The 288,358-nt window shown below is 41.1% G+C and overlaps 2 protein-coding genes across 3 annotated transcripts in view; one reads left to right on the top strand and one right to left on the bottom strand.

The window, feature by feature from the left end:
- ASTN1 (astrotactin 1) overlaps positions 1–59,978 on the bottom strand; it is a 361,917-nt gene extending 301,939 nt beyond the window's left edge. For both annotated transcript variants that reach the window (XM_060774412.2, XM_060774413.2), the window contains exon 1: positions 59,349–59,978. In XM_060774412.2, coding sequence (XP_060630395.2) covers positions 59,349–59,715 — 367 coding nt within the window. In that variant the 5' untranslated portion in view covers positions 59,716–59,978. The remainder of the gene's footprint in view (positions 1–59,348) is intronic.
- Positions 59,979–110,680: 50,702 nt separating this feature from the next.
- On the top strand, positions 110,681–249,777 carry BRINP2 (BMP/retinoic acid inducible neural specific 2). The gene is made up of 8 exons (XM_060774415.2): positions 110,681–111,092; positions 192,728–193,077; positions 219,506–219,696; positions 221,939–222,138; positions 231,144–231,249; positions 236,595–236,831; positions 245,223–245,445; positions 247,423–249,777. Exons 2-8 carry the CDS (start codon positions 192,803–192,805, stop codon positions 248,534–248,536), a joined length of 2,346 nt encoding a protein of 781 aa, XP_060630398.2. The 5' UTR covers positions 110,681–111,092; positions 192,728–192,802; the 3' UTR covers positions 248,537–249,777.
- The last annotated feature ends 38,581 nt before the right edge of the window (positions 249,778–288,358 follow it).

The raw sequence follows: 288,358 nt of genomic DNA, 5'->3' as shown, positions 1-288,358 counted from the left end.
AGGTCATGTGGCCACATGACTGTATGGAGTGCCGTTACCTTCCTGCCGGAGCGATACCTATTGATCTACTCACATCTGCATGTTTTCGAACTGCTAGGTTGGCAGAAGCTGGGGCTGACAGCAGAAGCTCACGCCGCTCCCCAGAATTGAACCTGCAACCTTTCGATCAACAAGCTCAGCAGCTCAGCGCTTTATAATAATAAATAAACGTAATAATAAATAGTAATAGTAATATAAATGAGACTTTTATTTGAGGCACTACACCTGATAGGGGCTTTCACAATTTTTTTTACTTCTGTATTTGTGAATCTTTTTCAGATCTTCTGGAGCAACCACTAAGGTCCTGGAAAGGAAAGGCTGAAGGAGACTGCTGTCTGCCACCAACTGTTTCAGATCAGCCACCAGTCAGTAGCCTTCAAGGCTTGACATTTGAGGCTCTGTGCTGACACTTTATATAAACTCTCAACAGTGTGCCCTCCCGTCATATATGGTAGTAAATAAAGGCAAGTCCACAAAAGGTTTCTAGCCCCTGCCATAAGTCTGTAGGATCACAAGAGGGGCAAGCCCTAGGGGACTGAGGCCTCACTTGGATTTGATCAAAATAATCTATTAATTGCAGATATCCAGACAACATCTGCACCAAATAAATCAGACTATTTAAAATCATATCTTTTCTTATCAGACCCATAGACTAGAGGGATCTGATGTACTCCAAACAAACAACAGGGTGACAGAAAAATAGTCCATATATGACAAGTCTGCCACCGTGATCAGAAACATGAATAAAAAAGAGAGAACAAAGGCTTGTTGTAACAAAGGACTACATTTTCTGATGCTCACATCACCTCTAATTGGTAGTTCAAGATTCACAAATGCTAGACTTCTCATCTACAGGCTAAGCAACTGAAATATCAGCAAGAGCTTATTACTAACGGGAAGAGTTAACAAGAGGTGGCTGAAAAAAGAAAGCATACCTGCTTGCTTCTTCTCTGCTTCACCACCAAGATGCCTGAAATCAACTGCAAGCACTTGTTTGTTTGCTTGCTTCCTCTTCACAAGACTAAAACCCCAAGCCTGCAGTCCCAGAAGGAACTATCATTCATCCCTAGCTGGACTTTGTTTATGCCCTCAACTGGGGGAAGTAAGCTGGGCTTCAGTGGGTAATGGCAGCATGAAAGTCTCTCTCTAACAAAGCATGGTAAGGAGAAAATGCTGCTAGAATACAGCCATACAGCCCAGAAACCACACAGCACCCTAGTGATTCTGACCAAGAAAGCCTTTAACAATACAAAACATGGTACCAATCTGCTTAAATAAAGCAGGTTTAATGCCCCTTATTTAAAAAGACATCCCTTAATCTCACTCTATGTGATAATTATCAGTCAGTGATCAATATCCAGTTTTTAGGCAAGGTTCTATAACATGTGGTGACCTCATACATCCAGCAGTTTCTGGATGACATCTAGATGTATTTCAGGTCTGGATATAGGACAAAAACAACTTTTGTTGTCACAGAGCTCTGTTTTGTTCCTATGCTATATACATGAAGGTACTGGGAGAGGCTTTCCTGAGTGTTGTGATTAAGTGTCACCAGTATGCCAATGTCAGTTTTATTTCTCCTTCCCACTTAATTCCAAGGAAACTATTTCTGTACTAAACCAGTATTTAGATTGGATAAATGCAAAAAAATAAACTTAATTAATAAAAGACAGAGGTGTTCCACCTCAACCAAAAGGCAGATAGTGGAATAGGAATTCAGCCTGTGATGACAGGGATTAATTCCCACTGAAGGTACAGGTCTTGAGTGTATTCCTGCATTCAGTCACGGCCCTGGATGCTCAGGTTTCTAGAAACAATGCTTGTGGTTGTGTATATATGTATCCATTTCCAAGATGGCCCCACTTTTAGAGAGCCCTGTGACTCCCACCAATGATGGATCTGGACCAAACTTGGCACACACACACACACACCCATTACTAACTCTGAATACTAGAGGGGTTTAAGCGGAATTGGCCTTGCCTATAGTTCACCCACAATCAAAGAGCACGGTGAGCCCAACTAGTGATGGATCTGGACCAAATTTGGCACACATACCCAACATTACCAACTTTTAATACTGGAGGGGTTTAGGGGAACTGACCTTAGATGATGGGGGTTAGAGTTCACCCACATCCAAAGAAACATGTGAACCCAACCAATTATGGATTTGTACCAAGCTTAATACAGAGATCCAACATGACCAACTTTGAACACTGGTGGTTTGGAGTGAATTGAACTTGGATGTGGGAGCTGTAGTTCATCCACATCCAGGGAGCATTCTGGACCCAACTGACAATGGATCTCAACAAAACTTGGCATACATATCCATCATGACCAACATTCAAGTATTGGTGGGGTTAGGGGGAATTGACCCACAATGTTGGGAGTTATAGTTCACCCACAACTAGAGAGCACTGATGATGGATCTGGACTAAATGTGACACACAGACACATCATGACCAACTTTGAATACTGGCAGGGTTTTCTTTGGGGGGTGGGAACTGACCCACGATGTTGAGAGTTATCGTTCACCTATATCCTTATGCATTTTTAATGGGAGCATTCATAAAAAAACAAAACAAACAATGACTATTTCTTATAAATGGAACTACAAAATCCCTAACCTGGGTATCACCAGATGCATAAGCTAGTAATTATATAATTCAACTATGCTTGGTTGGAGGTAGGCCCCATCAAGTTATGAGTGATTAACTCCTGTGGGGTGCATAGGACTGCAATCTAAATATAGATGTAATACATCTCTCTCACAGGTGGATTCATATCTATGAATTTCTACCAATTGAGATTTATAATCTCATATGCAAACTGCCCTTTCAAATATATTGAGAAGGGGAAAAACACCCTTGACTATGAGAAGAAAAAGGTAATTGAAACGAGTATGTGTCATGCCGCATTGCATATGTGCTTCCAGAAGGCCAGCTCACTGCAACTACTTGGGTGTAAGTGTGGTTTGTTTTTCTAAGTGCTCAAGAGTCCCAACAATCCTTGGCTGTTGCATTATTTCTCTGTACTCTTACCATCTGCAGCCTTGACACATCAATACTCAGAGCAACAATTTATCTCATAGATTAATTCAAAATCAATTTTAAATTGACATTATACAAGCTAATTTAGCACAATCCCCTGGAGAGAAGCACTGACCCTTGATAATTCGGAAGCAGAAAATAATTCAGCTTCCTTCCCTTTCAGATAATTTACTGTCTTCCTTGAAAAAAATAAAGGGAAAGGAGGTGCTGGGCTTGAGTCATATCTTCCAAACTCTAAGACTTTATTGTTGGTATAAGAAAGCAGGGCTGTGGTTCCTCAGTGGTACAGAGCACTCTAAACTGGCACAGATAAATTATTTTCTCATTCCTTCTTGAGCTCCATGACTGGCTTATATTATTGGAAAGGACCTCAGTGCCGAGCACAAACAAAGCACGATTCCAATAAACTGATCAGACTTTTCTCCAAATTTACAGTGGGAATAAGGCCCTTCTACACTGCCATATAATCCATATTATCAGAGCAGATAATCCACATTACCTGTTTTGAACTGGATTACGAGTTGTTTATTCATTCAGTTGCTTCCAACTTTTCGTGAACTCATGGACCAGCCCACGCCAGAACTCCCTATTGGCCGTCACCACTCCCAGCTCCTTCAGAGTCAAGCCAGTCTCTTCAGGGATACCATCCAACCATCTTGCCCTTGGTTGGCCCCTCTTCCTTTTTCCTTCCATTTTCCCAAGTATCATTGTCTTCTCTAAACATCATTGTCTTCTCTGGATTGTGAGACTGTCATATAATCCACTTCAAAGCAGATAACCTGGATTTCATATGGCAGTGTAGAAGGGACTTATGTTAAATCAAGGATTCTAATGATAAATACAGATGTACTGAGTCTTCCTGATTATTTTTAGAACCGAGTTTTTTATTCAAACTTGTCAAAAGCCTATATCACCACAACAAGGAACTTACTGGCTATGATTCTATTTTATCTGTTCAGGCTGCCCATACACACATTTGCAAAGAAGTGTCAGGAAGTACTAACAGTCACCTTTGTTTTCACAACAGCTGCACAGGCAGAATTTGGAAAATTCTTTTTTGAACTGCACCTATTAGAATCCTATAGAGAACATTGCCACTGGTCGTGGAGGCTGCCCCTGAGAAAAGTAACTTTTCCATGCTCTGCCTACAGCACAGCTAAAAATGAATTCCCCAAACCCATGCTAAAGGAGAAGTCATTTGAAAACAGAAATAAAACAAAATACTTCACAAAACAACTTCAGACTATTGAGGATGAGACTAGCCTCCTCTCAGGTCCCTTCAAGGGCCCTTCCACACAGCCCTATATTCCAGAATATCAAGGCCTAAAATCCCACAATATCTGCTTTGAACTGGAATATTTGGCAGTGTGGACTCAGATAACACAGTTCAAAGCAGATATTGTGGGATTTTCGGCCTTGATATTTTGGGATATAGGCCTATATCTCAGGATCTGATCCTAAATTATCTGATTTAAACTGGATTATATGCGTCTACAGTACCAGATAATCTGGGATAGCTGCATTCATATTCAACATGGATTTTGGAGCATGTCATTCTAATATTTATACTAGCTTGTTTTTAATGCTTTGTCTGAATATTTAAAAATTTGTTTGTGTCTTATGTTTAATGATTTTAATTATTTTAAGTCATAGTTATATGTAGTAATTAGTTACTATGATTTTTTTTGTTTCGCTGTATGTTGGCATTGAATTTTTGTCATTAGTATGTTGCAAACTGCCTTGAGTCCCCCCCAGGGATGAGAAAGGCAGTATACAAATACAGTAAATAATAAATAAATAAATAGCCTTGATAGGTTATGTAATGCCCTAGTTCCAGCATGCACTGGAATTTAATGGAACACGCCAGATGCATTGGAAGGCACTGCACTTAATGCAAAGGTGAGTTATCAATTTGTCACTTAAGTGTAATATAGAGTTTGTCACAAACAGCCTTTATTAGGGTGGCATAAGCTGAGGAAGCAGGCAGCAAATACAAAATAATAATAATAATAATAATAATAATAATAATAATAATAATAATAATCAACTTTATTTATACCCCGCCACCATCTCCCCAATGGGGACTCGGAGCGGCTTACATGGGGCCAAGCCCGGACAACATATTACATCGAAATAAAACCAAAACATAAACAATTGCTCTATATTACTTACATGCTGTCTGAAAACCCATGTTGTTTGCTCAACTCAAACAAAATAGTCAATGCAATTAATGCATTTTTCAAAAAAACATATGTCTGGGTTTTTTTTGTAAATCTGTTAGATTTTAATTTACATTTTAATTTGTTAATTTACTGGAGATGTTTGGGGGGATTCAACTTGATTTATAGGAATTGTAGGTACTGGGATTTATAGTTCACCTGCATTCAAAGAGCACTCTGGACCCCACCAATAATAGCCCTGGACCTAACTTGGCACACAGAACCACCATGACCAACTGGAAATACTGGAGAGTTTTTGGGGAAACTGACCTTCATTTCAGGAAGCTGTAGTTCACTTACATCCAGAGAGACTGTGACCACCACTGATGAAGGATCTGGACCAAACTTGGCACCCAGAACCCCTATGACCAACCGAACCTACTGGAGGGATTTGAGGGGACTGACCCATCATGGTGGGAGCTGTAGTTTATCCTGCAGCCAGAGATCACACTGAACCACACCAATGATGCACCAAAAGCAAACTTGCCTAGCATGACAAACTTTAACTACTGATGGAGTTTCAGGGGGTTAACCTGGCATGATGTGAATTGTAGTTCACCCACAACCTCATGCATTTTGTAAAATAAAAAATGACATTTTCAAATAGCCTGGGCAACGCCAGGTACCCACGCTAGTGTAGAAATAAAGACCAGTTAGTCTTAAAAGTGCAGCTGCCCCATTTCTTTTTTTCCTTCTCCCTCCCTCCCTCCCTTTTATCCTGATACACACACACACACACACATACCAGACTTTTAAACACAGTGCCAGTTCAGCTCTCATCCATTTACACACTGTCAGAGCAACTGCAGTTCTTTCTTCGGTACAGACTTTGCACTTGGTTCCAACATGTCTCAAACCTAATTTGCCATGTGATGTGTGAAACAGATCTCTGCCTTGTGTACTGAAAATCCAGAGAGATGCTAAAGGTCCAATGGAAATGTGGTAGTTTGGCAAATAAATAAGATACTGGAGGTTTCAAAGCCACGACAAGGGACGATGCACAGGGAATTCCTAATGAACCGCTTTTAACTGCTGTAATAAATTTGGCAAACAGATATTGAAGTCGCCTGACCCAACAAGTCAAAAATTAATTGGAACAAGTAGCCTCCTACCTAGATTCCTGTAGTACTTTTATTCACAAAAGAACCTCTCAAAATGGGCCTCATATAAATACAAGGAGTAGATTATATTCCTGAGAAGAGATGTCTGACATGTCACATTTTGCTGGCAGCTGCCAACAAAAGGAAATGGAAATTTGTTGGGGAAGGGAGAAGGTAGATTGCCTGCCCCCTCCTTTATATAACTATAAATACTGGGTTGCCCTCCCTTTTTCTTGGTCACTAATATCATCTACAGATCCCGTTGACACAGCGGAGGCAGAATAGGAACTGTGTTGCTAGGGAAACAGACTACTGAGAAAAGAACTCAATTTACATGCTGACTTTCCAGTGTGGCCAGTGAAGAAAAAATCATGGCTGTGTTTGGGAAAGGACTGACAGAAGCATTGAATAGGGTGGTGGGTGGGATTCATCTACAGACCATTAAAGAGCTGGGGGTGTTAGTCTGAGAAATAGAAACTCTGAACGTCTCCCTGGGCAAGCAAAATGGCATGAAAATCTAGCCAGGGCTTCTGGTTGACAGGTCCAAGGATTCTTGGAAGGTTAGGATTCAAAGATTGCTTTTCGAGATTTCCAGAACAAAAACTAAAATCCTGGTGAAAACCAAAGGATCGAGCTGGGATTTTTTTAGTTCACTTGTTTTTCTGTTTGTTAGTCAAGCTATTACAAGTCTGTAATTACTCAGACAGACAAGCAATCGAACATGGAGCAGCACTTCCATTTTTGCACAAAAAAACAAACTATGGGAAAAGTACATGCATGTTTGTTTAGGGAGGTCTCCGCTTTAATTCTCTACTACATGAAACATATATTAAAAGTAATGTAAGAATGACAACATTAAAAGCAAAGAAAAAGCAAGGCAAAGAATCTAATGACAGAAAACTGTTAATGACATTAGTGTTAAGATTTGTATATAAATTAAGTATAGTCATGATTCATTATGAAGTCAGGATGACTAGACAAATCTTAGTGACTGCTGTAACCATGGAGCAATCCAGATTCTGATGCAACCATGTAGTAATCTCAGCCAGCAGGGATGAAGTAATGTACTTAGGCGATCCCTCATTGTTCGAGTAGGATTGTCTTCCAAGATCAGTGTACTGGTGGTGGGTCCGTAGGTGACTGTGGAGCCCTGTTCTTGATCTGCATGTTCTCTGGCGGTTTGCAAGTGGAAAGCTGTCCCGGTTGGGGTTGGCCTGATGTGCCTTCCTCTTGGCAAGTTTCTCTCTTTCACCCTCCATTCATGCCTCTTCAAATTCTACAGCACTGCTGGTCACAGCTGACCTCCAGCTGGAGCGCTCAAAGGCCAGGGCTTCCCAGTTCTCAGTGTCTATGCCAGAGTTTTTAAGATAGGCTTTGAGCCCATCTTTAAATCTCTTTTCCTGTCCTCCAACTTTCCATTCTTGAGTTCGGAGTAGAGCAACTGCTTTGGGAGACAGTGGTCAGGCAACCGAACAACATGGCTGGTCCAGCGGAGTTGATGGCGGAGGACCATCGCTTCAGTGCTGGTGGTCTTTGCTTCTTCCAGCACACTGATGTTTGTCCGTTTGTCTTCCCAGGAGATTTGCAGGATTTTCCAGAGGCAATGTTGATGGAATCATTCTAGGAGTTGTATGTGATGTCTGTAGATAATCCATGTCTTGCAGGCGTATAGCAGGGTTGGGAGGACAATAGCTTTATAAACTAGCACCTCTGCTTCATTCGGAAAAATGTAATGTATCAATTGATTGGTCAATATTTGTATAAAATGGGGACAGCAAATGTAACATTTCACCAGTGGGTCAATGTTGCTGTAGACTGTTGTGTTTTGCTGTTTTGTTGGAGGTACATCAAATAATTTGTTGTGGGTAGAATAAAAGGAGAAATAGTGTTATTGTAGAGACTGCTTTTGTATCCCTGAACTACAAGAAAGATAAATCCATGTGTTTAAAGAAAGATACTTCTGCTGTCTGTGTTTTTGCTGTTCAGGTCAAACAAACTCCACAAATTTACTAAGAACCAGATTTATGTGTACAATGATGACATGCTAAGGTAAAAATACCTAACAATTGGTTTCCATGGAGTCTAGTTCACAGATCCATCTTTGCAAGTAATATATCCTCCTGCCCTGCAAGTAAGGTTTATTCAGCAAAGCAGGCCATACTTTCTGAGTAAATATGCCCGGGATTGCACATCCACTGCCCCTGTTTTTGATAAAATATATTCTGATGCTGATGCTGCTTTTTAATCAGTACAGACAGTCCACAAATTACGAACAATATGGGTTCTGTAGGTTTCTTCTCAAGTCACTCCTGACATGACAAATAAAAATAAAATAAATAAATTCTTAAGTTGAATTTGTGTGTAGGTCGGAACAGGTACATTTCTTAAGTGTAACTCCAGATAAAATATCTATCTATATACATACACTTTGGATAGCATAGGGAAGAATTAAAACCCCAGTGGCATTTGTTTTGCTGTCTGTGACCCTGTTCAAAAGATTTCACCTCATTTTGTGTTCCTGTGATAATGGGATTTTTTAAAAATGTAGCTTGTTGTAGAAACAAGAATTGCTTCAAAGGAGACACCTTTTCCCCACAATAACTTTTCCAGGAGTGAATTTCCCTTCCTAGGGGCAGATTTTTCTCACTTATTGTTGCCTCACCCACGTTCCTAACTTTGAGTCATTTGTAAGTCAGGTGTTTGTAACTTAGGGACTGCCTGTACTCATACTGAAAGCATTAAATCATAATGATCCAAAACTATGAAATCAGTGGATGCAGTCAAGTTGACATTGGGCTATAACTACTGGATCCGCTTGGAACCAAAAGTGTTTGGGATTTTTTAAAAGTATACTTGTATTTGCATATACATACACTTGATATATTCTAGAGATGCAACCCAAATCAAAACACATTAATATTTTATGTTTCACATATACCTTGTGACATAGTCTGAAAGTAAGTTTATATGATATCATAATTTTAATAATTCTGTGCTTGAAACAAACTTGTGTACACTGAACCATCAGAAAGCAAAGATGTCACTATATCAGACACTGATAGGGACAATTTCAGAATTCCAGATAATAGATACTCAACCTGCATTTGATCAGGTTGAAGAATGAACAGAGCATGTGTTTTTTCCACCAGGTTTAATGCAAGCTTTGAGGATCTAATGATATATAAATGATCTCATGCAATTTCAGAAACTCCATCAAATAAAAGATAAATATCCAGCCTTTCTCTCCATAAATTTCTTCCTCCCTATCTCTCTGGCCAGTCAATCTTCAGTCACAGTACAAACAGATTTTGTCTTAAGAGTTGTAAAGTGCTAGTCCAAATTGTGAGACACTAAATACACCCCACATGCTCAAAAAACTTACTTCTCTAAGCCACCAGATGCCATGTCCTTCCCTACACTGCCATTCAGGATGATAGACAATCAAATCCCACTTTGATGGAAAGACAACTAAGAGAAAATATGGGAAGTGTTCTGACATAAGACTGGCACATTTTCTGCTGTGACATTCCTACAGTGAATGTAATGGCAGATTACCAGGATCTGCATTTTGCTGAGCAGAAAAAAGTCTGGGACTAGCTCATCCATGTCCTTACATTTAGTCTGTTGACAGATAGGGCTTCAAAGACATGTTCAAGTCTGGCATTATTGACTGTTCGGCAGCAACTCTCAAAAGTACTTGGAAATACGTGTCATGCTGAATCCCAACATGCTTACTCAAAGCTCAGAGAACATAGGACTAAGAGTGACAAGCAGTAGTATGATTTCAGGGTCAAGATGTTATATTAGCAAGGAAGGTGCCCAGTAAAGTTGAGAAACCATTAGGTATCTCTGGGATTATATTAGAAGAAAAGAGATCTTCAATATTTAGTCATTTAATTAATTAAAAACATTTGGACTGACAAAAAGAAGTTCTCCACTAATCAGGGGAGCGGCGTGCGCTCCTGCTGTCAGCCCCAGCTTCTGCCAACATAGCAGTTCGAAAACATGCAAATGTGAGTAGATCAATAGGTACCACTCCAGCGAGAAGGTAACGGCACTCCATGCAGTCATGCCAGCCACATGATCTTGGAGGTGTCTATGGACAACGCTGGCTCTTTGGCTTAGAAATGGAGATGAGCACCACACCCTAGAGTCAGACACGACTGGACTTCATGTCAGGGGAAAACCTTTACCTTTACTAAGTCATTATAAGGGCTGCCAAAATCATACAAGTGACATTCTCTACTTTGTAAGAGAGAAGGAAAAGAGTACCTTTAAGACTGGGGCTAGATTACAGGATCCAGTAAAAGTTAAGGATCACTTGCACTTCTATAGGTCTGCTTCCCTTTAAAATTTCAATGTACGTAGTTGAGGCCCAACTTAAAAATTGTCAGACTAGTAGGCAAAAGAGATGGGGCTCCCCTAAATGAAGTAACTTTTTGCCATGCAAATAACTACCTTGTTAGTTGCTTTCAGATAGCATCTAACAATTTGAATATTTACCCTTTTATTGAACTGAGGTCTCCATGTGCTTTTATCCTGTCACTTTTTACTGTTTTAAAATACTGCTGAAATTTTGCTCTATTTTAAATGATGAATTGATTGCCTGTTGACAGGTTTTGCTGTTGTGCATTTTGCATTTTATTCTTATTTTCAACTTGTTCTATTTTTTTTAATTGTATGAACCGCACTGAAAGAACTGTAATCTTGAAAAGCAGCAAACAGAATCTTAATAAGGCCTGTGTAATGGAATTGTGCATCATCAAAAATAATGGCTTTTTAAAAAATATGTTGTTGTTTTATTATAATTTTTTTCTTAACTTCCTGCTTCATCTGGCCTACTAGGTAACTGCTCTCCCTGCGAAACGCAGTAGCCAATGAATGGACCAATTCCAAGTATGGAAGGTTGAGTGCTCTTCCCCTAACTGAAACTCAAATTACAATTGTAACTTGTAGCTCTAACAATTATTTATGTATCCACCACCAAAAAAATTTAACTTGTAACCAGTGCCAATGTTAAAATAGAGAGCTGTTGATCAATTTCATTCACAGTCTTATGCTGTGATCTTGTATCCATTTAACTAGATATAAACTCCACAAGACTCAATGGGAATTATTTACAAACAGACACATATAAGTTTGTACTTTTAATAACAGTGTTACAGTGATATCTTGACTTACGAGTTTAATTCATTCTGTGACCGAGCACTTAACTCAAAACACTCTTATCTCAAAGCAAATGTGCCTACTAACATGCTATTAACCCGTTCTGGCCCCCCAACACACACCCATTTTTGTTTTGTGTTTTTAAATAAGAAAATGTACTTTATAAATAACAAATAATGCATAAATGCACATTTACATGGAACAATAAAAACATAGATCAACTTTAAAATGATAGAAGCACAAAGTTGTTGCAAGGAAGAACAAAGCAAATAATGAAGAGGCAAAAGCATCATTTTCTTCATACTGTATGCATTCCAGCCTCCCTCCCTCTCTTGTTCTCTCTTCCTCTCTTAATGAATAAAATACCAGGAATAAAACCCACAAAAATCAACTAACCCAGAGTTCGTCAAAGTAGGCAAGAGGAAAGGATGCAGCAATCTCCCAAGGCGGACAAGAGCACGAGGCATGGAGGCTGCTTCCTTGAAGTCCTAAAGCCCTGTACTCTCATGCTAGTGCTCCCTCTGGCACTGGCACTGAATTCAAAATTTTGCTCTTATGTCAAAGCAAATCAGGGGCTGAGAGACAGCTCTTAACAGCTCTTAATTCAAAACACTCTTAAGTAGAGGTTCCACTGTACTTTATATACTCATGTATATATGTTGACTTCATATATAAGCTAAGGGCAAGTTTTGGGACCATAATTATTGTCATGTCATCCTCTCAGGACTCAGACAGTGAAAGGGAAGAGCAAGTGGAAGTGCCAGCTGCTGAGTCTTGAGAGGTGCAGCTCCCAGAAGCCACTCAATTTGGAACTGGGAATTCCAGTGGCTGAATCTGGGAATAGCAGTTCCCCGCAGCCTCAAGAGGAAAGCATAAAAGCATCTACCATGTTGGGACACTGACAACAAAGGGAGGGGCTCAGAAGGTCCTGCCACCTTTATAATATAAATGCTTGGTATTAAGGAACAGATGAGAGATTGAGGCTGGGTTATAAATCTAGCAATTGTACCCCAATCCTGAGTTGCTGACAAATGATCCACAACACTGTGTTTCATGTCTCTGGCTCACATACTCAATGTAACTTGACTTTAGCTCTGGTATTGTTATTCTCTAGATTACCTTCCTGATTTATCTCCTTGTTTTGGCCTCAGACCGTTTGACTATATCTCAGCTATGCTCTCACTGCATCTTTTTGATTCCCAGAGACATTATTATTAGAGTGGTCCTAAGTTTTCCCAATTGTGTGGTTTCAACAAGACTTTTGATAAGAGTTAGGGTTGGCTTGATTCATATATACATTCTTGTAACCTAGTGAGTATAATTTTGGAATGACCTGAATGTCTGAAGGGTCCATCACAACTACTAACATAAATGACTGGACTTTCATGTTTCTTGAGATGCAGTATTTTTAAGATGCGTCCATCTATGCTCAGATATATCATCAAATATATGGCAATAAAGTGGCAAACATGTATGTTGCAATACATTATCTCTATGCAGAACTCAAATCACCTCAGTAATACTTACGGGCAAAGAGCTGGGATTCACAGAAGTCTTTCTCATGGGTTTCCCCAAGGCTCTGGAACTCCCTTCCCGGGGAAGCTACAATGGCTTCCCCCTTGCTGCCCATCCATCAATAGGCCAGTATTATTATTATTATTATTATTATTATTATTATTATGGATTTTGAAAACTCAAAGGATTTTAAAGGGGTTTTAAGAGGATGACATATTGTTTTAAAATGTCTTTTATCCATTTTAATTGGGTATTTTGAATTTTTCAAAAGTTAACTAAATTCCACTTCAATTTTTATCCTTTGTAAGTTGTAATTCAGGTTTATTTTGATTTGGAAGCCATGTTTAGACCTTGTTTTTAAGAAAAAGGCAAGATGTAAATAACATCATCATCTGAATATATGTTGGACTTCAGATCTCAGAATCCCCCTGCCATCTTCAAACAAATCATCTTTTTCAAACAAAGAAATGAAAAATGTTACAACTGAGTCCCTTGTGGGCCATGTAGCTTCCAGGCTTTGCAAGGTATATCCCACTTGGAAAGCTGTAGAGAAGGATGTAGAAGTGCCTTTGCTAGATCAATTGAAGGCCTATTTGATTTAGCATCCTGCTTCACAGAGCAGCCAGACACAAGGAAGTCCTATAAGCAGAACATGAACTTCTCCCTGCTATTTTTCCATACCTACTAGGATCCAGATGAGAGATTCTAAGCCTTTCCTCAACAAATATAATTCACCTTCGGAAACATACAAGCTAATGCTATAATATCTCCCAGCATCCAAGATGAATTCTCTCTGAACCCCACCAGTATTCAAAGTTGACCATGTTGGCTGTGCATGCCAAATTTGGTCTAGATCCATCATTGGTTGGGTTCACACTTCACAGGGCTCTCTGGATCTGGGGTAAATCCCCCCAAGGCCAATCCCCCAACTCCTATAATCAAAGGCCAACACCCCTCCCTGCCCAGTATTTAAAGTTGGTCATGATTGGTATCTGTGCCAAGTTTGGTCCAGATTTTCATCCATGGGGGTCATAGTGCTCTCTGGACATAAAGCCATCTTTGAAAATACATACAAATCTAGACTGAATCATAGAGACCAACATATTTTCACTTTTACTATATGGATTTGTAGATCTTTTGAATGGGATGATGAGGATGGTGGTGGTGGTGGTGGTGGTGACAATATGTTCAAATGGGGATATTGGAGGAGAGCTGTGGATAGGCCTATATATTTAATAAGCCCCCCCCCCCCCATTTCCTTCATAGTTGAAGCCTGGTACTCATCTGTAGAGTGGCTTAGGCAGTTTTCTATTCAAGCAAAAGAGCACCTGATCTGAGCCAAGTTCAATTAATTTCTTTAAGAAGATTTTGCAAGCCATTATTTCAAAGGACTACAGCTGCTGTTTTCCATTAGTTGTGCTCATTTTGTAATTCAATCAGTTAAAAATAGCTATCAAGTTCCATTGACATAATTTGGGCTCTATTAGTCTCTAGGTTCTTAAGACTTCCATCATGTTTGTACTATTATATTAGCTATCAGGCAATGATAACTACGCACAGGCAGAAACATGCTTCATATAAATTGTTGTCTATAAAAGAAGGAAGAGACCTGTATGCTCCATTCCAGGATTTGCTGAAAATTAAGGGGTTTCATCAAAATCACACAACAAATTTTGCTCAGAATTTGAATCTTGCTATCATGAGAAGGAAAAAGTGTACATCAACATTGTATGTATTACAGCATAAGCACAACTACTAAAGTGATGTCTGCTATCAGTATTTGTACATCAGTGTCAAAAAGTGGGAAAAAAATTAAGGTTGCCAGAGCATCATGAAGTTAGTAAGGGCTAGGATGGGTGTTAGGAGAAATGTGTAATGCAGTTCACTTGCATTAAAATAAATAAATTGTAAGGAAGCAAAACAAGGTGGGAGCTCTCTATCATATTCACAACCATGGTGCATGGAGAGGTGAGTTGCCTCTATTTTCTGATGCCAAGGTCCCAATAAAATTTCCACCTTCACTCCTAAGGAAAACAGCTGTTTCTCTTTGTAGCTTTGAAAAAAATACCCCCTCCTCCTATCCACCACTCAGAAAAGTATGGCACATGGCAGCTATTTGTTTGATGCAAGAACTGATACGTCTAATATAACATAAGACTTCTGTAGCATAGGCTACTGCATATTATTGATAAACAAAGGTCATTTCACTTAGCCCACTTTTATAAAGGAGCAAGTCTAATAATCCAGATCACAATCATGCATTTGTGGCAAATTGCATGGAAGAAGGCTAGCAAGACTTTTTTTTCAATTTCATGCAGGTTTTCAAACTAAAAACACAATGGGGATTTGTCTGTGGCCAATAAGTGTCCATTCCATAATGGTTTCAATACTTAGTTCTGCCCCTGGTTGAATTTTCCCTTACAACAGGTTTTATTAATTGCTTCGGAACAGTGCTCTCACTGACATGCAATTGAAAACCACTCTAATTAGTCATGCTCTCTCTAAGACTCAGAGCTTTATTGGACATCTCCAACCCAAAGGACTGGAGAGCATCTTGTTTGAGGTCCTCAGACAACTGAAGCCAATCAAAGCAGAGAGAGCTGGCCAAAGTGGTTGGAGTTTGGTTTGTGTTCATATTTCCCAACATATGAAACTGATGGGGAACTGAAAAATTTGTAAGGTAAAACTGTTTCATTCACATTTTCCTGAGCCATGGAAGAAAGCTGAGACCATGCAATGGTACTTTGATCAAGGCAAGTATGTAAAAACCCACCTAACAAGCAGAGTGAGGCCAAGGTAGACAAATCAGACTAGATCAGTGGTTCCCAACTTTTGGTTCTCCAGTTGTTTTCAACCTCAGCTCCCACAATTCGTAACATCTGGAAAGCTGGCTTGGATTTCTGGGCATTAAAGTCCAAAACACCTGGAGGCCCAAAGGTTGGGAACCTAGTGAAAGTGGGTAGCTAAAAGATGTAAGGCAACGCAAAGGCAGAAGAAAACAGCACCTTGGACAGCTACAAGCAGGAATTGCTGGCTGGAACCCTCTCCTCTCCTGCTAGAAGAGAGGTTTTCCTGGGGATTTATCTACCTGTTAATTTTCCTAACCACCCCAATAATAATAATAATTTATTTATATCTCACCCCCCTCACCCCAGGGGGGACTCAGAGCATCTTACTCCACTCCACTTCTACCAGGAAATAAAGAGAAGCAAAGATAGCCAACCCTGCTATATGCCTGTGAAACGTGGACTATCTACAGACATCACATGAAACTCCTGGAATGATTCCATAAGTGCTGCCTCCAAAAAATCCTGAAAATTTCTTGGGAAGACAGGGGGACAAATGTCAGCGTGCTGGAAGAAGCAAAGACCACCAGCATTGAAGCGATGGTCCTCCGCCATCAACTCTGCTGGACCAGTCACGTTGTCTGAATGCCCGACCACCGTTTCCCAAAGCAGTTGCTCTACTCCGAACTCAAGAATGGAAAATGGAATGTTGGAAAACAGGAAAAGAGATTTGAAGATGGGTTTAAAGGCAACCTTAAAACCTCTGGCATAGACACCAAGAGCTGGAAAGCCTTGGCCCATGAGCACTCCAGCTGGAGGTCAGCTGTGACCAACAGTGCCATAGAATTTGAAGAGGCACAAATGGAGGGCAAAAGAGAGAAACATGCCAAAAAGAAGGTGCATCGTCAACTCCGACTGGGACTGCCTTCCACTTGGAAACTAATGTCCTCACTGTGGGAGAACATGCAGGTCAAGAATAGGGCTCCACAGTCACCTATGTACTCACCGCCAGTACACCGACCTTGGGGGACAATCTTACTCGGACAATGAGGGATCGCCTAAGTAAGTAGAAGTTAGCATCTCATCAAAAGCTGAGATACAGGAGGCACCATCTGTAGCCGGAAATCCTCCTGCTGTTAAGTTAACACAATGCTTAAAGCATGTGGTGGAAGACATCTCAGAATCAAGAAGAAAGAACAGAACAGATGAGCAAGTAACAAATAAATTGAATTGTAGGACAGAAGAAAAACCAAAAACCAGTGTGAAGTTGAAACTAAAAGCAAATTAAGAACAGGTTCCCTCGATGCTGCTTTTGTGGCAGAGGAAAAGTACAGTGCCGCCAAAGTACAGTGCTAGAGTTCCAGACATTTCCAGAGATGCACTAAGCAGGTACAGTTGAGTCACGTGTGTGATTCACAAAGACCATGAAGAAAAAACAATTTATATTCCCACCATTCTTTGGTGAGTCATGGAAGCTATATGCATAGTCACAGTTTGACAAATAGGAAATGGAGGAACTGAGGAAGAAGAAGGTATCCTACCATTCCTTTTTTCTCGTTCTCTTTAATGTACTTACTTGTTGTTGTGCATACCATATCCTTAAATTCTCGGTGTAGAATGTCTCTGGAATCTTGTATTTCATTTTCAACAAGTGGAGTCTTCCTTGAAAAACTATATTATATATAATATGTACTTTAATGGCTTTGAAACAAGCACAATTTACTTCAGCACCACGGGGAAGACACAAAATTGCTCTTAAGAAGCAATTCTGAATTATTTTAAGGGCACTGAGATCATTCAATCCTCACAGTTCAACCCCACACATTTATCGTGCAACACTTTTCTCTGTAAAGATTTTTAATAGAGGACTATCAAATTTGCTGTTTGCAACAGGTTGAATTTAAAATTGCTTGGACTGACGTCTAGGTGTTTAGTTTCAAGGTTAACATCTCCTATTCTAGGGGTATTTCTGTCTTACTTGTATCAAAATCACTCCGAGATTGCTCTAAAAATCACAGACACCACTACTTTTGAACCACAGTTCCCACCACCAACACTGTATGTCTGAACGTGACGACTCTGACAGCACTCCTGTCATATTCCCAAAGGCATATACAAGAAAAATTATAAACAGAATTTCAACATAATATTAAAGATGACTTGATGTACATAAACTTATGTTCACAGAATTTTAAGGTTTAATTGCCACTGCTGCTTATTTAACTCATGCACATACTAATTTCACTAACTCTTTTCCCATCAAGTATAAGTATAGCTGACCCTAACTATCCTAACTAGCCAAAAACAAATAGTGCTCCTTGCTTTACCTTCACTGTATTGTCTTTTATTTTTCTGTTCAGTATCAGTTCTCAAAGTAACTCTAAGGGTACATCCAGACAGCCCCAAAATGCGGGGCCAGTCTTGGTTTTAGTGGTGGCGTCCAAACAACGCCTCTGGTAAAACTGAATTAATGTGGAGTAAACCAGACTTTCCCTGGTTTACTCTGTATTAATTAAACACCTCATTAGTCTTTATGAAAGATCTGGGTTTAATGGTAAAATGGCCATCTTGATGCAATGGCCATTTTACTATCCCTTCAAACATTCAACTGATCACATCACCCCACAATCCCATGCTTACCCCAACCTAACAGATCAATTACCGTATTTTCTGTAGATGACTTTTTAGGCGTGGAAAATCTTATGAAAAGTTGGGGGTTGTCTAGTACTCTGGGTATAAACTTAAAATAATAATAATTAAAAGAAAAGAATAAAATTCAACTACCTTAGGAGGGAGGGAGGAGGAGAAGAAGGAGGGTGGAGAGAGGGCACAGGGAGGAAGAGTGGCAGGCCGTATTGCCATGGATCTGTACCAGAGGATGCAGATTACAAGACTTTAGGACTTCAAGAAAGCATCCTCCGTGCCTCATGCTCTTGTCGCAACTTTGGGCTTTTACCATTTTAAAGTAAACCTTTTTGTTATTATTCCTTGTGAATTTACAGGTTTTTCCTTGCTGTTACACTGGCCAACACACATTTTGTTGCCTCAAATGTGCTTCCTTGCCACAACGTTGTGCTTCTACTGTTTTACAATTGATCATTATTTTTTTTCCCATGTGAATGTGCATTTATATATTATTTGTTATTTATAAATTACATTTTCTTATTTAAAAACAGGTAACAAAATGGAGGGGGTAAAATGGATTAATAGCATTTCAATAGGAAATTAGCTTTGAGATAAAAGCATTTTGAGTTAAGAGCTCAATCACAGAATAAATCAAACTCTTAAGTCAAGGCATAACTCAAGAACTCTATTCTAGATAATATATAAAATGTTGGCTCTTTAAAAAGGTGCATTAAAAAGGCATTTTGATAACATATAAGAGTGATTTAGCTCTACTAGTTAACTGCTATTTTATGATTGCAAATTATTTATTTGGGTTTCAATTATTGTTTGAAATATTTTTGATATTGATCTAAGCTATTTTTACAAAAGAGGTAAAACACTGGTTTTTTTTTAATTTAAAAAAGTCACACTGTGTTACTGCTACCTTTCAACAGGAGTTTCCCTGTGTTATTCAAGGCTTGCAAAGATGAGAGTAAGTATCCTTTCTTCCTCCCTTTCCTGTTATCCCTACAGCTTTGCCTTACTGTGTGAAAGGATTCTAGTTTTCCAGTCCCAACCACACTGAGTATTTCATTATATTATATTATGAAAGAGGGAAGAGAGGAAACAAACCTTGGGAAAAAACTGTGCTTTTCTTTATTTTTACCTGTTGCCTCATACTTGTGTGTGTGTTGGGGCGGGGGTTGTTATATTAAACTGATGTCACACAAACTCTCCTCCAAACCCTAATCCTAGCCTCCAGATTATTTGCTAAAAACTCTAAGATGAAATTCACCTCCAAGACCTGACCTGCTTTGGCCAATAGATCTGAACATCCCCTGAAGTGCTACCCTTTGCAACTAGGGAGGCAAATGAGCTGTTAAAAGGGCAGCCTGCAATCAACACAGAGAACAGGATAACCAACTTGAATCCTGTTCTGGACGAAAGGCTGGTATAAATCCAATAAATACCCCCATTCACTTTCCCAGTGGATGTGGGGCCCAGAAACAAGGCTTCTCGGAGTGCAAGGGAATCTCCTCTATTTCTGATCAGGATTTGCAATAAGGGAGAGACCCTTTCACACATTCCCTCACTGTTCAATGGGGGCAGTAAGGCACACAACTTTCTCTGTACTGAAAAAAACAAAAGGAAAACATCTGACTTGAACAAAATTTTAAAAGAATAATAAAATATCAATAAACATCAAAATTTACTTGATAGCCATATGCACTGCTAAAAGTATAGATTATTGTGAATTTCATATTAAATTTATAATAATTGAGATAAATGTTATTGATGGGAACTTACATTTAAAAAAAATAATGCAAGAGAATGAAAAAAATTAAAAATAGTACAGAACATAATGCAAATACTTGGGCAGCAGAGAGAACATAAGTAGACATTCTTTGAAGAAGAACCAAAAGGAAAAGGGGGCAAAAATCCCTTGTGGAAGTAAAGAGTTAAACTGAAGAAAGCAGCACAACAGCCCCTGGCTTCTGCCAGCTCCTGTTTACAGCACTATAAATTTCATTTCGAGAGGAAGGAGGAAAGAAGCACAGCCCACAACAATCCCCCCTCCACTACAGAGTTAAAGGAGATGACGGGGAGGCAGACCAGAAGGGTGATGCCGACGAGAGCTGACGCGTGTCACCTCTCACTGCCTCCTGCAGAAGCAGAGCTCTATACAGTCAGAAAGGAGACCCAGAGTGTGTTAATGCCTTTCCTGTCTGTCAGGATGATCAGCAGCAACACACGAGGCTGGAAATTTTGAGGAGTGACAGGTTACCTAGTTGGGTTCATCAGGAGATGAGTTTGCCACTCCCCAAATTTTACCAGAAAGCATCTCTCCACTAACAAGACTGCATTGTTTCTCTCCAGCTGTAGGTTTTCAAGCAGATATTTAAAGGTGCTTAGCTTTCTCAGCAGTGACATTATTTACCAAAGTTGGAAAATATGGGCATTGTGGGCATTCTCCCTTAAGACGTTTCTGAAGCCTCCATGGCCTCCCAGCACCCCAAAAAGGTGTAGTTACTATTATAAAAAGGCATTCTGTAGTCCAAAATAGAATGAAAATGCTCTGAAAAAACATTTAAGGACATTAAGGAACACAAGCACATTAAAAGTGGGGAGGGAGAGGGGAGCCCATCCTGATGTATGTGTATATGTATGCAAAAAGTTTCACCCAGGCAATGGAAAACCTGAACAATAGATTCTGTGCAAAAGTCTTTGTTGGAACAGAACACTTCCATCTAGTCCAACTTTGCAGGGAGAGACAGGCTCCTCTACACTGCCAGGTAAAATCCAGATTATCTGGTTTGAATTGGATTAGATTACACTGTACACTAAGGGCCCTTTCACCCAGATTGTTGTTTATTCATTCAGCTGCTTCCAACTCTTCGTGACCTCATGGACCAACCCACGCTAGAGCTCCCTGTCGGCCACTGACACCCCCAGCTCCTTCAAGGTCAAGCCAGTCACTTCAAGGATACCATCCATCCACCTTGCTCTTAGTCAGCCTCTCTTCCTTTTTCCTTCCATTTTCCCCAGCATCATTATCTTCTCCAAGCTTTCCTGTCTTCTCATTATGTGGCCAAAGACTGACTGACTGTGGGTGCAAGATAATTAAAATAATTAAAATACTATACTCTAGCATTTCAAGCTATGTATTAATTTGCTGTTGTTTATTCATTCAGTCATTTCCGACTCTTTGGGACCTCATCGACCAGCCCACGCCAGAGCTCCCTGTCAGCCATGACCACCCCCAGATCCTTCAAGGTCAAGCCAGTCACTTCAAGGATAACATCCATTCATAGAATCATAGAATCATAGAATCAAAGAGTTGGAAGAGACCTCATGGGCCATCCAGTCCAACCCCCTGCCAAGAAGCAGGAATATTGCATTCATCTTGCCCTTCTTCCTTTTACCCCAGCATCATTCTCTTCTTCGAGCTATTCTGTCTTCTCATTATGTGGCCAAAGTACTTCATCTTTGCCTCTAATATTCTCCCCTCCAGTGAGCAGTCAGGCATTATTTCCTGGAGTATGGACTGGTTTGATTTTCTTGCGCTCCAAGTCACTCTCACAATTTTCCTCCAACAACACAGTTCAAAAGCTTCTATCTTCCATCGCTCAACCTTCCTTATGGTCCAGCTCTTGCATTCATAGGTTACAACGGGGAATATCATTGCCTTAACTATGCAGATCTTTGTTGCCAGTGGGATGTCTCTACTCTTCACTATTTTATCAAGATTGGTCATTGCTCTCCTCCCAAGAAGTAAGTGTCTCCTGATTTCCTAGCTGCAGTCTGCATCTGCAATAATCTTCAAGCCTAGAAATACAAAGTCTGCCACTGCCTCCATGTTTTCTCCCTCTATTTGCCAGTTATCAATCAATCTGGTTGCCATAATCTTGGTAAACCCAGACTATCAAGGTGGAATAACCCAAACTATCTGCTTTGAACTGGGTTATCTGAGTCCACACTGCTACATATCCTAGTTCAAAGCAGATTTTGTGGGATTTTATTCAACTGTTTGAAGGGGCTTCAGATAATCCAATTCAAATCAAATAATCTGGATTATTTGCTTTGATTATCTGATTATATGGCAATGTAGAAGGAGCCTGAAGGAGAAATACTGATGACCTAGATGACTCTGAAAGCCCAAATAACCTACACCTTTCATATCATAGGGCAGAGGGGTGACTGCAAATTTCAATATGACTTTTAAAGGAACTTTAGAAAGGAACAAGCCATTTGTGGAATAGGTTTTTCTAACTTCTCATTGGGCTTTAAAAGAGGCATATGTGGGGCCCTACTGCAAAAGTATGGTGGGAACAAGGGCAGCCATCTCAACAGAAAGGATTGATGGTAGCCATAAATGTTTTGATTGGTCAGTAAACCTTTTTCATTACTCCAGATAAAAATACATTGCTAGATTAAGAGCCTACAATACTTGTAATCTGCTCTGCAAAAAAGAAAAGATCTTATTTAATTTGATTGCAAATTGCAGAAGGACCCATGTAGACTATTGAAAATATCCATAATCCACCTTCTTAGGTCAAACAAAAGACATAAAATACATGCAGAACGGTTGAGCATTTGTCTTATCATTAAAACAAATAACTTGTCCCTCAAAGATCTATGCTCACAAATATACCAACACAATTAAAGAAGATGAAAGTATTCTAAGGAATTTAAGATATTGGTTGTTATTCTTACATAGAAATCTAAACCCCAATTTATTCCTTCAAATGTGATCATATAACACAGAGCTTTTCTAGCAATCTTTTTTGAACAATTTAAAAAGCAAGATAGTTATGATTAAAGCATTCATTTAAAATGGACGTCATTTTTAGATAAGGATGTGGGAGTTTACATTCACTGGCATCAATCCTTATTGTCTTTGCAGAAGCAAATCCCCACTAAACTGAGACAAAATGGATATTAAAGGACAAAGAGAAGCAGCCTGCCTAGTTGGCTGCACTTCAAACAAGCAAACACAATCTGCAAAGAAACTTATTAGTGAAAGGAGCTATCAACATAAAAAATCAGAGGTTGGATGAGTAGAAAGCAGTCAATTCTTTGAAAATAAAGCACACATCATGGTGGCAAAAAATAACAGCATGTAAAAACATTGGCAGATAGAACCTGGAGATAACGCAGTTATGAGGAATGGAATATGAAAATAAATTTAAAAAGGCCAGATACAGACTGACTGTGGGCGCAAGATAATTAAAATACTCTACTCTAGTATTTCAAGCTATGTATTAATTTGCTGTTGTTTATTCATTCCATCATTTCCAACTCTTTGTGACCTCATGGACAAGCCCACATCAGAGCTCCCTGTCAGCCATGGCCACACCCAGATCCTTCAAGGTCAAGCCAGTCACTTCAAGGATAACATCCATCCATCTTGCCCTTCTTACTTTTTCCCCAGCATCATTCTCTTCTTCGAGTTATTCTGTCTTCTCATTATGTGGCCAAAGTACTTCATCTTTGCCTCTAATATCCTTCCGTCCAATGAGCAGTTAGGCATTATTTTCTGGAGTGTGGACGTATTAATGTAGATAAACTCAAATTGTCTTGTCTGAAATTATGTTTGCTTATACTATAATCCATTCTTGTAACAAGCATTTCCCTATCTTTGGACTTGTCTACACTGGTCAGAAAGGCCATATTCGGCCAGAAGTCACTTGTGGATGTCCCCAAAACTTTCAAAGACTGCTGGTCCATAATACAGGGTAAAACTAGTTCACATAGTTTTACCCTTCATTAGCCAAAAACAGGGTATTTTCTTGCCAGGCACCTTTGATGACTTCAGCAAAAGCTCCTACACAACTAAGGAAAGGAGGGGCTCCCTTCCTTATTTCCTCCCAATCTATAAGCTCCATAGCCACTGCTGCAGCAATAATTAACAGTAAAGGATAGAGTGACCACCAATCAGGACTAAACCACTAACTTTATTTATTGTAGTCTTTGAAACTGCTTATGTGCTCAACAGTTAAAATATGCCCCAGTTCTTCATTTCTCTTTCCAAAATGTTAAAGTATCCATTAGTAGATTAGTCTGATTGTTGACAAATCAGGGCACCCACCTCCTAAACATTTATGAACTTCAACAAGCTTTCAAGCAATAGATATGATTTTTTCTTTATTTTTTAAACATTTTCTGCTCTTTCAATGTTTTGCAATTTCAAAGCCACTGGAGCCTCCGGGAGGGAGTAGGAGCAACAGTACCCTGAACTCTATCAAAGCTAAATCCTTTAATAAATGTATAAAAATGATATTTCTTGTGTAACTTGCATTACTTGTGTATTATATTATTTTCTAAACATATAAACTTGCATCACATGTATCTCGAAGACATCTGCTTCCCCAGTGCCCTCATTTATATAAAGGAATGTAGATCTCTACACAATTAAAGAAAGGTCCCAGTGATCTTCCAAGCCAGATAATATCAAATACTTTTGTATATATGTGTAGGATAGATGGTCCCTTTGTCACCAAGGTGGGTTTAAGATGTTTACCTGTTTTACTAAGGCTAGCCATTCCCATGGAAGAGAAGGCTAAAACTGATATGAATACATTAGCCTTCTGAATAGGCAGCTATGCCTCTGGTTATCCAGGATTGTCACTGTTTGTTTTCTGAGTCTTGCACTAGGCTTGTTTGATCCAAAAAAAATTGTTCAAAATCATTTCGGATGTAGAGGTAGCTGGTGGTTCAATTCTAAAGTCCATTCCGATTTTCACAGAAAAAATGTTCAAAACTTTTCAAAACTTCTGAGGCTTCTGAATCCTACCTTAATGGTTTGGAAGTGTTATTTCCTGTTTCATTGGGAGGTTTTTACTTTGAAAGTAGTTGTTTTACTCCAGAAGCAGGGGGGGGGGGGGGCAGGGAGCAAAGGGAGGAAATTCATCCACTGGTTTAAAATGGCTTCCCAGGCTTGAGACACAAGTGGAGGGAGAGGAAAGGGAGGAAATTCATCCACTCTGGTTTAAAACAGCTTCTTTGACTTGAGCCAAGTCCACGGGCCAGAAGCGGGAAAAAGCTGAATCATTTCTGACTCATGTACTGCTTCGTAACAGAAACAGCGGAAAAAGCTTTGGAAAGGCAAAGGGACTTCCGGTTTACTTATAAACTTCAAAATGGCTTCAAAAAGCAAATCTTTCCAGATTTATTCCTAATTACGAAGATTCTGACCAAACCTAACCATGCCTATCTTACACCTTTGTCTTCACAGAAGTAGACACTTAATCAAGGTACCATCTGCAAACCTATATCATTATTTCCCTTGCGCCCTCCCAAGGGGTGTCTCTCCAATGGACTAGACCTTTAAATTCACCAATAATCTGTTTCTCTTCCCACCATGGGAATCCCCTCCTCCTAACAGTGACATCAGGGAAACGTCCAACCAATTCCTGTGTGGATCCTAGCTAGCATGGTTTCTCAGCCAATCGGAAGGAGGCACAGGAAGTCTGAATGGCTGTCAACTGTGTATAAAATGTCTTATATTTTCCTATGGAGTTATATTTGTAGATTTTTAGCACTGACTAGTACTTGCTATCAATTTTAAATATCAAAACCATTTCAAATTGTACTTCAGCAGCAGCTTTGTTTTTGTGGCTGCCACAAAACATGTTGAGTCGGTTGAGACTCAATGAGAGATTCATTGAAAAACTAAAGCAAAATGTGCTGAAGGATGTCCCACAAAAACAAAGCTTTTGCAGTTTAAAAAAGTTTTCCATACTTTTATGATAGAATTAATGAGGAAATTACATTTATGACCCCAGAACAAAAATCGTGTTACATATTGTAATCCATCCTAAGCTTGCACATTTGTTTTTTGTGACCTAATGTAGAATTTCTCATTTGCTTTATTCAATTACATTTTATTTATGTCTATTTTTCTAATTTATCTAGATCCTTTTGAATTCCCTCTTCCAATGTGTTAGCCACCTCTCCCAGTTTTGTGTCATCTGCAAGAATGACAGAGATTCTCTCCACTCCATCATCTCTAAGTCATTCATAAAAATACTAAAGAGTAATAGCCCTAGGCATTCCACTCAAGGCTTCTCAGTTTGAAATGCAGCCGTTGCCATCCTTATTTCCCACTGGTACCACTGGCATAAAATGGCAACTCTTATCTCAAATGTATCTGAAAAAACTCTCTTTGTTGCTCTTTAACAAATAATGTTTATATAGGAAAGATGCAAGGGTGGGGTCAAATGTGTAATGGAACCTTCTGCTGACCATCCCTTCAAAACCCACCAATTAAAAAAAATAATAGCTAAAGAAATGCAAGCACATAACAGAAAAAAATTGCCAAGGGGACAGCTTTCTGACATATTTGAGATAATTATGCAAATACATTGAGTCTGAATATTCAATGGGCATGGATCCATGTGCCTGATTTTATAAAATGCAACATTTTCTACATGTGATCCTTGTAGACACTGTTATTATACAGCAATACTCCTACCAAGTACCTAATTTATGTATTAGAGAAATTAAGGCAAGGAGACATGCAAGTCCAGTCAAGTACCTCTGTTCCTGCATGCTACAGTAAAAATAAATGAAGGTTGATATTGCACAGAATTATGCACAAACACAAGACACATGGCTCTACAGTAATCTGGAAACAAATAATCAACCTGTAGCCAACAGCTTGCCCCAGAAGACAATCATTTTCTACAGCATCCCTATGGCACCCCTGCATGCTGCCAAAAAGAAAAAAGCATAATGCTCCTCTTCATTTCAGTTTAGCAAGGAGATGTCCAAAAAGGCTATCCAACTAGACAAATCTAGGCTCCTGAAGAGAGGCTCGGAACAAAGCTGATGGGGAAGCAAACTGACTTTCCCTGCTATTTTTGGAGGTACAGCATAAAGCACACATGGTAGCCCTTGAGAAGAGAGAGACATATTATAGCTCTGCTCAGCAAAAAGAGCCCAAGTGCTAATGCAGTGAACAGTCGTACAGAGACTTTGAGTGATTGATGGGTTTCTGCTACATGTCAGAATCTGAAAATAACAAATTAACAAAGGCAGAACAAAACTACTCGGAGAAAGACAAGGTAAGAATACAATAGGAAGAGTTGCCCTAGATGCCAGGATCCATAAGAGCCATTAAATGTAGAGTTAGTAATCATATTCCCCTCTGAGAGTTCCCAGACAGACTTGGGGCATTCTTCCCTTTCTGCCAATTTTGCCTCACCTGTTGTTTGATATTGCCAGTAGGGCAACCACACAGAGCAGTTTAGTCCTCTTCATCATTTCCTCCTGCAATTCCCACCAGCCAATCCCTCTCCAATGCCAGAGATACAGCTTAATGGTGTAACATTAGAAAATGTTGACCATTTCTGCTACCTTGGCAGCCACCTCTCCACCCAAGTCAATATTGACACCAAAATACAACACCACCTGAGCTCTGAGAGTGCAGCTTTTTTTCTGAATAAGGCAGAGAGTGTTTGAGGACTGGGACATCCGTAGGGACACCAAGGTGCTTGTTTATAAAGCTATTGTCCTTGCAACCCTGCTATACGCCTGCGAGACATGGTCTACAGATGTCACATGCGACTCCTGGAATGATTTCATCAGCGCTGCCTCCAGAAAATCCTACAACTCTCTTGGGAAGACAAGCAAACAAATGTCAGCATGCTAGAAGAAGCAAAGACCACCAGCATTGAAGTGATGGTCCTCAGCCATCAACTCCACTGGACCAGCCACGTTGTCCGGATGCCTGACCACCATCTCCCAAAGCAGTTGCTCTACTCCAAACTCAAGAATGGAAAACAGAATGTTGGCAGGCAGGAAAAGAGATTTAAAGATGGGGTCAAAGCCAACCTTAAAAACTCTGGCACAAACACAGCAAACTGAGAAGTCCTGGCCCTTGAGCACTCTAGCTCGAAGTCAGCTGTGACCAGCAGTGCTGTAGAATTTGAAGAGGCACAAATGGAGGGTGAAAGAGGAAGGTGCGTCAAGCCAACCTTGACTAGGACTACCTTCCACCTGGAAACCAATGCCCTCACTTCAGATCAGCACACTGATCAGCACACTGATCCTAGAGGACTATCCTACTCGGACAACAAGGGATCGCCTAAGTGAAAGTCCCTCCTGCAATGAACAGAGGGGACCCAACCGGACCCTGTCCAGGAAACTTGCTCATCTATCTATTCTCTTCAACCATTTAAACATTTTAAAATTCTCAATCAGATTCACATCAGAAGCCCATGGAATTCAGCACTTTAATCTCAATCTAGAGAATTTCACTGACCTACTTAGTGACAACCTTCCCTACGTGACCTTGGGGGTTGCCAAATTTCTTTCTGAGGCAGCCAGAATTAGACATTCCCCAATTTTAGACACAGGCTAAAAGTCTTTTACCTATGTTTTTGGCCAACATGTGTTTTAAGCAATTTTTAACTGCTGTAAATTTTACCCATCTGTGTGCCCAAACAACTGGTTGTTCTTAATCTCATTACCTGCATACCTTGAGGCTGGAACACGCTGGCACTTCTTGTAGTTTTTTTTTTTTGTTACCTTTGTTTTTAGCCAACATGTATTTTAAGCAGCTTTTACTTTTTGCAAATTTTATCCACTGGATGTTCTTAATCTCATTACCTATATAACTTGTATGCTACAGTGTAATAAGAGTCTCTGGACCATAATAAAATTTATCTATCTATCATTGACCTTGTGCAAAATGAAGAGAGAATGCTCATGCCAGAAGCTTTGCAGGGGGGAGTACTCTCATGAGAGTACAGGGCTTCCAGGGAAGCAGCCTCTGTACCTCGTGTCTCAGTGCTCTGCTTGCATGCCTCTACCTGCTTGCCATATGCTCTTCTCCACTTTGGGAGATTGCTGCCTGTTTGCCTCTACTCTGCTTTCTGAGATTGCTATCTACTGAGGAAGTTTGGGTTAGTTCACTTGGTGTGCTTTTTATTCTTGGTATGTTTTGCTTCAAGAAGAGAGGGAGAGAGAACGCAAAAGAGGTAGGGAGAAAGGCTGGAATTTGTACTGTACTATAGAATATGAAGAAAAAAATGATGTTTTGCCTGGCTGTTACAATGGCTAACACACATTTTGTTGACTCAAATGTGCTTTTTGACACAACTTTGTGCTTCAACCATGTTAAAGTTGACCTTTCTTTACTATTGTTCTATGTGAATGTGCATTTATACATTACTTGTTATTTATAAATTGTTGTTGTTCATTCGTTCAGTCATTTCCGACTCTTTGTAGCTTCATGGACCAGCCCACAAGAGAGCTCCCTGTCGGTCGTCACCACCCCCAGCTCCTTCAAGGTCAATCCAGTCACTTCAAGGATACCATCCATCCATCTTGACCTTGGTTGGCCCCTCTTCCTTTTTCTTTCCATTTTCCCCAGCATAATTGTCTTCTCTAAGCTTTCCTTTCTTCTCATGATGTGGCCAAAGTACTTCATCTTGGCCTCCACTATTCTTCCCTCCAATGAGCAGTCGGGCTTTATTTCTTGAAGTATGGTCTGGTTGGATCTTCTCGTTGTCCAAGGCACTCTCAGAACTTTCCTCCAACACCACATTTCAAAAGCATCTATCTTCCTTCACTCAGCCTTCCCTAAGGTCCAACTCTCACATCCGTAGGTTGCTACAGGGAATACCATTGCTTTGACTATGCGGATCTTTGTTGCCAGTGTGATGTCTCAACTCTTCATTATTTTATCAAGATTTGTCATTTATAAAGTACATTTTTTTATTTTTAAAAAAACATAACCAAAAATGGGGGATGGGGTCCGGGATGGATTAATAGCATTTCAATGGGAAATTCACTTTGAGATAAGAATGTTTTGACTTAAGAACTCAATCATATGACAGATTACATTCTTAAGTCAAGGTATCACTGTATGTCCAAACTGAGCAACCTGGTTTTGAAAAAGCAAAACTCATTTTCTTTTTATCTGAATGATTTATGATGGGATATAAAAATCTGGATACATAATCTAATTGTCTCCTTAGGTGAATTGTCTCCTTAGGCAAATACATCAATGATTCTCTGCATGCATTTGTGGCCAGGTCATTCCCTTATTTTACAAGTATCTTGTGCTGTTGCCATTTGCTTGGGAGTCATGCCTTCTCAGCTATAGAAACATCAGCACACAGAGCCCCATAGCAAAAGAAAGCTGACCATGACCATTCAGGTCTGCTTCCCCCTGCAGTTGTATGCCAATCTCCAGCACAGATTGCAATCTGTGAGTCCTTCAATCTACTGCTTGACCCCTGGGTTCCTCAGCTTGAGACAGTAATAAGTGCTTGTTGATTGCCCTCATGCTGAATTCACTCCCTTACAAAAAATAAATTACATAGGGGAAAATGACAAGGTACCAAAGGGCTCCTTGGCAGAACAAAAAAGGAGCCCTTCTGCCCAGCAGGAAGCAAAAATAATGAGAAACCAGGCAGCACACACAAGCACCTCTTGCCCTCCTACGTTTGGAGACGAGAGCTTGTAGGGAAGATTCAGCAGCTATCAATTTTGAATATCAAAGTCATTTCAAATTGTACTTCAGCAGCACATTAAAGGACAAATTCATATTTGCTTAAGATTCTAGGAATTCATTCTGTACAACCTGAGTCTTATTGATGAGAAATCTGTAGAGACACATCAATGTTAATAAATCAACAGATTGAAGTCTAGAAATGATGATAGATATCATGTTTTTATAGTAGTGCTGTCTGTCTTGAAGCACCATCAAGGAGGGTGTCAAATGCCTATTTTTCTCTCTCAGCTGAAATGGGAGTAAGAGAAACACTGTGCCTGACAATCAGTGGAACTATGACTAAATGTATTCTTCAAATACTGAATAAACTAGCTGGCATAGGCTGAAAGGATATGTCTAATTTGCACATGTTTTAGTAATAGCCCAGCACACCGGAGTTGAACCTTTCCCCATTATTTTATCTCTGTGCCAATTTTTTAAAAAATCACTTTTAATTTGTGTTAAGGTGTCTATAAAAGGCACAAGACCAAAAGGCAGTTTTAAAAGCTATTCTGCCAACTGTGAACTAGATCTGAAATGCCAGCTATTAATTTTACAAGGTCAGACAAAAGAAGGACATTCTCTGGACATACATATGTGTCCTATTCTTTCCTTCTTACCCCACTGTCACTTCGGTGGATGTTCGGAGGACAGGTTAATTCCCCATGTCACCTTCTCACATTGCCATCACAAAGTTGCAGACAGGCCCTGTCAACCTTGTCAAGCGCATTCAGTTCACTGCCATGCTTTCAGCCAGCATCTCTTTATAGCCCCAAGGGGTTGGACTTGCAGGAGCCAAACCTTTTCAGTAGGAATAACAGGAAAGTCATGGCACAAGCAGGCTCAGTCCATTAAAAGAGATGGAGAAGCTGAAAGGCAATTAAGACCAGTGGGAAGACACAACAATTGTAAGAGGAGAATCAAAGCATTTTTTTTCAGGAGTCTGACACAGATTGGCTATGCCCACTATCTTGTGTTGAGTTGCAACAATCATTTCTTTTTGATAGATATACAAGTCTTCCAAAAAACTAGGATTTTTTCAAGCCACCTTCTTGCTCTTGATTACTGATTTTTTTTACTATGGAACCATATATAAAATACAGAGACTCCCATAAATGTATTTATCCCTAAAGTATGGCAATACTGGAATCAAAACAAGGAAATACAGAGGTTGAGGGAGAAAGAAAATGTAGTTTTGCCAAGGTACAGTTATAGAGAGAAAGAGATCAAAGTTTTGATAGATAGTGGTTTTCTAAAGTGAGAAGGTATTATTCAACAGAAGCCCAAAAATGTTCTTCCTTTGAAAATATTTATTCTATAACAATATTTATTCTATATCTTCTATAAAAGTATAATAGAGCCCAAAGGAGAGGAAGGACCCAACCAAGAGGCACTACAGAGATGGAGAGGGAGAAAGAAAGAGTAGTTTTCCCAAGAGTCGGCTATATATAGAGACTGATGGTTTGATAGAGAGATAGTAGTTTTCTAAACTGAGGATGTATTCAGCAAGAGCACAAAATTTCTTTCCTTTTAAAAAATATTTTTTTTAAAAAAATTGCAAGCCTGACAAAACGGATTAAGAGAGCCAGATTTTATCGGCTACTGGAGAGGAGTAGCCGACAAAATTAAGTCTGCAATATACCTGAGGCAGGGGCTGCTGCAGAGCTCCTGGGAGAAGATAGGATTATTGCAGCATCTTTTTCTCCCTCCCCGGCAGCAGCATCATCATCTATTTCTTTTTGGAAAGTTTCCTAGGCTCCTCCTCCAGGGAGTGCTCTGCTGCACTGTTGAGAACTCACTTTCCCAGCAGCACTTGCATAGGGCAGGCATTGAAAAATCTCTTGAGTTCCTCTCAGAGCATGATGGGAATTGAAGTTTTCCTCTCTGTTTCTCAGCTATTAAAAAGCCTGGTGGCGTCCATGCTCTGACTGGCTGAGAATGTGTACAACCGGCGACTACAATATGCAGAACCCTCTCTTGCAGTTTTTCTTTTTTTTTTTAATGGTATGGTTAAAACTTAAAATAATTCTAAAAAAAATCAGTACATTGGTAAATTGTTTTGAAACTTGGCAGGCCTGAGTTGTAATTGAGGTCTAAAAACTGAGGTAGGTTTCATGCAGATAGGCCTTTAAATGACTGAGGATTGAGCCTTTAAAAATTCCCATTGTAGCTAATGGGTCAATATTTGCTGAATGAAAATGGCAGCACTCCTCCCCTTTTGAGTAACTTCCCGGTAAACAGAATGAGAGGTCAGCCAACAATGATGCCTTTTGGTCTAATTGCACACCCCTAGTGAATATACTCTTGGTCTGAACTCTAAAGGAACAATTGTATTTCTTATAGAATCATAGAATCAAAGAGTTGGAAGAGACCTCATGGGCCATCCAGTCCAACCCCTTGTCAAAGAAGCAGGAATATTGCATTCAAATCACCTCTGATAGATGGCCATCCAGCCTTTATTTAAAAGCTTGCAAAGAAGGAGCCTCCTCCACTATTGTAAGACACCCCCCCCCCTTATAAACATATCTAGAAATGGGGGAGAAGAGATTTTTCCATGCTCTTGCAAAGAAATGCCAGTACTATGTGCCTCTGCAGAAAGAGCAACTTTGCCTTCAAACATTGATATTGACAGAGGAGGAATCCAGCCAATCCACAATAAGGGGTGGAGCTTTGACTGAGTGAAACCCCAAGGCTTAAGGAAGTTCATTTAAAGAGACAGTTGAGGCTTGTGTTGCCAGCTGCAGCTACATTTGTTATAAAAAGGATCAATATTTACTGAACCTACATACCAGTATATCACCTCAATTTATGTAGAACCATCATTCCATAATTGGAAATATGGAGAGACAGTTAAATGAATGTTATATTAGCAACAATTAACAAAAAGGAAACTTCATGCAAAGTAAGTTAAGAAAATAGAGAAGCCAAGAAATGATAATATCTGGATGTTTAACATGATTTCATGTATACAAACTAAAATAAACAAGGCTAAGACTAGGGAGATAATTTCATTAATCCAAAGAAACTTGCACATGCAGGGGAATTAAAACATGAGATACGAGAGTATTTAAAAGATATTCTAAGATTTTTTTAAAAAAAATCAGTTGTTTGTAGTTGTAGTACTGAAATTAGTATGACAATCGAAGATATACAATATTTAGAGTGCAGAATCCTGTCCTCAAAACAGATTCTACTGCTTGAGTAGTTTCTTTAAAGTTCAGTTTAGAACTCAGAGTAGATTTGTGTTCCCACTGAAATGGAATTCCCCAAATACCAGTGATGATATTCTATATATGTTTGGAATTGCAGTTTGAGTGTTGAGTCAGGAAACCAAGGTTGAATCCTTCAAGCACAGTAACCATGAGAAAGCCAAGTTCTTTCTCATCCCCAGAGGACAGCAATGATAAACCTTCTCTCTGAATACATCTTGTCAGAAAAATCCCAGGACAGGATTACTATAAATCAGGTTTGGCTTGAAGGCACATAACAACAATAAAGCACTGCTGCATTCAGTGGGATTTCCTGCCTGGTATGTTTGATCATGATTGCTTTATTAAAAGGATTTTCAGGAAAATCTCCTTCCCAGATCATGCGGTTTGCAACATTTCTTGGGCAGGGATATTCAATCCACGCACACTGGTGAGGAAAAAATACATCACCTACTTCATGATTCTAAGCCTCTCTAGAACTTATCTTTCCTTCTCAATTCATATACTGCCTTCCTACACTTCTCTGTTAAGATGCATGTCTGAGAAGCTTTATCCTAAATCCAAACACATGAAGTTACCCAAACTCTGACTTCTCTCAGTGAGGTGTTGCTCCTATTCCTTTCCTTTGAGGAATTATGTCCTTTGATGTCTAAAACAGACCGTTCAGGCTGGTGGTGTCACAACTCCAGGGAACCCACCAGGGATGCTGTGGGCACTGTGAAGCACCCCAGAGGGAAGACTGGCAAATGCGTTCTTTAATTAGCTGAAGACAGGTTGTGAAACATATTTTCATAGACATTAAAATGCTAGGCAAGGCTATGGATGTTAAAATATTGCTGCTGTGTCCCATTCTCTATGTATTGTTACCTTCTGTTGCCTTTTTAAAAAGAGAGGAATAAAGAGCAGATTAATAAAACCCCAAACATTTTGAAATTTTCCAGGAGCATGTTTGAGCTGACATGCCAAAAATGCTGTTTGAACTAAGGACAAACAGCAATTTGAATTCTGGTAGTTTTCCATGTGTACACTGCTAAATGTTCATCTGCTGTGCAAGATCACAATGCCAGCTACAACATGATAGGAGCAGCAGGTTTAAACTGAAGCTGTTGCCTGACCTCTCTTCTCATGTCTACTGATTGAACATGTATTCACCTTCTGTATTCTCACACTGCCATAACCTAACAGCACTGGGGGTTGTACCTGAAATGTCCATATTCACAAATAATACAATAACCTTAAAAGCATGTTAAAATTAAAACACAGCCATGACATTTTAAACTCAACCAGTGTTCACTAAGAGATTAGAAAACATCTGGTATTGGGATTGAGTTTCCATTCCAAGGAGCCCAGAGAACTGCAGTACGGATTTGCATACAAACATTCATGCATACACATATGCAACTAAAGTTCCTTCTACACTGCCATACAATCCTAATTATCAAAGCTGCACAACAACAATTTTTATTGATTAGCCAGTTGGCCTTATCAAAAACAAGTTGTTTTTTTTTTTGCTGCACAACAACAACATCTTCCCCTTACTCACCCTTTCCTTTGCCTTCCCTATACCTTCACACCCTTTCCGAAACCCCAAACCCCTCTTCTTACCTCCCCCTCTCATTCCCCAATACCTTCTTTTTATTCTTATGATTATTTTATTCCTAATCCCTCACTGTTAAAAAAAATCCCTAATAAAAATATTTTTTAAAAAAAAAACCAACAACAAAAACAAAAACATTTTTTATCGATTAGCCAGTTGGCCTTATCCAAAACAGGTTTTTTTGCTGCACAACAACAACAACATTTTTTACTGATTAGCCAGTTGGCCTTATCAAAAACAGATAATCCACATTATCTGCTTTGAACTGGATTATATGAGTCTACAGTGCCATACAATTCAGTTAAAAGCAGTTAATCTGGATTTTATATGGCAGTGTAGAAATGGCCTAAGTCAACCTTTCACTGCTGAATCTGAAGTACTGGCTTTGACTTATATAGCCCTAAACAGCCCCGGCCCAGTGTACCTGTCCGAACTCATCTCCCTTTATGAACCACTGCGAAGGCTAAGATCTTCTGGGGAGGCCCTGATCTCGGTCCCCGCTGACATCACAGGTGTATTTGGTGGGGGCAAGAGACAGGGCCTTCTCAGTGATTGCCCCTCAGTTATGGAACTCCCTTCCTGGTGAGATTAATCAGCCCCCTTCCTCCTGTCCTTCAGAAGGATGGTGAAGACCTGGCTGTGGGACCAAGCCTTTGGGGCAGTGCAATGAGGCAATAACAGAATGATGTCCTGAGATGGTTTTTAAACAATTGATTTTTAAAGTGAATATAAGTGATTTTAATGTTTGTATATATTTATGGTTTTATGTCCTGGCATTGAGCAAGGAGGAAATACTGTGATCAAAAAGGCTTGGCGTCATAGTTGACAAAGCGACAGCTCCCTCTGTGGCCGAATCGAGCAACCTCCAGCATCCAAAATGGAAGAATTGGCTGAATGGCTTCTGTCTGTATGTCTTGTATGTCAAAAACGGCATTGAATGTTTGCCGTGTATATGTATATTGTGATCCACCCTGAGTCCCCTGTGGGGTGAGATGGGCAGAATATAAATGTTTTAAATAAATAAATAAATAAATAGGCCTACATACCCTCCCTAGCTTGGCATATCTAATAACTTAATTATGTGTTTTACAAAAAAAGTCATTGCACTTTGTATAAACACCAAATAACATTTTCAATTATTGCATACCAGCCCAAGCACTCTCTGCCATTAGTTTACTTTCATCCCTAAACAGTATTTAACTCTTAATAAGATGAGAGATGCATAGAAAGAAGTCAGAATAATTTGAGTTTAACACATTGATTCAACCAATTCTTCATTCATCAGTTTTACAGTTTCCATAATTCAACCCAACAACATAAAGCAATACAAGCAGCATAAATTAGGCTTCTCTTTCTCCCATCTTTTAAAAGACCACATTTCTAATCCTCATGTGCTAAGAAATGCAAGGAAGATTTTCTCTAGTCAAAGTTAAGCTCTTTCCCCCCCTTTAAATCCCAAAAGCAACACTGAGTGCTTGGGGAAGGTACTGCATCAAATTATATACTATCTATAGTGCTTCATTTGTGTGTGCAATTCAAAACGATTCAGATTTTTTTCCCCTCTATGCTAGAAAAAATACCATTTTAAAACTGTTTTGTGAAATTTTCTCAGATAATTTTCCAAAACTTCACATAGGTGAGATAGCTGTTCACCTTAAGGATGAAAGAAATTGTAAGCTGCAATGTCTCTATATTGATTAGCTATTGCTCCACTTATACAGAAATCCCATTCAATTCCAATAAATTGAAGCCTATTTATTAATAGGTAACATTATTTGCCTTCTGAGCAATGAAGTTTCTAATTAAAATGTTTTTTCCCCTAAATTCACCTGTCCTGACTAGTATGCCTTCTAATATAGTCAGGTTGTTATTGGCTACAACGTATGCTCTTTAAATACATTCTGGATCAGAGAGGCAACTGAAGGATAATGACAGATGGATAGAAAAAAAAATGGAAAAGGAACCCCAGATTCAGTATAGTAAATGAAAACCAATGATCACTTCTTGACAACACACAAACTCTGATCTTGAGATGATCATGATACTGATGATGATGACTATAATGACGATTAGTTTCCTTCCTCCACCTGTGGAGGAGGGGAATGATTTGCCCCCTCCGCCAGAGAGACCTGTGGAAATAATCCAGCCAGAACTATTTCCATGGGGCATGGCTTGTGTGGGTGTGCTGCCCACCCCTTGAGTTCATTCTGAGGACTTCATCTGACGCAGGGTTCCCCCTTTAAAGCATTTTTAAAATGGAGTCACGGCCTTAAATGTAATTGGCTTCTGCATAGACAATTGAGAGAGAAATTTAAAGAACAATTTAGAACTTAGGGCTTCCAGACAGTGAAAATATGGTTTGATGTGGCAATGTTTCAGAATCCAAAAGGACTTATATCATATATATATACAAAAATTTACTGACACCACACGGAAGAGGAAATAGTAAAAGATTCTATGGTTAGATGGGCCCAAAATATAGGCCCAGTCCTATATTTTGTCCCAGTGGGAAAAGACATGGAAGAGAAGAATAAAATACACTGCAGGTCAAAACCTAAAGGAAAATGTTTATAAAATGCACCTGCGATGGTATCTCTCTCTAGAGAGACTAGCTAAGATGTATAATTGCTCCAACAAATGTTGGAAATGTGGGAAAATAAAGGTACATTCTACCACACATGGTGGACTTGCAGCAAAGTAAAAAATTACTGGAAACAGATCCATGTATAGGTTCTTGTGGGTTTTTTCGGGCTATAGAGCCATGTTCTAGAGGCATTTCTCCTGACGTTTCGCCTGCATCTATGGCAAGCATCCTCAGAGGTAGAGGTCTTGCCATAGATGCAGGCGAAAGGATGCTTGCCATAGATGCAGGCGAAACGTCAGGAGAAATGCCTCTAGAACATGGCTCTATAGCCCGAAAAAACCCACAAGAACCTAGTGATTCCAGCCATGAAAGCCTTCAACAATACATAGATCCATGTATATCTTGGAAAAATGTTAAATGCAAATTTCAAAATGACACTTCAAATGTACCTTTTGAATATGCCCAAGGAAGAATTAGAAAGAAAAATTGGAAATATTTTGTTTTACACAATAGTGGCAGTTCGAATAGTATATGCCAGATATTGGAAAACTCCAGAGATACCTCCTTTAGAAGAATGGGAAAAATATATTATAGATATACTGATAATGGAGAAAATAACTGTATTATTAAGAGGAGAACTATTAGATGACTTTGTTAATGAATGGCAACCAATGATTCAACACCTTAATGTAAAATTAAACTAAAAATGTATATAGAGGATCCTATAAGATTGTAGGCAAGGAAGAAGCGGATGTAAAGTAAGAGTCTATGATATTTTTATATGCATTATTTAGATAGTAGACTGTGACTCCTTAACAGAAATATATTATCAGATAAATGATTTTGGAACATTAATAGATAGAAAGTTTTTTTATTTAAGTAGGTATACATTTGAAAGTAGAAAACTTGCAAATGTATACCTACTTAAATAAAAAACAATTAAAAAACGGAGTCACACAGAGTCCATCAAATGATGCAAGACTACTGCCAGCCATTCCCCATGGGACCCCATCTTTAAAATGTTTTGAAAGTGGGTAGAAATTGAGGTGTTGGGAGTTGGGAGCAATCCTTTTCAGAGCTCCCAATTCATGCAGAAACAGGTAAAGATGCTTATTTAACCTGGGATGTGAACTGTCAGATTCCCTTGTTATAGATTGTTGTGGTGATGTTAAGAAGTGACCATTCTTGTGAGTGGTCTACTTCGATGCTCCTTTTCTTACTATGAATCTTCTTGCATGAAACTTTCTTCAAGAATTGTGCAATTTTGATATTCACTGTAGTGGTATTTTCCCTTTTTTTTGACCTGAGATTTCCCAATTTTGATTTCGGACTTCTGCTTTTGCAAAGTTGCCCTTTTTAATAAAAAATTAAAAAGGAATGTAGAATGAGTGGGATATGTGATAGCTCTGAATGGGTTGATGAGGTCCATAGTCAAGGGAATTAAGCTATAAATGTGGCCACAGAAAATTACTGAACCATTTAGAAGGACCTCTTTCTATTCTAGAAATTTGGTAAATCAATATCAATGTAACTTTCACCGACCCAACTTATTTACTCTAGTTGGGACTAGACACTATATTTAGGCTTTAGTACTAGCATGAAGGTAGTCCATGCACACATTGCTATACAAACAAAGTGGCATTGCTGTATAAATGAAGTACTCCTCCACATGATGAGGAATGCTAGCTGTTCCACACGTGCATTTTCAGTGTTACTGGGCCAAGAGTTTTTCCAATATCACAGATAAGGCCAGTGTACAAGGTCTCATCTCTCCATGAATGCTTAGCGATGGGACTAGTAAACATCTCCACAGATCATAGATAAATGTTCTGCCTGTCCTTCCTTATCAGCTTGTGCTGGGGGGAGTAGGAAAGATCTATGAATAATATAAGCATTAGCTATCCTCTCCATCATTTTCAACATTATAATCCCTCAGAACAATGACCATGTAACATCTGTTTTACAGAGTAGCAAATAATTACAAACAGTTATGAATCACGGCACTCATAAATACATGCCATCATGACTGCACACAGTAATGGCTTTAAACAAAGTGCAAGATATGGATTCTCCAATACCCAATGTATTTCCTCAAATCAATGATTAAGGAACTGGAAAGGTACAGTACGGAGGTTTTCTTTGCTTGAGGTCTGGAGTTCTGCCTCTGCCACATGTGGGAAAACCCTTCCCTGCTTGGACAGTTCAGGCCTCTGCTTATAGGTTACCATGGCAACCTCACCAGATTTTTTCTTTCCAAAGGCCACAGCAAGTACACCAAGTCTAGTTTGTATCATGCAGTATTGCAACCAACCCACAGACTAAAACGTTTGCCTTATTAACATGTAGAACTGCAAGTACTGTAAGTGAATTCTGGCAGGGGTGGGAGAGGGGAGGAGCCTGGGAATGGACTGTGTTATACCAACTTTGTATGAGTTCTCCAACATAAGCTATTCTGTACACATGCATCCTGCCCATTTCACCTTAGCTCTCTCTTCTCTTCCCACAATCAGCCACAAACACATTAGCAATGCTCCCATTGCAACATATACGAGGGTTGAATGAAAAGTAATGTCTCCACCTTCGTAACTCCTCAACAGATGGTAGTACTGGTATGCAGCAGGTACAGGCTTGTTCAGTAGACTCTCCTCTACAGTTCCATTTTGGTGGGAAGCCTTAGCATTGAACGGTTGTGTTGTTAAAGTGCAAAGTATAGAACCCTGTGCAGATGGTCAGTCAATGTGACTTAAGCAACGTACAGTCATTGAATTCTTGACAGCAGGTGTCACCCCAAAGGAGATTCATCAGAGAATGCAAGCTGTTTATGGTGATTGTGTTGATGTGAGTACTGTGCATTGTTCGGTGAGTAAGTTTAAAGATGTTGAGGTTGGAACATCTGACTTGCATGACAAACAAACAGTTGGACATCCTGTGACAGCAACCACTGAGTTTCACAAGCAAAAGGTTGACAGATTGATTCAGGACGATCATCCGCCATACAGTCCAGATTTAGCACATCTGACTTCCATCTGTTCCCAATAATGAAAGAAGATCTGTGGGGACATCATTATGCTTCTGATGAAGACACTGAGAGAACTGTGAGACGCTGGTTGAGAAAACAGAGTATCAACTTCTTCCGTGATGGCTTCAGAAAACTTGTTTATTGTTGGCAGAAATTTATCCAATTGTCTGGTGATTATGTAGAAAAGTGAATAGTGGTAGTTAAAGAGCACATTCTAAGGATTATTTCTGCATTTCATTTATTAAAATATTCCCATCCAAACCCAAGTAATGAAGGTGGAGGCATTACTTTTCATTCAACCCTCGTAGAACCAGAGAACACCATGAGCATTTGTCGACTGCACTGCTGTGCTCTAGCAAAATTGGAGGTCACAAAAACATCAACATCAACTCATACAACAAGGTAATAGGTGCCTCAGTGTCTGAGCACCATGAAAGTGAAACCATACACAGGAGGGTCCACTGCAAGAATGATTTGCCTCAACAGGATCATATATTTTAATCAACCTCAAATGGATTACTACCATGTGCATACTAATTCTTTCTGAAAACTCAATAAATAAAGCTATTTAGCACTTTTTAATCATTGAAGTGATTTCTCATCTCTCTTTTAACATTTTCATTGATCACATTTAAATCATTCTTCATTCTAAACTGAAATTTACTTCCTTCAGAGATTCCCCAAACACAGTTATACATGTTCTAGAATTGATGGAAAATATTCATTGGGTGCAACTGGAAAATAGAGGGAGAAACCGTGGAGGCCGTGACAGACTTTGTATTTCTAGGTGCAAAGATTACTGCAGATGCAGACTGTAGCCAGGAAATCAGAAGACGCTTACTTCTTGGGAGGAGAGCAATGTCCAGTCTCGATAAAATAGTGAAGAGTAGAGACATCAGACTGGCAACAAAGATCCGCCTAGTGAAAGCCATGGTATTCCCTGTAGTAACCTACGGATGTGAGAGCTGGACCTTAGGGAAGGCTGAGCGAAGGAAGATCGATGCTTTTGAGCTGTGGTGTTGGAGGAAAGTGCTGAGAGTGCCTTGGACTGCAAGAAGATCCAACCAGTCCATCCTCCAGGAAATAAAGCCCGACTGCTCACTGGAGGGAAAGATACTAGAGACAAAGTTGAAGTACTTTGGCCACATCATGAGGAGACAGGAAAGCCTAGAGAAGACAATTATGCTGGGGAAAGTGGAAGGCAAAAGGAAGAGGGGCCGACCAAGGGCAAGATGGATGGATGGCATCCTTTAAGTGACTGGACTGACCTTGAGGGAGCTGGGGGTGGTAACGGCCGACAGGGAGCTCTGGCGTGAGCTGGTCCATGAGGTCACGAAGAGTCGGAGACGACTGAACGAATGAACAACAACAACAACAACATTCATTGGGTGTTGGTATTCAATGGCCTGTACTAAGCAAGTGTAACCAAGTGCTGTAGGTTGTATTTCAGAAAAAGGAACTGACAAAATCACTTCTGAGTGTTCCTTGCTTAAGAAATGCATGGGATCACCATAATTCAACAGTCAAATTGAAGTTACATAAACACACTGACAAGCAGAAGGATAGACATGTCACACTCATCAGGTCAAACAGCAGGCCCTGTTATTCAACAAGGGCAGTGATATCATCCTTCCCAATGCACACACACACACAACTTGCCAGGCTGTCCTCTTCCCTCTGAGCTTAGCTGCAATCCATGTACAATACTACTTTTACAAAAGTTCTGCTGCTGTAAAAAGAAGAAATTTTGTAAAGCTAGAAATTTGTCTCAAAATCACATTGTTGATGTGAATCGACATGACAATCTCTAGTTTTGGATTCTATGAAGGCATGGCTATGCAGATTGTTCTGATCTCACTTTAAATTTAACACTACATTATGGAGTATAAAATAATGTTGATTTATTTTTACTGTTTTAATTTCAGCTTTTGTTTCACACCTTGAAATCATGGGAAGTGGTAAAAAAAAAAAAAGAAATCTTGAAGAAGGGCAAAAGTTTCAAATGTTTAAGGATCTGTTTCATGGGTTTTGTACACTTAGAATCCCCAGCCAGATTACTGGTTGGTGGGTTCTGGGAATTGCATGTTTTAAAACTAACTTCTTATAGAAGGGTTTCAACAAGGCTCTTTTTATATTTTTACTATAAGCCTACCCACACCTGCTGCCCTTCACCAACCCCTGTTTCAAGACAGAGTTTGGCTCCACTGATGTACTAGGATAGATAATAAAGGTAATACCAAGAGATTCAAACTTACCCACAGAGGCTCAAATTAGATATTTTCATTCTCAGAACAGAACTGTTCTAATACTTTTAACCTTAATCTCAAAAAGCAAACAAATAAATGATGCTTATATTAAAGAAAATAAAGCAGATAGGGAAGAAAGAGGAGTGCAATACAAGAGGAGCAAAATATACAAAGTTCAGGTTGCAATAAATGGCTGTAAGACTAGTTGAATTGTGTCATTTTACAGATTACACCCTGAAAACTCCTTTTCTCCACACTACCTGAGATTGCTTTACTTTCCCTTTGTTCTACCAGTTTACCACCCAATAGCCTTCACAGAAATGACTTTGGAAGCAGGGTAAAAATTGATCATAATGGTTTTTTTAAAGCTGCTAAAGACCATCTGGATGCTTAAAAATATAACATCACCAATTCAAGCATCTTCAGTGGTTCTCAACCTGTGGGTCCCCAGATGTTTTGGCTTCCAACTCCCAGAAATCCTAGAAGCTGGTAAACTGCTTGGGATTTCTAGGAGTTGCAGGCCAAAACACCTGGGGACCCACAGGTTGAGAACCACTTTTCTATAGGACAGGGGTCAGGAACCTTCGGCTCTCCAGGTGTGGTGGACTTCAACTCCCACAATTCCTTGAGGCTCGGCATTCACCCCAAAGGCTTACCTTGGCCTCAAGGAATTGTGGGAGTTGAAGTCCACCACACCTGGAGAGCCGAAGGTTCCCCATGCCTGCTATAGGATATGTTCTACAGACAGAAAGTTTAAGTTAGGGAGTGGGTAGATAAATTCTGGATGTATGGATGTCCACTGCAATCAATATACATCATTATGATTCAGAAATGTAACTTCCCAAGATTACACAGAATGACAGTTCTACTTCATCTATGAGTACACAAAGAAAACTAAAAAATAAAATTCAAAAAGCTCTCAAAAGACAAAATAAGGGTAGTATTTGCCAGAACCATATACCGCCTTAAGTCATCTTTGGGTTCGAGAAAGGCGGGATAGAAATATCGTAAATAAATAATAAATAAATATCAAAAAGGAGCTTCCCAAGGGACACTCTGTTGTAAACCCTCCAACTCTTTCAGAGCTATAGAAAACTTCCACAGCATCATTTGCCAGAAGTAGCTGCTAGTTGCTTGTTCTCTGTCACAGTATCATGGTAAATGTGTGTCATCTACAGGTTAGAGTTTATGCCATCTTACATTCCTTAATAATAAGGAATGTAAGATAATAACATTGGAACATGAAATGACTGGATGACGAGATTGGATCTTGATTTTAACTAAGAGACACCATGAGTTATGTAGTATTGACTTTGTAATGTTTGTATATTGATGCTTTTTAATTGTTTTAATCTGTGTTATGATGTTCAAGCATTGAATTTTGCTACTGTAAACCACTTAAGAGTCACCCGAGGGCTGAGAAAAGTGGTATATAAATGGAGTAATAAATAAATAAATACATAAATAAATAAAGTAACAACTAGCTAAACCTTGCAGAAGAAAACAGCATGTCAATAAGAATATGACACTTTGTTGGGCAGGAATTATTTATTCATTTGTTCATTTGTTTATTTTGCACAGAAAAGCATGTAGACATATTTTCACAGTCTGAAACAGTGTACACCAAACACCTTACTGAGAGTCTGGCACACGTTTCGGTATTAAGCATGGGCAAAACAGGACAGAAATAAACCAACAGGTCATTAGGGATTCTAGGACAATGAGAGTGTCTAAAGACATTTGACCAGATTTTTGTATGGGAGAACATGATTCCCTAAAGATCTTTATAAAATGTACACATAAGAGATAAGGCATATGTGGAGGGATTGCGTAACACAGGCAATTCTGTAATTTTGATAGATAGATTTGTCTTAGAGACAGAAGGTGAACATGATGAAGATGATTGGTGGGTCTTGTAATAATTATTTTGTTGGGAGAGTGAATTAAAAAGCTGACAGTATGAATTAGGAGGATGAAGTTGGATATCATAAAAATCTATGGCAACAGCTTGCACATTTGAATACAACTTAGGTTATAAGACTGGCAATCAATTTAAAAATGTATAAATATTTGCTTGTGTGGTTGAGACCTACATAGGTCCTTCTCCAAAGGCATGTTACCTGTGTTCAAAACGGGTTGAAGCAGTGTGGTATGTCATTTTAGAATGGGTCTGAATGAGAGAAATCTACATTCAAATCCTATATAGGAACTTTAGGGAAAACATAGCCTGATCACCAGCCCTATGTCACAGAGCTATTGTGGGTTAAAGTACTCTATGTTCTTAGAGGAATGACAAAAGACAATGGAGTAAATATATAGGAGTTACACATTTGGTAGATGCAGGGAATGCCATGTATATGGAATATCTTGATTTCAGTAAGATCTTTGACAAGATCCCCCATTACCATTTTGCAAATAAACTAGTCAAATGTCGATCCATAACTGGTTAAGCAACCAAATCCAAAGAGTGTTCACCAATGGTTCTTCTTCATCCTGGAAAGAAGTTACCAATGGAGTGCCGCAAAGTTCAGTTCTCGGCCTGGTGCTGTTCAACATCTTTATTAATGACTTAGATGAAGGTTTAGAGGAATGCTGTTCTAGTTTTCAGATGACACCAAATTAGGAGGAATAGCTAATACTCCAGAGGACAGGATCAGAATTCAAAATGATCTTAGCAGGTTAGAGAGCTGGGCCAGAACTAACAAAATGAATTTCAACTAGGACAAATGTAAGATACTACACGTAGACAGAAAAAATAAAATGCAAAGATACAGAATGCGCGACACCTGGCTTGACATCAGTCCAAGTGAAAAAGATCTTGGAGTCTTAGTGGACAACAAGTTAAATGTGAGCCAAAAATGTAATACAGCAGCTAAAAAAGCCAATGGGATTTTGGGCTGCATTAAAAGGAGTCCAATGTCTAGATTGAGGGGAGTCATGGTGTTTCTCTGTTATGCTTTAGTTAGATCTCACCTGGAATACTGTGTACAATTCTGGGAACCACAATTTAAGAGGGATATTGACAACTGGAAGGTGTCCAGAGGAGGACGACTAAAATGATCAAAGGTCTGGAGACCATGCCCTATGAGGAGGGGCTTAAAGAGTTGGGTATGTTTAGCCTGCAGAACAGAAGGCTGAGAGTAGACATGATCATCATGCTGTAGAAATGGTCACCATGTTTAAAAAATTTGAAAAAATGTCATAACGAAGAGGAAGCAGGCTTGTTTTCTGCTGCCCTGGAGACTAAGATTCAATGGAGCAATGGGGTCAAATGACAGGAAAGGAAATTCCACCTGAACATTAGGAAAAATGTCCTGACTGTAAGAGATGTTCAGCAGTGGAACTCGCTGCCTTGGAGTGTAGTGGAGGCTCCTTCTTTGGAGGCTTTTAAACAGAGACTAGAGAGCCATCTGTCAGAGATACTTTGAATGTGCTTTTCCTGCGTGGCAGGAGGTAGGACTAGATGGTCCAAGGGTCTCTTTCAACTCTATGATTCTCTGAAATATTGTCACCTGGATAATGTGATCCTTCCTTACCATTTACTAAGGAAAGCAATGGAATCAACAACCACATCTCTCCACATCCACTGCTACTAGTATCCTATCCACTACTATTTTTGATGCAGTGTGGAGGTGTAGAAAAGGCATACAATCATTTTTGTAATCTTTTCATATTGTAAAAAAGTAAAATTCCAGCACATGCAATTTTTGTAGTACTTTGAAATTTCAAATAGACTTTATCATAGCCATGAGGTGAAAACTGTCCTGGGTTTTCTTCCAGAAAACTACAAAACCAGAAAGAACTTTTAAAATAGCCTTATCCTTTCCATGTAGTTTTTAGAAATCCTTTATAGAGGGCAGGTGATAGCAGCCCATTGTGTTTGAACTTAGGTTGGACATGAAAGCTTCATATAATTGAAAGTTCTTTTGTTTAACCAACTATAGACTAGAGACTGGCACTGATCCAAGAACCACGACTTTCAATAGCAGAAAACCTAAGGGAGAACTTGCCTTCTCTTAACTTCTATTCCAAACCCATGAACTGGAAAATTACTGTCTTGCTTTCCAGTGTTGACTAGTCAGTGATTATAATAAGGATTTAAAATACAATACCGAAAATGAGTTATAAATGGCATGGCATGTGAACTATAGACTTGAATTGAATCTTACAAATGTAGACTCATTAAACTGATGTTGTATAAACAAGGCTACAGTGCAAGTTTGTTTGGAAGAATGAATGTGCATCATGTGAAAATAATAGGGAAGAAATCTGGGAGCAATTTGCCTCCTGTACAGTGGGTTTTAACTTTCTACTTTTGAGGTAACCTTTCCACGTTGGATTGTTCACCAGTCCAATTCCTCATTGGATTATTTCATGATGCAGAGGATTCCAGGATCTATTCTATCCCAATTCAACTCTTGAGGGGTGGGGGGTTGACTAGAACTGCATCAAGGCCATGCATCTACAACAGTGGAACAAACCAAATGCTCCCCTATAGCTAGCTGTCCATTGTAGGATAGGATCTATAGTAATAGGAAGGCTTACTTTCGTGTAAACTTGTGTGCCTTTATTAATCTTTTCATCTTTGCAGAAAGTTTGAAAACTGCTTAACAACAGAAGCACACACTATTAATTTTTTAGGAACCTAGGAGTCTTTTCATTTGCTTTGCCCGAGCATTCCCGAAATGGAGAAGATAGGCCTAAAGCAGTCACACCCTCAACATAAAATTTTCTTGTGAGGGGGAAAATGTGATAATCTCATATATCACAACATGTTCTTCTCGGAGGAGGGTAGGATTGCTGGCTGCTGAGTGCAAAAGGGAACAGGGATTGAAGCACTGGACTATAGTTCCTCCAGTGGGAAGGGTTAAATTCCAGTACTGAGTGGCGGAAGTGTTATGCAAGACAACCTCTCTAAGAATGTCTTCTTGGTGTGCAGTTGACAAGAGGTGGCAGCAAAAAATGGAGGAAAGTGGGGGAGAAAACGTGTCGGAGCGCATTTAAGATTAACTTATTTTTATTAGAATGACATTTCATAGCTAGGAAGCTGCTTCTTAAGATGCAGAACAGAGTGATATGAAAGTCTCAAGTTATAAAGTATATATACACAGTTAAGGGAGTAAGATGGAATGTAATAAGATCCAGAAAGATACACATTAGGACCCTTGCCAGACAATTTTGAAGGGCCAGACAAGGTGATACAAGTCTTTCAAATTTTTACAGTAGTCAGTTACCGTTTATTGTTGGTGCAATAAATATGCCTACAAAAAGTCAGTTTCCCTGGGTTCAAAACTCTCTCTAGGAAGATTCATTTTGTTATATGTGCAGTAGTGGGGATTCTTGTGTTACTACATGTAGTGAGCTATAAAGCCATTGTGCCTGTCCGCACCACAACTAATGAAGTGGAATCTGTGAGACGCTGTGATGTAGTCAGATTGTAGATTATTTTTTTAAAAAAAATACTGGAATGATTGCAAGTGGATGATGTAACAAGGGGATTACCAATCCTAGACTTGATCCTAATCAAAAGGGAGGATTTGGTCACCAGAATCCAAGGAGTTGGCACTTAGGGAGAAATGATAATGTAATGCCATTATCTGTAATTGTGGAAAAGGCAAAATAAGAGAACTCACACATGAAGCTTGGTTTTCAGGAAGGCAGATTTAATTGATCTCAGGGAAATACTGGCAAAATCCCATGGTTTGAGATGTTACCAGCATGGGTAGTTCATGAACAGGTAACTGCTAGAAGCACATTCAGAAGCAATTCCAAGAAAGAAGAAAAATGGGAAACATTAAAAAAAAAAAACCCCAACGTGGCTACACAGTAAACTCGAGGAGAAACTGAAAAGAAAAAAAGAGTGTGCATATAGAATGAAAGGAAGGACAAATTACCAAGGATGAATACAGATGTGTAGCCTAAGTGTGCAGGAATAGCACAAGGAAAGCTCCAACTCAAAATGGCTGGGCAAGCCAGGAGAAATGAAAAGGTTTATATATATATATATATATATATATATATATATATATATATATATATATATTTGAAGCAAGACAGTGTTGAAAGAAATGATGGGACCACTACTCAACAGATCACAATGAAAAGGAAAGACTATTCAATATCTATTTTGCTTAAGCCCCCTGCCCCTAAAAAAGGAGGATTGTAAGCAATGCAGGTTGCAAATCGAGTTAAGTTCAACAGAAATCATCTAGTAAACCTAAATAAGTTCAAATCCAAAGTGCCAGATAAACTGAATCCTAGAGTTTTAAGGGAACTTGCCATCATTTCTAAGAGATCTTGAATAATGGGTCAGTTGCAAAAAGGACTGGAGATGAGCAGACACTGTCCCTTTCTTCCAAAAAGGCCAAATAGGGGGGCAGTGATTAGGAGGTGCCAGCATAGGTATGTCAAGAACAAATCCTGCCAAACTAACCTATCTTTTTTGCTCCACACCAAAGAATACTTCCATTAACAAACTGATTAAACAGGTTTCCCAAGTGAGGCATGAGGTAGCGGGCTACATAGCAATCCCGCCTGCCTCACAGGCACGTCTGGCGGGGACGAGAGAGAGGGCCTTCTCGGTGGTGCCCCCCCCCCCCCCCCCCGGCTGTGGAACACTCTCCCTGTAGACATCAGACAGGCGCCCTCCCTTATGTCTTTCTGTAAAAGCCTAAAGACATGGCTGTTCAAGAAGGCATTTAATTAAGTGCTATAATAATGTGGTAAAGATGACTGGAATGGAATAAGGAATATGAGATTGGTTACGATTCTACTATGAGACGAAGCGGATTATTTAGTGTAACTATATAATTGTTGTATTGCGAATAAGTTGTTTTGTAATTGCCTTTTGTAAATTGCCTTTTATATGTTGTACACCGCCATGAGTCGCCTTAGGGCTGAGAATGGCGGTTAACAAATGCACCAAATAAATAAATAAATAAATAAATAATAAACATGGAAGAGAGGAAAACACTATCAGATGGATCCAAAATTAGTTGGAAAATAGTAGTAGTGCTTCACATTAGAGCAGTGGTTCCCAACCTGTGGGTCCCCAGATGTTTTGGCCTTCAACTCCCAGAATCCTAACAGCTGGTAAACTGGCTGGGATTTCTGGGAGTTGTAGGCCAAAACACCTGGGGACCCACAGGTTGAAAACCACTGGATTAGAGGTAGGTCTCAGGTGGAACACCATAAGGTTCTGTTATGAGACCAAAACTCTTCAATATTTTCATCAATTTAGATAATGAGGTGGGGGGAAGGGGTATATAACACAAAGGAAAATTAGAAGAGAAGTCCAACAAACCTTGATAAACCAGAAAAAATGTTATGAAATTAATACAATGCAATTCAACAGAAGTTTTTTTGGAAAAGTCTACATTTAGGCCACAGAACACAAGTGCACAAGTATAGCATGTGAAAAGGACCTTGGGATTGTTGTTGATCATAAATTGAACATGAACATACAGTATGATGCTGCAAAAAAGAAGGCAAATGCTATCTTAGTCTGCATTAATAAAAGGAAAGTTTCCAAGTCAAGGGAAGCAATATCCCTCTACATTCTGCACTAGTTGGGCCTCAACTGAAGCAATATGTTCAGTTTTGGGCACTCCATTTGAAGAAGTTGGAGAATGCAGAAAAGAGCAATGAGGATCAAAAGAAGCATGGATAACAAAACATATGGGGAGAGGTTGAAAGATCTTGGCATTTTCAGCTTGGTGTGGAGAAGGTGTGACCTGACTGCACTCTTTACATATAGTTAGTCCTCTGCATCCATAGGTTCTGCATCCACAGATTCAACTAACCATGGCTTGAAAATGTTGGGGGAGAGGTGGATCCAAAATGTAAATTTTACTGTTTTCCATTTTATATCATGGACACCAGTTTACCATACCAATACATATACTGGGTCTTGAATATCCAAGGGGGTCCTGGAACCAAATCCTAGTAAATGCTGAGAGTCCACCGTACTTCAAAAACTGTCACAAAGAGGAGGATGTGGGCTTTTTCTCTGATAGTTCTATATATAGAACTACCATATATATTAATGTACAGGTTGACTTCATGTATAAGTTGAGAGCAGTTTTTGGGCCAAAATTATGGATTTTGATGTGATGTATGGATAAATCGAGGATCATTCCACAGAGAGGGGAAAGTACTAATGCCACCTCAAGGGGCAGGCCGGCTCTACCATTTCATGCTCCAGGCATTTAAAAAGGCCAGAAGAGACAGTACTGAGGGCCGATGTTTCTTTTACATTCTCCCAGCATGGACTAAGCTCTTGCTTTTCACCATTCAGAGAAGGAGGATTGTTCCTTTTTAAATAACAGTTTAGAAACAGTACTTACATTGACCCTTTAGAAAGTTAACCATGAGCTTTGGGGTTGATTTGTTTACTAACATTTCTAGACTTATACAATAGTTATAAAATAGATTAAATAGTTTTAAATCACAGGAGAGTGCATTTCACTTGAACTTTAGAAGGAACCTCTTGACACTTAGGCTGGTTTGGCAATAGATCCAATTGCCTAGAGGTTTTGGGGTCTCTTCCTCTGAATCTCTTCAAACAGAGGCTGGACAGCTCCCTGCTGAACGTGCTCTATCTGGGGATCCTGCATTGAATAGGAAGTTGAGCCTAAACGCCCATAGGGCCATTGCACTTTTGCTTCTATGATTCATGTGTCTTGCTTGCTGGACTCTAGAGAGTAGTTCCTTTAATAATAATACTAATTGATATACAGTATGAAGATTGAACCTTTTAGTACCTGATGAGGACAATGAAGAAAGCGGACTGACTTTTTATGCTATTCGTGTTAAAAGATATAGGAGCAGAGAGACAAGCAAAAATTAGTGGGAAAAAGAGACAAACCAATGATTTTGACCTTTTCCTGCTGTTGTATGTCTGCACTGCACAACTGTAGCATTTTGCTAATAATTTAACTTTTGTGGCTCCATCCTATTTAATTCTTGGATGAATACAACACTTGCCTCACTAGCAGCAGAACTTCTGAAAATGATGTAGGTGAAACATCAGGAGAGAATGCTACTGGAACATCACCATACAGCCATACAGTCTGAAAAGCCCACAGCAACCCAGTGATTCTGGCCACGAAAGCCTTTGAAATTATATTGAGCATGTCAATTGTAGTAAACAGAAAGGTTCCAGAGGGCAAAGCAGGCAGGCCTCATTCCCACCCACCAAAAATAGAGCTGTTCCATAATTCCAATCTGTGTTAGATGGGGTTACACTCCCCCTGAAAATGCAGGTTCACAGTTTGGGAATACTCCTGGATTCAGCTCTGAACCTGGAGGCCCAGGTATCAGCAGTGACCAGCAGTGCTTTTGCACAGTTAAAGCTAGTACACCAACTGTGCCTGTTCCTGGAGAAGTCAGATCTGGCCACGGTAGAACATGCCTTGGTTACATCCCAGTTGGACTACTGTAATGCGCTCTACATGGGGCTGCATTTGAAAAGTGCTTGGAAACTTTAGCTGGGCCAAAGTGCAGCAGCCAGACTGCTAACTGGGGCTGGCTACAGGGAGCATGCAACTCTGCTGTTGTGACAGCTCCATTGGAAGCCAGGACGTTTCCGAGCACAATTCAAAGTTTTGACCTACAAAGCCTTATATGGCTCTGGTCCAGATTATCTGAAGGACCACATCTCTTTCTATGTGGCCCTTTCTATGTGGGAACCATCTACAATCTAGTGGGGAGGGCCTTCTCTTGGTCCCACCACACAATAAAGAATGCTTGGTGGGAAAACAGGAGAGGGCCTTTTTGGTGGCTGCTCCCAGGCTGTGGAACTCCCTCCCAAGAGAAACCAGAATGGCCCCATCCCTGCTGGCCTTCCGCAAGCAGGTCAAGACCTTCCTCTGACAACAAACTTTTGGGGAAGGGGAGGCTCTGGAGAGTGTGAATGGAATTGGGAGGGAGATATGAGTTTTCAAGGCCATTTTAATATATTTGCTGTATTTTCATTCTTTTTTAACCACACTGTTATTATTTAATTGTTTTTAAACTTTTGTACGGCTCTTTTAAAAATGCTTGTTGTTGTTCATTCGTTCAGTTGCCTCTGACTCTTCATGACCTCATGGACCAGCCCACGCCAGAGCTCCCTGTCGGCCGTCACCACCCCCAGCTCCTTCAAGGTCAGTCCAGTCACTTCAAGGATGCCATCCATCCATCTTGCCCTTGGTCGGCCCCCTCTTCCTTTTACCTTTTAAAATGCATAGTGTGGATAAATATTAGCCACCTTGTGTCTCCATGGATAATGATGATGATGATGACGACGACGACGACGACGACGACGATAATAATTGGGGGCTTTGTGATGGTGAGGGGGTGTGGAAGGATGGGTGTGATGTTTTGTGATGTGTGTGGGGAAAAGAATGTAATTTCATTGTGCAATAGTACAATGACAAATAAAGCTATTCTATTCTTAAAAATGAAGAAGGCCAAAATCTTCTTGCCTGAGGGAAGGGGAAGAAATGACCTCCTCCCTGGGCAGGGAAGGGCTACACAGGCCACCCCAGTTTTGAAAGACAGCTGGGCTGCTCTGGGGGTGAAACAATAATAATAATAATAATAATAATAATAATAATAATTTTATTTCTCACCCACCTCTCCTCATGGCTAGAGGTGGGTTACAAAACAATTTAAATACATAAACACATCAAAAACACTACAAATACACACACTAATACATGCCTACATAAAAGTTACATGCCAAAATGTATCTGTGAAATACATAATAAAACAGACAAAACAGAGATTAAACAAGGGATATGCTTTAAAATTAATCTTTATGTTTAAAGACTGTTTGGACAGGCCTGCCAGAATAATAATAATAATTGGGTTGTTGTAGGTTTTTTCGGGCTATATGGCCCGAAACCTACAACAACAACCCAGTGATTCCGGCCATGAAAGCCTTCGACAATACAATTATTATTATTATTATTATTATTATTATTATTATTATTATTATTATATTAGTGTTCAGGGCAGATTGTATGGGAGAAAGCAATCTTTTAGGTAACCCGGACCCAAACCATGTAGGGCTTAAAAGGTCAAAACCAACACCTTGTACTTTGCTCAGAAACTAGCTGGCAGCCAGTGGAGTGATTTTAGCATAAATGTGATATGATCACTCCTAGATGCTCCTGTGACCAATCTAGCTGTTGTATTTTCAACCACTTGGAGTTTCTGAATTTAGGACAAGAGTAGCCCAATGTAGACTGCATTGCAGAAGTCCAACCTTGAGGTTACCAGTGTGTCCACTACCATCTTCAAGTCTCCAAATTTAGGAAAGGACACTGAGGGTGGATCACCTGAAGCAGATAGTAAGCACTCCTGACCATTGCATCTACCTGGCTAACATTTGGAGAGATAGACACAGGAGCACTGCGAACAGTCTTTAAGGTATAACCTCATCCAGGACTGGTTGACACACTTTCACTCCCAGATTAGAACCATTGATAGCAAGCACCTCCGTTTTGTCTGGATTCAGTTTCAATTTGTTTTCCCTCATCCAGCCCATTATCGACTCCAGGCATTCATTCAGAGGAGACACACTATCCTTAACTGAAGCTGTTTTTGAAGGCATTGAGAAATATATTTGGTTATCATGAGCATACTGATAACATCTTATCCCATGCCTGTTGATGATCTCTTCCAGCAACTTCATGTAAATATTAAAGATCATTGGTGTTAGAATGGCACCTTGTGGGACACCACATAACAATTCCTTTTTTGAGAAGTAGCTATCCCCAAGCAGCACCATCTGGAACCTGCCTGAGATGTATGACTGGAACCATGGTAACACGGTGCTTCTGATTCCAAACCCCTCCATAAGGATACCATGGTTGATAGTATCGAAGGCCGCTGAGAGGTTTGCGACGGCGGTGGGATCGAGAGCAGGGCCTCTCAAGATGATCTTAAACTTTGTGATGATTCATAGCAGGAGATACTTTTGGACATGTATTCTGGGCCAGAACTGTTTAGAGCTTTAAAGGATAAAACCAGCACTCTGAATTGTGCTCGGTAGCAGATCGGCAACCAATGGAGCTGGTGTAACAGAGGAGTTGTGTGCTCCCTGTACGCCGCTCCAGTGAGCAATCTGGCTGCTGACCATTGGACTAATTGAAGCTTCTGGGCAGTCTTCAAAGGCAGCCCCATGTAGAGTGCATTGCAGTAGTCTAATCAGGATGTAACAGGAGTGTGGACCACCATGGCCAAGTCAGACTTCCCAAGGTACGGGCGCAGCTGGCGCACAAGTTTTAATTGTACAAAAGCTCCCCTAGCCACCACTGAGACCTGGAGTTCCAGGCTCAATGATGAATCTAGGATCACTCCCAAACTGCGAACCTGCAACTTCAGGGGGAGTGTAACCTCGTCAAGTACAGGCTGTAACCCATTAGAAAATGTTGACCATTTCCGCTACCTTGGCAGTTACTTCTCCAACACTGCCTGAGCTCTGCGAGTGCAGCATTTTCCCGAATGAAGCAGAGAGTATTTGAGGACCGGAACATCCGTAGAGATACCAAGGTGCTTGTCTATAAAGCTATTGTCCTCCCAACCCTGCTATATGCCTGCGAAACGTGGACTGTCTACAGACGTCACATGCAACTCCTGGAACGATTCCATCAGCGCTGCCTCCGGAAAACCCTGCAAATCTCTTGGAAAGAGAAGAAGCAAAGACCACCTGCATTAAAGTGATGGTACTCCACCATCAACTCCACCAGATCGGTCACATTGTCCGGATGCCCGACCACCATCTCCCAAAGCAGTTGCTTCACTCTGAACTCAAGAACGGAAAACAAAATGTTGGTGGACAGGAAAAAAGATTTAAAGATGGGCTCAAAGCCAACCTTAAAAACTCTGGCATAGATACTGAGAACTGGGAAGTCCTGGCCCTTGAGTACTCCAGCTTGAGGTCAGTTGTGCCCAGCAGTGCTGTAGAATTTGAAGAGGCACAAATGGAGGGCGAAAGACAGAAATGTGCCAAGAGGAAGGTGCATCAAGCCAACCCCAACCGGGACCGCCTTCCACCTGGAAACCAATGCCCTCACTGCGGAAGAAGATGCAGATCAAGTATAGCGCACCTCTTCTCTCTTAGACAATCCCTCATAGTCCGAGGATGATGGTCCTCCAAGAGTGGTAACCTGGGGGTGGATCCGTAGGTGGCTGTAGAGCCCTATTCTTGATCTGCATTTTCCCCCACAGTGAGGGCATTGGTTTCCAGGTGGAAGGCGGTCCCAGTCGGGATTGGCCTGATGCGCCTTCCTATTGGCACATTTCTCTCTTTCGCCCTCCATTCGTGCCTCTTCAAAATCTGCAGCACTGCTGGTCACAGCTGACTGCCAACTGGAGCGCTCAAGGGCCAGGGCTTCCCAGTTCTCAGTGTCTATGGCAGAGTTTTTAAGGTTGGCTTTGAGCCCATCTTTAAATCTCTTGGGAAGACAAGTGGACAAATGTCAGCATGCTGGAAGAAGTCTTTGCTGCCACCAAATGTATAGAATTTGTTTCTCTAACTCAGGGGTCCTCAAACTAAGGCCCGGGGGCCGGATGCGGCCCTCGCTCAGGGTCAACCTAAGTCTGAAACAACTTGAAAGCACAAAACAATAACAACAACAATCCTATCTCATCAGCTAAAAGCAGGCCCACACTTCCCATTGAAATACTAATAAGTTTATATTTGTTAAAATTGTTCTTCATTTTAATTATTGTATTGTTTTAAAGTGGGGTTTTTTTGCACTATAAATAAGATATGTGCAGTGTGCATAGGAATTCATTCATGCTTCTTTCAAATTATAATCCAGCCCTCCAACAGTTTGAGGGACTGTGACCTGGCCCTCTGTTTACAAAGTTTGAGGACCCTTGCCAAAGGCCACTGAATTCTAGTTAAGAGACCCAAAGGCCATGGAACCCTTGTTATGAGAAACCCCAAAGGCCTAACCTCCTTCTGGCATTTATTTATTTATTTGAAATATGATTTTTATTAGTGAATAACATAAATGACATTAAACAAACACTTATTGAACACACAAATAATTAAAATAGCTTATAATACCTAAGATACTGGTTTTTATACAGTGAAAGTGGGTGAACATTATAAAAAGAAAAGTGGGAGTACAGAAATTAAAATAAAGGGAGAAAAAGAAGAATAAGAAAAGAAGAAAGAAAGAAAAAAGGAGCAAAAAAGGCCAGCATCACGACAAACATACACTTATACATTTTTCCTTATTTATTTATTTATCGTGTCAGAAGCAAATTAAGGGTACAGTTATAATGTATTTAAAAAACACAAAGTTAAAAACTTTGGGAGCACCACAGTCACCTACGGACTCCCACACACTGCACACTGACCCTGGAGGATAATTCTACTCTGGACAACAACAGATCATCTTGTGCGCCAGCTGCGCCCGTACCTTGGGAAGTCTGACTTGGCCATGGCGGTCCTCGCTTTGGTTACATCCCGTTTAGATTACTGCAACGCTCTCTACATGGGGCTGCCTTTGAAGACTGTCCGGAAGCTACAGCTAGTCCAACGCTCGGCAGCCAGATTTCTAACGGGTACTGGGTAGAGGGAGCATACAACCCCTCTGTTACGTCAGCTCCACTGGCTGCCGATTAGCTTCCGAGCACAATTCAAGGTGCTGGTTTTGACCTACAAAGCCCTAAACGACTCTGGCCCAGTTTACCTGTCCGAACGGATTCTCCCCTATGAGCCATCAAGGCTATTAAGATCTACCGGGGGGGGGGGCTGCTCTCGGTCCCACCACCCTCACACTCGCGCTTGGTGGGGACGAGAGTCAGGGCCTTCTCGGTGGTGGCTCCCCGGCTCTGGAACTCCCTTCCACTAGAGATCCGATCTGCCCCCTCCCTCCTGACTTTCAGGAAACTACTAAAGACCTGGCTCTGGAATGTGGCATTCGAGGACTGAATCTTTAATGAACTGTGACTTCGACTGCGATTGTATTGACGTTTTGGCCTGGGTAATTGTAATGATGATGTTTTATTGTATTTTATTGTGTGGTTTTAATCCTTAATGATGTTGCACTCGGTTGTATTTGTATATTTTGTAATTGCATATATGCTGTAAAACGACCTGAGTCCCTCGGTTGAGGTGAGAAAGCCGGTATAGAAATCTTCAAAATAAATAAATAAGTAAGTAAGTAACCCTATGCCCTGTTCGGCCTTTCAACTAACCAGGAGGACCTCTGTCTTGTCTGGATTCAGTTTCAATTTGTTTGCGCTCATCCACACCAACACAGCAGCCAAGTAAAGCCAGTGTCCCTGTCCCCTTTCAAATCAAGAAACCTAGACCCAAGCATAATGAAATATACAAGCCATCCAGGGGAATAAGGGGAAACACTTAGTGAAACATGGCTGTGACATCACCTGAAGTGGAGCTTCAACGGATGTCAACCTTTGGGCTGCCTCCTCTCCTCAACCCGGGCCTCAGGAATGGAAGGACGAGCTAGCAGCAATGAGGAGCATCCTTGAGGCCAAAGCACCTGCGAGGAGGAGGTTCAGGCCTACAAGGAGTGGAGGCAGCCTCGCGCAAGGCCTTGAGTGGGCTTGGAGGGCCTGAGAAGGCCACCAAGGGCGTTCCCCAAGGCGGAAGGTCACGCGCCACAGCAGCGCGAGGAAGCCCCTTCCCCTGCCGCGCGCGCCCGCGGCCTTGTGTTCTTTTTCTACGCGTTGCCAGACTCACCGAGGACGAAGTAGGGCAGCTCGGTGTTCTCGAGGTCGTCCACCACCACCATCTCTCCGGGGAAGTCGTTGCGGACGGAGAAGAGCAGCTTGGGCTCGGAGGCCGAAGGGCTGTGCATGATGCTCAGGTCGTTCTCCCTCAGGAAGGGCAGCGCCGAGACTGTGATGCTCTTCAGCTTGCACTCCATCTCCTTTGAGGAAGGGTCGGCGCCGGCCGCCGCCTCAGGACCCCCGGCTCCTGCCGCCTCGGAGCCACCTCCACCTCCACCTGCCCCACCCGCCGCTGCCTCTGCTCCCGAGAGAAGGGCCCAGCAGCCCAGGCAGAGGCAGCAGCAGGACGCCATGAGGCGGGCGCCGGCGAAAGCCATCTTTGAGCTGCCTCGCCTTCCTTCGCCTTTGGCGGGCGCTGAGGGGGCGGGGAGGGAGAGCCGAGGGGAGGGGGGAGCGGGGAGGACCAGAGGAAGGCCTTTTGTCCGCGAGGCAGGGGAGGAAGGAGAGCGCGAGGCAGAGGAAGGGTGCGCGAGGCAGAGGAGGAGAGCGCGAGGCTCAGGGGAGGGGAGCGCGAGGCTTCCTCTTCTGCCTCCTCCTCCTCTGCATCTTCTGCCTCGCGCTCGCTCTCTCACTCACTCGCGCGCTCGCTCGCTCTCCCTCGCGCGCCAACCTCCTCCTGAGGCACACAAGGCTCTCTCCCACGGTCGAGGAGGGAGGGAAAGGTTGCATGCTGTCACTGCATTTTCGAAGACAGACAGGTACAGAGCCTTCTCCCCCAGCCTCTTCTCCCAAGAAAGGACCAGGCAGGTGCCTCTGGTACCACACGAGGAAGGCCAACAGGGCTGAGCATCATAGAATCCTAGTTAGATCCCAAAGGCCATAGAATTCTAGTTAAGAGACCCCAAAGGCCATGCAACCCTTGTTATAAAAAACCCCAAAGGCCTAACTCTGGGCCAGAGTAAAGAGAGGGGAGGCCAAGGGACAGTTCCACCTTGGCTCCTGAATATGCCATCATCTGTGTACGAACCCCTGCTCACGATCCCACCTGCATCGCAAACGTGATTGGTGGGGACGAGGGATAGGGCCTTCTTGGTGGTGGCCCCTCGACTCTGGAACCCGCTCCCCAAGGATATCAGACATGACCAGAAGTGGCCCTAGGTAATTTTCAATGGTAAACAAACAGTATTTTGGCACACCCCCCCAAACCAATCACTACACACACACACACACACATATATACACACATACCGTAAAAAACGGGGTACTTAGGGCTCATTCCTTCCTAGCCAGGCCTGTCTCGCATGAGAAGACTCAAGAATCGCGAGGCCTGGCTTGGAAGGAATGCGCCCTAAGCAGCGCCCCCCCCCAAACCAATCACTACACACACACACATATATATATACACACATACCGTAAAAAACGGGGTACTTAGGGCGCATCCTTCCTAGCCAGGCCTGTCTCGTGGGAGAAGACTCAAGAATCGCGAGGCCTGGCTTGGAAGGAATGCGCCCTAAACAGCGCTCCTTCCTAGCCAGGCCTCGCAAAAATCGCGAAGCCTGGCTAGGAAGGAGCGCTGCTTAGACCGCTCTCCTTCCTAGCCAGGCCTCGCGATTCTCGCGTCTTCTTCTGCGAAACAATGTTGTCTCACGGAAGAAGACGCGAGAATCGCGAGGCCTGGCTCAGAAGGAATAAGGCCTAAGCAGCACTCCTCCCTAGCCAGGCCTCTCGAAAACCGTGAAGCCATGCGTGGGAGCTCCTCAAGAGCGCCCCCCTAGATGGGCGCCCTACACAAAAGCGTAATTTGCGTACTTTCTTGGGCCGCCTCTAGACATGCCCCAACTTTGGCAGTCTTTAAGAGGAGCCTGAAAACGTGGTTGTTCCAGTGTGCCTTCCCAGAATAAGGAATCCTAAGCAACATGTCCCTAATCACACTTTACTAATGATCTACAATTGTCTGCTCACCCAATTCTCTCCAAATACCCATCCTAGCCATATGTCACCTTGTCATACCCAGTATTTTAAAATTTTAATTCTTACATTTGGCCCTGCCATAGGTTTTTAATGCGTCGTGGTGTTATTTTTATTGTTTATTGCTTTGTTTATGAGTTTTTTATTGTCTGTATTGCTGTGTTGTTTTATTGATGTAATTGGGCTCAGCCTCTTGTAAGCCGCACCGAGTCCTCCGGGAGATGGTAGAGGGGTATAAATAAAGGTTTATTATTATTATTATTATTATTATTATTATTATTATTTGGGGACCCTTCCCCCCAACGTCGCTGTCGCTCTGGGCCAGAGTGAAGAGAGAGGGAGCCAGGGGACAGTTCCACCTTGTCTCCTGTGCTATTCTCATAATAATCTATATATATATATATATATAAATGCTCTATGCATAATGAGTACCGTAAAACAAAAGAACCAATGAACGAAATCACACCAAATTTGGCAACAAAACGTCTCACTACACAAGGAGTGACCATCACTCAAAAAATTATGATTTTGTCATTTGGGAGTTGTAGTTGCTGGGATTTATAGTTCAGCTACAATCAAAGAGCATTCTAAACCCCACCAACGATGGAATTGAACCAAATTTGGCACACAGTTCTCTCATGACCAACAGAAAATACTGGAAGGGTTTGGTGGGCAGTGTCATTTGGTTTTGGAGTTGTAGTTCACCTACATCCAGAGATCACTGTGGACACAAACAATGATGGATCTGGACCAAACTCTACAAGAATACTCAACATGCCCAAATGTGAACACTGGCGGAGTTTGGGGAAAATAGAATCTTGACATTTGGGAGTTGTAGTGGCTGGGATTTATAGTTCACCTACAATCAAAGAGCAATCTGAATCCCACCAATGATAGAATTGGGCCAACCCCCCCCACATAGAACCCCCATGTGGGCCACAGCAATGCATGGCAGGGGATAGCTAGTCTATATATATATATAAATGCTCTGTGCATAATGAGTACCTCAAAAACAAAAGAACCAATGAACGAAATCACACCAAATTTGGCAACAAAATGTCTCACAACACAAGGAGTGACCATCACTCAAAAAATTATGATTTTGTCATTTGGGAGTTGCAGTTGCTGGGATTTATAGTTCACCTACAATCAAAGAGAATTCTGAACTCCATCAACGATGGAATTGAACCAAACTTGGCACACAGTTCTCCCATGACAAACAGAAAATACTGGAAGGGTTTGGTGGGCATTGTCCTTGAGTTTTGGAGTAGTAGTTCACCTACATCTCAAGAGCACTGTGGATTCAAACAATAATGGATCTGGACCAAACTATTTATATGCAATAACTCCAAATATAAACACGGATGGAGTTTGGGGGAAATAGACCTTGACATTTGGGAGTTGTAGTGACTGGGATTTATAGTTCACCTACAATCAAGGAGCATTCTGAACCCCACCAATGACAGAATTGGGGCAAACTTCCCACACAGAACCCTCATGACCAACAGAAAATACTGTGTTTTCTGGTGGCCTTTGGTGACCCTTCTGACACCCCCTCGCAATCCCCCCAGGGATCCCAAACCCCAGGCTGAGAAATGCTGCCTTAAAGCCATCCAGTACAACTCCCTTCACCAGGGCAAGAAAACATAATCAAAGCTCTCCTGACAAAGGGCCATCCAGCTATTCACACACATACATATATGTATATGACAGATGCAGTATCATAGATTTGAAAGGGACCCCTAAAAAAGGGCAATGATATGTTGCATGTTCCAGAGTAGGCAAACCAGACGTCAACACTGGCAAAGTATGGCCATGTTCTAGCAGCATTTTCTCCTGATGTTTTGCCCGCTTCTGCAGCTGGCATCTTCAGAGGGATGTTGTTGTTGTTGTTGTGTGCCTTCAAGTCGTTTCTGACTTAAGACAACATTAAGGTGACTTTATCTTGTTTTTATCACTGTTCATTGCTTTGAGTCTCTTTGAGAGAGAGAAAAGCAGTATATGAATAAATGTGATAATGATGATAACACCATTACAGGATTTTCCTGGCCAGCTTTGTTCAGGTTAGGTTGCCTCTGAGGCTGAGAGACCGTGACTCAATGAAGGTCACCTGTCAGGCTTCCATGGCAAAATGGGGATTCAAAGCCTGGTCTCCAAAGGCTCATCCAAGACTTAGACCAGGAAACGTGGCTGTCCAAGGTGCTGAGGGTAAATTGCAGAGGATGGCAGTGGAAAGAAGCCCTCTCTGGAAAAACCATACCCAACAGTCCAAAGCCCAAGGGGAACTTCTATTGAGAGTTCAGGCTTGAGTTGCTCTAGAATCCATTCATTTGTCTTCTCAAAAGCTTCAAGATATTCCTAGAATTCTCTTCCAGCACTACATTTCATTTGTGCATTTCTCCTCTTGTCAGCTTTCTTCACTGTCAAGTTTTCACATTTGTACATAAAAATAGGAAATACTTATAGGAGAACCAGCATGATGTAGTGGTTTAAGCACTGGAATATCATGGAAATGAGGGTTTGAATCCCCATTCATCCATAAACACATACTGGGTGATCCTGAGGCAAGTCACACACTCTTGACCTTAGACAGAGGCAATACCAAACCCTTTCAGATCAATCTTTCCCAGAAAACCCCATGACAGGTCACCTTAAGGTCAGCATAAGTTGAAAACAACTTTGATGGCACATAAGAATAGCATGGATGACCTTGGCTTTGATATGCACTAGAGCAGTGGTTCTCAACCTGTGGGTCTCCAGGTGTTTTGGTTCACAAGTCCCAGAAATCCCAGCCAGTTTACCAGCTGTTACGATTTCTGGGAGTTGAAGGCCAAAACATCTGGGGACCAACAGGTTGAGAACCACTGCACTAGAGTTTATCTTGATCCTTCATAGATCTTCTCATTTCTTGACTACAGTCTCCATTTTGATTTAACTGGACCCAGGCTTAGAAAATTATTAACAATTTCAATACACTTTAAATATACTGTAGTAATTATTTTTCTCTACTTAATATTCAGTTACAGCCCTGCTTTTGCACTTACTTTTTTTCCTTTCATCAGTTGTCATTTCAAGCCTGCGCTATATATAATATGCTACTAATAATGTGTCATATGCATAACTTACCTTATTGATGTTTCTTCTTCCAATTTTCACTCTACTTTCTTTTTTTGATATGGTGTGTTTGTATAAATTTAATTAAAATGTAGGTTGGTGATTAAAGTACAGCTTTGTCTAACTCTCCTTGCCAATTGGAATCCATTCTGTTACTCTATATAGTGTTCTGTCATTGGTTTCTTGTCCACAATGTGTGTAATTGATCAGAACAATCAGATGTTGTGGCACTTCATTAGTTTTAGAATAAGCAGTAGTTTTAGCTTATATGAAAAAAAAGTTTTGCTGTTTGCTAAAGCACAGGCTGATTTTATTCTCAAATTCTTGGCATGCATTATTAGTCAATACAGTTTTAGAAAAATAGTGTAGAAATTTTGCATTCCATTCCATATATAGTAAAAAACGTTTTATTGTAAAATCTTGAGTGTAACTTGGCTTGTATGGGGAGATTAGAGCAATGGTTTTATGATCTCAAGAGTTCCCTTTCTAAAGTTTGGAATGTATGTGGAATATTTCCAGTTTGTGTCCCATGGTGCTCTTTTCCATATTTATTGACAGATTGTTGTTAGAATTCTGATGGATTCTGTCACTGTCGCCTAAAACAGCTCTATTGGTATGCCATCTGTTACTGGTGATTTATTTCTTCCAAGAGACCAGTTTCTGCTTCATTTTCTAAAATTATAGGCTTTTTGTTCAAAGGTTCGATTTGAAAGAAACCTTCATTCTTTCTAATTTTTGTATAGTTCCTCACTGTATTGTCTTTTTAATTTCTTCTGATCATATAATGTGTTCCTCTGTTGTTCAGTCAGCCTTGCTACTCCTAGATTTGATTTCCCCTAGATGCGTCATATTTTTGTGGAAGAGGTCTCTTGTTCTGCCTTTTTGGTGTCACCTTCTGTTTATTTGCGTTAGTTCTTATATTTATCTTTATCCTTATGAATAAATTGCATTCCGCATTCTGATCCAGTTTATATCAAATTTTTGTCTCTTTCTTGTCTGTCATTTAACTGAAAACTTTAACTGTTGTCCCATGAGGTTTTTCACTGTCGTTTCCCCCCTTTTTCTCTTGCTCGGTTTTCTTAACTTTTATGGTGTCCAAGGACTGTTGGGTTTGTTTTGCTTTCCCCCCACGATCCCTCTGGTTCCTTATCCATTAGTATTAGCACTTTGTCCCTACGTGGTCAACATTACATCTCAACAATGGCACAGTGTGAAAGAGTTCTTAGAGAAATTAGACTGGCCCAATTTTGCAAATGAGAGGAGCTCCTTTTAAGAAAACCGCTGTCCTTGCTAGTGGATACAAATGCTTATAAAAGTATTGAAAGGCTCATCCTACTCTTATTAAATGCAATGAAAAATTATTCCATGCAAATAAAGAGTGAACTATGATTATTTTCATAAGCTGGCAAATTATCATAATTTCATAGGCACTATGGATTGAATGGGAGCATTGAGTTTGTTGACCAAAAGGTCACAGGTTCAAATCCAGGGAGTGGCGTGAGCTTCCGCTGTCAGCCCCAGCTTCTGCCAACCTAGCTATTCGAAAACATGCAAATGTGAATAGATCAATAGGTACCGCTCCAGCAGGAAGGTAACAGTGCTCCATGCAGTCATGCTGGTCACATGACCTTGGAGGTGTCTACAGACAATGCCGGCTCTTTGGCTTAGAAATGGAGATGAGCACCAATCCCCAGAGTCGGACATGACTGGACTTAATGTCAGGGGAAAACCTTTACCTTTACCTATGGATTGAATATGCTTAGGCATGGGGAGCTTAGTGTGTGGATTAATTAATCTCTGGTGTATTTCCACTTAAATATTGTAGTAAAATGTCCATATTTGAGACTATTTGATATATACTGAATTCAAATATTTAAAATTGTTTTGAATTTTGACCATTTCTTAGTGTTCAGTTTGTAATTTGTGAATTTAATGAATTGGCTAGAGCAGCCTTATGGTTTACTGAAAGACAGTAATAAATATATTGTTTTTCATTAATTTGGGTGGATCTGCTCAACGAAATCAGGTGCTCAAGCACAGAGCACAGGTAGCCAATGCTACAAGTTTTACCCTGTATCTCATTGGTTCAAGATCCTGAATATCTCTCCCTTTGAACTCAAATAGACCTTCAGGTTCAATTGAGTTCAATGGGAGGGATAATTAATTAAGATAAAATTAACTAATTCCATTAATTTGGAAATAGGCTGGATTGTTTAAGAAGCAAGTCAAGAGAGGTTTTTTTTTTAAAAAAAATACAATTGCTTCTAATATATTCTTGATGAAAATACAGGGCTTTCCTGCATCATAGTTGTGTAAGGAATTACAAAGTTTTGAGGCTATTCTGGGTAGTATAGTTACAATAGAAGCAACAGGGTACAGTCATTCCGGTAAATGCTCCTCTTTATTTGGGACATTTTAGTACAATCCTGATAAGAAGAAATTTGTGTAGAGTCAATGCTAATAATGATGTATAAAAATAAATAAACCTATTTAAAAACCAGTCATATTACATTCCCATATCTGATGATCATCTGACTTTGAAGAGTTGCATGCACAACAACTGACTTGTTTTAGGAGTACATTCCGGTTTAGTTTAATATTTCAAATATATGTTTGCAATTATCTTTCATTTAATGTCTTTCTATTATAATAGAAAAAATGCTATGTATCAGGTATTCATTTTGTCCAGGTTAGTAAATGATATATTAAAGTTGAAAATCAATTATTATTTTGAGCAAAAATATTCTATTTTTATCCCCCCCCCCCCTTTGGTAGATACATAGTTTAGCATTAATTAAGACATATTGTCATTCGTTATCTAACTATTATGTGAAAATGGGAAACTTTGTGCCAGTTTGTTGTATATGCATTCCAAATATGAAGCGGTTCTCTGCCATGGGGATGAATGCATTCTTTGGTGTTGATCAGGTACCAGTGATTCCCCCCCACTGTCCTTTAATGAACAATGAAATATCCTCTTTCCTTTTGTACCCTTCTGAAATTTTTCAATTGCTGTTCTTTTTAATTTTGTTTAACATATGTGATGTATAATTATCATTTTTGTCTGAAGCAATTTCTTTCTATCCATATATCTTTTACAGATATCTCCCAAAATATGTATTAAAAAGCTGTCTTCAACAACTTTTTATATATAGAACACAGATATCTATTACTAAGATGCACAAAATATTATGTTATTGTTGTTCAAACTTCGAATTTGATGTCATATGACAGGTTCATTACTTATAAACACAATATAGAGGAGCAACTTCTCTTTGTTATGGATAAATGTCCATATTCATGTAGATAAACATAATAATCCAATCTGTCTGATGATTCAAAGAGTCACTTGTAGATGTTTTGAAGGACTATTTGTGGCATCCAAGGTTGTGTCAGAGAAGAGTTCTACATGGTGACCAGGTTACAACAAAGTATAGTTCTTTGTTTCGGTGTCGGTGATGAAAATACCTTCTTCAGGTAATGAATTCTTAATATTTCAACAGGAGACAAGTCTCTGGTACGACAATTACATGTATGAAAAGAACAACAACATACATAAAATAGTTATGCTATAGCACCCCTATTGTTATGTTAACATTAAATCAATGCATAACTAATACAAGATAGTCAAAGTAATGTTCACATGACTTACATTTCATTAAGTAATCACAGGCTCTGCTGCAGGAGATAAAAACAGTCTGAATTCCACAAATGTTAAATAAAGCCCATTTAAAAGATGAATTACCAGTGATGGAGGTTGCTATAAGAGACAATGCCTTCTTTTTGCCAGAAGAAAACAGGATGGATGGTGTGGGGAGCCACAAAAAAGGCTTTGGGATTGCATGTGACTCTGCAACCATTATTTCCTAATTTGATATATTCAGAACCTTAATTTGGTTGTTTTTTTCAGTATTTTGGCTGACTTACCTTGGTGTGGGAAAACTATCATGTCCTGTGGAGCTGACAGTATAGTATTTATAATGTGAGAAGTTCATGGCCCATCATTTTCATGATTGCTTTGTTGTAACTTTGATGTTTTGGGGCTTCCATTCTGCACTACCGAAGTACACACCTCCTATAAATAAGCAGAGAGTGTGTTTGAGCTTTTTCCTAACAGAACACCAGACCCATACTGTTTCACAACATGGTGACAGTAGCACTGCAGAAAAAATGCTGTGTTTCTCACAGTAGGAGTCAGTCATAGATTTAGTTCTTCCTCCACAATGGCAGAAAGGTTTGCCAAGCATCTGTTTCTTTAGGAGACAATAATGAAAATTTAGGATCTACTAACTTACAAATATATTGCAGGATAAAAGTAAGCAAAGTAACAGAGAGGTGCCAAGAGACCAGGGTTTGAATACATGTTCTGCCATGGATCCTCACTGTGAGATCTTGGTCTCACAACCCCCTTTGAAGAAATTTCATCAAGAAAGTCCCTGATAGGTTCATCTTAGGGATAGCATAAGTTGGAAATTATTTGAAGTCACAACAAAAGAGACTTGATAAGTAAGCAGCCGAAATCTGCTACTGTGTAAGGTGTCTGGTAAGACCTTCAATTGTCACTTAGATGAAAAATAATGTATTATTATTTACCGACAATTCCCAAACTGTCTCTCCAGTCCTTACATCAGTGGGATGAGTCTATTCACCATAAAATATTTCCAATGCTCATGTAAGCAAATTCTGCTAATCATTGGTGGTCACTGAAAAATATTCAAAACTTAACAACTTGTATCATAGACAGTGGTAGACTGGCCATGATGACAGCTTGCCTGATGGTAAGTAGCCCCCTTGAACGGTATACAATATTGTCGAAGACTTTCATGGCTGGAATCACTGGGTTGTTGTAGGCTTTTTCAGGCTATATGGCCATGGTCTAGAGGCATTTTCTCCTGACATTTTGCCTGCATCTATGGCAAGCATCCTCAGAGGTAGTGAGGTCTGTTGGAACTAGGAAAAGGGGTTTATATATCTGTGGAATGACCAGGGTGAGACAAAGGGCTCTTGTCTGCTGGAGCTGGGTGTGAATGTTTCAACTGACCACCTTGATTAGCATATAATGACCTGACATTGCCTAGAGCAAACTTTTGTTGAGAGGTGATTAGATGTCCTTGTTTGCGCTGCGTCCCAAACACGAATCAAGGAACATGAAAGGCACTGCAGACTACTTCAACCAGAGAAGTCAGCCATAGCAGAGCACCTGATGAACCAACCTGGACACAGCATTTTATTTGAGAACACAGAAATGCTGGACCACTCTCACAACCACCACGTCAGACTACACAGAAAAGCCATTGAAATCCACAAGCATGTGGACAATTTCAACAAAAAGGAGGAAACCATAAAAATGAACAAAATCTGGCTACCAGTATTAAAAAAAACCCTCTAAAACTACAAGAGCACAACAGAGAGGAAACAAACAAGGACATCTAATCACTTCTCAACAAAAGTTTGCTTTAGGCAATGCCAGGCCATTATATGTTAATCAAGGTGGTCAGTTGAAACATTCACACCCAGCTCCAGCAGACAAGAGCCCTTTGTCTCATCTAGGTCATTCTACAGATATATAAGCCCCTTTCCTAGTTCCAACAGACCTCACTACCTCTGAGGATGCTTGCCATAGATGCAGGCAAAACATCAGGAGAAAATGCCTCTAGACCATGGCCATATAGCCCGAAAAAACCTACAACAACCCAATATACAATATGTTAAAAATGTTAATAATCTTTGAAGAGCTTGAAAATATAATACACATTCCAATATTATTATTGTATGCAACTAAAATGTATATTGTACTCCTTTTTAAATAAAATATTAATGCAATCATTTTAAAGGATGTATTGTCGAAGGCTTTCATGACCAGAATCACTGGATTGTTGTAGTTTTTTTCGGGCTATATGGCCATGTTTTAAAGGATATTTTATATTTAAGAATATAATAACCCTGGAAAAAAATCTGATTTGGGTTATATGAGGCTGACACATATGTTAAACATACTCGAATGAGAGACAATTTCTCTTATTCTTCACTCTGACATGAGTTGGCTAGAGCTGATGGAAATGCAGCCCAACAAGATCATTACTGTCACAAGTTGTCCACACTAGGTAGACCCATTTGACCACACACATACTATTGCTGTTAACAGAATTTTAAAGACTTTTTACATATTGGAAATCAGAAAGCTTTATCAGCAGGGCCTGTTTTCATTTCAAACAAAGACCACCTCCTCTCCGCACCCACCTACCCCCACACACAATCTGTATGCAGTTCTGTTGTAGTGCTCTTTGTTCCAACTATGACATTGCTTTAAAAAGGTACTGCCAATTGGAAGCCTGGTCAATTTTTAACTCACATAAATGAGTTCATCATTCGAGCCCACCTGTCACTACTATCTCCTGCCAATTATTGGGAGTTTTTTTTTTCAACAAAAAAAAATCTTTTTCGAAGACACAGACATGCTCCTCTCTCTTTGGTTGCTATGTGACAAGGTCTACAACATGGATAAGAAAACTGACAGTTGTCAGCATGGGAAAATGTCACAATATGGCTATATCTATTCAAGGCTCTCCCCCTTAAAACAATATGGCATCTTCTGATGCTGCAAGGGGTGCTTCATGCTCTATATCATCCAACAATCGTAAAGGAAAAGAAATGCAAAAATTTTGCTTCTGATTTCAGAATAGTACAATAAATCTTCAGGGTTTATCCTCTGAAGTTAATGGATTGGAACCTAATGATGACACATAGGATCAAATCTTTACATTCATATTCTAACTCTATGAAGGGCCTTAACTCAATGGCTAGACTCAAAGATTGTAGGCAAAAAACCCAAATTTAAACTTCAATAATCCCAGTTAAAATGCTCCAAGAAAGCAAGATTCAGGCTCTTTCTACAGTGCCATATAAAATCACGATTATCTGCTTTGAAATGGATTATATGGCAGTGTAATAATAATAATAATAATAATAATAATAATAATAATAATCTTTATTTATACCCTGCCACCATCTCCCCCAACAGGGACTCAGAGCGGCTTACATGGGGCCAAGCCCAAACAACAAATTACAATACAAAAATACAAATTGCAGTAAAATAAACAACATAACAATAAAGTATAAAAGTATAAAAAGTATAAGTGTAAGTATAAAAAGTATAAGTGTAGACTCATATAATCCAGTTCAAAGCAGATAATGTGGATTATTTTCTTTGATGATCTGAATTATATGGCAGTGTAGAAGGGGCCCCAGGCCCCATCCATACTGTCATATAAAGTCTGTATTATCTTCTCTGAACTGGATTATATTAGTCTATACAGCCATATAATCATGTCCAAAGCATATAATCTGGATTTCTAAACTGCCATATGAAATCCAGATTATATGCTTTGGACATGATTATGATAGGGTCAAAAACCCCAACCCGCTGGAGAGCTCTTGCTAGTCAAAAAGACAATAAACAGATAGGCCAATAGTCTGATTTAGGATTTGCAGCTTCAAAGCATAAGATCTGATTTGTCTTGCTGTATAATATCTAGCAAACTGATCCAGCAGCCATCTTAATATTGTGTAGTTACAGATATTCTTATGTTGTATGAATGATGTTGTCATTCCTAATTTTTTTGTCAGCTTTATTGAGTGACCCCCATATGTCATTATTAATGCAGGAAGAATTCTCTCAACTCATTCTAAACCATTACCAATTTAATAAATATCTGTAAAAAGCATTGTATGTCTTTGTCCTAAACCAAACCGTTGCTGGACTTTGTTCAAAGCTTCTCATCGGAAAACGGGTTGCCCTCCTAAAGCCATTCACTATATGCTCATTCAGTGTTCATCTATAGCTCTTTGGGGCAGTAATTCACAAATTATGAGTTGCAACAGGAATAGAGCTGCTGGCCTGCTGTGAAAAATAAACTATCCACAGGTATCCAAACCAGCCATCTACAAAGGAAACCGTCTACTTCATCTCTGCTTGTGTGACTAATATACTCTCATACATACTTTTAAAAAGATGGTCTATTAAGCCAGACCATTTCTGCTTTTGGCCCAGGATTCAGACTGGAAGCAGCTCCCCAGGGATTCCAGTACAGATCTTTCTAGTACCCACTTATATTAACTAGAGCTTAAGAGACTGAATGTATCTGCATGGCAAACCTCAAGTTCTCCCACAGAGGCTATCCCATTCTACAGCAGAATTTCCCACCCTCTGAAGAGGATCGGAGGATCCTTGTTTTGTCTATGCACCAGTTGCTCTTCTAAACCTTCCTCCTCCTACTAAGCAAGTATGAAAAACACAGTGTCGACCTTATCACATTGAGAGGGGAAAGCATGGGTGACCGTCCTTTTAGAGTAGAGAATCATACCTTTTATATTGTCAGCAGGCCCGTAGCCAGAATTTTGATTGGGGGGGGGGGCTGACTTTTTTTCAGGGGGGGTTTCGGGGGGGCTGAGTTTCGGGGGAGGGGCTGAGTCTGAGTGAAAGAGGGTCTACCCTAGCAAACCTTTTGTATCATTACCCCAATACCCCCATGCATATGGGATATATTGAGTATAGTGATCAGATCATGATATGAATAAACATAACAGTTTAAATAATGCACCAGTAAGGCCTTTTCGCGAACCACCATGAGAATTTCGGGGGGGGGGGCTGAAGCCCCTCAAGCCCCCCCCCCCCCCCCACCCGGCTACATGCCTGATTGTCAGCATTTTTGGTTGAAGTTCTTCCTCTCCATTACACTCACATGTGGAAACTTAAGAACTGGCAATACATTCATCTTTCAGTATTCCTTTTTAAAAAAAATCAGGAGAAACAACAATATCCGAAAATCAAGAGATCTTTTGCCCTGCCCAAAGCCTCTTACATTAAAGGAGACTGACACCAGTTTAAATCCATTTCTTTCCATGGTATCCTAGTGTTCTGTATCAAACCCAATAGGATACAAGAAACTGTCATCCAGGTTAAATCCATTGTTTTCCATTGAATCCTCTTGTTCTGCATCAAACCCCATAGGATACAAGAAGCAGTGGTCCAGGTTTAATTAATTGCTTTCCATGGGATCTTATTGTTTTGCATCAAATCCCATAGGATATAAGTGACTGTTGATGGTTGGGCAATGAAACAGGATGGGAAACTTTCATGGTTCCCAACCCACCTGTTTTTCAGTTGCAAACATGGAAGTAAAGCGTGATTAGAGGTAGGAGTTCTGAACACAATTGCTGGCCCGTATTCAGAGTTCCCTCCTTTCAGGACATTTCTGCCTCTTTCCAGCCCTGTGCTCTGTGCCTCTCCATGCTAGAAAAGACGCTGAAGTGTTCTACCAGGGGAAAAATTCCCAATGTGATGAGGCCGATTGCTAGAGTTCCCTCCTTTCAGGACACTTCTTCCTCTTTTAATCCAAAGAGGGTTATGCATTATGGCCAGACATAGTTTCAATCATGTTATGAGCTCAGTGAGTCTCCATGCCTGAAAAGAGACTGAAATGTCCTATGACTGGGAAATTTCTTAGTGTGATAAGGTTGACAGAGAGTTTATGGAAATAAACCAGTATAAGCTCCTTTTTTATAAGAGATGAACAGCAGCTGAAGCCATGGGTTGGGAATTGGAAAATCCAGCTTCAAATCCCCACCAAACCATGAAATTTCATGGGCAACTCTGGGCCAGTTTTTCTCTGCTATCTTGGGCACTTCACAGGCTTGTTGTTGTAGAGATAAAGAAGGATGGAGGCTATCTGTACATGCCACAAAAGTTCATTTGGGGAAAGGTGTAACAAACAAACAAACTCCATATTTCTCATTTTATTTGATAAAAGAGAAATGCTTGCATTATTAGAAGTTAATAAGAACTGGAGTGTTTACCATGTTGTCTACAGATTGACTATGACACTTGTATCCTATGAGGTTTAATCCCACTCTTATCTGGGCCCTTCACTCCATACAGTTAATAATAATAAACTTTATTTGTATCCTGCCCCATCTTTCCATAGATACTTGGAGTGGCTAACATCATAAAAAGCAAGTATTCAATGTGAACAAATAAATACATGCACACATAACTTGTATTACTATAGTTACAGTACTATAATTCCACCCAAACTGCCATGACTGTTCTCTATGTACAGGGGTGGCTCAACCCATTATGCAAAGTAAGCATTTGCAGTATAGTTGATTTTGCCCAGGGGCGCTCTTGAGGCGCTCTTGGGGGAAAATAGACCTTGACATATGCGAGTTGTAGTTACTGGGATGTATAGTTCACCTACAATCAAAGAGCATTCTGAACTCCACCAATGATGGAATTGAACCAAATATGGCACACAGAACTCCCATGACGAACAGAAAAGATATATCAGTGATTGGTTGGGGGGGGGGGGGGCAAAATACTGTTTGCTTACTGTTGAAAATTACCTAGGGCCGCCTCTGTCTATGTAATACTGAGGTTTGTGGTTTTGAAGGACACCAGAACTTCCTTATTGAGAATTCTAAACTCTCTTCCCCAAACAACCTATCCAAGGATTCCATGTGCACTAGAATTGGGCTATGTAAGAAGTCCACATTAGGGTTGCTAAACTGGGATAGTTAGAAACCATGAGCTTGTTTCAATACCAGAAATGATTTCCAATTTACTTTCTGCTTTTAAAAAAATCCTCCCCTGGACAAAGCTTGAAATCTGGAAAATGTAGTTTAGGGCAGCACCTTTGGAATTCTCTGTTAGATAGGTCCTCAGCTTCCCTAAACTACATTTCCCAGAATTTTGCAGGAGCAAATCAAATGATAACCTCCGTTCTATAACACTGGTGGAGAAACGTCCTAAGTCAAGAATTAAAAAGAGGGTATTTTGAATTCAACACATGGACGAGCATATGAGGCTCCAAGTAGTGGAGTCTTTCAGTCTTGTCCAGGTAGTCTCCAAGTTGCGGGCAAGATAGGTTCTGTAGGTTTGTTCTTAAGTTGAATTTGTATGTAAATTGAAACAGGTACATTTTTAAGTAACTCCAGATAGATAGATAGATAGATAGATAGATAGATAGATAGAGATAGATAGATAGATAGATAGATCAATAGAAGCTTTGACAGCACAGCAAAGGTTCAACATCCCTGTGCTGTTTCTTTTGCTGTCTGTGCCTCTGTTCAGAGGATTTCACCTCACATTCTGTCCCTATGAGAATTGGATTTTGAAAAAAATGATTTGTGGAAACAAGGATTAGTGATAAAGCTTCAACAGAGATACCTTTTCTCCAAGATAACTCAGGAGTGAATTTCCTTTTCTAGGGATAGATTTCTCTCACTTCCTGTTGTCTCCCTGTCATTCTTAATCATTTGTAAGTCAGATGTATGTAACTTGGGGACTGCCTGTAGACTTGCAAGATTTTCCACATTGCTAAAACAATAGCTGGTGATTTTGTTTTGTGTTTTAAAATTATTCCTGCAACAATAGATGCATTTGGTTTCATTTAGATGATTAATCAGGAATGTGTATGTCCAATAAACACAGTTTCTAGAAATTGCCTTTGGGAGTTCTATAGGTGCACATAAGAGCAAGCCTGGTAATTACAGTGTTCTCTGTTTTATTTATTTGAATGCATTATTTATGCCCTTTTACCAAGTCTACTGTTCCATTCTTTTAATATACTGCTGTTTATTAAGGGACAGCCATTTGAAATCCAATCATTGCTGGAGCCGGAATTAAAAGTCATTTTAAGTGCTATGTCTCTCACTGGGAGCCACTGTCAATTTTAACATTTTATTTGTTTTGTCTACTGTGTATTTTTATGGAAAAAATGCTTTCTCTTCCTGATTTGAACACTCACTTCAATATAATTGGACTTGGCTGAGGCACATCATGCAAATATTCCTACACTTTAAAATGTCTGTAAGCATATATTCACCTTAGTGTTACCAATGCCCAAACTGGCGGGGCCAACCAGATGATTGATTAATTACGTGCTCTGAATGGAAAACTTTACATGCCTGCTTGAAGGACTTTTTATTGATTTGAATAGAATCCATCATTCACCAAACTTTGATTTCCATTGAAGTTTCTCAAAAGTTACTTTTTCGCTTGACTTAAACATTATATACACCATTAATATATACAGGCAGTCCCTGAGTTACAAACATCTGACTTACAAATGACTCATAGTTAAGAATGGGGGTGAGGCAACAGGAAGTGAAAGAAATCTGCTCCTTGGAAGGAAAATTTGTTACAGGAAGTCGTAACAGGATCAAGTATGTGTGTGTGTTAAAGAAAACCTTATGCTGTTAATTATTATGTGCAGCTGCTAATGTAGGTCAACTAGTAAGTTTTGACCACACCCGGTGGGGCATACCTGTATGGATTTAAAATACAGTTTAGCTTTGCTCTGAGGAGCCTTTGCTCAGGCATTTTGCTCAACCATTTCTACTGCTCTCTCATTTGGATGAAAATGAAGAAGCCTTATTCTGTATTGCTTACAAGAACTATGTAAGTTTGTTGCACTGTTTGGTTTTGCTTGCAATATTGCAAGTTTATGTTTTAACTCTGCTGATAAGAGTAACGTTCTTTTCTTTTTCCTCTTACCTGGGTGCAATGTTATTTTATTTATTTCATGTACTTCTACACTGCCCTTCTCAACCCCCGAGGGGGGACTCAGGGCGGCTTACAAAAGGCACAATTCGATGCCTGCACAATAATACAAATAAACCTATATAGACAGCAATTAAAACAGTTATAACAGTTAAAAACAATCAATATATATCACAGTCAATAAAACCAATCTTATTCTCAACATTCACCAACTCAGAGTCCATAGCTTCATTCCACATTGTCCATTCCTATCAGTCGTCGTTGTCCTTTATTTATCTGCCAGATTGCCCAAACGCCTGGTCCCAAATCCATGTTTTTAATTTCCTTCTAAAGGAAAGGAGGGATGTCGATGATCTAATTTCCCCGGGGGGTGAGTTCCATAGGTGAGGGGCCATCACCGAGAAGGCCCTGCTCCTCGTCCCCACCAATCTCACTTGTGATAGAGGCGAGGCCAAGAGCAGGGCCTCCCCAGAAGATCTTAAACTCCGAGGTGGGACGTAGAGGGAGATGTGTCTTATTGTGTCTTCTGCATTGGACCTCTGCACACCAAAATTCCTCCTGAAAGAGTTATCATGGAAAAAGGTGTCTCCCCTGAAGCTTTATCACCAATTCTTCTTTCCATAACAAGCTAAATTTTTCAAACTCAAATTATCACAGGGATCAAAAGTGAGAGGAAACTTTCTGAACAGAGGCACAAGCAGCAAAATAAATACCACTGAGGTGTTCATCCTTCCTTATGCTATTCAAAGTTAGTTTGATTGGTTTGGGTGCCTATAACAGCGTGGGCTCTGCCACTATTTTTTTTTTTTTTGCCACAACAGACCAGAATCTGTCAAAAACCTGGCTGCTTTCGGTTTCTTTCAGTTACGGGGAGGGAGGCAGCCACTAGAAGGGAAAGAATCCCAGAAAGGGTAATGTTTTAAGCCCTTGCCTTAAACTCAGATCTCCTCTAAATACAGAAGAAAAAGGATCACATGAAGCGTAATTTCTTAGTCCCTTGCCCAGAGGCGGCCCTAGATAATTTTCAATGATAAGCAAACAGTATTTTGGCATTCCCCCCCCCCCCCCCCCAACCAATCACTAATATATATTTTCTGTTAATCGTGGGAGTTCTGTGTGCCATATTTGGTTCAATTCCGTCATTGGTGGAGTTCAGAATGCTCTTTGATTGTAGGTGAACTATACATCCCAGTAACTACAACTCGCATATGTCAAGGTCTATTTTCCCCCAAGAGTGCCTCAAGAGTGCCCCTGAGCAAAATGAACTATACTGCGAATGCTTACTTTGCGTAATGGGTTGAGCCGCCCCTGCCCTTGCCTTAAACTTGGGTCTTCTCTAAATACAGAAGGGAAAGGAACAGAGGAAGCAAGGGTTTTAAGCCTTTACTTTAAACCTGGATCTCCTCTAAATGCAGAAGGGAAAGGATCTAAGGAAGAGTCATTGCAGATGACAGATTCAATTTAAGAACAACTACAGTACTTATCTTGTTTGTAACTTGAGGACTGTCCGTATGAGAAATTTGGAAAAGTCACTTGTTATAGAGCTTTTGTGCTATTATATTACTCTTACTTAGGTTATGAAATGGAACTACTTAACAGTGATAAAGCAGCATAAAACTCTTAAAAAATCCTGCCAAAAATGCTGCTGAGATTGTTGTTTAAATGTTCCCGAGACTGCATCGGACTATCTGTATGCTTGTCCACTATGCCCTGCCTCATATACAGAGGAAGAATTGTTGGAGGCTACAATGTCATTGCTGTTGCCCGTTTTTGATCAAAAGATATTTAGCCGCCTGTGCTCCTTCTATTTTTATCAGTTTTATACTAATGTATGCAATGCTTTTGATATGAAATAAATAAATCAGACCTGTTGAACCATCACTTTACTCTTTATGCAATTGCACCTGTTCCTGGCTGGACACAGAGCTCGATGTGAGTCTCTGGCTACCACTATGCTCCATTCTGACATTTCCCCCCTTTCTTTCTGATTGAGTAAGCATCTCTATTGATGTCAGAATGGGGCTCCCGCAATGGCCAGGAGCTTGGACAGAGATCTGTGTCCTGTAGGGAGTGGCAGCAGTGACATGGAGAGTGAAGTGAATGTCCAACAAGGCCAATGCACACTCTTAATATCTCATAAATGAAAGAACAAGGTAAATATTGTAATCCCCTATAGAATAAAACAAAGAGCACACCGCTTGCTAGGTCAACATTCACGTTCCTAATTATTGGGCACAACCAAATTGAGTATTACAGATACTGTTACATATTCATTGTGGGTATTCTTGTACCAGCTCCCACCTTCATGACATTTTCACAGTACTGATGATGTGTCAGACAAGGGTGCATATATATACAATTCCTATCACATAGCATGGTTTTCAGCTATCATTCAAAAATGTAGTGTTCTCCAAGGACTGACATGCAGAGGCATGCTGTCACAGATTCCAGAGGAGGTGTGGAGCCATTGTGAAGCATAGACAGATGTTCAGCAGATTCAGAAGTCTATAGTCCTAAGAGTTCTGAAGACTGGTTGGAGACTTCATCCAGAATTAGGATGAAAAGGAACACTGAATAAAAACATCACTGAAAATGGTTTATTTTTTACTGTATAACATTGTTGGCTGGTGGGGTGATGAATACGCCCTGAGTTATAGGCCTCCATCTACACAATCATATAATACAGTTTCATAATATTGTTTAACTACATATCTAGCAGTGTATGCTCATATAATGCAGTTCAATGCAGTTTTACTGCATTATGAAACTGCATTATATGGCAGTGTAAATGGAACCTTAGTCTAAATTCTAAAGAAGCTCTCCGGGGTTCTGAACCTTGTGGTAGAGACAGTGATTCATGGCTTATGGTGATGATTTATTTATGTATCATTTCAGGAGTGAACCAATGGTATAGCTGTATTGTATTTTTTAAAAAATACATAGTTTGAAAACTTGGCATTATATTAAATGTCTTTTGACCAGTAGCTAGCCACTTGGAGTGCATCTGGTATTGCTATAAGAAGGTCCTCCTTTGTGCACGACTCAGACTGCATTGTAATAGGTGGTCTGTAGTTTGGTCTTCTCCATACTTGCATGTCGTACACTCCACTTTGTGGCTCCATTTCTTAAGGTCAGCTCTACATCTTCTGGTGCCAGAGTGCAGTCTGTTCAACGCCTTCCAGGTCGCCCAGTTTTCTGTGTGCCCAGGAGGGAGTCTCTCATTTGATATCAGCAATGGATTGAGGTGTTGGGTTTTAGCCTGCCACTTTTGGACTCTCAATTGCTGAGGTGTTCCAGCAAGTGTCTCTGTAGTTCTTTGAAAACTACTTCTTGATTGAAGCCATTGGTGTGCTGGCTGATATACAAACAGGGGATGGGCCAGAGATGTCGCTGCCTTGGTTCTTTCACTATTGTTTCTAACTTCCTGGTGGATGTCAAGTGATGAAATACTAGCTGAACAGTGTAATTTCTCCAGTGGGGTAGGATGCAGAACATCCTGTGATAATGCGGCATGTCTCATTAAGAGCCACATCCACTGTTTTAGCATGGTGAGATGTGTCCCACACTAGGCATGCGTACTTAGCAGCAGAGTAGGAAAGCACAAGGACTGATGTCTTCGATGATGATGATGGGCTACCACTGGAAAAATGTTTAGCAAATACAGCTAGTTTAAATTGTATCAGCTAGAATTTTGTCAGGAGTATATTTTGTGGGCCTTGTTACATATATCTTGCAATAACATCACTGGCTTCCAATCTGTTTCTAAGAATGAGACAAGGGTTTTGTGTAGATATCTACAAAAACAGAGATTAAAACTGGGTTTTTTAAAAATAGAAATCTGCATCTTTCAGTACAAACTTACCCATAACTTGCAGTAATTATCACACCATCTAGAAAAGGTATTTGATGCCTATCATCCTTCTGCTAAGCTGAGGACACAATTTTGTATGTTCAATAAATGAATAAAAGTGTGAGCATTGAATCGCTGGTGTTTTTCTTTCTGCTGCATCACTCTTGTTTGGTGAACTTGGTTTGCTTTGGCAGACATAGAGGCTGACATTTTGAAATGTGGATTGTGGGCTAAAATTAATTTTAGAAGGTGGGCTGTTGCTTCAAGTCCATCTTTTCATATGTATTATGGACATTTGATTTAATTACCTTGGAAGAGGATGTGCTAAGTCATTGGCAAGATATGGCTTATTGCTTGGAACTGAAATTCTTGAAATCTATCTGATTTTTTTACTTCAGCCTCCTGTAGTCATAGGTGATTGTGGAAACTGGTTATTTTGGCTAGCTCAAAAAATGTTGTTAGGTCCCATTCCTTCAGAGGTTTTGAGGAAAATTTGTGGCTCATTGTGTCATTGCTCTCTAATAATCTGACTTCTGAATTGGTTTGTACTGCCAGCTTGGAACTTTGTATTCTTTGTTCTTTTCTGGAACATGCACCCAGTTTGATCCTGGTCCAAAGTGACTAATGGGATCATCCAGGGTTCTGTTCTTGGTGTGTTGAACTGTGTGTTGAACTGTTCTAGGTGTGTTGTTCATTGTTGAACTTGGATGATGAAACTGAAGACAAAATTACCCCAGTAGACAGGATCAGGATTCAAAATGATCTTAATGAAATTTTAAGTTCAACGAAGATACATATAACATCCTCTATTTAAGCAGGAAAATGAAATGCATAAATGCTGGATGTATATAAGCCTGGCTTGTAAACAGTAAATCTGAAAATGCATCAGGAGTGTTAGCAAACCATAAGTTAACCAAGAGTCAACAGTGTGATGTGCCTGCCAAAAACGCCTATGTAATTCTTGTTTGTGTTAACAGAAGTCAAATCTCATCTGGAATATAATATTCAGTTCTGGACACCATAGTTCAGGAAGGGTATTGACACGCTGGAACATATCCAGAGAGGAGTGAAGATAGCCAAGCTGCACGAGGAAAGGCTTAGACCAGAGGTCCTCAAACTGAGGCCCGGGGCCGAATACGGCCCTCCAAGGTCATTACCCAGCCCTCGTTCAGGGTCAACCTAAGTCTGGAACAGCTTGAAAGCACACAACAACAACAACAACAATCCTATCTCATCAGCCAAAAGCAGGACTACACTTCCCATTGAAACACTAATAAGTTTTTATTTGTTAAAATTGTTCTTCATTTTAATTATTGTATTGTTTTTAAGGGGGTTTTTTTTGCACTACAAATAAGATATGTGCAGTGTGCATAGGAATTCATTCATTTTTTTTTCCAAATTATAATGTGGCCCTCCAACAGTTTAAGGGACTGTGACCCGGCCTTCTGTTTAAAAAGTTTGAGGACTCCTGTCTTAGACTGTGGATACTTTTAGTTTGAAGAAGAGAAGACTCAGAGGTGATATGATAGCAATTTAAAAACATTTAAGGGATGTCATGTAAAAGATAGAGAGTTCATTTTCTCCTTCTCTAGAGACCTAGATACAAACAAATGGATTTGAATTATATTAGGGCTGTGCAAAAAAAAGTCATCATATTATTTTGTTAGATTAGTACATACAAAGCAATATTAAGAAACACAAAGGGTGCCCACACAAAAAAACTTAAGAATCAAAACATTCACCTATGACTTTTTGTTACAGTTTAGTAAATCTCACAAAGTCAGTTTTATTTTCAGCACAAGCAAGCAGCAAACCACACCAGTAGTGTAAAGTCAAACGGGCCATTTCTCTTTAAATTAAGGACAGCAAGATTGCCTGGTGCCATTGGGAGAGCAAGTAAGCTGGGAAACTGAGAATTCTGGGAAATGTAGCTTGGGAAAGTGAGGGCCCCTGTGGCAGAGAATTCAAAAGGCTAAACTACATTTCCCAGAATTCTGCTGGCATCAGAAAGCCCCAATGAGGTAGGGAAGAGCTATTGTCTCTCTGTAGCTGGAGCCAGAATTTCAATGAATGATTGAACCTGCAAAGAGGACTGATAGTAAATTTGTGCTGGACTGGGAGGAAAATTCCTAAGTTGGAGTTCTATGGTATGTGTTGTTTGCCATATATTAGAGATATTCAAGGGGATAACTGTGGTGGCTTAAAAAAAGTTTTTTTGTCAAAGCTTTAAAAATTTCCCAAAAATCAGTAGATGTGTGACTCTTTCTGAAACTTGGTGGGAAATATGCCCTGGCTAGCTTGTGTCATAATAGACAAAATCAACAATTTTGTCTACAGTTGTTAGGAATTATGAGAGTTGAAGCCCAGAACACCTGGAGGGGCCAGGTTTGCCCATGTCTTGAGATAGTTCAGACAATCGCTGTCTCAAATTCAAATTCAAATCATTTATTTTGGTCATTGACCAGCACAGGAAATAGAGTCACATTTTCATACAAACTTGCTATGTTTGATACATTAAAAATATAAATATAACCACTGAAGCAGAATTTGGGTGAGGGAGTGGAAGGGGAAACAGGGTAAAAACATACAATGCCCAGATCCATCACCAAATTGTAGATTCAGGGAAGAAGATTACTGGACACACAGTTAACTATTGGGACTAGTCATTCCCTGAGGGATTTTGTATGCTGCTGCACAGAACTTTGCAGCATTGTAGATTGTAGCTGAATCAATATCTTCAAGTAGCATGGAGGTATAAAATTGTCCTGAATGGCCTGGGTGCTTGTATAACAGAGGTAAGATAAGCCTGGCATGGATATCCCTGTAGAACAGGCACTGAAGGAGCACATCTTCTATTGTTTCTACATGACCCGAGTCACAGGGGCAGATTTTTCGGTAGCGGCCTTCGAGTACAGCTGATGGGAGAGCGTGGCATCGAGCCAGGATGAAAGCCCTTCGATGAATGGGAACCTCTAAATTTGTTAAATGTGCCATAGGGGAGGCAAGATATCTGCTGTCTTCATTGATAAGGAAAGTTGGAACCAAGGTCAGATCTAGTTGTCGCTCTGTCTGTGATACGTTGTTTAATAAGTGCTTTGGCTTGATTGTAATCCATAGCGAATAGTAGACCTGGAGAAAATCACGTTTTTATAGTTGGGATTTTCTCCAATCGCTGTCTCAGAGCATGAGATTTCTCATTCAGATCCCAGTTTAACATGCTTATTTCATTTCACTGTGGCAGCTGATTGAAAATTTGGAACTGGGACAGAAATATTTGAGTAGAGTCCTGCCATTCATTTATTTATTGGATCCATATCCTGCTTTTCACTCCAAAATAAGGTTGAAGAAAGTTCACAACAAGAATTGAATAAAATTACAGTTCGAACACAGAACAGGTCCACATATTTCAATTCAATTCTTTTAAAAAATACCAGTAAAAGACATCAATGTTTTTTTTATTATGCCTCGATATGTTTTTAAAAAGTGGATAACCCACTCAGTAAACATTTGTTCTATCAGTAAGCAGTTCTTTGCCAAAAACCTATCTGAATAAACCTGGTAGAATGTAAGTGGCCAGCTTTGCTGCCCTTTCTACGGACCACCTCAGCCCCTGAGCAAAAATTTGGTTTCACATTCCTAGAAAAAGAACAGCCTCCCTTGAAGACTCCAAAGTATTGACAGGCTTATCGATAAAAGTTAGCCAGAGCGGTACATATTACCAGGGAGCCAGTTCACATTTCACTTCCTCCCATAACATCATTCTGGTTTCCTAATGCCACTTGATTTGAGCAAAACACTGGTAAGGGGTGACATATATTTCACCTTAATTATAGTTTTGACTAACTTTTAATTTGTTTTTTTTATTTTGACATTTTTGAAATGTCAGAAAATGACAACATTTTGCGTACTCAGCAAGTTCTCAAATATTGCCTCCCAGCGATTACTACCACTAGAGCAGGGGTCCTCAAACTTCTTAAACATAGGGCACAGTGCCTCAAACTGTTGGAGGGCTGGATTCTAATTTGAAAAAACATGAATGAATTCCTATGAACACTGCACATATCTTATCTGTAGTGCAAAAAAACACTTTAAAAATAAAATAATTAATAAAATAATTACTGGATCTCACAGCAGCATTTGACACAGTCGACCACAATCTTTTGACCCACCGCCTTGCTGCTGTTGGGGGAGAGCTTTAAACTGGCTGTCCTCCTTTCTTCACAACCGTGGACAGCGAGTGGAGAGGGGAGGCCTGGTCTCTCTGAGATGTCCCCTCTATCTTGTGGGGTTCCTCAGGGGGCCATTCTTTCCCCTCTGTTGTTTAACATCTATATGCGACCACTTGCTCAGTTGGTTCGAGGTTTTGGGCTTGAGTGTTACAAGTATGCTGATGACACTCAGCTTGTGCTGAAGATGGAAGGCCGATCGGACTCTGTACCCAATTGTTTCCATCAGTCCATTACTGGATGGCTGCGTGCCAGCAGGTTGAGGGTTAATCCAGCAAAGATGGAGATCCTATGGCTGGGTCAACCTGGGGATATCCAGCTGCCTACCCTGGATGGCGAGGCGCTATGCCCGTCATCATTGGTAAAAAGTCTGGGAGTTCTTTTGGACCCTCAGCTGACAATGGAGGCCCAGGTCTCCGCCATTAGCAGAACTGCCTTTTTTCATCTGTGGCAGGCTAGACAGCTGGCCCCCTATCTGTCCAGGGATGATCTAGCTATGGTGATCCAGGCTATGGTCATCTCAAGACTGGACTACTGTAATGGCCTCTACATTGGCCTTTCTCTGCCGGTGATCCGGAAGCTCAAGTTGGTACAAAATGCAGCTGCTCGGCTTCTTGCGGGAATTCCGATGAGATGCCACATAACACCAATCTTACTGTAGCTGCACTGGTTACCAATTGAGCACCGGCTCACTTTCAAAGTGATGGTACTCACCTTTAAGGCCTTGAATGGTCCGGGGCCGATGTACCTGAGGGACTGCCTCACCCCCTACCGACCCCAGAGGTCCCTTCATTCTGAACACCAAGATTTGTTGGAAATTCCCAGTGTCAAGACCTTGTGTCTAACAGCAACCAGACGCAGAGCCTTTACAGGAGTGGCACCATCACTCTGTAGCCCCCAGTGGCACAGTGGGTTAAAGCCTTGTGCTGGCAGAACTGAAGACCGACAGGTCACAGGTTCGAATCCGGGGAGAGGCGGATGAGCTCCCTCTATCAGCTCCAGCTCCTCATGCGAGGACATGAGAGAAGCCTCCCACAAGGATGATAAAACATCAAAATCATCCGGGCTTCCCTTGGACAACGTCCTTGCAGACGGCCAATTCTCTCACAACAGGATGCTCCTGACATGCCCCCCCCCCCCTAAAAAATCACTCTGGAATACTTTGCCACCTGAAGTCCATGCCTTGCGGGACCTATCAGCTTTCTGCAGGGCATGTATTGGCCTTTGATCTTTGATTGCTGTTTTTTTAAATTGGTTTAAATTGTTTTTAAATTGTGTTCAATTTTAGCCTGTTCTTGTAAGCCGCTCCGAGCCCCAGGGGAGTGGAGGCATATAAGTTTAAACAATAAATAAATAAAAAATGAACAATTTTAAGAAATATAAACTTAATAGTATTTCAACGGGAAGTGTGGGCCTGCTTTTGGCTGATGAGATAAGATTGTTGTTGTTGTTGTGTGCTTTCAAGTCTTTTCAGACTTAGGTTGACCCTCTGCGAGGGCTGGGTAAATGACCTTGGAGGGCTGTATCCGGCTTTCGGGCCTTAGTTTGAGGAACTCTGCACTAGTGTGCTACTCTCTCCAAGTCAGGCTATACCAAAGATCAGGATAGAAGTGTAAATCTTTATATATTGCATTCCCACATGCAGGAAATAATGTCCTCTCTCTATCTCTCTCTCTCTCTCTCACACACACACACACACACACAGACTGAAACCTCAGTTTTGTTAAATTACAAGCATTTCCACACAATTTTGAACCAATATTTGTACTTGGTTAGTGAAAATACATTAGTGCAGGAACACGTGTGGCTTTTCCATACAAAAAATGCATTTTAGGATGTGCATATTAAGAAAACACACTGATTCACAAGCAAAATCCATCTGTTTAGCCAAATACAATGCTTTCCATTCAAAAATACTGCTTTTTCAACACACAGACCTCATACAGGAAAATACATCTTTTTTTTCTATACAGGAATCTGTACAGATTGTATAAAGTTGCATAATTTGCACTGCCGGTCCGAGTTTCCTTGGAAAAAAAATCCAATTATAAAAGAAAGTATTAATGAGTATCGTTCACATTCCTAGGTCAAGGACATAATACCTGACAGCCAGTATATTGGCTGTGATAATCCAGTTCCAACGCATAACACAGTTTTAACTCCTCTTCTTTTAAAACATACTTGCTGTGACTCCAAGATCTAATAATACTAAATTGAAACCATAACATTGGATATCGTTCCATGAGCTATTTTTACAGCCCAACTATAAAAACGTGATCTTAAAGAAATTGCTTTAAGGTAGATATACAACAACTGGTTGGAAAATTGTACTAAAATATGGAGATATTGTAAAGCAGTCTTTCCTGGGCACAATTCTGATGGGGTGACTAATACCTAGGGTATAAGAACGGTAGGATGCCATTCAGAAAGGGAAGGGGAGCTTTTTTCATAGGCAAGCTGTGTTTCACTCTACATATGCATTTTCTATTTATTAAATTGGTTATGATATACTAGCTGCATTCCTCAAAAGCACTTGCTTTACAAGCTATCACATGAACACATGCTCTTTAAAAAAAAATCTTTTAGAAACATGACCTTGGAGATATCCAAAACAGCACCTCTCATCTTTGTTGATAATGGCTAATAAAATACCATGCCCACCCCTGATAATCTGAAACTACACCCCCTGCTATTAAGTCACATTGATTTCAATGGGGATATGCTAAGTGCATGCATAATTTCCCTTTTAAAATCAATGTGGCGTAAAATTGCTTAACTGCATTAGGTTCATGCCCAGGGTTTCCAGTCAGCAGTAAAAAAAATGGGTTGAGTTCTATATGTCATCATTTCTGCAGCTTTCCATACGTTGAACCCTGCCTTCCAACAGCCTCAGCCAGCAAACCCAGTGGGGAGGAATGCTGGGAGTTGTAGCTTACCAGGACAGGAATGTATCTGAGAATCACACACAAGTCTCTCAAAGCATGAGAAAGAAAGAAAGAAAAAAAGAAAGAAAGAAAGATTTGTCATCAGTTGGGGACCCCTACCCCCAGCACCAACTGCGGCACTGGGCCAGAGTGATGGGGGGGGGGGGGCAGGGGACAGTTCCATCTTATCTCCTGTGCTATGCTAATAATATAATGTAATGTAATATATTGTATATACATATAATATTTTAATATTATAATGTAACACAATATAATAATACTACTACTACTACTAATAATAATAATAATAATATGATATTATAATTATATATTTTATAATACATATAATATTACTAATAATATTATAATATAATGGTATAGTACAATATATTAATATATAATACTGATATTGTACTATGCTAATAATATAATATATTGTATGTATATGTATCTTGTAAGCCGCTCTGAGACCCCTTCAGGGTGAAAAGGGCTGCATATAAATGTCGTAAATAAATAAAGCCCAGTTGCTCCATGGAAAAAAAATGAAACTAGAAAGATTTAACCTTCCTTGGGCAGGAGAGTTTGTTACTAACTCCATACAATGAGAACCCTGTAAAACATGTTCATCAAGAGACACACAAAAAACATAACTAAAGCTTTCATATATAAGGATACATTTAACCATTCTTAATAGACTTGTGCATGGATCTGTTTTAGTTGCTTTACTTTGGCCAAACTGGCTTTTTTGGCGTTACCGGGATGGCAAGGGCCCAGCCATCATGTCTTCCCATCCATAATGGGACCATGTGGCAGCCAATCACGGCTCCTCCTCCTCCTCCTGCTCCTACCCCCCTTCCAAACAAAGATCCAGGAAAAGACACTGATGGCACATTAATCCCCAATAGACATTTCTTGGACTTTTTCTTTGTCTTCCCAGCATGGGGAGATATCTGGGAGTCCCCACATGCAAGACTCAGTATCTGCATAATCATATCATTCATCTTTCTGGATTCTCATTGTCTTCAGCATTCCATTGCCACATACCCAGGGATGGAGACACCCCCCCCCCCCCTGGAGACTTCTCCACCCCAAGAACCACCTCTGTTGGCCCATTGGAGATCCCGGGCCATCCACTCAGCTGGAAGAGGATCCCCAGTTGCATTATCACTGCCGCCACCAATCAGCGCGCACCTTGGCTAAAGCCCAGCTCTCAACCAAACAGAGGCCTGGAAAATGCCAGCCAGACTTCTGGTGCTGGCCAAACAGGGGAATGAGAAAGAATTTTGAACTGTAGCAATGCTAATGCATGGAAACTGTTATGTATAAAGATGCCTGCTTTTTCCTTATGCTTTCTGCTTGTGCAAGCATTCCTTCTGAAAATTGAATAAAACTTATAATAATAAAATAAAACATTATTTATATACCGCTCCATCTCCTCGAGGGGACTCAGAGCGGTTTCCAAGTTCTGTTGTTTGCCTTGATGTTGGTGAGATCATGATTTCTGACACAGAACATTCACTGTTAGAGGAACTCGCCAGACATCCCTCGGTATCTGCGGGTCTTCAAAAACTCAAATTTTCAGTTTCAGTGTCAGCTAGGGTCATGGGAATCACCAATAAGGGAAGGGAGAGAGAAGGGGGAAATTTCCTTTTGTCCCCTTGGGGTAGCTGGGGGAGTCCCTTTTCAGAACCAATCCAGCATCTAGCACATTGGATCAACCACGAGATGTTGTTGTTCATTTGTTCAGTCGTTTCCGACTCTTCATGACTTCATGGACCAGTCCATGCCAGAGCTCCCTGTCGGTCGTCACCACCCCCAGCTCCTCCAAGGTCAATCCAGTCACTTCAAGGATGCCATCCATCCATCTTGCCCTTGGTCAGCCCCTCTTCCTTTTTCCTTCCTTTTCCCCCAGCATCATTGTCTTCTCTAAGCTTTCCTTTCTTCTCATGATGTGGCCAAAGTACTTCATCTTGGCCTCTACTATTCTTCCCTCCAATGAGCAGTCAGGCTTTATTTCTTGAAGTATGGACTGGTTGGATCTTCTCGCTGTCCAGGACACTCTCAGCACTTTCCTCCAGCACCACAGTTCAAAAGCATCTATCTTCCTTCGCTCAGCCTTCCCTAAGGTCCAGCTCTCACATCCGTAGGTTACTATGGGGAATATCATTGCTTTGACAATGCGGATCTTTGTTGCCAGTGTGATGTCTCTACTTTTCAGTATTATAGCAAGATTTGTCATTGCTCTCCTCCCAAGAAGTAAGTGTCTCCTGGCTGCAGTCTGCATCTACAGTAATCTTTGAACATAGAAATACAAAATCTGTCACTGCCTCCACGTTTTCTCCCTCTGTCTCCCAGTTGTCAATCATTCTTGTTGCCATAATCTTGGGGTTTTTTTTTATGTTTAGCTGCAACCCAGCTTTTGCGCTTTCTTCTTTCATTTTGATTAGAAGGCTCTTCAGCTCCTCCTCGCTTTTGGCCATCAAAGTGGTGTCATGTGCATATCCAGGAAAGGGTCACCGCCTTGTTGTGGCACTGGAGCTTGATGTCAATGATGTCACAAGCGAAACCATGAAGGGCCACCCAAGATGGGATGGTTGTGGCAGAAAGGTCAGACCAAGCGTGATCCCTGGGGAAGGCAATGGCAAACCACCCCACTATTCTTGCCAAGAAAACTAAATGGACCAGTACAACCATGAGATAAGTATCTGAAATGTGCTCTTAGTTAAAATCTCCCCCAGGTGTTGTGGCACCAGAACTCATCCTCTTTCCTATACTAGCAAGTAGGCTAGTTTAAATATTCCTTAGCCATTAAACCAAGTCTCCTATTATTTCCTCATTTCATCTTGATATAGGAATAGCCCTTTTAGCTAAAAATTCTGCCTTAAATTCCAAACAGGAAAATATATTCTGTTTGAATTTGAATGACAAGAAGCTGCGAATGACTGTATTTGGCTCTTAATGCGTCACTAGAAACTTCATGCTATTGATGCATTAACAGAATGCATCAACGAGGATGATTCTGAAGTGGCAGCCCTATATTTGATCACCGTGATATGTTGCATTTTTATTAAAGTTGTACTGATTATATCTGCATTTGCATCTCAAGAGATAAATTATAACAAACATCTTTTATGCAAAACCATGTCTGGTGTGTGTTTGCTTCCTAAGGATAAAATCTGCTTTTCCAATTTGTAAGTCACCGTATTAATCCTTGAGTCTTTGGAGAAAGGTTTCATGTGCAGTACTTGTTTCCAATAAATGAAATCTGTCACAATGCAGCACCAAAAATCTTGGTGCCACCGATGCTTATGAAGCAACCTAGACTCTTTTTGACTACTTTTCTGTATATAAGATTGGCTAAAATCCAGCAGTGGACTTTAGCTGGTGAAATAGTAAATTCCAGCAGAATCAGGAAGACAATAATCCAGTAAACCCAACAAAAGCAATTTCAGAGGCAAAACTGTAGAAATCCTGTTTGGGGGGTGGCATTGAGAGGTTTAGAGATGGGGTGAAGGAGAATGTTCCATTGTATTGGTACTGAGATACAAATACAAAGTAGATTTAGGTCACTGTTAACAATTGCTGTCAATTTTTAATCCTGTTTTTTTTCTTGAGTGTAAGTATTCTCTAGGTATCTAATTTTATGTTGTCTTGCTGATATTTAGAGTCCTCTGTGACCCTTTTGGTATTTTAAGTGGGAAATGGTCTGTAAATTACAAAAATACAGAACATGGCAATTATATATACAAAAAATGCATGCTAAAATATAATGAAACTCTCAGAGTTAACATTTATATTTAGCATAATCTGTCATACCATATGAAACACAACGACGTTGAGTTTATTTCAGAGTACAGTTTCACTTCCTGCGTTGGCCCTGCAATGAACAGTGATGAAATACCTTAATAGGTTGTACTGTTGTACCAGAGGCTGTCACAAAAATTTAATATGCAGATTTGAGAAATGTGGATTTCATATAATGATGTGTGGTAATGAATGAAAGAATGGAAGAATGCAAGGATGGAGTTAATAATTTTGGAGACACCAGTATAATATTAAGGCCTGCAATGACTAACTACCTGCTTGCTGGACTGTAATTAAAAGTTGCTAATAAGAGCTGAAAAGTAAATTCTGATAAGAATTGGGACAGTGATAACAGAAATGTTTACAATGTTAAGAAGGAAGTCAACATAAGATCAACACCAATCAAGAAGATCAACATCTGGCCAGGAAATTGAGATGGAGCCGGGATGGGAGAAGTCTATTTACAACGTTGGGATTACATCAGCAGAATATTCCTATAAAAGACTTAGTCTAATAATGCTCAAAGTGTGGCAGACTAAGTTGTCTGTTCCACCCACTATGCTTTGCTCCATGGGAAGGAGAGAGATAGTGTACGTATGGAGAGTGGCACACAGAAGACTGGAAGGCACTGAACTTGGCAACTTGAAAGGCACTGAACAGACTACACTCTGGTACCACAACCAACTACTACAATGCAGCCGTAGCCCTGCCACATGCACAATGGAGGACCTTCTCACAGTGACATCAGAGGCACTTGATATGGCTAGCTTCTGGTCAAAGAAAATTTGGGATAATTTCAATTTTTCAAATGTTGGTTACGTTTTTTATGCATTATAACTGTATTCTCAATTCACTTCTGACATGATAAATAAATCCATTCCTGCACACATTTGCAGAAGAGAAAAAGAATAATAAAAAACAATAAAAGTTGAGAAATAGGAAAAGTTACATAGTAATGAGAGAAGGGAGGATTCAGAATAGCAAGGGCTCAGAAAATGGAGGTGCTTGGGTTACTTTGTGATCATCTGGCTGGTTTCCTGGCTAGGAGGAGATCTACTGCCTGATCTCTGCCAAGGTTGTGGAGATCAGCTGGAGCAGACCAGCCTAAGCCAAATGGCTGAGTTGGGGAGCATGTTGGTTGGGGGTTTAGGGCCATGTTGGACGGGTTGCTGCTGGTTCTGAGGAGGTCCCAAGGAGACTGTGGGGACAGCAGACGTTTCCATTCATCCGATCCTCCATCCTTGAGAAAACTATAAATCATGGGATATAATTTAAATATTCTTTTTCTTAGGGGTAAGGTTGGAGGTCTTCAGCATCAGTGGGATCTGCAGAGCAATTGAATTATTGTAAAATATTAGGACAACATCAACATCGAAGCATCTTCCTGTTTCCATTTTCAATAAATAAAATACAAACTAGATGATAGTTGGAAAAAATTATCCATATTTAGAACTCACTAAGAAAGAGTACAAATTGGCTAGTGACTGATCAAGATATTGCTTAACATATGAATAAGTTTAAAGAACCAGTGTACCAGGCCATTTTTCATGTGTTTTTAAGACTATGAGATGACAATTAAATAATGCAGACAGAACTTTGCCTGCTGCAAGGTCAACAAGCAACTCTAGCCTGATAAACAGAAGATGTTTTTTCCCTAACAATTGGTCATCCCCTTTTCTATGCCAGGAGGTGTCACATCACGAAGGCCATCAACTCTGCTACATGAGTCATGTTCTTCACCAAATGAGAAGAAGCCCTTCAGGCATAAGTGGATGAAAAATGTCTGTCCAATTGCAGTCATAAAGGAAAATCTATTGCCTGACATCCTTTAGTCTTTTAGTCCTTTAGAAACATTTATGTTATAAATTAATTTATTCTACATGAATAAGTGAGAGCCCTCGAGTGGATCTACTGTGGTCCAATTGATAGCCTGGCCACATATAATTTAAACAATTGGAGGTCAGTTCCATCTTGGTGTAATAGGAGTCTAAATTTGTGATTAATGTAGAAACCAGCAATGATTTGAAAGTTAGATCTTTAGATAGAAAGTCTGCCCGTGATTCCTATGGGATTCAGAAAGAGCTTACCACTGAGCATGGGGAATGGGTGTGTATGTATGTGTGTGTGTGTGAGTGATGATGATGATTCCCATTTAGCTATTGTGGCTCATAGAATTATCTGTTAAATAAAAGGATACACATATATTCCATGCTAAATCAAAAATAATTATCGACCTAGATTATTCAAATTTTGTAACACAAAAAGTAGAACTTTGTTACCAGTACTTCATATTATTGCTTAGACTGATACAGAGGATAAAGAGTCACTTTTGGGGAACCTCCTCAAATCCTCCAATCAATATAGCCAATGCTCATGTTGGTAAGAGAATTCTGGGAGTTCATCTAAAAATGTAATTTTTCTAAGCACATAGATTTGGAGTGCTGAACTAAGACAGGGAGCCTAAGAGGCTCATTGGGCTACCCTGGGGCAGTCAACTCTTCCCACACAAGTTACTTAATATAGTTGTCATGATGGCAAAATGGGGATGGGGCGGCAAGACAAATATTTTACTAAATTTTTATGGCACCCAAGAAATTTAAATAATTATTCATGGTTACTTCTCTTTCCTTTTATCCCCTCATCCACTGAAATTGGTGAGGTAATTATTCAATAGGCTTGGTTGAGCCCAAAAAATGGCTCAAAACTTGTTTTGGATCTAGAAGGTGTAGGTGGTTCAATTTGGAAGTCATTTCCAAATTTTTCCTTTAAAAAAAGTTGGAATTTTCCAAAAATTCTGAAAAATCAGAATTGTTTCGTTAATGGCAGACGTGATTGTGCAATACGCGGAAAACAACAACTGGCACTGGGCAAACTTCAGGGGATGAAGGAATGAATGGGAGATGTAACCCTAACCCTAACCCTAGCCTTGTTTTATTCAACTGCTGAGCATGCCTGCCCTGTTTGGCATACGTCTGCCCATGCAAAGCAGGTGAACATTGCATTGAATGAAACATGCAGAATAATCACAGGATGTCTTAAACCTACACCTGTTGATAAACTCTACAAGCTAGCTGGCATTGCCCCCACCCCACCCCGATGTGTGACAGGAAGCTACTGCTAAATGTGAGAGAAATAAGGTTGAACACTGTGAAGGCCACCTAGCCACCTACTACATGGCTACCAGCCTCCTCCCAGCAGACTCAAATCAAGGAAAAGCTTTATGAGAACTACCACTCCTCTTGGCGTCCCCCCAGCAACAGCAAGGGTACCCCTCTGGGCAGCTAAACCAGGAAACCCCAACTGGATGGTCCTCCACGAGGGACTTCATCCAGGGGCAAACCAGGAATGGGCAACTTGGAAGTCCCTGAACAGATTCAGAAGTGGAGTGGGCAGATCAAAATACAAAATGGCAAAATGGTACTACCTAAAAGAATCCCATACCTTGTGTGACTGTGGAGCAGAACAGACAACTCCACATCTGTATGCTTGTCCAGTATGCTGTGGCCCCCTGCCTATGGAACACACTCCCAAATGAGGTAAGATCCACTCCCTCCCTCCTGGCTTTTAGGGAAAAAAATCATGGTTTTGAGACCAGGCCTTCGGGCAGTAGAAGTAAATATATGCAGCATTTCAGAAAGACAATGACTGAAATGGCGATTTGACGGACGAGACTGTTTTATTGTTTTAATGATTGTTTTATTGCTTGTGGGTGTACTTTTTAAACTTGATTTATGTCTAATTGTAGTGTATAATTGTAATTGTTTGTACTGGCATTGAATTTTGCCATTACTTATATGTAAACCGCTTTGAGTCCTCCTCAGGGTGAGAAAAGCGGTATACAAATACTGTAAATAATAATAATAAAAAATAATTGTAAGAGGTTACAGACAATGCCATTGCTGTTGCCCGTTTTTGGTCAAAAGATATTTAGCCACCTGCACTCCTTCTATTTTTATCAGTTTTATGCTAATGTATGCAATGCTTTTGATATGAAATAAATAAATAAAAGCTGTTCAATACTTCGTTTTGAACCAATCGGAGCTGGTTACTACTTGTTTTGAAAAGAAATATTGTGAGTGATGAAGGAAAGGAATGAAGGGCAGGGCAGGGCTGGTGTTAATGAGATTCATTGCCCTGTTCCTGCCTGCCTGTAGCAGAACATTGGATTTCAGTTGGCCACACAATGGGTGCCAGGGTCCTGGCACAGCCTCAATGGATCCCCAGGGATGGGGGAGAGGTCTTGATTTAGTAACTGGAATCAAGAAATGTTCCCAGGAATAAAATCTGATAAAATCTTGGAAAAATCATTTGGCTTTCTTAAACCCATCACGACTCTCAGGATATGGTGAGAGCCAACAATGTGATGTGAGGGCAAAAAAAGCCAATGGGATTTTGGCCTGCATCAATAGGAGCATAGTGTCTAGATCTAGGGAAGTAATGCTACCCCACTGTTCTGCTTTGGTTAGACCACACCTGGAATATTATGTCCAATTATGGGCACCACAATTCAAGAGAGATACTGACAAGCTGGAATGTGTCCAGAGGATGGCAACTAAAATGATCAAGGGTCTGGAGAACAAGCCCTATGAGGAGCGGCTTAAGGAGCTGGGCATGGTTAGCCTGAAGAAGAGAAGGCTGAGAGGAGATATGATAGCCATGTATAAATGTGTGAGAGGAAGCCACAGGGAGGAGGGAGCAAGCTTGTTTTCTGCTTCCCTGGAGACTAGGACGCGGAACAATGGCTTCAAACTGCAAGAAAGGAGATTCCATCTGAACTTGAGGAAGAATTTCCTTACTGTAAGAGCCGTTCAGCAGTGGAACTTTCTGCCCCGGAGTGTGGTGGAGGCTCCTTCTTTGGAAGCTTTTAAACAGAGGCTGGATGGCCATCTGTCAGGGGTGATTTGAATGGAATATTCCTGCTTCTAGGCAGGGGTTGGACTGGATGGCCCATGAGGTCTCTTCCAACTCTTTGATTCTATGAGAGGATTATGTCTTTTCCTAGACTAAATGGTGGTATATTGTGTGTGTGGTGCTTGTGCTAAATGTTGGAAACTAGTTCATTGGAAAGTCATCTGAAACTGACGGAAAGGTTATTGCAGACTCTGTTTCTGGGCATCCTTGAAGTCATGGATTTTGAAGTTTTGATGACAATGTTCCATTGTAGAACTCTCCAAAATTTGGACCCAAGTGCTAAACTCAGGGAGGGAGGGGGATGTCAACCACACCATAATTTGCAGGAATTGCATGCCAACTAACGTTTGCCACTATTTCTTTTCAGAGTAATTTGCATTGGTTATTCATGGTGTGCAAAAAGTAATTTATTCCTGTTAATCACATAAGTGCTTGAACTATAACGTATTGTTTTTTTCAGTGTGTGTTTTTTATGTTTTTCCATTAAAAACCCCTTAGGAATGATAAAAGGCTGACGTGAGGATTAAAAAATTCTGTCAAAATATCTTAAAATATCTAATACTGTTCCTTTAAAGTAACTTTCAAAAATAACTAGAAGATATTATTCAAGCAGTGTTGTTCCCACTTTTCGACATGACTTCTATATGTCCTTGTTACTAAGAAAAACACATTTACAGGTAGCTGCGCTTCTTGGTTAACTCACTAATTCCAAGTTTTCCTCCCTCCCCCACAAAGCAAGGAAGCTTAGAAACCAGTCACAGGAGGGATGTGCTTTCTCAGTCTTCCCTCCCTACTTGCAGCCCATCCCAAAATTACCTATAATTTCCCTACAACGTTGGCATTTTTCTGTTCAAATTGCCTTATGCTTGCAGTTTACAGATCTCCCTTTCCTTGGATGGGCAATTTTGTTTTTAACAAAGCCAAGGTCAGCAAATGAATGGGAAGGAAGGAAAAACAAACTGTGTAGCCAAAACTTTTCATCATTTTCTTTACATTCTGAACATCTGGTTCCCATGAGCCACTTGCCTAATCCTAATGTTTAATTCTTTGATGTCCCTAAATCTCTGAATCCTTTTTGTTCCCAAGACCTTCCAAAGCCTTAATCTCCAATGTTGTCCTGTGGTTTTCTGACAGGATTGAACCAGACTTCTTGCTGCCCTCTTCCAAGCTCGATTTTTTGGCTTCTTCCTCTTATTTTCTTCTTGAAGGAGAAAAAAAGGGAGCAGGGAGATTTTTGTATGTCATGATGGGTTGTCCAAAATTAAGATCTAGGTCAACAAGATGTTTTACTAAAGGACTTTCAGCTGTAGGTCAGGACCAACCTTTCAGTTCCCCACTCTTAAATAATTTATCAGTAATCCTGTGGCCAGCCCAGGTGCCATATTCTCCTGACTTCCTTTGCCTTCAGGCAAGGAACTAAGAAGTAAGGCTGTGTAACAGTAAATAATAAGTATAACAGTAAATAAAAAACAAAACTCAAACACAAGAGAACTCCAGACAAGAAACAATCAGGAACACCAATTATTATCTATCTATATAAAAATGCTCTGTGCATATTTCCAGTATGAGGTGGCATAGTGGTTAAAAAGCTAAGCTGCAGAACTTGCTGACTGGAAGGTTGGTGGTTTGAATCCGTGGGATGGGGTGAGCTCCCATCACTAGCCCCAGCTTTTGCCAATCTAGCAGTTTGAAAACATGCAAATGTGAGTAGATCAAAAGGCACCATTCCGGCAGGAAAGTAACAACACTCCATGTAGTTATGCCAGCCACATGACCTAGTAGGTGTTTACGGACAACACATGACCTAGGTGGCGTCTACAGACAACGCCAGCTCTTCAGCTTAGAAATGTAGATGACCACTACCTTGCACCGTCGGACTAGACTTAATGTCAAGGGGAAACCTAGAATCATAGAATCATAGAGTTGGAAGAGACCTCATGGGCCATCCAGTCCAACCCCCTGCCAAGAAGCAGGAATATTGCATTCAAAGCACACCTGACAGATGGCCATCCACAGGTCTATAGCGAGGGGGTGGTTTTAGGGGTTCAACCCCCCCCGAAATGTTTCAGATTTTTTTTAAAAAAAACCTGGTTTACTCATGAATTTTAACTGGTTAACCAAATCCCCATGCTAAGTCTAAGAGATGCAAAAACTTAAGGGTCCCTCCAGAACTGTAAGCACTATCTCAAGCAAATATTGACAATTTATTCACACTGTCATTACTTGCAGCAATAGCCGATGTAGTGAAGCAACCAAGTTTGGGGGGGGGGGTGTTGAACGCTCTCATTAAGGAGGCCAGACTTGGTGGAGGTGGTTGACAGGGGCGGAGCTGCAGGCTATTGAAGGCTGCTCTGCCCCCTGCTATGTTCTTTGCTTCAGCGTGAGCTAGGAGGCAGGTTTCAACACCCCCCGCAAAATTTTCACACACACCCCCCCCAAATTTCAACCCCTCCTGAAAAAATTTTCTGGCTATGGCCCTGGCCATCCAGCCTCTGTTTAAAAGCCTCCAAAGAAGAAGCCTCCACACAATCCGGGGCAGAGAGCCAGCGTTGTCTGTAGACGCCTCCTAGGTCATGCGTTGTCCGTAAACGCCTTCTAGGTCATGTGGCTGGCATGACTACACGGAGTGCTGTTACTTTCCCGCCAGAATGGTACCTTTTGATCTACTCACATTTGCATGTTTTTGAACTGCTAGGTTGGCAGAAGCTGGGGCTAACGACGGGAGTGCTGAACAGCTCTCACAGTCAGGAAGTTCTTCCTAATGTTCAGATGGAATCTCCTTTCTTGTAGTTTGAAGCCATTGTTCCATGTTCTGGTCTCCAGGGCAGCAGAAAACAAGTTCGCTCCCTCCTCCCTATGACTTCCTTTCACATATTTATACATGGCTATCATGTCTCCTCTCAGCCTTCTCTTCTTCAGGCTAAACATGCCCAGCTCTTTAAGCCACTCCTCATCGGGCTTGTTCTCCTTTACCTTTATAGTTCCAGTCCTTGGCACAAAAAAGTATGCTATGATAAGCCTGGCATTGCTGAAAACAACAAAACATTGGTGATTCAGACCAGTAAGAGAAGGAAAGCCACTGTGGAGCAATGGAGAAATTGTTGTATTCAGACTAGAAAAACTGGGTTAAAAATCTCTGCTCATCTCTGAAGCCAGCTAATGACCGTGAACCTCTGGTTCTCCCCACATTTCTGCCATCTACCTCACAGGAGGGGAAGGAGAGAATATATTTTTGAGAAAATAAAGATCTCTTGCTTGCTTCAGGAAGGGGTTCCTTGGAGGAACGTGGGGGGCATAATAATAATAGATAATGACTGTATAGACAGCTTCCAGAGCAGCCTGGTGTATTCCTCATTTGCATAACCCGGCATTTAATGTACCCATCCTGCAACTGATCCTCCCTCAGCATGTTGCTGCCTCTCTCCCCACAGGCTTTTGTTATTTAGAAGCACAGGCAGGCATAGCCTCGAAAATCCCCTTCAAAATTTAAGGGATTGACTTAATAGAAAATACGTTTTGGGAAAGAGGCGAGCTTTTCCTGCTTGTAAACGGTCCCTTCTTCCACCATAAAATAAGGCTTATTAAATGGCTGTTGGGACCCCCTCTGCTTCCTGTAAAGTCTCATCGTTGCTGGAGAAACAAATCCCATTTTGTACCCCTTCATCTCTACCCCCTCATCCCACTGCATCAAATCGACACCTGCAGAGCTTCTCTGAGCCAGGCAGCTTCCTGCTTGGATCAGTCTGCTCAGTATGTTTCGGATGTTGGGGATCTGAACCACCCAGGGATTTGGAACAGGGAAATGGAATTGGGTGGGTCGGTGGAGAGGGGTGGGCACATTGTTTTACATAGTTTGCATTTTTTCTGCCTCTTTTCTCCCTCAAAAGAAGTGGACCTCTTAATTCAGAGTTGGGAGAAGCACTAGGAGAGGATGAAATTGAAATGTGTAGAATCATTCTACCTTGTATACAGTAGTATGGACCAGATTGCTTCCTAGACAACTGCCCCATTCAACTATTCCAAGTTGGTAGAGACAATCCAGATTAAACCTCTGCCACCCCACTTTTTGGTTGCATGTTGCAAGTCGTCCCAAATATGTGGAAGTCACTCTGGACCGTGCTCTGACTTACAAGAAGCACTGCCTAAATATCAAGCAACAAGTGGGGGCTACAAATAATACCGTACAAAAGCTGACTGGCACAACCTGGGGATCACAACCAGACACAGTGAAGACATATATTATTTATTTATTTATTACATTTATATGCCGCCCTTCTCACCCTGAAGGGACTCAGAGCGGCTTACAAGTAATATAGGTAAAGGTAAATGTTTACCCCTGAAATGAAGTCCAGTCATGTCCGACTCTGGGGTGTGGTGCTCATCTCCATTTCTAAGCCGAAGAGCCAGCGTTGTCCATAGATACCTCCAAGGTCATGTGGCCAGCATGACTGCATGGAGCGCCGTTACCTTCCCACCAGAGCAGTACCTATTGATCTACTCACATTTGCATGTTTTCACACTGCTAGGTTGGCAGAAGCTGGAGCTGACAGTGGAAACTCATACCACTCCCCGGATTCGAACCTGCGACCTTTCGGTCAGCAAGCTCAGCAGTTCAGTGCTTTAACCCACTGCGCCACTGGGGGCTCCAAGTAATGTACAATACAAGTAATATACAATTCAATACAATAAAATAAATACAATATCTCCCTGGATCCCTCTCTTTATTCTGGTCCCAGAGTAACAGTTGGTGTTGGGAAGAGGGGCTCCCAACTGATGACACTGAAGACAAGAAGACGCTGTCTTCTTGGCCCCCCTCTTCACTCTGGTCCCTTGCGCTTTGCTACTCTGCTGCTAAATATGCACCCCCAGTGTGGAATACATCTTACCACATTGAAACTGTGGGTGAAGCTCTTAATGAGACATGCCACATTATCACAGGATGTCTATGACCAACACCACTAGAGAAATTACACTGTTTAGCTGGTATCGCACCACCTGACATCCGCCAGGAAGTAGCAGCCAGCAATGAAAGGACCTAGCCATTGACATCTTTGGCCTATCCTCTGCTCTGGTATCAGCTAGCATGCCAATGCCTTAAATAAAGAAACAGCTTTCTAAGATCTACAGAGATACTCACAGGAACACCGCAGCAAGTGAGAATCCAAAAGTGGCAGGACAAAACTCAGCACCTCAATCAGTAGTTGAGACTGGATGAGAAACTCCCTCTGAGGCTCACAAGAGTGGATGACCTGGAAGGTGCTGAACAGGCTGTGGTCTGACACCAGAAGATGCAGAGCTAACCTCAAGAAATGGGGCTACAAAGTGGAGTCAACAACATTTGAGTGTGGAGAAAAACAAACCACAGACCACCTACTACAATGCAACCTGAGCCCTGCCACATGCACAATGTAGGACCTTCTCATAGTGACACCAGAGGCGCTCCAAGTGGCCAGCTCTGGTCAAAAGACATTTAGCATAATGCCAAGTTCTTTAAAAGTTTTGTTTGTGTTTTTAAATGCATTTAAAACTAATTTCTGACACAATAAATAAATAAATCCCACTTTTTCAGCTGCTTTTGAGATTCCCAATTTTTCTTCCTTCTCCTTTTCCTCTTTGTCCGCTTTTTCATTTGGTGCAAACTAAGTTCCAAGTACAAAACTAATCTGCATTCACATTAGATCAGCAATGGAGAGAAAAGGTGAATAAGATTGTGACCTTTCCAGTAGGCTCAGACTAAAGCACATTGTTGTAAACTTTCCTGGCTTGTGTGGCCTTTCTCATTGATAACTTTTGTGATGTTGCTTGATCGTGTCCCAGTTTTCTTCTGAAAAATATTGGAGGGAAGCTTAGGGAGCGACCTCTAATTTTCAAGTCTGACCTAGTTTATCCATGATACAAAAAGAGCTTTTGGGGGGCCTTGAGGAGACCCTCCTCCCCTCTTAAATGGTCTCTTTCAATCGAGAAGGCATGTGGGAGGAAGATTTGTATGAGAGGTAACAGGGAGAATTCATTTCCATACCCCTCAATATCCAATCAGATGTCAGGGGTCAAAGAATGCTATCTATACAGACAGCTCTGAAACTCTGTACCTGTACAATAGAGCCTTGCTATCCATTGTGGGGTTTGATTCCAGGACCCATCCACCTCTGAGGATACAAAAATTCTGTTGATGCTCACCTCATATTATATACAAGGACATATCAAAATGATATCCATTATTTTTTAAAAAATCAGAAAACTGAAGTTTATTTTTTGGAAATTTCAAAAATATTTTGAAGGCGTGGATTATTGCGTTTGTAGCCCACCAACTAGAATTGAGACCAGCCAGTGTTAGCCTGTAGTCTTCATGACTACTAACCATGGAAATCCTTCTCTTGCATGGATTATGTCCAATCCCCATGTAAGTGGGTGTGAGGAAGATTTCATCAGTTCTGGGTAATATTGATAATATTATAATGTAGTACAATATACTACTACTACTACTACTACTAATAATAATAATAATTAAATATCATTTTATATTAAATGTAATATTACTAATAATATTACTGTACTAGCTATACCCGCCACGCGTTGCTGTGGCCAATCCTCCCTCTTTCTTTACTCCTTTCTTTCTCTCCATCCTTCCCTCTCTCTTTCCTTCCTTCTGTTCCTCCTCCTTCCCCCCCCCCCCTTTCTTTCCCTTCCTTTTTCTCCCCATTCTTCCTTTTCTACCTATTCTTGGACTGCAAGTCCTCCTGATTGATCTACCTATCTCTATTTATTTACTGTATTTGTATACTGCCTTTTTCAGCCTTTTGGTGACTTGAGGCAGTTTACAGGCAACAAGTAATATACATAATATCAAAGTAATATCTAATCTATCTATCTGGAAGATTGCTGGGAATTGCAGTCCAGGAATAGGAAATTGGAAATATGCAGGAACTGGGATGCTCTCAAAGTTATCCAAGGAGAAGAAAGCTTGCATTTTGGAAGCTGTGCATTTGGATCATCCTCCTCGCTTAAAGGGCCTAGTCTAGAGGATGCTGGGAGCTGTAGTCCGGAAGAGAATTGGGATATGCTATTTTGTGTTTTGTTTGCCAGGGGAAGTTATTTTGCACATGTACTGTAGCTTTTTTGGCTTTTAAATAAATAAATACTCACAGATAAGAGGCAGCAATTTTGTAGAGTTGGATTTTTCATTTAGCTGTATTGGGGGGTGGGGGTGTTAACCCCCTTTTGTCAGTATCACAATTCCTATCTGATGCTACCTGTTCTGCAGTGCCTTTAGCATTGTCCTTAGGTGTGTTTAGCATTGGCTGGGACCGGGGTGTGTGGGGGAGGGGGGCATTTTCCTTCCCCCCATTTTTTTACCATAAATTTTGCATTTTAAATAGGCATTCTGTTTTGGAGCGATTCCAGACATAATGATTGTGTTGCTAGTCTATGGCAGGGGTCCTCAAACTAAGGCCCGGGGGCAAAATACAGCCCTCCAAAGTCATTTACCCGGCCCTCGCTCACCGTAACTCTTAAATTACTTGAAAACACACAACAACAACAACCCTATCTCATCAGCCAAAAGCAGGTCCACACTTCCTATTGAAATACTAATACATTTATATTTATTAAAAAATAATTTCCATTTTAATTATTGTATTATTTTTAAGTGGTTTTTGCACTACAAATAAGATATGTGTAGTGTGCATAGGAATTAATTCATATTTTTTTTCAAATTATAATCCGGCCCTCCAACAGTTTGAGGGACTGTGACCTGGCCCTCTGTTTAAAAAGTTTGAGGACCCCTGATTTAGAATATTATTGACTTATAATCATGGTCTATGGGCATGTGCCACAAAGCAAGCAGTGTAGGCCTACCTCTTTTGGGGCCCAAGGAAGGGGCCTTATATCTCATAAACTAGAGCGGATGGAGAAAAACAGGTGCAATTTTTGGAATCCACGGGTCAAATAGACCCAGAAACACGGCTAGCATTTGAGGCCCCAACATGTGTGTTGGCCATGGCCAGTGTAATCTTTGCCATTTACTATATCCATTGAGCTGCTTAGAGTATTTAAAGCACATCAACTCTTTCTGTCATCTTTACAATCAAATGGAGGACTAAGGCTAACAAAGAATACCCTCTCAGAGCTGGTATGAGACCAAGCCAGAAAGCAGAATAGCAGGGTTTGTCTTTGAATGCATATATCTTGAATGCAGGTGTCAGAAATATGAGTCAGGAAATGATAGGTCAATGTTAAATCCCTCTCACTTGCTGTAGAAAAGGTGCTTCAATTTCTCATTTTAGAACTGGAGAGTTTAAATATGTGAAAGGATACTGCCCTGGAGACTAGCCATTTTATCACATTGAGAAATTTCCCAGACACTTCAGCCCCTATTCAATCATGGAGAGTTACTGAACTCATCATATGAGTTAAACTACTTATGGCCGTCATGCATAGCCCTCCGCCAAGGCAGATAATCCACAATATCTGCTTTGAACTAGGTTATCTGAGTCCACACTGCCAATATAATCCAGTTCAATGTGGATTTTATACAGCTGTGTGGAAGGGATGTGGGACTCAATGGAGCAATGGGTTCAAATGGCAGAGAAAGAGATCCCACCTGAAGCTGAAGACGAATTTCCTCTTTGCATGGGAATGTGGCTGGAATCTCCTTCAGTAGAGGTTTTGAAGCAGAGGCTGGATGGTGCTTGGGTTGGATTGTGGTTGAAAAGAGGCAGAAGTATCCTGAAAGGAGGGAACTCTGACAATCAACCTCATCACATTGAGAAATTTTCCCCTGAAGGCACACAGCTCATCACATGTTCCAGGGTGGAAAAGAGACTGAAATGCCCTGAAAGGAGGGAATAATGGAATCATAGAGTTGGAAGAGACCTCATGGGCCATCCAGTCCAACCCCCTGCCAAGAAGCAGGAAAATTGCATTCAAAGCACCCCCGACAGATGGCCATCCAGCCTTTGTTTAAAAGCTTCCAAAGAAGGAGCCTCCACCACACTCCGGCAGAGAGTTCCACTGCTGAATGGTTTTCACAGTCAGGAAATTCTTCCTAATGTTCAGATGGAATCTCCTTTCTTGTAGTTTGAAGCCATTGTTCTGTGTCCTAGTCTCCAGGGAAGCAGAAAACAAGTTTGCTCCCTCCTCCCTGTGGCTTCCTCTAACATCTTTATACATGGCTATCATAGCTCCTCTCAGCCTTCTCTTCTTCACACTAAGCATGCCCAGCTCTTTAAGCCGCTCTTCATAGGGCTTGTTCTCCAGAACCTTGATCATTTTAGTCGCCCACCTCTGGACACATTCCAGTTTATCATGAAGAGTCGGAAACGACTGAACAAATGAACTACAACAACTGCAATCATCATCCTTTCCAGCTGGAATGAAATAAAACCTCAGTGGCTTTCTCTTCAACTTAGAATCATAGAATCAAAGAATTGGAACAGACCTCATGGGTCATCCAGTCCAACCCCCTGCCAAGAAGCAGGAGTATTGCATTCAAATCACCCCTGACAGATGGCCATCCAGCCTCTGTTTAAAAGCTTCCAAAGAAGGAGCCTCCACCACACTCCAGGGCAGAGAGTTCCACTGATGAATGGTTCTCACAGTCAGGAAGTTCTTCCTCATGTTCAGGTGAAATCTCCTCTCTGATGTCTGAGGTGGAGTATCCATTGGCCTGGAGAGCCCAGTTGAGGTGGTTCAGCTCATCTTGAAGGAGGTGGGGTTTGCAGATTCTTTTTGCACTGTCTGCCAAGCCTTTAATGGTGCTTCTTTTTTGACTTGGGTGATGGTTGGTTTGCTCCAGGCACAGTCAACCCATTGTATGCTAATCAAGGTGGTCAGTTAAAACATTCACACTTAGCTCCAGCAGACAAGAGTCCTTTGTCTCACCCTGTTCATTCCACAGATATATAAACCCTTTTTCCTAGTTCCAACAGACCTCACCACCTCTGAGGATGCTTGCCATAGATGCAGGTGAAACGTCAGGAGAGAATGCCTCTAGACCATGGCCATACAGCCCGAAAAACCTACAACAACCTAGAGGAAGGAAGTGCGTGTTGAAAAGGAAAGGGCAATGCTTTGTCCCTCTCTGGCCCCTTCAACACTGACATATAATCCAGATTATCCATATGATCTGCTTTGAACTGGATTGTATGAGTCTACACTGCCATATAACCCGGTTCAAAGCAGACAATCAGGATTTTATATGGCATAGTAGAAGGCGCCTCCCATAGGCTTTCTCTGTCGTTCTCTCCCTCATACAGGAACAGGACACAATCCAACCCAAGTCATAAAATCAAGTTCAAAGAGACCCGCAAAGGCTATCTAGTTCAACCCCTGCCATGCAGGAAAAGCACAATCAAAGCACCCCCAACAGATGGCCATCCGGACTCTGTTCCAAAGCCTCCAAATGTTGTCGAACAATTTAGAGTGGCTGTGGATAGAGAGATCCAAGCCATTGTGAGTTGCCTGGTGAGAAAAGAAGCTAGTATTCCAGAACAAATCACACCAAGTTGTAGATAAAGCCATCGAGGTTTAATTTCATTCCAGCTGGAAAGGATGAGGATTACAGTTGTTGTTGTTCATTCGTTCAGTTGCTTCCGACTCTTTGTGAGCTCATTGACAAGCTGGAATGTGTCCAGAGGAGGGCGACTAAAATGAGCAAGGGTCTGGAGAACAACCCCTATGAAGAGCGGCTTAAACATTCATCCTATATACATCACAAGGTCAGTATTATTATTATTATTTAATCAGGAGAAACAAAAATATTCAAAAATCAAGAGATCCCTTTCCTTGCCCAAAGCCCCTTACATTAAAGGAGACTGGCACCAGTTTAAAACCACTTATTTCTATGTGAGCCTATTGTTTTGAATCAAAGCCCATGGGATAAAAGAGATGGTGATCCAGGTTAAAACCATTGCTTTCCATGGGAACCTATGGTTCTCCATCACAGGATACAAGAGATTGCTGATGGTTGGGCAATGAAACAGGATGGGAAATTTTGATGGTTCCCATCCCACCTGTTTTTCAGTTGTAAAGATGTGAGTAAAGTACAATAAGCAGTTGTTCATTCGTTCAGTCGCCTCCGACTCTTCGTGACCTCATGGACCAGCCCACACCAGAGCTCCTTGACGGCCGTCACCACCCCCAGCTCCTTCAAGGTCAGTCCAGTCACTTCAAGGATGCCATCCATCCATCTTGCCCTTGGTCGGCCCCTCTTCCTTTTGCTTCCACTTTCCCCAGTATAATTGTCTTCTCTAGGCTTTCCTGTCTCCTCATGATGTGGCCAAAGTACTTCAACTTTGTCTCTAGTATCCTTCCCTCCAATGAGCAGCCGGGCTTTATTTCCTGGAGGATGGACTGGTTGGATCTTCTCGCAGTCCAAGGCACTCTCAGCAGTTTCCTCCAACACCACAGCTCAAAAGCATCGATCTTCCTTCGCTCAGCCTTCCCTAAGGTCCAGCTCTCACATCCGTAGGTGACTACAGGGAATACCATGGCTTTGACTAGGCGGATCTTTGTTGCCAGTGTGATGTCTCTACTCTTTACTATTTTATCAAGATTGGACATTGCTCTCCTCCCAAGAAGTAAGCGTCTTCTGATTTCCTGGCCACAGTCTGCATCTGCAGTAATCTTTGCACCTAGAAATACAAAGTCTGTCACGGCCTCCACATTTTCTCCCTCTATTTCCCAGTTGTCAATCATTCTTGTTGCCATAATCTTGGTTTTTTTGACGTTTAGCTGCAACCCAGCTTTTGCGCTTTCTTCTTTCACCTTGATTAGAAGGCTCCTCAGCTCCTCCTCGCTTTCGGCCATTAGAGTGGTGTCATCTGCATATCTGAGGTTGTTAATGTTTCTTCCATCAATTTTCACCCCAGCCTTGCATTCATCAAGCCCCGCACATCGCACATCGCATGAAGCAGGGGGAGTGTGACTCTGTTGGTTCTCTTGGACATCTCAGCGGCTTTCGATACCATCGATCATGGTATCCTTCTGGGTCGCCTCTCTGGGATGGGTCTTGGGGGCACGGTTTTTGTCGTGGCTCTGGTCCTTCCTGGAGGGACGAACCCAGATGGTGAAGCTGGGAGATGCCTGCTCGGACCCCTGGCCTTTGACCTGTGGGGTCCCGCAAGGCTCTATTTTATCTCCCATGCTCTTTAACATCTACATGACACCGCTGGGAGAGGTCATCCAGAGTTTTGGAGTTGGGTGCCATCTCTACGCAGATGACACACAACTCTACTACTCTTTTCCACCTAATTCCAAGGAGGCCTCTCGGGTGCTAGACGAGTGCCTGGCTGCTGTGTCCATCTGGATGAGGACGAACAACCTGAAGATCAATCCCGACAAGACAGAGGTCCTCCTGGTCGATCGCAAACCTGACCGGGGTATAGGGTGGCAACCGGTGTTGGACGGGGTTACACTCCCCCTGAAGCCACAGGTCCGCAGCTTGGGAGTCCTCCTGGACTCATCGCTCACACTTGAGGCTCAGGCGTCGGCGGTGGCCGGGAGGGCTTTTGCACAACTGAGACTTGTGCGCCAGCTGTGCCCGTACCTCGCTAAGGCTGATCTGGCCGGGGTGGTCCATGCCTTAGTCACCTCTAGACTGGATTACTGCAATGCGCTCTACGTGGGGCTGCCCTTGAAAACGGCTCGGAAATTCCAATTGGTCCAAGAGGCAGCAGCCAGGATGTTAACGGGGGCCCATTACAGAGAGAGGTCAACCCCTCTGTTTAAGGAGCTCCACTGGCTGCCGTTTATTTTCCGAGCCCAATTTAAGGTGCAGGTGCTTACCTACAAAGCCCTGAACGGTTTGGGACCACCCTACCTGCGTGACCGCATAGCTGTCTACGAACCCACACGCTCACTCCGGTCATCAGGAGAGGCCCTGCTCGTGATCCCGCCTGCGTCACAGGCGCGTTTGGTGGGAACGCGAGACAGGGTCTTCTCTGTGGTGGCCCCCCGCCTCTGGAATGCCCTCCCGAAAGATCTCAGACAGGCCCCTACTTTGGCGATTTTCAGAAAGAACCTGAAAACCTGGCTGTTCCAACGTGCCTTTTCAGATTAGGAACCCCACTACCAAAGCCCAGAAGCACCTTAGTAGAGCCAAGATCACCCTCACCGCACACTGCACTTATATTTTAATCGTTTATCCCTCCGACACTTCAGCACTTTTAATTTCTGTACCCTACTCCGGCCGGCTCAGTTTTTAATAATGTCTTGTTGTATTGCTATTGTTATTGTTTCTGCTTTAACTGTTTTATTTGTTATGTACTGTATTGTTGTACTGTGTTGGGCTCCGGCCTGTTGTAAGGCGCATCGAATCCCTTGGGAGATGCTAGCGGGGTACAAATAATAATAATAATAATAATAATAATAATAATAAGCAGTAGGTGCTCTGAACACAATTGCTGGCCTGTGTTCCAGAGGAGGGCAACTAAAATGATCAAGGGTCTGGAGAACAAGCCCTATGAACAAGCCCTTCCTCATTCATCTCCATAATGATCTGTACCATTTGCACCCCCCCTTCCCCCGCCCCTGGCTTTTGGCTCACTTCCAAAGCCAAATTAGTTTAAATATTTCAGGAACAAGAGGTTGCCACACACAGTCATCAACTACAGGTATCTTCCCCTTCTCTCCCTCCTCCCCACTTCCCCAAAATCACCTTGCAGTGAGTGGCCCATATAGGCAGGTATTGTATAGGTGTATGGAAGGAGACCACGGCTCTAGCACTGGCTTTAACCCTTCCATCCGGGACTTTACCCCCGAACACCCACTAAAAGCAAAAGCAAGGAAGGAGCGCAAAAAAGGGTCGAAGAAAACACTCTCCTTTCTCCCCGCCTCGTCGAGCCCCTCCCGCGCGCGCCGTCCTGGGCCAGGCTCCTGGGCCAATCAGGGCCTCGCGGGGAGTCCGAGCTGGGCTCCCATTGGAGGAGAGGGCCCTGCGCGTGCCAAGAGGAGGCGGGCGGGCAAGCGGGCGGCGAGGAGCGGAGTTCTGCCGGAGAGGCTTTGCAGCGCGGGCAGCAGCGGCGGCGGCTGGTAGGGCGCTGCGCTCCGTCAGAGAGGAAGAGCATGGCTCGCGGAGGGGAGCGCGAGGGGACGGGGGCTGCCTCCTAAGCGAGGGGAAGCATGGGGCTTGACCACCTCTTGTTGCCCCGCGCGCGGGGAAGAGGCACGAGGCGGGGCGCGCGCCTTCTTTCGCTTTCCCTGAGGGACTCCGAGGGTCGCGAGACAGCAGAGGGCTCGCGGGAGGCGCTGCGGGCGGAGAGGAGCTAAAGGCGCGCCGGTGGAAGGGGCTCGCGCTTCTCCTCGACGGGGCGGCCCTGAGGAGAGCACCTGCCTGCCTTCCTTCCTCGCTGAGGGAGGGCTAAGCGAGCCTCTTTCCCTTCCCCTTCCCACAGAGCGGAGGGTAAGTCTCTGAGGAGGAGGGAGGGAGGGAAGAATGAATTTCCCCCTTATTAAACATTTTGCCAGGCGCCTTCTTAGAACTATAGCCTTGAAAAAGACCCCAGTGTAGGAGAAGCACCATCCAGCCTCTGCTTCAAAGCCTCTACTGAAGGAGATTCCAGCCACACAGAGAGGAAGTTCTTCCTGAGAACAAGCCCTATGAGGAGCGGCTTAAGGAGCTGGGCATGTTTAGCCTGAAGAAAACAGAGGAGATATGATAGCCATGTATAAATATGTGAGAGAAAGTCACAGGGAGGAGAGAGCAAGCTTGTTTTCAGCTTCCCTGGAGACTAGGACACAAAACAATGGCTTCAAACTACAAGAAAGGAGATTCCATCTGAACATGAGGAAGAACTTCCTGACTGTGAGAGCCGTTCAGCAGTGGAACTCTCTGCCTCGGAGTGTGGTGGAAGCTCCTTCTTTGTAGGTTTTTAAACAGAGGTTAGATGGCCATCTGTCGGGGGTGCTTTGAATGCAATATTCCTGCTTCTTGGCAGGGGGTTGGACTGGATGGCCCATGAGGTCTCTTCCAACCCTTTGATTCTATGATTCTATGATTCTATGTGTGGTGGAGGCTCCTTCTTTGGAGGTTTTTAAACAGAGGCTAGATGGCCATCTGTCAGGGGTGCTTTGAATGCAATATTCCTGCTTCTTGGCAGGGGGTTGGACAGGATGGCCCATAAGGTCTCTTCCAACTCTATGATTCTATTATTCAGGTCATATTATTCAGGGCTTTCCCTGTCATTTGAAACCATTGCTCCATTGAATCCTAGATCCCTTCCACACAGCTGTATAAAATCCCCATTGAACTGGATTATATTGGCAGTGTGGACTCAGATAACCCATTTCAAAGCAGATATTGTGGGATTTTCTGCCTTGGCATTCTGAGTTATATGGCTGTGTGGGAGGGCCCCTAAACATGCCACCCTAAGGAAGAAGTGTAGAGTGCCTTTCCAAACTGGGCATCTGTTCTGGCTCCTTGTTTTCTGCCTCAGCAAGAAGCAAAGGAGGTTTCTTAGGGCTCTTCCACACAGCCCTATATCCCAGAACATCAAGGCAGGAAATCCCACATTCTCTGAGTGTAGTCTCAGATTACCTAGTTCAAAGCAGATATTGTGGGATTTTCTGCCTTGATATTCTGGAATATAGGGCTAAGGAAGAGCATACAGCATGAACATGTGTATAGTGTCTTTCCAAATTGGGCATCTGTTCTGGCACCTTGCTTTCTGCCTCAGAAAGAAGCAAAGGAGGTTTCAATGTATTGTCGAAGGCTTTCATGGCCGGAATCACTGGGTTGTTGTAGGTTTTTTCGGGCTATATGGCCATGGTATAGAGACATTCTCTCCTGATGTTTTGCCTGCATCTTCTTGTGGCCCTTCCACACAGCCCTATACCCCAGAATATCAAGGAAGGAGATCCCACATTATCTGAGTGTGGACTCAGATAAGCGAGTTCAAAGCATATATTGTGGGATTTTCAGTCTTGGTATTCTGGGATATAGGGCTGTATGGAAGGGCTTTTGGAAGAGGGATGAAGAAGGAAGTGGTTTAGGGGCCTTTGGGTTTGCAGGACCCTGAGAGTTGAATAAAATCCCACATTTTCTGCTTTGAACTAGAATATATGGCAGTGTGGACTCAGGTAACCCAGTTCAAAGCAGATATTGTGGGATTTTCTGCCTTGATATTCTGGGATAGAGGGCTCTGCAGAAGGGCCCTTGGAAGAGGGATGAAGAAGGACATGGTTTAGGGGCCCTTGGGTTTACAGGACCCCAAGGCTCCTTCCATGCAGCTGAATAAAATCTCACATTTTGGCTTTAACTGGAATATATGGCAGTGTGGACTCAGGGCCCCTCCACACAACCATATAACCCAGAATATCCAGAATGAAAATCCCACAATATCTACTTTGAACTAGGACATCTAAGTCCACACTGCCATATGTTCCAGTTCAAAGCAGATAATGTGGGATTTTATTCAGCTGTGTGGAAGGAGCCTCTGATAACTAAGGGCCCTTCCAGGCAGTCCCTATATCCCAGAATCTGATCCCAGAATATCTGTTTATCCCAGGTTTTCTGGCAGTGCAGACTCATATAATCCATTTCAAAACAGATAATCTGGGATCAGATCCCGGGATATTGTGGGATTTTCTACCTTGATTGGATTATATGGCTGTGTGGGCGGGCCCTGAGTTCTAGAGCTGCAGATGTCCTCGCCCCTTATTCTTCAGGTGACAGGTAATCTCCCCATTTCTTAAAGAGCTGGGGTTGTGTAGCCTGCGAAAAAGAAGGTTGAGAGGAGGCATGAGAGTCATGTGTTGTTGAAGACTTTCGTGACCAAAATCACTGGGTTGCTGTGAGTAATCAAGCTTGCCAATTGCAACATTTACACTTGCTTCAAAGAGACAAGGGTTCTTTTCCCCACCCCGGTCAGTCCACAGATAGATAGATAGATCTGTTTGCCTAATTTCCAACAAACCTCTGGGGATGCTTGCTACAGATGCAGATGAAACATCAGGAGAAAATGCTATTGGAACAGTGGCCATACAGCCCATGACAGCCACGTTTCGATATTTAAAAGGATGTAATAAGGAAGAGGGAGCAGGCTTGTTTTCTGCTTCCCTGGAGACTAGGACTTAATTGAGCAATGGGTTCAAATGACAGGAAAGGAGATTCCATCTGAACATTAGGAAGAACTTCATGGCTATAAAAGCTGTACAGCAGTGGAACTCTCTGCCTTGCAGTGTGGTGGAAGCTCCTTCTTTGGAGGCTGTCAAACAGAGGCTGGATGGCCATCTGTTGGGGGTATTTTGATTGTGCCTTTCTTACATGGCAGGGGGTTGGACTAGATGACCCATATAGTCTCTTCCAAATCTATTATTCTGTTATTCTTTCCAAAGCAGATAATAGACACCTGACACCCAACTCCCCCCTCCAGCCTGCAGTGCTCTTTGCCTGCTAGTGCTACACAGCTGGACTTATATGCAGACTATTATTGTTATCTGAGCTGAGCTCTTCCTCTACCATGAAGGGCAGTCAGATCTCCTGTTTGGGGCAAATCCTGGTTTAATCTTAGTAATTTCTAACAATGGAACCTCTCGATAGCCACAGAAGTGATCATAAGTATCTGTTTGGCAAACTAGCATTTGACATAGCTTATCTCTGATCCTTTTGACATGTATATATTTTATCACCCGTTCTGAATCTATATTTAATGCTGGTGTCCGCCTGCACATTAGCTCTGTGGGAGAAGAATAAGAGACCAACACAACTGTTAATACTAGGGTTTTAAAATTCTGAGCGCATTGGTATTTAGGGAATCGAGTTCTGTATCTGTAAAACAAAGCTCCAGACATTTCCAGCATCAACATGTGAACATGAGCTTTGTGGATTACGGGGAGAAATAACTATTCAGAGGTTAAGATTTCAAACCGCGTTGGGTGATTGTCGCGGCATTGAACTCCCTGTTAAGTGCTTTTCTTATTAGGTAGCCCAGTGCCTTACTAGGATCTCTCATTTAAATCATGTGAGGATCATTTTACATATTATGTAGACAAGTGTACACTCGTCAGGGAAACATAGGCAATACTGTCTCCCTGATGAGAGCACTTGTGTGATATATGTGCTGTATGACAGACAGCCCCACTGTAGATAACACACGCAGAACATCTTTGTGTGACATCTCAAAATGTAACCTGTGAAGCGGCCCCAAGGGGATGCGTTTTCAAATACATCCCAGACCTGTTAAAAGTAGAGCCCTGCCGGTGACTTAACAGGAAGATGGACAACATCTCTACAAGAAAGGGGAATAAAATGCATATAATGGTGGTTTTGTCAGCCCCAAAGCATTGCAATTAATTAATTAATCCAGTGTTCAGCACAAGTGCTTACTGTGGGGTTGAGTGGGCATTTTTCCCTCCCTGGATATGCATCAAATTAAGTGTGTTGTTAATGGAAAAAAGTAGAAGGGATGATTGTAAAGATGCCCTGCATGATTGCAACCAGAGGGCAAGGGGTTTAAATATCTTATAAACCAGCATTTCTCCAAAGAGGAGAGACTCAGGCTCCCTTATTTCTTTCACTGAACCGACATGAGCATGCCATACAGCCACTGAAGGTTTGCCCCTTTCTTTCTGCCAAAGCATTCAAACCTTTGTGAGCCTCTTCACTGGCTGAAGTTCAACAGGTGTTGCTTTCTGAACATGGTGATGCAGTGACAGGGTAATGATATAGCTACTGAATTTCTTTATGTTATGCAGCCATTTATGATACCAAATCCCCGTGGCGTGGGTTGGTGGGTGGGGGGAGCCTAGCCAAGATGAAAAACAGAAATGTAAATAGCCAGTGGCAAGAACATACACCAGGGCAAGGCTGTGTTATGTCAGCTGGTGTTTTGTAAATGTGTGAAAAGCAAATTGGCCATTGCTGTTTTAAACATTGAATCTGATTAACTGCATGTATGTAGGTTTTCTATTTCATAAATAATCAGGCTATTACGTCTGGGCACAGAAGTGTTCTGTGTATTCTGCCATTGCCAGGAGCAAATCAGGTGGCTTTGAGGTGATTTTCTCTCTCTTTATTGTTGTCTTTAGTGCTACCTTGCAAGGTTGTTTTGTGAATGATAACAACAAGGCAGTTTTGCATTAACAATGTGATAGAGATTATTTGTCATTCTCTCTCCCTCTTTCTCTTTCTCTGGTTGAAAGGGGGGGGGGGGGAGAGAAAGCATTTTGTACTCTTGGTTCTTAATGTTTTTATGTACTTTCTCCAGCTTCTGCTTGTTCCCCAAAAGCCTTAATCTTTTCATGGGTAATTGTTATAATTCCCCATGTTACCCCAAACTAGTCAATATCATTTTGTTTGCCACCTGTCAACAACATATATTTTCCATGATCTGCTCATGAGCATCAGCCTTGCTTGCCTCTTTCCTTTGATTCTCTGATTCTTCTTTTTGCCTTGCTATTGATCCTCTGATCCTCCCTTCCAGCCGGGTTTGAAAGCTGGTCGTTCATCCAGCACCTGGATGGCGCAAATGCCCCTTCTATCTCCCAGACAGATGGGTTGGAGCCTGATGTTTGGTTGGACTGAGAAACTTCTCTGGCACTGTAACTAAGAAAGCTAAATTTACCACACACACAAACAGATGGGATTCTCAGAATGATTGAATGACTATACAATTATACAAGCATACTTTGTAGTTGCAGCTTTAAAAAGAGTGATAAAAGAATTCTGATGCAGAACAAAGGAGTGGCCTCCATGTGGTATAATAGCGGTGGATAACTTTGGCCCCCTAGGATCTTTTTGGCTTTCAGTTCAAATCACCACTTCTCCCTCACTGTAATCCTGTATTTTTTCAATAAACTCATCTTGATTTGAAACCACTTAAATGTTTTTGCTGCTGTCTGACTCAGAGAAATCAGTCATTTTATTGGGGTTTAAGATTGCAGTTACCGTCCAAAATGTCCTTTTGGGTATCTGAATGTAGTTGATCACCCCTGGGAACAAGGGATTTCTGGAAGGAGATGTTCCTCTATCTCCATATAGTAAAGAAAGGTACAGGAGTCCCAAGTTCCTTTGCAGCATGTGTGATAAATGAAACAGTGAACAGTCCTTTCAGCAAAGTTTACATTTTTTTGTGTCAGGAGTGACTTGAGAAACTGCAAGTCACTTCTGGTGAGAGAGAATTGGCCATCTTCAAGGACGTTGCCCAGGGGACGCCCTGATGTTTTGATGTTTTACCATCCTTGTGGGTGGCTTCTCTCATGTCCCCACATGGGGAGCTGGAGCTGACAGAGGGAGCTCATCTGTGCTCTCCCCGGACTCGAACCTCTGAGTTGTGGTTCTTCAGTCCTGCTGACACAAGAGTTTAAGCCATTATGCCACTGGGGGCTCCTGTCCACAAAGTTTACCTGTCCACAAAGGAAACTATCTCTTGTAACTCTGCCTGACTCCCTGCATTTGCCTTGTCTCCTTCCAATCACATATTTTATTGGAAAAACAATGTTGTTATGCCTCAGTGTGGGAACTGGTTGGATTGCTGAGTTGGAAAGGATCCCATTGGCCATCAAATGTACCCCCTACCCCCACTCAATGCAGGAAAACCAACTACACGGGTAGCTATCATGGCTCTTTTTGAAATCACCCAGAGTAGGAGACCCACTACCACTTTAACCAGTTGGTTCAATTGTAAAATAACATTTACTGCCAAGGAGGTTCAAATGAAATAAATCTATTCTACTATAACTTAGAACCATCAGATTTGATCCAACTCCCTGGGGCTGTAGAAAGCCTTTGTGATGACTGTTTAGATCAGCGTTTCTCAACTTGGGGGTTGGGAGCCCTGGGGGCCGGGGGGGGGGGGTTGCAAGGGGAGTTTCAAAGGGGGCAGCAAAGACCATCACAAAACACATATTTCTGATTATCTTAGAAACCCCTTTGGCAGAGAAGGCTGAAGATGTCTCTGCCTGTCCTTCTCTAGCTTTTTGGAAACAGATAGCAAATCCTCCCACCAAAAGCCCTTCTCCTGCTGTGATTGGCCCGCCTCTCAGCTGGCCTCTCAGTGGAGAGGAGGGCTTTTCAGAGACTCCAAGCATGGGGGAGAGCAGGCATGCTTGGTGCATGTCACTGTGTTGCGTATGCATGGGTGTGGGAGAGTGTGCGAGGCTGGAGGGAGGCTCATGCCTGCAAGTACCTTCAAGGCAAGAGGGAAGCGTCAACACGACGGGACTGAGAGTGGCTCAGCAGCATCAGGAGAAGGAGCAGAAGCAGTAGTAGCTTAGGTAATTTGTAATGCTATTTATTAGAAAAAGTTAGCCTTTCCTTTTGTTTTTTTTTTAATGCTCCCATTAGAAAATGCATAAGAATGTGGATGAACTGCAACTCCCAAAATTGTGAGTCAATCCTCTCCAAATCCCACCAGTATTCAAAGTTGGCCATGTTGGGTCTGTGTGCCAAGTTTGGTCCAGATCAATCGTCAGCTGGGTTCAGTGCTCTTTGGATGTGAGTGAACTACATATGCCAGGGTCAAACACCCCCAAACCATGCCTGTATTCACAGTTGGCTACATTGGGTCTCTGTGCCTAGTTTGGTTCAGATCCATCATCAGTGGGGGTCACAGGGTTCTCAGAATGCAGGGAGAACTGCAAATTCCATCATGTTGCCCTCCCTCCAAAATCCCACCAGTATTCAAAGTTGGTCATATTAGGTATTTGTGCCAAGTTTGGTCCAGTTCCCTCAGTAGGGTGCACATTGCTCTGTCGATATGGGTGAACTATAACTCCCGATCTCTGAGGTCAGTCCCCTCGAAACCCCACCAGTAGTCAAAGTTTAGCATGTTGGGTATGTATGGCAAGTTTACTACTTCCATCATCAGTTTGGTACAGGGTGCTCTCTGAGTGTTGGTGGACCACAACTCCCAGAATTAAAAAACACCCCCCAACCCCTCTAGCATTCAGTGTTGGCCATGTAGGTAGTGTGCCAAGTTTGGTGCAGATCCATTGTGGGTTGGGTGCATAATGCTCTTTGATTGCAGGAGAACTATAAATCCCAGCAACTACAACTCCCAAGTGACAAAATCAATCCCTCCCCTCAACCCCACCAGTACTCAAATTTGGGTGTATCATGTATTTGTGCCAAATTTGGTCCAGATCCATAGTCATTTGGATTCACAGTGCTCTCCAGAGATAGGTGAACTACATCTCCCCGAAATCACTGTCATTTTCTCTCAAATCTCTCCAGTATTTTCTGTTGGTTATGGGGGTTCTGTGTGGAAAGTTTGCCTCAATTCTATCATTGATGGGGTTCAGGGGGCTCTTTTACTGTAGGTGAACTATAAATCCCAGCAACTATAACTCCCAAATGTCAAGGTCTATTTTTCCCAAACTCCACCAGTGTTCACATTTGGGCATATTGAGTATCTGTGCCAAGTTTGGTCCAGATCCATCATTGTTTGAATATCTGGATGTAGGTGAACTACAACTCCAAAACTCAAGGTCAGTACCCACCAAACACTTCCAAACCCCTTTCCTGTTGGTCATGGGAGTTCTGTGTGCCAAGTTTGGTTCAATTCCATCATTGATGGAATAACTGACTATAACTATAAATCCCAGCAACTCCCAAATGACAAAATCAATCCCCCTCCCAACCCTACCAGTATTCAAATTTGAGTGTATCGGGTATATGTGCCAAATTTGATCCAGTGAATGAAAATATATCCTGCATATCAGATATTTACACTATGATTCATAACAGTAAAATTACAGTAATGAAGTAGCAACAAAAATAATTTTATGATTGGTGATCACCCCAAATGGGGAACTGTATTAAGGGGTCACAGCATTAGGAAGGTTGAGAACCACTGGTTTAGATGTTCAAGGCACACTCAGAACTTTCTTCCAACACCACAGTTCAAAAGCATCTATCTTCCTTTGCTCAGCCTTCCCTATGGTTCAGCTCTCACATCCATAGGTGACTACGGGGAATACCATTGCTTTCACTATCACCCATCGTATAAGTATGCATTTGGTTTTTGTGGCCTAGATGTAGAATATTGTATTCCTCTCTGTTGAGTTGCATTCTGTTAGTGTCAGCCCATTTTCTAGTTTATCTAGATCTTTTGAAATTCCATTCCTATCTGCCAATGTATTGGCTATCCTTCCCAGCTTTGTATCATCTTGATAAGACTCCTTTTAACTCATCAAATAAGTCATTGATAATCATATTGAAGACTTTTTGTCTCAAGACAGAACCCATTGGCACTCCTCTTGATACTTCTTTCCAGCTTGAAGTACAGCCATTAATTATGACTATTTGAACATATTTCTCCAACAAATTATGAACCCATCTGACAAAGTTCCAATTTATTCCACATTTAATCAGTTTGGTAATCAAAACATTGTGGGGGACTTCATTAAATCTTTAACTGAAATCCTGAAAAATGACATTTGCAGCATTTCCATCATTAACTAAACTAGTGACCTTATGAAAAAAAGATGAAAGATTAGTTTGGCAAGTGTTGTTTTTGACATACCTACACTAGCTCCTACTGATCACTGCATTGTCATCTAGAAACTGCTAGACCAGACATGGGCAAACTTTGGCCCTCCAGGTGTTTTGGACTTCAACTCCCACAATCCCTAATAGCCTACCAGCTGTTAGGAATTGTGGGAGTTGGAGTCTAAAACACCTGGAGGGCCAAAGTTTGCCCATGCCTGTTCTAGACTCTTTTTTAACCTATTATAATATTTTGTCGGGTATTGACGTCAGACTGACTGAATCATGACCTGATTCTGAATTCCTATGTCACATTATTATATATATCTTGAAGTTAAGTTAAATTGATCCTGTTAAATTACTCTGTGTCCATGCTATTATATGTTGCTATCCATTTTATTGAACCATTTTATCCTTTAACTAGCTTGCATAGTGGTCCTCAACCCCCCCCCCCCCCAAATTAGTCTGCGGTTGCCTTTGATGCTTGTTATTACTGTTATGCTGTTTTATGCTGTTTTACTCTGTTTTTGTTGTTTTAATTTGTTATTGCTTAGCTTTTAATTGTATTTTGCTTTGGGCTTGGCCTCATGTAAGCTGCCCTGAGTCCCTTCAGGGAGATGTAGACAGGGTAGAAAAATAAAGTTCTTCTTCTTCCTTTTCCTCTTCCTCCTCTTCCTCCTCCTCCTCCTCTTTTTTTTCTTCTTCTTCTTCCTCTTCTTCCTTTTCTCTTCCTCTTCTTTCTCCTTCTCCTCCTCCTCCCCCTCCCCCTCTGCCTCCTCCTCCTCCTCCTCCTCTTCTTCTTCCTCTTCCTCTTCCTCTTCTTCTCCCTCTTCTCTTCCTCTTCTTTCTCTTCTTTCTCCTCTTCTTTCTCCTCTTTCTCCTCCTCATCCTCCCCCTCCCCCTCCTCCCCTTCTTCTTCTTCTTCTTCTTCTTCTTCTTCAGTAGTTTCCTGGATATTTTTTCCTGTCCTTTCTGAAGGGGCAAAGTTTGCCCTTCTCCTGTCCTCTGGCACTTCAGCTGTTCAGCAAGATTACTCATAAATGATGGCAAATGGTTCAGAGAGTACATTGGCAGGTCCCTTCAGTTCTATGGGATGTAGTTTATTTGGCCTTGCAGATTTAAATTCATTTAGGTTGATTCCTGACTATCTCCTTGTCAGTTTTGATTTGTACTCTGGATCCATTCTCAAGGTGTCTGCTGAATCATACAGAGCTGTTTTTGGGAGAAAACTGAAACAAAATAGGCATCGAGCAGTTTTCCTGCTTCATTGTGATGTATTAGCATTTTACCTTCCTTGTTCTGTAGCAACCCCAATCATTCCTTGGTCTAACCTTGCTTCAAATGTATCTGAAATATCTGTTTTCATTGCTCCCTGCTTGCCTGGCCAGTTTCAACTTATTCTGACCTTTAGCTTTCCTTATAATGTTCCTGCAAGCTTGAGCTACATATCTGTACGCTTTATTGGTAATTAATCTTTCCCCTTACATTCGTTATACATGCTGTGGAAGGCACTGGTGATTTGGTCTTAATTCATACCTTGAGACAATATTCCAGTTGCTCCTCTATAATCAAGATGCTGTTTTAAATTTCAAGAGGCGGGAAGCCTCATTCAACAAGTTCCAAAGTCTTTGTCTTTGGATATCTTCAAAGATGAATTGAATGCAGCTAGCATGCAAGCTCATTTCATTGTTTTTAATAGAGATGAGAAAGTTAGTGAGAAAAGATTAGCACATTAACTGTTAATGTGCTGAAAATCTAATTCAGTGTAATGCAATTTACATTGAACAGGGACAGTTTTTAACCAGTGAAGCTAATTTTAAATAACCATTTAAATTTATGTTACATTACTAGATTAGAAGTTTTAGGAGAATGAAGACAAACACTCTCATTTGTTATTTCGCTTCCTCATTTCCTTCATCCCTGTTTTGAGACTTGAAGAGAATATTAGCTGCCTGAATTACTTTGAACACCCCTCTATCCACCCACCACCACCAAATATCCCTTTCTTGCTTTTCTTTTCTACACTCCTCATTAATGAATTCCCTTATCCCCCCCTCCCCCCGTTTCTTTGGCATACTGAAATTCCAGTGGTTCCCTTATGTGCAAACCCATGATTTAAAATCTGTTGGACATCTCTTTGTCCTGCTACCTTCACATGTACATCTAGTGGGAACATGCTAGTAGAAGGCCTTCTCAGTGGTTGCTCCCAGGCTTTCAGGTTCCTTTCCTTGATTGGCACTTTACTACTTCCTTTTTGCAGATAAGTAAAACCTTTTCTGTTTAGACAAGTTTTTGATGATTGACTTATAAGACCCATTCCACCTAAATAATGTCCTCAATTTTGCAAATTGTTCTGTTGGTGTGTAGGTACATGATATGTTTTTTTTAATTGTTCAATTTCATGATAACTTCTCTATCTTGTGGATTTTATCTCTCTCTCTCTCTCTCTCTCTCTCTCTCTAAATTCGTTGTAACCACTTTGAGTGTCGGACAGGGAACAAGCTGAGATATATAGCAATTAATATCATCATCATCTTGCAAAAGTCCCAGAGTTGAAAGCAGCAGAAGTGAGAAGTCTTACTTGAAACATCAGATGACTCTTTGGGTGCAAAAAGCCCACCAAAGCTTTCTAAGCAGACCTTCTGATTGTGGTTTAAAATATTTTAACTTTGGAATTCACTAGATTATCATATAATAATGAAATAACATAAAGATCCCTATGGCCATTTGTACTTTTTCTTAATTGGATCAGTGGGCCCCATTTGGATGAAAGTGGGTTGTAAATTAATTAAATAAAGATATTTACTACTGTACAGAGAGGTCTATATTTTTAGTAGTTTTACTATACTGAAATATTTGCTAAATTTTTTTTTGGGTGATGGAAGTCCTTGCTTGAAGAAAAATACTTAGCTATTTTTGACATGCATGGACCACATCCAGTTTTTTCCAGTGGAGACAAAGTAGCATGAATCACTTTACTACCCATGTACCTTTTTTTCATCATCCCCATGAGAGTGTCTAACTAAGAAATAGTGAGCAGCTACAGGCCACCCTAGGAGTTTCATGACTTTGTAGTGTCTTCGGTCTAGATTTTATAGGTCCCAGTTCAACACACTAACCATACATACTTTGTAACTGCTTTGCATTCTGAGGGTGTCAGTCTCCAGTACTTTTAGTGACAATAAGGCTATAGCAAAGGCTTTCTTGCATGTCCTACATTTTAATTTTTGCTCCTACTACCTCCCCCCCCCTTCCATGTGTCCAGCTTCCTAGGAAACTCACAAGTGTGAAAATAAATCAGTGGTATGGCTACTGCATTTAATGTCCCAGATCATTAGAGAAGAGCCTCAGGAATTTTTATCTTGGATTTTAAGACTTGTAAAATGAGCTCTGTCTGAGGAAACTTTAAAGTCTGAGATGGTTATCCTTCTGTGAGGGAAAGGAGGAACATACCATTTTTGTGAGAAACCTGGATCTTCTAAGACTCAGTCTAGCACTAAACGTTTTTATTTTACATAAAATGAACACATTTCAAAATCCAATTTGCAACACATTTCAGTTTTTAAGTTCATAACCATCTGTCTTATGGCTGAATAAATCAAATTTGCAGTGATTCCTCCGTTTTCATTGCAATTTTGCAAGATACCTAAATTAAACACCTAAATACATTCATCCAAACACATCTCCATGAATATTTATCTCAGTTGGTCAAACGTAAAACATTTTTGTATTTGTAGACTTGAATTTTAGTGATTTGGGATGTTGGATGATCTCTGAGATAAAACATGTTTTGGAAAGTAAAGGAGAATGTTGTGTGAAATTATAATCTTTAAAGTTTTTTTTTGTTTTCCTTTTCTATCCTCCGGGTGTTTTGGACTTCAACTCCCATAATTTCTAACAGCCAATAGGCTGTTAGGAATTGTGGGAATTGGACTCCAAAACACCCGGAGGGCCAAAGTTTGACTGTGCCAGTTCTATAATTTCTGGTGGTTGTCTAATTTCAGTAGTAATAGATGATGATGATGAGATGGAGGATGATTAATTAGTACAAGTGCTACTCATAAAATCCTTTTAAACCAGTTCATCCCACTGAAGCTACTCTTCAGTAAGTGCCCTGAACTGTGTACCTTGCAGTTTCCAAACTCTGGGGAAGTAATAAAAACAAAAAAGGAAAAAAGGAAAAAAAAAAAGAGAGAACTAGATTTTGGATAAAGAACTAGGATGAGGTGAAATTTATTGGCTCTTTAACACTGTTTATGATTTAACTAATTAATTACTTAATTAATAACACGGTTCTTGAGAAATGTTTATGCTGAGAATTAAACACAAATCAATTATGTCCATTAAAATGCATTTAATTAAGTTTTCTCATTTGTGTCGACAAATTTCCAACTTAATTAATAATTTGATTTGAATGGATTCTTCTCAGCATTGTTTTATAATTAGTATTATAAGAGTGAACAGAAAAGAGATGGAGATGTTCTCTTCTATAGAATGGAAATTTCAGTGTCCAAATGCTGTCAATGGAGCATATAGAATGGTAGGAATGCATTGTACCTCTTATTCATGACATCAATAGAGATTGTGCAGGAGTATTTCTGTCATGCGCTAACATGAGAAGCATGCGGATTGACTCTAGCCCTAGAGATATCACCATTCAGCTGAGATAAGCAGGAAACCTTGTCCTCTTCTCAAGGCTGTGTCTTCACAGGACATCTGCAGCATAGTCCCCGACAGAACGGCACAGAGGCAAACACGCACAATGGCATTAAGGCACAATGGCAAAAAACTAAAACACACAGTAGCTATCTTTATACACATGAAAATAATACTCTCAATTAACTCTTCAATTAACTGAAACAGCTGTAGCACAAACAGCTACAGTACCTTACAGTAAGTTAAAGGTATAGCACAAATAACATTGATCCTTATAACAACTTAGATAAAGTACGTTGCAACCTCTTAGTAACAACATGCCCCTTCACTTTATCTAAGTTACATTATTTACAAATTTTGTTTTAATTCTACTAGGCCTAACTTTCTGGTTGCTTCACCATGCTTAGCTGCCGTTAAAGGTTTTGTAAAAATATCTGCCAAGTTATCTTCAGACCTACAATAAACCATTTTGATAAATCCTTCCTTGATTAAGGTTCTTATATTTTGATACTTCACAGCTATGTATTTTGTTGTATTTTTTAAGCTTTCGCTTTCTGACATAGCTATACACGTCTGAGAATCGTCATACACAGTAATAGGCAATTTACATTCTACACCTAAATCATCAAATAACTGTTTAATCCAAAGTAACTCATTTGCAGCTTGAGACAACGCCGCATATTCTGCTTCAGCCGTAGAAACTGCAACAGTTGTTTGCTTTCTGGACCTCCAGCAGATAGGAGATTTTCCATGTAGCACTATGTATCCACTTATAGATTTTCTATCTTTTTCATCAGCAAAAGAAACTGTCGGCGTACATTACCAGTTCTTTGTCAGCCTCTTTAGAAAAACACAAACAATAATTAGCAGTTCCTTTTAAATACCTAATCAACCTTTTTAATGCTAACCAGTCACTAATAGTTGGTTTTGATACTTTCCTACTAAGTAAACTCACTGCATATGCAATATCTGGCCGAGACCAATTTGCAATGTGCAAAAGACTTCCAACAAAAGAATGATATAACTTTGCGTTTTTTAGTTCTCTTGTGTCTTCCATTCTTAAGAAATCTTCTGTTAAAGGAGTTTTAACAGCATTAGCATCTTGTAAACCTGCTTTGGTTACAAGGTCTAAAATCTTCCTTGTTTGATTTAGAAATATCACCCCTTCATTGTTTACTACTTCGATACCTAAATAATGTTTCAAACATCCCAAATCTTTTAGCCTAAAATGTTTTGACAAATACGTATATACAGTTTGTATTTTAGAGTCAGTTTGTGCGGCTATACATAGATCATCTACATAAATTAACACAATTATCTTATCTTTGCCTTCACCTAGTGTATAAACACATGCATCGGCCACACTTTGTTTAAATCCTAATTTTACCAATACTTCATGTATACATTGGTTCCACCTCCGGGCCGATTGTTTCAAACCATACAATGCTTTCCGAAGCCGACAAACCTTTCCTGCTTGAATTTCGTATCCAGGCGCTTGCCTCATATATATCTCCTCATTAATTGTGGCATTTAAATACGCTGTTTCAAAATCAAAATGTTTTAACTTAAACCCTTCTTGCTCAGCTAAAGCAATTATAATTCTCATTGATTCAGCTTTTGCTGTAGGGGCAAAGGTGTTATCATAATTTACGAATTGCTTTTGTGCAAATCCTTGAGCTACTAGCCTAGCTTTATATTTACAACTTCCATCGGGTAATAGTTTCTTCCTAAAAACCCATCTGCACCCAATCACTGGCTTATCTATAGGAACATCAACAATATCAAACACTTCTAAATTTAGCAAAGATTCAAATTCATCGTCCATTGCCTTTTTCCAATTTCTTTGTTCTTCTGGACTACAATTATTTAAATCCTGAAAAGTTTCAGGTTCCATTTCAGGCTGACTAGTCATTACCCCCTGAATCACGAACCTATCTGGAGGTACACCTTTGTTAGATCTTTGTGACCTTCTTGGTATTACAATTTGCTCCTCAGCATCAGCTTCCTGTAAACTTAATTCAGGCTCTTCTTTTATAACATCCTCACTTTGTTCCTCAATGTGTTCATCAGACTCAGATTTTAAATCTATCTTTGATGGCGTATGTTCCTTTAAATGAAAAAACACTTCACTATTCTGATGAACATGTTCCCAACCTGTATTCTTTTCAAAGTTTGCACTTCTTGAAATCACAATTTTATTATTGTCTTTAATAAAACGATACCCCTTGGTATCATCCTGGTAGCCGAGAAAACGTAGTCTCTGCCATTTTTTCTGACCTTTTGTTCTAGTTTGTCTAGGTACCAGCACATTAGCATAGCTTCCAAATACTCTAAGATGTTTTAGAACTGGCCTTTTCTTATGCAACAAATAATATGGAGTATTATTTACACATGAACTCCAACTTCTATTTAAGATATATGTAGCAGTGGAAATTGCTTCTGCCCAATACCTATTAGACATTTTCGCATCTACTAACATGCAGTCTTTCATAGTTTTCAAAACACCTATTTTTCTTTCTGCCACACCATTCTCAGCAGGTGAATATGGGTTTGTTTTATGGTGTCTAATTCCTCTCTTTCTTAACCAGTCTTGAAATTGTGTCCCCATAAATTCTCCACCACGATCAGTCCTTAAACATGATACCTTAAAAGGAAATCTTCTCTCAACCATGGCTACCCACTCTTTGAATTTACTGAAAGCTTGAAACTTTGATTTCAAAATAATACAATAAGTGAATCGTGAAAAATCATCCACTAACACAAATATAAATTTTGCATTTCCAAGCGAAAGAGGAAATGGTCCTGCTAAATCAGCGTGAACTAATTCAAATGGTCTGGTAGTTGTGTTTAAACTTTTCTTAGGTATTGGATGTGCCTTTACTTTTGCTTTAGAGCACACAGCACAGTCTAAATACTTTTGACATGGCTTTACCTCTAAATCAGTCACTTTTGATAGTTTTTGTAGATAATTAAAGTTCACGTGACCAAAAACTCTATGCAAGTAATGAATACAATCACTATGTATAGGTTTGTTATTTACACAGGAAACATTTGGTGAACTATCTTTGTTACTCATCACATATACTTTGTTAACTAATTTACCTTTGGCACATAACTTATTTTCTTTCCATACAGTACACCCAGAACTATTAAGTTTGATGTCATATCCTTGCAGACACAAACTTGATGCACTTAATAAACAAAAATCAAGTTTTTCAACCAACATAACATTATCTAAATATCTTCCTAAACTAGGAACAAATGCTGAGCCTACAAGTTTGCACTCAGCTAATGATCCATCTGCTAAAGTAACATGATTAATATCTGGCTTTTTAGTGTCCTTTAACAATTTTAAGTTATTAACACAATGCTCTGCACACCCAGAGTCAAGTAACCATGTGGCCTCATCATACTTAGCCTTTGATAACACAGTCATTACATCAGCATTTCTTCCCCTTGCATTTCTGTCATGCCACCCAGGGTTCCTCTTCATTTCTTCTTTCTTCTTCTTCTTCTTGGGACAGGCCTTGACAAGATGGTTCACATCTCCACAATTGTAGCACCGCCTTACGTTACACACAGCAGGGTTCTTTCTGCATCCAACCCCTTCACAAACTGCATTTTCTGAAATCGTGTTTGTTTCTTTAAGAAACTGCTTTCTTCTTTCTTCCTCAAGAAGCCTTGCAGAAACCAAATCCAAGGTTAACTGTGCTTCAGGCACACTCTGCATACTGAACACAAAATTGTCCCAACTAGAGTCCAAAGAAGATAACAAAATGAAAGCTTTATGTGTTTCGGTAAACACCATTTGTCTATTTTCCAACTCCATCAACAAATGCCTGAGCTTTTGCAAATGCTCAGTTATGTTGTCACCTCTTTTCAGCTTCAAATTATAGAGCTGCCGGGTCAAAATAATTTTTATGCCAGAAGTTTCAGTTTGATAAACTTCCTTTAACTTCTGCCAACAGTCTGCTGCAGATATAGTGTCCCTTAAGTAAATTAATTGCCCGTCCTCAACAGCGAGAAAAATACTCGCCCTGGCAATTCGGTCTTGCTTTTTTACCTCTTCACTCGAAGCTTCTGTGGGTGGGGTTTCAACCACAGTCCACAAATCTTCTCTTATGAGAAAACTCTTCATTTTCACATTCCAAGCCATGTAATTGTCAGCATTTAAACGCTCAAATGGTAAGCTTGCCATATGATGAGCCATAGCTGCTTACTTTTCTATTTAAGCACAAAAAAACACACACAAAAAAAACTCTCCCAAAGTCTCAGAGTTATGGGCTTTGGAGTCCTTATCCCGCTGTGCTGGGCCCATAACCTATGTCATGCGCTAACATGAGAAGCATGCGGATTGACTCTAGCCCAGTTAATAGTGTGTGATGAATTTGGCTCATAAAAGAAAAATACAAGAGACGTTGACTTCAAGTAGAAAAGAAAATATTGTAGTATTGGCAGCATACAAAATAAAATAGCAGGATTACTGTTTCCACAAAAAGAACATAAAACAATATCTTCTGAGAGATATCACCATTCAGCTGAGATAAGCAGGAAACCTTGTCCTCTTCTCAAGGCTGTGTCTTCACAGGACATCTGCAGCATAGTCCCCGACAGAACGGCACAGAGGCAAACACGCACAATGGCATTAAGGCACAATGGCAAAAAACTAAAACACACAGTAGCTATCTTTATACACATGAAAATAATACTCTCAATTAACTCTTCAATTAACTGAAACAGCTGTAGCACAAACAGCTACAGTACCTTACAGTAAGTTAAAGGTATAGCACAAATAACATTGATCCTTATAACAACTTAGATAAAGTACGTTGCAACCTCTTAGTAACAACAATTTCCTGGTGGAGTTTTACTTTGAACATGTGAAGGAAACACAAGAGAAGTAGAATAATAGAACCATAGCGTTTGAACAGACTGCATGGACCATCTAGTCCAACCCACTGCCATGCAGGAAAAGCACAATTAATACCCCCAATAGATAGCTGTCCAGCGTTTGGTTAAAAGTCTCCAAGGAAGGAGCTTCCACCACACTCTGAAGCAGAGAGTTCCACTGCTGAATGGTTTATACCACCAGAAAGTTCTTCCTCATGTTCAAGTAGAATCTCTTTTCCGGTCATTTGAACCATTGTTCTGATGGTTTCCAGGACAGCAAAAAACAAGCTTGCCCCTTCTTCCTGATGATATCCTGTGAAATATTTAGACATGGCCATCATGTCTCCTCTCAACCTCATAGGGCATGGAAGGACAAAGAAGAGATATATGTCCAAACCTTTAAATTCTTGGATTATATTTTGCACATATTGATTATGTAAAATGAATGCATATTCTGTACAGAATAAAAATTATATAAATCATTCAACAGTGTATGTATTGCCACTTTTGCAACAAATTCTTTATATCATATGGTGTTTTCAACCTTGTAGTGTTGACACTCTATAACATAAAACATAGGATGATTCAGGGATAAATAAATATATGCAAGCCAGAATTAGCGATTTATAGTTTGTAGATGAGAGTAATGTGGTTGAAAAGCAAGGTCTGTTGATGCAGTTTATGTATAAAAACTTATTTGTTTTCATAACTGTAAGAATTAGAAACTTGATTTTTCTGCTAAAGAAAAGCTGAAATCTTTGGGAACTTAAACTCATAGTCAGATTCTGGGGGAAAAATCTACTTATAAGACATTGCTGAAAGCAAAACAGCTCACCTTAAAAATCTTGTTTAACTAAGGCATAAAAGCTAATCTAGAAGTATAACTTTTAGGCAAGCATAAGATTGACTCCCTCCAGGCCATGGGTTTCCAACAGCTGGTCCTCCGCATGTGTTGATTTCAGCTCCTTCGCACTCACTCCAAATCTATAGGAGATCAAGCAGCATTGAAAACACAAACTCCTCTTCCTCTCCTTTTTGGAACAAATACACCCTTCCTTAATAAGGAAAGAAACCCTACCATAAATTCAAATGGATGGTTGCCTGCTAGTTGTCCCTGAAAATCAATTTGACCAGATTTTTGTAAACCTTTTCATCATAGAGACTCCCCAGTCCTGGTTATTCTGGTTAAATTTTATGGGAGTTGGTAACACCTGCAAGGCTGCACACTATCTAACTTTGTTTTAGAGACTGTCTTAGCATTTCTCAAAATGGTCAACTGCGTTTTCTTGAAAGCAGAGGAGCTTGCAGATGAAGCATGCAAGTGTGGTTGTCATCTTTTAGCATTTGCATGGCTCCTCTGCCATTAAGAGGAGGAGTTGTTAAGAAAGGTATGAATTGTGCCTCCGTCAAACTATCTTCATAACTAGAAAGAATCCGCCTACATATTTTTGTGTGTTGGAAGGAGCTTGTAAGTCTGTTAGGTAGAAACAGACAGCTGGTCCTTTTTATTAGCGTTTTCTATATGTGTCTGACTAGCAGCAGCTCTCAAAAAACAAAAAACCTTTACCAAGAGTGGCTTATTTTTTACATTAATTTTTATTCAAGTTAACAAAAATAGAAACATATATATAGAAACATGCAGAAAAAAGAGTTACACAAAGTAATGACAATAAGAGTGGCTTATTGAACTGTTTGTAACAACAGTCAATCCGTTTTTGAATTTTCTGGACCTGAAAATCCTAAAGGCACCAGATCCCATCTGATCTTGGAAGCTAACCTCGACCAACCCTTGTACATGGATGGGAAGCCACCAACAAAAACCAAGTGCTGTAGGCTATATGTCAGATGGTTTATTTATTTATTTATTGGGCAAAACCAACTTTGAGAATTTCTTGCCTAAGAAAACCCAGATAAAAAGTCAATAAATGACTGAGTGCACATACAGATTTATTGATGTGTCTAGCAGTACTAACATTTCTCAAACATTATCTCATGGGGAGAGAGAAACTAGTCTTGTCCTGCCTAATGATAAGCAACTGTCCCATGGAGAAACTGACACTGTGATGTAGTAGTTCTGGACTTATACTGGAACACTGGTTCAAATCTCAGTAAGGCTGTAAAATTTAGGCCACCCTGCTTCACAACATTCTTATGAGGATAATATAGGCAAAGAGATTGCATTCTACAATGAAATCAGGAGTGGCCAAAAATATCAATAATTTGAATAATAACTACAATAGCCACAGGATTGCATAGATTGACAGTAGCCCCTGGGCAATCTGTTAGTATTTAAATGATCTAGCATTCTTTAGCTGGGCCTTATTATAAATGCACCTGAAGAACTGTTTCCAATAACAACATGTTTACAGGATGTTGCCCAAGGGCAAAATAAGCTCTTTTCTGCGTCAGTCAACTCCTTCTAATCATCACAGGAGACCTAGGGATTCACTGTGGAGCAGCCATCCTCATGTGGAGCCTCAGGGGGAAGACAGCTTCCAGGCACACAAACAAGAACTACGTCAGAAGTGGAGGGAATGCATAGGGCCTGCCGCTTGGCTCTGTTAGGGTGCCTCATTACCACCCAATAGTGTTGCCAAAGAGACAACTGGAGAAAAATAGTGAATCTTCAGTAGTTGCAAAGAAGAGGGAATTTTAGTAGGAGCTGCTTATCTTGTAACCAAATAATAAGCAACACCTGCTGATATTCCCTCTTTTACCCAACTATTAATAGAACAACAGTCCTCCAGTGTTCACTCTGGTGACTCTACCTACCCTCAATCCATTCTTGGTGTATATTAGGCTACCCTCTCCCAAAAAAGTATTTTGTGGCACTTTGTATCTCTTTCGGAAACTGGAAGCACAGTTTCTTGCAGTCCTTATTTTCTGAATGTTTACTCAGAGGTAAAGTCATTGAGCTCAGCTGGATGTCTTTCTATGAAGGTGTTCATAGACTGAGCCCTACTGTGACCATATAGTATGAACTCCTATTTTACTGTATGGGAATATCTGTAGAGGCTAAGATCCCCTACTTTGTTCAATAAATCTCTTCCTTTAAAAATGCTGTTTGTTTTGTTTTTTTTTAAAAAAAAACCCTAATTTAATACTGCATTAACTCATGCTGTGATGCCTTGCAATCAGTCACCAAAGCTCCCACCATCCTTAGATTCCATATACACAATTAACAGGGTGGAAGGCATAAGCACCCCCCCCCCATAGATTTGCCTTAGGGTTGCCATAAGTCAGAAATGACTGGAAGGCTCACAACAGTAACCACAACAAAGGATCCCTCATTTCAGCAGGATTGCCAGCTGAGCAAGGAGGCAGAGAAAGCCTGGATGCTTGCTGTGACCTTAACAGAAACTTGAGCTGCACAAATGAGATGGTGAAACATTTTGCAGCCTTAAGATTAGCATTTTCACCCATTTTATATTGGTGCTAAAGGCTCCCTCCAGGGTCCCTCTGGGAAACTGGCACACTTCACCCATAAGCTCACTTTGATGTTGTGGCTGAGGAAGTGTATATTCCCAACCATTTATCTTTCCAGTTGTAAATGTATTAAATAGTATCAATCAGTAATTGGATAACTAATCCATATTGCTAAAACTATGCAAAAAAAAGAGAGAAGAAGACAAAACCCCTCTCCGAATATGTGACAATTTCTGTTAGTATCCTTTAAAAATGGATAGCAGATGCAGTGGGAGAGGATGTTAGGATTGTGGCATTGAAGTCAACCCTCCACAGTTTGCCTGCCATTAAGTAGAAAACAAAGGAAAAGAAACAGTTCTGCTCAAGTCCCACCTAAACAATGCACTCCACTACATGACTCTAGGCAAGCCACTGTTTCTTCCATTCCATTCTACTATGCCATGGTAATACAGGCAGTCTCCAAGTTACAAACATCCAACTTACAAATGAGTCATAGTTAAGAAGGGGGTGGAGTGAGACAATAGGAAAGTGAGAGAAACCCACCTCTAGGAATGGAGAGTCACTCCTGAAATAGTTATCATGAGAAAAGGGGTCTCCACTGAAGCTTTATCTCCAATCCTTGTTTTCACAACATGCCAAAATGTTAAAATCCAGTATCACAGGGACAAAAAGTGAGGTGTAATCTTCAGAACAGAGGCACACATAGTAAAACAAACACCACAGGAGTGTTATCTTTCCATATATCATCCAAAGCTAGAATACACATTTGGATGGAGTTACACTTATATAATGTACCTGTTCCGACTTACAAACAAATTCAACTTAAGAACAAACCTACAGAACCTGTCTCGTTCATAATTTGGGAACTACCTGTACTGGTATACATTGCAAGGTTGTAACACTCATAGAAATACTGCATATCAAGGTATTTCCAGTATGGGGTGAAATGTTACAATGAGTGAAGTGAGGAAGGGGTGGAAAATGCCACCGAGATGAAAAAGAGCACCTTCTGTTCTTGAGCTGAGTTAATGAGATTAAAACAACATATTGCTTTTGCTACAGAAGTGTGAGACTTGGGCCTCTTCCACACAGCTGTATAAAATCCACACTGAACTGGATTATATGGCTGTGTGGGCTCAGATAACCCAGTTCAAAGCAGATATTGTGGGTTATGGCCTTGATATTCTGTGTTATATGGCTATGTAGAAGGGATCTTAGCATCCAAGTTGGCTGTGATTTCTGGTGGTTTCTGTGAAGTGGTTAGGGCTCAAAGCAAGTAGACAATGTTTCTAAAATAAAGTTTGCCGCATATAAATGCGAATAGGTGGCATGGACCTGAAAAAAGGTGCCTACCATTTTTTTAGTGCCACCTTGCTAGAATGTCAGTGTATTGGTTTGTTCAAAGCTATACTGGTTTAAGCATTCCCTTCAGGTTGATTGCAAAACACCCCAAACCAAACTAAACCAAAAATAAGCATATTGCACTGAACATGGCATGTCCTAGTCTGATTCCCTCTAGTTTATACACCAGCATGCCTTAACTTTGTATTCTTCAACTTCTGTTAGCCATGATTCTTGGACTATAACACCAATTGGTCATACTGCTTGGAGAGCAGTGGTTCCAGATGTCTCAAGGACATCAGACTAGAGAAAGTTGCTGTATAATTTACATTGACTGACAAGAGTTCTCCAGAGTTTCAGAAAGAAATATTTTCCATAGCTCCCTAGAGATGTCAGGGATTAACCTCCTGAAATCAAATTCAGCAACAGTCCAAAGGATGCAGATTTGCATAATTTATTAATATAATTATGGTTACAATTTTATGGTGCATTCGGTGTACAGTGCTCATTACACAGCTTCACGGGCAGCTCAAAATAGACAAATCCCAGCACTAAAGGTCTTACAATCTGAGAAGGGCTTTGAGGAAGACAATGGAGAAAGGAAATGAGAGCAGAGCTTGAGTCAGTGTGCTAAAATTCAAAGAAAGTGGCATTTTTGATCTCTTAAGTGAGAAATAAAAGAGTATAGAAAACTGATGGCGAACCTTTTCAAAACCAAATGCCCAAACTGCAAACTAAATCAAACCCCAATTATTTATCAAGTGTCAACATGGCAATTTCACCTGAATATTGAAGTTTTAGGTTAGAAGAAACAACTGATACATTCACATATTTTGTCTTAAAATCACAACACAATAACAGAGCTTTCAGTGATACAAACAACTTCTTATTGAAAAGTAAACGTTTGCATATGGCATTCTTTTGAACAATCAATATGATTTTTTTGCTGTTATGTGCATGCTGATAATTTGTTTAACCTTATACTTTGTCTGAGAGCAACACATGCAGTACTCAGGTCATCTGTTAGTCTGTTTCTGGTGTCAGATTTGATATAATTCAAAGCTGAAAACAGCTGCTCACAAGCATAAAATGATCCAAACAAAATAAGGAAAGCAATTCCAAGTGCTTTCATGGACTTAAATTTATTTGGCAGAGAATTTCCACACTTTAAAGATTTCATTTTCAGAACTGTACTGACCCTTTTCATCCCTTCTATCTTCTTAAGTGTTTCATTATAATCATAGGATTTATTTTTCCACATAGAACTTTCTTGAAATTTCAGTAGCTCCATTTCCAAATTTCCCTAAATCTAACCAGTGTAAGCAAGAAAAATCAAGTTCTCCAAATTTTAAGAATTTGTGAGTTAAATTTTGTATAGTATATGTTTTAAGTGTAACCAAAACATTTTTTTAGTTTTGAAAAGGGTTAACAACCCTGTTCAGAAGATTTCATCTCACTTTCTGTCCCTGTGATAATTGAATTTTGGAAAAAAAATTGCTTGTTATGGAAACAAGGATTGTAGAGTAAGCTTCAGTGGAGAAAACCTTTTCCCCACGAGAACCCTTTCAAGAGTGAATTTCACTTCCCAGAAGTAGATTTTTCCCTGTTGACTCACGCATGTTCTAACTAGGAGTTGGATATAAGTTGGATGTCTGTTACTTGGGGGCAGCCTGTATAGAACAGTCAAGCCCTGAGGCTTTTAAAGTTCCAATTATTTGAGCATATGCTTTTAGGAAAGGTTCCCCTTGAAATCAATCTTATCCCTTCCTATTTTCTACAGGGCTATTACAGAGAGGACTCAGTATCAACTAGTGTTTGACTCCAGGACCCAAATGGATGCTAACATTTGTTCATCTGAAAGTCCCATGATAGTAAAATGCCTTCTATATAATAGCAAGAACAAAGTTTGCTTTTGGTTTTGGTTTTTTTTTAATTTAAAGCCATGAATTGTTCACTGTAAATATGGAAAGCCAACTGTACTCTTGTACCCCAGATCCAGAGGGGTTTCTCTAGGAACCTTGGAAGGGATTCCCAAAGCAAATCCCTAATCATATTCTGCTCCCCAATGGGTCAGCCTTTTGTAGCCAAAATGACACAAGCACAGTAAATTGCCCATGAGAGACTGAGATGTTGATTCTAGTAGTGCCGGAGTCCACTGGGTGAGAGCCAAAGAGATCTGTTAATCTGGGAAGCAGCAGCGAGACAGAAAACCTCAGAAAAATGTACAAAAATGTGTGCTCCCTTTCAGGTGGCACAAGGCTCCTTCCTGCTTTGACACAAGCTGGCATCGCCTTCTGCAGTACCGCACCCTCCATTAAAGTGAAGGGGAAGAGTGCCAGAAAACAAGGTCTTTAAATGGAGATTGAAAGTTGGGGTACCGATCCTTATATAAACCTGTTTGGAGAAAGGGGTGTTTGGAGGACCCCCAAAGAAATGTCCCAGTTTTTCTCTCCTTCTCCCACTTTCCCTCTTTATCCTCTGCTTACTTCAATTTTTTGCCAATTGGGTTAATAGCACAAAAAGTATGTGCACTTGGTTAGCAGCAAGCAAAAGCCAATTTTTCGGACTCTTTTAGTTTGTGTCTTCTTCTTCCTAATAGTCTGGCTCAGGAATGAATGATTTCAATATGTTTTAATGATCTTATCTACCTATTCAAACTATGCTGTACTCTGCCCTGAGCCTTGAGGGCATCAGAATAAATGGTATTATTGTAATAATAATAATAATAATAATAATACAGTTAACATACTAACTGAACTACTGATGCTGAAGGAGATTATTCCCTAGCCCAAGTTATATTCTCTAGCCCACAGGTGGCATGATGTTTGCATCTCTCCCCCCCCCCCCCAGCATGCGTGCCATACGTTCACCACCATGACTTTGTAAGCCGCATCGAGTCCTTCGGGAGATGCTAACGGGGTACAAATAAAGTTTAATAATAATAATAATAATAATAATAATAATAATAATAATACATTTAATAATAATTAATAATAATAATGACTACAGAACAGGCTTCAGCACTGTGGCTAGTTCCTTTCCAATTCAGGTTAAAAATTGGAGAGGAGCCACTAACATGGAAAGTGCCAGCCATCAGTGGTATGAGGAATTGTTAAGAGCCCCATTAAAGAGCAAGGGAGTGTTGTGTGTCAGCCACAGCCAGCAGAGTTGGAAGAATGGAAAATATGGGCAGAAATGCAACAGGAAAAGAGGGAGTTATAGGGTGAAGGGTTCCTATTTTGACTTGCCTCCACATAGTAACGTTCAAGAAATAGGGAATGGAATCAAAGACTAACCCATGAGGTCGTCACAACAAATGTCACCTAATACCAAGGCTGTGCTGTGTGTGGCTCCAAACCCAGATCTCCTTCTTCTAGTGCTCTCTCTACCTATTGCTCCACAGTCATGTTTCAAATTGCAGGGCTGCTAGAATATTTCATTTTAGCCCAGACTCAGTAAGTGTTCATGTTCACTCACAGACTAGCCACTAAATTCTGGAGATTCTCTTATGAAGCTTGGTTGTTACAACCCATTCAGCAAATTTATAGCTTTTCTCTTCCCATTCGTATAATGCATAACAGTTCATCTGCCTGAAACATGTGTCCTTTCATGTTACAAAACACACTGCATCATGTCATGTGCAGCTACCAACATTGTGCTGTGATGACAACAAATCTTGCAAGCTGAGCTGGGTCCTCCCCCCCCCCCCCCCCGGAAAAACTGACATGCTTGTGCAGGTTGTCATGGCCACAATCGACCAGCAGGGGTCAGCCTCGCCTCTCCTCTCCTGTTTCCTTTTGCCTAAGATGGGGCAGACACCTGAGCTTGATGGCAAGGTTGCACAAACCTGCCTTCAGCCACAGATAAATAGCATAGCAGTCAGTTATATGAAGCAAGGGCCATCTTCTCCACTACTGTCCACACTTTTTATAAACAAGGCGTTCTGTATGTTGGCACAGATATTCTTCATACATACTGTGCAGGAATACTTGATATTTACTATATAGCAGTCTACAGTATTCAGTGTGCTTTACATGCATTTATATCATGCCTTTCCCCAAGTAAGCTTCAAGTAGTATGCATGGCCACTGTCCTCCTCAACTTTATCCTCACATTGATCAGAGGTAGGACACGTTGAGAGAGAGAGAGAACCATCTTTGCCATTCTAGATTAATATCATTAGGAAAGGAGAACTTGAGCATATAGAGAGTTTGCAGTGGAATAAAGGCCACTTTCCATTATTTATTCACTTGGAATGAGGTAGATTTCACATTATTGAGGCTTCTTGTTGACACTTTGGGCCTGCATAGCAACTGCTGAATGTCATTAATGGAGGAAGGGAAAACAATTCAGCAGAGCTTTGCACAAGATCTTCAAAACAACGTATTTCAGCCCTAGTCATAATTTTAAATAATAAACTTTATTTATATCCTGCCTTATCTCCCCAAGGGGACTTGGCAGTTTCCAACAAGTAAGGGCAAACATTCTGTGCCATAATAATAAAGACATTGCCGTAAAAATTAAATAATGACATTACAAAAATTACATTCCACATCTAACTATTGAAGGACAAGACATAAGATTAAAAACTAGTGACAATATAAAATTTTAAAGCCAACTTAGTAGCCTTAGAGGTTCATTAACTTTATTAACCTGCTTCAGAGTAGCTTGTTGTTGCGCCAGGTGCGACTGTACCTCATGAAATCGGATTTGGCCATGGTGGTCCACACCTTTGTTACCTCTAGATTGGGCTATTGCAATGTGCTCTACGTGGGCTGCCCTTGAAGATGGCCCAGAAATTCCAACTGTTCCAACGAGCGGCAGCCAGATTGCTAACTAGTGTGAGTTACAGGGAGTGGTCAACCCCCCCTGTATAAGGAGCTCCACTGGCTGCCATTTATTTTCTGGTCCCAATTCAAGCTGCAGGTTCTGACCTACAAAGCTCTGAATGGTTTGGGACCCACCTACTTGCGTGACCGGATTTCCATCTTCGAACCCACACGATCTCTTCGATCTTCTGGAGAGGCCCTTTTCTTGCTTCCACCCTCATCGCAAGTGCGACTGGTGGAGACGAGGGAGAGGGCCTTCTCTGGAATGCGCTCCCCAGAGATATTAGGCAAGCCCCCACCCTGGCAACCTTCAGGAGGAACCTGAAAACTTGGTTTCAATGTTCCAATGTGCCTTCAATGATTGAATGTATGTTAATCCCTGCCCAATTGCTGCATAAAATGCCCTCAGAAGCACTTTATTTTCTGGTCTGTGAAATTAAATCCTACCTTATCCCCCGGATCCCCTTCATGATATTCTACACTGCCCTATCTCGCAGTGTTTTAAAATTTTAATCCTTGAATCTGGTCCTGCCCACTGTGATCATTGTTAGTGTTTAATGTTTTGATTTTATACTATTGTGTTGCTTATTTACATTGTTTCTGCATTTTATGTTATTTTATTTCTTGATTTTTGTTGTGTTTTTGTGTTATATTGTGTTTACTGTAATGATGGGTGTGGCCTCATGTAAGCCACCCTGAGTCCCCTTGGGGAGATGGTGGGAGGGTACAAATAAAGTTTGTTGTTGTTGTTGTTGTTGTTGTTGTTGTTGTTGTTTTGAAGTGGATTGGACATGGAATGCAGTTTGTGTGTGTGTGTGTCTACCCATACATAGAAATATTAAGTGATTTGTTTTTCTGGTGATATGTCTAGAATAAGACAGTAAAATTTAGTTTGAGTCTGTGCCACAAAAATAAAAGAAACATTGACTGAAGAAATGTTCAGGCAGATTTTTAGAGAAGATTTTTAAAGACCAAACTAAGGAGCGCTGTATAGTGTATTTTAATAGGCTTTAAATGATTTTGACTATTTTGAATACTTCCATGATTATTTCTATTTTAGTATTTACATGTCTTAGGTTATAAATTATAAATTGTCTTACTTTTAACTTTCTTAGCCACTTTGAGTCTTTTTTGAGAAAAAAAAGGATAATGACTATGATAATGCATGATGTGGTCTCCCAAATGATTTGTGATGAAATGCATATGGTGATGCTGGGTGTGTGTATTAAACAGCAGCTCCAAGAGTCCTACCGCAAGCAGAATCCCTGCCCAAAAAATAACTTTGTGGAAGAGCATATGATACAAGCACTAAAAATAGATGAATCCATTAGCAATGGGTCAAACAGTTTTATCCAAGAAAATTCAAACCAAGCAAGAGTTAGTCTCATAATTAGCAAGCAACATGTCAGATTAACAGTTCCCTGACTGAGGGTTCTTCCTTGAGACTATATACAGTGAGCACCATGTGGGTTTAGTTTCATGGCACACATAGCCCTCAGATACTCCAAAACATGAATGTTCAAGTCCCTATTAAAAATGCAGCATGTATTCTTCAGGGAGCCAGCTTCAGGGAGCCCACTAGCCACCTGTTCTTTACTTCGAGTAGCTTCCACAGGGACATGGCAATTGGCAGTGATGGTGGCGCTCCTGCTCAGTCAGGAATGACTGTGCAGGAGAGCTGCTGTCACAACTGCTAAAAAGACAAGTAAATCACTGCTAGAGAAATCAAGCTTGAGCTGTTCCTAGAAGCCAAGAAACTGTTGTATTGGCCATATCATGGGAAGATATGACTTAATAAGAAACACAATAATGCTTGGTAAAGTAGAAGGCAGTAAAAGAAGAGGAAGACCTCATTCCAGATAGAGAGAAGAACTCTTTAACACTCTCTCTGTTTCTCTCTCTCTTTGTCATTGTGTATGTGGGGAGGGGCCGGGACCTATCCACTATTTCATTCCATGAAGGAGGGCATTTATCATGAAAAGCAATAAATAAGTAATTACTTTTATATAATAATCTTCTTTTAAATAACTGTTTCATTGGGGAGTTGTCCTTCCCTTCCCAGGGTGCTTGTTCCCCGCTTTGTGCTGGTCAGTGACCATAATAAAGTTTTGTACTTGTAGTAATAACACTATGTAACAAAATTTGAAAAAAAAAATCCTGGTTTGAAAGTGTTTCCTCTTTAATTTTATGGTACTTAATTTGAAAGTAGTTGATATACTCCAGAAGCTTCACTTGTGTGACTGCCGTCACAACCTATGTTGAATTGGTTGAGACTCTATGAGATATTCATTGAAAAACTGTAACAAAACATGCTGCAGGATGTCCTGCAAAAACAAAGTTTTTGCAGTTTAATAAACATTTTCCATGTTTTTGTGATAGAACAAATTAGGAAATGACATTTATAATCCAGGAACAAAAAATGTGTTACATAGTGGAATAATAATAATAAAAACATACAGCCATGTGTGACCAACTCTAGGAAATTTAGATGCACAAAACTTGCCATTTGACATATGAAGCATTGCAGTTTTCAGCACCAAAATACATGCTCCTGTGGAAGGTGGCACTAAACTATGGAGGTCTCCAGAGAGAGTATCTGTTGATTGAGCCCCTTGGGAAGAGAGGGTGGGTTATAAATAAAGTATTATTATTACTACTACTATATATCTGTGTTTATTTCAGTAACCCTGAGCCTTTCAATGCACCACAATTTCCTTTGCTTCAAGCAAAACCAGATATCTCAGGCAACCCCACATTGTCTCCCTCCCAGCAAAACTATGGTGTGTTTCCATTTCCTTATTGAAGCTGATGACACTAGCATCCTTGGGAAAATACAGTATACCAAGGCGTGGCCTGTATTTCCAATTATTAAGGCATTTGCTGATTGTCGTACTAATTAGCATTGATTTTTGTCATGCTATATCAATTTCATGAATCAACTTTAGCAGTCAATTAGGTATACTTTAACCAGGGGCCAGACATCTTGTTGGACATGCAGTGGGCTGGAAACCTCACTTACAAGAAGAAAACAAGTGCAGTATACACCATTAATTTTATTGCAGCGAGGTCAGTCTATATCCAGTCACCCAGCAATGCTGGTTCTCCTTCATGGACACAATTGAACCATTTTCTGGAGCCCTTAGAGAGAAGAGGGATTCTGTTTTTTGGTCTTCCTTTTCCATCCAACAGTCAGAATTTATTTATTTTGAACATTTATATCCCGTCCTTCTCAACCCCCGAAGGGGGATTCAGGGCGGCTTACAACTAGCAATCATTGGATGCCAACAAACAAACAATCAATCAATCGCAGTACAAACAATTAAATTTAATTAAAACAAGTCGATGATAAAAATACATTAAAATATTGACCATTAAGTATTAAAATACAAGTTGCAAGTCAGAGGTCACAGTTACCCTATTTCATGCTTCTACTGCAAAAGGGGGATTGCTCTGTTATGCCTTTTCCTGGCAGGCACACCCATATGCAAGGCTGACAGCTTGCATTCCAGATAACTTAACTTTAGTAATACTGCCACAGCAGCAAGAAAGTGGCTGCACTATTTGTTCTCAGACATCTCACCCTACACTACAAACTTTCATCTGCAGAAGCAATAAGGTGGGTCTCTATGGAAAGGAGAGTGCATTTCAGCAGTCACAGTCTCCCCTGCTGTATTAGTAAAAGAAGGTAATCAGCTCGTGTTGTTCATTTGTTCAGTCGTCTCTGACTCTTCGTGACCTCATGGACCAGCCCACGCCAGAGCTCCCTGTCGGCCGTCTTCTCTAAGCTTTCCTTTCTCCTCATGATGTGGCCAAAGTACTTCATTTTTATCTCTAATATCCTTCCCTCCAATGAGCAATTGGGCTTTATTTCCTGAAGTATGGACTGGTTGAATCTTCTCGCAGTCCAAGGCACTCTCAGAACTTTCCTCCAACACCACAGCTCAAAAGCATCTATCTTCCTTTGCTCAGCCTTCCCTAAGGTCCAGCTCTCACATCCGTAGGTTACTACAGGGAATACCATGGCTTTGACTAGGCGGATCTTTGTTGCCAGTGTGATGTCTCTACTCTTTACTATTTTATCGACCCAGCTTTTGCACTTTCTTCTTTCACCTTGATAAGAAGGCTCCTCGGCTCCTCCTCACTTTTGGCCATCAGAGTGGTGTCATCTACATATCTGAGGTTGTTAATGTTTCTTCCAGCAATTTTCACCCCAGCTTTGCATTCCTCAAGCCCCGCACATCACATGATGTGTTCTGCATACAAGTTAAAAAGGTTGGGTGAGAGTATGCAGCCTTGCCGTACGCCTTTCCCAATCTTGAACCAGTCTGTTGTTCCGTGGTCAGATCTTACTGTTGCTACTTGGTCCTTGTATCAGCTCGTGTACAACACGGCATTTTCCTGCTTTTTGTCTCATGGGCTCAAATATACAGATAACCTTTCTTTTAAACTTGGAAGCAAAGCAAAGCAAAGTTTATTGAATAGTCTATTGACCGTATCAACATTAAAAACAAAAACAGAAACGTGCACAAACAGACAACAATCACCATCCCAAGACCCCACAACAGTTTTAAGCTTGGAAGATGCTCTTGACCTACTCTACAGTTTTTAGTGGACTGTGCATCTAAAAGCACTCCCAAAAGTATCCTCTTGCACATACCTTCTAATTTCTCTTCATAGTCAGCAAAACTAGCAAAAAAAGAAAGAAAAACCCCTCAGAATATGTGATAACTTGCCCCATGTTTCTGATTCAGAATGTAAACATATTATGATTATTGCAAAATAGTAATTTTAATATGAACTTGGCAAATGAATTACAGAGTCTCAGCAGACTGTGACAATGCATAATATCTTAAACTATTTTCTCTTCAGAAATACTCCGATATGAGGTGTGCTCAAGCTTAAGGGAGTATTGCAGTCTGAAAAATTGACTTATCTTCTGCAGAAAATAAGTTGGATGGCAGGAGCTATATAATTAGGGAGACTAACCTTAAAATATACTGTAGCTTTGGCTGAGCATTGTTGTTGCCATAGAAGCTGAGCGGTGGTAATGTCATAAATGGTCTGAGGTGCAGATGTGGGGACAGTCAACAGCAGAGAGAGACCACAGTCAGGATTGTCAAAGATGCAAGGTGAGCAGACAGTCAGTGGAGAAGCAGAAACCTAAGGAAAGAGTAGTTGCAGAAAGAAAAGACCTGTGGCAAAATAAGGGGCATTTAAGGAAACATGGATTGAAACATGCAAGGAGGTGACAGCAGGCCAAAAAGAGCTGTAATAGAAAAGGCAGCTAGGTAGAGAGGATTAAAGGGGTCAGAGAGAAGGGGCTAAGCAGGGAGATGGGGCTCGCAAATGAAGGTGGAAGTTGATATCAGAAGATGGTATCTAAAGGTAGGTGAAAAAGTATTCTGCTAGACTGCAGTTGTAATCTTTAGCAGAGACTGGGAGGTTTAAAAATGAATTTCATAATGTTACATGTCTGTGAGAAATCAATTGATTACTACCAAGAATCGTAACTTGAATAGTTTATTTAGTTGAATTATTGTTGCCTAACTGAATGAAAGCATTCATTCTGGGACAGACAATAGTACTTAAAAGGAGATGTTGTCACTGCTAATAATAGGCATATGTTCCATTGTTGTTGTTTTTGTTCTTTTAAAGAAGCTTTCCAAAATTTATAATTTTTTTCTCAATGAACAACAAAGTGTGTAATAGGATTGCTGCCCAGAGGTAATGGGGGGGTCTAACATAACTGATAACTATTACATTGTGAAAAGCTATCCTAAAATAGGGAATCTATCTTGCATCTTCATACCTGTATCTTTCTTTTCCATTTTCCACTAAAGATTACTCTTCACTCACTTTTTTCTGAGGAAGTGAAGGGGTTTTTTTTGGGTTTTTTTGCATAACTGAATCAGTGGACCCTTTCTGCCTCCCTCTCCCAATCAAAGAAGTGGGTTGTGCAAAGATCAGTAGTGGAGCAAATGTTTTGCAGGGAGGGGCTGGAAATTCAAAGTTCAATCAAGGCATCTTTAGTTTAAAATGATCAGATATCAATCAAGGCCATTATTCTTCACCCATCCTGCTTTAACTGCATAACTAAAAAGAGTGGATCAAAAAGAGTAGTAACTTCAAACTGCATTAAGTAGTCAGTGTAGATGACCCACTAATTCTATGATCCAGTTCACTACAGCATTTTTGTACAACTTTAGTCTTAATTGGAGAATCTAGTAAGTGAGATAATGAGAAAAATCCAATGAATTAATAACTTTACAAGTTAATTAGCTAGCTTTTCAAGTTGTGGTCTTTAGTGTTTCTTTGATTTTTCAGACATCAGCAGGTTGGAATCTGAGGCATTAATTCAGCATTGCGAATCTAAATTTAAAAATAATAATCAACCTGCTGGGAAATTTGATATCTCAGAAATCAAGCCATATAACATAATGTGAGACAAAGGGTGCAACCGTAACTCTGCCAAAAACATGTCTGAGCCATCACTAGACAAGCTGAAACTGTGCTTAGTTCAACCCTTTTTCAGTTAGAGAAGGGCAGGTCCACAACTAGTCTATACTGACCATTTAATGGAGTTTGGTTGATGTAGACTCATATAATTGAACTGCCTGTGAGTCGACATTGACCATATCATACAGTTTCAAACTGCATTACATGACCATCTAAACTGTGGCAAGTTCTTGGTGGTATGGGCATACCAAATCACTTTGTCTCTCTCCTGAGGAATCTGTATAAGGACAAAGTAGCAACAGTAAAAACTGACCATGGAACAACAGACTGGTTCAAGATTGGGAAAGGCGTACGGCAGAGTTGTATACTCTCACCCAACCTATTCAACTTGTATGCAGAACACATCACACAATGTGCGGGACTTGGCGAATGCAAGGCTGGGGTTAAAATTGCTGGAAGAAACATTAACAACCTTAGATATGCAAATAACACCACTTTGATGACCAAAAGCGAGGAGGAGCTGAGGAGCCTTCTAATCAAGGTGAAAGAAGAAAGCACACAAGTTGGGTTGCAGTTAAACATAAAAAAACCCCAAGATTATGGCAACAAGAATGATTGGCAACTGGGAAATACAGGGAGAAAACTTGGAGGTGGTGACAGACTTTGTATTTCTAGGTGCATCGATTACTGCAGACACAGACTGCAGCCAGGAAATCAGGAGACACTTACTTGTTGGGAGAAGAGCAATGCCCAATTTCAATAAAATAGTGAAGAGTAGAGACATCACACTGGCAATGAAGATCTGCATAGTTAAAGCAATGATATTCCCCATAGTCACCTATGGATGTGAGAGCAGGACCATAGGGAAGGCTGAGTGAAGGAAGATAGATGCTTTTGAACTGTGGTGTTGGAGGAAAGTTCGGAGAGTGCCTTGGACTGCGAGAAGATTCAACCAGTCCATACTTCAGGAAATAAAGCCCAATTGCTCATTGGAGGGAAGGATATTAGAGATAAAAATGAAGTACTTTGGCCACATCATGAGGAGAAAGGAAAGCTTAGAGAAGACAATTATGCTGGGGAAAATGGAAGGAAAAAGGAAGAGGGGCCGACCGAGGGCAAGATGGATGGATGGCATCCTTGAAGTGACTGGCTTGACCTTGAAGGAGCTGGGGGTGGTGACGGCTGACAGGGAGCTCTGGCGTGGGCTAGTCCATGAGGTCACGAAGAGTCGGAAACGACTGAACGAATGAACGACAACAAGATGGGGCCTGATCTACCAACCACCAGTCAGTAGTCACTCTAGCCCCAAACTCCATACAGTAGATCAGTGGTTCTCGACCTGAGGTCCCCAGATGTTTTTGGCCTACAACTCCCAGAAATCCCAACCAATTTACCAGCTGTTAGGATTTCTGGGAGTTGAAGGCCAAAAACATCTGGGGACCTCAGGTTGAGAACCACTGCAGTAGATCATTAAATCTATGAGAGACTGTTCCCTAATACAAGAAAGGGGTAGGTGCCAAAAGAGTGCTCCCCCCTTGTGCACTCTATCACTGTGCTTCTCTTGCTACCATTCTTTCTCTCTGCATTAAGGGAAGGTCTGTATGGTGTACACAAGGCCCGCAGTGATGGGGACTCCCTATGACTAGACAGTTCTAGCTGTTGAGGTGCCAGCTTCCCTCCTCCTGGCAAATGCAAAGAGGCCTGGGAGCAAAGAGAGGAAGGGAAGCCAAAAAAGCATAGTTCTCTTCCTCCTTGCTTGTGCTCATTCCTTTGTTTGTACCTTCTGAAAAGAGCTAAAGGATGGATGTAATGCCAAGGACTGAGAGTTGACTGGAGATTGGTGTAATGTTATTTGACTTGTTAAAATGTGAGTATTTTAGAAGATAGGTACCCTCTTACCTTGTCTGTTTGGAGTGGTTATACATTTCTCCTATTAACTAAATGCAACACCCGAATCCTTGTGCCTTTAACAATTGTAAAACAGAGGAAATTTCAGCAGGTGTAGCAGCTTCTATAACAAATTAAACCTGCTCAAATCCCTTCCAGAAAACTAGCCTTCTCCGGCCGTTCTGGAGGTTCATGTATGAATAGATCATAGTCTAGAGCAGTGGTTCTCAACCTATGGGTCTCCAGATGTTTTGGCCTTCAACTCCCAGAAATCCTAACACCTGGTAAACTGGCTTGGATTTCTGGGAGTTGTATGCCAAAACACCTGGGGACCCACAGGTTGAGAACCACTGATCTAGACACAGACAAGGTGGGGGGAAAATAGGGTGGGGTTGTAATCCAACAGCTCACTAGGAATGGCTTTTTTGCACAGTATTTGCTTATAGATCTCTCCTGTAAACCCAGAAGAATCTAAATTTGTAATTTCATGGGAACATATAGTGTCTTCCACTTTTTCCAGCCCCCACTGACCATGGAATCAAACAGCCTGCTTTCATTTTTGGCCTGAGTTAGAGTTGCCAAGGCAGCTTTCAGTACATCTAAAAGTTGCTGAGGCAAACCCTTTCTCAGAGGTTGCTGCACATTCAAATGAGGCTTTTCAAAGGGAATGCAGAAGTGCATTTTTGTGAGTGGATTCAGGACTTTGAAAGGAATATTCAACTCATGTTGAAAGCCTTTTCCTTCTTTTACTGAGATGCTGAACTGGAAATGTGAGGGGGGACATGTGTGGCTGTGGGTGTGTGTGCATGGGAGAGAGATGTGTGACATTGCTTCCCTGCGGAGTCTGTTTGCCTGCCGCCGGTCTCTAATATTGGTGTTCTGTCTCCCACTACCGCTGTCTCCGGAGGCACTGTGATTTCATTTTGCTTATTTGGCTGACAACACACAACCTGCTAGCTTGAGCAAGGTTCCTTAAACATAAACTTCTCTGAAGCTGGGATTTAATTAGCAGCTGCCGGGTAGGAAGAAAAGCACACAGCTTGAAAGGGCTTCGTGATTCAGGTCTGCAGGATTCAGCAATTTGACATTCTAATTCTGCTATTTTTTTCACCTTTAATCCTCATCAAGCCAGCAACGTGATTCTTTTGTTATACATCCATGGCTGAATTTCTTCATCCTTGTCTTGTATTGTACTGAGGGTTGAAGCCTTCATTCCCTTCCAGTTGGACCCTAAAATAACAAATGACATTCAATGCAAATAAAGCAAACATTTCCAAATGATGAAGAATGGGAACTTGGAGTTGTGGCAGTGCTGACCAATGGTTCTGTTCTGTTAAAAAGGGACAGATTCCACATTAGGCATGATGAGAAAAGGAAGTGAAAGGAAAACTGACAATATCATACCATCCTTACCACAGAGCAATCATGAGTAGATTCTATTCACATTACACAATTCTAGCACAATGATTCCATTTTAGCAGACAGGGCTACTGTTTACATACAGTACATACCAAGTTTGTATGAAATGTGACTCTATTTCCTGTGCTGGTCAATGACCGAAATAAATGATTTGATTTGATTTGATACAGTACTCTTGTAGTTTGGTGATGTATTAGAGCTCCCTGGGTAAGAATTCTAAATATTCCTCCCTAAACTGCAAATTCTAGGATTCTACAGGACATTTTCATAGAAGTTTATATGGAATCAGGGTGCTATAGCTTTATAGTGTTGAATATGTCTTAGGTTACAGAATTGAAAATGGAAGTTGTAGATCTGGAAAATGGTGCAGAAGAGGGCAGCTAGAATTATTACAGTGCTGGAGCAAAATCCTTTGTAAGGGAAGATTATATCTGGGCCTGCTTAGATTAGAAAGGGGAGAAAAAAGATAGGGGAAACATGATAAAGGTGTGTAAAATTATGCATCATCATGTGGAGAATGTTGATAGCGGGGAGCTTTGCTTCCTTTTACATACCAGTTAGGGATATATATCTTCATGTTCTTCCACATACAGATGGATTCAGTCATAGAATCATAGAGTTGGAAGAGACCTCATGGACCATCCAGTCCAACAATCCCCTCCCCCTCAAAATCCCACGCCAAGAAGCAGGAATATTGCATTCAAAGCACCCCTGACACATCTGTTTAAAAGCTTCCAGACTCCACCACACAGATTCCACCATCTGATTGGCCTGTGTCACTGTGGAAGGTTCTCTATTGAAAAGACTTACCTTTTGCAGAGTTCAGGTTTGAGAAACCCACACTCAATCTTCTTCTGATACCTGCTTTGTTCCAAATTTTAGGGGAAAGTATGATGTTGCCAATTTTTCTTTCTAGGCTCCTGTCCATATGGAGTACAGGTTTGAGCATAACCTTTGGTTGAACAGTTGGAACAAATAAGGATTTTGCTGTCTGGCAATCTTCCTGTCTAAACAAAGAGAGATAGTCTCAGATTTGTTGTTGAGGGCCCCTAGCACCTTGCTTTTGGGGTTAACTGTATCCATGCCAAGGTTGACTTGCCAGAGTTGTATCAAGACTTCGTAATAATTTTTATAGCCAGGAGACTATCTCAGCGTATTATAACTTTTGAAGCATGATACATCTTTTATGTTTGGTCTCTTAACACAAAAGGAGGATAATAGTAAATCCCTGTTCCATCACATCTGGATATGCTTTCATTTGTGGCACCTATTCTACTCTGTAGGGGTGGATCCCTATAACATTTGGAGGCATATGGGAGTGCTAGGATCCCAGAAGTCCCTTGGTGATTCTCCAGCTGGCATGGCTGGCACTCTTTTCAATCTCTTGGTCATTCCTGGATGCAGAGATGATCAGAGCAATTGACATAATCTCTCCTAGGCATGACCATCTCTCGGGCATTTGCTGCAGCTGAGGGCAATGAAGTGAATAGAAGAATAGCTGGAGCTCAAGTGGCATAATGTACACAATTCAATGTGATTGAACACTACTAGTCAGGGCTCATTATCAAACCTATTCAGTTCCCATCATGTCAGCAAGGAAGCAGCTATTTTTGATACAATTGTGTCTGCATGGTGCCATCCAAGTGAGCTTTTTTGGGTAGTTTTCCTGGCACTCTGCAATTTGGTGATTTTAGAGAACCCTTAGAAACCTCCTGGAAAACATTCACAGAGCACAATAAGGAGGCAATCACTCATCCTTCTTGATTGGGATTGTTCAATTCAATCAGATCAATGTGTAGATGGGGTGGTTCCTTCAAGGTCATTTACCTGTCCCCACCCTAAGACTTAGGGTCACCCTAAGACTTAGGGTCACCCTAAGACTTAGGGTCACCCTAAGACTTAGGTCACCCTAAGTCTGAGATGACTTGTAGGCAAACAGCAGCCATCCTATTTAGCTTGACTACCTTATCAGCCAAAAGCAGGCCCACACTTCCCATTAAAATACGGATAAGTTTATGTTAGTTACAATTGTTCTTCATTTTAAATACTGTGTTGGTTTTTCATGGGTTTTTTTTTGCAGTACAAATTAGATTTGTGCATAGGAATTTGTTCATTTTTTAAAAAAAGTATAGTCTCCCCCCCCCCCCCCCGCCCCACATTATGAAGGACCATGAACTGGCCCTTTGTTTAAAAAGTTTGAGGGCACCAGGTTTAGGTGGTCCAAAGGCACTCCTGAATTCTGTCTTGTTGGATGAATTTCATTTGTTCAAGTGTGAAGTTGGACAGCTAAAACTTGCTTTCAACCACTTTGTGTCTGCTCAATCTTTGTCCCTCTAAGATTGTCAAACAGTGATAGGCAGAGCAGTAGGATCTGGTAGATGATGTCCCTGAAATGTGTTTCTGAGAAGAAAGGTGACTTTGTCTATCTTACAAGAGCTGAAGAAACATATTTAAGACTGAGAAGGACATGTTAATTGGGACATCTCTAATTCCATTTGGGGAGGTAAATTACTATAGGCCAATAGTTCTCAAAGTGTGCTCCGTGGAGCCATTGGGGCTCCGCAAAGCATACTAAGGGGCTCCATGGTTAATTTCTCCTCTTGGCTCCTGCTTCCCCCACTCCAAGCTTCCTCCTCTTTCCTCCCCCTGATTCCCTTGCCACCAAAAGCCTTTTCAACCTGCCTCCCCAAACTCCACCAGTTTTCAGATTTGGGCATATTGAGTATTCTTGTAGAATTTGGTCCAGACTTTTGCTTCAAAAAGAGCTCTGTGGCTGAAAAGGTTTGAGAACCCCTGCTTTCAGAAATAGTTGCTTCTCTGATTTAGGCACTTTTTGATGAAAGTGAGCTACTAGATTTGTTTCAGGTAGACATCAGTTCTGACTTTGACATTTATTCGGAGCTTTACTAGTTCACCTATGTGGGCAAAAGAGCATCTTAACAGGAAATCAAACAAGGATGACAGTGCATTTGAAGAACATAAATTACATTTGTGTCCATCTCACATCAGATATTTCAAACTGATCTCATTTGAAGGTATGCTCAGTTTCCAAGCACTGTCATATATATAAAAAAGAATCTGACAAACTGGAATATGTCCATGAAAGGATGACAAAAATGGTGAATTGTATAGAAATGAAGTCCCATGACATAGTTTAATCTATTTAGTATGGAAAAGCAACAGCTGTGAAGTATTATAATAGCAATCTTCAAGAGTACGAGGGGCTGTCATATAGAAGAGTGTACAAATTTGTTTTCAGTTATTTACAATAGGTTGAAGAAAGGAGATTTTGAATAACCTTACAAAGAAATTCCTTATGATAAGAGATGTTTGACACTGGAACAGGTGACAATCTCTTTTTTAGTGAAAATTTTAAATCTGAGGCTGGATGACCATCTGTCAGAAATGGTTCAGCTGTGAAATTCTTGGACCCATATAGGATTTGATTAGCTGAACCTTGAGATCCTGTCCAAATCCACAGTTCTATGGCTCTATGATTCTGGATTTGCCTGTCTCCCAAAACAGGCAAAGACACCTTGGTTCTCTAATGCTGTCATTCTATGTTTGCACAAATCATCCAAAAATGTCAGCAGTAGCATGAAGGATTATCATGCTGCTTTCAAACAATGCTTACCTTATGTAATCACCTAGTCTTATTGAAAGAATTTTGCAGAAGTCCAGATGTCATTGTCTTCCACTTGTAACCCTCTCATATTTCCCTCATTGCTGTTTCCATCTTTACACACACACACACACACACACACACAAAATGCATCAAGGAGAAAAAGATGGACTAGCTGCAAAATGCATTATCATTTACTAGGCACCATCCATCTAAAACAGTGGTTCCCAACCTCGCAGAAATCCCACCCAGTTTACCAACCATTAGGAATTATGAGAGCTGAAGACCAGAACACCTGGAGGACCAAAGATTGGGAACCACTTTATTTTCGTGTCAGGAATGACTTGAGAAACTACGAGTTGCTTCTGCTATGAGAGAATTGGCCATCTGCAAGGACATTGACCAGGGGATGCCTGTTTTACCATCCTGTGGGAGGCTTCTCTCATGTCCCCGCATGGGAAGCTGGAGTTGACAGACGGGAGCTCACCCTGCTCCCCGGATTCAAACTACCCATCTTTCAGCAGTCCTGCTGGCACAAGGGTTTAACCCATTGCGCCATCGAGGGCTCCACTGGTCTACTTGTTTTGCTCCTTCTGTTCCATGTTAAGCAGGCCTACCAAGAGGTCAATTCAGGAGGCTTTTTCATATATGACTATTTCATATATGAGTATTTCACTTCTCAGGGATATAAGATTGGCCCCCTTCCTTCTGACATTCCGTAAAAAGGTCAAAACCTGGCTCTTTGAGCAATCTTTTGCTAATGCAGCAACTACTGAATGAATGGATGATGCAACTGGAAAAATGATTTTAGTAAGGAGATGCTGAGGAATATGTTTTTTTTGTTTTGTACGGCTTTTATATTATATATTAAATGTTTCCGTTGTATTTTGTAATTGTTGAGGCATCAAATTGTTGCCGACTGTGAACTGCCTTGAGTTGCCTTCAGGCTGAGAAAGGTGGTGTACAAATGTGGCAAATAATAAATAAATAAATAAATAAATAGAGACAGACAAGTGTAACAGAATAATTACTAACTGCTTTTCTCTCTTTGCTTCAGTTCTATCAAGATTTGTTACCCAGAAATTGTTGCTTTATTAAAACAAAAAACATTCAATGTTTGCTGCAGTTCCTCTACACCCCCTTTAATTAACTTTTGGAATAATTAACCAAACCTTGAAGCTTTGCTCAATCTGCTATTGGCATCCTACTTTATATTGAGGTCATCGTTGCATAAATGGGTCTTGCATCATCCCCTCTAATTATAATATTGGCCTTCCTCAAAGCCTCTGATGAACCACTGACAATGCCACAATCCAAGTATAGTTGTAATAGGAGCACAGTTGGCTTTTAACTTGGAAAATGATGGACAGTCCAGTCATTCATGATATCTTTTGGGCAAGATGGGGCTTATGGCACTAGTCTTCTTTCTTTAAGCTGTCACAACACATAAGAGTCTCTGCATATTTTTTTTCTCCTTCTGGGAAAATTGTGGCTTTCTCTTCATGCCAAGCTGTGGACCAATTTCATTGTGTCAAGCAAAATTCCTTAACTGGCAGCAAAGTTTCATGGCAGTATAGATTGTATCATAACTGACAAAAAAGTATTGCTTCATTAATTTTCCAACTTGGCAGATATGTTTTCTGTAATTTCTCATTCATTGTAATTCATGCTTTTCTTCATTGTCCTTCCAGAATCAGATTGGTTTGTAAAATTGTGACTGTCTTCCTTGATGCATTAAGGAAGGTGTTGTGGAGAGAAGGTGCAACCACATACACTCCACTTTCACATGTGAAAATGTACATGACCAAACAGCATCAGGGTGTGGTCTATGTGCCAAATGTATGTAGGAGGGCCTTCAGAGAGGCTTTGGCATTTTGGTTTTTCCCAAGTTTACAGGGAAAGACAAGATTCTCCTCGTTTTGTCCAACTGAAATAAATGTAATAGATCTAAACATTGAAGTCTCTTTTAAGAGAGGAAAAGCAGGATATAAATATCAACTATAATTTATCTGTGTGAATTTTTGAGTTGTATTTTAAAACAGGAGGAATAGGAATCAAGTACCACCTTTGAGACTCATTCATGTCAGCAAGTGCTTTCGTGGATTTCAATCCAATCCTTGGATGTACTGATGAAGTTAATACTAAAGAACCATGTGGGATAGGAGCAAATAGCATACAGAAAGACACAAACTGTGATAATTCTGATAACATCCAAAATTTGTGTGAAACACAGATCCATTGAGCTTTTAGTAATCTCAAAATTTGAAAATGTCTAACAAATCTACATATTGGAAAGACTACTTTATTTGGGGAGAATTCGCTTGTTGCACCTGTAGGTTCCCTCCCCCTCCCCGCCCAGTGTGTGACCCCCCTCCCCATCACTGCTGAAGGAGATGGTAAGAGGGGAGAAAGGAGGAGAGGGAGGGAAATCAAACCTGAGGTACCCGGTGGAATTGGACATGCGCATGCATGGAATTGACATGCGCATGCACGTGGTGTAGCAGAAGGCACGGCTGTAAGGGAGTGAATTGGGAGCGGCTATTCAACGCTCTGCCAGAACATGCATGCCAGGGTGGCTGAGGGAGCACATGAGAAAGAGAGTGACTACGGTTGGCTGGTTAGTTGAGGAAGAGAGAGGAAAAGGGAGGCAGAGGGCTGTGAGGTGCTGGCCGGCCTGAGTGTCATCTTCTAGTGAAATATAAAATTGTTATTTTGTAAATATATATTTTATACTGTGGTCAACAGTGCTGGTGAGCCTCTTGTTATTGATTTTGGGACAGGGCTTGGGGGCCAGTCAAAATTTGAACAAGGGTCACAATTGGCCCCCAGGCCGGACTTTCAACATGCCTGATTTAAGGGCTTGCAGTGTGGTACCGAATTCCTGGCTATGATTTTTGTTTCCATGCCCGGCCTTTGGAACATTGACTTCTGGACTATGGCTCCTGACTTGTGGACACAACCTCACTGCTTGGAATTGGATTTGATGCGGATAGCTAGGATGGTTTTAAATTGTGTTATTTTAAATGGTGTATTTTAATATTTAGCTAAATGTTTTTTTTTTAATGTTTATGTATTGTATCCAGGCATTGAATGTTTGCCAATGTATATGTTGTGCTCCGCTCTGAGTCCCCTTTGGGGTGAAAAGGGCGGAATATAAGTTTTTTAAATAAAATAAATAAATAAATTCTGGTATTTGGCTTTGACTCTGGACTGGACACTTGACTTTCCTTTCCACTTGTTTCCTTGCATTCTGTTCCTACCATGGACTAATTGGTTTGACTTTGGTCTGTAGTACTCTCCTGTCAGTGTTTCGAAGCTCAGGACAGGCATCCTCTCTATAAATTTGTTAGGTTTTCCAGCATGAATCTAGGTGAGTGGTTCCCAAGTCCATTTCGGACTTGGGCACCCACACACAATTCCTAAGAGCTGGTAAACTGGCTGGGATTTCTGGGAGTTGACATCTGAAAGGCCAAAGGTTGGGAATCCCTGCTCTAGGTTAACATCTATTGGTAGCATAGCTTACAATCACCTCAAGAATCTAGAAATTCCTCAGCTTATTCATCTGGGGACTCTGTTCTCTGCAGGGCTGGGGCTCTGAGCAGGGTGTGCAGACCATTTGATACAACTACATTGCCTCCTGCCTGGAATGAAAAGGAGGACACAGAAAGTTGGTCCACTACCAGAAGGATTGCCATGGAAGAGGATGTGCTCCTTTCCAGAGCCACTTCAGGAGTGGCACAAGGGCGAGGACCTAGCATTCAACAGCAGCACTTTCAACTCTAGGTGTCATCATCTCTTTCCAGCAGGGACTTAGGGATTTTGTTTGTTTGAAACATGCTAGGGACTAGAGTTAGGCTATATGCATGTCCACTCTTTTCCTAACCTGTAGACCCATTTCTCTCTGTTATTTGCTCCCTATTCTCACTTTATCTTGAGTGTCTCATTTGCTGCCCTGTTCTTCTTTCTCTCGACTGTTCCTCTGCTAGCCACAGGGGAGCTCTCCAGCAGTTTATGCACCATCTGCCTGATTTGGCAGCTCTTCCTGTTCTCCTTTGATTTTTCCAGGCTTCCTTTTACAGAGATGGACACATCCCTCAGGGAAGGCCAATGTTTACTGCTCTCATCTTGTCCATTGGATTCTCAAGTGACCAAGCAGCATCCAAAGTGATTGCAGAAATATTTGAGGTCTATTTCCAGGAGAGCAGATGGGCATCTTACTGTGGCAAAGCAGAAAGGGCAGCTGGGCACACACAAAAATATAGGATTTAATACAGGAAAAAATGGGGGTGGGTGGAAAGACAGAGCAGAGTGTCAGAAGCTGGATTCTTTTATTTTGTTGGAAAGTGGCTAAATTATCACTCCAAGAAGCTGAGTATGGTGTGTGGTGAAATGGGACACTATAAAACTGCACTAATAGTCTGAAATTAAGGGAAGGAAATGCACAAAGTGGCTATCAGGCAGCATTTTCTAGCAGTCTAAACCAGTCAACCATGGAATTAGCTCTCTGGGGAAGCGGATGGAGCCCTGTTGCTAGAATCATTTGGAGCTGGACAAGACAAAGCATTGAAGAATGGTCTATTGGGACCTATCCTGCATTATCTCCAGGAAAGAAAGTGATAAAACCAGGTTTTCTATCTCCTGCATTTTGCTGCCCAACCCTGCTCCTCCAATTAGCCTGAATTGAGAAAAATAGCATATGCACAGGGGGAGGTTTGTGCCAGTGAACAAAGGGGCTGGAACCTGCTGAGTCCAAAAAAATTCCTAATAATAACCCGAAAGCTAGTACAATGTTCTAGTTGTGAACCTAATTTATGAAATGGGTCAGGAAGTACCTGGTTCATATATTGGTTTTGCCATCTGCTTATCCAAAGGATATAGGCAAATCCAAACGACTTTGACAAGCCACTTTTTGCTAACCTTAGCTACCTCCCTTTAACATGAGGGTAAGATGTTGTGGAGATTACAAAACGATAGTGTACGTGACTTGCTTTGTGAACTCTAAAACACTATATAAATGTATTGTCGAAGGCTTTATAAACTATATAAATATAGGTGTACCTAGTTTATATGTTTATATAAACTAGGTGCAAATTTATTAATAGTGACAAAGCTGCAGATAGGCCAGAAGTGCCTGGGGTAGGGATGACCAGCATCATTCTCTTAAAGAAGAGAAAAATGTCAGTAGTACAGGATTTGAAACTTAAACTAGTAATGGCCAATGGCAAAAGATGCTTGGAAATCAAGTCAAAAACATGTAGAGGACCAAACTGAGGGTTGAGGTTTACAATGTCCTTTAGACAACCAAGGAAATCAGCCAACCGGTTTGAGCAGAGATCTTTTGAAACCTGTTTATCCCATCTGTTGTTTGAACATTGGCATCACTAGGAACTTCACTTCTGGGAAGAGCAACTTCTAGAGACAACCTTTTAAATTCAGCCTTCCTCCCATAACAGCTAATATTTATATGAAAATGTCCACATTAAATGCATTCCTATTTCACCCTAAGGGTCAAATTGAAGAAGACATAAAGCACTGGTGAAGGCAGACTTCCTCTCTCCTCACCCTGGCTGCAGCCTTGGCTATCTAGATTGTATATTCTGTGCTTTCCAATATTGAACTGTGCTGTTAATGAGCTGCCAAATAAGTGTTAACTCCAGCCAAGTTATGAGTCGTAACATGAAATTTACATCTTGAAGGGACAGACTGACTGGCTGCTTTCCAAGATACTCTATGTGTAACCTCCTATATGTGTGTTGAATGTGAGTGGTGGGTAGGGGGAGGATGGAAGACTGGTCCTTGAATGCAGGGATATTTTGTGTGGCAACCCAGTTGTCAGACAAGGAAAGTGTTCATTCTGGACTCTGCTTCGCAAAGCAGTAAGCAGTTCCTAAGTTAATAAATATTCAACCAAGTGCATCTATTGTTGCAGGAACTGTTTTTTTTTCTTTTGAAAAAAAGATCATCAGATATTCTAGCACTCCCGAGTTACAAACATTCGACTAACAAACAATTCACAGTTAAGAAAGGGGCTGAGACAACAGGAAGTGAGAGAAATGTATCCATAGGAAGGGAAATTCATTCCTGAAAGACTTATCATGGGAAAAAAGTTTCTCCAATGAAGTTTTTCACCAATCCTTGTTTCCACAGCAAGTCAAATTTCTCAATATCCATAGGGACAGAAAGTGAGGTGAAATCTGAACAGGGGCACAGACAGCAAAACAAACACCACAGGAGTGTTGAAACTACACATATACATACAAATTCAGCTTAAGAATACACCTACAGAACCTATCTTGTTCATAACTTGGGGACTGCCTGTACTTGGCATTTGTTTGCTATCTCCCATACAAACTAATAACCAGGATTGACTCTGTGAGATTCAGAATTTTGTCCTTAAAATTAAATTTGAAAGAGGCTCTCTCTTCCACATGTTTGAATATTTAAAAAGTTTTACAATAGCCAAGTGAGCTAGATTTGGGAATTACCTGTGAGCAGAAATGTGTTAAATGTGCAACAGCTACTTGGGTTGCCATTCCAAAATGGTGCTCTTGGACTTCAAAGAGCTGGAAAAGTCCACATAAAGTAGGGTGTTGTGTAGATTTTGTTGTGTGTAATATTCATATTGAATAGTTTTTAAACCGTGTGTGGGAGAGGGAGGGAGAGTATTGGGTGTTTTCATGTAATAAACTTGTCATGCCTAAGTATGCATACTGAATAACTTTGAGAATACTGCTACTATGTGACACCATGTGAAACACAGAAAGACGGGCAGAGACCACAAAACCTATTATTTTGATTGTTTTGGAACCTAGACATTCTTGTAGGTGTGCGTCATGAGGATGTGGGGTTATGTAACACTTGCTTCTATAGACTTTTAGAAAATGAAGTAATATGGGGAAAAAAAAACAAATATTAAAACATGCAGTGCTTTGAACGGATTCCAAATCTTTGCCGCCCCAGTTTTCAGTGTTCTGCAGGTGATTCTAAAGAATGATTCACACCTTGTACCCTTCACAGGTTTGGTTCCTGCAATTGTTTCAGGATGTGTGGCAGAATACATGTCAGCCTGAAAAACTAGTCTTAGGGAACATGATTTCTGTTAATGTCAGAACTACACAGACATTTTTATTTGCTCTTTTTTCATTTCAGTTTGTTGCTTTAAAAAGGTCTATGGCTCCTCCCACGCATAACAGAAAATACTGTCTTATCCCATTTTGAGAGAGAAAACTTAATGAAGATGCTTGCATAGGACAACCTGGTCCAAACACTACTTTGGACCTATGCTATGTAGGCTCCACATTTGTGTAATCACACAATGGATTTCACTCTCCTGCTGTCTTAATTAATGATAGTGCAAAGAGGGAGGTAATGGACTACCTTACTTAGTATACTGAATCACTTTTTAATGTATATGTTTTCTCCTCTGCCTCTACTTTTTCTCCTCAGGTTCAGGAAATTTATATTGCATCTTCTCTGGTATTTCCTTATTACTGGAATGCTGCCTTTCTCATCCTTATGATCAATGATGATTCTCAAAAGAGCAAACTCCTCAGGGACCCAACTACACCTGACTTCCACCACCACCTCTTGCTCAGACATTCAGAAAGCCCTTTTGCTACTCTGCTTAGAGAAGGGGATGGTTCACTGTTTGATAAAAGTAAAGGTGCACAATCAATCTCTGTATATAATAAACATGAAAATATATTTGTATGTATTGGGATGTCTCTTAGATGGTTTGATGGATCTGGACCAAACTTTGTACACAGGCCTATCATGACTCAACTTGAAAGTCTTGGAGGATTTCAGTGGGAGTGGCAAAAGATGTTGCGAGTTATAGTACACCCACATCCAGAGATGTCTGTGAACCCCACCAGTGATGGATGAAACCTGGCACACATATCCATCATGACCAACTTTAAATGCTGGCAGGGCAATGGGATTTGTAGTTCACCCATATGTGAAGAGCACTGTGAACCCCACCAATGGATCTAGACCAAATGTGGTGCACATGCCCATGATTATCAGTGAGGGTTTGTGAGGGATTGACCCTGGATGATGGGAGCTGTATCCACCCACATCCAAACACCAATGTGTATATCCTATATCCAGAGAGCCATATGTATTTCTAATGGACCATTAATAAAATCCAAAACCAAACAATAACTGTTTTGTTTTCTAATATTTATCATTTCAAAAGATCCAAACCGGGCATCACAGGACACCTAAGCTAGTTATATATATACAAAAGCCAATGGGTGTATGTTGGTTGTTTGGTTTGTTGGCTTGTTCTACAAAGGCTCCTACATAGTTTGGTGGACCTGAACAAAACTTACCACACATAACCTTCATTATCCAACTTAAAATAATTGAGGGATTTGAACTTTTAATAATCACCCTTTGGAGCCCAGAGTGGGTGGGGGGAGAGGAACAAAGCAGAATGGCTCTGGCTTGGCGAAGTATTGACTGGCACTATGAAGGTGCTCTCTGTGATGTCACTGGGAAAGAAAGGGAGTGAAATGCTGATGATTAACATATATGAAGAGACGGGAGTAAAGAAAGCAAGAGCAAAAGCATGTGGGCAGTGTCCCCTCTGACATTCAGACAATGTAGGATATATACAATAGTTAATTATAATTTTAAAAGTAACCATCCCCTTCTATTAGCAGAGTGTCAAACGGCAAGAGCTTACTCCATCAGTTTGGGCATGCATAATCCCTTCTACTCGCTTGGAGTCTCGTATTTTTCTGCTCAGGCATTCAAAAAAGCCAGAAGAGGTACTGTATCAGAAAGTGTGGGGAGAGGCTTTTCTCAGGATGGACCTTTTTGCACTGAGAGAAAGGGATAATTTCTTTTTTATATGAGTCCCCCCCCCCTCCCCCGAATATAATGCTATTTTCCAAATTTATTGGGATAAGATGTCACATTTTTGATTTGGGATTCTAGGACTGTGATACAGAAATGGGAATATATATTGGGTTGAGAAATAACACTTATCATCAATGTCTTTTCCATCTGTGTACGGGTCCATGGTTGACTTTAGTGGAATATTTTCACTTTTTCTTCCTTTCAAAAAAGTAACCACTGTTCCCATATCACAAATAGGAATTGAGAGATAAGTCTATTTCCAGACTGAGTTGGATTTTTCATATATTGGATCAAAAGTCCATTTTACCCTGTTTTTCTTATCGGTGTTTTGCAGGTGTTTTTTTTTTTTTTAAGTTCACAGCCGTTTATATATAAGCTGAGCATTTACTCCATCCCAGTTCATTTTTTCATGCATTTACTATCAAATATGCATGCTTGTACACATTTTGGAAACTGTGAACAACTTCAGGGTATTCAAAAATATGTGCTTTCCAGAAGATAACTGCATTACAGCCTCCGTTTTGGTCTGGAAAGTATGCTTATAGAGATGGACTGAACAAATTCCTCTGATCACAAGTTGCTGTTGCAAACTGTCCATAGCATCATGGTGTTTCCCGTGTAGTAGTGAGAGCTGATACTGGGCAAAGGCAATTTATCGCCTTTTCTTATTTTTCTCTGGCACTAAGGCATAGTTTGCCAGCTTTCCCTTTAAAAGGACAGGCCAAATGTATGGTATTTTGTTGTCTGAGGAAAAAATCAAGATGAAACCCCTTTCCATGTTCCAAAACTGACAACATCATCACTGAGGCTCTTACCACACTGCAGATTTATGTCATGTTGTTTTATTTGAAATCTGTTCCAGTCAGTTTTGTGTGGATAGCTGATTCATTGACACTCTCTATCACACCCTTCCCACAGTCACACTTTAGCAGTGAAATTTGCACATTTCTTTGCCCACATTGATGGCTTCATTGCCAACTCCTGTACCTTTCTCCTTAATTCATGGTTGGTTTAAAAACAAATTGTAGCCATAATAGTGTTGTAATACTACAACGACATCATGATTGTACAACTTTATGACAGCATTATGACAGTACTCTGCAACTGCCAAGAACTTTTATCAGAATATCTCTTTTAATAGAGAAATGGCACAAGGGAATAACATGGTCACATCCCTCACCAATTTTATTCCTTTCTCACATAGAAAAAATTGCAAAATTTTTGGCATTCCAGTTTGCCCTCCTTATAACATTGTTTTGCAATAGAGCTAGTTATAATGGAGTAACATTATTTTTTTATCTTATCAGAAGCGAACCAAGGGTAGAGTTGTAATTTATTTAAAAACACAAAGTTCTTTTTTTTAAAAAACCGTGGCATTATACTAAATGTCCTTTGACCAGTAGCTGACCACTTGGAGTGCCCGTGGTGTTAATATAGAAGGTCCTCCGTTGTGCATGTGGCAGGGCTCAGACTACATTGTCATAGGTAGTCTGTGGTTTGCTCTTCTCCACATTTGCATGTCGTGGACACCACTTTGTAGCCCCATTTATTAATGTTGGCTTTGCATCTTGTGGTGCCAGAGCTCAGTCTGTTTAGCTCCTTCCAAGTCACCCAGTCTCCTGTGTGCCCAGGGGGGAATCTCTCATTTGGTATCAGCCATGGATTGAGATTCTGGGTTTTAGCCTGCCACTTTTGGACTCTCACTTTCTGAGGTGTTCCTGAGAGTATCTCTGTAGGTCATAGAAAACTATTTCTTGATTTTAAGGCATTGGCATGCTGGCTGATATCCGAAGAGGTTATGGGCCAGAGATGTCAGTGCCTTGATCCTTTCACTGTTGGTTGCTATGTCCTGGTGGATGTCAGGTGGTGCAATACTGGCTAAACAGTGTAATTTCTCCAGTGGTGTAGGGCCTAGGCATCCTGTGATAATGCAAAATATCTCATTAAGAGCCACATCCAGTGGTGAGATGTGTTCCATACTGGGCATGCACACTCAGCAGCAGAGTAGCAAAGCACAAGGACAGATTTCTTCACTATATCTAGTTGTGATCCCCATGTTGTGCCACTCAGCTTTTGTATGATATTGTTTCTAGTGCTCACTTTTTGCTTGATATTAAAGCAGTGCTTCTTGTAAGTCAGAGCACGGTCCAGAGTAACTCCCAGGTATTTGGGTGTGCTGCAATACTCCAGTGGGATTCCTTCCCAGGTAATCCTCAGAGCTTGAGATGCTTGCCTGTTTTTAAGATGAAAAGCACACACTTGTGCTTTAGATGGATTAGGAGACAGCCAGTTTCCCCTGTAATAGGCAATAAGAGCACCTAAAGCTTTGTAGAGGTTCTGTTCAACCATTTCAAAGCTCCCTGCTTGAGTGGTGATGGCACAATCATCACCATAGATGAAATTCTCCATCCTTTCTGGCAGTGTTTGATAATTTGTGTAAACATTGATGGAGCAAGCATGCTCCCATGAGGCAGGCCATTCTTATGTTTTCACCATCTTCTTCTCTGGCCCTGAAATTCAACAAAAAAGCTCCTGTTTTGTAGCAGATTTCCTATGAAGTAGGTGAGGTGTAGCCCTTTGCGATATTATAAGTTTTTCTCAGAAGAAGGTGATGATTTTCATTATCATAAGCTGCTGACAAGTCTATGAAGACATCCTGTAATCTGGTGCCTTTCAAATCATCTTCTGTGTGCTGAGCCAGGTTCAACACTTGTGATGTACAGCTTTTGCCTTTCCTGAAGCCAGCTTGTTGTGAAATCATAAGAGAACCCTCCTCACAGGATTGCAACACATCTGGGCATCCCCTGGGCAATGTTTTTGTAGACACCAGAATCAACCAGTAACATTGTAAGGTTATGATGGTGTAACGTCAAGCAAACAGACAGAAAACAGAATGGGATGCTTTAAAAGCTATTTAAATGTCCAAGAAAAGCAATCTTTCCTTGGGAATCCGTGCTGGAGGGCTAACCTGACCAAACTCACACCATGACTATTAATGGATCATTAAGGAAGAAATAACTATGAAACATCAACACCCCAACTGGCTACTTAGCTTTGGGGGAGAGATGTATATGGCAATGTATATGGCATCCAGTTCTTGCCTTTGCCATCATTACATGCCATATCTGCCATGTAAAGTAGTGACCAGTGATGCATTTTACAAAAAGGAAGGATTTGTAGGGCGTTACCAGCCTTCCAACATGTTTTAGCTTCTTGGCAATTAATAAATATTAAATTTCAAATCAGTGGTAAAGATATCCAGAATTGTGTTTCCGTGCCTAAGAAAATTGTTTATGAAATTATAAATTGTGCACATCAACCGACTATGAATAAAAGTCCTATTTTTCTTCTTAGGTGTAAAAACCAATAGCCAGCATATAACACATTGCTCACTGAGTTGTAAATCATCTGTTTAAATGACATAAATTGGGGAGCTTTTGGTCTTGGGTGCTGATTACAATTATTATGACGATAGATGTGTATGAGCCTGAAAAGAACAGAAAGACAAGTGGTTGCTCTATGGAGATAGTGAAAAACTGTAACACTGTGATAGGGAGGCTCATGAATATGAGCAATTGCCTGTACAAAATACACAATGGAGACAAATGGGAGAGATTAAAATAATAAACACTAATGATGCAAAAATAATGAAGTTGGTGTATTAGAGGATGTCTAAAGGCATTAATGTAAGGCAAAATAATGAGGAACAAAAAGCCAGATTAACCCCACAGCTTAATTGCAAATAATTCCTACTTGCACATTTGAAAAGTCTAGGAGCCAAAGTACCCACCCACCCCCAAACTGTTGATCAATTGAGACTCAGGAAAACTAGGATGGAGGCGAGAAACTGGACGTGGCTGCTTCTAGAAAGTGGGTTAGGAAAATCCTATATCCGTGAGGAAGGAGGGAAGATGGAGACCATTGGGAGGCCACATAAATGGATTTAAGGAAGTAGCATGACAGAAGCATTTTGCCCATCTCTGCTCTATAAAATGTCTATCTTGGTGAGCAGACACTCTTTGGTTGATATAGAAGAAAGAAAGAAAAAGCAACTGCAGAGCATAGAAAGAATACTTTTCTGCATTTACTTCCAGAACCCGCTAGCCATTAGCGGTTATGATGGCTGGGTGAATTTGTCTAAAAAGTAACTTCTTGAAAGCTATGGGTAGTTGTCACAAGAGATTGCAAAAGTTATTGCTGCACCATCTCTTAACCCAGGAAATCTACCACTGATTCAGTATGGCTTGTACAATCCATGAAACAACTCTTCTGTTTGATATAGTATTAGTATCTCTACAGTGATGATTCGAGACATTCATGCATGAGTTATGCACTGTGTTAAGTTGTTAGTTCTTAACTTGTTGCAAGGCCACATGACTTTCTCATCTCAAACAGAAGAATGTGGGCCCTCCAGATGTTTGAAAAATTCAAGACAGAGAAGCTTCACCCAGCAGGGCCAATAGTAAGGTATTAAGATTGTTATAATACAACACATGAGGAGGGTCCGGTTTTGCTTCTCTGTCCTAAAAGAAAAATCCTATTGGCCTGGCTATGGATTCCTGTATGTTGGGGCTCCAGGACCATCTCCTCCTCCCCAAAGATAATAAAAATCTGGATGCTGAAGTCTTGTTATGTACAGTGGTGTGATAAAATGATATCTGTAGTGAATCTTACCTAGTAGGTCGGAAAAGAAGCCTGGATAACAGTATGGCAATCCTCCATTTTGAGAGTGTAAACCAGGGAAACAGCCATCTTGAGTGAGGATAGATAGAAGATGGGAGGAGTTTGAGGTCTCCTGGGATTGGCTAGAGGAGATGGGAGGAGCCAAGTCTTAGGGGGGGAAAGATTTCAGCTTCTGTGTGAGTTGAGAACTGGGAGCTGGTGGGTGAAGAAGTGCTTTTGAAACTGGGTTTTCAGAGAGAGAGAATGTCTGTGAGACAGGGTTGATTAGCTGACAAGAGAAAGGTCAGGCAGCAACCTGATTTCTTGTGGGAGATAGCACAAGAGATTAGCTCTCTAGACTGAGTTAGTTAGCAGAAAGAACTCTGGGAAGAGTCAGCTGATAACTCAGGGGACTACCTAGGATAGGTTAGTCAGAAACTCATTACTACTTCTCTGAAGTAGAGTGAGGGATTTTTGCTACTAGATCTGTTTGTTTAGCTCTGTATGTAACTAAGTGAAGAAACTCATTCTAGCAACCATGAAGCTGTGGAACTTTTGTAACAAGTCAAGCGTTTTGTGCCTCTCAGAAGAAGTTAGTTGTCTCTTTTTATACATAAATCTTTTTCTCTTTAACTTTCAAAAAGTCTCTATCGTTCCTCAATCTATCATTATTCCTTTGTGATAATTCCAGCACCTGAAACATCCTAATACTACAGAAAGGCCTCTTATCCAAACAGTTATTTTTGGAGCTAGGGAAGAGCAGTGTTGGCAGAAGTGGGAAAGGTTTACCTCAAAATCTCATTTTAAAAATCCTAAGGCAACTTAGGTTGGTGGCAGCTTTAAACCAAAAGAAGACTAAAAGACAAGCAGTGTTCATTCTATCATTACACATATCTATCTACACCTTGCTACCAAATTGGAGGCACAGGGGTAGGATTTTTGTAGAAAAAGTGAATCTTTGAGGGAAAGAACTATCAATAAGCCTCCAGCCTCGTGTCACTGGTTGTGATATTTTCATTCATACTGGTGTCCAGTGGTGTGAATTTGTATACACTCCTTTATAGTAGTGTCCAGCGGTGTGATATTTGGTGATAGATTATATAGGGATCTGTTATACTGGTGGCAGCAGCACGCTATATATTGATATTATATTATTATACTTTGTTAAAATATCCCTTATATAAAATTGCAAACAACTTACATGAGTTCCAAACAGAGCTTGGGGATCAGTAAAATGGTGAGATGCAGGTGGCTATGCCTACAAATCAGCATAATGCTCAAAGACTGACTAAATTGAGGTTTGCTTTTTTGCTTTAAAAATGATTTGAAAGCCAAGGTTGACAGAATCTGTATATGCAGAACTCTTGGATACAGAAAAACAACTGTGTGGTATAAGAACAAGAAGCTACTCCCCCCCCCCTTCCATCAGGCCATGTGCTTATCATGAAGAGATGGTTTGAAACTAAGCCAGAGAAAACTGTTTTTCAAAGCAAAATGAAGTGAAGCTACATAACACAGAGTAGAGCAGAGCAAAGCAAAGCAAAGCATGTTTTCTATCCTCTGGGGAGCCATGAGGTCAAACCTAGGAATAGCACAATCCTTTCATCTTTGCTGGTTGGTAATTACAGAGATGCTGATCAGAGAGCTCCATTTTGTGCTTAAAATTGCAAGCAGAGTTCAACCTCTGAGCAGGAAAGATTTCCACCTTGGAATTGCAGAGCTTAAAAGACAGAGTGAAATCTCTCTGAATTTGTGAGCAAACCCGTTAATCGCTGTGAGCTGAAATTTAAATAACATCTGAGCCTTTTGAGATTGTGTAGCAACTTTGACAGGCTTTTCAGATTTTCCTAGAGGTAAAATTATGTGAAATAGGATTTTTCATACTCATCCCAAAAGTATTGTAAAAATTAGTTGTTTGCTTTAAAAAAAGGATATGTATTCATTGTAAATTCTGCACAAGTAATGCATTAATATAGATTGATGTACATCTTCTCAAGATGAGCCTGTTTTCTCAATCGGAACATGTTGCTTTATGAATAATGCTAGGACTGCACTGGTCTGGTAATGGCAAAAATGGCATTACTAATGTATATACCTGGCATTGTCCAGGTGTTAGAGAGACTGCTACCCACATGGTTTCTCCCTTCTCCATCTATGAGAAGGCCTATCTCACAATGTCTCTTGGCAACAGTGGGCCTTTGTGACTCGCTCTTCCTTCCTTCATACACCATCTTTCTTTTCTTCCTTCCTTTCCTTCTTCCCTTCCTTTCCCTTATAAACCTCCTCCCATTTCTTTCTTTCCCTCTCCCTCCCTCCTTTTGCTTTTCCCCCCTCTCTTCCTTCCTTCTTCCTTTCTCTGTCCTTCTTTCTCTTTCTTTCCTCCCGTCCCCTCATACCTTTCCACCTTTTCTTTCTCCTCCCTCCCTCTCAGACACCTGTCACCTAGCAACAGCCAATCCACTCCCTTTGTTTCACAAACACATCACAGAGGGCCACTTCACCTAGCCACAGTCAATCAGCTTTGTTTCTTTTCTTTCCCTCTGTTCAGGACCTAAAAGAGATGCTTTTAAAAGTTCAAATCCCTCGATTATTTTAAGTTGGATAATGAGGGATATGCCAAGTTTTGTCTAGATCAAACTATGTAGGAACCTTTGTGGTACAAACCAACCAACATCATGGAGACATGCATACATATTTTGACTATTATATACAGTGTGTGTGTATGTGTGTATAAAAGCACACAGCATACCCTCCAACTGTTCTGATCTGTCAGGAATAATCTCAGTTAATACTCTGTTCTCCATACTTTTTCAGCTACTTTTAATATGTTCCGGTTTCTCTTGCCTCACTTTCTCCCAATCTACTTCAGTTTTGCAAGTAGTTTACAAAAAGAGTTTGCACTCAGCAGAGAAAAGGAGGAGAGGGGGAGAGGAGTCTTTCCCTTCTAGGTAGGCTCATATGAAAGTAACCAACTTTTTTGTTCTTCTCTAACTTTTGCTATCTTGACAACATTCAGATGTTACTTGATCACATGTTTTCCCAGTTTTTATCTGTAAAATGTTGGAGAATTTGAAACTGAGGTGTGGAAAGTTTAATCCCCAGATCATCATTTTGTGCTTCTGGGGCCTACAGATTTCAAAATTCACCACCACCTGCACTCTGAAAGGTCTGCTTCACTCCATCAATCACTACAACCCTTCCACAATATTTCAGTTGCTTCTTAGATCCCTTCTGCATTGCCATATAAAATCCAGATTATTTGCTTTGAACTGGATTATATGGCAATGTGGACTCATATAATCCAGTTCAAAGCAGATAACGTGGATTATCTGATTTGATAACCTGGGTTGTATGACAGTGTAGAAGGGGCCTTCAAGCTGGATGTGATGCTGTGTCGCTTCCATATTCAGATGACCCACCTATTTGACATTGCCCCAGTGATATTACAATGGTCCTCTGATATCACAAGAATCAGGGTATGTGATGGGGCTTGTCTGGCAACCCCCGTCAAGAAAAAAAATCTTCCCTACTTCCACTTACAGTTAATTAAGTTTCTGATAAATGAGTTTTGAAAAATGTTTTATGTATGATCACCTGCCTTTTCCTCTATCAGCACTGGGAGGATGGCAAAAGAAGATTGGGAAAAGACAGTCTTTCCACAACAGGCTAAAGCTGTATTTCTACAGTAAGCAATGCAATAAAGCTTGGGATGGGATGACCATGAATGTTAGAAATTGTAGCCCAGCACAACTGGAGGTGTCATGGTGGAGAAGTTGGTGTAATTCCTACACCAGCCTTGTTAGGGATGTCAGAATTATTAATAGCACATTACAGATGGAGAACCAGAGAAAAGGAATGAAAAGAGAGATTGTGGCTTTTCTATGGCAGCCCTGAGTCCATACCAGGTTTTTGTATTCTTGAGTTCTAAACTGCCATGTTGTGTTCATTAAAGGAGAATGATCCAGTGGCAAAACCTTTGGTCTTCTATTGAACCTGACTTAGATAGGTTTCTAGTGGAAGCCCAAATGTGCAGGTTGCAGTGAGCATCCAGCAGAAATGTGCTGCTTCTAAGTGTATTCTTTTTCTTCCATGCCGCTGATGCTGCCAGCTCCTTTGGGGAGAGATGATGACTGCTGTGTTGAATTGTTTGTCACATTTTCCGTTTGGCTGCCTCAAAGTCCCCAGGGGAGTTCAGTGCGCCAGAGTTCACAGGAGGCGATAACCGCTCCCTGTTTGCACATGCAAGAGAAACAGGGAAACAGCAGGGTGACGCTTCAGCTTGGAATGAGCTGTCTTGGGTAGACAGTTTCTCCCCACCCCACCTCCCTCTCTCTTATTCACGTTCTCAGCCTTGAAATGTCACATGATGTTCTGGTTGCAACACACAGAATGACATAAATCCTTTGTGGAAAAGTGCGGAAGGGGGTCCTCATAAAGGAGACAGTGTCCTTGGTGGCATTGAACACGTGACGGAAGCAGTCAATGGTCTAGGTGTTGGTGGGAGAATGGACCACAGTGGATCACCACGGTATCATTCTGGGATGCTTTGCAGAAATGGGACTTGGAGGTACTGTTCTGCAGTGGCTCCAGTCTTTCCTGGAGGGTCGGTCTCATAGGGTGTTACTGGGTGACACCTGTTCGACTCCACAACAGTACTGTGCTGAACCCTGTGGAGTCCCTCAGGGTTCAGTACTGTCCCCGATGTTATTTAACATCTACATGAAGCCGCTGGGGGAGATCATCCAGAGTTTCGGAGTAAGGTGTTATCTGTATGCAGATGGTGTCCATATCTGTCACTCCTTCCCACCTGTCACTAAGGAGGCTGTTCAGACCTTGAACCAGTGCTTGGCTGCTGTGTCGGACTGGATGAGGTCTAGCAAATTGAAATTGAATCCAGACAAGACAGAGGTCCTCCTGGTCAGTCGAAAGACCGAACAGGGCATAGGGTTACAGCTTGGGAGTGATCCCAGACTCATCGCTTAGCCTGGAACCCTAGGTTTCGGCGGTGGCCAGGGGAGCGTTTGCACAGTTAAAACTCATGCACCAGCTGCACCTGTACCTTGGGAAGTCTGATCTGGCCATGGTGGTCAACGCTCTGGTTACATCTCAAATAGATTACTGCAACGTGCTCTATGTGGGGCTGCCTTTGAAGACTGTTCAGAAATTTCAGTTAGTTCAACGGGCGACAGCCAGATTACTAACTGGGGAAGCATACAGGGAGCATACCACCCCCCTGTTATGCCAGCTCCACTGGCTGCTGGTCCATCTCTGAGCCCAATTCAAAGTACTGGTTTTGACCTATATAGCTCTGTACGGTTCTGGTCCAGCTTACTTGTCCAAACGCATCTGCCCCTACATCCCTTCTCGCAATTTAAGATCATCCGGGGAGGTCCTGTTCTCACTCCCGTCAACAGCACAAATGCGGCTGGTGGGGACGAGGAGCAGGGCCTTCTCGGCTGTGGCCCCCCGCCTATGTAACGCACTCCCAAAGGATGTAAGATCTCCCTCGCTCCTGATCTTTAGAAAAAAATTAAAATCATGGTTCTGGGACCAGGCCTTTGGACAATAGATGTATGATTTGGGAGGAACATGCGTAGAACTTGTGTAAATAGCACCACCACTGGAAAATTATAACTGGATATGACACACTCAGTAAAGTGAACAAACACTCCCCACCCCAAGAGAAAATAGCTTTCCCCTCCCCATTTGTTTAAAAAGATAAAAGGTGAGTTCTATTTCTGATTATCATTCAATGGGTTACTGCTGTTCGGTGCATTTCTTCCAATGGGGTAAGAAAAAAAATTCTGTTGAATCCATTTGACATGAGAGGAGCTTTATGGATACAGTGGGAGCTTTTTTGTGGTTCCCAGGATACATGTGGAGACTCTCTGGAGTGGAACTGCCTTTCTTTAATACATGTTCGGATCTAGATTATGTGGCTGTGTAGGAGCAGCCTCAGTGAGCTAATCCAGTGCAGTGGCTGATTTGCAGCCATGGCAAGGTAAGTTGGGCCTGTTTGTGGGAGCCCAAAGAAGAATCTGTTGTCTCAGCAAAGGGCCCAGGAAAAACAGCAAGATATACATTGCCATACTTACTTAGGCAATCTCTCATTGACAGACTAAGATTGTCTTCCAAGTTCGGTGTACTAGCAGTGGGTACGTAGGTGACTGTGGAGCCCTATTCTTGACCTGCATGTTCTCCTGCAGTGAGGGCATTGGTTTCCAGACAGAAGACGGTCCCAGTCTGGGTTGGCTTGATGTGCCATCCTCTTGGCACATTTCTCTCTTTCGCCCTCCATTCGTACCTCTTCAAATTCTACAGCACTGCTGGTCACAGCTGACCTCCAGATAGAGCGCTCAAGGGCCAGGGCTTCCCAATTCTCTGTGTCTATGCCAGAGTTTTTAAGGTTGGCTTTGAGCCCATCTTTAAATTTCTTTTCCTGTCCTCCAACATTCTGTTTTCTGTTCTTGAGCTCGGAGTAGAGCAACTGCTTTGGGAGATGGTGGTCAGGTATTCCAGCAACATGGCCGGTCCAGCAGAGTTGATGGTAGAGGACGATCACTTCAATGCTGGTGGTCTTTGCTTCTTCCAGCATACTGACATTTGTCTGCCTGTCTTCCTAGGAGATTTGCAAGATTTTTCAGAGGCAACGCTGATGGAATAGTTCCAGGAGTTGCATTTGATATCTGTAGATAGTCCACGTTTTGCAGGCATATAGCAGGGTTGGAGGGCAATAGATTTATTAACAAGCACCTTGGTATCCCAATGGATGTCCCAATCCTCAAACACTCTGTGCTACATTCAGAAAAATGCTGCACTTGTAGAGCTCAGGTGGTGTTGTATTTTGGTGTCAATGTTGACTTTTGTGGAGAGGGGCTGCCAACGTAGCGGAAATGGTCAACATTTTCTAATGTTACACCATTAAGCTGTATTTCTGGCATTGGAGAGGGATTGGCTGGTGACTGCTGGAAGAATATTGCCATAATAGAACAGCAAAATGTGTGGCCCTCCGCAGGTGTTCTTGGATTTCATCTCTCATCGGCCCCATCCAACATAGTCACTGATCAGGAGTGATCAGAACTATAGGTCAACAACACTTGAAGAATAATGGACCAGGTTGAGTCTGGTGTATCCCAGTCTGTGCTGCTGTTTTATATGCTGGCTGCAATGAACACCTGCCTCCACCCCCTCAGTTTCTTCTTTCTCCTGAATAAGCCCTTCCTCCCTGGAAATGCATCTTGAACAAATTATATACTTCACTTCTGGCCTCAGATGTCCCTTTGGATCCATTTTCTTTCTGCTTTTCTGGCAGGGGGAGGCATAAAGATGGGGAGCCATGGTTCTTCCTGCATGATGTCCTTAAACGGTTTTTTATAGCACGTGGGTCTTTGATATCTTCTGGGTTTGGTTCTAGAACCCCCTCTATGGATACTAAAATAAATGCTCAACTGTTACATCCAATGGCATTGCAAAATGGCAAAATCAAGGTTTGCTTTTAGGGATTTTCAAGCCATGGATGGTTGAATTCTTAAAGAATTGATGGATCTGTTGACTATATACCTAAACCACACAGTTATAGCAATCTTCTACTGTGAAATATTGGGATTTAGTCATATACCTAAGAGCGTCTCCTAGAGATCTATTGCACATCCTTGAACACCAGCAATGGAACTCTTTAAATGAGAATCCCAAGTTTTTGAACAAATTAAAAATCTCAAGATTCTATGAGAATCAGCCATGGCACTTGAAAAAGTACCAAGGTGCTCTTACTACAACGTGTAGAACACTCTCAGGATCTCTAGGTGTGTGCCCCAGGTAGTCATGGCTAGGCTGAATCCAGATAGTCTGAATGGTCTCAGTTTGCTCTATCAAACTTTGAAGCCCAGTTTGGAAAAAAAATCCTAGAAATTTGCCTTTTGGGATGGCTTTTCTTATACTGCTTAATCCTGGATATGGAATAACCACAGCACTTTATGTCAAGATGTAAGAATTTCAGTGGAGTGGCCAGGAGACTTAATAATAGAGAGGAATGTGGGCATTGGAGACCAGCAATGAAGCACAGCAGCAGTGGTAATTTTGTGCATGTGTAGGAGGAGATGGAGAAACAGGGGGTAATGAGGGCCTTGGTAGTGATTCTGTGGAAGAGCTACATGGGGATCCAGAGCTTAAAAAATGGGGAGAGCTTTGAAAGTGCAGATTGGAGTGCTTACTTTGGCAGCACATATGTGGAAGTGTAGATTGGTATGCATTAGTAGAGCCAAACCGAGAAGAGCAGAAATGGAGGGGGGGGGGGAGTCATGAATGGCATGCATTAGAGCCATTTGAGGTCCTTTATAACAGAACAGCAGGGCTGTTGGCAGCCACATCCAAGGTGTATTAGTAAAGCTTCATGGGAGCCAAAGACTGGTGTTTTCCAGCAGGTTTTTGGATCAGAACCGAACAACCCTGCCAGATGATTTACGTGAGAGAATTTGCCCCAGAATCAGCCTGCCATACACATTATGCAAGTGCAAAGTTAGTCAAACATGGAAATAATCTTGAATATTGTAGCTTCTGGGGGAGTGGGGGAGGGCAGTGGAACAAAATGCACTATAGCTAAAGATCTCCAAGCTTTCCATATTGGGGATCATTTAATGCATATTTATCTATCAATAAAAGTAGATACATATGTGTAATTATATCTCTATGGGATTTTTCCTGTCCAAATCCTGCAGTGTCCCATACAGTCCAATGCATACCAAGAGGAAGAGAGCCAAATTTACTGTTAATATAGTTGCATGCTGTGAGTAAACTTTTGAAAACACAGGGTTCCAAAATAATTGTTTTTCAAACAACTCATTCAAAGGCAAAACTAATTTTATTTATTTTACGATGTTTGTATGGTGGCTTTCAATCATCATGGTTCACTGTTACAAAATTATATTTATGGGCATATTTCTTTTTCTTTAAAAGATAAATCTTTCAATATTTCCTTTTAGGATGAACCATCTAAAGATGCCATGCAACAAAATTCAAAACCACAATGCACAATAGAACAGCTAGGAAAAATAAAACTTAATAGTTAAAACCAACCCACATCATAAATATTATTGCAGCAGTCTCCTGTGCAGGTTTAAATCCAAGGAAAACAGGTGAGTCTTCAGGAATGCTCATCATAATGGTGTCAGTTGGCACCGATTTACAGGCAGGAGAGGCGCTACCAAACATGTTTCATGAAGAAAATCGGGAACACCAGGTGTCTAACAAACCTGACTATTGATTTCCTTGTGGCTCCTTGTCCTGATGGCAGTGGTAGCAAATAATGGTCCTGGGAGACATTAGTCAGAGTACATTTGTGAGCCACCTGCTGCCAGTGCTGCTTTGGGCAAATAATCTGAAAGAGTATTTTCAAACACTATCAGTGGTGGGTGGAGCATTGTGAGTGGGGACAATTCTGGATAAGGACTTCTCATCTCTTGCTGGAGATGTTTATGATGATAAAAAGGAGAAATGCTGAGAAGGCAGAGAAGACATGTTCTTCAAATGGCTCTTCCAAGTCCATCAGATGTCCAAGTCCATCAGATATTCAGACTATTGTGTGTAAGTACTTATGAGCAGCACTAAGGGGGGAGGCACCCCCTGTCCTTCTTTTTGATCAATATTTCCACCTGTCATTGAGACTGTGGACTCTTTGGTGAGAAGGTTTTTAGTCTGTCATACTTGGCTTGAGACAGTATGGTGTAGAGTTTGAGTATTGGACTACAGCTCCCTGGCTGGCTACAGAAACCCATGGGGGTCACCTTTGACAAGTCACACTCACTTAGACTCAGAGGAAGGCAAAGACAACCCCCCCTCCCCCAACACATTCTGCCAAGAAAAACCTTTGGTGGGTTCACCTAAGGTGGAAATGACTTGAAGGCACACAACAATACTTCATTTTGTTTTCTTCACCAGGGATGTACAAAAATCCTTTGAGAAATGATGATAGGCAGGTTCCACTCTTACATTTTCTTCAGATGTCACAGATTGTTTTTGCCAAGCAGGATCCACCCATAATGGTTCTATAATGCAGTTCGAAGCTGACTGGAGGGCAGCGAGCCCCCCAAACACACACACTGCAGCAAGCCAGAAACAGTGCATTAAAAAACTCAACAGTCCAAAACAAACCAGATAATGTGCTGCAGCTGAGCAAAGTATATCCCATGTAGGGCTTGAAGCTAGGATGGGAAAATGTGTTTAATTGACACTGCTAGTGGTGTATGCTTTTAAAAAACATGGAAACACAGTTCTCCAGAAAATAAATATTACTCTTTCAGGAGCAAACCACATCTTCCCCATGGAAACTTTTGGCTTCTGCCTCTTTTTTCTCATTTCCTGTGTCCTGCCATGGTCCAGCACTTACCCCAAATGGACATGGATATGCACATTAGTTCACATCAGCAGGCTGATTAAGGAAATAAATCTGCATTTTCCAGCAGCTGTCTAGTCATGGATACTGCAATTCCTGCATTTGCTTCCAACCTGCAATCAACAGATATTGTGATCACTATCCTTAAATTGGTTCCTGGGGTATTTGTGTAGGTACTGCGCAGCAAAACCAGTTTCTTTTAATCCACTTCCAAACTGGATTATAGTGACTTAATAGAACCACCCAAAATTCACTTAGAAGTTTTGCTTTAAGTGAAACCTCTCTCTTTGTACACGTACAAAGAGAGAGGGAGAGAGAACAAAATGCTAATCTTAATTGATACATTGGTTTGCTTGTTTTTTTTTCTTTTCTGTTTCCCCCTGAAGGAAAGCATCTCCATTTATTGTAAAATTACATGGGAATCAGTTTTCATCCACATTCTTGTAGTTTTGGTCAGCTTTAAAGAACAAGGAGCCACACTTTCACACAAGGCCTGAGTGGGGAGCAACACCCTCTAATTTAAAAATGGATTAGCAAACAGCTTTTTCCCTCTGCCTGACTGTTCTGAAATTCTCCTTTTTCTTTTCTCTACTGCATTCTGTTCAGTTGGCATTCCCTTATGTATGACTAAATTCAGCGGCAATGGCCAAATAACTCTGAAATGCCAAAAGGCTCCCTTATTTTTAACATATCTGCCCCATCAACTTTTGCAAGGTTGTTGTTGTTCATTCGTTCAGTCGTCTCCGACTCTTCGTGACCTCATGGACCAGCCCACGCCAGAGCTTCCTGTCGGCCGTCACCACCCCCAGCTCCTTCAAGGTCAGTCCAGTCACTTCAAGGATGCCATCCATCCATCTTGCCCTTGGTCGGCCCCTCTTCCTTTTGTCTTCCACTTTCCCCAGCATAATTGTCTTCTCTAGACTTTGCTGTCTCCTCATGATGTGGCCAAAGTGCTTCAACTTTGTCTCTAGTATCCTTCCCTCCAGTGAGCAGTCGGGCTTTATTTCCTGGAGGATGGACTGGTTGGATCTTCTCGCAGTCCAAGCCACCCTCAGAACTTTCCTCCAGCACCACAGTTCAAAAGCATCTATCTTCCTTTGCTCGGCCTTCCCTATCGTTCAGCTCTCACATCCATAGGTTACTACAGGGAATACCATGGCTTTGACTAGGCGGATCTTTGTTGCCAGTCTGATGTCTCTACTCTTTACTATTTTATCGAGACTGGACATTGCTCTCCTCCCAAGAAGTAAGCGTCTTCTGATTTCCTGATTTCCTGATTTTGCAAGGTAGGTTTACTGAAATACCAGATTGTGTTTTTGAAATACTAGGTTGGGGCCTGGGGGAGGATCAGAAATCCACCATCAGGTGGTACCATTATTAGGACCAATTGAAATTTTGGATAGTTCTAATGAAGCCTATTACCTGTCAGTGAGTTTTGGTTGTCTTCAAATATGGAATAAGGGGCTTGTACATATCTGCTGCACACACTATAATATGTTTGTATGCATTCCAAGTCAGACTTTCTAGAAATCATTTATCACCCCGCAAGAGTTGATAGGTATACTTCATGTGCTACATTTGCATTACAATGGTATGTCACATTCTATGATTGACATATCTTGTTTATTGGAGTTTGAATGGTTTATTCATGGTGGTGATGGAGATATGCTTACAGGTTTTGCATTTAGTCTTCTGGCAGAGCTCAATGTGCTCCCCTGGGGTGATGCGTCTTGCTCAATGGGGCGCCTGTTTCAACCAATGATTTCACAAAGTTTAGTGGGCTGTTTGAAAGCTGGAATATAGCAAGCAAATCAGTTGATTGAAATAACTTGTCTTCTGAGGCATCATGGGCTGAGTAAAAATAAAGACTGTTCCCATGTGGATCAAAACAAAAAAACAAGATTTTAAGAAACAACGTTCTCAAACTGATCAATTCCCCCTCCCCGCCCCCCAGTTGAATGAAATGTAAGTAGAAAAACAAAACATTTTAATAAATTTGTTTAATCTGGTGATATGTGCATATATGGACTATAATTAAAATAAATAAATAAGGGGTATTTGGTTTTGTGAAGAAGTGTTAATGCCACCTAATGCCACCAATAATTGTAAGGAAGTTCCGAGAATGCTAAATTAAACTGCCACCAATATGTATAGAGACGCTGGTATTAAAGTCTCTGTTTAGGTTGTTTATGTTGTGAGGTAACTTTGGTAGAGTGGGTGCACCGAACGTAAAATCAATGGAGATGAGGCAGTTTTAAAATAACAAAGAGAACAAGTTTATTGTTGAACAAAGCGTATTGTTGCAATATGAAGATGTTGAGCTTGGCATATGCTTGATGGTTACAATATGGCTTGGTTGAGATACAATTCAGGCTTTTGATGTTACAACTTATAAACTCTTTCTGTAGTGAAGCGCTTTATTATTTCAGTGTTCCCTATTGTGAATATTCTCACTGTTTGTCCTATACCGGATCAAACCACTGATCTCCAGTCTTCCACTACTGGCGATCCTAAAACGCCTCTGTTAGATTCTTTTTACTCAAAGTAAACTAACGAGGTTTTCCCTTCAGCACCCTTGCTGAAGAAATATTCACGAACACACTAAAAACTAACTGAGTCTACACTACTTCACTTCTCAGAGTCCCTTCCTGACTCTGCTACTCTCCCAGAGTCCTTATCTGACTCTGCTCCTCTTCTCAGGGTCTCTTCCTCCTGACTGAAACTTAACTGTCACTTTCAAACCTTTTTCTCTTTAAGCTCCTCCCACCTCCTCTTCTGCCTTGTCTCCATGGCAACCTATCTCTCACAGCTAGGCCATAGGCAACCAATGTAAAACACAAATACAGATATTAACACATTATAATAAACACTTTATAATAATCACTTCTCTACAGGTTTTAATATGTTTTAGGTTTTTTTTAACAGGTTGTATGCCACCTTGGGTTCCAAGCTAGAATAAAGACCGAATATCAGTTAAATACATTAACAGAGGTAAAAATCAGTGTGCTTCAACCATGACCTTAAAAATGTTACTTTTTGGAACTACAGCTGATAGTCTTCAGCTATCACAGTGGTTCCCAAACGTATGTGGCCTACCCCCTGGAAATCATTTTTTCTAAATCTTCTCTTCTTTCGTTTATGCTTTCACCACCCCCTTTCAGTTATTCATTGCCCCCAAATGCACCTGTGGCCATTACCGCCCCCGCCCCCGATTGCTGCAGTGCCCACCAGGGGGCGGTAATGCCCACTTTGGGAATAACTGAGCTATCAGATTCTGGGAGTTGTCATCTGTCAAAATAAGATTTTCAAGCTTGGCTTAAACCAGCCTTGTATTTAAACAAGACAACCAGAAATTGCATGGAGGCAGATGTGCCTTTGCAGCATGCCACCAGCAGAAGTGTTAACAGTTTTTTCAGATAAATATTTGGGTTGAGGTGTTAAAGGCACCAGGTCCCATCTGGAAAAATAAGCATGGTCAGCTCTGGTTAGTATTTAGATGAGAGATTACTAACAGATACCAGGTCAGAGAAAGAACAGACAGAACCAGCTCAGAGTATTCCTTGCCTAAGATCCATATGGGGCCACAATAAATTGGCAAGTAATTGGAAGGCACATGTCCATACATACATTTACAAAGCAGACTTATGTCTGCTACATGAGTTCCCAATTTTCAACAAATATGTAACACCTGAAGGTAGGACAACTGTGTCTTTAAATGTTTTAGGCCGGCAGCGAAATGGCAGTGTTTGCTGATGATACGGAATTATCTTGTGTGGTGAAAACATGAAATTCTGCATAGTGCCAAAAAGACCGCTCCAAACTGTGGGGGTGGATACTGAAGTTGCAAGTATGCCAAGCTAAGCAAGTGTAATGTGTTACGCGCTGGTGCAAAACAAAATATTAACTTCACATGTATGCTAAAAGGGTCTGAACTGGAAGTGAATGACCAAGGAATACATTAGATTATATTGGGTAATTTGGAGAATATGAACCCAGCTATATTGCCAAAAAATGCAGTGTAAATGCCACATTAGCCTGAAGTGTCCAAGATGTAATGCAGTTTACATCCAGGTTAAAGAAAACTCCTGCAAAGATCTGGATCTTCCTTGAAGATAGAATCTTTGTGGGGTGGAGGCCAAGGAGACAACCATCTGTGGTTTCCCTACAGCCAACCCATGCACCCCAAGCTCAGGCTGCTTGTGGAGATGGGATGACATTTCCACCCTACCTTCTCTGGCCTCTGTGCTCCCCTGACCCCTAAAAAAATCATAAAAATCCTCCATACCGTTATAGGCAGCTCTGTGTTCTCTCAATCTGCTCTCGAAAACTGTACCATGTTACCACTGAGAAGGATTAAGAGAATAGAGGCTTTCCACAAATTGGGGGGAAGGGTTGGCATGCTGTGACCATGCCCGGCCACGCTACCCGATATCAGCATGGCAGGGCAGTGTGGTCTGCTCCCCTACCACTGAGGTGACATAGGGAAGCCACATACTTACATAAACAGTTCTAGTGAACACACCTCAAAAAAGAAAAAAAAGTGTGGCTGAAGAAAATGAGGAAAACCACAGTGAAAATAACTGGTCTCGATTAACATCTGTTTGAAAAGAAGGTTTTGGACTTCATTAATTTAGATGAGCAGAAGGGAGTCTTTGATAGGGAGATTGTTGTGTACAAAACAATAAATGCTATAAAGTACCTGGATAGGAAGTGACTGTATTCTTTCTTTACATTTTGTGTCATAGGGGAAAGGAAGATTAGGAACATTATCTTTTTACAGAGATACAGGGACTCATTTCCTGAAGGAGCCTTTGAAAACAAGAGGTAACTGGTCTCAGGCCAATATCATTTGTGACTTCTTGGAAGATTATTGTAAATCCATCAGAAATATGGTTACTACATTTACATTAGCAGCCCAGAAAATTCATTATACCATTTTAAAGATGTCTGTGATGGCTTGTGAAGGAGAGTAGTTGTCATAGATTTTTTTGTAAATGTATTATTGATTGGTTAAAATTGGTATATTTTCCTGTTATATTTTATATATTTTATATAACTTCATTTCATTTAATGACTTTTATGCTATAGGCAAATGCATTATTCATTCATAATCATTGTCATACTCTTACTATCTTTCTCATAATCGGCGTCATCATTATATTAGAACCTGGGGTTATCCTATTAAGCTAAAATATGTGAGTTTCTAGACACATAAAAATGAAGTGCTTCACAGAATGCGTACTTACAACATCAAATTTGTTACTCCTTTAGAGAGGGAGTAGACAAATTCATGGATGCTAGTCATGATGGCTAAATATGCCCTCCGGTACCAGAAGTAGTATGCAGAAACTGGAACTGTGTTGGAAGGATCAACACTTGCAGGCATACTATTGTTAGTTTTGCCTTCTTCCAGGTCCTTTCTTAAAAAACAAAACAACAAAAACACATGCATTGTATTAAAATCACAGCAGCAATGATCAATGAAATCATTAATAATGTGACTACAAAGAAAGCAATGAGGAAGTAATAAATGAAATATTTCAAAATTGAGTCAATAAAAATGCAATTAATATATCAGAGCAAAGGGACCTCGTTCCGTGAATACAATTATTCCTATAAGGTCTCATATTAAATCCATTTTTCCACTTCACTACTTTGAAGGCAACATTCATTATGTTAGAAAAGTTTTCCCAAGTGTGTTCCTCCAAATGTTTTGGACTTCAGCTCCCACAATTCCTAACAGCTGGTAAACTGGCTGGGATTTCTGGGAGCTGAAGTTCAAAACACTTGGAGGAGCACAGTTTCAGAAACACTTTGTTAGAAGATGGAAGATTGCATGCTTAACAATTATGAAAAAAATAATAAAAAAGGAAGACTGCAAAAAACAAGGAAGTTGTAGAGCAGAGCTTTCCAAACTGTGTGTTGCGACAGGTTAGTGTGTTAGATGCCATGTGTAGGTGTTCTGGACAAACATAACGAGAAATGTCACCTGGCACAGTTAAAATCTTCTTGTACGCCAGCTGCGCCTGTACTTTGGGAAATCTGACTTGGCCACAGTGGTCCACGCTCTCGTTACATCCAGGATAGACTACTGCAATGTGCTGTACATGGGGTTGCCTTTGAAGACAGTTCGGAAGTTTCAAATAGTCCAACGAGAGGCAGCCAGGTTAATAACTGGGGTGGCATACAGGGAGGTCACAACTCCCATGTTACGTCAGCTCCCCTGGCTGCCTGTTTGCTACCGGGCACAATTCAAAGTGATGGCTTTGGCCTATAAAGCCCTAAACGGCCCTGGCCTATTTTACCGTTTGGAACGTATCTCCCTTTACAAACCACTGTGAAAACTAAGATCTTCTGGGGAATCCCTGCTCTCGGTCCAGCTGCCATCACAGGCGCGTTTGGTAGGGATGAGAGTCAGGACCTTCTCAGTGATTGCCCCCAGGTTATGGAATTCCCTTCCTGGCAATATTAGATTAGCCCCCTCCATCTTGTCCTTCAGAAAGATGGTGAAGACCTGGCTGTGGGGTCAAGCCTTTGGGGCAATGCAATGAGGCAAAATGGTGTCCTGAGATGGTTTTTAAGAAACTTTTAATGTGGAAATAAGTGATTTTAATGTTTGTATATATTTATGGTTTTAAGTCCTGGCATTGAATGTTTGTCATATTTATGTTGTGCTGTGCCCTGAGACCCTTGCGGGATGAGAAGGGTGGAATATAAATAACAAATAAGAGATGGATTTGGGGATGTGATAAACCCCAAAAAATAAACAGCACAGTGTGACTACCTTATCACTGCACATGGGTTTTTGATTGTGGAGGGGAAATCTATTTAGTTAAAATCTTGGAATTGTATGTTATTATCTTAAAAATCATATTCTGTAAAGAAATATAAATGCAAAGTTTTCATGAGATAAGTTGTGTCCCCACACATTTCATTATTACAATTTCTGTAGGTGTCTGTATCTTTTATAAGGGGTTGGTTTAACCTACAGTTTGATCTGAATTACTATATGATGAAATGATGCATGTCTAAAATGTGTATCACCAACATGAAATGTTTGGAAATCTCCTGTGTAGAGAATCAGGCATAGGGTACAGTTAAAGGGAGGGCATATTAATTTTACCATTCACTTTCATTAAGTCACACTTAAATATGATATAGTGTAGAAGCTCTCCATATACCTACAGCCAAGTAAATATGCAGAGGATAGATAACATGCAGCCTTTGTTATTCCTGGTAAGGCTCATTAGCAATTGCTGCCTTATATTTTCTCTGTGTGTGCGCACGTGGTATTTTAGTACTTATCAGTTCCTATAGATATGCAAATACACTCGAGTCTTAGTCATCCAATTTACTAGATGATTTCAGGGGTGGGATCGGCCTCACAGCCTAGGCTGGATCTCCTATGGTCCATGGTAGCAGGTCTTTTAGGATCAATTGTTTGAGTAATGTGTAGGAAGGTGAAGTTGCCCTACTGTCCACTTGTGGGCTTTGCAGAATAACCAGTTGTGGGAACTGAATGCTGGAACAGAGAATCCTGGAAACTTAGACACATGGCTGTTCTTGAAAGCCAGTGTTTACAGAAATACCAAACTTTTTTTCATTTTGAAAAAGCCAAGTTAAGGGATCATCACCCTGCCCCCTCCGAAATTGGATATGCCATGAGACATGTAATATTAATATTGATTGAAAAGGAAAAACAGAAAAGGGAGCAGGCAAGTCCTCTTTGTTTAAGCCTTTGGGCTGATCTTAAACCCTCCATTTTCATCATAGTAGATATGGGAAGCAGAAGGGTATAAGACAGACAGCCCAAGTAAAATCAAAATGAAAACAAAATGAATGGAGATAGCAAAATTGAAGATTAAAATAACTCAAATTAATGATATGCTCAATAGTGGCACACATGTATTTTGATAACAGGCAAAAAAAATGGTTTAGCTGAGAACTCTACAGGGCTACGGATTTAGTGTCTACCCTGCCTTCAGAAGATACACTAAAATCAGAATTAACATTCTGAGTTTCTTCAAAAAAATTCATATTAGATATTTTTTTCAGATCTTAGGTAATTTTGATTGCATTTTGAAATACATTGCTCTTTTTACTTGCAGTGAAGCATTGATATCCTCTCTGTACTTAATAACTACTTACACACTTTGTGGGTTTTCTCAATTAATTTTCTACCTAGTTTGTTCCCTGGTTGGAGACAAATCTTCCATGACAGGAGCTGAAGTCCCCCACATAAACAAATGCAACATAATGAACTCTCTAATTAGATAAAAATGGACGCTAAGCCCACAACAAAGCAAGGCCAACTCTAAATTTAAGGCAGCTCTTCCTAACCTGCTGAATAATTGGTCTCTTAACAGCTTCAGAGTCTTAAGAGTTCGGAGATCTCTGGGTTTTTTTTAACAAGCCACTGATTATAACAAGAGGAAGGTCTTAGTGTTGCTGCCTTCTGTACCCTCTGTGTCAATGCCTGTGTACTTCACATTTAGTTTTAATGGGAAAAATTGCTTGGGCTAATTTTCCTTTTATATTCGCCCCCTTGCAAAATTATTTTAATGACATTATATACACACACACACACACACACACAGTCACACACACACTTCTACTGCTTTTTATTATGAAAGGATGGCACATATAATGTAATAAAAAGCTAAAGCTAATATACAATAAAATCAATAAAACATTTACTACAGCAGTGAATGTCATACCCTTTACTGGTCCTTGTTGAGTGCCTTCCCTAATAGCTTTAAAGCATCATCAGGCTTGTAAAGAGAAATATGTTTTTAAAACAATTATTTAACTTGTGGTTAACTTAAAAACTTAACATTAATAATGCTTTTAATTGCAATTTAAACAGTCATATAAGCCAGTCACACTTGAATAAAAGACATGTTACTACTATTTTGGGGCAGCAGTTGCCAAATTGTATAACCAGAACTGGAGGGCCTGCACTGCCCCAAGGAGAGCACAACAGAGCAAAAATAGTAGCCATGTTCTCAGCGACTATGGCAACAATGCCAGTATCTGCCAGCCATGAGCTATTTCAGCAGCAATATCCCCATGTCGCAGAAATATTGTGAGCCAATGCTCTGGTAATGATAGGGACATTCCTCTTCCCAAGACACCTTGCTCCACTATCCCTGACACTACACATAGAGGAGTGGTTCAATAAGTAATTACTTGGCACACTAACAGAGATCTCTACATCATTGTTGTAACTGGATCCAACACCACCATTGGGTATGTTTCCAGGTTTTTGATCATTGTTTCACATTCTAAAAGTTTTTAATGCTCTCACTCATGTTCACTTACCAGCATTAAGTGTTTTTCTCTTTTTTCTAGCCTTTTTTGTAAGCTAGAAGCTATTAATAATTCAGACAGTCCCTCATTTCTGATCACAGAACCATTTTTAAATGACTTCACACCAAGAAAAAGGACTTTTGAGTACAGGCTGTTTAAAAGACCCTTGTTTTCCATGTAAAACTGGACTTTGAGGTCAATCTTACTGCTTTCAGCAGTGCATAGATCTGGCACAGATGTATGAAAGACCCTTCTCAGTAGTCACTTCCAGATTACGGAATGCACGTCCAAAAGCAAATAGCCAAATCCTTTGCCTTTGGTTTGTCCAAAGACAGGCAATGACTTTTCAACTCAGGCAGGCCTAGCTTAAGACTTCGGTAGTGGCATTCTCTCTGTCTGTTCTCCCCCATCTAGAAGTCTCACACACTGAGGCCAAATTGCACTAGAATAATAAAAAGTGATCCCTATCGGGGCCAGCTAAATTTCACTGCTTGTGGCAAATATGCCCCCCCCCCCCCAATTCTTTGTAAATATGTCGATTGAATTGGCAGTTGAATCTATCTGCAGGACTGGTAACAAGACGATATCTACTAGGGCTGTGCAAAAAGTCATTTGTGCCTCATATGTTGGATCTATTTTGTAAGATTTGTACATACAATGCGATATTAAGAAACGTAGGCGGTGCCCACAAAAAAAACTTAGGATTCAAAACACTGACATACAACTTTTTGGAACAGTTATGTAAGTCTTGTAAGTGGCTCCAGGTCTCCTTTGTGGGTGTCACTTCTCCCCCAAAAAGGCTGGGTTTGGTTCCCTCAAAGTGCCCTGAGGAGGATGGTGGCGTCAAAGGAGAAACCCTGCTCTTTTTCCAAAGGGGTGGCGAGGAGCCTCGGGGCTGGTGGGTGGGAGGGGGGGATGCCCAGCGGGGTGGCCAGGCAAGGAAGAAGCCCCTCCGGCACATGGCCAGCCCAGAGAGAGACAGGTAGAGACCACACTTATCACATTGCGGTTTTAACACGGGTGTTGCAGCCCAGCTGCCTGTTTGATATCTTTTCACCCAGACATCACACAGTTCAACAATATTATTGAGTTTATTAAGAAAGGAGTATATGAAAAGTAACAGCTTCAAAATAGTGCAAGCAGTTCTCTAAGTCATTTAAAATAACCAAACTAAGCATGCAAGAAAGTAACATCAAAAGCCAGATGGTAAAAACAGTATCGAAGTATCAAGAATTTGGCAAAAGGCAAATAGCATCTCTGAACATGAATCCAAAAATCACAGAAGGTAAAACAAGAAACTGTAATCCCAAGGTGGTGGCATTCACAGTATGACTATAATTCCAAAGGCTTGAAAACTTGAATTTGAATATAATCCCATAGGCTTGAAAACTTGAAACAAGATTTGTAATCCAAACAGGAGACATGCAACAAGCAAGAAAACAAGATCCAAAAACTAAGGACCAGAACTCCTGACTCAGAACTTCGAAGGGAGGCAACTTGATATATGAAATTCCAATGTTGATCTCCATACTATACAAAGCCTCAGATCCCTTAAGAAGTCTCAGTCTTATTTAATCATTCTTACCTGGGCCCCTATTTTTTATTTTTCAGTCTCTGAGAAACCCAAAGCTGTCTCTGTCTCACACCCTCCCATCTGAGCCATAAAAGCTGGGTTATTGGTAGCCCTCCATTCTCCCCCACATTCCTTTTACAGTCAATCCGTGGGAGATTCTCATGAGAAGCATAGTCTGCAAGGAATCTATCCAAAACATCTTGAAAAATACTTCGCTTTCCCCTGCTGAAATCACTGGCTCACATAAAAAAAAAACTTGACCTCATTCTCAGATGCTGATGCTTCACAGGCCTCAACACTGGGCAGCCCTGGTATTCTGAAGTGAGCAAAATTCTGGGAAATGTAGTTTAGGGTGGGACCTTTGCCACAGGGGTCTTCACCTTTCCAAACAAAATTTCACAGAATTCCTCCCAAAAAGTTTTGGTGGGGGAAAAACCCTTGTTCATTCTCTAAAGGGATTTCAAGATAAAAGGGGATGGATTGTTGGGAGTTGAATCAATCCTGTGAGGTAGGCAAAGTTGATAGGCAGTAACTCCAAAGATTACCTAGTAGGTTTCCTATTGTTGTTGTTATTGTTACTGTTGTTATTATTATTATTATTATTATTATTATTATTATTATATTATTTCAAAGGCTGGATGGGCATCTGTTGGGGGTGCTTTGACTATCTGGCAGAAGAAGGTTGGACTGGATGGCCCCTGGGGTCTTCCAGCGAATTAATACTGTTTGGTTTATGTTGATTAAAATTCCCTAAAAATCAGTGGATGTGCAAATCATTCTGAAGCTTATGGGGGGGGGGGGGTGCTCTGATTATGTTGTATCATTGAAAATAGAAATTCAAGAAGATAGCTCTTGTAGTTTTTTTTAAAGAAAGTTCATAAAATCTTTTTTAAAAATCCCAAAAATCAGTGGATGTGTGAAACGTTCTGAAATTGGGGAGGGAGGTAACAGTGGTAAACATTTTCTACCATTGTAGCAGGTATCATCCCAATAGCTCTAAAAATGAGGGAGAAAGGAGCCCCAGGCACTCCCCCACTTGCACAATTACATAACAAAAAGTTATGAAAATTCAGTTATATTGTTATGATACGGACCCCTTACAATATTTTAGAAGCACTTTAGAAATTATTCACCCCCCCCCCCCCTTTTGTAATGAGTATTGAAACATTTTTTGGTTGATCTCACAGGCCTAGTACCAACCACAACTGAGGGAAGCAGGATTACTTTAAAGGATACAGAACAAGCCAAATGGCACATTCATGTTGGTCCTCCAAGAGATTAGACTGGCCAAGAATTCCAGAGGAATGGCTGGGGAAAGGCTGCAATCTGTCTTGAACAAACTACTATTCACTGCCTACTGGGAAGGCCAGCTGTGATACATACCTAGCAAAGAAAGAAAGAACACCTGGCACGGTTATAATCTTCAAGGGATGGATTTGGGGATGTGATAAAGCCCAAAAATAAACTGCACAGTGTGGGTACCTTGTCATCCCAGGTGGGCTTTTGATTAGATTTTAAGTTCATTGTGGAGGGGAAATCCATTTAGTTAAATATCATGCATGCTTATGGTGCTGCATAAATATGATAACTACGATGCGACAGCCTTCTTTAAATATCTGAAAATCTGTTGCCAACGAGATGAAGCAAGCTTTTTGTTGTTGTTGCCCCAGAGAATAAGACTTGAATCAGTGGATTCAAATTACATCAGGAAGAACATCCTAACTGTAATTGCTGTTCAGCAGTATGTTAAACTCCTCTGAAGGTGTTGGTCTCTGTTTTGTCAGAAATTTCATAGAGTTCAGATGTTGACCTCTTAGGATTTTTTTTAGCAATGGATACTAACTGGGAATGAGTTGAATCAGATAGCTTTGGGAGTACTATATAATTTTGTGAATTAACAGCACATGCAAAGATATATGTTACATGTTCTATTCTACTATGTCATTTCCTTATTGGTTCTATAATTTAAAAATTAAGAAAAAAAGTTTATTAAACTGCAAAAATTTGTTTTTTTGTGGGACATCCTACAGCACGTTTTGCTATAGATTTTCAATGAATATCTCAAGTCTCAACCAATTCGATATAGTTTGTAGCAACCACAAAAATGAAGTTTCTGGAATATAAAAACCGCTTTCAAAGTGAGTACTGTACAATTAAACAGAAAATAACACTTTCAAAACAGGAACAGAAAAAAAAATCAAATTTTGTTACATAGTGTTGTTGTGTGTATTTTGTCAGACACATGTAGTTGTGACAATGAATATAGACCCAAGGAGCTGATATTCAAATGTTTCTTAACCAGAACTAGGACACGATTTTTATGGGAAGCAAGTTGCTGTCACACTGCACTCCTTGAAATCATTTACACATCTATTTTAGTTCTAAAATGGGAATTGAACGCTGCAGGGTAAAAAAATCTGCCTGGCTGTTGGTGCTCTCACAGCTGTTTGTTTGTTTATGCTGTGTTTGCTTTGTATGTCTGCGATTTTTTATTTCTTTATTTGTCTAGCTGGTTTGGCAACTGGCACTATGATCCTGGCAAATTAGTCCCATTGCTGTCACTCAGTATTTCACTTCTTCAGCAAGCAAAGCCTTAGAACAATAGAAATAAGTCCCATGACTTTAAAAAGTCAGTTTTCTGTTTTAAAAATACTACTGCCCTGGCATTTGTAATGAAGGTTACAGAACAGATACCCTCTTGCCAAGCAAGTGGAGGATAGCTTTCTGACAGGTAGTTATCAGGAACAGGCAAGTAAGTCTGCAGAGCCTGGGAAAGGTATTTTGGACTATCAACTACTGCCCTCTGCCAAAAATAAGTCCAAAAATAACTTTTTGAAGCTTGGTACATGAGAAGACATAACCCTGATGTGTAAATGTTGGACAAATGCAGGTAGTGCTTAAGAGATATATGATAGGAACAAAATTAAATTGTTGTATACTGAAATGGAGTCATGAGCATATCAGCTAGATGAGGTTTTCTGCCTCTTCTATCTCAGATGTCGGACTATGATCTTTAAATCCCATATGGCATATCCAAGGAGGTTGAAATGTTCTGCCACCGGTTTTTTCAGATATTGCCACTTTTAATATCCAATTTTTGTCTATTTATCCTTATGTCCTGTTTGTTCAGTGTAGAAAAAAGAAGAGCATTGCTCAAATAGGATGAACAAGTAAATGCACCCCTTATGTTGTGAATGATATTTATGACCCCTGTAATATTCCTCCCACAAAATAGATGTGAGAACATAGTTGGCATTTGAATTTGTAACAGGGCCTATCCATTATTGCCCATGTTATTTGTCCTATTATAAGTGAATAGTTGTTTAAGATTTAGATAATATCTGTGGGCTAATACATTGCTACTTTCTACAGATTGTGAGAAGTCTGTGTTTTTCCCCCTACATAATTGGTTGTAGCTTATTGATTATTTGTTTGAGTGGTCTCAGCTGAGGATTGTGGTGACATTTAGGGTGGTTTGTCTTTTCATGTTGTTGATTTTGTTCTTGGGAACTATTTTTGCCTTCTTGATTTGCTTCTTCACCTCTTCAGGTGGATATTGTAGTTTGAGAATGCTTGTTTAACTATAAGAGTTTTGCATCTCTGTCTTGTGGGTAAAAACAGAAGAAATTGTATCAGAGGGCTTGGCTGTAAATTATGGATTTAATATTGTGGTCTGGGAGGAAACTGATGACATGTAATTCTATTGTAGTTTGAGTGTGGTGCTTTGAAGCCCGCTGTGTAGTTGCACAGTGGTGTAGAGCAAATGAATTTTGTTGTGTGGATTGTTTCAGGCTCAAGCTGATGGTAGAGTGGACATAGTTAAAATTCTAGTGAAACTTTAAAAGTGATTGCTTTCAGTGTAGCCAAGTAATAAATATGCAATCAAGGTATCATAAGCAGAGAAGAGTTTTCTGCGTGCATCTGCTGAGAAAGTATTATTTCAGACCAGCCATGAAGCTATGTATATACATACTGTGGTGCCCTATATGATTGTTCATAGCAATTCCACTGACATGAAGGTACATGTTTTTTTTCCTAAGAGATGAAGTAATGAGTGAAACCTACTAAAATGCCAGTATTTATTATAAGATGTCAATGAGCATTTATTGAAGACGTTCTGGTATGGGATATGGGGAGGCCATGGTTTGGTAAGAGAGCATATGTTTTGCTCCAGGGGATCTGGGTTTAAATACTAAAATCTCCAATTAAGGGACTTCAGACAAGAGTTCTGGAGAAATGTGCTGCTTAGATCTTTGAATAACTGTTGGCAGTCAGACTATTTGGGCTGATACAATAAAAGATGGTTGTGGTTAATATGAATATGAAGCTTCTCTCACACATTTGGGATTATATAATTTTGTGGAAGAATTTTGCATGCACAGGATAAATTCCCACTGAGATGTTGGTGGACTACTGCCAGTTAGCATAGGTGATTCAAGGTTGAAAGACCAATGGGTTGATTTAATACAGGATGCACTTTCAGTTTCCCCACTGTTGATAGTGTACACTGCTTCTAAAAAGCTGTAGTCTTTGGATCCTGATTGGGGACAAACTCTAAAGCAGTGGTGTCAAACATATGACTCTCCAGGTGTTTTGAACTTCATCTCCCAGAATTCCTGGCCCTTGGACAAATTAACTAGGGCTTCTGGGGGTTGGAGACCCAAACATCTGAGGAGTCACAAGTTTGACACCTCTGCTGTAAAGTTTTGTTGCATTTTTCCTCTTCCAGAAGACTTGGTACCAAGGAAAACCCCAACTTCCTAGTTTGCTTAGCATATAAAGACAATAATAACAATTATCTATTCTACTTGAAAAACGATATAAGTCAGGGCCTTCCAGTGGTTCGGAACTTGGCAACTTTCACCAAAAGTGGAAGCAACAGAAAGTAGCCTTCCTCTCATATAGGTGGCAGAGGTTGCTGTACCATTAAAAGGTAGCAAATAGTAATTTATTATATGTTTAGAATAGTAATTTATTATATGTTTAGTACCATGGACAGTGACCATTCAAACTTTATGGCGCAAACACTAAGGCATCTTAAATTACTCTGACTAGAAATAATTTCATATCAGAGGATGTAAAAGTCACTTTTTTGGACTACTTCCAGAATCCTTTAACCATCATGGCCAGTAGTCGTAGTGTCTGGAAGATTATGGCAGCTGTAGTCCAAAAAGGTGTCATTTCTCAGCTCTTCTTGAGTGCAAGAACTCCACTTGCAGCCCTGCCTTGGATATTTTTCAGCTATTCACCTCAATTATCTCACATGTTTTTATCCTTGTTCCTTCCCAGTGCAGGAAATCCTGAAGGAGTGCCAAGAAGGACAGAGTGGGGAGAGAATGAAGAAGCCAGCCGAGCAGGAGAAGCATGAGGTGGCAGCGCAACGCTCGGTTTAACGGGCTCCAGCCGATGGTCCCATGGGTGTCATCAGTATTGATCCTGACTGTGGGAGGTTGGGGCCTGGCTGCTGTTGCTGCTTCTGGGGCTGCATCACACGAACAGCATGCCTCCACAACCTCTTCCAGCCATGTGCCATTGGACTGGCTGCTTAGTGATCGAGGACCATTCCACCGTGCCCAAGAGTATGCCGACTGCATGGAGCGCCATCGACAGGGTTTCACCACCAGGTACAGGATCTACAGGTAAGCCAGGATTGCTTCTGCATCAGAAATTGAATCACTTGGGATATTCCCATAAATTTAACTTTGAGTATTAAAATGGTTTAATAGTCGATCCTTGCCTCTTGGAAATTCTGTAAGAGATTCCAGCTTTTTTTAAATCAGAAAATAGAACAGTATTATTGGTGCTGCGTAACTGCAGTGTAGCTATGTGTCTTAAATATACTTAAGACTATAAATGCCAGAGGGGCTTTAGGATGAAGCAGTTGGAAATAGTTTCCTCTGAACAAAAGGTTTTGACATCATGAAAATAGAACAGTGGGAGATGGACACAGTCCACTGGCAAGTTCTACTACACGGGCATGCTAACATGATCTTATGATTTTCCTGTTTAATTAAATGGAATGTGAACAGGATAACCTTCAAGTAAATTGTACTCTATACTGATTTCTGAGAAGGAGAGTGTACCCTTTTGATGTTCTGTCAGGCACCTGTATGCCGCCAGCTGCTCCTACCAGTGCCCACAATGCTTGGAAGTTTCTGGGAGCAATATTATCAAAAAGCAACTATTCCTGAGCAATGCAACAGACAGACAATCAAAATTTTCTTGTGCTCCTCCCATCTATGGAAGTGCTTTTCTTAAAAATTAGTGCTTTTATTATACAATTGTTCAGTTGTAAATATATATGGGTTGAAGCAGTTAGTAGGAACTAACAGGCCTTGCTTGACGGTTTTGCAAGCTCTCCTGGGAAGCGTTTTTTGTGATAGTGCGAGTCCGTAGTAATATAGGTATATCCTTTCCCTTAAGCCAGTAAATGGGTTATATCAAAGCAAATAGAACCACGATAAGAACTCAACTATGAAGAAACAGACTTGGGAGCCAACAAAAAAATACTTTGTAAATATGACATTAAAGTGATTATTATCTTATCTATTGAAAAAAGTGCTGTTTTCTCAGAAAAAACACTTTATCACTTTTAAATCGGGCTGATGTTTGTTCTGTGAATTTCATGTTTTACTGTGAAGCCATCCTGTTTGAATTCAAGAGCCCCTTGTAAGCATACACAGCTACTGGTTCCCTTATCACAATCTCAGAGACTGTTCCATGAATGAGCATTAAAAGGCTGTTGTGTGAAAAAGACCCTGTTGTGTTCAAGAACCTGTCAGCTGCATAATGCACTGATGCAATAAGAAGAACGGAAAAACCTCTGTCTGACCCTTCCTAAAATTGCACACATTTTAAAAATGATAAGTTTTCTAGCAATGGGGATATAACCTCTGTGTGTGTGTGTGTGTGTGTGTGTGTGTGTGTGTGTGAGAGAGAGAGAGAGAGAGAGAGAGAGAGAGAGAGAGAGAGAGAGAGAGAGAGAGTCCATATATAATTTAGGTTAGTGATTTGTAACTTTTGGCCCATCAAGTGTTTTGGATTATATCTTCTAGAATCCTCAGTCAACTTGACTATTAGCCTCTGTGTCTGGGAACTGAAGTCCAAAACATTTTGGGGATCAAAGTTTGAGACCCAAGTTCAGGCTGGTAGGGAAGAACACAGTACTTACTTTGGGGTTGATTCCTCCATGGAATGATGCATTCTCCCCTACAATAAGGATGGAAATTGAGCAGCTTCCAGATGTTGTTTAACTGCAACTTCCATCAGTCCTAACCAGCAAAGCTAATAGTGACTATGTATTGTCAAAGTCTTTCATGGCCGGAATCACTGGGTTGTTGTAGGTTTTTTTCGGGCTATATGGCCATGTTCTAGAGGCATTCTCTCCTGACGTTTCACCTGCATCTACCTCTGAGGATGCTTGCCATAGATGCAGGCAAAACGTCAGGAGAAAAAGCCTCTAGAACATGGCCATATAGCTCGAGAAAACCTACAACAACCCACTAATAGTGACTACTGTGCCTTGCACTCCCTCAGCATCCAGAGGGGTTTATGATTCCCACCCTGTAGTTACCTCTCAGTACACAATCACAGAAGGCAAAAGAGATGGAAGCTGCAATCTTTGAGCACAAAATGAACAAAATACACTGAAGGTAAAGCTTAAGGCTTAATCTATAAAACACCATATTTACAATGATGTTTGCCAGCATCAGATTTGGTGTAAAGAGCTTCTGGTACACTGGCTGGTTGTCCAAAGCTAACATTTGTGGGTTGCCTTGATTAGACACCAAACTGTTTAACTATGAACAGTTGTCATAAATCTTTCAGTGGCTCCTGTCAGACTAAATGAGGAAAGGCTGTGTTATGAGGCAGGACCAGCAGCCTGTGTGTGTGTTTAAAGAAATGTGTCATGGTGTTTGCTTGCTCATTCTCTGGCTTGGTAATTTTGGCAAACTGCAGCAGAACTGCCCAACCATCAAATTAGATGGGAAAAGTAGGCGTTTCAAACTGTCAGCTCCTTTGATAACAGTGAGGAATGCAGTAGTGGTCATTCCAGGTAATTTCCCTCCATGAAAGGATTTTAACTTTTATTATTACTACAGTGTAAAAATATCTACATTCTCATAATTAATTGTGATGGCTGGTTTTTTGAACCAATTGCTTCCATCAAATTTCCAAAGTATATTGACAGCAGAAAGTTTGTATTAAGTGTACAGATCCTAAAAAAACACTTCAAAGCAGACTTTAATAGAGAATTCCTGCAATAGAGATGGAACAGCCATCTCACTTTTGGAGAAAATAAAGTAGCAGGGCTGAATTTTAACACAGAGTAGTAATAGTTTCCCTAGCTGCATTTGACAGTCATCATGTCAAAACAGTGTGTAAGTCTGGCATTGACCTCAAGAATACTGAAGAATCCCTCAAACTGGTAGTTAACAGTAAACAGCTTCAGGTACAAACACAGGAAGACAACAGCCAAAGGTCATTTTCCCCTTTCTCTCCTGAGTTTTATCTCCATTTATCAGATATCACATTCATTCATTCATGTTCCACTTTTCTGTCAGTATTTGGGATTACAGCAGTTAAATATATGATAAAGAGGATGAAAAAATGAACAAATTAGAATATTAACACATAATTAAACAAATGAACATTTTAAAACAACATAATTGAATTGAAAGCGATTTTAAATCTGCATCTTGCACTCCGTTAAAGCAGCAAATCAATTGCCAAAAGTCTACATGGATTTACAAAAAAATAGCCTGCTGGCAGAAGGCAAACTCGGGAAAGTTTGGAAGCAGCTTTAAAGGTACAAGCAGAGCATGCCATCTCATTCTGTTGCGGACTGCATGGAAAGGGAGAAAAAATAAGAAAAGCAGGACAAGCAGGGTGCAGAGCTGACATTATACGTGAACACCTTTGTTATCCCATGACCCTGGAAGGCAAGAAACAATTGAAGTGAAAGGAAAGGGGAGGTGGAGAACTATAGGCCTTCCCCATAGATACTCCTCCAAAGCACACACGCAAAACACCCCTGTGGGCCATGTTCCTGTATGCCCCTCTACTTCTGAGAAAATCTTGGAGAATGGATGAGGTGGTAGAGGACTGGAAGTGAGCAAACATTCCCTTTCTTCAAAAAAGGAAGAATAAGATGGAAATACACACCAGTCAGACTGACCTCAATATCGGGGAAAATATTGGAACAGATTATATAGTTTATCTTTAAGATATCTTGATGACAACGCAGTGCTCAGTAGGAGCCAGCATGGGTTTGTCAAAAACAAATCCTGACAAACTAATCTTATAATTTTTTTTCATCAGGTCCCTAGTTTAGTTGTTGGTGGAAATGCTGTGAATGTTGTTTTTATGGATTTCAATGAAGGGTTTAATAAAATACCCCACAATATTTTGATTAGCAAACTGATTAAATGTGAAACAGTCAGAATCATTGTTGCATGGGTCCATAATCATTTGGGAAACTATTTTCAGAAGGTGTCGAGTGGAGTGCCTCAAGGTTCTCTCCTTGGGTCATTACTCTTCAGTTTTTTTTTTATCAATGGGATGAGGTTGAGAGAATCCTTGTCAAGCTTGTCAATGGTACAAAACTGGAATAGGAGTAGAATACAAGTCAGAAGAAGCTAAACTAGAAAATTGAGCAGAAATTAATACAATGAAATTTAACAGGAACAAATCTTAAATTCTATATTTAAGCCACAAAAATCAAATGCATGAGATATAGAATGGGGGATACATGGCTTAGAAGTACTTGATACAAAAAGGACCTTGGAATTATTGTTGATCATAAGCTGAACTGTAATGCTGCCACAAAGAAGGCCATTCATTTAATAGAAAGATTTTGAGAAGGATATAGACATGTTAGAGAATATCAGTGGCAATGACAAGAAATATGGAGAACAAATAATGGGGAGAAATTGAAGAAGCTTTTCTGGATCTCTTCAAAAACACTGGATAGTTTCGTACTTGGAAATCTTTAGCTGCACTGAGCAGGGGATTGGATTTGATGGCCTTTCCAACTCTATGATACTATGTTCTTTACAAACAGGAGGCCCAAGATAGCATCCTCAGTAACTCCAAAGGCCCTTTTACCCTACGGAATTACAGCACTATGTTCTTGTTGTTCAGTCATTCAGTCATTTCTGACTCTTCGTGACCTCATGGACCAGCTCACGCCAGAGCTCCCTGTCGGCCATCACCACCTCCAGCTCCTTCAGTCAAGCCAGTCACTTCAAGGATGCCATCCATCCATCTTGCCACAGCATTATGATTCCACTTTAATTGCCATGGTTTCATCCTATGGAATCCTGGAATTTGCAGTGTAGTAAGGGAAATTTAGAATTCTTGGGCAAATAATGCTTTGACTGCCTCTGGCCCAACTACAAATACCAGAATGCTATGTCAAGTCAGTTTAAAGTAGAACAACAGCAATTATAATTGAGTAGTGTGCTAAGGTCCCAGATGACATGATTTGGGAAGGCCCACTGGAGAAGATTTTGGAAGACAACTGAAAAAAGAGATGAAAGAAATTAATAGAGAGTAGGACTATCAATGACTACAAGTCATGTTGGTCATAGATTTCCTCATAATGAATACACTGTACCAATATAGCCAAAGCAATTTTCTGAGAAATCAGAGGCTGAATCTACAGTGTCATATAATCCAGTTTCAGAATGCAGATTAACTCCATTGGACTGGGTTATATGAGTCTACACTGTCTTATAATCCAGTTCAATGCAGTTAATTGGCATTCTGAAATTGGATTATATAGCAGTGTGGATACAGCCTAAGTGGAAGGGTGCTGTTGCTCTCATGTGCTGCTTGTGGTCTTCTTGAAAACCTCCAAACCACTTGAAAGGAACAGGATTTTGGCCCTGGGTCTGATTCATTTGGCTTTTGGGATGTTCCTATGGAGCATGGATCCAGACAGAGCAGTGCCTTGATGTTGTACAGAGCAGTTTTCTGAGTTTCTGTTCAGGACTGTAGCACAAGCAGTGTTCATAACTAGGAGATGCAGTCAATGCACAAGCAAGTTAAAACAAAGGCATAAGCAAGATCGCTGAACAAAACCTTGATGCCTCTGAAATACAGGCTTTACAAGAAGCTTTGAAATGTATTCTCTTTACATACGATCTTGCCTGCAAATGTTGGAAACCTTTAATATATATATTCCTTCTGTAGAGGACACAGCATAGCTGGAGTCAGCCCGTTTGTATGTGAAAATGACAGCTTGCTGGTTTTGATCAAATTCATTGTAGGTTTTATGGGGAGCATAAATAACTGCCATTAGGCTAAAAATGACACAATGCTTTTCAATAGCCCTGCCATCTGAGAGTTACCAAATACCTCTGGGAATTCAGAAATCTTTTCTTCCAGCAAGTCATAATTGGTTCTTTCGGTCCAGAGCAGCAACATTTTATGTATCATTTATGAATTAACCACTTAGTAATGTCTATCATCCTTCCCGTAGGGAAGGAGGGCCCAGCCTTTTCCAGTTCAGCCCTGTGAGAAAACATCACCCTAAATCTACTAACCAGAATGTATGGGCAATCTCAAATGTTACAGAGAATGAGGTGTTGGTGTGATTTATTTAATACATTTTCTCTTCACTCTTCAGAAAAAAAGTTCGCAAAGTGAATTATAGATCTGTGTAAGACCATCTAACATAGCGGTTCCCAAACTTTTTACCCCCGTGGCCCCCTTTGCATCATATTTGCAGATATCACCAACTCCCCAGCCTGCTGGACATAGTACAATACATGAATAAAAATAATTCGTTTGGTGTGCCTATTGTCATAACCCACTTTCAGTTTTAATGCTGAGCTCTTAGTCTCCTCTCTTGGAGCCCCCGGTGGCGCAGTGGGTTAAACCCCTGTGCCGGCAGGACTGAAGACCGATAGGTCGCAGGTTCAAATCCGGGGAGAGGCGGATGAGCTCCCTCTATCAGCTCCAGCTTCTCATACGGGGACATGAAAGAAGCCTCCCACAAGGATGATAAAAACATCAAATCATCCGAGTGTCCCCTGGGCAACGTCCTTGCAGACGGCCAATTCTCTCACACCAGAAGCGACTTGCAGTTTCTCACGTCACTCTTGACACGACAAAACAAACAAACAAAAAAAAAACCGTCACTCCTGACACGACAAAAAAAAAAGTCTCCTCTCTGTACCCCCTCCCAAAAAGCCCTCCTGGCTCATTGTCACTAAGGGGCATGAGACAATGAGTGTGGAAACATTAAAAAGAGAAGCTGATTTTTGTTGAGAAAAGGCATTAATGGGAATACACAGTTGCTGGACCCAAGTTGATCAAGCTGGTCTCTACAGTCCTCAAACTGGGAGAAATTTGCTGTGTTGCCTTGGGATGATACACTCTCACACAGACCACCCATTTGCAGCATGGGCTCCCTAGAAAGTCATCCAGACAGAGTCATCATCCCAGATTGGACCACTGGAGATAGGGGGATGGTGGGGAGGAGGAAGCAAATTATCCAGAAGCCCAGAAATAAGTTTCTCCTGGTTTGATGCATACAGAGCCAACAGTAAGGTCTTTTCAGCAGCCTCTTCATCCTCTTTCCTTGTCCCCTGAGCTGACTATTCTAGGCCTTTGGTTGTCTTATGACTGCTAAGGGCCACATGTCTGTTGGCTATGGGCACCATGTTCAGAGATCTTGAGCAGGAAATGCACTAAAAGTTCGCTTTTGTCTGAATTTGGAAGAAGCCATAATGGGGGAAGACACTTCGCCATTCTTCACATTTACTTGCAGGCTGATTTTGCTGTTCACACTCTCCATAGAGCAACTATCCCCCCGCCTTTTTTAAAAAAAACCCATAATATAGAATAATAATAATAATAATAGGCATAGTTTCCTTCTTTCCTAGTTAACATTCAGTTTGGTAAAGTCAGAGATTTTAAGTTATAAAATGCCCCACATGTGACAAACTAGAATGAAGAAAAGAACTGAGCACATGAAATGCACACCTCCCTGAGAAGGTGGATATATGTTCATTGCAAGGCAACAAAAATTTGGTTCATGTAGATTGAGATAATATTCAAGTCTGTCTATATAACAAGTATCAATAATCAGCTAATGTCAGATGAGATTGAACTGAGCGTTTTTTAAATCTAGAATTTGTAGTGTTAACTGATTGAGTTTTATTACATTGGTAACAGAGCAGTGAGGGTAACATAAAATACTACTACTACTACTACACACGGCAGCTGTACCTCACTGAGGGCATGTTCAAAGACACACATACACATACTTGGATACCTTAAACTGTAGATAATAATGAAACCTTATATTTTGACTGCAGTTGAGCACATAACTCAGACGCCCATGAACACTTCGAGGGGAATTTGGGAGCATGATTAAGTGAAATCATGGATATTGAGTTTATGGAAAAGGGGGGTTGTACTGTACATTGTTGCCACCCTGGACAATTGAGACAATTTTGGTTCTTATTTTGTTTATTTCCCATTGCAGCCTGGGGCAGGGGGGGGGGGGGGAGGATCCTAGCAGGACTCTGCAAGGAGAAGCCCCAGACCAGCCTTTGGGCTGAAAGAAGGGATTGTGCCATCACTCAGCAATCCTTATCTTCTTCCTTGAATCTCACAACTAAGTTCAACTTGGGCCAAATCCTTCTGGCACTTGTGTGCTGCCTTTGCTCTGATTTCCTCTTTTCTCTCCAGATCCCTCATGAGGCCAGGGAAAGCAGCTCACAGCTCATCAATGCCTTTTAAGCAGTTGGTGTTTCATGACTTTATGGAATGCAGAAATCATCTCTTCTGATCTCACTTCTCAGCTTGTTTTTCCCCAGCTGCCTGAAATCATCTCCATTCACTGCCCCCCTCATTCCTCTCCATTGTTCCTTTCCTTTAATTCAGCTCAACACCCCCTCCCCCAGCAATAATTTTTACTACCATGGAACTCACACGGAGTATTCTTATACACCTCCAGCAGAGCTTAAGAACATTACTTTTGGATTATAGCTCCCAGAATCGCCCAGCTAGTGGCCATGCTGGTTGGGGGATTCTGGAAGGGAGCTATAGTTCAAAAATTATTGAAGCTCAGTAGAAATGTCTTTCTTTCCTTCCTTGGGAAGTTTCGTGTTTTCCCCTACCAGAGCTCTTAAAGTTCTTCACGCCCTGTGCTTTTGAAGGTCCCATGGGGCTTCTCCTGATACTCCCAAAGCAAACAGAGATTTGCTGCTGCTCTCTGTGGTTAATTTTTCATTCCTTGCTGAAGTGCTCTCTGTGAAGAACCCAGAGCTGCTAATAAAATGAAGATTTACAGAGGAGGGAAATTAAATGTGCAAATATTTTTAGGCAGTTAAGTTACTGCTTTGGGCATCTGGAGAAACTAGCTATTATCTGTCAGTGATTGTTATTTGTGTGCCTGACATTGTCATTGTTTTGTTGAAGGAAGGAGATGACAGCAAAGAGATAACGCTGTGAAGGAGATTGGGGAGTAAAAGAGCTTCTTTACATAATCAGGAGCACTGAAGCACTTCCAATTTATGTGCTTTCCCCAAATCACAAGCTTTTCTTTTGCATTTAGACACAACAAAGGGTTGGGGCATCTTAACGACTACCCAATTTGTCATATTATCATGGCACAAACCTCAACACATTAGCACCCACTGTATCATTTTAATGCTCTTTTTTCCAGAGCTGCAGTCGACAGGCTGCATGCAGCCCTAGTAACCCAAAATGGTGGCCCCCAATTCTCCAACATAACTCCTCAGCCCCCAGACCCTCCCTCATTAAAAAGACAACATTTGTCCCTGAAATACAGTGATATCTTGACTTAAGAAATTAATTGATTCCGTGACATGTTCTTAAGTCAAAGCATTCTTATCTCAAAATGAATTTTCCTATTGAAATGTTATTAATCCATTCCACCACCCCCTAAGAACCAAGCCAGATTTTGTTAACATGTTTTTAAATATGAAAATGTACTTTATAAATAATAATTAATATATAAAATGTTCAGAGATGGGTAGTTCTTGGTTCCATCTAACCACTGTAGCAAGGAAGCATATTTAAGGCAACAAAATGTGTGTTGGCCAGTGTACAGCAAAGCAAAACAGTCTCCCTCCTTCCCTTTCTTGCTCTCTCTCTCCCTCTCTTCTTGAAATGAAACATATAGTACTAGCTGTTTAGGCTGAGGCTGTTCTGCACCAGGGTGGACTTCAATCTCTGGAGTGGAATCTCCAGATTGGACTCCAGATTGTGTTAAAATGAAAAAAAGAATAGTGCAAAACATACCTATACATCACTGGCACTACCCATAATGATCAAGGAGGTCCCAAATTTCCACAGGCCCACACTTCCTTTCCTTGTGATGCTGGAGCTTTGTGAAAGAGGCATGGCCACTCCCTACGTCATCTGATGGGCAACGTGCAAGACTGGGCCTCCAGGTTCAATGCTGAATCCAGAAGTACCATCAAACTGCATACCTGTGTTTTCAGGGAGAGTATGACCCATCCAACATAGGCTATTCCCTGATCTGCCTTCCATCTGACCAAGAGCAACTCAATGGATCAAGTTTCAGTTTGTTTGCCCACATCCAAACAATTACTGAAGATAGACACTGGTTTAGGGGTCAACACAGCTTCCTTAGCTTTAGGTGGGAAGGAGTATTAGAATGTGGTGTCATCTTCATATAGGTGTCTTGTTCCAAAGAGGCATTGACCATAAACTTCACTCTGCTAGTCCCTCTCTGGCCTGTTTGATCAGCTAGGAAGGGCAAGGATCTAGAATACATGTGGTAGCTCTCATTTCTCCAAAGATCCTGTCCACATCCTCAGGCTGAACAAATTATTCTTTTATATATAATGCTTTTCCATGTGGTGGCAAGGCCTTAAGGCAGCTGCAATATCTTTTCCTCAGAGTAGCCCCATGAAGTCACAGTGAAGTCACAACACTCAAAAATTCAATCTCAAAATTACAATCTCAATTTGAAACGGCACATTTAGAGAAATATTGATTTCCATTTTAGCTTTAGTTACACAGTTGTTTTCTGCAGATATAAGTTCATATAAACAAGTCCAGTGAGGGCAGTAAAAGGGCAGCAGTGAAAAATGTAGTTGTTGCTACTCAATAATAACATGCAGCATTTATAGAGCATTTTGAGTGTAGAAAATATTTCTTCACCTATATCATCCTGTTGAAGGGATGCTATCTTAACTTATTTACTTCTTAGAGTAATGAGTAATTTTAGCAATTTTCTTCTTGCAGATAAATAGTCTTCAGAAACTGCAGTTTTCTATTCTCGATTTGGGATTCATTTGTGAAACTCACACATGGCATTGGTACAGAAAACAGCATTTTCTAAACAAGAAACACAATTTGCTGCTTTCTGTGTAACGCAACTTCAGTGGACCCTTGGTATCTGTTGGGATTTGGTTCCAGGAAAGTCATGGATATTTAAATTAGTGGATTCAGAATCAGTGGATATGTGGGAAAATTGTATGTGCATATTATTATTATTTGCAGAATAATCCCATATCTAGCAATTTCTGTGCAAGAAATAGCATTTTCTGTTCACAGATTAATATTTAGGCACAGAAATATTACTTTCTGTGCAAAAAGTGCTTTTTTCTATGCAAAATAACCATGTGAGACTTTTGCACAGAATAGATTTCAAACTGTGGAGGTTCTTGCTAGTCCAGGATGTTTTTCACTGGTTTCTCCTGAGAGTATTGCAAACATTATTTATTTGCTACAGAATAAAATGCCTTTACCAGGTATACTGGCTAACAAGGACTTGTTGATCCACTTTTCAAGAACATTGTCAGTGGGCCACTTGCCTCAAATATTGAGCCTTTTTGATAAACCAACCCAACTACCTGATGAAGACTCCTGTGAGTCGAAACTGGTTGAATGTTGGAGTCTACTCTTGTGTAATAAAGAAAATAGGACTTTTACTGTAAATGTTGGAGTCTACTCTTGTGTTATAAAGAAAATAGGACTTTTACTGTGAATGTTGGAGTCTACTCTTGTGTAATAAAGAAAATAGGACTTTTACTGTGAATGTTGGAGTCTACTCTTGTGTTATAAAGAAAATAGGACTTTTACTGTGAATGTTGGAGTCTACTCTTATGTTATAAAAAATAGGCCATTCATTGTACAAGGACTTGTAGTCTACTCGTCTCCATCTCCATCTTTCAAGAAAATAACAAATTATTTTTGTTAAACGTGAATGTAATAATCCTATGTTTTATTGACATTTGTATGTATACATTGAGTTTGTTTAGATACATTTGCATTACTGCAATTAGTGGATATTGGTCTCTTCAGTTCCAAGGGATCCCATATTTCTTTTCAAAATTTATTTTCTCCGAAAACATTTCCAGAGTGATTCGCTCCAATTAAATCTCAGACTCTGCAGGTTCAGCTTCAAAAAGTGTCTTCACATCTTCGCTTGGAAAGTTCAACCAATCAGACACCTCACTTATGGTGGCAGCTCCAGAGCAAGATTTGTTACATTTTATTATTCTTAGTCATTTAGGTTTTGTTGCACTTCTTCTTGAAAAAATCAGACAGTTTATCTTTCAACTTGGTATGCTTTCCCTTGATATGATGCCACAGTTTAACAGATTACATGGAACTGTTGGTCAACACATTTCCACAGAGGGTGAACCATCATTTGTTTCTGTGAATTCCATATTCAAGTAACTTTCTTAGTATTTTTATTTTTTATTGGTGTGTCCTTCTCCCACTGCACCACTTATGTCGTGTTTTGCAAACAATTGAAGTGGAGCAGTCGATTCAGAAATAGTTTCTTTTGCAGAAAGCTCTTTTGGCAAACAAAAGATGGAGTGCATTGCTTGGATATAATTTTTTTTTTTTTGTCATTGTCTGATCTGGTGAAGTAATGGAGTGAGCTGCTGGTTTGTCCTCCTTTTCAAATGCAACATATTTTTTTCTTCAAAGTACCTGTTTGAAGCCAGAAATCCATGACTTAAAGAAAACAACACAATATGAGAATAACTGATGCTACTTTTCATAATCCAGAACACATAATAATGCAAATAATGTTTTTATAACAAAATACAAATACTTACCTGCTTGAAAACCAATAAAAGCACCTGTGTCAATGTAACTTTTTTTCTACCAGTAGTTCAGGGTTCAAACGTATGAGTACAACAAAACAAAAGACTTTATTAATGAACACTTACTAACTACACAATTAAATCTTATGAAGAGGTCAAACCCACAGAAAAAGTGTGGAAGAATTGCTCAGAACTCACAGTGTTATCGCTATGAAAATTCCCTGTGAAATGAGTCCAAATCGACTAGCCAGCCTCTATTTCTATAGAGCTAAGTTCTGAGAAGCTTTGAGGGGATTTCAGACATCCTCGAGGGGTCAAGAATGAGCAAGAAACTTCTCGAATGCACAATTCCAAGAAATCACTCAGATATTCAGTTCCAGGAAGGACCATTAAAGCACAGCACGTGACAGAGTGTGCACCACAGGCCTGTGCCCTGCTCAGCCTCATCGTCTGTCTGTCTCTCACTACAATAATTTTGGAACTGGTGGCAGCAGAATGACCAAGTGTCCTCTGCTAGAGGAGGTGCGAAATTCAACTTGGCAAATTTCCGTTCAGAATGTAATTTCTAGTTTACTTACTTTGATCCTGTTTTTTTTGTTTGTTTGTTTCTTATCCTTTAATTCCATTCAAATTATTTTCCTGGAGTGGTCGCAGGGCCAAAGCAGCCAGGTTTTTAATTTTAGTCTCACATATTAGGATTAATGCATTCTGCTTATTCAAATAATGTATGTAATTTGCATACTGTGCAATTTATACTTTTGGAAGCTTGGAATCATGGCTGATAATGGTTCAATTGTATACTAGATTTTTTTTGTCGTGTCAGGAGTGATTTGAGAAACTGCAAGTCTCTTCTGGTGTGAGAGAATTGGCCGTCTGCAAGGACGTTGTCCAGGGGATGCCCGGATGATTTGATGTTTTTATCATCCTTGTGGGAGGCTTCTCTCATGTCCCCGAATGAGCAGCTGGAGCTGATAGAGGGAGCTCATCCGCCTCTCCCCGGATTCGAACCTGCGACCTGTCGGTCTTCAGTCCTGCCAGCACAGGGGCTTAACCCACTGTGCCACCGGGGGCTCCTGTATACTAGATAGCTTACCGAGAATCCTCGTAAAACCTGGATTCTAGGTAAGCAAATCAGTGGTATGGAAACCCTAAACAGTTTGTTCACATATTAATCATTAATTGTGATTTAACAAACCAGAATATGAACAAGTTCTTATGAGCTTCCCAATCAGGACTTGTTTTGGAGCAACACGCTGAGATCCAAGGGCCAGGCATCAGAAGTAGCTCTTCCTTTCCTGCTTGGTTTATATGTTTGTGGAAGGGAAGGAACAGAATGAGTGGGAGGTTCATTGCTTATCTCCTGGTTTATTTTCTCGGTTTAAGGTGAATGCAAATGCATTTTTACATGGAGACATTGGCTTCTCTGTCATTTGAAGAGGACAATTGCTTAGTTTAGTGAGCTTTAGTCTCCCAGGCAAATGTTCATATACTCAATTTGCCCTCTAACATTGACTAATGAGGAAGTAATCAACATTGTTAGGCGTGATAACATGTTGGTATCAGGCGACTCTTCTAATGGGTATCTATTTGTTCTGCTATAAATTACTTTTGCCTCTCTTGCTGCCCCCCTCCCCCTGTTTGCGTAGGCTGATGCGATCTGGCATATTTTACTGATTTCTAGCTAGTGGGAAGGTAGATGGGCGGAGGCACCATACAGGTCATGATGGACGAGCTGCGGCAGAATACTGAGCTCTGGCAGATTTTCACAGGACTTGCTTACAAGCTGCCTCCTTCTAATCAGCACTGTCAATTTCTCACTTTAATGAGCATCATCAAAGCCCACCTAATTATTCCTGAAAGAACTGTGTACATTTCCCCCATCCCCTCACTGACAAAAACATTAACAGCCAGGAGCTGAGCTGGGAAAACAGGCACACAGGAGAGAAAGAGATGCTAAAAGGTGGCATGTCTGACAACATCATTTTCAATGGTGCCAGGGCTTCAGCTAGGCCAGGTATGTTCTCAAATCCTGGGCCTTCAGGGAACCAGGAGGCTTCCTTTCCAACCAACTTGCCTCCATAGTTTCCCTTTTCTTGCATGATACTCTTAGTCTGCTTCTGCTGGTGATGGTGTTGGGGCAGGCAGAGGGAAACCCATGGGGCCAAGGCTAACTTCTTTAATCTTTCAAATTCCCCTGTTGTGTAGACAGGTAGATAACCCTCTGTCTTTTGAAAATAATATCCAGAGGCTGAACAATTACTTAAAAAACTCACTCTGGCACTCATTTTGGGATGAAAATATGCACCAGTCTCCATTCCAGAACCTGTTTAGGGTTGCTTAAATTAGAAATCCCTTTGTTCTCATTCCTTCTACTATAGCTTTTCTCTTTTTTCTCCACTATTCATTTTTGTTTGTGACTCCCTCTCCCCACCCTGATATTCATTCATCCTCTTCCTGTCCTGACTCTCCTTTGTGGGCATTGTCCACTTCCCCCAAACCAAGCAAATTGCATTGCATACTATGCAAATGATGCAGCCTGAGGAACACAGAAGGTTTTGATATTTGAGGTTTTTTCTTTGTTTCCATTATGTATTATTTATTATTATTGTTATTATTATGTTTTTTAATCTTTCTGCTTCTCCGTACTCATAGTCCATCAGTGACTTGGTCGAATTCCAGGATTTCTTCAGGTAATACTTTGGTTTTGGATTTTATCTATTAAATTTTGCGGCAGTGCCATTCAGTTTGCTAGCTGTGTGGCCCTATAGACGCTTGTCCCACCATCAGTTCCAGGGCTGGAAGCCCCCGGTGGCACAGTGTGTTAAACACTTGTGCCTGCACGACTGCTTATTGAATCCATGGAGAGTGGCTTGAGCTCCCTCTGTCAGCTCCAGCTCCCCATTCGGGGACATGAGAGAAGCCTCCCACAAGAATGGTAAAACATCAAAACATCCAGGCGTCTCCTGGGCAATATCCTTGCAGATGGCCAATTATCTCACAGCAGAAGTGACTTGCAGTTTCTCAAGTCACTCATGACATGAAAAAAAAAGTTCCAGGACTCAATCATGGAACCAGTTTTGGGCACTTCATTTGCTTTTAGCTGACACTGGTTCTTTCTCGACATGTGTTGAATGTCACCGTCTCAGATCCAACCACTTCCATCTATGGGGAGGTAGCAGAAAGGTCAGACAATAAACAGCTGTGTCAAAAAACCGGGTACGTGCTGTGGTCAGTGAAATCTATGAAGCAAAAAGAAGATGGGTAACACATACAGCACAAATAAAAGACATGTCGACTAACAAACTGGATACCAAGGGACCACAAGAGGCCCTTGGTCAGACCTCATATTCAGTGGGACAAGCTAATGGTTAAACTATTTGATCAGAAATGGAAAAGAAAAGCACAATATCGTATCTTTTGACAAGTGGTAGATTTGCGTGAAGCCCAAAGGAGTGGATCAATGGCAAATTGGATAGGATGGGATTATTATGTTTATTTATACTTTCCTTTTTCTTTCCACAAAGAAGACTCAAAACAGCTTACATGAAAAGCATTTCAATACAATTAAAAATCTACAAATATACAAACATTAAATCAGAATTAAATAGCAACAGTCCATTTCAGCCATAAACTCAAGTTATGGAACAAATTGCCAGTTTAATTACAGTATGAGAAACAGGAATGCTACTCCATATGTTTATAAGAGAATGTTCGTTCATCATTGTCAGAATGGGTTATAATTATGCACATAGTTTTTACACATGTAGCACCCATTTTTTATTTTTTTTTGCACCAAAATCTCTTGGATTCTTGAGAAGTCAGCAGCAGCCAGCTGAGAGTGGCTTTGATGGAAGTTCTAATGGCCTCTCTTCCAAGTACTAATGCAGAGCCAACCTCAAGAAATGGAGCCACAAAGTGGAATCCACAACATGCGAGTGTGGAGAAGAGCAAACCACTGACCACCTGCTGCAATGCACCCTGAGCCCTGCCACATGCACAATGGAGGACCTTCTTGCAGCGATGCCAGAAGCACTCCAAATGGCCAGCTACTGGTCAAAGAACATTTAATCAACTACCAAACTCACAAATTTTGTATTTTGTCTGTTTTGTTCTGTTAGAAATGTAATACAATTGACTGGTTGCCCTGACACAACAAATAAATAAATTTATTTATTTTATTTAAAATATTTCTACCCCACCCTTCTCAACCCCCGAGGGGGGACTCAACAATTCGATGCCGCAATATCACAGTATAACAATATAAAATCACAAATACACAATAGATTAAAAGGATAACATTAATTATACAGTCATATAGCCGTTTATATTATCGTAGCAATCATCATGTGGTCCAGTTCAATGTCCAAAGTACCATTGTGCCTGCTAGCCAAAAGCCTGGTTTCAAAACCATGATTTCAGTTTTTTTCCTAAAGGAAAGGAGGGAGGACACTGATCTAATCTCGATGGGGAGCAAATTCCACAAGTGGGGGGGGCCACCACTGAGAAGGCCCTGTCCCTTTCTGCTTGCATTCCCAGTAGTGAACCATCAGTTGTTCATAAACCATTCAGTTTTGCACCAAGAGTAGGTAAAGTGATACCTTTGGCTATTTACTTCTAAGCTATAGAAATGCCCTGATGATATATGTGAATTTCCAAATGTTTAATTCAGTTAAAAAACACTTTTCAGATCTTTATTTTCTCAAAGGCTTCAAGGCTCTCTGTGAGCCCTGAAACATCTTCAGAAAGTTTAAAAAATGATGGGTGGATGGAGGTTACAACTTCACTATGAAGAACTCTCATCTGCTGATGAGTACGAGAACGAAGAAGATCACGACTGGGGACAACTGACCTTTAACTTTAACAATGTGGGAAGAAACAATGTAGAGTTAGGTGCTGGTGTGGGAAGTGCTATGGGCAACCCATCATGGGGAAGGGGTGAGCCGGTAGATTAGGATTGGTTCAGGAGAGTTGTATTATCCATTTGGCAAAGGAAGGAAAGATGCTATGGTGTATGTGTTAATGAGGGAGAGAAGTGACAGAAATTTAATTTAAATCACCTAAATTGGAAATTAAGTTAAAATGTTCTAAGGTGAAGGGAGAGGACAACATAATTTTTAAAACTTAATTGCTCTACTTTTGGCATTAGCTTAATTCTAGAATTAGCTTTGTTGTTATTAATTAGTTAAAACCGTGTTTCTAAAACCATAGTCCTCTTGGTGTTTTCAGCTTCAGCTACCAGAAATCCCAGCAAGTTTACCAGCTGTAGGAATTGTGGGAACTGAAGTCCAAAACATCTGGAGGAGCATGATTTGAGAAACTCTGAGTTAAAGGATTGATTGTTCTAAAGAGACAACACGTTTCATATTTCTCCAGCTGGTTCTTTTTATTGCATTGTTGAAAAAGAGTTTCCAACATAGTCCCTCAATTTTAATATTTGTTAAATGGGTAATTAATCATCTTTAGATCACAAGATTCAAAAAACTGCTAATCAAATAGCTGTAGGAATCTGTGTTTTTTCAAGGTCAGAGTGTGATAATTTAATTACCGGTATTTACTCAAGTCTAGTGCACCATCGAATCTAATGTGCACCTCAATTTTCAAAACCCTGAAACCAAAAAAGGTATTTGCTGCTGAATTCTACACATAATGCAAAAAGTGCAGTCTTTGAAATTTGGTCCCAAAAGTGTGCTGCCTCTTTAGAATTCCTTCCTTAAAAACAAAAGTTTTAAAACAGCAAAGCTTCCAACAATGGAAAAGAAAAACACGGGGTGCATCAGGCCGGAGGTTTAGCACAGTTGGTCAATCATTAGCAATTATAAGATGTATTAACCAAAATGTTGCAGGTTCGAAGCCCCGGGTTGGCGTGAGCTGCCAACTGTCAGCCTAGCTCATTGTTTACCCAAGCAATTAGAAAACACTCAGTTCTTGTGGGTTTTTTCGGGCTATATGGCCATGTTCTAGAGGCATTTCTCCTGACGTTTCGCTTGCATCTATGGCAAGCATCCTCAGAGGTGAGGTCTGCTGGAACTGGGGAAAAGGGGTTTATATATCTGTGGGATGACCAGGGTGAGACAAAGGGCTTTTGTAAGTTGGGCTAGGTGTGAATCTTTCAACTGACCACCTTGATTAGCATACAATGGGCTGGCTGTGCCTGGAGCAAACTCTTCTTGAAAGGTGATTAGATGTCCCTGCCTGTTTTTCTCTCTGCTGTTTTTGGTGTTGCAATTTTAGAATTTTTTAATACTGGTAGCCAGATTTTGTTCATTTTCATGGTTTCTTCCTTTCTGTTGAAATTGTCCACATGTTTGTGGATTTCAATGGCTTCTCTGTGTAGTCTGACATGGTGGTTGTGAGAGTAGTCCAGCATTTTTGTGTTCTCAAATAAAATGCTGTGTCCAGGTTGGTTCATCAGGTGCCCTGCTATGGCTGATTTCTCTGGTTGGAGTAGTCTGCAGTGCCTTTCATGTTCCTGGATTCTTGTTTGGGCAATGCTGTGTTTGGTGGTCCCTATGTAGACTTGCCCACAGCTGCATGGTATACGGTAGACTCCTGCAGAGGTGAGAGGATCCCTCTTGTCCTTTGCTGAACGTAGCATTTGTTGGATTTTCTTGGTGGGTTTGTAGATTGTTTGTATGTTGTGTTTCCTCATCAGCTTCCCTATGCAGTCAGTGGTTCCCTTGATGTATGGCAGGAACACTTTTCCTCTGGGTGGATCTTCATCTTGACTCTGGTGGCTTGTTCTTGGTCTTGCAGCTCTTCTGATGTCTGAGGTGGAATATCCATTGGCCTGGAGAGCCCAGTTGAGGTGGTTCAGTCCATCTTGGAGGAGGTGGGGTTCACAGATTCTATTTGCACGGTCTGCCAAGGCTTTAATGGTGCTTCTTTTTTGACTTGGGTGATGGTTGGAGTTTTTATGTAGATATCTATCTGTGTGTGTGGGTTTTCTGTAGACGGTGTGACCCAATTGTTGATCTGGTTTGCGGATGACTAGGACATCTAGAAAAGGCAGTCTTCCTTCATTTTCTTTTTCCATGGTGAACTGGATGTTTGGGTGGATGCTGTTAAGATGGCCCAGGCACCTGTTGAGTTCTTCTTCTCCATGGCTCCAAATGGTGAAGGTGTCATCCACATATCTGAACCATATAGTGGGCTTTTTGGTTGCTGTCTCCAGGGCTTGTTTTTCAAAGTGTTCCATGTAGAAGTTAGCTATGACTGGGCTGAGAGGGCTCCCCATAGCTACTCCATCTTTCAGTTCGTAGAATTCATTGTCCCACTGAAAATAGCTGGTGGTGAGGCAATGGTGAAACAGCGCCGTGATGTCTTCTGGGAACCTCTGGTTGATGAGTGCCATGGTGTCTGCAACTGGGACCATGGTAAATAGAGACACCACATCGAAGCTGATCAGTTTGTCATTTGTATTTAGCTTGAGATTGCTGATTTTTTCAATGAAGTGGGCTGAGTCCTTGATGTAGTGTGTTGTGAGCCCAATGTGGCTTTGTAACTGTGCAGCAAGAAATTTGGCTAAGTCGTATGTGGGGGATCCAATGGCACCCACCTATCAAGGTCTTTTTCAAGGTCTTAAGCCTCCTCTGCCCAAGAATGCTGATACTTCACCAAACTACAAATCCCAGGATTGCATAGCATTGAGCCATTGCAATTACATTTGAAAAGACGTCCCTCAAATAGCCTTTTGCTTTGGCTCAACACTTAAGATTACTGTATTATGCAAATCTAAGGTGCACCCGAATTTTGGGAAGTTCATTTAGCCAAAAAAGTGAGCATTAGAATTGAGTTAGATTCTCCAGGCCCCCTCTATACTGACCATTTAATGTATGGTGCACTAAACTCAAGTAAATATGTTATTTATTTTTTTGTCATGTCAGGAGCGACTTGAGAAACTGCAAGTTGCTTCTGGTGTGAGAGAACTGGCCGTCTGCAAGGACGCTGCCCAGGGGACATCCGGATGAATTGATGTTTTTTATCATCCTTGTGGGAGGCTTCTCTCATGTCCCTGCATGAGGAGCTGGAGCTGATAGAGGGAGCTCATCCGCCTCTCCCTGGATTCGAACCTGCGACCTGTCGGTCTTCATTCCTGCCGGCACAGGGGTTTAACCCACTGCGCCACCGGGGGCTCCTAATACGTTAATTAAGTTATCACACTCTGGCCATGAAAAACCCTACATTTGAAGCTAGCTTCAGACTGCAGCAGCCAGTCAACAAACTCCCACAAAAACTCTCAAAAGAAAGTTCTTAATGAGCATCAGTTCTCTGTCTTGGTGGAGAAAATGCCCAAAGGGGGCACAAATTTGAAAACTGTGTTTTATACAAACAAAGCATCTTGCTATATGATTACTTTGAATGGCTATTTCTTTATTGTGCATGAGCAGAATAATGTATTGAGTCAGGCTGCAGAGAAGCAGGCAAATTGCCCAGCTGGCTATCTGAAAGTTAGCATACTTTGGCTTAAGGGGTCTCTCAGTCTTGCACCAGTCCTTTGAACCTAAATTCCCATGTTTCTGCCACTTTTCACAGTTAGTCTACTTTAAAAGCTTGCTAAGCAGTTGTGCAGGTGCTGTGCATATATACATATCAGAACCCAGTTGCTAGATTTGCTAGCCATCCCTTAGTCCCCTGCTTCTCCTCCATCTTTCTCAATCAGACTTAATTAAACTGTTTGCAAGCCGCAGCCTGGTTTTAATTACAGTGAAATTGTTACAATTAGAATGAAATTGGCCAGTCGTTGTTTATAGGGGCATTGTTCTGGGAAAACAGCAGGCTGCTGAAATCATCTCATGCCAGCCATCCCATTGCAGAGATTATGTGAGGCCTGTTAAGTGGGGGTAGAGTTGGCATGCACTGTATTACTTGCTTCACAAGCTGTAGTTGTGAAACTGATAAATATAAGTTTACTGAATGTCAACACATTTATATTTGGCACAGGTCTCCATATGAAGAATGTCCTACTAGGTCAGCCAATATTTAGAACTGTTCTTGTAATTACGTTTGCCACTTAACAAGCTCAAGGTGGCCTACAGAGGGTCTGCTCTTCATCCCTATCTTTGTAGCATTCCTGCAAAGTTAGTTAGATAGAAAAACAATCTAGGGTCATATAATCTAGGGCAGGGGTTCTCAAACTAAGGGCCGAGGGCTGAATACGGCCCTCCAAGGTCATTTACGCGGCCCTTGCTCAGGGTCAACCTAAGTCTGAAACGATTTGAAAGCACACAACAACAGCAACAATCCTATCTCATCAGCCAAAAGCACGCCCACCCTTTCCATTGAAATACTAATAAATTTATATTCCTTTAAATTGTTCTTCATTTTAATTATTGTATTGTTTTTAAGTATTTTTGCACTACAAATAAGATATGTGAAGTGTGCATAGGAATTCATTCATGCTTTTTTCAAATTATAATCTGGTCCTCCAACAGTTTGAGGGGCTGTGATCTGGCCCTCTGTTTAAAAAGTTTGAGGACCCCTGTTCTAGGGTGATGTAATGGCTTAAGCACTGATCCAGGACTCAACTAAACTAAACAGGGCCTTTTCTGTGGTTGCCCCCTGACATTGGAACACCCTCCCCAAAGTCATCAGACTAGCACCCACGTTGGCAGTCTTTAGGAAGAGCTTGAAGACCTGGCTATTCCAATGTGCCTTTCCGGAATAGGAATACTCCAGCATTATGTCCCAGAAGCACTTTATTAGAGTTTTAAGACTCTCTCCACATTGCACTTGCCCTGAAATCCAACATACCACCTGCCATACACAGCACTTTTTTAATTCTGTACCCATTACTTGGCCCGGCCCTAGTTTTTACTGTGTTATAGTGTAATGTTTTGTTGTTATTGCTTTTTGTTTTTGATTTTGCTTTGAGTTGTTTTGTTATGCTATTGTTGTGTTGAGGCCTTGGCCTTTGTAAGCCGCATTGAGTGCTTCGGGAGATGCTAGCGGGGTACAAATAAAGTTTAATAATAATAATAATAATAATAATAATAATAATAAAACTCAAATTCCTGCTCAGCCATGGGTATCTGGGGCAAGTCACACTGTTGAACTTCCTCTGAATAAATCTTGGCAAGAAAATCCTAGGACAGGATCACCATAAACCAGAGTCAACCTAAAGGTACAAATAACAGTCCTATATGTGATATCACATATAATCCTGTATTTTAGCAATGACTTAAAATTCAGAAAATACCAAATATAGAGGTTTCCCATAATAATGAGGCATTTTTCTTCTACTGTTATCAAGTTACCAAAAATTAAGAAAATGCAAAAGTGTGTTTTAAGATTAAAAAAAACAGTGCATCTTAACAAAACATTTTGTGTCTCTTTATTTTTTTACTTAGATTTTGAAAATATTTATTTATTTATTTATTATTTCTCGAACTTCTACCCCGCCCTTCTCAACCCCCGAGGGGGGGACTTAGGGCGGCTTACAAAAGGCACAATTCGATGCCAGCAAAACAACAAGATAAAAATAAAACATATATAACAGCAATTAAAACAATTAAAACAATCAATTATACATCACAATCCCTAAAAACCAATCTAGTGCTCAATCTTTGCCAGCTCAGAGTCCGTAAATTCAATTCCACATTGTCAAATCCATCAATTCTAGTCGTCGCTTGTCCTTTGTCTATCTGCCAGATCACCCGAAAGCCTGGTCCCATATCCATGTTTTTAATTTCCTTCTAAAAGAGAAGAGGGATGTCGATGACCTAATTTCTCTGGGGAGTGAATTCCACAGGTGAGGGACCATCACCGAGAAGGCCCTGCTCCTCATCCCCACCAACCTCACTTGTGATAGAAGTGGGGCCAAGAGCAGGACCTCTCCAGAAGATCTTAAACTCCAAGGTGGACGTAGAAGGAAATTACAAGAAAATAAAAAAAAGAAAGACAAAAATAATGCAAGGTGTGCATAGGATGTGTACATAGTATGGTGTACTGTTTTGAGCAGTGGATTAGGACTCTGGAAAACCAGGGTCAGATCTTCACTTGAGCATAGAAACCTGCTGATTGATCATGGGCAAGTTACACTGTCTCAGCAGAAGAAGAGGGAAGGTAATTGCAAACCCTCTGAAGAAATCCTCCCTTTGGGTCATCATAAATTGAAAACAATTTGATGGCACATTTTAACAACAGCAGTGATATGAATACAGAGCTATGTGTGCAGAGAGAAGGATGCTTGGTGGAAAGCCAGTTGTAAAATCTGGAGGTATTATTGATAACAAAAGAACAAGCTCCCAGCACACCTTAGAGATAGACAACACTGGATGCTTTATCCTCACTGCCTCCTTTTTGGTCATCCTTGGGTTGCTGTTTTGCTAGTACAAAGCCTGATTCTGAGTGAGATGGTAGAACATGGCTGGCCGTGGCTTTCCTTTGCTCCCTGGCAGTAGCCCACCCCAGCATGTTACCCAGCAAGACTGCTTCTCTATGCTACATCATTTCTCACAACATTTCTCAACATTTTAAAATTGTAGCTTTTGTGGAATATATGTGATTAATATTTAATAATCTCTCTTTCAATTTTGATAGGTTGTGCTCTTACTATAGATGATTTGTCATTATTTGTTAGTTCATTTCATGATATGCGATGAAGTTTTTCTGCCTCCCAAGTTTTTTGCAAGCTGCTGTGGGGACCATCTCTGTGGAACATAAGCTGAATATCAATTCCATAAATAAAATATAAAGAAATAAAACTCTCTAAGAGCTCAGACACATGCCTTTTCATCTGAAATCTGATTTTTTTAATAATCATGGAGGGTAATGATTGTGGGACCTTCTGCATTTACTCAAGAGCTCTCTGTAAATCCATTCTATTTTTGTTTCGAATTTTGGGTGCCCCCCATTCTGTTTTTGGGATGATTCTGGGAGATTAGGAGGAGGGCTGTTTGTAATTCAGAACCCTGAGTTTCATTTCCATTTCTGGAAGAATCTTCCCGAAAACAGAACCGGGGGAGAGACACTGAAAACAGTTCAAAATTCTGTGCTGTTTTGCACACCCCAACTCAGTATACAGCCACATTCCCTGTTCACTCTTCTTAGCGTTACTAGAAAAAATAATACCAAACTGTTCTCTCCCCTCCCCCCAAATGAATTGTGTGAAATAAGAGAAAACCTGCACATAGTCTAAACTTTCACAGTTGACACCTGTGGTAGCAGGGTGTGGATTGAAAAAGAGTAGCTGAAAATAAGATAGTCTCTAGCCTATGAAATTTTATGATACAATATATAAATAGTAATGAAGCTGTCAAAAGACACAAATATGTTATTCACACACACATATGCACACACAAAAGTGTGAACTGGATACAACTGAACTTGTCCATCTCTTTATGGTTTTTGGATGCCAATGATCCCAGTCTGGTTTGAATGAGAGGCCAATCCAATAGCTAACTTCTGTTCATTCCTAGTAGTGGAATTACTCCATCCTCTAATCATCGCAGCATACAACTTTCAATAAGTTGCCTCCATCACTTGTTCTACTAATATGTCTTCTTGATAAGGGTTAGTAAGTGGTTATTTATTTGAAATAAGTTCCTGTCTTCATTAATGATAAAACATTGATTTTAAACAATTCCTCCATTTGCACCCACTCATCACAGTGCATTGTATAGAAGCAGTACAGCTGCACTTGTTGGGTACAATGATGGGCATAATCCACTGTAGTAACTTTTTGGAGGGCTTTTTATTAACCATTATGTGGGGTGTTCAAAAGTGTTTTCCATGACAATTGGCAGCAAGGGATGAAGCACATATTCTTCCCTGCCAGTTATCCTTCCCTGTCCGATATATTGTATCTTTGAGAAGGATGAGGTGGTTATTAGGCTTGGGTGATCCAAAAAAAAAAAAAAAAAAGCTTCAAAACTCATTTTGGATGTAGGGGGCGCTGGCAATTCGATTTTGAAATGATTTCCGAAATTTTAATGAAAAAAAGATCGGAAATATCAGGAAATCCAAATCTCTTCATTTGCTTTGTTAATGGAAGGTGCCCCTCCCTCCCTCCAGAACCATTAAGCAATTTTGGCAAAGCTTAACAAACGGTTTTAAAATCTTTTGGCAAAGCCTAACAAACGGTTTTAAAATCTCTTCTTGAAGGCCACTGGGGGCGTGGCCTTCAAGAAGAGCTGTGCTTAGCTACGCCCACTTCATCCCTCTGCATCACAGCTCGTTGCCAGGGAAGGAAGAGAAACCGCGAGATTTTAAAACCGTTGGTTAGGCTTTGCCAAAATTGCTTAATGGTCTTAAAATCAAAATAACTGTGGGAAACATCTGAAAATAATTCCGAACATTGGGTAAGTGGTTTCAATTCGGATTTGCTCCTCCCACTATCCCTGCATGGCTCGAAATTGATTCAAAGGTGAATTTAATCTGAATTAATTACGATTTTAGAAGCTTCTGAACGAACTTGCCCAAGCCTAGTGGTTATAACCAATGACAGGATGTGTCCACTGGAGACCACGTTCTTAGCTGGTGGGATTGGGGAAAATACTGGTATTTTGAATGTTAATTTCAAAGATGGTATGTTTCTATGTATTATACAATTTTAAAAAACCCATAATGTTCAAGAGTAATGTTTATTCAGCTTCCTGAACAGAACCAGGAGGCAAAGAAAATTACGAGGTCCAATTGCTCCAAGCTGTATTCTCTGCTAGCCAGTCTTTAACGGAGGAATGACTTAGGAGAAGTTGTGGCTCCGTCATAACTCTGACAACAGTGATGGGCAATGTGTGGGTCTCCAGATGCTATTGGACTCCAGCTTCCAGCATTCATCATCATTGACCATGCAACTTCAAACTGCTACAGTTGTGATATGTCCCAAATATTTATAAGAATTTGTGATATGTCCCAAATATTTATAAGAATTTGACAATACTCCTGTCTTTCACTACTAAGAACAAGAAAAACGTTGTTATGTATGTATAAACATTTCTTTAAATGGCTTGATATATTGTGCAACTTTACCATTGGTGTTTCTTGTATTCCCATCCAGAGAATTTGCTCGTTGGAGGGTGAATAACTTGGCACTGGAAAGGAAAGATTTCTTCCACTTGCCAGTTCCTCTGGCTCCAGAATTCATCCGAAATATTCGCCTTCTGGGGCGCCGGCCCACCCTGCAACAGGTCACCGAGAATCTGATTAAAAAATACGGAACCCATTTCCTGCTCTCAGCCACACTTGGAGGTGAATATTCAAGCTTTCTTCCTGTAAACTTTCTATGGTGATCCCACAATTCATAGCATCAAGTCATAAATTAGCTGAGTATCCCACTTCAGTACTGTACTTGCATTTTTAATGTATTGATACACAGACAATACATACAGTCTGTACATACAAACCCACATGAATATATCACAGTTACATCTTTCACCATTTATTTTTATTATTTTTTCCTCCTGTGCAAACCATCACCTGCGTCTTTTCAGAGTGGGCATAACTTTGGTTGGTGCAGTGGTCAGAACCATGTGGCTCAAGGTGAGAAGGGGTGATATGGGCCCTCTCTCAGGACCCCACATTCCCCCACCCAAAATGGTTCCAAAGCCCAATATATTACTTACTGGGGTCATTTTCTACATTATAGTTACTGTTGGAAGGCACAATCAAAACAACCATAAAATACAAGAAATACTTCAAATGCAGATTAGAGTTGCCAGAAATTGACATTTGACAGTACATACACACAGATTGCTTAATATAAAGCTGCATGAATGTGGGCTGCTACGTCATGCCCACCTGGCTTATAAAAGCACAAACCCCAGAAGAATTAGTCCTTAGAATGTATATGGTAAAGGAAATACACTGTATTCTGTGATGTTTTGCATCCAAGGAAATCCTATGTTTTAACATGTATTTCTCCATATGAAGTATTGTTCTATATTTACTTGAAAGCTGGTTTTGCTGAATTTGGTGCAATTTATTTCCAAGTATGTGTAAAAAGGACCAGCACAGACTATTTGCTATTATTGCTTAAAGTTGTAGTTCAATGGAAAGCTTAAAGTAGCAATGTGGATTTTTAGAAACTGTGAGTCAAACCTACTAATAGGATCAAAATAGGAATGTATTTGCAGCCTGGGACAAACAACAAATCATGCTCACACTTACCCATCTACCTGAGCCAAGGTTTTTAGTATTTAGCAGCTATCCATTTATTTTGGCACATGAGGCAGAAAAGGACACAAACACCTTTCTCCCTTCTTGACAGCAAAAATAAAACAAAGGCTAACATTTTATGTCTTTTCACAGAAGCCCAAATCTGATGGCAGAGGTGACTGCCTCACTCTGCCAAATGGTAGGGCCAGCTCTGCAAAACAAGCTTATGAAATAGCTTCAGTGTGCAGGGGCTTTCCACTTGCTAAGGAGGCTTTTTCCTCTAACTTCCCTTGAACAGCAATGGTGTTAGGTACTTTTTTTCTGTGTTTTGAGCTCTGCTGTGTTCTGCTGCAGATGCCAGTTTGTTTTAGGTCTGTTGTGAAAGTGCCTCTTGTCACACACAGTGTGACTGAACTGCCTCTGTTTACAGTAACTGGATTTGACTGTGTTATGTAGGAAGAAATTGCCCAGAAGCAAGGAGATAATCTTAGCTCATTTATACACTAAAAGTAGGCTAGAATGGACATCCCAATGAGTTCACATAGGCTGCAGAAGAGGAGATAGAGGCAGTAGCAGGCCTTGTGGGGCTCAGACCAGGAGTTGTGGATTGGGCGTTGGTTCATTCTTTCCTGTTCTACAAAGACAGTGGCAGCTGGTGGCTTTTCATGGCAGTGGGACTGTGAATCCAATCAGGTTTAAACTTTAAAGGAGCCATCCAAAGTGTTGAATTATGTGCTTAGAATTTTCATGGACAACCAATTTAAATGTATTGTTGAAGGCTTTCCTGGCCAGAATCACTGGGTTGTTGTAGGTTTTTTTTTGGGCTATATGGCCATGGTCTAGATGCATTCTCTCCTGATGTTTTGCCTGCATCTATGGCAAGCATCCTCAGAGGTAGTGAGGTCTGTTGGAACTAGGAAAAGGGGTTTATACAAAGGGCTCTTGTCTCACCCTGGTCATTCCACAGATATATAAACCCCTTTTCCTAGTTCCAACAGACCTCACTACCTCTTAGGATGCTTGCCATAGATGCAGGCCATATAGCCCGAAAAAACCTACAACAACCCAACCCATTTAGAATTTGCATTCAAACTGGAACGAATCCACTGTCCCTCTGTCCTGGAAGCTGCCAGTGATTTAGAGGGAAATCTAACAATTTGGGCAATACTACCACCACCCAGGAAGCCTCCTGATACATGGAATCCAAGGGGCCTGTTCTTGATATAAAGCTTTGAATTTGCTCTCTGTTTTTCTGTCTGGTGGACACTACTGACCTTGGTGGGTTTACGGTGCCGGATCCATGAGAATTTAAACAAAGCATCTCATATCTTTGCAGGAGAAGAGTCCTTGACCATTTTTGTGGACAAGCGCAAGCTCAGTCGGAAAGTGGAACCTGGGAGCCCATTAGTAAGTGGTGGAACTAATGCTACTGTCTCCTTGGAAATACTACATCAACTGGCAGCCTCTTACTTCATTGACCGGGAAAGCACCCTGAGGCGCCTCCACCACATCCAGATAGCTACAGCTGCCATTAAGGTAACTCTAGAAGTAAGCAAAAGGTGTTCTTTGCCTCCTGAAACCTTGAACATGTTGCGGGGAGGCTTTCAAGGCATCTGTATGCGCAGTCTTTGCATTCTCTTTGACCTCAAAAGTTTGAATAATGGTAAGTAGGGCTGGTCAGAAAGAGAAATAGCAGCATGTGAGAAATCCTCTAGGACAGAGATTCTTAAACATTTCCACTCAGGACCCCTTTTGTCCCGAGACACTTTTACATGACACTGGATATATAGATATATAAAATAAGCATTAAAAATAAACATTTATTGATAACAAATCGGCATTTATATGACTTGCTAAACAGGCTGATTTTTTCTTTTCATGAGGTACAGCTGAAGCATCTTTTGCAGAGTCTACTGTAAACATTGCACAACAGATTTTTGTAAATATTTAAAAGCGCCACTAGGTGACATTCAGAATTCTTTTACTTTTGCCAGTTTTCTGCAGAACCCAGCATTGACTCCATTTGGAGTCAGGACCCACAGTTTTTGAAGCAGTGCTCTAGACTATAAACCGATGTGTCTTCATCCTGTGGAGAATTGGCTTCTCTTGTAGACAGAATCCAAGTTTATTGCTTGGCAGCCTGATGGGAAGGTTGGAAGAGAGAGCAGATGCTCACAGGCAAAAGGACACTTGCTCATGTTTCCACCACAGGAAAACCGCCATCTTATAAATAGGAGCTTTCCACACTGCAGCACTATGTATTGCAGGTGCCACTCAGGACCCTTCCACACAGCTGTATAAAATCCACATTGAACTGGATTATATGGCAGTGTGGACTTGGATATTCCCATTCAAAGCAGATATTGTGGATTATCTGCCTTGATAATGTGGAAGGGCCATGAATTTGTTTTAAACTTCAGTAATTCCATGCTTGTTTTCTCTGTTAGTTTTGAAGTTATGTTACAAAGCTGGTTTCATAGTTTTATCCTTGTTAATTGCCTTAAACTCTTCTGATAAAAGACTAGCTGCAAAAAGTTTACATATATCCATAAATATGTTTGGAGTTGGTTACAGCAGACATGTTAAAATAGAATCCTAGGGCCCTTCCACACAGCCCTATGTCCCAGAATATCAAGGCAGAAAGTCCCACAACATCTGCTTTGACCTGGGTTATCTGAGTCCACACTCAGATAATGTGAGATTTTCTGCCTTGATATTCTGAGGGGCCATCCAGACTGTACCTTTATCACAGGAGCTCCCGCAGAAATGAGGAGGGTGGCCAGACACCGTTCTCTAAAAACACGGAAAAATCACAACAAGAGGCAAAAAAAGTGATATGTCCAGGTGCAGGAATATCGTGGGTTTTGGCTAATAATAATAATAATAATAATAACTTTATTTTATAATTTATACCCCGCCAACCATCTCTCCTAGGGGACTCAGGGCGGCTTACAAGGGATACGCCCAAGATTACAATTAAAACACAATGTAAAACACTTTAACCAATTAAAACATCAGATAAAACAGATAACAACACAATTGAAAGCAATATAGAAACAATACAGCTGAAAGAAACATTGCTGAGGTACGGATTCAATGAGTGCAATATATTTTTACAAAAACCCAGATATTTGCATATCTGTCCCTGCAATTGGATATCACGGGATTTTTTATCTTGGTTTGTTTCTGGGTTTTTAATGCTTGTTCATGATTGGTCAGTTCTTAAAAAGATGGTGACACTTGAGTAGAAGGAAAAAAAACTTTGTCCAGGGAAGATGAACTTCATCCTTCACCTGTTTAATGAATTTTGTGGCAGAAAAATGACGTTCCTGGGGTACAACAAGTACTTTCACAGTAATTATTACACATTGAAACAGGAACAGACACTTTCAAACCAGGAACAGAATGCAATCATTACTCTAATTACTTAGACCTTGTTGTGTGGCTATCTGTGCAGACAAGTGTCATGGTGTATTTGTGCCAGGGAACAACAGGATGATGTTGCCAGTTATACATGTTTGTACACCCTCATCGGGTGTAAGCTGATAACATGCATGCCGTTTATGGCAAAACTTATTACTGGCTGTTGGGACATGGATGTGCTGGAGAGGAATGTAAATACTGAGAACCAAGGCCATGCAGCTGGCTAATAGGAAAAGCCATGTGTAACCCAGGAACAGTTCCAGGTTGCTTGATGCCACAAGTACACAACCAAATCTGTCTGGACAGATGGCCAGGCAGCCTGTAAAAATGAGAAAATGAGAATAATGACAAAGTTCTGTTCCTAACTTGGAAGTGTACGTTCCTGTTTCATTGTGTAGTGCTGACTTGGATAGAAGTAGTCCTACTCCAAAAACTTTGTTTATGTGCCAGAAACATGATGAAACATGTGGAGAACACAGTCTTTTTGGTCTGCACATAAATTGGAACTTTTGCAGAGATGTAGATATCCATATATCCACTAATATGGAAAGCCGAATAAAACCCAGAAACAGGACCCTGTTGTTTGATGCCACAAGTACACAACCAAATCTGTCTAGACAGATGGCCAGGCAGCCAGGCTCTAAAAATTGTATATAATGACAGTTCTGTTCCTGTTTGTGTACTGCTGACTTGGGCAGTAGTGGCTCTATCCCATGAGGTTTGTAAGTGTGGGAGATACTCCATGAAATGTTTGGAGGGAACAGTTTTTTCTGGCCAAGACAAAGAACAGAACTTTTGCAGTTCACCATATATTTGAACGTCCACATTTCTGCAACCCGGCAGCCATCTTGGGTGCCTCTAAATCTCAGAATAAAGCATGACGTCTGGATAATGGGGGCAGAAATTCTGGGACCAACGTGTGTATTTGGACCTCCTCTGAAGTCCCAGGAGTTTTTGCCCCTCACTAAAGCCCATGATAAAGTGCTGCCTGGAACCACCCATAAGACAAAAAATAAAACCTCCAATTATTATTATTATTATTATTATTATTATTATTATTATTATTTAATAATATAAAAAGTACAAAGCAAGTAAAAGTATACAAAGACATTTGGTTTGCATGAGTATATGAAGCTCAGGAGATGTCAGGTTGTCACTCAATTTTACTTCCTGCATAAATATGCAGATTGAATTTGTAGTAGATCAGTTTGAGATTTCCTGACCTGCCACACATGCCTTACTTTTAGTCAGGCCAGCCTTATCATTGGGTAGAGCGAAACAACCCCTTCTAGCAGGAGATACCAGAGGTGAGAAAAACAGACCCCAAAGTGTTATCCTTATTAGAAAAGAGAGCTGCATATATTGTACTGAGCTTCCTAAGTGGATTGCTTTGGTATTGTGGAATATGATAATACACTGCCAGTTCTGAAGTGAGAAGCAATTCTGAATTCACTTGGTTCATGCATATGAAATGGATTGTGTGTTTCAGGGTGTATACGTGTGTGTTACTATGTTGTCTTTAGTTTTAGACACCAAAATGTCTTGTATTGGCCCTAGCTCAAAAAAAAAAAAAGCAGCAAAATGAGAAGAAAGGAAGCTAGTTTCAACATTAGTGCAAAGGTCCCAATGTTGTATAGAAGTGGCTAAAGCAGTCTCCAGCCTCCAGGTGTTTTGGACTTTGACAGTTCCGAACAGCTAGTAAGCAGACTGCGATTTCTTGGAGTTGAAGTCCAAAACACCTGGAGGGCCAAAGTTTGCCCATACTTGGGCTAGAGTGATGGATTTCTTAGTTCAGTCTCTCTCTCTCTCTCTCTATATATATATATCCTTCTATATAAAAATCAACATGTGCATGTTTGTCTGTACCGCAAAGGCTGTTTAGGTGAAGTGACACCTTGTGGTGTCAATAGATTGGCTGTTGCTGGATGAATTGGCCCTCTGTGATGTCACTGGGAAAGAAAGGTGACATGTGTATGACAGGAAGGGAAGAAGAAAAGAACCATGTTGTCGCAACTCAGGGTAGATTCACCTTACTCAAGACACCACCACACACCAAGCCTGTAGGTTTTGTAGTTTATTGAGAAAAAGCAAAATCAAAACATAGAAATAAAGATGCAAAGTTCAATAGGCAAAACAGAGTTTTGAATGCAAAGGCAAAGTTCCCAGGTTCTAAAGGCAAATAACATGAAGCATATTCCTTTAGCATTGGTTAAACAAGAGTCCATGGCAGCAAGAAAAGGTCTCCAAAAATCAGTATCAAAATCAAGGTCCCAAAGAGCCAGAAGCTTTCCGCAAAAGCCAAGGTAATTCCACAGAAGTTAACAGGGTAAAAGCAACATTGGACTGACAAAGAATTCCCTTCAACCAGATCATTGAATATGTTCTCCCAACATGAAAGCATTACGTTGACCTCTAGTTTCACGTTTGTTGGCAAGGCGTTCGCTTCTGTGAACTCTTAATTGTAAACGGTCCTGTCTAATCAAGTCTCCACTATCTTCAAGTCTGGATAGCTCATTATCTTTGCCCTGTTGGGCCTGGTCACCCTGGGAACCAAGAGGCTCTGAGCTCCCAGAAGGATCCTCCACCTGGAGCTCCAAAGTTTCACTATGTTTATCTATAGTCACATTCCTTTCTCTGGGGAACAGAAATGCCATCTCTTCTTCAAAATCAACACTGTCTGCTTCATTTGTCTCACTAACCAGAACATATTCAGAAATCTGTAACCCATCCTCTTCCTCATCCTGAGGAAACTCAGGCTCAGAAAGCTCAGGCTCAGACTGAACCACAACACTTGTCACTTTCCAGATGTTCTTGGACTATAGCTCCCAACACTCCTGAACATTGGCTATACTGGTTGAGATTGCTAGAACATCTGGAGGGATGTACGATTCCCATCCTCATCTTTGACCTAGAGATTATTTCACCATGCACTTTATGAGACTAATAGTGATTGCAGTTGTGTTATATCTTCAGCTATTATTGAAATTTACTGATCTTAACCAGGGAGGTTTTATGATGTGAATATTGGTTGTTATTGCTTTTGTGTTATTGTCTTTGCGCTTTTTGTATTTTGCACCTTCGAGTGCTTTGTCAGCTGCCCCACGTCCCTCTGGGAGATGGTGACGGGGTATAAATAAAGTTTTATTATTATTATCATTATTATTGGACACTGAGTCAAATTATTGATCTTTGAAGCTCAGTGCCAACCTCAGTGACTGTGTGCCCAGATGAAATAGCAAAAATGGCTTTTTGTAGTTCAGCTACCTCGTCCCCTTTTCAACCAGATATTCCAGAGAGGGTATAAAGAGATTGCAGAATTCCAGCTTGTCCTTCTAGAAATGTACAGCAGTAGGGAGACTCAAAACCAGAGAAGATGCTCCTGTTTTTCCTCCCTTTGCTTTTCTATAGTAAGTTCTAGTTTTATCTGTAGCCATCAACCCATCCATACTTGCAGGTTGCTTAAGCAAGGCTGCCATCCCTGAGATTGGCTACCCAGCTCTACAATTAAAAACCCATCACTGTAGTCATCCTCCTCCCTCTTCCACTTCCCTCCTGCCAAGGAAGAGGTGGGGGGTAGCACGCAGGGAGTCAAACACAACTGTGTGCCTTTCAGCTATTTATGGTAAATTGACCATGTTAATAATGTGGGGGTGAGGGCTGGATGATAACAGTCAGGTTTGCTCTTTGTCAGCAGGCCAATTACTGCACAATTATTTCTGCTTTTTGGGAGCTATGTGGCCTTTTGCATTGTCAGAGGCTTGGAGTGTTTGGCTCTCACTCACAGAAAAGCCTTCCAGACTTGCTGTGTTCTAAAGGGCTGTCATTCAATGGCCTTTAATGTTACTTTTTGTTAGAAGCCATCCACACACCCCGTTTTGAAGTGTTGAGGTCAATAAGGATATTTCAGCACAAACAGTACCAACTTAGGACGTTTGGGCACCAGAAGTACATTTCCTTTGCTAGTATTCTTAAAGAAAATTGGGATTCTGTAACAGGGAATTCTGGCTGCAGCTTTGCAACTGAAATTAGAAATATTCGAAAAGAGAAAGACTACAAATCTTGGGGATTAGAATTGTACTTTCTGTAACTGAGAACTTTAGGGAAATGAGTATGCAAGAGGAGATTGTCAATTCCACCGAGACTCATGACCGAACGCAAGGAAGCAGTACCTTAGTTCTCTGTTTTGCTTCTGCCAGAAATCTTGTAAGGAGACTAAGATCAATCAGTTTCCAATTGGTAGTTCTTCTGTGAAGACACTTTCTGAGGATCTGCTACTATTAAATAGATTTACTTCACTGGAATCTCATCTGGAGATGGAAAAGGAAGTTTTACTCTCAAGTTTATCTGCAACCAGCCCAGATTTGCAATGGCCTCCACCTAGGAGCAGGGACTTAGCAACCTATGATCATTTATATAGTAAACAAGAGGGTTTTTTCCCTAATGAGCTGATTTTAATTTCAAAAACTCTTGACTTGGTTTTAAAAATATTTCTAATTGGGGAACTAAATTAGAATTGATTTCCCAGCAAGTTTTAAAGGTACAAGCTCCACAAAATTTGTGGAGGTTGCTCCCTTTTCATCCGGCTTGAGGCCTAAGGTATCCCAGCAGCGAAAGATAAATGGCACAACTTCATTAACTTTGCAAAGAGATCAAGTAGTGATTCATATTGGCCATCCTTAACTAAATCAAAACAGGTGACTAAAGCGTGGGGCAATTAGATGTTCTTTGAGTTGACTGTTAAAGTTCCCTCTAAGTGAAATCCAATTGACTGCACATGAATACCTGACCTCTGTGGATCACTACAAAAGAATTGTTCTTTCTTTCAGCACATCAAAACACTTTCATTATTGTTGAACTGTAGTAAAAAAAATAATCCAGGAGTTATGATATTAAAATTACACGGCTATTCAGGAATACCAATCTTCATAGACTAATTCATTACTCTTGTGCTATGCCTGACAGGAGAAATGTTAATCTCAATGAGCCCAACAAATTGGCTCCTGTTGAAATTTTTAACAAAACCAGGAAATCTTCAAAAGCTCATATTGAAGGGGTTAAAGGAGCTCCTGGATGAATGGAAGCAACTTAAGATGTCTTTGAACGGAATTCATTCTTCTTACCAACATATCCTTCATGAGGTGGAGGGTTGTTTTGTATCACACTCCTGCTCTTAAATCTGTTGCAGAGCCAGTTCCTTTTGGGAGTGTATTGAACTCTGAGAAGACATCTGCTTGCCCAGTTTTACTTGCCTATAGCTCTGTAACTCCCAAGTTCTTGCTCCTCAGATCACTCAGCTAATTAGGAGTATAGCCACAACTAAGGGGGAAAGGTTGCTAATATGATGGGCCTGACTGAATCTGAAATTGACCAGATCCACCAAAGTGCTCAAAAATGGCTCATCAGCAAAGCTCCATGGGCTGAAGAGTTGGCTGAACTTTCAGTCCAAAGGACAATTCTTGGCCATTTTAGAATAGTTGCAATAAAAGTCTTCAAGTCCTGTGTGAGACCCAGTCTCCTTCATTGATGTCAGACAACTCAGAACAGGGCTCTCCTGATGATTTTAGATCATTACTGATGGATGAACAGAAAAATGTGGCTGACAGATTGGAAGGAGCTACATTAAAATCTAGCAATATCATTAAGGCCTCAGATTGGAACTTTCTTAGGGAAGTGTTGCATTTGAACTTAGATCCATTACCAAGTTCATAAAATCCTCCTGTCTATCTCCTAGATGCCATATTTAAGATTTTGACTAAAGCTGATGTCCATAGTATGAGCAATGCTAAGTCCAACCTGATAACTTGGTCTCTGGCTAATGTGGTTAACTCTAAAAAATGGCTGTATCCGGCAAAACCTAACTGAAACTGTGCCCACAGGTGACCACAAGTGACTTAGAGAAATTCTCCAGGCATCAGATTCCTTGCTTGGAATATTGTTGGATGGAGCAGAAGGGGAACCAACCCTAGTTTAATTTTTTATTTGAGAAATTTTGGGCTCGTTTTACTTCAGAAAACATGGGCATCTAATGAAACAACTTTGAAAGAAAATGTGATCTGTATAAAAACATTGCTTCATGCCATTAATTAGGGTGAGGTCTGCACTGGAGAGGTTCCTGGTGGACAGACTCTACTCCCTGTTAATGGTACCCTAAATCTGACACCATAATCTGTTTCAGAATGAAGCAACATCTGTGCACTGAATAAAAACAGATGATAAGATATATCAACATACAGTTCAACAAAATTATGTTTGAGTTATGCCCAGCTTCCTGCACAGCAGTATAAATACACAGAGGCTTCAAAGTACAGATGGAAAACTTCTAAGATTTAAGAATGGATCTGGATCCATTTGGATCTTAAACAGAGTTTATCATAGACAATTTTGCTGCCTGAGACAGAGCAACCAGTGTATCCATTGTGCAGGTGAACAATACTCAATCCAGACACGTTATTTTGGCACATGAAAGTGAAAATTCCTTTTCCAATCATTTCACCCTCTCAATGGCAATAAAAATACAACCACCAATTAAATAAACTATTTGTGGCTCTTTCATTATACTGCAGATTTGCTGCCTTAAGCTTTCCCGACTCTGCCTAATGATAGGATTATTCCTGATCCTGTGGTGCTCAAAGAGCTAGAAACCCCCCTCTGAATTTGGAGGGGGGGGGTGGCTGGGATGGAGTGACAATATCTCCATTTTTGACTTTAGGGGTAGCTAAAATTTGAGTGGATCCCATGCTTTTTGCACAAGAGACCCCACACAGTACTTGCCACTTCTGGTCAGGTGGAGAGTGACTTCGAGATGTGGGCCAGGAGATTGCTTGCCAACATCCCCTCTAAAAGTCCGAGCATATCTTGGGTGGACCAAAAAGGAAGGAACCATGGCAGCTGTTCAGTTCTGCCTTCATATCCGGCTTTGTCATGAAACAATCTAATGTGTTTGCTTAAGGCATTTAATTCCCAAAGGAGGTGTTATTTTCCTACCTTCTATTTCGAAGCCTGTCTTTAACACAGCCTTCTCATGATCTGAACAGGTAAGTTGTGGGAGGGTGATTGAGTATCCTTTTTCTTTTTTCCCTTCAAGTGTTTATATTGAAGTGTACTCTTCTCTTTCTCAGGTCACTGAAACCAGGACGGGGCCACTTGGCTGCAGTAACTATGACAACCTGGATTCTGTGAGCTCTGTTCTTGTTCAGAGCCCTGAGAACAAAGTTCAACTACTTGGTAAGAGTGCTCCCTATTCACCTGCCCTTGGGTGCATCTGAGTGACTCACTGAACACTAACAGGACCCGTCTTCTAATTGGTACAAGGGTCACCGGGGCAGGGCTTATATACTGCTGCAAAGAAATATGGACAGTAATCTATAGTGTCGCTTGCTCTAAGAAACCAGACCGATGGTTTTAAATGTGATTAGTGAGAGACATCATTGTGCCAGGTAATCTCCTGCTATGATCACTAACTTCACTCCATTTCCTAGGAAACTATATGACAAAGAGCCTCAGAAAGAACCTGAATTAGATCATGGTAATTACTTTCTTACTGTGGTTAAAACTTTATGTCCACTATTACAGTTAGCACTCTTTTCTGACTGAATACAGTTTTCATATAGGAATGCACTCATATTGGTATGCACTTACATGTTCATGATCCAGTGCTGACCCTCAACCATATCCAAATTAGCTCTAATGTATGTCAACTGGGTCATGCATGCTCCTGTACATCAGGTGGCTGCTTGGTTCAATCCCATGCCTGCACCCAGAAAAATAAAAATATTTGGTTAGGTATATCATTTCAGTGATAATTCTTCTGTGTTTTCCAATACAACATTGTAAATTGAAAGATTGTGGTCACCGTGTCTTGACTTGTAATGTTCATAAGTGATGAAGATGATGTACATTCTCTGTGATGTTCATAAGTGATGAAGATGATGTGACTTGTAATGTTCATAAGTGATGAAGATGATGTACATTCTCTGCACAAAGGTGCAGAGAATGTACTGAAGTTAACAGAATCACCAAGAGATTTGTACATTTGTACATTTAATGCACATTTGTACATTTAACCGCTGGGAGAGGTCATCCGGAGTTGTGGAGTACAGTACCATCTTTACGCAGATGACACCCAACTCCACTACTAGATGAGGATGAACAAGCTGAGGATCAATCCTGAAAAGACAGAGGTCCTCCAGGTCAGTTGCCCGTCTGACCGGGGTATTGGGTGGCAACCTGTGCTGGACGGGGTTGCACTCCCCCTGAAGTCACAGGTCTGCAGTTTGGGGGTTCTCCTGAACTCAGTGCTGACGCTTGAAGTTCAGGTGTCAGCATTAGCTGGGAGAACCTTCACACAATTAAAACTCGTGCGCCAACTGCGGCCATACCTCGTGAAGTCTGACTTGACCATGGCGGTCCATGCCTTGGATACCTCTAGACTGGATTACTGTAATGCACTCTACATGGGGCTAGCCTTGAAGACGGCCCGGAAACTACAACTTGTCCAGTGGTCGGCACCAGATTAATAACTGGGGCAACTTACAGGGAGCGGTCAACCCTGCTGTTTAAGGAGCTCCATTGGCTGCCGTTCATTTTCTGGTCCCAATTCAAGGTACAGGTTCTTACCTATAAAGCCCTAAACGGTTTGAGACCCACCTACTTTCGTGATCGTATCTCTCTCCATGAACTAGCCCGAACTCTTCGATCTTCAGGGGAGGCCCTCCTTTCGCCCTTGCCAGTTTCTCAGGCTTGCCTTGTGGGTACAAGGGAGAGAGCCTTCTCTTCTGTGGCCCCCTGACTCTGGAACTCATTGGCCGGAGAGATTAGGAAAGCCCCTATCTTAGAAACCTTTAAAAAGAATCTCAAAACCTGGCTCTTCTGCTGCGCCTTTGGTGAAAAGGTATTCAATCTCACATTATCGCTCATTTGCAATGTTCTGTCACTGGAGTATACGTCCCCCCCTCGTGGGAAAGCCTGATTCCACAATCCCCACTATAATGAGCCCTCCTCTGCAAATAATTTGTTTTTCTTTTATCTCACCCGAGATTTTAACTAGTTTTAACTAGTTACTCTTTTAACCATTACATTTGCGCCCGCCCATTGTCACTGTGTTTGTGTTTACTGTAATTTTATATTGTTATGTATTCACATGTTTTATGTAATTATGATGTTGCTGTTTATTGTTCGCGTTTTCGGTTTGCATTTTCAGTTTCTCCTTATTGTAATTGTTGTTTGGGCTTGGCCTCATGTAAGCCGCTCCGAGTCCCCATCGGGGAGATGGTGGCGGGGTATAAATAAAGATTATTATTATTATTATTATTATTATTATTATTATTATTAACCACTAAAGAATGGAATGGAATATGAATTCATCCGAAATGTTAGTTACATTATACCATTAATATGTTCTGCCTCCTCATATGTTTTGTACACTCGTCAAGGAGAACACAGCCCTCAAGGGAAGAATGCTCACATTTTATAGGTAGTATGTACACTCCCAACTGATGCCATCCATACTGGAGAATTAAGCATATTGACTGAGCATTGTTCAAATTTCTGTGTTAGTCACATATGGTTTGAGGAGAGGAGGACAGCTAGCATTGCAACAGACCCTTCCTTTAGATCTGGCATGGGCAAACTTCGGCCCTCCAGATGTTTTGGACTTTAGCTCCCACAATTCCTAACACACAAAGTTTGCCCATGCCTTCTTTAGGTCTTTTAATGCTCAAGAAACATTATTCATAATAAGGAAGAATCCCACAGTCTTCACTGATGAAGCAGCAACAACTGCAAAACAAGCACACAGAGGTCTTCAAAACAAACACACAACTCTGCAACAAGAGACTTGAAATGAGTCAGCAATGAAACCATTATGGCAAAACAATCACCGCTGAAGCTTTCCTCTTAGCAGGACCTCAGGATTATGAGGTCCCTTGCGACAAATGCATTCACAGCTGGCAGTGGCTTGCAGGCAAAGCAGAGGAAATGCATCTGTGTTGCTGCCAAACAGATACCTCCAAGCACTGCTAGAGGCTGCCACAGCTTTTTTCCCCCTCGCCTCACAAGCAGCAAACATCAGAGACTCCCTTTCCATCATCTATAGAAAGCCTTGGCTTGAAACAGCTGATGATTACAAGTAGTGCCAATAAGCTGCTCTAAAGTTACTCAGTCCTCCTGACTTTTCTACAGCCTCACTATCAGACTCCTATCCCTACCCGCTGTCCTGCTGTTTAACATCATTTGACAAAATTAGATGGGAAGGAATGACTGAAGGCATTAAAAGCTCAGTTGCATATTCATATCTGTAACACAATCTGTCACCTGTGAGATAACGCAAGGAATTGGCAGTGGCCAAAACAGAAACTCACGTTGCAGCCCTTGCATTCAAAATGATGGTTTCCACTTTAGGAAGAAGGTGTATAGGGAGAAAGGTAAGAAAGTTTAGGTAATGAAACTTGAATAGGTGTTTTAAAAACTAATATATGTGGTTCAGCCATTTGGCAGCCTTCACTTTATTCCTTCTTCAGTTTTCAGATGCTCCCTTAATATCCTTGTGGTCCTACTGCTATGGCAGAGGAAGAAGCCGAATCTGTACATCCATCAATACCTGTGTACTTCTTTATTTACTATATTTCTACCCCGCTCTTCTCACTCTGAAGAGGACTCAGAGAGGCTTACAGTTATGGCAAAATTCATGCTGCATTATAAATACAATAAACAGATACAGCACATTAAGCAATGAAACCAATAAAACAAATAGACACAATTAAAACAGATTAAAATATAATTAAAACATAATGCCTAGTCTATCTGTTGGCATATTTTATCTTTTTTCTCAGATTTGTCAGCCACGGGTTGCCAAGAAAAGGAATAGTCTGGTACCATACATAGCAAAGACCTAACCTCCCTCCTTCAGGATTATTGTGTTTTAGTAAACACAAGTTGATTCCCACTGAGGAAACAGAATTCCAGTCCAGATAATTTCTGTTCATCTGGAACAGTACCAGCCTAGGTAGCATTGTAATGTCTTATTTCCAGTTCCCAATTTTCCAGCTTTAACAGCTTGCTGGAGGGCCTCAGTCTTTCCCATTCACCCCCCCCCCCCCCACACACACACACACACCCTAAACATTATTTCCATTTGACCTCCATATTTTCTCTTTAGACTCTTCATGGGAACAAATGGGAATATATTTTATTGGATTACATATTGGACTTGATGGTTCTCCTTTGACACAAGTGCTTTTTCCATAGCAATGTCTAAGGATCAAGAGAGGAGAATCTTCTCTACCTCCTGTTTATAGAAAAGGAGACTGCCTTCTCAGCTTCTAAGCCAGGTATGGGCAAACTTCAGCCCTCCAGGTGTTTTGGGCTTCAACTTCCAGACATCCCAGCCATTTTACCAGCTGTTAGGTAAAATGGAAGACTGAAGTTTGCCCATGCCTGCTAAGATTTCAGTACTTTCTATGAGAAGAACTTAAATGAATAGTAAGATCAGACAGCGCCGTAGCCAGAAAAAAATTTAGGGGAGGGTTGAAAATTTCGAGGGGGGGGGTTGAAAATTTGAGGGGAGGGAGATTGAAAATTTCAGGGAGGGGAGTTGAAACCCGCCTTTTAGCTCACGCTGAAGCAAAGAGCACAGCAGGGGCAGAACAGCCTTCAATAGCCTGCAGCTCCGCCCTTGTCAACTACCCCCACCAAATCTGGTCTCCTTCATGAGGGCCTTCAAATCTAACCCCCCCCCCCCCCCCAACTTGGTTGCTTCACTACATCAGCTATTGCTGCAAGCAATGACAGTGTGAATAAATTGTCGATATTTGCTTGAGATAGTGCTTGCAGTTCTGGAAAAACTCTCAATTTTTTGTGTCTCATAGACTTAGCATGGGGATTTGGTTAACCAGTTAAAATTAATGAGTAAACTAGGTTTATTTTTTTTAACCTGAAAATTTTCGAGGGGGGGGGTTGAACCCCTAACCCCCCCCCCCCTTGCTACAGGCCTGAGATCAAAACCTCTGTTACACTGAGATTCAGGCCAATGCATTATCTAGATCAATATTGCCCTTGTTCACAGAAGTAATCCAAGGTTTCAGGCAGTGTTTTTGGCCTACAACTTCCAGAAATCCCAGCTAGTTTACCATTGTTAGGATTTCTGGGAGTTGTAGGCCAAAAACATCTGGGGACCCCAGGTTGAGAACCACTGTTCTAGCTCTTCCACCTAAAGTCTCTTGAACTAGAGATGCTAGAGATTGTGACTGACCATGTACATGAAAAGTATGTGCTTTGTCAAGGAGACAGGAGCCTTCACTTTCTGCGCATTCCCCCACCCTGTCTTGATGTTTTCATAAGTACTACTGTTTATGCACCTTCTCCAGTTATGTCATATTAAACACAGCATTTGGACACATTCATGTTTTACACATCCAAAGCAACTGAGTTCACAAGCAACTGAGTTAAAAGGACTAATCTTACAAAGGGACCCAAGTTTCCCTTTATAATGGAACCAAATTTCCAAAGTTCCCATTTGTCTTTTATGCAGTCACTGAACCGAAACTTATAACAACTCTACATCCTTTTGGCAGGTCTGCAAGCACTGTTGCCAGAGTATCTGCGAGAACGTTTTGTGGCTGCTGCCTTGAGCTACATCACTTGCAATTCAGAGGGGGAGCTGGCCTGCCGAGAGAATGACTGCTGGTGCCAATGTGGGTCTCATTTCGCACAGTGTAATTGCCCTGAGGCTGACATCCGGACTGTGGAAGAGAGTCTTCTCCAGATTCAGGAAGCTTGGGACACTCACAATCAGCAGTTTCAGGTATCAGGTGAGTTTGGGAAATGCATCCATTTACCCCTAGCATTGATGTTAGGTAAACATGGCATAGAAATGACATTTTTAGCACAATGAACTTATTTGAAAGCAAGAGAAAACACAAAGCGTACCATTCCAGGGCTAAAGACTTTAGCAATCCAAAGAGTAGTGATAAAGCCATTGGTTTATCTTTCCAAATGTTCACTTTATGATCTTCTACATCAAAATCAGACACACACACACACATATATATACACACACATATCTTCTTATAAAATGGACAATGACATCTCGAGGTAGATTTCTTTGAATTGCAATTTTTGAATGGATTCTGTACAGGATAAAAATAAAAGGTAAAATGTAAAAAAGAGTAAAATTAAGCCCCAAAAGTTCAAAAAAAGTTCATAAATATCAATCAAGATAATGCAAAACGCAAAAAAAAAAAAAAAAAAAAAACCCCAAAAAACTATGATATAAATGAAAACATGTTTAAACCTTAATAACAATGTAAGAAGTGAAAATAAAAAAAATCACAAAAAGTCAAAATGAAATATGGAAATATGTAAGATATATCTGTGAAATTGTATAAAAGTTCTAGAGGGTCTAGGTGTTATATTATAACAAGTTCAAAATATTTTTAATAAATAAGTATCCCTCCCTCAAATTAGATAAAAGAGAAAAAGGGTGATCAAACTGCCAAAAATCCTGACAAAAATTGAATCATAGACAATATGTGAAAAAAGGAGGGAAAGAAGTCTAAATATTGGGAAACGAAAATCAAAAGGCAGTAGCTGTAAAAATATGAGAAGATAAAATGTGTGTCTTCTCTAAATTAGTTAAACAATATTGAAAGAACTGAACATGGAATAATTAAGAAACGATTAAATAATCTAATTAACATGAAAGACAACTATACATTTTATGAAATGCAGGCACTAATATCAATGTCTTATAAATTAATGTGTTATTCCTGAATATTTGTAGATCCTTAATTAAGATATATAGCTATAAATTAAGGATTTTCTCTGTTTAAGATAGTGAGAGAAAGATATTAGCAAATATTCATTATTTTTTAATATTTCTAATATATATTTGAAGCTTAATGTAAAAGAGAATAAAGATAGTTTAAGGAATACAGAGTAGTGAATTCCTCAAACTACTTTGTGAATGTATAATGTATTGTAATAGAAGAGTTTTTAAGTAAAAACATCAGAGTGTAAAAATCTTCAAAGGGAGTAGATATGTGAGATTATTCTTAAATTAAAATTTCTGTCCTCTTGCTCTTCCTAATTGTACATAGCTCTTTGTTTATTCAGCTGTGTCCTTGATAGTGAGGTATACACAAAGCAAAGCAAGATTCTCTGCAATCTACTCAAGTAAGCTGTTTAGCTTTTCAGCTTTTAAAGCTTCGATTTTTACAGTTGAAACTCTGCATACCATGTATTGTGCTTTCAAATAAAGTTTTCTTCTATCTCCATATTATGCTGATTTTAATATCTAATGGTCATCCAAAAACAGTCAACCATGTAAAGAGAATATTCTCTTCAATATTTATCTTCATCGCATTTATAGTCACACAAAAAAACCCCAAACAAATGCCTAGAGCTAAACACTACCAACTACCAAGGGATTATTTTATTTTCAAAACAACCTGAGATGTGCAAAAAGAGATAGGGAAAGAAAAAAGAAATTTCCTTTCCCTATGCTTCAGTCTTTTCTTCTTCTTCTCTAGATTATTTTTTTATTCCCATTATTTATGTTGCTTGTAGGGTTATCCTTCGAAGAAGAAGTTAATGTAATTTAGTCTTCTGCCTCAAAGGACACCCATATGTTTTTTGTTGTTGTTGTTGTTTGAGTTCTTTTGGGGAGTCTGCTTTGAATGTTCCCAAGGCAGCTGCTTTGTTGCACTTTAAATGCTGTGCAGTTTTATGTTTTCCATGGCCCCCCACTGACAGTACATGTAAATTGGTACACTGAAGCCGATTCTTGGGGCTCAGACTGGTGCTCTATGACTCCTCTATGCTTAGGGAACATTTCCTTCTGTTCAACAGTGGTTGTTTTTCAGTATCCACAATTTTTGCTTCCTTTTCTCAGAGGGTTACAAGAAGAGGATCTGCAGCCAGATTGGAAGTCTATACTTGCAGAATATTACTTGCATGTGCAGATTCTCATACCTGGATACTGATGAAAATTATACTGAATTTTAACAAATATGTAAATCAGGACATTACTGGTCCATGAGGTCACGAAGAGTCGGAGACGACTGAACGAATGAACAACAACATACTTTATTTATTGGAGCCTCTAGTGGCGTAGCAGATAAAACCGCTGAGCTGCTGAACTTGCTGACGGAAAGGTCGGCAGTTCAAATCTGGGGAGTGGGATGAGTTCCCATTGTTAGGCCCAGTTTCTGCCAACCTAGCAGTTTGAAAATATGCTAATGTGAGTAGATCAATAGGTACCACTTTAGTGGGAAGGTAACAGCACTCCATGCAGTCATGCCAACCACATGACCTTGGAGGTGTCTATAGACAACGGCGGCTCTTTGGCTTAGAAATGGAGATGAGCACCACCCCGCAGAGATGGACCCAACTAGACTTAATGTCAAGGGGAAACCTTTGTCTTTACCTTTTAACAGGTCAATTATATAAATTCTCTTGAATTTATTTATTTGTTTATTTGTCGTGTCAGGGCAACCAGTCAATTATATTGCATTTTTAACAGAAACAAAGCAAACAAACAGACAAAATACAAAATTTGTGAGTTTTGTAGTTGATTACATGTCCTTTGACCAGTATCTGGCCACTTGGAGTGCTTCTGGTGTTGCTGCAAGAAGGTCCTCCATTGTGCAAGTGGCAGGGCTCAGGTTGCATTGCAGCAGGTGGTCAGTGGTTTGCTCCTCTCCACACTTGCATGTCGAGGATTCCACTTTGTAGCCCCATTTCTGAAGGTTGGCTCTGCATCTTGTGGTGCCAGAGCGCAGTCTGTTCAGCGCCTTCCAAGTTGCCCAGTTTTCTGTGTGCCCAGGAGGAAGTCTCTAATTTGGTATCAGCCATTGGTTGAGGTTCTGGGTTTGAGCCTGCCACTTTTAGACTCTTGCTTGCTGTGAGGTGTTCCAGCAAGTGTCTCTGTAGATCTTTAAAAACTATGTCTAGATTTAAGTCGTTGACGTGCTGACTGATACCCAAACAGGGGATGAGCTGGAGATGTCTCTGCCTTGGTCCTTTCACTATTGGCTGCTACTTCCCGGTGGATGTCAGGTGGTGCAATACCGGCTAAGCAGTGTAATTTCTCCAGTGGTGTAGGGTGCAGACACCCCGTGATAATGCGGCATGTCTCATTAAGAGCCACATCCACTGTTTTAGGGATTCTCTTGAATGTAAAGTAGATACATAATATAAAATGTATGAATACTTTATTTGGAAACATCTGAAAATTAATCAATTTTCTCATTTAAAATAGGGACACCACATTTTTATGTCTAAACAGTTTTAATTTTAGAAGCAGCAAGATGAAAACTTGCAGTCTTAAAGGAACAGGCCCTTGAGAGAAGTGAATAGAAGAAACTGTGGCTAAGATTAAGGTTATAGCTATGCGCTCTTTTAAATTAGAAGCATTTCCCCAAATTTGTGTGCAAACCTATCAGATCCTTGAGGGTGTTCAACCAATGAGGTCAGTGGATGACTGCCTCTCCATTATTTATTTTTTGGTTTTTTACATTTCTACCCCGCCATTCTCCACCCTGAAGAGGACTCAAGGTGGCTTATACTTAGGCAACTATTTGATGCCTTCCAAAACGATGTACAGTTAAACATTTAAATAGAATTATAAAATACATTAAAACAATTAAGCATATAAAACAATACCTTCAGTGTTAAACAAATTAATCTCTTGGGCACCTTCCTCACATAGTAGAGACAGCATATGAATTGTTCATCTCACTTCCCTTCAAATGTTGAGAAGCACTAGCAATGCTTTCTTTGGAGGGGAAATAAGACTAATCAGGATTTGCAGAGAGAACGAGTCATGGGAATGAACTTTGTCTTGGGCCCCTTCCACATAGCTGAATAAAATCCCACATTATCTGCTTTGAACTGGAATATATGACAGTGTGGACTCGGGTAACTCAGATTAAAGCAGATATTGTGGGATTTTCTGCCTTGATCTCCTGGGTTATATTGCTGTGTGGAAGGGCCCTTGTTAGTGCCCATGTTCTCTGCAACAGGACTGACTGAATGATACAACTGTTTCAGTAAAGAAATTAATCAGGGAGTACGTTTTTGCCCATCAAAATTGACTCTATGTATAAGCCTTCATGTCACCTTTCTACTAGGCTTGTGCATTTGTGGTGAATCGCTTTCAGTTTGTGCTTACTTGTTTTGGAAGCCCCTTATATCTGTTTTCCAGTGCCTCCTGGAAATGGGGTGTGCTGGCGAATGGGGTTTTCATTCAGCATTCAATGGGGTTAAGAAAGCACCCATTTTTTTGGTGGGGGGGGGGGGGGGACTTCCCACAGGCTCCCCTTCCATATCCTTAATTAAGACCTGGATTTTTAAAAGCATCAGAGGATCCTTTCTCTTTGTAGAGGAGAAGACTGTGTTCAAGGCTTCTTAAAGCTGTTTTACTCTAGAGCAGAGGCAGCAGACACAGCTTGGTTTTGAGGCTCCTGCTGCGCTGGGTCCATCTCTCCAAGAGAGAGGCTGAGAGAAGGTGGGGGGATCATAGAATCATAGAGTTGGAAGAGACTTCATGGGCCATCCAGTCCAACCCCCTGCGAAGAAGCAGGAAAATAGAATTCAAAGCACCCCTGACCGAAGGCCATCCAGCCTCTATTTAAAAGCCTCCAAAGAAGGAACCTCCACCATGCCCCAGGGCAGAGAGTTCCACTGCTGAACGGCTCTCACAGCCAGGAAGTTATTTCTAATGTTCAGATTTAATCTCCTTTCTTGTAGTTTGAAGCCATTGCTCTGCTCCTTGACTGCATGTGCTTAGCCTTGCTCCTGCCACTTCCACTATTGCAAGCTGGAAGCCTGGCAGTTGCTGCTGCTAAAGTTTTCCATGTTGGTGGTGAAGGAGGAGGAGACTGGACCTGCGAGAGTTAAAGATATCCCTTTTTCTAGGACAGTTTGTTTGTCCTTATCCAGGCTCCTGTGGCATGGAAAGAGAGGCTGAGGGATGGGGTGGGGGGAGCTCTTTGGCCCTTGGCTGTGCATTTCAAGGAGGCCCAGGGAAGGAAGAGCCAATGACCTGGAGCTCAGTTGAGCTAGGAGTGCCGCGTGGTCACGGAAGCTCCTGCTTGCTTCCATTTCAAGCTGATTTTTGTACTGGGAGTGGGCTTCCCATTCCAAGTTCTCAAAGTGAACGAAAGAACGGATGAAATGGGAGAAATGAATTCCGTGCACAACTCTACTTCCTACTTATGGCAGCCCTATGAACTTCACAGTGATTTCTCATACAAGTAATCCTCAGAGATGATTTTACCGGTTTCTTCCAGATAAATATAACCTATAGCACTTGGTTTTCATTGACATTCTCCCTTCAAAGTAATAACCAGGACTGCCCCAGTTTAGCTTCCAAGATCAGGTGGGATCTGGTACCTGTAGGGTATAGATGGAGGCAAAAGACAAGTGTTGGCACTTTTCCACTTCAAAAGGATGGGGCTCTACTGGAGGACTTCATTATTTCAATGTTTCTTGGACATTTAGGCCAACTGATTTATGTTCTGATTGATGAGGATTGTAACAATAACATCTGACATTTAAATCTCTCTGTTGAAGTAATGATGACAGTGCTTGTGGTGCTAGCAGTGATTATTGTAGTGCCATCAAGGCACATGTTGTTTTACAGTGAAATGGATTTATTGCGGGGAACTTATAAACTAAGATTAAGAGGGAGACGGAAGTTTAAAAAGATAGAAGTCTACACATTGAGTTCAGTTTCATATACTCATGGGCTTATTTTAGGCAAAGATGAAGACATTTTTATTCACTATAAATATGATGGGGTCAATACTATTACATCAAATAAATGACATCTACAGATGTTTTTTAAAAATGTATACGAACACCACATCTCCTAAAAGATAATACAAAATATTGGATTTATTTTCAATAACATGTATCCAACTAAAATTGTTCTGCCAATAATTTATTTCCCAGTACTGTATGAATTTCCAAAGGATGTCAAAGTGTGTGTGCATGTGTATGTATATGTGTGTAGATCTTGACTAGCTAAATTGAAAAAGGCATGTCAGCCTCAATAAATCTAGTGCAAACCAGCACATATTTAACTACTGCTGAATGGAAGGTTAGAGATTAAGGCTGTCATCCCCTGAATGTGAATTGTTCTTCTTCCTACCTCCTGCCCATAAAGACGATTAGATGCTCAAAGAGAGACAAAAAAATAAGTATAGACTATGGCCCCTGCTGCCCTGTCTTTTCCATCCAAGTTGAATCCTCCTCTCCACTGAAGCTTTACAATTCTTAGTACTCAAAAGCCCTCATCAGAAATTTGTAGGAGGGTGGATTATTCTGAGGTTGAAAGTGGACTTTCAGGGGAATGTATCTTCCTGTGGATTAATGTATTTTCCCCACAATGGATTTCCTTAGAGATATATGCCTTCGCAATTAGACTGAAAATTAAGCCCATGTTTCTCTTCCACTGGCTAATCACAAAAAGGAGGCTAAATGCAAGATCTGTGCTAAAGAAAAATCAGATGCTAGGAGAAACATACCCTTCTGCAAAACATTGTACTGAACGTCATCTGATTTAAGCTTTACCCATGAAAACAGATGGAGGTGCACTTCTGATCTGCCGCCTCCACTCTTAAACTGTTTAGAATGAAGACCTGTCTGTAACTGTGTCTATTTGCTGAACATGGTTACGTAGTCCCATCTGATGGAAATACAGCATTATTGGGTTCCAAGTCATGTGGAATACCATAAGTATGTTTAAAAGATTGCACATATACTGCAGTTGCAGTCCTTCCTTGGTAACACTGGAAGGTTGGGAATGGAGGAAAATGTGACTGTGTGTCCATCCGTGACTCCTCTACACATACAATAGACTTCTCTTCAACTACCATGAGCACAGTAGAGTACTAAACATTGGGTGAAATGAGAACAGGTGGGGCTTATAGTACTTGAGTAGAGCCCAATGAATTCCATATCCGATTATGAGTTGGATTATACCCTTAGGTGCAGTTTATATCTATATAAATAAAAATGTAATGTTCGTTTGTGGGATTAACATAACACATTGACGAATTGACACCAAATTTGGACACAATATACCTATCAGGCCAGTGAGTGACCATCACTCAAAAATGATTTTGTAATTTGTAGTTGCTGGGATGTATATTTCATCAACAATCAAAGAGCATTCTGAACTCCACTAATGATGAAATTGAACCAAACTTGGCACACAGAACTCCAATGACCAACAGAAAATACTGGAAGGGCTTGGTGGGAACTGACATTGAGTTTTGAAGTTATAGTTTACCTACACCCAGAGAGCACTGTGGACTCAAACAATGAAGGATCTAGACAAAAATTGGGCAGGAATACTCCATATGCTCAAATATGAACACAGATGGAGTTTGGGGAAAATAGACCTTGACATTTAGGAGTTGTAGTTGCTGGGATTTATAGTTCACCTACAATCAAAGAGCATTCTGACCCCCACCAACTATAGAATTGGACCAAACTTTCCACACAGAACCCCCATGACTAACAGAAAATACTGTGTTTTCTGGTGGTCTCTGACACCCCCCCCCCCCCCCCCCGCAACATCCTCCCAGGGTCCCGACCCCCAGGATGAGCAATGCTGCCTTAAGGCCAGCCAGTCCAACTCCCTTCACCAGGGCAAGTGCATGGCAGGGAACGGCTAGTATGTGTTAAAAACCAACAGTAAGCTTCCCTTACTTGCATTCAGGAACTGCATTTGCCATTAGGGTGGGTTTACATTTTTCAGTATTCCGCACATGAAAAAGACTTATCACATATAGATAATAGATGATGTTAGGAAAGAGCTAAATTGAACTGTCTTTCTGTCATACCATTTTTCTATGTTTTCACAGTTAGGTGGTGTGTTGTGACTTACTTCTTACATTATTACTACTACTTCTGCTCATATTAAATGTGAATTTTATGTGTTGATTGTTTTTAATGTTAGCTTCTCTTATGTACCTTATGGTAAAAACTGTCTTCTTTTATGCCTGTCTATGGTAGTAATAAACTATTGATTGGTATGTTTTCAGGGATGTTTTGTGGTGGGGAGCAACCTTCAAACATGCAGCCTCCCTCATCACCGGCAGCCTGAAATAGTTCGGTTTGACCCAGAGCAATAGTTCTTTACCTTCTTAAAATCTGTTTTCTTTTTGATGACATTTTTTTTGTCTTCTCAGAGGAACTACAGGCTCTGGTGAAGAAGCTCCCAGTTGACAGATTTTTGAACATATCAGCCATCTCCCAGTACTGGGCAATGGATCTTGATATTCTGCATCGCTATCAGAAACTGGGCAACAACTTGAAGATGCTCTCCAAGAAGACCCATCAGATTGTCCGTCGCCTTTTCAACCTGGCAAAGCGCTGTCATAGGCAACCTCACTTCAGATTTCCAAAGGAGAGGTATGGTATATTTATAGGCGGCTCTGCTTAGGTCATGGTCTAATGCAGGGGTCCTCAGACTTTTTAAACAGAGGACCGGGTCACAGTCCCTCAAACTGTTGGAGGGATGGATTATAATTTGAAAAAACATGAATATATTCCTATGAATACTGCACATATCCTATTTGTAGTGCAAAAACACTTAAAAACAATACAGTAATTAAAATGAAGATCAATTTTAAGAAATATAAACTTGTTAATATTTCAATGGGAAGTGTGGGCCTGCTTTTGGCTGATGAGATAAGATTGTTGTTGTTGTTGTTGTTGTTGTTGTTGTTCTGCTTTCAAGTCATTTCAGACTTAGGTTGACCCTGAGCGAGGGCTGGGTAAATGACCTGGGAAGGCCTTATCTGGCCCCCGGACCGTAGTTTGAGGACCCCTGGTCTAATGCAAGGAAAGATGCAACCTAAATCCACTTCACTAGTCTGGATCCTTCCAGATGGTTTGGATTACAGCTCACATCATCCCTAACAAGAATGGGATGATGGGAGATCTAGTTCAGTATTTTTGAAAAGATCCAGGCTGGAGAAGGTTACCTGGAACTCATTGTTTAATGTGATCTTAACAGTGTCTGGACTCTGTGTTGGATTATTTCTGTTATCTGGGAATGGGGGTGAGTCCTCCTGTGAAATATTTTATGAGAGAGCTGTGGTCTAATTTAGAACTTTAGAAGCCCCGAGCATCTTTTATTTTATGTATAATATGTATTGTTGTGGTAGTTGAAATGAGGAAAGAAGAATAAGGGGCGGTTATTGTTGTGAGCTTTCAAGTAATTTCCGATTTATGTGGACCTTAAGACAAGCCTATCATGCGTTTTTGTTTTGTTTTTTGCAAGATCTGTTAATAAGGAGTATAGTAGAAAGTAAGTTTGCACACATTCTTAGAAAGTAAATTTGCACACATTTAAAGTTCCCCCATATATCAACAACATTCCCTGTGTGTAGTAAACTAGATTATTGCCAATAGCTTTATAGATCAGTGATCTGATTATTATTATTTTATTTTTTATTTACTTTTTTCCTATCTTTCTCTGATAGAAGTGATGTTTGTAATTGCAGAAGAAGTCCATTAAATTAACTCTCTTCCTTACTGCTCAGGCCACATATAGTGTTAAATAGATGGGTTGTACCCAAATCGATCAAGATCTATGTGAAATAAAGGGTAAACCAACCATGTATTAAATATGCAGGATGCAGCTGAGACTTTCTTTTTACTCCCAAATGAGCATCCTGATCCAGATCAGACCTAATATTCATAGAGGAGAAGGATTACAACAAATGAATTGTTTTTTTTTTTTCCTCTTTCTAGCTGGGAAATTAATTAATCTGGGAAATTAATTCAAGAGAATGTATATGGCCTGCCAATGTTTAGGGATTCTGTACTCGTGTACTCTGCTTAGGGGTAAAATAAAAAAAAAAGGCTCAAGTATTAGGAAATCTGTGAAGAAAAGAGATTTATAAAACACAAAATATTTTGAAATTCCACACTGGATATTTCAGTGAAAATACAGATCATAAAATGAATGCTAATGATTTTATATTTTTAAAAATTAATTAAATGGAATGTGGATCTATTCAGTATTAAAGTCATTTCAAATCCTCCAAATTTCACAGACCAAAACCAAAACATGTGCAGCAAGAGAATATCAGATATGGACTCATTCCATTCTCTCTTGGATGTCGAGGGCATGGTTTCCCCATTTTAGGTGGCTTCAGATTTTTGGCATGATTCTGTCTAATCCACTGAATTTTACAGGAATTCTCCTCCACTCCTAGTCTTTCATGTTTTGTCACTGCATCTTCCATCTTGTTTTCAAAATCCATGAAAAGGAAAGATAGAATAGCTATAAAGCAAATTTCTGAATTTGAACAATTCTGTGTTTTTGCTGTATGACTTCAGAGCTAACCTCTCTTTCTCTGTCTGCCTTTCTCATTGCAGGCCTTTGACCTACTGGTGGAGCCGTGCCCAGTCCTTCCTATACTGTGGTGAGACCTCTGTGCCAGGGACATTTGTGGAAGAAAGCCACAGTTGCATCTGCCCCCTTGACCAGCCCTCTTGCCAGGGCATCATTCCTTGTGCTGTGGGGGAGGGCCCAGAATGTGCAGCATGCTCAGAGGAGAACGCCACTCAGTGTGGGTCCTGCAATCCTGGCTATGTTCTCGCCTTAGGGCTCTGTCGCCCTGAGGTTGCAGAGTCCTTAGAACACTACATGGGTCTAGAAACAGACCTACAGGATTTGGAGCTCAGATACCTTTTGCAGAAGCGAGACAGTCGCATTGAAGTGCACTCTATCTTCATCAGCAACGACATGCGCCTGGGGACCTGGTTTGACCCTTCCTGGAGGAAGAGGATGCTGGTGACCCTGAAGAGCAACAAATACAAACCAAGCTTGGTCCACCTTATGCTGGCCCTCTCCCTTCAGATCTGCCTCACCAAGAACAGCACCCTGGAGCCTGTCATGGCCATCTATGTCAATCCCTTTGGGGGCAGCCACTCAGAGAGCTGGTTTATGCCCACCAATGAGACTGGATTCCCAGACTGGGAAAGGACTAACGTGGATACTTCTGGGCAGTGCCAAAACTGGACCCTCACATTGGGCACTAAGTGGAAGACCTTTTTTGAGACAGTCCATGTCTACCTGAGGAGCCGCATCAAATCTCTCAACGACAGCTCCAATGAAACCATCTTCTATGAGCCCTTGGACATGGACCCTTCTAAGAATCTGGGGTACATGAGAATCAACAGCTTGCAGGTCTTTGGCTACAGCCTGCCCTTTGAGTCAGATGCCATTAGGGACCTTGTCCTTCAGCTGGACTACCCATATACTCAAGGGTCCCAAGACTCTGCTATATTGCAGCTGATTGAGATCAGGGACCGAATAAATCGTCTCTCTCCCCCTGGGAAAATCCACCTTGATCTTTTCACTTGTTTGCTCCGGCACAGGCTCAAATTAGCCAGTAACGAGGTAAGTCGAATCCAGTCTACCCTGCAGGCCTTCAGTGCCAAACTGCCAAACCCAGTGGAATATGAGACTGGTAAACTATGTAGCTAGCCTTGGGAATGGGGCAGGGCTGTTCTGTCATCCCCAGGGAGAGGACTGGATATTGAAGCAGAGACTTCCCAAGGCCTTACTTTCATGCCAGTTGTGCGCTTCTGTGAGATAGTCATTGGTCGGCTCAGAAGACTCCAATGTTTACAGGTTACATGGTGCCAAACCTGGAAATTAATTATTGCACAAATCTCTGGAACCTAACAAAGAAGAAGCCAATTGCAGTGCTTACATTGCAGTAAAGAACTGGCTTCAGTTGCTTGGACAGGTGACAAAGTTTCATTTCCTGTGGTGGAATGTGCAAGAAAATGGACAGGCCCATGAAGAAACGTGAAGTCGTTGGCAGCGTAAAGAATTGACTGATGAGAGAAAAATGACTGATGGCAGAGTTCTAAAAAGACTTCAGTTTTGTGATCAAACAAAAACCTAAAACGGAGATGGAAGGAAAGAGCAGAAGGGTTGGACATCATTCTTGCAAGTGCTTCAAAAACACCCACTTTGGAGAACTTTTCTTTGGCCCTTGCCTCCCTTGGCGCAGTTTACTTTTGTATTGTTTTTATGGGTGTTTCTTACAATAGCATTACCATCACATTCTCCATGTTCCTATCTAAAGCTGTCATCCTAAGCACACTTTCTTGGAAATTATCTCCACTAGTGTCAGTGGGAGTTGTTTCTCTCAAAGTAATGAATTTAGGAATGGCGTGAAAACCTTTGATTTTAGCTTGTTTCATATTTATTTCTGTTTGGTTCACTGGCCCATTTTAGCAGGTGGGTGGTGAGATCTATCCAGAAATTGGCAGGACGTAGCATTTGGGATATGCAAAGTGTCCTGGAATTGCCCTTTTCTCCAATCTGTCAACAGGGAATATTTTACAACCTTTTGTCCCTTCATATCATGTGATCCATGCACACCTAACCAATTTCACCAGTGGGAAGTGGCACTCATCTTCATTTGTCACACAGGCAGTTGTTAAATATGTATTTGGAGACCAATGGATGATTGGCCTTTATTATTTACTTATGTATTGGTTTTGCTTTGTTGGTTTTTAAAGAGTATTCTACTTTGGCATTTTGTTATTTGGAATGGGATTATCTATTCTAGTTAATTGATCCAGTTGAGTTAACACACGTTAGCCAAATGTATGTTTTACTATATTTTGTAAAGGAGTGGGGAAGAGAGAAAATGCCTTTTTGGAAGAAAAAAAAGAAAGCAGTAAACAATCAAAATCCTCTAAATGACTTTATTAATAGATGCAATCTGTGTGGTCTGTGGGTTTGTGTGTTGTGTGTCCATAAGGGGGTGAGTTTTCATTCATGCCCCTAAACAGTAGTCTGCTAACTCAGCAGAAACTTAGTAGTGAAGCTCTTCATTTCTCCTGGCATCTCTCTGCACTGGCAGTGCAGACAATTATTACTATTATGTTTATTTATGCGGCAATGCAGCAAAGATGGAGCACTCTCCAACTGTGGGCATGAATATCTCTATACTTGGCCCAGGAAAGAGATACAAAATGATATGTCTGAAATGCTCTTCCTGGAAGTAGATCAAAATGACAATGTAAACTTGAGGTATGGAAAAAAAAGATGGTGGCTTCTACATATAACTATGTGATAAACCAGGCATATTTTGTTCTGACAGCAATCTAGTTCCAGAGGTGGGCATAACTGGATAAATCAACACAAGAACATCGCCCTTCCCATTTTCCTAATATTCTCCAAATAACCTCCTGCTTCCCTTAGTATTGGTGGCTGAAAGAAAACCCTGATAATAATAATAATAATAATAATAATAATAATAATAATAATACATTTTATTTATATTCCATCCTTCTCCCCTAGGGGACTTGGAGCGGATTACAGCATTTACATACACAGGTAAACATTCAGTGCCTTTACAGTCATACAGTGAGACACACAAGCACAAATAAAGGCAGAGGCTTCTCCTTTCATTCCGGCTTCTGGAGGTCGATTACTCGGCTTCTGGAGGGGGTGCTCATCTCTGGCTCTGAGGAGGTGTTTTTCTTCAATTTCAAGGCGAGGAGCGTCTTGGAACGTCTCTTTGCTTTTTCCTTCTGAAACGATACCTATTTATCTATTCACATTTCGAACCGCTAGGTTGGCAGGAGCTGGAGCTGACAGACGGGGGCTCACTCCATCTTGCGGATGCAAACTGCCAACCTTCAGGTGAGCAGTTCAGCAGCACAAGGATTTAACCCATTGCACCACCACAATGGCAGAGATCAAACACCTGCCAGTTCAACATCAGAGTTAAAAGTTATCTCATTTGGGTCATGATCCACAGAACAAACAAATTGCTGTGCTGTTGCCTTGATGCCCCCATGACCTTCTGGCAAACAAACTAATCCAGTGTGGGCTAGGCAAAAATATGGTGAGGTGGATTAGTAATTGGTTAAATGGACGAACCCAGAGGGTGCTCACCAATGCTTCCTCTTCATCCTGGAAAGAAGTGACGAGCGGAGTGCCGCAGGGTTCCGTCCTGGGCCCGGTCCTGTTCAACATCTTTATTAATGACTTAGAAAAGGGCTAGAAGGCATGATCATCAAGTTTGCAGACGACACCAAATTGGGAGGGATAGCCAATACTCCAGAGGACAGGATCAGGATTCAAAACGATCTTGACAGATTAGAGAGATGGGCCAAAACTAACAAAATGAACTTCAACAGGGACAAATGCAAGATACTCCACTTTGGCAGGAAAAACGAAATGCAAAGATACAGAATGGGGGACAATGCCTGGCTCGAGAGCAGTACGTGTGAAAAAGATCTTGGAGTCCTCGTGGACAACAAGTTAAACATGAGCCAACAATGTGATGTGGCAGCAAAAAAAGCCAATGGGATTTTGGCCTGCATCAATAGGAGCATAGTGTCTAGATCTAGGGAAGTTATGCTACCCCTCTACTCTGCTTTGGTTAGACCACACCTGGAATATTGTGTCCAATTCTGGGCACCACAATTGAAGAGAGATATTGACAAGCTGGAATGTGTCCAGAGGAGGGCGACTAAAATGATCAAGGGTCTGGAGAACAAGCCCTATGAGGAGTGGCTTAAGGAGCTGGGCATGTTTAGCCTGAAGAAGAGAAGGCTGAGAGGAGATATGATAGCCATGTATAAATATGTGAGAGGAAGCCACAGGGAGGAGGGAGCAAGCTTGTTTTCTGCTTCCCTGGAGACTAGGACAAGGAACAATGGCTTCAAACTACAAGAAAGGAGATTCCATCTGAACATTAGGAAGAACTTCCTGTCTGTGAGAGCCGTTCAGCAGTGGGACTCTCTGCCCCGGAGTGTGGTGGAGGCTCCTTCTTTGGAAGCTTTTAAACAGAGGCTGGATGGCCATCTGTCAGGGGTGATTTGAATGCAATATTCCTGCTTCTTGGGAGGGGGTTGGACTGGATGGCCCATGAGGTCTCTTCCAACTCTTTGATTCTATGATTCTTTGATTTTATGATGCTCTGTAATTAGTCATGATATTGCACACAAGAAGAACAAAGTGATCCTAGTATGGATTTGCATCTCAATCAAGAGATAAAAAGTGTAGCAACAACAACAATAATGGACTTTTCTTGACAATATATATATTCTCAATGGAAAATTATTTCCACCTTGAATATGAAAACAATTAAATGTGTTGGTGATTTTTTAGCAAAAATGAGCTGACACAAAGTTTTCGTTCACACCTATATTTAACCATCTCAACATGTAGCAAGAGCCAGAATTTACCCAAAGCTTCTCCTTTGCAAGGCTTCCTTTCTGCAAGTTAAATCTCTTTAAATTGCATCTTGAAATTCTTGAGAGCTGCTGAGATTAGCAATTAAGCTGCTCCCTTGACTGATGCCAGAGTTCCTAAAAATATTACTGTTTGGCCAGAAATCCCAGTTATTCCCCTACAGTACACAACTGCTGCACTTTGCGTGTGCATGCCAGAAATGACCCGCATCCGTCACTCTGCCAGGCGGTTGTGTGCTCTTGCTTGTTGTATCCTTGTAATACGCACTTGCTGTTTGTTCCAGCTACACCCCAAGAGAACTCACCTGCCTGCCATGAAATTGAACACAGCACTGAGTCCAATTAAAATTCTCTAAGAACAGTTAGAGGGAAAAATGCTTTCCGTGCTGTTTGTTGAATGTGCTTGCCTTATCAGTCCCAGCTCTTCCAATGGAATCATAAGGGATCCTGAAAGATCATCATAGGATGTATCATAATTAAAGCCAGCCTGAGTGACAGCGGCTTGGCCTTTTCTTGGAAACTGCCGAAATATGGGAATCAACACAGTTTCTTAAAGGCTCTGTTGCTGAATTAATGTTTTAAATCAGAGGTGGCTAAGTGACAGCTATGGGCTCGATACTTTGTCCCTGATCTAATTCTACCCAACTCTTCTTATTGTTTGTACCACACTGGAAGAATATGTTTCTTTGTTTGTGATATTAAGTTCATTTTGATGACCAACATGCTTCCAGAGGAGCACACCACACACACACTAAGGCAAGGGTCCCCAAACTAAGACCTGCAGGCCAAATCCAGCACCCTAAGGTTTTTTAAAAAAAATATTTTATTATGTTATACACACAGATCAATAAGCCAAATTCCAAGTGTTACACATATAAATCCTGAGTAATTCAACAAATATGAAAGACATTATGCTAATTTACACTGGTGTACATTACATTATCTCCACCTTCCCTCCCTCTCCCTCTTCAACTGCAATATATTTCTACTAATCTTGCAGATCCAGCCACTGGTAGAGTCGTTGTATTTTTTCTTTGATGTGATCGTTGGCTCCTCCATTTTTCACCCAGTTGAAGTAGACCTTCCATCTATTTGTAATGATCTTTTCTTTGTCCATTCTTGGTGTTTGCTTAGTCATAATTCCTGTAATATATAACAGCACTTGGTCATACATATAATCATTCCAGTTACTTAACGTCCATTTCGATTTGTCTTTCCATCCTCTAGCAATCACTGCATGGGCTGCTCTTATTGTTACCTTAAATAACTCCTGGCAATTAGTTATTATACTCGGATGATCCAACACTCCCCATAGTAGCAAATCATTATTAATTTGAATTTTTATCTGGAATATCTCCTGAATTTTTCCTTGTATCATTTGCCAGAATTTTTTTTATTTCAGAACACTCCCACCACATGTGTGAATAAGTACCTTTTTCTTTATTGCAATGCCAACACTTTGAATTCTTTCCTTTTAACATATAAGCCAATTGTTCAGGAGTTCTATACCATCTTAATATCATCTTTTTTCTAATTCATTATATTTTTCTATTTTTATTTTATTCATGTTCTAATTATTTCCTCTATTTCTTTTGTCTGTAATGATTTAACTCCATTCCATTTGTTACTTATTGCTCTAATCATAAACTCTTTATCTTCTACCATCTATATATATAAAAATGCTTTGTGCGTAATGAGTACCTTAAAAACAAAGGAACCACTGAACGAAATCCCACCAATTTTGGCAACAAAACTTCTCACAACACAAGGAGTGACCATCACTCAAAAAATTATGATTTTGTCATTTGGGAGTTGTAGTTGCTGGGATTTATAGTTCACCTACAATCAGAGAGCATTCTGAACTCCATCAACGATGGAATTGAACCAAACTTGGCACACAGAACTCCCATGACCAACAGAAAATACTGGAAGGGTTTGGTGGGCATTGACCTTGAGTTTGGGAGTCGTAGTTCACCTACATGCAGAGAGCACTGTGGACTCTGGACCAAACTTGGCACAAGCACTCAATACGCCCAACTATGAACACAGATGGAGTTTGGGGGAAATAGACCTTGACATTTGGGAGTTGTAGTCACTGGAATTCACAGTTCACCTACAATCAAAGAGTATTCTGAACCCCACAAACGACAAAATCGGAGCAAACTTCCCACACAGAACCCCCATGACCAACAGAAAATACTTAAGGCCATCCAGTACAACTCCCTTCACCAGGGCATAATCAAACCCCTCCTGACAAAGAGCCATCCAGCCATAGATATAGATAGATATGTATGATTAACACATACAGATATCATATCATAGATTTGAAAGGGCCCCCTAAAGAAGGACATAATATATGTTGCATGTTCCAGACAATCTCCACAACAACACTGACAAAGAAACAGCAAGAAATACTGTTTACTCACAAACATAAAGAAATTACATATATTAGAAACCAACACTTTCTAATTACTTCATTTTCCAGATCACTAGATTGGGCCACAGCAACGTGTGGCAGGGGACGGCTAGTTAAATTATATATGTTTGCCACTGTTCCTTTACTTCTCTTTTCTCTTGCACTTAGCAATTTATCTACCTTTAGTTCTTCAGTTGGCTGTGCACCCTCTCTTTTTTTTTACTTTTTCCCAAATCCCTCTTAATTTTAACCAATTTTCTCCCCCCCCCCCCTTTTCCAAAAACTCTGGCCAATTAATTATCTCTCCATCTTGTTCCCACATATCTTTTACCCTCCTTAATCCCTTTTCTTCTAAGTTATTTGCTAACCTTTCGGGGAGTCCCATGCTCTTAATTGGAGTCTTTCCTGATATTTTATATGCCCATAGTTTTTGCCGTTTTTGCCAACAGTCATGTGCTACCTTTCCCGGTCCTGTTAGATGTTCCTTTATTTTGTTAATATCTCTGGTGTATAACCCGTATTTTCCCCATCCTACATTTATTTCATTCTCTACTTTTATCCATTTATCTTCTCCCTTTAAACTTATTTCTAGTAGTGCTCTTAATTGGAAAGCCTCATAATAACATTGTAGATTTGGAAACCCCCATCTGAGAGTTCTCCTTGGGGTATATTGAATCTTTTTCATTATTCTATTTCTCTTTTTCCCATATATCCATTCTCTCAAAGTGTTGTCCCATTCTTTTAATTGTTTATATTCTATTTTTATTGATAAAGTTTGGAAAAGATAAAGTAGCTTGGGAATTATGAACATTTCCAGCACCCTAAGGTCGATTACTTGGTCCCTGCTCTAAACTTTAGAGTAGGAGTTCTCAAACTTTTTAAGCAGAGGACTGGTTCATAGTCCCTTTGCCTGTTGTGCGGCTGGGCTATAGTTTGAAAAGAACGTCAACAAATTCCTGTGCATATGGCACATATCTTATTTGTAGTACAAAAAAAAAAAAACAACCATGAAAGCACAATGCAATATTTAAAATGAAGAACAATTTTAACCAACATAAACCTACAAGCAGGCCTGTAGCGAGGGGGGGGGGGGGGTAAGGGGTTCAACCCCCCCTCCCCCAAAATGTTTCAGATTTTTTTTTAAAAAAAACAGTTTACTCATGAATTTTAACTGGTTAACCAAATCCCCATGCTAAGTCTATGAGATGCAAAAAATTAAGAGTCCCTCCAGAACTGCAAATACTATCTCAAGCAAATATTTATTTATTTATTTATTTATTTATTTATATTCAAACTTATATGCTGCCACTCCCCTGGGGCTCGGAGCGGCTTACAAGAACAGGCTAAAATCGAACACAATTTAAAAACAATTTAAAACAATTTAAAAACAGAAATATCAGAGATCAAAGTCCCATCGAAAGAGATATATCTTACATGCCCTGCGGAAAGATGATAAGTCCCGCAAGGCTTCAGGTGGCAGAGTATTCCAGAGTGATGGTGCCACTGCTGCAAAGGCTCTGCATCTGGTTGCTGTTAGATGCAAGGTCTTGACACTGGGAATTTCCAATAGATCTTGGTCCTCAGAACGAAGGTATCTCTGGGGTTCGTAGGGGGAGACGGTCCCTCGGGTACATCGGCCCCAGACCATGCAAAGCCTTAAATATTGACAATTTATTCACATTGTCATTACCTGCAGCAATAGCTGATGTAGTGAAGCAACCAAGTTGGGTGTGTGTGTGTTGAATGCTCTCATTAAGGAGGCCAGACTTGGTGGAGGTGGTTGACAAGGGTGGAGCTGCAGGCTATTGAAGGCTGCTCTGTCCCCTGCTGTGCTCTTTGCTTCAGCGTGAGCTACAAGGCAGGTTTCAACCCCCCCCCCCCCCCCACACACACACACACAAAGCCTTAAATATTGACAATTTATTCACATTGTCATTACCTGCAGCAATAGCTGATGTAGTGAAGCAACCAAGTTGTGTGTGTGTGTGTTGAATGCTCTCATTAAGGAGGCCAGACTTGGTGGAGGTGGTTGACAGGGACGGAGCTGCAGGCTATTGAAGGCTGCTCTGCCCCCTGCTGTGCTCTTTGCTTCAGCGTGAGCTACAAGGCAGGTTTCAACCCCCCCCCCCCCCCCCCCCCGCAAAAGTTTCAACCCCTCTCCCGAAAATTTCAACCCCTCCCGAATTTTTTTTCTGGCTACGGCCCTGCCTACAAGTATTTCATTGGGAAGTGTGAGCCTGCTTTTGACTGATGAGCTAGTCGAGTTATTTAGGATTGTTGTAGTTGTGTGCCTTCGAGTCTTTTCATATTTAGGGTGATCCTCAGTCTGAAGTTTAGGGCAGGTGGCGGGTAAATGACCTTGGAGAGCTACAACTGGTCCAGGGGGCTTAATTTGGAAGCCACTGCTTTGGACTAGTGCCGCCGCCATTTGTGACCTGCTGCTATCACCACCCTCTTCTTGCCCCTTCACTCTTCTTTCAGTTTCTTTCCTCTGTCTCCCTCCAAAATGAAGGAATCTTCTCCACTCCCTCTTCCTTCTTAAATCTCCTTTCCTTTATCTCCCTTTAACACTGAGGGAATCCTCTCCACCCCCTCTTGTTTCCTAAATCACCTTTCCTTCCCGTTCCTCTTTCTATCTCCCTCTAAAATGAAGGGATTCTCTCCACCTCCTCTTGCTTCTTCAATCTCCTTTCCTTTCCTCTCTCACTCAAAAGCAGAAGGAATCCTCCTACGCACCCTCCCCCTTCTTAAATCTCTTTTCTTTATCTCCCCCTAAAACAGAGGGAATCTCTTCCCCCACTCTTCTTAAATCTCCCTTTCCTTTTCTTTCTCTATATCCGTCCAAAAGTGATGGATTTTCTCCACCCCCTATTGCTTCTTAAATCTCCTTTCCTTTAGTTTCTTTTATATCGCTCTAAAACAGAGGGAATCCTCTCCACCACTACCCACTCTTGCTTCTAAAATGCCTTCCCCTTCCTTTTCATTTCCTCTCTTTATGGACCTTATCACATTGACAATTTTCATTGACTCCGTAGCACCAATTCCTAATTTTTGGGCAGAAGTGAGGAAAAAAAATATTCCAATGGCAGAGCCTTGAAAAACTTGTTGACAGGATCAGTACTTGTGCCCACATGAGTTGCAAGCACACTACTGCAGATGTTTACAAACTTGTGGCCTTCCAAATGTTTGGATTTCCAGAAGTCCTAACCAGCTTGTCCAATGGCCAGGAATAGTGGGAGGTGACGTTCAAAACATTTGGAAGGTTACAAGTTTACACCATTGATTTATTGCATTCATAGGAAGGAATCAAACTCACTTTCATCCTTGACAGCCTCACTGGGACCCTGTTCAATCTCGATAAAATAGTGAAGAGTAGAGACATCAGTCTGGCAACCAAGTTAAAGCAATGGTGAGAGCGGGACCATAGGGAAGCGGAGGAAGATAGATGCTTTTGAACTGTGGTGTTGGAGGAAAGTTCTGAGAGTGCCTTGGACGGCGAGAAGATCCAACCAGTCCATACTTCAGGAAATAAAGCTTGACTGCTCATTGGAGGGAAGGATATTAGAAGCAAAGATGAAGTACTTTGACCACATCATGAGAAGAAAGAAAAGCTTAGAGAAGACAATAATGCTGAGGAAAATGGAAAGAAAAAGGAAGAGGGGCCGACCAAGGGCAAGATGGATGGATGGCATCCTTGAAGTGACTGGATTTACCTTGAAGGAGCTGGGGGTGGTGACGGCCGACAGGGAGATCTGGCGTGGGCTGGTCCATGAGGTCACGAAGAGTCAGAAATGACTGAATGAATGAACAACAAGGACATTGCCCAGGGAATGCCAGGATGTTTTGATGTTTTGCCATCCTTATGAGAGGCTTCTCTCATGTCCCTGCATGGGAAGCTGGAGCTGACAGAGGGAGCTCATCCATGCTGTCCCCATATTTGAACCTAAGACCTGGTGATCTTCAGTCCTGCACAGATAGGAGTTGTAGTATAAAACCAACTGCATTTCTAAGTCGAAGAGTCGGCGTTGTCCATAGACACGTCCAAGGTCATGTGGCCAGCATGACTGCATGTAGCGCCGGGGCAGCCTCCCTTGGCTGGCTCACACTGTCCATGAGGCCTGACGGATAGCGTGAGCCTGCCAAGGGGGGAGCACGCCCGCGCAGCCTACTTGTGAGTAAAGCACTTCGCGAGGTGCTTTACTCGTGAGTAGACCACACGGAGCAGCCTCCCTTGGCTGGCTCACGCTGTCCATCAGGCCTGACGGATAGCGTGAGCCTGCCAAGGGGGGAGCAGGCCCGTGCGGCCTACTGGTGAGTAGACCCCACGGACCAGCCTCCCTTGGCTGGCTCACGCTGTCCATCGGGCCTGACGGATAGCGTGCGCCAGCCAACGGAGGGGCACTTGTGTGTGAGGGGCGCTCCTCCTCCGCGGGCTGGATCAGGGCCCTTGGCAGGCCGGAAGTGGCCCGTGGGCCGTAGTTTGGGGACCCCTGTCCTAAGGATTATTTCTGCGTTTGATTTATTAAAATATTCCCATCCAAACCCAAGTAACGAAGGTGAAGGCATTACTTTTCATTCAATCCTCGTAATAGGACAATTGTGGACTCTATCCCCCTGGTCCTTTCTAAAACTGACACCCTTGCTCCTGTCCTATTAGTGGCAGCCAATACACATTAGAATGTTTTCCCATCACAGTATCTCGACTTTGCAAGATGTAAGATTTGCTTAATTTACTACACAGAATTAAGCTGGGAAAGTCATGTATGCAATCATGACAAGCATTTATGATGGCATAACTTGGTAAACCAGCGCACTGTTAAGAGATTATAGCAGGTAAAGTGTAAAGCCCCCAGTGAAGTCTTAATGACTCTCTAAATGGCAGAGTAGTTAAATCTCATCAAACATGCCTTTAATCATCACATGAGATGAAATTGCCTATATGCACTTGAAGGACAGGAGAGCTGACTTGCATTTATTGACTCAGGCAAGAAAATAAAATAATTGTATCCACCCACACCAATCAGGTCAGGCAGCCATGAAACCTTCGGGATGTCTGCAAACTGGGTTTTAAGACACCCTCTTCCTTCATTGGCTGAAGGGCAGGCATTTCTTCTCTCCCTCTCCTCCATAAGAGCCCCTCTGCTCAATTAAAGGGATGGGAAGGAACTGTCACATGTACTGCTGCCATCATCCATCAAAAAGGATGATTAAATCTACATCAGTCATTCGGAAGAGCAGGCAGATCCTGGCTTGAAATTCTAGGGCACCGCAAGGATTCCATATATTTGCTAGGAAGTAATATAAAGTTTCATTTGTCTAAGCCCCAGGGTAAAAAGGAACTTTTTCCACCCTTGCAGTTTCTCTTGCTCTGTTAGCCTGACTTTGTTTTTAATAGTGCAGGGGAATAGATGAAATAAATGCACGCAGTGCTGATGGGAACTAGCCGAGAGTGCATTTTGCATCCTGAATCAATAGACGCTTTACCAAGTATAACTAAACTTTCTGCAACACACAACAATATTCTTACAGGGTCTCTTTGGATTCGTCTTCAGAAAGGCAGCGAACCCTCTCTGAGCTGCACCACTTTGATCATTGGTGGAGGATCATGTGATAGAAATAAATAAACATAATAATAATAATAATAATAATAATAATACTTTATTTATACCCCGCCACTATCTCCCCAAGGGGACTCAGAGTGGCTTACATGAGGCCAAGCCCGACAACACATGAATAAAACAAAAAACAATAAGTAAAAACAATACAACTAATACAACTCACATGTAAACAGTAACACACAAGGATTTAAAAACCTATGGCCGGGCCAAATGTAATAATTTAAAAATTAAAAAATAAACGCTGGGTATGAACAGAGGAAGGATGAATCTGATAGGAGGGTTTTAAAAGAAATGAAGAATGTGTCCAGAGGAGGGCGACTAAAATGATCAAGGGTCTGGAGAACAAGCCCTATGAGGAGCGGCTTAAGGAGCTGGGCATGTTTAGCCTGAAGAAGAGAAAGCTGAGAAGAGATATGATAGCCATGTATAAATATGTGAGAGGAAGCCTCAGGGAGGAGGGAGCAAGCTTGTTTTCTGCTTCCATGGAGACTAGGATGAGGAACAATGGCTTCAAATTACAAGAAAGGAGATTCCATCTGAACATGAGGAAGAACTTCCTGACTGTGAGAGCCGTTCAGCAGTGGAACTCCCTGCCCTGGAGTGTGGTGGAGGCTCCTTCTTTGGAGGCTTTTAAATGGAAGCTGGATGGCCATCTGTCAGGGGTGATTTGAATGCAAAAAGGCTATCCACCCACACCAATCAGGCTTCTTGGCGGGGGTTGGACTGGATGGCCCATGAGGTCTCTTCCAACTCTTTGATTCTTTGATTCTATGAAGGGATGAAATGGCAGGGAATAGGTTTTGAGGAAATCAGTACATATCTATTTTTCCAATATCTCCTCATCAGGGAGAGCAACCCAACGAGTAGTTAAAGTGCTTCTGAGGACATTTTGCTGGGGATTATTTCCTTATTCAAGGAAGGCACATTGGAACAGCCACATCTTCAGGCTTCTCCTAAAGACTGTCAATGTGGGGGCTTGCCTGATATCCTTGGGAAGTGAGTTCCAGAGTCAGAGGAGCCACCACAGAGAAGGCCCTCTCCCTCGTCCCGACCAATCATGCCTGGGAAGGGGGTGGGAGTGAGAGCAGGGCCTCTCCAGATGATCGAAGAGATTGCATGGGTTCATACACAGAAATGCGGTCATGCAGGTAGGCGGGTCCCAAACCGTTCAGGGTTTTGTAGGTAAGAACCTGCACCTTGAATTGGGACCAGAAAATAAACGGCAGCACATTTAGAATGACCTCCCACCAAAAAACAAACAAACAAACCATCCCTACAAATTTCTCCATAGAGAAAAACAGGCAAGCTAGAAAAGTCTAGCAATCTCTCCGTCATGCTCACATTTTACTTTCTGTGTGAATGTTAAGCATTAAGTGGTGAGGATTGCAGCTTCTGTCTGCACCAAAACTAGACCTTATAGACATTGCTGTTATCTTATTCTTATAAATTTAATATCTCTCTTTTAGAGGAGGACCCATGCTAGCATAGCAATAGCATCAAATATATGAAGCAGCCCTAGGGAAGACTAGACATTAAACTTTTTATTTTTGAAATCATTTCATGCTCATATTTTTTTGCAAACATGGCTTATGTCTAAAAACATAATAAGACCAAAAAATCTCACAAAACCTAGGAAAAAGAAGACAACAGCAAAAAATCTCATAAAAGGCAGAGTTGGGACTTTTTATTTGCCGTGCAACTGCACTGGAGATAGAAGAGGAGGGCTGCTCCCACTTGGGCAAAGCAATCAAGCAGATCTCATGTATATATTTCTTTATTTTCTATGCCTCATGAGAGTGGAAGAAGAAACTTGAAATGCCATAAGGTAAAGGTAAAGGTTTTCCCTTGACATGAAGTCCAGTCATGTCCTACTCCGGGGTTTGGTGCTCATCTCTATTTCTAAGCCGAAGAGCCGGTGTTGTCTGTAGACACCTCCAAGGTTATGTGGCCGGCATAGAGCGCTGTTACCTTTATACTGGAGCGGTACCTATTGATTGTTGAGATTAATTTCAGAATTCAGCAGCAGATCAGTTGCACAACTTCAGCGCTTTCCAGTAGCTTCTTCCTGCACAGTATTTTCAGTCAACTGCTCCCACAGCCTGCAGTCACTCTGGAACCTTTTACTGACACTTGAGCACATGCCCGGCCATTGTCAGTTTTACCATTGTCTTTCCCCCAGTCTAGATGACATTACAAACTTACCACAGTATACAGTTATATCTTGTCTTAGCAGACAGGTTTTTTTAATTACATATAGCTTTCAACGAACATTACAGCACAAGGAGAAATACACACTGTACATGACTTCCTTATATACAATTCATTTACACATAGCATGGAGCTCCCGGTGGCGCAGTGGGTTAAAGCACTGAGCTGCTGAGCTTGTTGATCGAAAGGTCGCAGGTTCAATTCCGGGGAGCGGCGTGAGCTTCCGCTGTCAGCTTCCTAGCTTCTGCCAACCTAGCAGTTCGAAAACATGCAAATGTGAGTAGGTACCGCTCCGGCGGGAAGGTAACGGCACTCCATGCAGTCATGCCGGCCACATGACCTTGGAGGTGTCTACGGACAACGCTGGCTCTTCGGCTTAGAAATGGAGATGAGCACCACACCCCAAAGTCAGAGATGACTGGACTTAATGTCAGGGGACTACCTTTACCTTCACCTAATCACTGATTGGTTCCCAACTCATTGACTCAACTCAAACCCAGGATTGCATCATTCACAATCACCTGGACTAGGCCAGAACACATTCCCCAAATGATTTTCTATATACAGTTAATGCATGACTCAGCATTTCCAATAGAAGCCCATTAGCAGTGCATGACTCAGCTATATTACATTGCAATACATTGTAAAACCTGACCTAATCACATTTGCATATTTTTGAACTGCTAGGTTGGCAGAAGCTGGGGCTAACAGCGGAAGCTCACGCCACTCCCCGGATTCAAACCTGCAACCTTTCAGTCAACAAGCTCAGCAGTTCAGTGCTTTAATCCACTGCGCCACCAGGGGCCTGGTAAGAAATGCCATAGTTTTTTTTAAAAAAAAACCCTACAGTAATTAAATGTAATTAAAAACAGCTACTTTTACAATAAAAATTTAAAAGTATTTTTAAAGTTGAAATGGTTTTTAAAGGCATTGGAATGCTACCAACTGCTGGCTATGATACAAAACTCATCGACCTTGCAAAGCCACAATACAATCAAATCATTGCAGAAGCATTGCTGCTGAGTTCATCAGCTAAATAGGATAGCCTCTTCAGTCCATAAAGGTTGTCTACAGGAGTCAGGATCCTGATTTTCCTCTCAAGCAGAGAGCAAACCGCTCTCATTCAAGCATTTAACATTTCACATATACAGATTGACAACAGAGAAGGTCAAAGTAGCATGCTCTTCATAACCATTAAATTCCTTTGTGCAATGTCTGAATAGGGTTTATAAAATGCATGAATAACTGAAATCAGTTATAGGTGCATTCTAAAAGGAACAGTTATCCTTCGTCCCATAGCAGTCTTGATGTAATCCAATTACACCTCATTTATGTCAAAATTAACTTGTTATTAATACAACTATATGCACGTTCTAAGGAGGGTCTCTTAACTAGACTTCATTATGTAGAAAGAGACCACCCTCTGAAAGTCACATCCATATGGATTTTATGTACAGTGGAACCTCGACTTACGAGCATCCCAAGTTGTGAGCTTTTCTTTTTTTATTGACTTTTATTCAGAAAAAAATTGTAATGATACAATAAAAGACGGGGAACATTCTGTGGGTACAGAAAAGTAGGAAATAAAGTTGATTTTCTAAGAGGAAGAGAGAGAAAACTCACAAAAAAAATATAACAAAACAAAGAAATTACTAGGGTAGAGCAAAAATTTGGTACTTCCTATCTTTGCCTCGAAGAATTGTTAACCAAAATGATAATAAAATAGAATTATTTATATATTACTAGTCCTTTTAGAATCATAGAATCAAAAAGTTGGAAGAGATCTCATGGGCCATCCAGTCCAACCCCCAGCCAAGAAGCAGGAATATTGCATTTAAATCACCCCTGACAGATGGCCATCCAGCCTCTGTTTAAAAGCTTCGAAAGAAGGAGCCTCCACCACACTCCGGGGCAGAGAGTTCCACTGCTGAACGGCTCTCACAGTCAGGAAGTTCTTCCTCATGTTCAGATGGAATCTCCTCTCTTGTAGTTTGAAGCCATTGTTCCGCGTCCTAGTCTCCAAGGAAGCAGGAAACAAGCCTGCTCCCTCCTCCCTGTGGCTTCATCTCACATATTTATACATATTTATACATGGCTATCATATCTCCTCTCAGCCCGCTTTTCTTCAGGCTAAACATGCCCAGCTTCTTAAGCCGCTCCTCATAGGGCTTGTTCTTCAGACCCTTGATCATTTTAGGGAGCTTGAGGGGAGCCTCGGCAGCAGCAAGAAAAGGCCAAGCTTGTAGGGAGGGAGGGAGGGGCCTTGGCACGAATAACTAGGACCTCCTTTCTCTCCATCTCTGCCTCTGAAGGGCGGACGGCAGCAGGGAGACCAAGAGGAAGGGATGGAGGAAGGAAGGAAGGAAGGGCTAGCTGAAGCCTCTGAACCCCACGGGGCCTTGGCAAATGGGTGATACCTTGACATATGAGTTTAATTTGATATTTGACCAAGCTCTGGAATAGATTAATAGCATTTCAGTGAGAGAGTTAGCCCCCGGTGGCGCAGTGGGTTAAAGCCCTGTGCTGGCAGGACTGACGACCGACAGGTCGCAGGTTCGAATCCGGGGAGAGGCGGATGAGCTCCCTCTATCAGCTCCAGCTCCTCATGCGGGGACATGAGAGAAGCCTCCCACAAGGATGATAAAAACATCAAATCATCCAGGCGTCCCCTGGGCAACGTCCTTGCAGACGGCCAATTCTCTCACAACAGGAGCGACTCCTGACATGACCAAAAAAAAAAAATAAAAATGGGAGAGTTGCTTTGACATACAAGCTGATTTCATAATGAGCTTGGTCACAGAATGAATTAAACTCATATGTCAAGGTATCACTGTATACCAGTGTGGCATAGTGCTTTATGTGTTCATCTAGGATACTGTGAAATTGAGGTTCAAATCTCTGATCAGCCATGGAAACCCACTAAGTGATCTTGGGCAGGTCACATTGTCTCATGCTCAAGAAAGCAAGGGTGAACCTCCTCTTTAAAAAAGTCCCCTGTAGGATTGCTGTAAGTCAACTATCCAACAACAATAATGGATATTGTTGGATTGCTGCTCTGATCAAGTCCTGCCAGAACAAGCAGTTGTGAGGGACCATGGGAGTTGCAGTCCAATAACATTTCAACATTTCCCATTCCTGAAGGAGAACTTTTAATAATAATAATCATCATCATCATCTTTATTTATACCCCACTACCATCTCCCTGATGAGGACTCGGGACGGCTTACATGAGGCCAAGTCCAAACAACAAATTATAGCAAATAAAACCGAAAACAGAGACAATAACAACAACATCATAATTACATGTGAATGCATAGAAATATAAAATTACAATAAACACAGTCACAGTAACAATGGGCGGGCTATATGTAATGATTAAAAGAAAAAACTAATTAAAAACTAATTAAAAACTTGGGTGAGATAAAGGAGGAGCAGGTTATTCGTGGAGCATCATTATAGCGGGGGTTGTGGAATCAAGCTTTCCCACAAAAAGGGTGGGGGAAGACATATACTCCAATGAGAGAACATTGAGGCTAAGCAATAGTGTAAGGTTGAATACCTACTCACCAAAGGCGTAATGGAAGAGCCAGGTTTTAAGGTTCTTTTTAAAGGTTTCTAGTGTAGGGGTTTTTCCTAATTTCTCCAGGTAATGAGTTCCAGAGTCGGGGAGCCACAGAGGATATATCTCTCTCCCTTGTGCTTGCAAGGCACAGTTGTAAGATTTGAGAATTGTTTAATTTAAGAACCAGAAGTACTGTGAAGCTCATTAAGCACTGGTGTTATAGTCAAATGCCTGGGCATTTTTTACCAGCTATAATTTCCAGGCCTTTTTCAAAAGTGGCTGTTTGTATTAACGTTAGCTGACCTCAGGTAGTGGAAATTTTATAAATGCAAAACTTCTATGAGACCCTGTTATCAACAGCCCTGTTGAGGTTTTGCAACCACACAGCCCTAGCTTCCTTGAGTAAACCAACTTGCACTGCCATCTTCCCCTTTTCCTACTCCCTTGACTGAATATTAGCAGCTTGCCACATCATGCTATGTACAAAGTATACTATTCTGAGTTTAGCCATTTTGATTTAAGAGTTTCAGCTTGTTTTGCTTTTGGATCCGCTAGTTTGCCTTTTTAGCAGTCCGTTACTGTATTTCTGCAGAACTCTCCTCTAGCACTACACTTCAAATGAGTTGATTTTTTTTTTCCTGTCAGCTTTCTTCGCTGTCTGGCTTTTGAAACACTATTTGGTATTCAATGATATATCTTTACCACTTGAGGATCTTGTCTAGTTCCTTCATATCTGATCTTCCAAGACCTAGTTTTCCTCTGATTTTTTCACTACAGTCTCTCTTTTGGTTCATGACTATCTCAAGATACTGAAAACGTTGAACTATGTGAATTTTAATTATATGAATTTTGCATGGTCATTATTATTTTTAAAAGCAGCCCAATATAAAGAATGCAGATTCTCCTGAGGAATCTGTATAAGGACCAAGTAGCAACAGTAAGAACTGACCATGGAACAACAAACTGGTTCAAGATTGGGAAAGGCGTACAACAGGGTTGTGTACTCTCACCCAGCCTATTCAACTTGTATGCAGAATACATCATGCAATGTGTAGGGCTTGACGAATGCAAGGCTGGAGTTAAAATTGCTGGAAGAAACCTTAACAACCTTAGATATGCAGATGATACCACTTTGATGGCCGAAAGCAAGGAGGAGCTTAGGAGCCTACTAATCAAGGTGAAAGAAGAAAGTGCAAAAGCTGGGTTGTAGTTAAACATAAGAAACCAAGATTCTGGAAACTGGACTGATTGATAACTGGCAAATAGGGGGATAAAACATGGAGGCAGCGACAGACTTTGTATTTCCAGGTGCAAAGATTACTGTAGATGCAGACTGCAGCCAGGAAATCAGGAGACTCTTACTTCTTTGGGGGAGAGCATTGACCAATCTCAATAAAATAGTGAAGAGTAGAGACATCACACTGGCAATGAAGATCTGCATAGTTAAAGCAATGGTATTCCCTGTAGTAACCTATGGATATGAGAGCTGGACCATAGGGAAGGCTGAGCGAAGGAAGATAGATGCTTTTGAACTGTGGTGTTGGAGGAAAGTTCTGAGTGTGCCTTGGACTGCGAGAAGATCCAACCAGTCCATACTTCAGGAAATAAAACCCGACTGCTCATTGGAGGGAAGGATATTAGAGGCAAAGATGAAGTACTTTGGCCACATCATAAGAAGAAAGGAAAGCTTAGAGAAGACAATTATGCTGGGGAAAATGGAAGGAAAAAGGAAGAGGGGTCGACTGAGGGCAAGATGGATGGATGCAGGCCCGTAGCCAGGATTTCGTTTCGGGGGGGGGGGGGGGGCTGAATTTTTTTCAGGGTTTTTTTGGGGGGGCCTGAGTTTCGGGGGGGGGGCTGAGTCTGAGTGAAAGAGGGTCTAGCCTAGCAAACCTTTTGTATCATTACCCCAATACCCCCATGCATATGGGATATATTGAGTATGGTGATCAGATCATGATATGAATAAACATAACAGTTTAAATAATGCACCAGTAAGGCCTTTTCGTGAACCACCATGAGAATTTCGGGGGGGGGGGGCTGAAGCCACTTTAAGGAGCTGGGGGTGGTGATGGCCAACAGGGAGCTCCGGCGTGGGCTGGTCCATGAGGTCACGAAGAGTTGGAAACGACTGAACGAATGAATAACAAGAAGAAGGGGCCTAATCTACCAACCACCAGTCAGTAGTCACTCCAGCCCCAAACTCCATACAGTAGATCAGTGGTTCTCAACCTGGGGTCCCCAGATGTTTTTGGCCTACAACTCCCAGAAATCCGAACCAATTTACCAGCTATATGGTTCTGACCCAGCTTACTTGTCCAAACACATCTACCCCTATGTTCCAAGGGCAAGATTGATGGATGGTATCCTTGAAGTGACTGGCTTGACTCTGAAGGAGCTGGGGTGGTGTCAACCGACAGGGAGCTCTGGCGTGAACTGGTCCATGAAGTCACGAAAAGTCGGAAACGACTGAACGAATCAACAGCAACAATAAAGAATGCAAGTTGAATCTGAATTGTTCAAACCATGTACAACTGTGGCAACTGAAAGAGGTGTGCCAGACGTAGCTGACAGACCTACATATCTATAATAGCAGGCAATAATCAAAACTAAAAGCTCAAAACATGAGTCCAAACAAACTTCCAGGCTGTAAATATGCTCCTTCAGGGCAGGTGAGGTGTAGTGCATCTGGAAGAGACAAAATGTCTCTTCTGAGACTAACAATTTATCCTCCCATTTGTCTTTTTCTCTTTTTTTGGTCAGATACAGGCCTTCTCTGTTTCGCTTTGAGGTAGTAAAGCTTTATTTAAGAAAAATAGGAACAAGCTACTATATCCCGGCTATTGTCAGAACTGGCAGGCATCATATGCACCACATATTTATGGATTGTACGATTCAAATAATTTGCACTGTATTTTCCCATTTGTCAAAACACAATATACGCTATACTTTTCATGCTCTTTTCTTTCATTGATCAGGTAATCAAAAATATTGGCCCAGTCCCTCTCTCAAATTTCACATGAGAAATACTTGGGGTAGTTTTTTTCTCAAAACAAAAGCCATCCATCACCTAAACAAGATATGCCTGCATTTCAAGCTAATGAGGTCTTGCTGTTCCCTTTTCTACTAAGCAATTAATTTTAGTACAAGCAGTTTTCTCATGTACTCCAATTCCCCATTAATATATTAACATTAAAGCTCATACAGTATATATGACCATAGCTGAATGTATATGGCAGCGTGTCTCAAATTCTGGTCCTCCAGGTGTTTTGGACTTCAGCTTGCAGAAATCCCATTCACCTTACCAGCTGTTAGGAATTGTGGGAGCTGAAATCTAAAACATAGTTTGAGAAAATTTGACAGTAAAATATCAAAATATGTTTTACCATAGTCACCAATGTGATTACACATAACAAAAGCACATGGCAGAACCATAGAAAGCATGCCAGGGCCTAAACGTAGGATCCTGATAATTAAAAAAATGTTGTTAGGATTGTTTACTTAAGGCAAATAATGCAGCTAAAGGCAGTATGGAAAATATTTGTTTAGAGCTGCATTATGGCTACACCTTGGGTAGTGGACCCAAAGCCCAGTCACACTGAAACCAGTTTCAGCACATCTGGAATGGGGCAGGATTCCAACCTTCCAGCACTCAAATCCTCCATCCTGCAAAGATGAATGAGAAAGCTGGCATATCAAGAGAAATGCCAATTTTTCTGTATTTTGCAGGGGAGGGGGCTATGGGAGGATGCCCCCCTCGCCCCATCCCATCCCCCTGCTGCCTCCCCAAGCTGTCTGAGCCTGGGGAATGTGGAATGGTTGTGGGAACACAACTCAGGAGCCCGCATAGGATTGTTGTCCCCACTGCCTCAACACGGAAAGATATGAATAATGGAGCAGGATCTTGATTTTCCCCTAGGTTTTTAAACCTAGGGTTCAGTTGCATTAAGTGGCTTATCCTGGGTAGATACACACCAGCTTGGGTGTGTTGGGTGGATGCATGCAAGCTAATGCGACTCTACATTGCATTCTTTGGCAGTGGAGAACTGGTCTTAGCCTCTGCCAGCCCTTCATTGATTTAAGGTTTCCATAGTTTAACTAAAATCTGAAATATTGAGATACATGAGATATATGTTTTGAATAGGCATGGTTAGGTACCATTGGAATTGTTGTAATTCGGAATAAAGTCAGAAAAATTACCTTTTTGAAGCAATTTTGAAGTTTTTAAGAAAACTGTAAGTCCCTTTGCCCTTCCGAAGCTTCTCTCGCCATTTTACTTCTGACCCAGGAAGTAAGTCAGAAGCAAGTCAGCGTTTGGAGGCAAGCAGCTTGCATGTTGGGATGCTTGCCCCCCCCCCCCAGCCAATGAAGGGAGAGATTTTGGGGAGGGAAGGGGTTTCGGCACGGCAGTCATCATGCTATATAAAAGGCAGCACATATAAAAGGTTCAGAGGCTCATTATGAGCACAGGAAGGGAAGGGGAAAGAGAAAGGGAGGTTGTGAAGGGAGGTTGGAAGCAGGACTGGGAGTAGGACTGTTGCCTGCCTGCCTACCTTGCAGTCACTTGTGTTTTGTTGTTGTTGTTGGGGGGGGGGGGGGAGAGAAGAGCAGGGCATCAGGGAACCAGGGCAGGGAGAAGGGCTGTTGGACAATCACGTCCTCCATTAATGAAGCAATTCGGAAATTGTTGAAAGTTCTGAATTTTTTTTCTGAAATATTTGGAATTCTATTCCGAATCGAACCACCTGTGCTCCCTATATCTGAAACCATATATTTTTTTAATCAACAAAGCCTAGCTTTGAAGTAGAGGCAGGGATGTTCAGGAGAGAGAGAGAGAGAGGATCCTTGGGAAACTGGGTTTTTGTGAATTCCCCATGAACTACATCTGAGATGCCTCATCTGGACCTTCTTAGTTTATTATAATAATAATAATAATAATAATTATTATTATTATTATTATTATTAGTAGTAGTAGTAGTAGTGTGTTTAATATGTTTATTTCTACTCTGCTTTTTCTCTCCACAAGGCTATTGATCCATGACACTTTTGACTAAGGTCTAGTGTTTTATGTAGTTTGGAATATATATATATGGCTGCTCATATTTCTCTAAATGCTTTGCTGGAATTTCAACGTAATCTTTTTAAAAAAATAAAAGACATTCTAAATGGGATATTTTGATGGGGAAGGGGATCACAAATGTGTATTTAAAGCCAATATCCATGTGGATTGAAAACAAATCCCACAGATGAATGTGAAAAACAAATCTGGGGCAAAAGAAAAAAGCTTGAAATTGTCATGGAACAATAATATAGGTGGATTTGCTCATTTGTACAAACAGGAGAGGCAGAATAAAGAATGAAGACAGACAGCTATCATGTCCCCCTGAACCAAAGGATGCAAACAGCATCTGGACTGCCGAAAGGTAATCCTGTCAGAGATTGAAACTGGGAATCGTATGCATGCAAAGTGGGTGCTCGGCTACTAAGTCCTTCCTGTAAAAATTCAATTGCAATCAAAATCAGGATAAAAATATGAGAAATAAACATCGGATATAAAAATAAAACCAGGAAAGCTAGGTTAGGCATGCTAAGTAAATCTTACATCAGGGTCTATTGCATTCTTTTGCAGACATGTAGCAAAACAAAAGGATTGAGGCACTCAGGTTTGTAGTCAGAGCAAGAAACAACAAAATATATTTTTTTAAAAACCAAATAGAACCAATTTGTCTCAAATACCCTAAAGGCACCAGAACCCGTATGATATTGGAAGCACGTGTCAACCTTGATTAAGACTACCTCTGAGTATTTCTTGCCTAACCAACTCAATGAAAAATATGAGGTTGCCCTAAGTTGCCAGGGGACTTGAAAACACACATTAGTGCATACAGCCAAGTGATATGGATTTGTACGTGAAAGGAACAAAGCAGATGCAGAAAAAGTAAACACTGGCTCTAAATATGGAGGTTTGTGAAATGGCTTCTTTTCCCAGGCTTTGTTTTGCTAAATTGCACCTTAATGCAACTGAATGGTTGCTTTCAAGCTTTGGAGGGAGTCTTTCTTCATATTGATTTTTTCATTTCAAGGCCACTTTTTGTTGTCTGAATGTCATGCATCATAGCCTATCCAATGTGAATATAAGAAGAGAGAAACAATTTATACGCTATTAACTTCCATTTTGAAGTCTACCACTCATGGTAGAAGGGTGGACAACTATGCCTGCAGACCAAAGAAAGATTGGTGCTACCAGAGACTGGTTTCTTCAGCTGTACAATCTTAAAGAGTGGTTTCCTTTATAACAACAACAACAACAACAACAACAACAACAACAACAACAACAACTTTATTTCTATATCCCACCAACCATCTCCCCTAGGGGACTCGGGGCGGCTTACAAGGGACAAGCCTGAAAATTACAAATAAAATACACCAGTTAAAAACATCAGATAAGATATAAAAACAATCACAATTGTAAACAAAATCAAAACAATATGGCTGAAAAAAGAACATAGGTGAGGTACAGGCTCACTGAGTGCAATACATTCTGAAGGGAATGCAAGGAAAGTGCAACAATCAAGTATGCACGGCTGGAAATACTGTCATTAAAACTGTTGAGGTAGACAATTAGAGAGCCGACATAAAGTGCTGAACTTAAAGTAGGGACAGGAAAATTCGTGGTGGAATGTTTAATCAAAAGCACACCGGAACATCCAGGTTTTTAGTTGTCACCTGAGAGAGGGAGCCTGTCTGATCTCCCTAGGGAGGGAGTTCCAGAGCCAGGGAGCCACCACCGAGAAGGCCCTCTTTCTCATCCCCACCAACTGTGAGTGAGATGGCAAAGGGAGAGGGAGCAGTGCTACCCCGGATGATCTCAAGGTACGCACTGGTTCATAGGGGAAGATGCAATGGCAGAGATAAGCAGGTCCCGAACCATTTAGGGCTTTATAGGTGATAACCTGCACCTTGAATTGGGACCGGAAACTTATTGGAAACCAGTGGAGCTGTTTAGACAGGGAGTAGACCACTCCTTGTAACCAGCTCCCGTTAGTAGTCTGTCTGCAGATCTATGGACCAACTGTAGTTTCCGGGCCATCTTCAAGGACAACCCCAGGTAGAGCACGTTGCATTAATCCATCCTAGAGGTGACTAGGGCATGAACCACCATGGCCAGATTAGATGTCATGAGGTATGGGCACAGCTGGTGCACAAGCTTTAACTGTGCAAAGGCCCTCCCAGCCCCCGCCGACACCTGAACATCAAGTGTCAAAGCAGAGTCCAGAAGGACCACTAACCTGCAGACCTGTGTCCTCAGAGGGAGTGTGACCCCATTGAGCACAGGCAGACACCCTATACCCCGATCAGTCCCACGACTGGCCAGGAGGACCTCTGTTTTGTCAGAATTAAGCTTCAGCTTGTTAGCCCTCATCCAACCCATCACAGCCGCCAGGCACTGGTCAAGGACCCAAGGGGCTTCCTTGGAGTCTGGTGGAAAAGAGTAATAGAGTTGAGTGTCATCCACATAGAGATGGCACTGAACTCCAAACCTCTGGATGACCTCTCCCAGAGGTTTCATGTAGATGTTGAATAGCATAGGGGAAATAATGGAACCTTGTGGGACTCCACAGGTCAATGGCCAGGGGTCCGAGTAGCTTCACTGACGGGGTACAGCCCTCGAGGAAGGAATGGAGCCACTGAAGTGCAATGCCTCCGAGACGCATTCCCGAGAGTTGACCCAGAAGATACTATGGTTGATGGCATCGAAAGCCACTGAGATGTCCAAGAATAAACAAGGACACATTCCCCTTCTCAAGCTCTCTACGGAGATCATCCACCAAGGTGACCAAAGCCGTCTCAGTACCATGCTTAGGCCTGAAGCCTGACTGAAATGGATCCAGATAATCAGTATCATCCAAGAATCCCTTGGACAATACTGATTATCATCCAAGATCAATAAATTCATAATCATAACAAAATTTCAAGCGAGAGATGGTGGGGGTAGCGGCAGACCTACTGTAGTTATGGTTCCTTCCTCATCACTTCAATCTCCATATCAGAAAAACATCATCACCTGTTAAATGCCTGCAAGTCTGTGATATTGCTTGTTAAAGTTACTAGTGCAGCACAAGAAAAAAATGACTGTATTTCCAGAAGAAGGATATTAAACATGTGAGCAGCTTCCAAATGACTGAAGCTGGCACAGCTGCAAGGAAAGTAGGCTTATTGATCATGGTGAAGCAGACAACACAGAAGTGTATTGCCATCAACATTTCACTGTAAATGAAATGTTTCTCTTACATTATTTTATTAACCATTTGGGCACTTTTTAGTTCCCCTCAGATTTTCACAGGGTATGCAACGTGCATCTAACTTGTGTGCTTGCAGAAAGAGAGACAAGACAGAATGGGGGAGAGAGACAGGGAGGATTTTGATGTTTTTGTCATATTGAACCTCAAGCCTCCGCTTGACCCTGGAGTGAAACGGAACTGACTGAGCTAGACACAGCGTCGATGCCAGCACACCCACAGGCTGCTTTTCCTAGTTTAAAGCAAAACTGTAAATGTGTGCAGGGAAAAATCTGTTTGAATTCTAGACTTGTTCCATGACCCACGAAGACCTCCTTCCTGAGGCACCATCTGACCCAGCCAGTGCAGAAGAGCCTTTTAAGTCTGCCTCTGAGCAGAGGAATGCAGGGGGCTCAATCTGACCAGGGGGATTTAATATTCAACCACTTAGCCCAGCTCCTGTGCCATATGTTTTAACACACCAGGGAAGTTAAGCCAGGCAGAGCATCCGCATCTGCTGCCAACTGATATAATGCATCTCTTGATGACTGTCACGTCTATGGCAGTTGCCATTGCCACCAAGAAAACGAGTTTTGTGGCAGCACATGATTGAAGGAGTCAGCCATGAGTGTTATTAAGGATAGCAGATGCAAGTCAGACCCAGGAAGCACAACAAATAAATGGAAAGTTCTTCGAGCCAAGGTCTACTACTTTCCTCATCTGGTGCAGCTGATATCAAAAGGTGTGCGTATCCCTGCATAAGAGAAATTCTTACTGGCCTATGTTTCGCAGAATAAATATTTGCCAGACATATTCCAATATGGTAGATGTTCACATTTTAACTGATTTCTTTAAAAGGGGAAAATTAGTATCAACATTCAAATTGGCTGTCAATCCAATTCCGAGCACAATTCAAAGTGCTGGTTTTGACCTACAAAACCCTATACGGTTCTGGCCCAGTGTATCTGTCCGAACGGATTTCCCTCTACGTCCCACCTTGGAGTCTAAGATCTTCTGGGGAGGCCCTGCTCTCGACCCCGCCTCTATCACAAGTGAGATTGGCGGGGACGAGGAGCAGGGCCTTCTCGGCGGTGGCCCTTCATCTGTGGAATTCACTCCCCGGGGAAATTAGATCAGCGACATCCCTCCTTTCCTTTAGGAAAAAAATGAAAACTTGGATTTGGGACCAGGCATTCGGACATTCTGGCAGATAAAGAAAGGACTTTGACAATGGACAGGAATTGACTAAGCGGAATGGAATTATGGAACTCTGGAAGATGAACGCTGAGCATGAGATTAGTTTTATTGATTGTGTTATGTACCGATTGTTTTTAACTGTGATAATTGTTTTAACTGCTGTTTTGTACGTATGTGTATCTTGTGTAGGCATCAAATTGTGCCTTTTTGTAAGCCGCCCTGAGTCATCCCCCCCGGGGGGTTGAGAATGGCGGGGAAGTAGTACCCGAAATAAATAAATAAATAATAAATTGGCATCTTAATTCGAAATATTGCTTGCTTGCTTTTAGAGCAACAGCAACAATGAATCAAGGAGGTGGTTACCACTCACTAAGTGGTAACTAACCATCCAGTCCTGCACCCATTTACCTCTGAGTAAGTTCCATTGGCCTTAATGAAACATAATATCCTCAAGAAGACATGCTCAGGCTTGACGTGCAAGTGAATTAATACCATTAGCAATTGGAAAAAAATACTACCATTCACTGTATGTTAGCTGTCAGATTCTAATTTTAATACAACTCTGGGAAGTTGAACACTGATGACAAGTATTGTCGAAGGCTTTCATGGCCGGAATCACTGGGTTGTTGTAGGTTTTCCAGGCTATATGGCCATGTTCTAGAGGCATTTTCTCCTGACGTTTCGCCTGCATCTATGGCAAGCATCCTCAGTACATGGGGGAGCCAATGGCACTCACCATGGGTCTGAGTGGGGTGGATTCCTTATGGATTTTTGGGAGTCCATAAAACCTAGGTGGAAGGGCTTCCGACAAGTATTGTTGAAGGCTTTCATGGCTGGAATCACTGGGTTGTTGTAGGTTTTCTGGGCTATATGGCCATGTTCTAGAGGCATTTTCTCCTGACATTTCGCCTGCATCTATGGCAAGCATCCTCAGTACGTGGGGGATCCAATGGCACTCACAATGGGTCTGAGTGGGGTGGATTCCTCATGGATTTTTGGGAGTCCATAAAGCCTAGGTGGAAGGGCTTCCGATTTACATAGCTGTTGTTGTATGTTGAAGTTGATTGAGGAGTTCTTAATCAGAGTGTTGGTTTTCCTGGATATTTTGGAAGTTGGGTCTTGTTTAAGTTTTCTGTATATCGTAGGATCCAGAATTTTTTTGATCTTCTCCTTGTATTGTTCTGTATCCATGATTACTGTGGCATCCCCCTTGTCTGCTGGGAGAATGAGGATATCAGGATCTGACTTGAGGTCTCTGATGGCTTCTCTTTCCTTCCTTGTAATGTTACTGGAGGGAAGTTTTGCCTTTTTCAGGATCCTTGCTGTTTCCGCTCTTACTACTTCTGCTTCTTCCTCGGGGAGGCGATAAATTGCTGATTCAACATTGGCAATGATGTTTTCTACTGGGATCCTGGTGGCAGTTACAGCAAAATTTCCTCCTTTCACTAGTATGGATACTTGGTCTTCAGAGAGTTGTCTGTCTGTCAGGTTGATGATGGTCCGTGATATAGCCAGTTCTGGTTTCGGCTGTTGCTTTTGGCATTTATGGAATTTTTGTTTTTGTCTGTTGGTGTGGACAGCCATGTTTTTCTCCATTTTCCTGTAAGTGAGGTTGTCTATTTTGTCCCAGTCCTGGGAATTCATCTTCTGGGTAATGTTGATATGGAGGTGCAGCAGTTCCTTGTCTGTGTTTGCGAGTTCTTTGCGGATGGTGTGAATTCTCTCTCGTAAGAGGTTGCATTCCAGGCGGTCATAGATCCGATGAGCCTGTGGTGTTTTGAAAGGTGAGGATGCTTGCCATAGATGCAGGCGAAACATCAGGAGAAAATGCCTCTGGAACATGGCCATATAGCCCGGAAAACCTACAACAACCCACTGATGACAAGCTCTCAATATTTACACTGAAGAAGAAAATTTCTTAAATATACATTTTAAAAGAATTTGCAAAGGAGCATTTTGGGAGGCAAATCTGCTCCCTCTGTAGTTCCCAATATAAATTAGTGGAGTGATGGTTGTGTGTGTGTGTGTGTGTGTTCAAGAGTATGTGCACCAATGCATGTGGATTTTGTTCTTGTAAGCACACAGGTGTCTCAAGGCAAAACATACTCAATTTTAAGAGTTATGTTAATAACTCGGACATAACACTACACCGCAATGACGACATCTTATTTACATATCTGACTACAGCTGCCAGGATTAGTTATGCTAAACATTGGAAGCAAAAGGAAGTACCAGACTTAGATGAATGGATACAAAAAGTAAGAGAAACCAGAGACATGGATAAACTAACTTTTTATTAAAGAAAAATTTAGGAAACCCAATTAGACACACAGACCATTCCAAGTTTGAAGAATATGAAAAAAAAGGACAATAAACAAAATATCAAAAGACATTATTTCAATTCTTTCTTATGGAAAAAGCAAGAAGATAGGTCTACTTTGCTGAACATTTAATTCACTTATTTTTACTTTTTTACCCTCAACACAGAACATTTTCGTACAGACAAACTTAAGCCGCAAATGACTAAATTTATTTTATTTATTTATTACAGTCGCTTATACCCCACCCTTCTCACCCCGAGGGGGACTCAGGGCGGCTTACACAACAAGGCACAATTCGATGCCCGCATTACATGATAACAAAACATAACATCAATAACAATAGCAATTATAACAATGATAACAATTAACCTAAGCAGTCATTATTATCGGCGACACATCCAAAAAACCCATAAAGTAAAAGCAATTAAAACAATTAAAACAGTAAAAGCAATACAAACCTCATTGCTGGACAGTGTTTAACAGACTCATAGTTAGGTTCTACTTTCCGCACATTGTCAGTCCTACCCATCTGGATTCCATATCTAATTGTCAGGATGCCCAAAGGCCTGGTCCCATAGCCACGTCTTTACCTTTCTCCTAAAGGCAAGGAGGGATGTTGATGTTCTAATTACCCCCGGGAGTGAGTTCCACAGGTGGGGGGCCACCACTGAGAAGGCCCTGCTCCTCATCCCCACCAGCCTCACTTGTGATAGTGGTGGGGTCGAGAGCAGGGCCTCCCCAGATGATCTCAAATTCCGGGGTGGGATGTAGAGGGAGATACGTTCGGACAGATAGATGGACGTTAATTTTTTGATAAATCTTGAATCCTTTTTGTTTTTATTGTTTAATCTTATTTTCCTACTTTTTATCATATCATTGTTCTCCCTGTTTACTTGTAGAAGATACCCCCCTCTCATCCCCATATCCCCACATCCCCTCACTCCCCTTTGTAACCCATATATATACATCTCCCTTCAATTTGGTGCCCAGAATTGGACACAATATTCCAGTTGTGGTCTAACCAAGGCAGAATAGAGGGGTAGCATGACTTCCCTGGCTCTAGACACTATACTCCTATCTTCGTGATCACATCTCCCTCTATGAACCGGTACAAACTTTAAGATCTTCCGGGAAGGTCCTCCTTTCGCTCCCATCACCGTCACAAGCACGGTTGGTGGGGACGAGAGAGAGGGCCTTCTCGGTGGTGGCCCCTCATCTCTGGAATGCCCTTCCTGGAGAAATAAGACAGGCCCCATCCCTCCCCTCCTTTCATAAGAACCTGAAGACCTGGTGGTTTAAACAAACCTTTGAGAACGACTAGTTCTAGCTCTGCCCCAGATACTGTTGAAATTGGCCATATCTTTTTTTACCAATTACTCAGGTCGGTTACAATCATAGACTCTACCTAATTTCCCGGGCCCTCTAAAATCTCATTAGCCTGGCCCGGCCTTTTAAACTGCCTTGAACAGGCAGGATTATTTTGAATATATGTGCTATTGTGGGTTTTTTGTCCTATTAATTTTATATTTATGCTGTTTTCTTTGTATGTATTGATTATGTTTCTTGGAAATTGCTCTGAGTCCATCGGGGAGATGGAGTGGTATATAAATAAAGTTTTGTTTGTTTGTTGTATTGATGCAGGCCAAAATCCCATTGGCTTTTTTTGCCGCCGTATCACATTGTTGGCTCATGTTTAATTTGTTGTCCACGAGGACTCCAAGATCTTTTTCACACGTACTGCCTTCGAGCCATGTGTCCCCCATTCTGTATCTTTGCATTTCCTTTTTTTCTGCCAAAGTGGAGTATCTTGCATTTGTCACTGTTGAACTTCATTTTGTTAGTTTTGGCCCATCTCTTTAATCTGTTAAGATCGTTTTGAATTCTGCTCCTGTCTTCTGGAGTATTGGCTATCCCTCCCAATTTGGTGTCTGTTGCAAAAACAACATGTTTACATGTAACATCCTATCTATCAAGAAGAAATGTGGAGGGGATGTGGAGGGTAGCGACATGCCCTATTGGATCCCTGTAGAAGAGACCCCTCATCTTGACATATTGCCTCTCATAATAATTGGCAGGGCTTTTTAAAACTCTACAATATCCAATGTGACCATCAAATGTGGAATGTATTAATTAGCCTTTCGGGAAATGGATATTTTGATATGTGATTTGAATAATGATAGAAGCTGAAAAGTGCTCTTTTTCATTCTCACACTTCTTCCTCATCTATTGGTATGACTATAACAGCAAATCATAGAAGTATAAGGGATGGGCTGTACTATTCACCCACCATCACCTCGGCAGTTCAGTCAATCAATGCCGGAGCCAGTTAATGGCATGGGATGACCCCATGCCATCCCTTTGCTAAAAAAAATGTGGATCTCATCAAAGCTGCTTGTTTTTAGCTGACCTGAGTTTTCTACAGAGAAGGCATAATGAAAGTAATAATAATGTTCAAGTATTTGTGTGACTCCTGTGTCACAAACAAATTAAGAGTTATCAACTACTATAAATAGAACTCTATATACTAGTGCAAAATATGATCAAATTACGAAGGATTCATACATCATAGACAACAAGTTAAACATGAACCAACAATGTGATGCAGTGGCAAAAAAAGCCAATGGGATTTTGGCCTGCATCAATAGGAGTATAGTGTCTAGACCCAGGGAAGTCATGCTACCCCTCTATTCTGCCTTGGTTAGACCACACCTGGAATATTGTGTCCAATTCTGGGCACCACAACTGAAGAGAGATATTGACAAGCTGGAATGTGTCCAGAGGAGGGTGGCTAAAATGATCAAGGGTCTGGAGAACAAGCCCTATGAGGAGCGGCTTAAAGAGCTGAGCATGTTTAGCCTGAAGAAGGGAAAGCTGAGAGGAGACATGATAGCCATCTATTCTGCCTTGGTTAGACCACACCTGGAATATTGTGTCCAATTCTGGGCATGACATTTGTTTATTCACAGATGTTGACAAGCTGGGATGTGTCCAGAGGAGGGCGGCTAAAATGATCAAGGGTCTGGAGAACGAGCCCTATGAGGAACGGCTTAAGGAGCTGGGCATGTTTAGCCTGAAGAAGAGAAGGCTGAGAGGAGATATGATAGCCATGTATAAATGTGTGAGAGGAAGTCATAGGGAGGAGAGAACAAGCTTGTTTTCTGCTGCCCTGGAGACTAGGACGCGGAACAATGGTTTCAAACTACAAGAAAGGAGATTCCATCTGAACATTAACTGTGAGAGCCGTTCAGCAGTGGAACTCTCTGCCCCGGAATGTAGTGGAGGCTCCTTCTTTGGAAGCTTTTAAACAGAGGCTGGATGGCCATCTATCGCAGGTGCTTTGAATGCAATTTTTCTGTTTCTTGGCAGGGGGGGTTGGACTGGATGGCCCATGAGATCTCTTCCAACTCTAAGATTTTATGATTCTACTAGCCATCCCCTGCCATGTGTTGCTGACTCTTCATGACCTCATGAACCAGCCCACGCCAGAGCTCCCTGTCGGCCGTCACCACCCCCAGCTCCTACACCATGCTTAATGGTGTAATGCTAAAAAGACTGTATAAGATTGTATAAGATTGTATAAGACTGTATAAGACTGTATTTATATACTGCCCTTCTCAGCCCTCAGGCGATTCAGGGTGGTTTACAATGGCAACGATTCAATGCCCAAAAACACCATAAAAACTTATAAAAACATTAACGCGTAATATAAAACCATAACAAGAATATTAAAACATAGATCATTTGCGTCTCTTAATAAAAAACATTGTCCCATATTGTCGTCCAGTCGTTCCAATTTCTATGTCTTTTACCTTGCATTTTGAAATGCTTGCTCAAACAACCAAGTCTTGACTCTTTTCTGAAATGTTAAGAGGGAGGGGATTGATCTAATGTCCCCAGGAAGGGTGTTCCATAGCCGAGGGGCCACCACTGAGAAGGCCCTGTCTCTCGTTCCCACCAAACATGTTTGCGATGCAGGCGGGATCAAGAGCAAAGCCTCCCCAGATGATCTTAAAGTCCTAAGGGAAGGTTCATAAGGGAAGATGTGTTCATACAGGTAAGTTGGGCCAGAACCATTTAGGGCTGTATAGGCTAAAGCCAGAAAATCCTTGTTGGGACCATGTTCTAGCAGGAAATTTGTATTGTAGGTGGATCTAGAATAAGTCTCCACAGTCACATATGGACTAACTGTAATCTTGAAAGACAATCATACTTGGCCAAAAGTTATCACTTATTATGATGACATGCACCCCCCCCCCCCCCCTTTGTGAGATTGCATGCACATTTCACTGGTTGCTGTTAAAGAAATAACACTTGACTGTCTAACGGACTGTAGTTACTATAGCTAGGCAGAGTGTTCATTCTAAGCAGGTAGCAGTTTGCAGAAAACTGCTTTGGAACGACCATGTGGATTCTTAAGAAATGGAAATGAGCATTTGAGATTGCAATCCCATGATGATTGAGACACCACCAAGACTCTACCCTTGAAAGACAATCACACACGGTCATGAGTGATCACCAAGGACTTCAGAACAAAATGAGACACTGCTCTTTGGGTCAAAGACACCAGAGAGAAGATAGATGTTGTTGTTGTTTATTCGTTCAGTCACTTCTGGCTCTTCGCAACCTCATGGACCAGCCCACGCTAGAGCTCGCTGTCAGCCATCACCACCCCCAGCTCCTTCAGAATCAAGCCAGTCACTTCAAGGATGCCATCCATCTATCTTGCCCTTGGTCAGCCCCTCTTCCCTTTTCCTTCCATTTTCCCCAGCATCATTGTCTTCTCTAAGCTTTCCTATCTTCTCATTGTGTGGCCAAAGTACTTCATCTTTGCCTCTAATATCCTTCTCTCCAGTGAGCAGTCGGGGTTTATTTCCTGAAGTATGGACTGGTTGGATCTTCTCGCGGTTTTATTTATTTATTTATTTGTCGTGTCAGATCAACCAGTCAATTATATTACATTTCTAACAGAACAAAGCAAACAAACAGACAAAATACAACATTTGTTAGTTTGGAAGTTGATTAAATGTCCTTTGACCAGTATCTGGCCACTTGGAGGGCTTCTGGTGTTGCTGCAAGAAGGTCCTCCATTGTGCATGTGGCAGGGCTCAGGGTGCATTGCAGCAGGTGGTCAGTGGTTTACTCCTCTCCATATTCGCATATCGAGGATTCCACTTTGTAGCCCCATTTCTGAAGGTTGGCTCTGCATCTTGTGGTGCCAGAGCGCAGTCTGTTCAGCGCCTTCCAAGTTGCCCAGTTTTCTGTGTGCCCAGGAGGGAGTCTCTCATTTGGTATCAGCCATTGGTTGAGGCGGTCCAAGGCACTCTCAGAATTTTCCTCCAACACCACAGTTCAAAAGCATCTATCTTCCTTCATTCAGTCTTCCTTATGGTCCAGCTCTCCCATCCATAGATTACTATGAGGAATAACATTGCTTTGATGTATTAGTACAGAAAAAGGAGGGAAATCAAGCCAGAATCCAGTCCCTGGAATAAGAAGTGCACTTTTTGAACTGGAAGGTTGAAGGATGACCTATAGCAGTATAGTAGTACTCTTCCAGGAGTACTTGGCCATGTTGGATCTTGCCCCTCAAGGTCTGAGGGTAGTATCTGGACTTTTAAGTGAGAGATCTCTGAAACCCTACTTAAGCTGCCAAAGAAATCTCAATAGCTGGTGCTTCTCTGACATCAGAGATACAAGGAAAGAAGCACTCCAGGGAGTATACAAAAGAGACAATTATTTGCAGGACAGAGCCCTCCCAATCCCCAGCAGTGTCTGAAACCAGCAGTGGATACACTTTAGTGTCACTTAACTGCCTTAACTGAAATGAATGGGAGGAGATCTGTTTGAACACATATACAGATTATTTTAAAACTAGTTTAGGTACCTAGCGATGCCTGGGTTCTCTTTCCTTGCTTTTTCCTTCTGAGTTCAAGACGTTAGTGTAAAAGATATCCATCAAGGTTCGCTGCTTGTTCTCTGAGATCTACACAATGAAAAGTTACAACATTCTGTTCTATGTACCCAGGAAACTCTGCAGGGAGCTAGTGTGTGTTGATAAGAACTACACTTAGTAGAGGTGGCCTTCTGATTGGCAATCAAGAAGGCGAAGGGAGGGTTCCCAGGCACTTCTTTACTGAGGGTGCTTTTCATTGATTTGAAATGGTATATAGTTACACAGTGCTGGAAAGCAACTGTTTTTGAGCAAATATTATTTTGGCTATCTGGTAAAAATGACAGTTTGGAAATTAAATTCCCCCATAAAGAAAACTAGCGTAGCTAGGATCTTTCTAGGTGAAAAGGCTAATTTTCTACGTGCGTCAAGGCCCCATCGATACTGCCATATAATGCATTTCAAAACTGTATTATATAGTCAGTGTAGACTCTTATAATGCAGTTCAATGCAGTTAAACTGCATTATATGGCAGTATCGATGGGGCCTGAAGTGGCTGCTAGTTAATCAACAAAGTCTTTAGATTGTCAAAAAAACAATCGGTGCTGCTTACTTCTCAAGCACAAAAGAGTCAGATATGAATCAAACACAATTTTGGTATCATTCTCAAAATGAAGCAAACTTTACTTATGGAAGGCGATGGTGTGGAGGAGTTATCCATTGCTGCGTTGCCATGGATCGACCACCACCTGATTAGGTTTAGGCTCACTGCACCCTCCAACCTCTACAGGGGTGGAGGACCCATTAAGATAGTCTGCCCCAGGAGGCTTATGGATCCAGATGGATTCCTGATGGCTCTTGGGGAGTTCCCCACCACCTTGGTAGGTGATCCTGTTGATGGCCTGGTCACTCTCTGAAATGGGGAGATGACTAGGGCAATATACACAATTGCTCCAGAACATCTCCTCAAGTAATCGAGCTAAACCAGCTCCTTGGTTCAATGAGGAGCTGGCAGAAATGACGCAAAGGAAGAGGAGACTAGAGGGCATGTAGCGTTTGGAACCAAGCGGGTCAAATCGAACATGGCTAGATGCCCAGTTAAGGGCATATGCCCTGACAATAAAAGCTGCACAGAAATCCTTTCTGGCAGCCAACATTGCACCTCTCAGGATGGGAGCCCTGACAATTCGGCAGCCCGCTGTGAAGCATTTGCTCCGTTCTTTGCGGACAAAGTCGCTTCATTCTGTTCTGGACACCATCTTAACGGCAGTCTCTGATGATGTAACACGAGCACCTGCTTGTCCAGATGAAGCCTGAGGATGTGGACAAGATACTTGGAGGAATGAGAGAGGCCACATGCATCCTAGACCCCTGCCCATAGTGGCTTTTAAAGGAAGCCAGAGGGGAATTGGCCAAGTGGGTGAAGGTGATAAGTTAATGCCTCCCTTCAGGAAGGTAGCATTTGAGTGAGCTTAAAACAAGCTATAATAAAACCACTGTTGAAAAAACCATCACTGGACCCCACTCAATTCATTCAGGAGACCAGAGGAGCATTTGCACAGTTAAAACTTGTGCGCCAGCTGCACCTGTACTTTAGGAAGTCTGACTTGGCCATGGTAGTTGACGCTCTGGTTACATCCCGTATAGACTACTGCAATGTGCTCTATGTGGGGTTGCCTTTGAAGATTGTCCGAAGCTTCAAATGGTTCAATGGACGGTAGCCAGATTACTAACAGGAGTGGCACTCAGAGAGTATACAACTCCTCTGTTGTGCCAGCTCCACTGGCTACCAGTCTGCTACCGGGCACAATTCAAAGTACTGGCTTTAGCCTATAAAACCCTAAACGGTTCTGGTCTAACTTACCTGTCTGAACGCATCTCCCCTTATGAACCTGCTAGGACTTTAAGATCATCTGGGGAGGCCCTGCTCTCGATCCCGCCTGCATCACAAATACGTTTGGTGGGGACGAGAGGCAGGGCCTTCTCAATGGTGGCCCCTCCGCTATGGAACGCCCTTCCTAGGGACATTAAATCAGCCCCCTCCTTCTTAACATTTCAGAAAAGAGTCAAGACCTGGCTGTTTGAGCAAGCATTTGAAAATGCAGCGTAAAAGACATTGGAACTTGGAACGACTGGACAACAAGATGGATAATGTTTTTAATTAGGAGATGTAAATGGCTTGTGCTTTTATTACTTTTGTTTGGTTTTATACTATGTATTAATGTTTTAAATGCTTTATGATGTTCTTGGGCATCGAATTGTTGCCTCTGTAAACCACCCTGAGTCGCCTGAGGGCTGAGAAAGCCGGTATACAAATATAGTAAGTAAATAAATAAATAATGTTAAAATCAATGTTGTGCTGAAACAACAAAACCAAACACTGGAGTTGCTGACTAAAAGCATTACTGACAATCTACAAAAATCTCATTACCTGATCCCTGTTAACTAAGAGGAAAACCTCACTAAGTTTGATACAGTAAGGTGAGACGGGGTGTGGGTAACAAGGGAAAAGGTTGGTGCATATAACTATCTCAGATATTCTTGAGTCGTGATATGTTGGCCAACAGTGGCAACATTTCACTTGTAGAAGTTTAGCAAGTGAAGCCTTTCTGGCAAAGAGAGATAAAACAGTCTCTGGTAAATTCCTGCCAGCCAGTCTCCTTGTCGAAGCATGGATCTGGGCCACTGGAAAAGGAGATGTGGGGGGAATTGCCATCCCTTGCAGGGTGGACAGGAATCAAAAGCAACTTTGGAGGGAATTGACTGGCTGATGAACAGAGGCGCCTGCCTGCTGTCAGGCAGAGGGATCGGAAGAGGGAGAGACCAGAAAGGCAGATTAGCCACCCCTCTCTCCCCAGAGGGGGGTCTTGACAGCCCTGTCAGGAAAAGAAATCTGCCAGCTGACAGCTTGCAAAGGTGCCTGGAGAGCCTCCGCTATTTTTCTCTGCCTTCCCCTCCATGCATGCACACACTTCTCTTGTTGTTGTAGGTCTTGACACCTGACTGGAATGTTAAGAAGAGCTTGTTACAAAGCTTCAGGAGCTATATTTATATGCGTTGAGAACTTCAGTTCACTCCATGCTGGTTCTCAATTGGCAGCTGCCCCAGAATCAAGGGAAGGAGAGAACACGTGCCAAGTAAGCAGAAGGCCTCATAGAAAAGGAGCCCACCAAACAAGAACAACAAAGCAAAACAAAACTCTTGACTACAAAAGCCTTGGCTGTGTGAGGAGAAGAGATGCCCTTAGCATCATGTTTTCAGAACACACCATTATTGCTGTCCCCTTAAGCTGACCTCGGAAGGCATACCTTCTCTCTGCCGTTCCTCCTCCACTTCATGCAGTGGAAGAGCTCTAAACAAGCATCGCATCAGGCAGGGAACAAAGGAAGGACTGAAGGACTTGAGTGGGTGGAGAGATAGCAAGTGAAAGCTTCGGCAGTGAATTTTAAAGCATAGTGGAATTTGGCTCCAGAGATGGTGATAGCAAATCATATATCTCTCAGATTAAAAATATGCAATGCTGCCTAATTCTTCTGGCCAGAGTTAGCACCAGGGAATGTCTGAAGCATGCCATAGCCAAAGGATAGAGACTGCACCAAAGTCCATACCAGTTAGTCATCTCCAGTTCTTGTTGTTGTTCATTCATTCAGTCGCTTCCGACACTTCGTGACCTCATGAACCAGCCCACGCCAGAGCTCCCTGTCAGCCGTCACCACCCCCAACTCCTTCAAGGTCAAGCTTCAAGGATGCCATCCATCCATCTTGCCCTTGGTCAGCCCCTCTTCCCTTTTCCTTCCATTTTCCCCAGCATCATTGCCTTCTCCAAGCTTTCCTGTCGTCTTATGATGTGACCAAAGTACTTCATCTTGGCCTCTACTATCCTTCCCTCCAATGAGCAGTTGGGCTTTATTTGCTGAAGTATGGACTGCTTGGATCATCTCACGGTCCAAGGCACTCTCAGAACTTTCCTCTAACACCACAATTCAAAAGCATCTATCTTCCAGGATTACTTTTAATATATGTGTTTTATGGCGACAATTTTTATGCTTATATTTTGTTTTGTTAATCTTATAGTTATGTTGTTTATTTACTTTGTATGTTTTGTGATGTTACCTGGGAACTGCTCTGAGTCCCCTCGGGGAGATGGAGCAGTATATAAATAAAGTTTTTTAAATTATTATTCCTTCGCTCAGCCTTCCCGATGGTCCAGCTCTCACATCCATAGGTCACCACGGGGAATACTATGCGGATCTTCGTTGCCAATGTGATGTCCCTACTCTTCACTATTTTATTGAGGTTGGACATTGCTCTCCTCCCAAGAAGTAAATGTCTTCTGGTTTCCTGGCTGCAGTCTGCATCTGCAGTAATCTTTGCACCTAGAAATACAAAGTCTGTCACTGCCTCCACGTTTTCTCCCTGTATTTCCCAGTTGTCAATCATTCTTGTTGCCATAAGCTTGGTGTTTTTAATGTTTAGCTGCAATTCAGATTTTGCACTTTCTTCTTTCACCTTGATTAGAAGGCTCCTCAGTTCCTCCTCACTTTCGGCCATCAAAGTGGTATCATCTACATATCTAAGGTTGTTAATGTTT

Source organism: Anolis sagrei, chromosome 4, assembly GCF_037176765.1.
Source record: "Anolis sagrei isolate rAnoSag1 chromosome 4, rAnoSag1.mat, whole genome shotgun sequence".
NCBI lineage: Eukaryota > Metazoa > Chordata > Lepidosauria > Squamata > Dactyloidae > Anolis > Anolis sagrei.
Note: the sequence above shows the minus strand (reverse complement) of the source record. Positions and strands in the feature narration are given on the sequence as shown.

Coding starts and splice junctions, on each gene's coding strand:
- BRINP2 (XM_060774415.2), top strand. CDS start 192,803: ATGAGGTGGCAGCGCAACGCTCGGTTTAACGGGCTCCAGCCGATGGTC. Junction 222,139..231,143: donor TAGCTACAGCTGCCATTAAG/GTAACTCTAGAA, acceptor TCTCTTTCTCAG/GTCACTGAAACCAGGACGGG. Junction 231,250..236,594: donor GAACAAAGTTCAACTACTTG/GTAAGAGTGCTC, acceptor TCCTTTTGGCAG/GTCTGCAAGCACTGTTGCCA.